At 44.9% G+C, this 288,358-nt stretch overlaps 1 protein-coding gene and 1 non-coding gene across 2 annotated transcripts; both read right to left on the bottom strand.

The window, feature by feature from the left end:
- Nucleotides 1-118,016: 118,016 nt before the first annotated feature.
- CHD7 (chromodomain helicase DNA binding protein 7) lies at nucleotides 118,017-286,649 on the bottom strand. Its single transcript, XM_063923776.1, has 38 exons — nucleotides 286,137-286,649; nucleotides 250,981-252,791; nucleotides 207,548-207,960; nucleotides 177,706-177,856; nucleotides 175,522-175,659; nucleotides 164,625-164,690; nucleotides 160,566-160,621; nucleotides 159,734-159,848; nucleotides 154,299-154,382; nucleotides 153,470-153,607; nucleotides 153,249-153,370; nucleotides 151,400-151,643; nucleotides 150,411-150,587; nucleotides 149,581-149,724; nucleotides 149,069-149,330; nucleotides 139,470-139,680; nucleotides 138,755-138,950; nucleotides 138,074-138,241; nucleotides 137,580-137,759; nucleotides 135,574-135,684; nucleotides 135,282-135,487; nucleotides 134,854-135,053; nucleotides 133,289-133,448; nucleotides 130,607-130,696; nucleotides 129,371-129,474; nucleotides 127,822-127,951; nucleotides 127,666-127,738; nucleotides 127,429-127,486; nucleotides 126,609-126,837; nucleotides 126,309-126,517; nucleotides 125,526-126,197; nucleotides 124,507-124,667; nucleotides 123,353-123,580; nucleotides 122,078-122,521; nucleotides 121,625-121,846; nucleotides 121,314-121,454; nucleotides 120,727-120,831; nucleotides 118,017-120,005 (listed from the first exon to the last, which is right to left on the bottom strand). Exons 2-38 carry the CDS (start codon nucleotides 252,619-252,621, stop codon nucleotides 119,130-119,132), a joined length of 8,925 nt encoding a protein of 2,974 aa, XP_063779846.1. The 5' UTR covers nucleotides 252,622-252,791; nucleotides 286,137-286,649; the 3' UTR covers nucleotides 118,017-119,129.
- On the bottom strand, nucleotides 127,285-127,378 carry LOC134931358 (small nucleolar RNA U6-53/MBII-28). The gene has a single exon (XR_010179111.1). It is a non-coding gene; the product is annotated as a small nucleolar RNA U6-53/MBII-28 (small nucleolar RNA).
- Nucleotides 286,650-288,358: the final 1,709 nt, after the last annotated feature.

Below are 288,358 nucleotides of genomic sequence, written 5' to 3'. Positions count from 1 at the left end.
AATCACTTTGAGAGCCCGAATTCGAGTCCGGCTCAGGACTTCCTACCAGACTCAGAAGCCATAACGAGGCAAAACATCATCATCTTGCTGTCGGATTCTCATGGGTTTTGGATTCCATATAAGGAGCCTCTAGTCGCTGCCATTTTCACTCCGGACGAGGAGAGCGAGGGAGACAGAGCTCTGTTTCTCTCTGTGGGTGGTGGCATCGGGTGGGGTTAGTGTGTGCTCTGTGGGGGTGCTGTTCCTGTCAATGTGGTATCCCTCTGCTGTTAGGGGTGCTGTCCTGGCTGTCACTGGTGTTTCATGTGCTGTTAGGGGTGTTGCAGCTGTATATGTGTGTTGCTGTCCTGGCTGTCACTGTGTTGTACAGTGGGCAGGGGCACTGTCCTCCTGTATGCTGTGAAAATACATGAGTGCTGGCTGTAAAAATTCAGGGGTGCAGTGAAAATAAATGTACACTGGCCCTGTCTTGTATGCTGTAAAATGTCTGGGGTGCTGCTGTGAAAATAAATGTATACTGGTCCTGTATGCTGTAAAAATACAGGGGTGCTGCTGTTAAAATAAAAGTGCACTGGTCCTGTATGCTGTAAAAATACAGGTGTGCTGCTGTTAAAATAAATGTGCACTGGTCCTGTATGCTGTAAAAATACAGGGGTGCTGCTGTTAAAATAAAAGTACACTGGCCCTGTATGCTGTAAAAATACAGGGGTGCTGCTGTTAAAATAAAAGTACACTGGCCCTGTATGATGTAAAATTTAGGGGTGCAGTGAAAATAAATATACACTGGCCTTGTCTTGTATGCTGTAAAATTATAGTGGTTTTCGTGAAAATACAGGGGTGCTGGCACTGTCCGCAGTTGCGATGTCTAGGCCTGACCATCACAACACTGTATGGAAAGAGGAGGCACCTACCACCATTTGCATGCCCTCTGCAAGTGCTGGGAGGAGCACCGCCAGTCCAGTTGCTGTTATTGAGATTGAGGATATCACTGTAGAAGTACACCAGGATATGGGTGTAGCTGGTGCTGAGGAGGAAGTTGACGATGAGGAATTTGATGGTGATGTGGTTTGTTTGTATAAGGCACCAGTGGAGACAGTTGTTGGCCATGGGATGAAAAAGCCCATTGTCATGCCTGGGCAAAATACCCAAAAAGCCACCTCTTCGGTGTGGAATTATTTCTCCACAAATCTGGACAACAGGTGTCAAGCCATGTATTGCCTTTGTCAATTCATAATAAGTAGGTATAAGGACATTAACCACCTAGGAACATCCTCCCTTATAAATCACCTGCAGCGCATTCATCATAAGTCATTGTCAAGTTCAGAAACTTTGGGTAATAGCGTAAGCAGTCCACTGACACCTAAATGATGTGGTTTGTTTGAATATTATTTCTCTGTGAGGATGAGGATGTAAACACTGAAGGGGTAGGGGGGGAATCTGAGGATGAGGAGTACATCTTGCCACTGTAGAGCCAGTTTGTGCAAGGAGAGATTAATTGCTTCTTTTTTGGTGGGGGCCCAAACAAACCAATCATGTCAGCCACAGTTGGGTGGCAGACCTTGTTGCTGAAATGATTGGTTTGTTAAAGTGTGCATGTCCTGTTTATACAACATAAGGGTGGTTGGGAGGGCCCAAGGAAAGGACAATTCCATCTTGCATGTCTTTTATTTGCCACATCATTCCAGGGTTGCTGCCCTATGTGGGGTGCTGCCCCTCTGCCCTATCAGTCCAGGGGTGCTGCCTCACTGCTGTTTAAGTCCAGGGGTGCTGTTGCCTGACTACTATGCTGTGTAATTCTCCATTGGTGCTGCCTATGCTGTATAAATCCAGGGGTGCTGCCGTATAATTCCAGGGGTGCTGCTGTACTTGATCTTAGGTTTAAATTAAAGCCTAGAGCAGATATGAAACAAGCTTCACCATCACAAACAGATCTGTGAAAACATAGCTGCAAGGTGGAAATGCAAAATGCAATTTTAGCAAAGTGTTTTCCAATGAGACCACATTTGTGACCAAAGTCAGTGTGACTCAGAAGACACTGAATCATAATCTAGTGCAACTGCCGGAGAGGCAGTATCAGACTGGCCCACAGGGATATAGGGGAGACCCCCAGTGGGCCTTTCTACCGGGGCCCACACCCCTACCTCTAGAGATCAGGTTCCAGATCTTGTACTTGAATTAGATATTATACATGTGTTACATTATACTGCACAGGACTATGGTGTATTTTGTACATTAATCGGGTACATTATCATGCTAGCACTAGCAGTATTTAATAAATATATTTGTCAAGGGGCCCAGACCATGCACTCACTAACGATTAGCCAAGTTTCTAAGCAAGGGTCCCTACCACTGTATTCCCCCAGTCCGACACTGCATAGAAGTAAAAGTGAGATTTTCTCCTATAGCATTAAGGAGAGGTTCTTCTCAATTATTTCATGTTAGGGACTCACCCAAATGAATGGCTCCAATTAGTCAACCTTAATTTTGATTCATTATTGATGTTCCACATTTTGGGATTATTTATTTACAAGATGCGCATTTGTTGTACAGGGTTCTTTTCCGAAGGGCTGCATATAGGGTTACCACCTCATCCCTTTAATTCTGGACACATATTAATTACACAGGTTCTGTGGCTGGCTGACTTCAAGATTCCATTGCATCTGGTTTTAATCAGCCACAGAACATGTGTAATTAATATCTGTCCAGAATTAAAAGGATTAGATGGTAACCCTAGGTGCGTAGAGTTATCGCAAAGACGTTGCAGTGTTAGAAGAACAGAGTTTCAGTGATCTTGCATTGCATCAGCTTTCCATTGCACTGCAGCACTAGATGGGCCAGGAGCTCCTGTGATGCACAAACAGTTACTGAATAAGGCCCAGTATGAGTCTCATGGTGACTTACAGCCAGAAAGATGTCTGGCTTGCTAGGCCGAGGCATGCTGTGGGCACAGAGGTTAGCATTGCTTCCTCCCACGGTCCTACTTATAGTATGAAATTATTTTCAACTGTAGAGTGGTAAGCTCCACTAGGGCAGAGGCTCAATAACAAAAAATTCACTGCACAGTCCTGCTTAGTACTGTACAATACCCACCCAAACTCAACTTGCCCCAACCGCTGCTGCTGTGGGGGCTCAGGAGGGGCTGCTAAAACATCTAAGGGGCTGCTTTATCTAAAAATTAAATATGAATAAAATAAACAAGACACACAGGTATGCTAACATGCGTGTAACTTGGACACACAGGTATGCTCACATGCGTGTAACTGGGAGCTGTGAAAAACTAAAATATGGAATCTGCCACAAAATATGTAAATAAAAATGCAATAAAAAAATGGAACAAAAGAAACCCACGAGATTTCCACAAAATAAGTCTCCAGACTCCGTGGAAGGAAAAATATCCAATCTTGATCCTGTGGTATACACCAGTTTATGTGCATCCCAGCATTAAATCAGAGATTATCTTAATCCCTGAAAAATGAGAAGGGGGTACAAATTTGGAGGCTTTGGCCTCTAGTTTTTCAGTTTGTCCAGTAATGTGGTAATTATACATTTGCTTGGTTGAAGTCCTTTCCGTTCCACACCAATATAGGAGTGGAGGTGGAAGCCTGTGTGTTGTTCCTGATTGCGTGTGCCTCTCTAATTTTTAATCACCTTCTTGACACTGTCCTCTTCCTCTTGCCTCTCTTCATAATGTGAAAAGTTATCAAAGAAGGAGGTGGTATGTTTGTAGATAGCTATGATTCAGAGAACTTGGCGAGCTTTTTCCAGAGGGACCACCTGTCGCTGAAAGGATGAGTTTATTAAACTGTGCATGTCCTGTTTAAACAACATAAGGCAGTGGTTCCCAAACCTTTTTGAATAACAACACCCTAGAGTATCAGAATTTTTTTCATGCCACCCCTAGGCCAAAAGTTTCTTATTAAGAAATATAGAAAGACATATTAAATTAAGTAAGTTGTGTTTATATGTCACCCTCAGGTTTAATTGTGTGGTGAGGGACAGGGTTTGCTTCTGTTTGTCCATATATTTTGTTACAGATAGCCACCAGCACTGGTTTTGTATATTACATTTACCATAAATAATTTTAATTGGTCCTGGTCCACCAACCCAGGGCACCCCTTCAAGTGTCCCGAGGCACCCCGAGGTACCACAGCACACAGTTTGAGAACCACTGACATAAGGGTTGGTGGGAGGGCCCAAGCCAATTACATCTTGCACCTCTTTTTTTCCTTTGCATTATGTGCTCTTTGGGGCCTAGGTTTTAAAACTGCCATCCTATCTGCCACTGCAGTGCCACTCCTAGATGGGCCAGGTGTTTGTGCCGTTCACTTGTGTCGCTTAGCTTAGTCATCCAGCGACCTCGGTGCAACCTTTTGGCCTAAAAACAATATTGTGAGGTGTGAGGTGTTCAGAATAGACTGGAAATGAGTGGAAATGAATGTTATTGAGGTTAATAATACCGTAGGATCAAAAGTACCACCAAATTCTGTGATTTTAGCTGTTTTTATGTTTCTTTTTTTAAAACATCTAGATCCAAGACTAAAATGAAATCCCGAAAGCGTGGTTTTGGCAAAAGCAATCCAGATCCAAAGCACGAGCGGAGATTCATATCCGAAACCAAAACACAAAACCCGAAAAATGTCCGCCGCACATCACTAAGCCTTAGCCAGGGCTTAAGGTGGTCCTGGAGAGGTGGGGGAACCCACCTCCCTCACCACATGTGTCCCGAAGGTGTGCGCCGCAAAAATGGGGTGTGGCTTCACTAGGAAGGGGCGTGACCACACAGTAGTACCCCCAATTCAAAATAATGCCTCACAGTAGCACAATCGCATTCACATTGCCCCACATATTAGTACCCTTTACACACACAATGCCCATAGTAACAGTGCCACTTACACACACAATGCCCACAGCAGCCACCCCTCCCCCCCACACACACACACATACAATTTGATATGTGGTGCGCAATGTAGCAGGATATGTTGAACAACCTTTGCTCACCTCTCTCATGTCTTCCATGTGTCCCTTCTGTTTCCTTTGTCTGTCACGCTCCTCATGTGTCCATATCTTCATCCTGGCTAACCCTCTCACTCCTTATATACTCTCCTTTGGGTCTGATCACCTGCATCTTTTTCTCCTTTACTTACCCCCTACACCTCTCCCTCCCTGCTATCCCTTCGGGACCTGCACCTCTCACTCCTGTGCCTCACTCCCCCCCCCCTTGTCCTCTCATTCCCCTATCTCACCCCCTGTGCTTCACTCCCCCATATCACCCCCTGCTCCTCTCATTCCCTGCTACCACTTCAGCCTATGCTTCTATCTTAACCCCTGCACCTCTCACTCCTGTGCCTCACTCCGCCACCTCAACCCCTGCTCCTCTCATTCCCCCATCTCACCACCCGTGCCTCACTCCACCATCTCACCCCCTGTGCTTCACTCTGCCATCTCACCCCCTGTGCCCCCCCCCCCCCCCCCATATCACCTGCTCCTGGCATTTCCATGAGACACACATCTGTCGCACTGGGACGGAGGAGGAGCAGGGAGCATCGACTGAGACCCAGCTGCAGTGCAGTTTGAAGTTGTCAGCGGCTGCCATCCATTCCAGTGGACCGGCTGCTGATCAAAAGCTCTTTGACTCTGGCGTCGATTGTGTGCCAATCACAGCTGGCGGAACCGTGAGCCGTGATTGGCTCACGCAGTTTTAAAAAAAAGCCTTGCCTCCTTTTAATTGGCAGCCGGTCCGTCCATGATGCAGGATTGGCTGGCGGCCGCTGCTTGCTTTAAAGTGCACACTGAAGCTGGGACCAGATGCTAGTGGCCGGACGGAGGCGGAACTGGTTCCGCCTTCAATCAGAGGTGACGGAACGCAGTTCTGCCCTGTTCCGGCCCACTTTAAGAACTGACCTTAGCAGTGTAACATGGTCTAATCAATTTCAAATTCTGCATCAAGGTGAGATTTTCAACTAACTCTAAATCAGCCCATAAATGGAGATTAGGTAAGTCCGTTCAACGGTGCGGCAGCAAACTCTGTCATTCTGGAGCTTGTAGGGCTCGTCCCTGTCTTCTGTTTAGGGGGGTGCCTGTGACAGCTGTCACCGGAGAGGAGGGGATGGAGAAAGTATAGCTCCTCCGTATGGTCCAGGGATGGGGTAATTACAGCAACGGTTTCGGACAATACGGGGAGGCTGTAATCCCCGCCTCCCACCTTGCCGTTGACAGCTGTCACAGGCACCCCTCCAGACATGACACCCCCCAGACGGGGACGAGCACTGCAAGCTCCAGAATGGCAGAGTTTGTTGCAGGGAGCCGGTCCGTTCTGGAGTCAGGACCATTTTGCTTTTACCTACTTTTACCTACTCCCCCATAAATGTTCATAATTACAAACAACTCCTGAGCATTGGCACAGAGCATATACATAAATCTGTGCAACCCTTGCATCAGGTGCAAACTTGCAACCAAGCTATAAATGGGGCCCTAAATGTCTGTTCCTGTCCAAAGATTGCAGCTATTTGATTTGAATCACTGGATTAGTAGCAGATTTCGCACGGTATCCCTTTCCTGCTAAAACTGCCTCTACATACAGCAGGAGAGGGGAACCTTTTTTCTAACGAGGGCCATTTGGATATTTATAAAATCCTTCGGGGGCCATACAAAAATGCTTAAAAAATTACCCTGCCCCCCAGTAGGTCTGCCCCGTAGAGGTACTGTGTGCGCGCGCCGGAGGTGCGCGCGTGCCAAAAAATGGGTGTGGCCAGTTAAAATGGGACGTGATACACACATGCCCCCAATAGTGCAGTGCCAGATCCACAATTGCCCCTCACAGTGCCAGGTATACAAATGCCCCTCACAGTGCCAGGTATACAAATGCCCCCCACAGTGCCAGGTATACAAATGCCCCTCACAGTGCCAGGTATACAAATGCCCCCCACAGTGCCAGGTATAGAAATGCCCCCCGTGATGCTTACCACTCCTTTCTGCGGGACACGGAGGAGAGCGCGGCTATGTTGGGCGGCGGCGTGTAGGACTAGAAACCAGCCGCCGGTTCGAGAGCCAATCAGAGTTCGCGGACCGGCAGCCGCGGCTCCTGATTGGCTCAGGAACCGGCAGCTGGTTTCAAGTCCTACACGCCGCCGCTCCCACCCGACAGCCGTGCTCTCCTCCCTGTTCTGACAGCTGAGACACGCTGCCGCCGGACTGAGTGGCGGCGTGTCTCACTGAGAGAAGCGGGTGGGCCGAAGCAAACGGCATCGCGAGCCTTATACGGCCCGCGAGCCGGAGGTTCCCCACCCCTGACATACAGGAACCTTTTCACAGTTTCATTAGAAATCAGAGAACAAAGGTGGAGCTGCCAATGCTGTGTGTTAAGTGGGGTACACACGGAGAGATGTGTCCTAGAGATGTGTGCTGAGCGTTCTAGCACAGATCGCGCAGTACACATCTCTGGACGCTCAGCACACAACGCGATGTGTGCTTAGCGAGGAGAAACATACCCAAAACACTCACTTCACCCTGCGGTGAAATGAGCGATCTGTCTAGATCAGGCATGCAGCAGGCCAATCTAGAGTCAGCGATAGCGACGCGCGGGACCTGGCAGCCAGTGGCGCAACCAAGAGGGTTTTCCGAGCACCCAGAAACACCCCTCTACAAAAAATATATATATATTTTTTTTTTTTTTTTTTTTTTAAGCTGCATGAGTATTATTAGTGGCTGTCTAGCGTCCTCTGCAGCCTGCTGTCTTCCTGGTGGCACTTGTAAGTGCAATAAAAGTTTACTTTATTTTAAGTATAGTACATATATATCCATGTGCATACATATTGATAAAGCTAATTATTTATCTTATTACATTCACTATAAAATGGGTAAGAGACTCAGTACGCAATTGGCGTATGGGGTACCGTAAGGGTACGCACTTAGCGTAGCAGACGCTTAGCCGTGGTCGAGACGCACATGCGACACGCTCGCTCACAACTTAACTCGTGGTGACGAGCACGCTATAGGCGGCCGACTACCGTAATACTACGCTCGTGACCACGAGGAGAACACGAGCGGCGCAGACGCTCATGGGATGACACTCAGTAAACCTTGTATGCAACACAGTGAAAGATTGAGTTTGTACTGTAAACCTTGGTTTTGTAATGTGAGCACAATGCAATGCTAATTAACCTCTATTGTATGAAAGCCTCTTGAGCGATTGAGACACTCTGAATACTCTCAGCAATGTAATAAACAAACAATACCTTGCTAAGGTTCCAACACCTTTACTAACAATATCTAGCTATGAAAAAGTTAAAACAGTTAACAGTTCATACACTACAGGCTAACATCAATATCTAAGCAGGCTAACTACACATAAATATACAATATCGTCACAATCTTATACAATAACAGAGAGAGAGAATATGGCAAATACAAACAGAGATTTAGAATGGTTACAGAGAATAACTTACACACACTGGGGAATGATCGCTGCGCAGCTCTGGTACCAGCTCCGAGTTAGTCAAGATGAAAACCGTTTGTGGAGAGAAGAGACTGAGCTGGCCAGGCTGGCTGTCCTTATATACACTGCGTACAGTATACTACAAAGGGACCTACAATCTCATTGTTCATTGGACACAGGAATGTCTCCTCGCATCATAACAAAAGGTCATAGGTTAGTTTGAACAGGTGGGCTGTGACTATATCAAACTGCTCAGGTGGGAGGGAATCTGAGAATTCCCGCCGCATGGATAATGAACCGCAAATATAGTAAATGTCCAGAAACTACTAATAGACATAACTATACGCAGGAGCGATTAATCTTTACCTAATCAGCACCGGATTGTTTCTAATAAAATGTTCTTTAGTTAGGTACCAAACACCACTGCTCAAACCCTGTCTGACCCGTTATATCATGCAATGAGGAATTCCTCTGTCCAGCGACCAGTTACATTAAACAAACTGACAGTCATTATTAAGGGGAACATTATCTATAAAACATACTATTTGGTTTTATTATTTAACGATTCAGTCGCCCGCTAGACGCACACAAACTCTACCGTAAATGCACATACCACGCGCTCGAGCGCATGGCCGAGGAGGCGCCATCACGCAGCTGCGAGTATCCGCACGCACGGGAGAGAATGTGCACGTGCAGCGGGCAAGCGCATGAGGTGAATATATGGCAACGTGTAGCATGATATTTTTCTGACTTTGACAGTCCACCCTTTGGCAGTCATCAATAACTGCCACTTCCTAAAACAGTTCAAAAAGAAAAATATATGTCATAATGTAAATACAATTTTATGATTGGGTAAAGGGAGGAGAGGAGCAGGTGGGAAAAAGGTATGACCTAGTGAGATAGTAGAAGCATGTGTGTATGAATCCATGTTTGAGGGGTCATGTATCATTGTGCCGTACGTGTTTTAAATCAAGCTTCGAGGTATTGCGAAGTATACATTTGAATTCCTTCTTATCCCGTATTACGGGTCTGTGGATGGGCTGTCAAACTTTACCGAGCTCTTTTCGGCTTTTGGTTGCAACAAATGGGGGAGCACATTTAGTTGATGATACATGAATGGGGGGATATGTGAGTGCTGATATCTGTATCTATATTCCCTATCGACTATGTGTGTCATTACCTGAAGGTTGTAGAGGTGAAGATAAGAAGCAATTATTATACATGCAGTCGTAAACTATGTGAGTTTAATATGCATTCGCCGATTGAGGTCTTGTCTGATGTCTTGTCTAGATGTACATGTTGTCTGATGTCTCTCTGTGCTTTTGCTATAAATAATGAGCAAAAGTTGTTCCATTGTCCATAAAGTTACAGTCTCTAGTGTTGGGCTATCGTAAAAGTTAAAGTCACTAGGGAAATTTGGGGCTTGTAGCATCGTTCATCAATGGTCTGTATAAAAGAGGTTGTCAAATTCTTCTTCCAAGCGGATGTCTTTGTACCTTGGAGGAAAACAAAGGAGAAACGGGTGAAAGAAACGGACCGTGGAATCACATTTTCATCACAACATTGTCTCTATCGTTGGGTCATAAATCAGATTAGTTGTTGTTAGTACAGTGTCCTCGCTCCTTAGACTCATCACCCTGGTATTACTTTTACGCTTCGCTAAAACCCGAACGCATCTAAATATCAGGCCAACCAACATGACGACTCCCAGAATACACAAAAGAAATTTCCCTACATCCATAATAATACCTTGGGCCCATTCTCCTAAGCCCGAGAACCAATTTCGTGGGTTCAACCATGACACCCAACTGGTCAGCTCATTACCCACAGCAGCGAGTGTGATATTGTGTTTCCTTCGAAACTCCCACTTTAATTGTAAAATGTCATCCATCTTTTGGTCTATGACCTCGGCTGGGTCCTCCGTGCTGTTTGTAATGTACGTGCAGCACTTTATTCCATATTGAGTTGCTAGGGTAACACAATACCCGCCTGTCACAGCTGTGAGGTAGTTGAGAATCATCCTATGCTGAACCAGTTCTGTTTTGTAGGCCTGTAACTCTTTCCCAGTGTACCTGAATGTGTCGTCATACATTTCGGTGATATTGTCTAATAAATTTGCAAGCGCAGATATATACTTATAATTTATCACTCCTCTGGCGGTACGAGTGATATCTAACGCGAGTAGGAATTGAATCCCGGTGGATTCATGGATCAGATCAGAGGCTGAATGCTCTGTCCTCTCTATCAGGTGCCGTTTAACGACGTGCTCGTAATGAGTGTGAGTATAAGGAGCTTGGGCACTGCGGTGAATATCTTTCATTTTGTTATGGGTTACAGTCATTACTTCAGGCAGTACTTTTCCAATATAGCACAATCCCTCTGAGTTTGGGGCAAGCCACTTATACGCCTTCCTCCCGCATATGAAATATGCATCATCGGGGAGAACATATGGGACGGAGTATGACATTATTATGTTACAAATTTTCCATGTGAAATCTCCTAACCCTAATTCTCCCATCTGTTTAGTACACGTATCAGGTTGTACGACATGTGCACAGTATCCTGGTGATACTTCTCCAACTCGCATGGTCCTACTTCCTAGAGCAGGGGTGGGCAATTATTTCAGCTGGAGGGCCGCTTAACACTTCCAGCGAATATTCGAGGGCCACATACAAAATATCTTGTAAATACAATATCTATCACAAAAATGCTGTTAGATTTTGATTAAAAAATATTTTATTATACGAAGCAAACAGAATAAGAAAATGAACACTGATACAATATAGAACACAGTAAATTTCTAGGTAGGAGTAAAAGGAACAGAAATGGAGGAAGAGGAGGAGAAGACAGAAAGAAGACAGAACACAAGAGAGAGAAAAAATAACAAACACTCAAGCCTTCGTACAATCAAGTGGAGTGTTCGTTTAAAAAAAAAAAAACTAACAATCAAAGGTGGAATTAACAATTACATAAAAGAGTCAGTGAGATGATTGAAACCTCTGATGCGCATTAACCAGAGAAGCGAAGTCAGGCATCATCTCTGTTGTCGCAATCCGAAGCACAGCTGCAAGGTGCTCATCATTCATGGAAGATCTGTGTTTTGACTTGTTAAATTTCATCACAGAAAATGCCTGCTCGCATATGTAGGTTGAACCAAATAGCACAAGCATCTTCCGCGCATGAGCCTTGATCTTTGGAAAGTTTTGACCATTGAGAGAGGCATAAAACCGTGGAAGAGGTTCTGATTTGAATTGCTCTTTACGCAAAGCATCACACTGCAGGTCAATAAGCTCAAGTTGAAGATCACAAGGAGCATTGTCGACATCAAATGTGAAAGGTGAGGAGACCAAAGATAAATCTTTTTCTATTGTTTTGAAATCATTGAATCTCCGTGAAAACTCCCCATGTAAATCGAGTACTGATGATGCGTATTTTTCCAGATTTTCATCTGAAACAGCAACTTGATGCAAAGTGCAGAAATGAGTGAACTGCTTGTTCCTTAAATGACGGGAGAAAAGCAGCAATTTGGTCATAAATGACTTCACGCTGAAATGCAGATCATGAGCAAAAAGCCCCTTCCCTTGCAATCTTAGATTTAATTCATTCATGTGGCCCATAACATCAACAGCAAATGCGAAATCAGATAGCCAATCCTTATTTTTCAGCTGGGGAAAATCGGGTTCTTTTCCTTTCATGTTTAGAAACACCCCAATCTGCTCTCTCAGCTCCCACACTCTTTTCAAAACATTCCCCAAGCTAAGCCATCTCACATTGGTATGATACAGGATATCTGTGTGCTCAGCTTCAGTCTCCTCTAGCAGAGCTACAAATTGTCTGTGATTTAATCCTCTTGCGCGAATGAAGTTAACCACTTTTGTAACTGTGTCCACAACGTTGCTTAATTTTAGAACACTTTTACAAAGGACCTCTTGATGTATGATGCAATGTAGAAAGACAATTTTGAGTTCTGGATTCTTTTCACTGACTTGGTCTTGAATTCTTTTTAGCAATCCAATATTTTTTCCTGTTAGATTGGGGCTTCCGTCAGTTGTCACACCAGCCAATTTTTCCCACTCCACTCCAAGTTTGGATACACACTGATTTACAGCCTCCAATAAATCCTTTCCAGTTGTTGTATCTTTCATGGACTGCATTGATGCCAGTTCTTCTGTAATATCAAAATTTTCATTGATACCTCGAATGAAAATCATCAACTGGGCTGTGTCTTTGACATCACAACTTTCATCCAGTGCTAACGCAAAATATGACATATTGTTGACTTTCTTTTTTAATTGCAGTTCCATATTCTCGGATATGTCCTCGATGCGCCTCACAACAGTTCGCCGTGACAAGCTAATATTTTCAAACATTTTTTTCTTGTCTGGGCACAATATTGCAGCAGAGTCAACCATACATTTCTTTATAAATTCTCCTTCGGTGAACGGCTTACTGTTCTTGGCGATTTTGTGTGCTATTAAATAGCTCACCTTTGTAATTCCATCCTGTGCAGATGATAATTTTGTAAAAAATGTTTGCTCTTTTTGGATTCGAGCAACCATCTCATTGGCTTTCTCCAATTTGTCTTCAGCAGATAAATTTTTATACTTCAAAGCATGCTTTGTCTCGAAATGGCGATTTAAATTATATTCTTTGAATACTGCCACGGATTCCTTACAAACTAAGCACACTGCTTTTTCACCAACAAGGAAAAAAAAATATTTAGGAGTCCATTCTTTGTTGAATTTTCTGCATTCACCGTCTATCTTTCTTTTCTTTGTGAAACTCATTTCTTAGTCTGTTGATTTTAAATCAAAATCAAAATTTAGGCAATAAATATAAACAAGACTCACACAGTGGTGCGCATTACTGACATCTGTATGATGTTTTTATGTTCTCCGATGTTTGTATGGCTTTCCTCCCACACCACAAAAATATACTGGGAGGTGTTGCGGAATTCATACTGTAAGCGTCAAAAGGGAGGGGACTGATATGAATGACAAATATTTGTAGGAGTAAGTCCTGGGCTGCGCAGAGACTGCACAAAGTAGATTTTTGCAGCTCTTCGTACACATACGATCGCACACTTGCATAGGCGAATTTACACTCCCCCCTGGGGGCGGCGACTACCCGAACGCAGGACAGCAAAATTAGCAGCACAGTGATCAAGTCTGCATCAGCCCTTTAATCAGCAGTTGCAGCAAAATGCATATGCAACCAACTCAAAATAAGACCCGTTATAGGGCCCAAGTCAGACGCGATCACTGCTGTGCATTTTTGCACAGCAGATGATCGGCTTTGAACTGTGCATACACTGCAATGTGCAGGCATGTCAGTCTGCAGCGCCGGGATGGTGCGAACAAAGCGATCGCACAGGCGATCGCAAGCCGATTGACAGGAAGAGGACGTTTGTGGATGGCAATTGACTGTTTTAGAGGAGTGTCCGGAAAAACGAAGGAGGCACCAGGCATTTCGAGGGAGGGTTTCTGACGTCAGCTCCGGCCCCGATCATCGCAGCGGCTGAGTAAGTCCTGGGCTGCGCAGAGACTGCACAAAGTAGATTTTTGCAGCTCTTTGTACACATACGATCGCACATTTGCATAGGCGAATTTACACTCCCCCTGGGGGCGGCGACTAACCGAACGCAGGACAGCAAAATTAGCAGCACAGTGATCAAGTCTGCATCAGCCCTTTAATCAGCAGTTGCAGCAAAATGCATATGCAACCAACTCAAAATAAGACCCGTTATAGGGCCCAAGTCAGACACGATCACTGCTGTGCATTTTTGCACAGCAGATGATCGGCTTTGAACTGTGCATACACTGCAATGTGCAGGCACGTCAGTCTGCAGCGCCGGGATGGTGCGAACAAAGCGATCGCACAGGCGATCGCAAGCCGATTGACAGGAAGAGGACGTTTGTGGATGGCAATTGACTGTTTTAGAGGAGTGTCCGGAAAAACGCAGGAGGCACCAGGCATTTCGAGGGAGGCTTTCTGACGTCAGCTCCGGCCCCGATAATCGCAGCGGCTGAGTAAGTCCTGTGCTGCGCAGAGACTGCACAAATTTCTGTTTGTGCAGCTCTCTTGCACATGCGATCGCAACCCCGGCACAGCGATTACCCCCTCCCCCTGTAGGCAGCGACTACCTGATCGCAGCAGTGCAAAAATCGCCTGCTAGCGATCAGGTCTGAATAAGGCCCATAGTTATGTATATAACTATAAAAACATAGTACATACAGTGGCGTATCTTGCCACGGGCAAGCAGGACTTTTGCCCGGGACGCCGCCTTCCGGAGGGCGCTGGCGCCATCCGGAGGGCGCCGCACCGTGGCAAGATCCGCCACTGCTGCCCGCTGTGTCCCCGTCCGCCTCCGCTGCCGTCCGCCTCCTGAAGGGAACTAGACGCTATGCGTCTAGTTTCCCTTCCTGGAGAGTAACTTTGCTGAGCGGTGCGCGATGACGTCATCGCGCACCGCACAGCAAAGGTCCTCTCTACGAAGGGAACTAGACGCATAGCGTCTAGTTTCCCTTCGTGGAGAGGACCTTTTGCTGTGCGGTGCGCGATGACGTCATCGCGCACCGCTCAGCATTCAAGCGGCGCTTTTAATGTACAGGAAGGCGTAATTGACCACGCCCCCTGTATTAGGCCAAGCCCCATTTCCTGCCCGGGGCGTAGAGCGCCCTTGAACCGGCCCTGAGTACATGTAACTATAAAAACACACACACCACAATACAATATACAATACATACACAGTACATACATGCATACATACATACATAGTAGAATATATCGTTTTTTTTACAGGCACAATAAATATGTCCAATAAACACAGTAATCCAGTAATAAAAATAAAAAAACACGGGGCTGAAAACAAACAGCAGCCTTAACACCCCCCCCCCCCCCCCCTGGACCCATATAGCAGTATATCTTATAGCAGTCATTACCCTCCCCCACCCCAGCTCCCCTAAACCCATACAACCATTTTTAACTCCCCTCCCCATTACTTATAGGGCAGCTTCAGCTTTATCCAGGGGGTTTACCTATTTGTCAGTGACGACCCCCACTGTCAGTGATGATCCGCGCTGCTGCTGCTTCTCCCCGCTGGCCGCCGCCGCCGCTTCTTCTCCCCACTGGCCGCTTCTTCGTTCGGCTCTGCAGTGCCTGCCCAGCGTCGCCCCTGTGACGCCCAGCGCATGAGATTGAGGAAATCCCGGTCAGCTGACCATGTGACGTGACCGGGATTTCCAGGAAATACGGTGCCGCGTCTGCGAGCAGTGCAATGACAAGCGGCCTGTCGGGCCGCTTGTCATTGCACTCTGGTGGGGCACAGCGGGCCAGGCAGGATCGGTCCGCGGGCCGCATCCGGCCCGCGGGCCGCATGTTGCCCACCCCTATCCTAGAGTGTACCTATACCGGAAATATTTTCCATGGTCGGCTATCTGGCGTATAAGTTCTGTGTCTATGGGCATTCTGTCGGGTCTGTATGAAAAGGTCATGGTTTGATTACTCCATGACACTTCCCAATTTCCCGGCTTTCGGGGATTGGAAATGTTAAAGCACACTAAGGACCTATCCACATGATATTGGTGGAGCTTCAAACTAGGAGGACTAGAGATATTAAACCTCTTGTCCACCGGCCTCCCACCACTTAGCTCAAGTACCTCTCCTACAGTTAAAGGGAATGGTACTAGTCCTGATTTGCTATGACCTTGAGGTACTTGAGAGCATACCCAACAGTCTGTCTGATTTAACACTTTACCCACTAAGGAGTGATAGTCACTCAATGGATGCCGGTCCATGTGGACATTAAAACTGGACTGACATTTCTTGATGCACCCATCCTCAACTATATTGTCACAATGCCTACAGATGCAGTTCTCTTCAGCTAACAATCCTTCACAATTCCTTCTATTGTCAATGCTACCAGATCGTTTTCTGATACTCGCCTTTACTCGGAGATTATGTTGCTCTTGGAAATTTATGCCTGCATCCTGGTCATCAGAACCCATTCCCGATCCTTTCTCGACCTCCATGGTACTCTCACCGAAACAGACTGCTCTGGTCAACATCATGGTCAACAGGAAAATCCGGATCACAGTCTCTTGGGGCAAGTCCATCTTAGAGGAGTAAAGGAGAAAAATAAGAAAGGGGAAAGGAAATAGGAGGGAGGTGGGAACTGGAGAAAATAACAAATGGGAAAAAGAAATCTGGCTCGACAAGCTTCCGGTCTTATTATTCTCAGCGCTCAGGTGTCGTCTCAATCCTCCCTGAACAGACACTCTAGTAATACAACCTCTACCGTCTGTTCTTTATCACGGGACCTCTCTGGGTCAGTGACCTTTTTACAATGCGACGAATGGACCCAAGTCTCTCTCTCGGCAACCTTCAATGCTGTTGTGCTGGTCAATAAGACTTGATATGGTCCTTCCCATCTGTCAATAAGGCAACCTGAGCGTAGAAAATTCTGTATCATTACATAATCCCCAGGTTCAATGTCATGACAATTACTGTCTCGCAGATCAGGAATCACCAACTTTAGATTATCATTCTGATTCTTCAATTGCTTACTCATCTTAACCAAGTACTTTACAGTTACTTCATTGTTACATTTCAAATCATCCTGGGGGTTAATCATAACATGGGGTTGTCGACCAAACAGAATTTCAAAAGGAGACAGATTAAGAGGGGACCTGGGAGTGGTTCTGATGCTGTATAATACAATTGGCAAAGCTTCGGGCCATAACAGTCCTGTTTCAGTCATTACCTTGCTCAATTTATTTTTAATAGTGCTGTTTACTCTTTCCACCTTCGCACTCGTCTGGGGGCGGTACGGAGTGTGCAGCTTACTATTCCCATCAACTTACACATTGTTTGAAAGACTTCACCTGTAAAATGGGTACCCCTATCACTTTCAATGATTCTAGGGATACCATACCTACACACAAATTCCTGCACAATTTTCTTTGCAGTAAATACAGCGGTATTTGTGTCCGCGGGAAATGCTTCAACCCAATTTGAGAACACATCAATACAGACCAATACATATTTTACATTTCTACAAGGTGGCAATTGTATGAAATCAATTTGTATTACCTGAAAAGGGCCATCTGTCGGAGGGATATGGGATGGCTCTGTCGGTATTGCCTTTCCGATATTCTTCCTCAAGCAGGTGAGACATGTCATCGCTCTTTTACCCGCATGGGAAGAAAATCCTGGGGCGCACCAATAAGCTCTTACCAATTTACACATTCCTTCTTTGCCTAGATGAGTCAGCCCATGTGCCGCTTCAGCTAGACTTGGAAGGTATGCTCTGGGTGCCACTGGCTTACCCTGTCCATCTGTCCAGAGTCCTGAGGACTCCTGGCCATATCCTTTTGACCTCCAAACTGCCTTTTCTTGTGGTGAACACAAATTTTGCATTTCACACAATTTCTGTGTGTTTACAGTATTAAATACCATCAGTCGTGTACTATCTGTTTGTATGGGGTTACTAGCTGCTGATTTAGCAGCTTCGTCTGCTCGGCTGTTACCAAGTGATACCGGGTCATGGCTATATGTGTGAGCTTTACACTTGATAACAGCCACTCTGTCGGGTTCCTGTATCGCTGTTAGAAGTCTTTTGATGTGGGCTGCATGCGCTACGGGTGTGCCAGCTGCCGTCATGAAATTTCTGAGGCGCCATAGGGCCCCGAAATCATGGACTACTCCGAAGGCGTACCTAGAATCTGTGTAAATATTGGCTGACTTGCCCTTAGCCAATTCACATGCTCTGGTTAGGGCAACCAGTTCAGCAACTTGTGCTGAGTGTGGTAGGCCTAGCGGTTCCGCTTCTATGGTACCTTGGTCATCTACGACTGCGTATCCAGTACACAAGTCTCCCGAGTCCGTCTGTCTGTGACAACTACCGTCAGTGTAGAAATTACAATCTACATCTTCCAGTGGGTTGTCACTGATGTCAGGACTTGCCGTGAAATTTAGGGTCTAATATTCCATACAATCATGCGTGTCATCCCCTGTATTAAATCCTCCTTCACCATCACTCTCATCCTCCACCCTTTGTGCCTGTCTAGGCACACCTGGGAGATACGTTGCAGGATTTAATGCGCTGCATCTCCTTATGGTGATGTTTACGGGGGCCATCAATGCCAATTCCCATCTTGTAAACCGCGCTGATGAGACGTGTCTGGTTTGGGCCGAATTCAGTAAGGCTGACACTGCATGTGGTGTATGAATTGTGAGGTTGTGTCCTAGCACTACATCTTCACTTTTTGTGACTAGCAATGCTATTGCTGCAACGCTTCGCAAGCATGTGGGAAGGGATCGCACTACCGTATCTAGCTGAGCGCTATAGTAGGCTACCGGCCTGCTGGCATCACCATGCTTCTGGGTTAAGACACCTGCTGCGCACCCAGCACTCTCTGTTCCATACAGCTCAAAGGGTTTCCCATAGTCAGGCATACCTAATGCTGGTGCCTGCGTTAGGCACTGTTTAAGTCTCTCAAATGCCATCTCAGACTCGTCTGTGAGCGAAATCCGATCAGGTTTGTTTGAGGAGACCATCTCCTGCAAAGGTAGGGCTAGTATGGAAAAACCTGGGATCCAGTTACGGCAATACCCACACATTCCTAAAAATGTTCTTATCTGTTGCTGGGTTTGTGGCAGGGTCATGTCACGAATTGCTTGAATTCTATCAGCGGTAAGGTGTCTCAGTCCTTGTGTTAGACAGTGTCCCAAATACTTCACACGGGTCTGGCATAATTGTAACTTGTCCTTGGAAACCTTGTGTCCTGTGTCTGAAAGATGAAACAGGAGTTGTTTCGTATCTCTCAGGGACGCTTCCAGTGAATCTGAACACAGCAGTAAATCGTCCACATACTGTATCAATATTGATCCACTCTCTGGTTGGAAAGACTGTAAACAATCATGCAGGGCCTGTGAGAAAATACTTGGACTGTCTATGAAACCTTGTGGTAATCGAGTCCAAGTGTACTGAACTCCTCTGTATGTGAATGCGAATAAGTATTGACTGTCAGGGTGCAGAGGTACCGAGAAGAAAGCGGAGCAGAGGTCAATCACAGTGAAAAATTTGGCAGTGGGAGGGATTTGCATAAGGATGTGATAATGCTGATTTAGATTACCTTATAACTTCACAATAATGGGTAAGAGACACAGTACGCAATTGGCGTATGGGGTACCGTAAGGGTACGTATTTAGCGTAGCATACGCTAGGCCGTGATCGAGACGCACATGCGGCACGCTCGCTCACAGCTTAATGCGTGGTGTCGAGCACGCTATAGGCGAGCGACTACCGTAATGCTACGCTATCAGCGTAGCGGACGCTCGAGACCACGAGGAGATCACGAGCGGCGCAGACGCTCACAAGATGACAATCAGTAAACCTTGAATGTAACACACAGAAAGGATATTCTTATACTGTAAACCTTGTATTTTAACACTGTAGCGATATAACGCTGCTTAACCTTGTTAACACTAAAGCTGTTTGAGCGATCAAGACTCTCCTATTACCCTCTGCAATGTAATGAACACACAATACCGTGTTAAGGATCCAACACCTTTACTAACAAGCTTTTAATTATATCGAAAAGGGGTAAAACAGTTACAAGTCATACACTACAGACTAACATATAATTCTAACAGAATATCTAGACAGAAATATATAATAACGTTACAATTTTAAACTAAACAGAGAGAGAGAGAATGTGGCCAATACAAACAAAGAGCGAGATGATTACAGAGAATTACTTACACACACTGGGAATGATCGCTGCGCAGCCTGGTACCAGCTCCGAGTTAGTCAATATGAAAACCGTTTGTGGAGTGAGAGCGAGCTCCCCAGGCTGGCTGATCTTATATACACTGAGTACAGTATACTACAAAGGGACCTATAATCTCATTGTTCATTGGACACAGGAATGTCTCCTTGCATCATAACAAAAGGTCATAGGTTAGTTTGAACAGGTGGGCTGTGACTATATCAAACTGCTCAAGTGGGAGGGAATCTGAAGATTCCCGCCGCATGGGTAATGAATCGCAAATATATGAAATGTCCAGAATCTACTAATGGCCATAACTATACGAATGAGCGATTAATCTTTACCTAACCAACACCGGATTGTTGCTATTAAAATGTTCTTTAGTTAGGTACCAGACACAGCTGTTCAAACCCTGTCTGACCCTTCGTACCATACAAAGAGGAATTCCTCTGTCCAGCGACCATTTATATTAACCAAACTTACAGTCATTATTAAGGGGAACATTATCTATAAAACATGCTATTTGGTTCTATTATTAAACGATTGAGTCGCCCGCTAGACGCACACAAAGTCTACCGTAAATGCACATACCACGCGCTCGAGCGCATGGCCGAGGCGCCATGCGCGGCTGCGAGTATCCGCACGCACGGGAGGGAATGTGCACGTGCAGCAGGCACGCGCATGAGGTGAATATATGGCAACGTGCAGCGTGATATTTTTCTGACTTTGACAGATGACAGCTGGATTTGGCACTACAGGGAATTGACTCTCAACTATTTTGTTGATCCCTCTTAGATCCTGCACTAATCTGTAACCCCTCCCCCCACTCTTTTTAACAGGGAAGATGGGACTATTGGCAGTGCTGGACGTTCTTACCAGAATGCCCTGTTGTAGCAAGCGCTCTATTACAGGGTAAACTCCTAACTCCACCTCTGGCTTCAGAGGGTATTGTGGGATTTTTGGAGCTATCCTACCATCTTTTACTTGCACAACTACTGGGGCTACGTTTGCCATCAATCCAGTGTCTTGTCCATCCTTGGTCCAAAGTGATTCCGGTATCTGGGAAATCATTTCCTCTACCTTGGACGGACACCTATTTACAACAACAGTGTGTGACATTAATCTTCCTGAGCGTGGTTTTCGGGTATGTCCAAGAACACACCTTCAGGAATACAGTATATGACGCATCCCATTTTGCACAGTAAATCTCTCCCTAGGAGATTAGTCGGAGCCAATGCAGCCAGCAGAAAAGAATGCTTGGTATGCAAAGGCCCTATCGTAATCTCTGCAGGTTTGCTTAAAGGGTAGTGCTGTACTACTCCTGTTACTCCCATGGCTGGAATTGTTTTACCAGTGGTTCTCATGCCCACGGTCGAATTTATCACTGACTTGGCCGCCCCCGTATCTACAAGGAAATTTAGAGATTTACCAGCTACATCAATTGTGACCTTGGGTTCACTTCCAAGGCTCGCAATTAATTTCACTGGCTGCAGATTACAGGTGTGGCCCCGCCCCTATGGTGCGTGGTGACCTCCCTGCATTGCCCTGGCAGCTATTACCTGTGAAGGGGGTAAATGGGAACTATCAGTGACTTGCCAGTCTCTTTTTGGGGGATACCTTTTTGTTTCCCCTGCGTGTGGCTCATAACTCCGTCTCTGCGGTCCTTGATCCCAATTTCGTGTGTCATATCGTTGTCTAGGGGGTTGATATGATTTTGGTGCATTTTTCGATCTACAGTCTCGTGCAATATGTCCCTCCTTATGACAGTAATAACAAGTTACCACATTTGACTTACCCACAGGGGTCGGAGATTTATACAGAGGTGGCCTTGTGGTCAGGGCCTGTATACTTACGGCCATTAACTTATCACTTTGTGACTCCCTGTGTCTGGTGATATTCCGATCATGATCAATAGCGGCCTCTCTCAAAGTAGCCACCGACAGACCTCGCCAACATGGTTGGGTGGTCTGTACCCTCGTCCTCAATACTTCCTTTAAACCATCCATTAACACAGATACTGCTACTTCTCTATGATTCACATTTGTCTTAATGTCTTCTATGCCTGTATACTTAGCCATATCCTGTAGTGCCCGATGAAAATAATCAGCAGCTGTTTCTCCCTCTTTTTGCTTGATGGAGAAAATTTTGTTCCATTTGACAACAGCTGGAAAATACTCTTTTAACTGTAAATTTATTCTCTTTACATTATCTTGGTTGTACACGTCCGTAAGGGGTACCTCTTCATCTAATTTACAGTCAGCTATAAATCTCGCTGAGTCGACATTGGAGGGTAAACATGCCCTCAGCAATATCTGCCAGTCTTTGTTATTGGGCTCCACAGTATTTCCTAGCTCTCTAATGTATTTCTGGCTTGCAACTAGATCTTTCCTAGGATCAGGGAATTCAGACACCATTGATCTTAATTCCATTCGGGAAAAGGGGCAGTGCATGGCGATGTGTCTGACAGGAGTGAGTCCTGAAGTGTCAGTTTTCCCATTTGGCACTGCAATTACCCTAACGGGATTAAGTTCAATAACATCATTCTGAGTAGATTCTACAACATGTGGTGAAATGGTTTCAGCATAGTGTATGGTGCCGTACTTACCAGTTGATACGACCTCACCTGTCCCTCCACTAGGGGCCTTTGATACTGCTCTTACTGGTTGGGACGTGCCCACTGTTGTTTCTGCTATGGTGGCTGCTAGAGAGAGTGCCGATATTGTTGTTGGTTCATCCTCTTGGTCACAATCCTGGGGAAAGTTTAAAACAGGGTACAGCTTGCACGGGTTAATATTGGCATCAACAATTTTGGTTACATTATTCTTAACATTTGTACAGTTACTAAGTGCATGTTTATCATTCACCAGTGTGCCATTCTCTGTAACCACCTTCTCTCCCGTTATGTATGGTGGTGGTGGCGCGGTGGCTATCAGTTTTCTGATAGGGTTACATCCAGCCGCTTGAGCCAATCCTCTTTGTATTTCACCTTCCTGTTGCCATAACTGTAAATAATCATAATGTTTGATCCGTCTCTTTGCAGATTTAATGAGACATATCCTTCTCCTTAGATTTTGTAACACCTCGGGACTAAAACTGCCTACCCGTGGGAACTTTTCCCCATCATGCACATGTCATTTTTTCCCATTCATCGCACAAAACCTCTGTGTGTGAACCATATTTCTCACACATGACATACCTTGCCGACCCGATTGGTCGGTTTACTAAGTCAACCCGAACCGAGGTTGATCGCCCCCTACCTGAACTGGCTCCCATCTTTGCAGGTGTTGCTTTCACTACCTCTGACCTTCAAATCAGGGTCTTCAGCGAACCCTTACAAAAACCAAGATGTCCGGGGTAGGCCGGCGGCGGAAGTTTACCACTCACTCGCCCACGTCGACCAATACGCCCACACACTGCCCTAGCGCTGGCGTACTCGACCTAGGGCCCCTGCGATCTGAACCTCTATTTACTGGAACATGTGGGTGTGATCCGAAGAGCACTTAACCCTTTCCAGTAACTATTGGTTGCTAGAGAATTCCCGAGTGACCAGCGAACCTCCCTTAAAATAAAAAAAATTACACAAATCACGTTAGAATGTACAAATAGCGTTTATGACCCCTCTAGCGTACGCAAATGGTACTGGGTCAAGTTACTAACTAATGCACACAATTACGTGCGGTACAATCGTTCTGCACATAAGCAACTAATCTTATGTGCGGAGCGACCAGTGGAATCGAAAATTGTGGCTGCGAATTCCTTCAGCCAGAGCTTAATGGCCTATATGGGTACCGCACCAACCCTTCCTGGTGTTGTGCTCCTTTACTCTTTATCTATAGCGGACTTCTTAGTCTACTGTACCTAGACCTCCTGGTCTGTCTGGACCTCCTGGTCTGTGCTACAGTAGACCTCCTGGTCTGCTATACTCTAATGCTCTTTTTTTAAATGTTTAACAAGGGATGCCTCCCAAGCCACCGTGCAGTCACTTACACGTATGTACCTCACGAGAACTCGATGATTTCCTGTGGTTCAACCCCAAAATTTTAGAAACTTATATATATGTATACACACTCTTTCACCTCATATACTCTTTACTTTAGTTTCTGCGCAGAAATCTCTTTCATTCAGTATCGCAGGCTAATCCCGAGGAGTTGCAACTAGAGAAGGATCTATTAGCTTAAAATTTTGGACACCGAGATTGGTTTGCGCTATTATCGCGTTGCCTCCTTATCGCCTAACTAAAACAATACTATCGTGTTATTTGTATTATGTGGGCGTACCCAGACGCTCCGTTGCGTAATATACGCTCCGTGCGTCGGCCCTTGCATCGCGTACGCTAGTCCCGCCCTTTGTTAGAGACACATGTACGCAAGCCAGGTATATCCACAGAAATACAATTAACACGTTTATATCAATGTAGATGATCTTTAACTGTAATCATCTACTGAACACCACACCGAACTTCCTTGTATCTTAGACAAGCCGTGCGCGTGTTTTACAAATTATTCCTTAACGTATTAATATTACTTTTAACTACCAATAGCAACAAATCTTTCTCAGCACGTTATCAATTGTGAAATGGCAAACAGAAAAGTGAAGTGTGAAAATACACAAATGAAAAGAAATACAGGTGTGTGCGTGCGTGCGTGTGTGTGCAAAACAGAAATAAACAGTTTTAAAAGACAATAGCGTACTGTTCTTACCTTCCGGTTCCGGATTTCACCAGCACTCCTACAGCGTAGCGAAACAGACGCTTATCTAGCCAGCACTACTGTATCCCGATACGAAGGGATACTGCCTTCCCGCCCTTGCTGACAGATAAAGTCTGTGTTCGCTGGTGCGGATATGTGGAGGACGGATGAGCTCCCAATTGATAAAGCTAATTATTTATCTTATTACATTCACTATAAAATGGGTAAGAGACTCAGTACGCAATTGGCGTATGGGGTACCGTAAGGGTACGCACTTAGCGTAGCAGACGCTTAGCCGTGGTCAAGATGCACATGCGACACGCTCGCTCACAACTTAACGCGTGGTGTCGAGCACGCTATAGGCGGCCGACTACCGTAATACTACGCTACTAGCGTAGCGTACGCTCGTGACCACGAGGAAAACACGAGCGGCACAGACGCTCACGGGATGACACTCAGTAAACCTTGTATGCAACACAGTGAAAGATTGAGTTTGTACTGTAAACCTTGGTTTTGTAATGTGAGCACAATGCAATACTAATTAACCTCTATTGTATGAAAGCCTCTTGAGCGATTGAGACACTCTGAATACTCTCAGCAATGTAATAAACACACAATACCTTGCTAAGGTTCCAACACCTTTACTAACAATATCTAGCTATGAAAAAGTTAAAACAGTTAACAGTTCATACACAACAGGCTAACATCAATATCTAAGCAGGCTAACTACACATAAATATACAATATCGTCACAATCTTATACAATAACAGAGAGAGAGAATATGGCAAATACAAACAGAGATTTAGAATGGTTACAGAGAATAACTTACACACACTGGGGAATGATCGCTGCGCAGCTCTGGTACCAGCTCCGAGTTAGTCAAGATGAAAACCGTTTGTGGAGAGAAGAGACTGAGCTGGCCAGGCTGGCTGTCCTTATATACACTGCGTACAGTATACTACAAAGGGACCTACAATCTCATTGTTCATTGGACACAGGAATGTCTCCTCGCATCATAACAAAAGGTCATAGGTTAGTTTGAACAGGTGGGCTGTGACTATATCAAACTGCTCAGGTGGGAGGGAATCTGAGAATTCCCGCCGCATGGATAATGAACCGCAAATATAGTAAATGTCCAGAAACTACTAATAGACATAACTATACGCAGGAGCGATTAATCTTTACCTAACCAGCACCGGATTGTTTCTAATAAAATGTTCTTTAGTTAGGTACCAAACACCACTGCTCAAACCCTGTCTGACCCTTCATATCATGCAAAGAGGAATTCCTCTGTCCAGCGACCAGTTACATTAAACAAACTTACAGTCATTATTAAGGGGAACATTATCTATAAAACATACTATTTGGTTTTATTATTTAACGATTGAGTCGCCCGCTAGACGCACACAAACTCTACCGTAAATGCACATACCACGCGCTCGAGCGCATGGCCGAGGAGGCGCCATCACGCAGCTGCGAGTATCCGCACGCACGGGAGAGAATGTGCACGTGCAGCGGGCAAGCGCATGAGGTGAATATATGGCAACGTGTAGCATGATATTTTTCCGACTTTGACAGTATATACACATGTATATACATACATACATACATACATACATATAAACACACACACACACACACATGATATATATATATATGTGTATATATATATATGTGTATTGTATGTGTGTGTACATATATATATATATATATATATGTGTATGCATGTTAAATATGCTATGTATATGTGTATATGTATGTATGTATGTATGTATATATATATATATATATATATATATGTGTGTGTAGATATATGCATATATTATATATATATATATATATATATACATACACACACACACACACACACACACACACACACAGACACACTAGTTTTATGGACCCAGCATATACTGGGTCACCTCAGTCCCCACCACCGTGATTGGCTCCGCCCAGTTCTGGAAACCCCCCCCCCCCCCATGCAAATCCTGCGTTTGCCACTGGCAGCGCTATCGCTATGGGCTATACACACGGAGCGATGTGTGCGTAATTTCTAAGCAATCTGGTCTGATTGCTTAGCATTTAAGCACACATCTCTACGTGTGTACCCCCCTTAACACTTACATGTGAGCCTATGCAGATACATTGTAATCATTTCAGTTAACACTAATGTAAAACTGTTAGCCTGTTATTGATATCATTAATGGCGCTTCAAAGTTAACATGATCCAACAAAAACAATTTAAGTGTAACAGGAAAAGCAAACATTATTGTAATGCGTGGCACTAACGTGGTCCGCACATCTGTCATTCTGCCAAAACAAGCCAACCTTTCCTCGCTATGCGGAATCCTTGTCCTCTCACTATGCAAATGATGTAACACGTTAGTGATCTGAACAGAATGGGACATGCTGTGCCTGATGTATATGTTGTGTGGTGTCGCTACCATATTGTATTTCTCCCTGTTTAATAGAAAGGTCAGTATTACAGTGTACGTAGTCCTATATACTTTGGGTTAAAATGTTTTGTGGGTTTAGTGTTTACTAAGGGCCTAATTCAGACCTGGTCGCACGCAGGCAGTTTTTTACACTGCTGCGACCAGGTAATCGCCACCTACAGGGGAGGGGGTAATCGCTGTGCAGGGGTGCGATTGGCTGTGCAGTGAACTGCACAAACAAAAGGTTGTGCAATTTCTGCACAGCCCAGGACTTACTCAGCCGCTGCAACGATCCGGTGTTGACGTCAGGAATCCTCCTCCAGAACGGCTGTGCACACCTGCGTTTTTCCGGGCACTCCCTGAAAATGGTGAGTTGCCGCCCACGAACGCCTTCTTCCTGTCAATCTTCTTGCAATCACTGGTGCGATCGCTTTCTTTGTAAGATCTGTCGCTGCCCGGTGATCCCTGTCGCCGGTGGCCGACACGCCTGCGCATTGAGGTGCATGCACATATGCTGTTCAGACCTGATCGCACGGCTGCGAAAAAAGGCAGCGTGCGAACGGGTCTGAATGACCCCTTATATCACATACAGTACTTATAGCTAAGGCTATTGATTTGGTTATATCAACCTTTATTAATGCCCTTATACACATAATGTCCCTTACACATACCTCGCACATTATTAATGCCCTTATACACATAATGACACTCATAATGTCCCTTTCACATATGCCACACATTATTAGTGCACTTATACACATAATGTCCCTTACACATACCTCGCACATTATTAATGCCCTTATACACATAATGACACTCATAATGTCCCTTTCACATATGCCACACATTATTAGTGCACTTATACACATAATGACACACATAGTGCCCCTTAGACATCTGCCACACATTTTTAATGTATTTATACAAATGACACACATAATGCCCCTCACACATTTGCTGAACACTACTGCATAACCAACCCACCCATACACCGCACTCACATGGCCGCTAACACTGTAACCTCTGCCTCTGCTTGGATACAGATGTGTCCTCATACATCTTGCTTCAATAGGCCATGCAGCAGGAGATACCTGGTGTGAGTCAGCTGGCAGCTCTGCTAACATTGGGTGCCTTTTTGTTTTTATGAAAATGCATCTTATTTGCATTACTATGTGGCTAGTATGCACAAGCAGCTTCTGCTGATTAAAATTTTATGCGGCATGACTATTTTCTGTGTGTGACTGTGACTGTATCTGCATATGAAATGCTACTTTACAGTAATTTCCAGTAATACACTGTAACGTAGCATTTCATATGCAGATACAGCCGCAGTCACACACATATAGGCATGTCGCATATCATTTTAATCAGCAGAACCTGCTTTGGCGCCTAGGCATACCAAATGCCGTTAAGTTTGCCTATGCCTAGGGCCAGCTCTGACCTGCAACGTCTGTACCCAGCTTTATTCCTAGAAATGAGTCATACCCATTCGTAGGTGGTCGGCCAAGATTCAGGCTCAATATTTTTTATGACTGTCCTGAGCACTAAAGTCATGTTCAGTGACTGCGTGCTTACAGGCAATACTCTTATGAAACACTTTCATATTAGTGTAATTTATTTGTCAGTATGAGTTTACACAACTGAGGGAAGAGTGGTGACAAAAGGCTTTCAGTATGTCATTAATGCACCTGGTATGTTAGATTACAGCTTTTAATGACATAGCTTTATAGTATGTATATCTCAAGCCAAGCACCCGAATATGTTCCAATATGCACAACTGAAAAAAAAGTTATTATTTTTCTGCCAACCCCTTTAGAGGGCTACCACAGTAGACCTCGCCAGGGAACAGCGAAGCTGGACATCTAAACAACGGATAACGCTGTTTTACTGATTGTTATTAGCAATGTAAATGTGAGTAATTTACTTTTCAAATTGCTGTTTTACATAGGCGTATTGCACAATTGTATTGTTCATTTTCTAGAATTAACAGTTCAGCTTTTACATTTGTTTCCGGTTGATCAAGAAAACATTAATCCTAATGCAATGTCACCAGCGTCGGACTGTGGCATTGCGGGCCCACAAGGGAATGCAGTAGTAGGGGCCCAAGCTGAAGGGGTATGGCTATCAATCTGAGAGGGTGTGGCCAGGCACCACAGAGGAACTAGCCCAACAATTGGAGAGGAAATGCAAAGAGACCAGGGCCTTTTATTTATTAAGGAAGGGACAGGAGTGTACCAGGACCACCCACTTTGATTGGCAGATGGGCTAATCTTTGTTTATTTTCCATGGAAACAAACCAAGCACCCATGTTCATCCATGGTACTGATCCCTAGAGGATGAGGTGGAGCCCTCAGGCAGTGGGACCTACCGGGGATTTCCCCTGCACATCTGTGGGCCAGTCCGACCCTGGATGGGACTAACCGGTACTTTCGGGTGAGTGTGAAATCACTATTTTCCACCAATTAATATACTCTGTACACCAGTTCACACTATAATTGTTCATATTATTTTATTTTCCGAGCACAGAAGATACACCAGGAGTTTGGAGGAGAAAAAAGATCTCCCACATCTTTATATATGAGGTTTCTCATTAGGTAAATGTGATACACTGGGCCTGAATCAGAGATGTATGCTAATGCATTCGCAGCTGTAATCTCGTAAGCACCTAACATGTCGCAGAGACTTCCATAATCTCCTCCCTGTGTAACCTTGTGGTCACGCAAAATGGCTGCAGGAACTGAGACTGCTTTCTGCGCATGGGATCGTAGTCACAGGGGTGTATTCAATAGCTGTCGGAAGCTGCTGTCTTGTCGTAAAAGATGGCAGCTTCCGACAGATTTCAGTCGGAAAAGGTTCCGACCTATTCAAAATGTGCAGTTTTTTTCCGACAAGTCGGGAATTCCCGACTTGTCAGAAAACACGTGGATCGGTGGAATAACCGCTGATCCGCGTGCTTCTGTCGGAAATGGGGCCAAATCCGACAGGTTTTAGCCCCCTTTCCGACAAACTCAATCCAACTTGAAAACAGGTTGGATTGAGCTGAGGAGATGGGGAGCGGTGCGGCGGGCTACGGGGAGCGGGGATGAGAGGTACCTTGATGGCCGTCTCCCTGCCAGGCATCTCTCTCCCTGCAGCACCTCCCCACGCCGCCGCAGACATGTCCCCCCGCCGCCAGCTCCCCCCGCTGGCCGCCAATCTCAGGTCCCCCCGCCAGCCGCAGCTCTCTGCTCCCCCCCTCCCCCCCCCGGCGCTGCTGTCAGCGCACCCAGCAGCCGCTGATAGCAGCGGCAGTACAGGACACCAGGAACGGTTAAATCCGACAGTCCCACTCCCTGTTACCTCCCCCAAAAGACCCCTGACTGTCAATCACTTTGTGTAGAAATCCTAACTGTGATGGCAGCACTAAGGTACCTAGGTGCATGCGCAGTGCAACTATGGCACAAGCATAGTTTACAGATAATCGCACAACTGCATAAAGAAAGGCCCATAATTACTTTCACTTAATCCAATACATTATTACTTATTCCACTTCATACTTGCCTACCCTCCCTCATTCTGCAGGAGACTCCCTGAAATAGCAGCAATCTCCCTGACTCCCTTAATAGTCCAGCAATCTCCCTGATTGCACCTTAACCCCATTATGCAGCTGTTACATTCTCGGAGGGGAAAAATAAATCAGAGATACATACATTCAAATAGGAACATCAGTGCCATTTCCCTGCATTGGTTATAGGCACAATGATCCCTATGGCTACATGCATTTTAAATAAAGTTTCTCGTGGCCACGTACAGTATATGGAACCTCTTGTAAAGCACAATACACAAAGAAATTATGCAAAATATAAGTGTCTTTTCTTCAACAAGTAGATCTTACTAACTTTGGGGCTCATTTACATTTGGATGTAAGTCATGTTTATGACACGCCCATCAGATGTAGCATTACACTGATGTTTTTGCGTTTCATGGATTGAAGAAACCAGTGTTCCCTGTGAATTATATTAAATAGAAGTGTTTTTTTAGGCACTTCAGTGAGAGTGCTTTTTGATCACTAATTTGATATTGCTATACTGGCATACTATCTATTTATTTTCCTTATTTCTGATTCCATTTGCACTGGATTCCTTCAAGTAATGTAATAAAATGCTTCACGCAAGCAAAACTGCCACCTGCAATAAAGAGAGTTCTTATGTCCCTTCAATCACAATAAATGAAAATGATAAATGAGGTATAGACAAGCATTATTTTATATTGTGTAAGGAGTTTCTAGAGTAGTAGGAGGTTGGTCATATGATGTGACTTTTGGACTTTCCACCTTGGATATTTCCAACTTCCTGTACATCTTAGTAAACTTCTAGTTTTTATTAGAGATGTGCGGCGGATACTTTTCGGGTTTTGCGTTTTGGTTTTAGATCTGGATCCCCACTCGTGTTTCGGATCTGGATTGGTTTTGCCAAAAGCACCCTTTCGGGTTTATGTTTTGGATCTGGATGATTTTTGAAAAAACCCACATAAAAACAGCTAAAATCACATAATTTCGGGGTTATTTTATCCTACGGTATTATTAACCTCAATAACATTAACATTAATTTCCACTCATTTCCAGTCTATTCTGAACACCTCACACCTCACAATATTGTTTTTAGGCCAAAAGGTTGCACCGAGATAGCTGTATGACTAAGCTAAGCGACACAAGTGGGCGGCACAAACACCTGGCCCATTTAGGAGTGGCACTGCAGTGGCAGATAGGATGGCAGTTTTAAAAAAATAGGCCCCAAAGAGCCCATAATGCAAAGGAAAAAAAAAAGGTGCACAATGTAATTGGCTTGGGCCCTCCCACCCACCCTTATGTTGTTTAAACAGGACATGCACAGTTTAATAAACCCATAATTTCAGCGATAGGTGGTCCCCCTGGAAAAAGATCACCAAGTTCTCCAAATCATAGCTAGCTACAAACATACCACCTCCATATTTGATGACTTTGCACATTATGAGAAGAGGCAAGAGGAAGAGGACAGTGTCAAGAAGGTGATTAAAAATTAGAGAGGCACACGCAATCAGTAACAACACACAGGCTTTCACCTCCACTTCTATATTGGTGAGAAACAGAAAAGACTTCAACCAAGCAAATATATAATTATGAATTACCACATTAGTGAACAAACTGAAAAACTAGGGGCCAAAGCCTCAAAATTGTACCCCTTCTCCTTTTTTCAGGGATTAAGATAATCTTGAATTTAATGCTGGGATGCAAATAAATTGGTGTATACCACAGGATCAAGATTGGATATTTTCCCCTCCACAGAGTCTGAAGACTTATTTTGTGAAAATCTCATGGGTTTCTTTTTTTGCCATTTTTTTATTGCATTTTTATTTACAGATTTTGTGGCAGACACCTTATTTTTGTTTTCACAGCTCCCAGTTACATGCATGTGAGCATACCTGTGTATCCCAGTTACACGCATGTGAGCATACCTGTGTGTCCCAGTTAAACGCATGTGAGCATACCTGTGTGTCTTGTTTATTTTATTCATATTTAATTTTTCTGAACTTGACAATGACTTATGATGAATGCGCTGCATGTGATGTATAAGGGAGGACGTTCCTAGGTGGTTAATGTCCTTACCCCTACTTATTATGGATTGACAAAGGCAATACATGGCTTGACACCTGTTGTCTGGATTTGTGGAGAAATAATTCAACACTGAAGAGGTGGCTCTTTTTGGTATTTTGCCCTGGCATGACAATGGGCTTTTCATCCCATGGGCAACAACTGTCTCCACTGGTGCCTTATTCAAACAAACCACATCACCATCAGAATCCTCATTGTCAACTTCCTCTGCAGCACCAGATACACCCATATCCTCCTCATCCTGGTGTACTTCTACAGTGACATCCTCAATCTCAATATCAGCAACTGTACGGGTGGTGCTCCTCCCAGCACTTGAAGGGGGCGTGCAAATGGTGGTAGGAGCCTCCTCTTCCCATACAGTGTTGTGAAGGTCAGGCCTAGACATCGCAACTGCGGACAGTGCCAGCACCCCTGTATTTTCACAACACCATGGTAATTTTACAGCATACAAGACAAGGCCAGTGTACATTTATTTTCACTGCACCCCTGTATTTTTACAGCATACAGGACCAGTGTACTTTTATTTTAACAACAGCACTCCTGAATTTTTACAGCATACAGGGCCAGTGTACATTTATTTTCCCTGCACCCATGAATTTTTACAGCACACAAGACAGGGCTAGTGTACATTTATTTTCACTGTCCCTCTGAATTTTTACAGAATACAGGGTCAGTGTAATATTATTTTAACAGCAGCACCCCTATATTTTTACAGCATACAGGACCAGTGTGCTTTTAATTTTTAACTGCACCCCTGAATTTTTACAGCATATAGGGCCAGCGTAATGTTATTTTAACAGCATACAGGAGGACAGTGCCCCTGTCCGCTGTACAACACAGTGACAGCCAGGACTGCAACACCCATATACAGCTGCAGCACCTGTAACAGCACATGAAACACCAGTGACAGCCAGGACAGCACCCCTAACACAGCACAGGTACACCACAGTGACTGCGGCAGCTCCTCTACAGAGCACACACTAAACCCACCCGAGTCCACCACCCAAAGAGAGACAGAGGTCTGTCTCCCTCACTCTCCAAGTCCAGAGGAAAAATGGTGGCAACGCATGGCTGTTTATATGGAATCCAAAACTCGCGAGAATCCGACAGCGGAATGATGATGTTTTGCCTCGTTCTGGTTTCCGAGTCTGGCAGGAAGTCCCGAGCCGGGCTCGCATACCGGCTCGGAGCGTGAAGTTCGGAGGGGGGGGGGGGTCGGTTCTCAGGGAACCGAGCCCACTCATCTCTAGTTTTTATTGGGCGGGATGTAATGAAGTCAGAGTTCAGTGGCTGTGCAGAATGCCGGCCGAACTGAGACTTTTTTTTTTAAATGTCAATTGTGTACAAGGCTAAACCCTGCCTTGTACATCATTGCGCCTTTAAAAAAAAAGTGTACGTGCATGACTGCCAAATTCGGACTTCATTACATCCCTGCCTAAGTCTGAAAAGGCAGAATAACCATGCACATTGAAGTGATCTGGGAGGATGGCCAAAGTGTGCTAATGCTAAACCATTGTGCTTCGATGTCAGAAACCACCATCAGCAATAATAGTGGTGCAATTTCATCAGGAGATCATTCAAAACTTTGGTCATTGTAAAGGGTCTCGTGTATCTGTGCAAGTCCTGCCATCAAGATCAATAATGTTGAATAATGGTATGAATGGTACATCTACTGTAATCATCATGGCAGTTGAAGATGACCACACTTCAGATTATGTCTATGTCCTACCTTCTATAGCAGAGTTTCCCAAACTCCACCATTACAGCCAAGGTTTTAAGGCTATCCATGCTTGAGCACAGGTGCCTTAATTAGTATCTGTCAATTTAATTTAACCATCTGGACTAAGCATGAAACTCCTTAAAACCTGGACTGTAATGGCAGAGTTTGGGAAACTGTCCTATATAATCATCTTCTTAAAAATATAAAACAGTTACAGATTTGTGAAGGCACAGGGAAATGTGCTGAGGCGTAGAGTTGTCCATTGAAGGGGCCTCCATGATAGCACCATTGCTGGAGATTTATCATGGTTCACAAGTGGTCATGTGCAAAGGAGCACTACCAGTAAATGCTGGCTGCTTGAAAGCTGCTGTGTAACACCATGAGATGCTGGGATTACTGTCTGTATGGATCGTTCTCTCTCTGTCTACATACTTGCCAACATTTCTTTCTTTCTCAAGTCAAGTACATTGCAATCTATAAAGGAATAAGCATGCCATCATCGTAAAGCCATTGATGGTGGTAAACTGTTACCCGCACAAGATTAATGCCAAAACATGGACCATCCAACTCTAAAGATCGACGGTTGGCAAACTTCAACCATCGATGGGCAACTCTACTGAGAAATCATTATACCAAGGACAGGGCTATCTTGAAAATCTATTACTGTAGATACTATCTCAGTTCTGCTGCTAAGAACTGAACCTCCTAACTGTTGCTGTCTCTATAAATCCATCAGTAATCTCTTTGGCCTTTTTGATGGCAGCAACGCATACACAACTTCTGCAAAGTGAGTGAGGGAGAACGTATACTGGATACCAAGCACACAGCTACTCTGAATTGGCAAATGAAAAAGCAGTGCAAGAGCAAAAGCCTGTTCAGAATCAGAAGTGGGTTTAGTTGAGATAAATGGTGAAGGACACTCATGGATGCCAGCAGCTGGCTATCTCGAAATTTCTACATTGACTAGTTCATTTTTCATTCCCCCTCTGCTCATTCCAAACACAGCATACTACCAGGAGAAATGGCGATTGCTGCTTTAGTTTTGGTGGCTGGTGGCCATTTTTGGCCTATAATAAACATCCTGGATGGTAAGGTATTTGTACAGAGCTGCAAAAATAAATTGATTACATGTTCCAGAAAGATGTGATCTACTTTATTATTATCAACATCAATGTATGAAACCCAACAGAATCATAATATATTCAAAGGGAATCCAGTAGATTTAACCAAGCGTCCGTGTTCCATTAATAAATCTCATCTGTCTGTAGCAGCGGAGCACTGAGTAACCACTCTAAGTCTACCGACAGATAAGTGTTACAGTACTTACATTCTAGGTCCATTTTGCAGAGGAATCCGCGTTTGCTGCACACAATCTCTCATTTTAGGCAAGGTCAATAGGGGATGCGGTCAGGTTGATGGCGGTCGTGATCGACGCCAGAATCCTGACACCACTTGGAATCCCAGCGTCAGAACACAGACTGCCAACATCCCGAAGATCAGTATCAGGGTGACGGTTAGGGCCCGGGGGTGTGGGATTAGCCGTAGCCCCCACCCCCAAGAGTCTTAACCCTAGTCGACACCCCCTGTGATGCCCTAACTGCCAGGGTAGGACAGGGTACAGGGTAGGGGTAAAATAATTACCCCGCCTACTGTCTGCATTTTTTTTATATATATTTATTAAGCAAGAAAGAGAAATACACATAGTAATACAATAATTACAAAACTTTACGACTCCCCTTCAAATCTCACAGATGGGGTTACATGTAAGATAATAAAACAGGAATGTATATAGTGAAGTACTGTTTAATACAAAACATATACACATAAATACAAATAAAACATAGGATCAGATAAGACAAAATCCTTTAGGAGGCGTATAGGATGGGTAATTACCAAGGTCAATGGGAACTGTGGTAAAACAGTCCCAACAGCGTTTGTGTCCCAAATATGGGTGCTCCGGATCAGCCCATACTTCACACAGACGATAGCTGCTGGATCTCGGCAACGACACACCACTTGCTTAACGTCTCCACAGGAAAAACCAACGCGTTTCCTCCCCTAGCTGGGGACTTTTTCAAGGTGCAGTCAAGATACTGATCCTCTCCCTCCAACCCTCTATTTAAATGTCCATGCTCCAATCAGCCATACATCGTCATACTAATTGCATCTCTTAATCCTTTTGTTCCTCCTGACTCTCCGTCTAATGTCAGGAGGAACTTCCGTGTATGGTGGTGTCCATGGTAACCAGGATTCCCCCAGTCTAAAATCCCTGTGTGGCCGTCTGACGATCGCGTCCGCACGCCCGAGATCATGTGGAAATTGTCGAGCATTGTCAACAGGGAGGGGAACGCCTTTACGGGATCATCAAAATATAGTAAGAGATCATCAGCAAAAGCCGACACTTTCACAGATTGTGAGCCAATTTTTATCCCTTCCCAAGTGACATCTTGCATGCAGGTGCGTATCAACGGGTCCAGGGCCAAATTAAAAAGTAGGGGAGAGAGGGTGTACCCCTATGTAAAGAGAAGGTTTCTATGTTCAGTCCATTAATAGTGAGGTATGCATGTGGATCAGTGTAAAGCATACGGAAGATTTTAATAAACTCCTCTCCAAATTGCTGTGTATGGAGGATTCTAAATAAGGGTGCCCATGATACCCGGTCAAACGCTTTATCAGTGTCACAGCTGACCACTAGCGCCTTGGATGTAGCGGTGTCTTCTACACTATGTATTGCTGCAATCAGGGTACGTACGTTATGAACTGATGTTCTAGTCCTTACAAACCCAGTTTGGGCAGGATGTAAAATACGTTGCAATATTAATTGGAGACAAGCGGCCAATAATTTGGTGAATAGTTTTAGGTCTTGGTTTAGAAAGGATATAGGTCGATAAGACTGGACATATGCAGGGTCTTTACCTGGTTTTGGAAAAACCACTATTCTGGCTTCGGTAAAACGAAGGGGGAGGTGATCCTTGCAATAATGGGTTAAACATTGTCAACAAATAAGGCAACACATGAGCAAGCATTTTATAGTATTCCACCCCAAACCCATCCGGGCCCGGCGTTTTCCCATTATGGAGTGATTTAATCAAATTTTGTAATTCTAATTCCGTTACTGGGTCCGTCAAAGATGTTCGTTCCTCCTCCAAGTCTGGGCAAGTCTGCCTTTTCCAAAAACACCATACCCTCAGTGGGGTTATACAAAGGTGCTGAGTACAAATTTTTATAATAGTGTAAGAAGGTGTCAGAAATGGTTTGTGTGTCTTTAATCAAAGGGGCTGAGTCTGCGTGCAAGTGAGTTATGCGAGAAGGGGTTGTAGACGATCTTACTAAGTTAGCTAATAATTTGCCCGACTTGTTACCACTATTGTCTGGAGAATCAGATAATACCATAGCGTCATATGCTGCCGTCAAAGCTTTGCTCAGATCGTGCAACTGGGCGTTCAAATGCTTGCGTTTTCTAGGAACATATTCCAGGATTTGTCCACGGACTACTGGTTTAGAAGCCGACCAGAACAAATTGATGTAATTGACATGAATTTCATTATCATTTACATAGTTAAGGAAGGCTTGGGTAAGAAATTGATTGAAGTATGAGGAATGTTCCAAATAAGCAGGAAAACGCCAGTTATAGGACCTAGGCAAAGGGGTATCTAGGGTAATCGAGATCCAAATTGGGGCGTCATCTGAGCGTGAGATGGGCTCTATCTTAGCGTCCACAATATGGTGTAAAAGAGAGTCGGCAACTAACCAAAAATCTAATCTAGAGGAGGAGTGATGAGGGTGAGAGTAGAAGGTGTATTCGCAGGCATCTGGGTTACGAAGTCTCCACGGGTCAGACAGTCGTAAAGAAGAGGTAAGTAATGTTAGTGAAGGTGGACTAGCTACAGTAGACATACCGGGCATTGTTATCCTGTCTAGATTATTTGACTGTACACAATTAAAGTCTCCACCCATAATTTCTCCCTCCGCCCATCCCTGAAGTTTTGTGTATATATCAGAGAAAAAGGATGCGTTAGGGCCATTAGGGGCATAAATATTGGCCACCGTATATATTGTATTTAAGATTTTTAGTTTAAAAAAAGATATCTATCCCCTAGATCAGTCAAGTTATCCAAAATAGTGGCAGGGAGTGATTTATTGAGGATGGTCAGGACGCCTCTGCGTTTAGATGTGAAAGAAGCTGTTCTATATTCTCCCACACGTATCCCTTAGTATATTGGGGTCCGAAATCTTCCAATGAGTTTCCTGTAATAACACTATTTCTGGTTTTAGCCATTTTAAATAGGTAAGGACCTTTTTCCGCTTAATAGGGGTATTGAGTCCCTCAACATTCCATGAAACTAATTTAAATCGTGATTGTATTATCGTGGAAGAATCACGTGTTAATGGCATTCAACCGATACCAACCCTAGGCCAATATCTGATTACAGTATGCCGTAATGGTTGATCCCAACCCGTCCCAGCGAGCGGGTCGTAACGGATCAAAGATGTAAAACAACAAAGAGAAAGAATTAAGTACATTCCTATCATAGTCCCTACAGATTGTGTGTGTATGACAATTAAGTTATAAACCAAGTTGCAAAACAATTTCAACATTTTAAGAACCCATGTGAGTGCCCTATGAAATATTGTTAGCATCCAAAAGGAAAGCATTAACACATATGAGGAGGACATCCTCAAACAGAGAATCCAAGGGCACCATAATCCAAAATAGCATAACAAAAGATGAGATAAGGGGGAGAGGGGGAGAGAAAGCAGCCAAAAGGAAAATAAAAGAGAAGGTAGCAGGTTAGAAAAGAAACATAGAGGAAAGGACATAAGATTACAACAAATACAGAGTCGTTGCATATCAGCTGATATTAAACTCCAGCTGCAACAATAAACTATCATCACAGTGCTGCAACAGAACCAAATCAATATACTAAACAGAAAGGTATTATTCATCTGTGTCCTGAACGGACAAGTCATAGGTGACAATAAACCAACTGGAAAAGGACATAAGAGTCAGTCAGCATCATCCACACCAGAAAGCAGCGTCGTGTCCAACGAGTTCACAAAGTTTCTGGCCTCTTGTGGAGTTTCAAAGAGGTAGGATTTACCAGCAAGGGTAATTTTTAACTTAGCTGGGTATAACAATGCAAATCGGTGACAAAGTTCAAACAGACGTTTACAAATAGGTAAAAACTCGCGTCATTTTGCAGCAACTAGGTAGGAAAAGTCCTGAAATAGTAAGATCTTGGAGTCCTGGTACCGAAGGTCATTACATTTCCGATAGGCTTCCATTATACGGACTTTATCGGCATAGTTAAGAATTCTCATGATGACCGGTCTGGGTCTATCTCTACTGGACTGACGATCAGGACCAATCCGATGGACACGCTCAACCAGAACGGAACCTTGGTCCAAAACACAACCCAGTTCTCTTGGCAACCATTGGGAGACCAGTTTCATAAGATCGGATGCTTTCACAGATTCTGGTAGACCCACAAGACGTATATTATTTCTTCTATTCCGATTTTCCAAATCTTCTAGTTTGTCTTGAAGGGACAATAGCAGCTTATCATGCTCCGTCCAGGTTGACTTAGCTGCAGATAGATCGTCTTCGAGATCAGAAATTCTTTGTTCAGTCTCGGATATACGCTGATCATGCACTGTGAGTTGCGTGAGTACCGAGTCCAAATAATCCTTCAAGGGTGCCAGCTTTTGATCCAGTAGAATATATTTGTGATCTCATTCGTGGAGAAGGATTTAGATGATTCCATAGTTGGTGTGGGCTGTGGTTGTCCCCTAGGGCTAGAGCCCTGACTATATGTTGGGGAGACAGGAGCACTGCTAGCGGAGCTTTCATGATTTTTGCCTTTACCCGTCTGAGCACCTCGTGGATTACGTAGTGTTTTAGACATGTATTTGTCCATAATAAGGGATACAGAAAGAACGGGATGGTGCACTACAGAGCTGAGATGAGAGGCACCTCAGGAGGAGGCTTCCGGACTGGGCCTGCCACAACCAGAACACTGACAGATGAAATGGGTATAGGTAGAGAGGTAGAAACTGCTTGGCGAATAGATCTTCGAGAATCTTGAGGATATAAACACAAACTTATATGGCTGAACACGGGGAGGGATGAGGCACAGACAATGCTTCACACATAGCTCAGTTCCAGAAGCTGACAGGAGGAGTAGCTGAAGCCGTGGTCGTACACCAATTAATGTAGAGCTGGCACTACGGCAGGATAGAATCAGGTACCTCAGCTCTGGTATAGTCGCCTTAAATATTGCGGAGCCAGCGGAGTACCCTAGTGAAGTGCAGGGTAATGGTGTGTTATGTCATATGTCGGCAACACGGGATCGCAGTAGTGCCAGGAGGTTAGATCGCGATCTATTGCGCGTCCCCATTTTCTCTCTGGTCTGCACGCCCGGCCTGTAGGGCACAGAGGATGTCAGGCGGGGTCGAGAGGCAGTGGATATAGGCAGAAGGGGTTAGGTGATGAGAGGGAAGCTCCAGCTGTAAGGTCTGTACAGGAGTCACATACTGTACCTATCTACAAAATCAGTCGGCCTCCTTCAAAACTTTGCATAAGCATTATTTTTGTTTTTTATTTTCTTTATTGTTTAAGTTGAAAACAATTTGCTTGTGTCCAACATTATCAGTGCCAAAAATTCCCCTCAATATGTAAGGATGTGCCCTGTGGGCACATCTGTGTTGTCCCTAGTTGGGGACAGCGCTGGGGCAGCTTGTCTGTCCCCAGCGCTGGGTGCGTGGCGGCGGCGGGTGTCCGGTGCAGGGATTACCCTTTTCCCTGCACCGGACCCCAGGCTGGAGGGTTTGAATGTTGGCGCCCTCCGGGAGCCAATCGCGGCTCCCGGAGCGGCAGCCAATAGGAGAGAGACGCGGCGAGCCAATCGGCGCTCGCCGCGTCATAGGCCCCGCCCCCGGCGTCTGACGTCAGACGCCGGGCGGGAGCCAGAGCGGAGGACGACGGCGCTGAGGAGCGGGAAGAGGAGAAGACGTCGCGGGCGGGAGCCGAAGAGGACAGCGCGCGCGCAGAAGAGCGCGAAGAAGGAAGAGGAGCCGGACAGGAAACAAGGACTGCGTGGAGAAAGACGACGACGGCCGCAGGGAGAGGAGCTCCGGTGGCCGCTGAAGAGGCCGGAAGACGTCGGGCCCCAGGAAGGAGATGTCCAGCGGCGGCTGGACGCGGAGCAGCGGAGGCGACGCCGCTGGCCAGGACGGGTCAGCGGCAGAAGACTGTGTCGGAGGCCCTCGGGTTAGGTAAGGCCTCAGTGAGGCTATCCTCCCCTCTTCCTCCCTCGACCACCAGGGACGGGCATTAGGCCCGCGGGCACAAGTCAGGCACTAGGCCTGTGGCGCAGTTAGGAGATTGGGGGTCATTATTCTGATTAGGTGGTTTGGGCATTAGGCCCAAGCCACCCAACCTCTGCGGCACCAGATAGGCAGGCACTAGGCCTGGGGGGCACATGTTGGGCACTAGGCCCATGAGGATAGTCAGGCCACCGGCCTGTGGGCACAGTTAGGCGGGCATTAGGCCCGAGGGGCACGTTCAGGCACTAGGCCTGTGGGGACATTAGAGGGCGCTAGGCCCTAGTGGATTTGTGGCCAATTAGGGATATGAAAGGTGACCCTGGGCACAAGGCCCAGGTCACCCAACGGGCGGCAAGTTAGGCGGGCGCTAGGCCCGTGGGCAAAGTCAGGCCTGTGGGCAGTTAGGGGGCGCTAGGCCCAGCGAAGCAGCGTTTCCCTGAGGTGAGTAAAGGTGGTACTGGGCGCTAGGCTCAGGCCACCCTGAGAGTACGGTAGGTGGGTGAGCTGTGCGGTCCCCACTACTGGGTGTTCTGGGTCGGGTAGATAAAGGGACAGCACCGTTTTATGTTGTAACTCCGATAGTGTGTTATATGTTGTTACCGTGCAGGGCAAAGTGTATGTGTTGTGTAAGTTGTGCATAGTTGTGTTGCACCACACCCACAGAGCTAGTTTGAGGGCTCCGCTGTTGTAGATAGTATAGGGTGTGACACTAGGTCAGAGTTAGGCCCTGCACGGCTGTTTCTCTTTGCCTCCTTACAGGGACCTGTAAGTGGAGAAGATCGGAGTGCAAGACTCGTGACGGTGAGTAGCATCCGTGTACGTCTGTCCCTTGTTTGTCCCCGAGCGCCGGAGTTAGGATTGCTCACGGACGTGAGAATCCCTTTCATCACACTACGTGCGAAAGCGCGAGTGTGTGAAAGCTGGGTAGCTGAGGCTTTGTGCCGGTGATGACCATTCACCCAGCCGGTGAAGGTCGCAGCCACCCCTGGGGTATCCCCTGTTCCACCGGAAGAAGGGTCGATACCCCTTTGATGTAAACCCTTCTCTCCTCAGCTAGGTCGTCGGTCAGCTCCGAGAGGGAATCGCCGTGTCCGGATCCGAGTGAAGATTTCCAGGTCCGTTGAGGGTTCCGGTACCTGAAGGTGAGAGCGAGCGGCGCCTGGTGAGTACCGAGTCTACACCTGCACGGCAGCAGGCACCACCACACGCACAGCAGCCGCACCTCTCACACTTGGCGTAGTCGGCAGGATAAAAGAGACCGGATCACGGACACGATGTGGAACGCCACCAAGAAGACCTCCCTGCAGACGGCTCCGGAGAAGACTCACCCCCGGATGTGTGTGGACCAGAGCGACTGGGTGACGGTGTCTGGGGCAGACATCCTGAAGATGGTGCAGCGGTCGGTCCAGCGTGGAAAAGAAGAGCGCCGGGAGAAGGGGCGCAAGAAAGCCGCTGTGACGCCCTGCAAGAAATGTCGGCAAATGGGTCACTTTGCCGACGAGTGTACTTGGCGAAAGACGTCCCCAAAGAAGGTGGTCCAGGAAGCGGACCGAAGACGTCAGAAGGGCCAAGCGAAGAAGGAGTCCTGGTGTTTGCTCTGCGGAAACTACGGGCATGAGCACAACAGTTGTCCTTGGAACGAAGAGTTGAGCGAAGACGAGGTTGATTTCCGGTGTGAAAACTGTGGAGATCCCCGACATCGGCTCCTGGAATGTCCATGGACTGAAGACCGGACGGACTACGAGGCCACGGTGAAGCAGCTGACTGAGTCTCGTCAGCAGCTTTGGGACCGGGTGGCTGCAGAGCCTGTGTGTGCGCTCTGCGAGGCGAGAGGACATGCGCTTCCCGATTGTCCGTGGAACGAAGACCGGATGATTGCGGATGGTCGCGCCCAGAGATGGGAGGAGGAAACCAGGGAAATGGAGCGGAAGGCCTTGCTGGAAGTTAATTCGCAGGTGCCCATTTCTTCGGAGCCGGAACCAACGGGTGAAGATTCCCCAGTGAAGGAGGTGGACCAGGAACCCGTCTTGGAGAAGGTGGCAGTGGCCCTCCCTTGTTGGAAGTGTCGGCGACCAGGACATGCGGCCAGTGAGTGCCCTTGGGAAGATGCCGAGGACCTACTCTGTCCCAAGAAAGTGACCCCAGTAAGGCAGAATCCTTTCCCGCATGAGGCGGAGGTGGACGACTGGGAGGTGAAGAGGCCACGCTGTCAAGAAAAGCGTGAAGACCCAGTGACTGAGACGTCCGGAATCTCCCCGCGATGGAACCGTCCACGACCAGGACGTGCGGAACAGGAGTGTCCTGGGTACCAAGAGATGCCAGCGGAAGCGCAGGAGTACGCTGAGGAAGAAAAGGATCCAGCGGAAGCGAAGGAGTACGCTGAGGAAACAGAGGTGCCAGCGGAAAAGAATAAGTACGCTGAGGAGACCCCAGTCCAGATATCGGAAGAGGACTCTGACTACGGTGAGCTGTCCGCCGACGAATCCCTCCCAGAACAGATGGAGGACGACTCTGGCATCGGAAGCGCCGACGAGAGTGACTGGCAGGATCGGGTGGAGTCATGCTCCCAGTTGAATGCCCTCCGTGAAGAGGAGGAGATAGTCCTGGAGCAAGAATACCTGCCAGGAGTGCCGAAATGGACCGACGTACGGGGACAGGACTGTGATGCCGTGGGAGGACCCGTTCCAGAGGAAGACACAGGACCTTTGGAGATGCCCCACGAGGAAATGCGACATGTTGTGGCTGTTGCCCGGGAGGAAACGGATGCCCCGGAGGATTCCGCTGTTGGGTGGTGGTCGATACCACACCCGGAAGACAGGGACGAAGCCACAGACGATATCGGAGGCCAAGAGTGGGTGACTGTTGTCCCCGTGGAAGAAGATTCCCCTTGGTGGCCAACGTCAAGCGACCGTGAGGAGATGCCACTCCCCCAGAGGATCCGCCGATGGAGGTCAGGACGCAAGAGGAACCCGGAGCTGGAGGAGGAAGGATGTGGGGTCACAGCTGGTCCAGGCTGGGCCCCCGAATGCACCCTCGCCGGAGGGACCTCGGAATTCCCTGACCCGCGGACAATGGGCGTCGTGAGGAACTTTGTAGGGACTACAAAGGAAAAAGGGGGGGGAAATGTAAGGATGTGCCCTGTGGGCACATCTGTGTTGTCCCTAGTTGGGGACAGCGCTGGGGCAGCTTGTCTGTCCCCAGCGCTGGGTGCGTGGCGGCGGCGGGTGTCCGGTGCAGGGATTACCCTTTTCCCTGCACCGGACCCCAGGCTGGAGGGTTTGAATGTTGGCGCCCTCCGGGAGCCAATCGCGGCTCCCGGAGCGGCAGCCAATAGGAGAGAGACGCGGCGAGCCAATCGGCGCTCGCCGCGTCATAGGCCCCGCCCCCGGCGTCTGACGTCAGACGCCGGGCGGGAGCCAGAGCGGAGGACGACGGCGCTGAGGAGCGGGAAGAGGAGAAGACGTCGCGGGCGGGAGCCGAAGAGGACAGCGCGCGCGCAGAAGAGCGCGAAGAAGGAAGAGGAGCCGGACAGGAAACAAGGACTGCGTGGAGAAAGACGACGACGGCCGCAGGGAGAGGAGCTCCGGTGGCCGCTGAAGAGGCCGGAAGACGTCGGGCCCCAGGAAGGAGATGTCCAGCGGCGGCTGGACGCGGAGCAGCGGAGGCGACGCCGCTGGCCAGGACGGGTCAGCGGCAGAAGACTGTGTCGGAGGCCCTCGGGTTAGGTAAGGCCTCAGTGAGGCTATCCTCCCCTCTTCCTCCCTCGACCACCAGGGACGGGCATTAGGCCCGCGGGCACAAGTCAGGCACTAGGCCTGTGGCGCAGTTAGGAGATTGGGGGTCATTATTCTGATTAGGTGGTTTGGGCATTAGGCCCAAGCCACCCAACCTCTGCGGCACCAGATAGGCAGGCACTAGGCCTGGGGGGCACATGTTGGGCACTAGGCCCATGAGGATAGTCAGGCCACCGGCCTGTGGGCACAGTTAGGCGGGCATTAGGCCCGAGGGGCACGTTCAGGCACTAGGCCTGTGGGGACATTAGAGGGCGCTAGGCCCTAGTGGATTTGTGGCCAATTAGGGATATGAAAGGTGACCCTGGGCACAAGGCCCAGGTCACCCAACGGGCGGCAAGTTAGGCGGGCGCTAGGCCCGTGGGCAAAGTCAGGCCTGTGGGCAGTTAGGGGGCGCTAGGCCCAGCGAAGCAGCGTTTCCCTGAGGTGAGTAAAGGTGGTACTGGGCGCTAGGCTCAGGCCACCCTGAGAGTACGGTAGGTGGGTGAGCTGTGCGGTCCCCACTACTGGGTGTTCTGGGTCGGGTAGATAAAGGGACAGCACCGTTTTATGTTGTAACTCCGATAGTGTGTTATATGTTGTTACCGTGCAGGGCAAAGTGTATGTGTTGTGTAAGTTGTGCATAGTTGTGTTGCACCACACCCACAGAGCTAGTTTGAGGGCTCCGCTGTTGTAGATAGTATAGGGTGTGACACTAGGTCAGAGTTAGGCCCTGCACGGCTGTTTCTCTTTGCCTCCTTACAGGGACCTGTAAGTGGAGAAGATCGGAGTGCAAGACTCGTGACGGTGAGTAGCATCCGTGTACGTCTGTCCCTTGTTTGTCCCCGAGCGCCGGAGTTAGGATTGCTCACGGACGTGAGAATCCCTTTCATCACACTACGTGCGAAAGCGCGAGTGTGTGAAAGCTGGGTAGCTGAGGCTTTGTGCCGGTGATGACCATTCACCCAGCCGGTGAAGGTCGCAGCCACCCCTGGGGTATCCCCTGTTCCACCGGAAGAAGGGTCGATACCCCTTTGATGTAAACCCTTCTCTCCTCAGCTAGGTCGTCGGTCAGCTCCGAGAGGGAATCGCCGTGTCCGGATCCGAGTGAAGATTTCCAGGTCCGTTGAGGGTTCCGGTACCTGAAGGTGAGAGCGAGCGGCGCCTGGTGAGTACCGAGTCTACACCTGCACGGCAGCAGGCACCACCACACGCACAGCAGCCGCACCTCTCACAAATATATACATTAAATAAAGTATGACACTGGGATACATAAGGAAGGCAGAGCAGATCCCAGAGACCGGTATTTATCGTTGCCTTCGTCCGTAGTGTTTAGCAAAGCAATCTAAATTAGAACAGTGCCATTTATGTGTTTCCAAAGGTCAGCAATAATTACTGCAAATAAATAGGTCTCCTCATCCTAGACAGCTTAAGCCAGACAATCTTTGCAGTTTATATTAATACAAGTGGAGTGGTTGTAAATGCCATTCCATACATTCCAATAGAATTCACAAGGTGAATTCAAAACAGTCCCCTGAATGTTAAGAGATTATTATTATTATTAGTAGTAGTAGTAGTAGTAGTAGTAGTAGTAGTAGTCGTAGTATTATGCAGTTGACGTAGTTACTTGTCATGTTGGTTGATTAATAGATGACCTGGGCAGCTTGTAGGCAAAGGCCACAAAGTATTCAGCTACCATCCATTATCTCACCTAGATCTAGTCAACCAGGGGACTAATTCAGACCTGATCGCTACTGTGCATTTTCGCACAGCGGGCGATCAGGCACAAACTGCGCATGAGTATGCACTGTAATGCGCAGGCTCATCGCATGGGTACAGAGCGTATCGCCGCTCAGCGAAGGGTTTGTGCGACGGATCCGTTCGTACAGGCGATCGTAAGGAGATTGACAGGAAGAGGGCGTTTGTGGGTGTCAACTGACCGTTTTCAGGGAGTGTCTGGAAAAACGCAGGCGTGTCCATGCGTTAGCAGGGAGGGTTCCTTACGTCAATTCCAGTCCTGGACAGGCTGAAGTGATTGCATCGGCTGAGTAAGTCCTGGGCTGCGCAGAGACAGCACAAAATGTGTTTGTACAGCTCTGCTACACATACGTTCGCACAATTGCACAGCTAAAATACACTCCCCCTGTAGGCGGTGACTATCTGATCGCGGCAGTGCAAATATCGCTGCCCAAGTCTCATAAAAGGAATCATTTATTAATGAGACACGCACAACTAATAAGATCAAAATGCCATTTTCTCCTGTGACATTTTTTGTGCCCATTGTGCTGACACCACTGCTTCTAGGTATCGCATTGTGTGACAAAATGGCTGTTCTCACTATTATAGGCTATGATAGGACAAAACAGGGCGTATTCCAAGAATATTCAGAACATAAACGTTGGCTATTTATGACTGAGTACTAAACTGCATATTTTTGCTAGGATTTATACAGACTTGATGAGGAGTTGAAAGCAACTCAGCTGCAAATGCTCCCACTTTGTGTGCACAGAAAAAATAGGATTTTAATACCTACCGGTAAATCCTTTTCTCTTAGTCCGTAGAGGATGCTGGGGACACTTCAAGAACCATGGGGTATAGACGGGATCCGCAGGAGACATGGGCACTTTAAGGCTTTTAAAGGGGTGTGAACTGTCTCCTCCCTCTATGCCCCTCCTCTAGGCTCCAGTTATAGGAACTGTGCCCAGGGAGACGGACATTTCGAGGAAAAGGATTTATTGTTAAACTAAGGTGAGATACATACCAGCTCACACCTCAAGCACGCCGTACAACATGGCAGTCAACAACGCGTCAACAGCATGAACAACATCAGCAACAGGCTGACCATAAACGTAACACAACATGTGTGTAACCATAACTAATAACTGCAGAAACAGTACGCACTGGGATGGGCGCCCAGCATCCTCTGCAGACTAAGAGAAAAGGATTTACCGGTAGGTATTAAAATCCTATTTTCTCATACGTCCTAGAGGATGCTGGGGATGCTTCAAGAACCATGGGGTTTATACCGAAGCTCTAGAACGGGCGGGAGAGTGCGGATGACTCTGCAGCACCGATTGACCAAACATGAGGTCCTCATCAGCCAGGGTATCAAACTTGTAGAACTTTGCAAAGGCGTTTGAACCCGACCAGTAGCCGCTCGGCAAAGTTGTAAAGCCGAGACTCCTCGGGCAGCCACCCAGGATGAGCCCACCTTTCTGGTAGAATGGGCCTTCACCGATTTCGGTAACGGCAATCCAGCCGTAGAATGAGCTTGCTGAATCGTATTACAAATCCAGCGTGCAATAGTCTGCTTGGAAGCAGGAGCCCCAATCTTGTTGGGATCATACAGGACAAACAGAGCCTCCGTTTTCCTAATCTGAGCCGTTCTGGCTACATAAATGTTCAAAGCTCTGACCACATCTAGAGACTTCGATTCCGCTAAGGCGTGAGTAGTCACTGGCACCACAATAGGTTGGTTCATGTAAAACGATGACACCACTTTTGGCAGAAATTGCTGACGAGTTCTCAACTCCGCTCTGTCTTCATGGACAATCAAATAGGGGCTCTTGTGAGACAAAGCCGCCAATTCAGACAAACACCTCGCAGAGGCCAAGGCCAACAGCATGATCACTTTCCAAGTGACGAATTTCAACTCTACCTTACGTAAAGTTTCTAACCAATGAGATTGCAGGAACTGCAACACCACGTTAAGACCCCATGGTGCCACCGGGGCACAAAGGGAGGTTGGATGTGCAGCACGCCTTTCACGAAAGCCTGAATTTCCGGAAGGGAGGCCAATTCTTTTTTAAAAGAAAATTGACAAACCCGAAATTTGTACTTTAATTGAGCCTAACTTTAGGCCCACATCCACACCTGCTTGCAGAAAATGGAGAAAACGGCCCAGCTGAAATTCTTCCGTAGGAGCCTTCTTATATTCACACCAAGACACATATTTTCTCCAAATACGGTGATAATGTTTCTCCGTTACTTCTTTTCTAGCCTGAAGAAGTGTGGGAATGACTTCACTGGGAATACCCTTTCGGGCTAGGATCCAGCGTTCAACCTCCAAGCCGTCAAACGAAGCAGCGGTAAGTCTTGGTACACGCACGGCCCTTGCTGTAACAGATCCTCTCGTAGAGGAAGAGTCCAAGGATCTCCTATGAGCAATTCCTGAGGATCTGGATACCAGCCCCTCCTTGGCCAGTCTGGAACAATGAGGATTGCAAGAACCCTTGTTCTTCTTATGATCTTTATCACTTTTGGAATGAGTGGAATCGGAGGGAACACATATACCGACTGAAAACACCCACGGTGTCACAAGGGCGTCCACCATTATTGCTTGAGGGTCCCTCGACCTGGAACAACATCTCGGAAGTTTCTTGTTGAGACGAGACGCCATCATGTCTATTTGAAGAATTCCCCAACGACTTGCCACTTCTGCAAAGACCTCTTGATGCAGACCCCACTCTCCTGGATGGAGATCGTGTCTGCTGAGGAAGTCTGCTTCTCAGTTGTCCACACCTGGAATGAAGACCGCTGACAGAGCGCTTACATGCCTTTCCGCCCAGTGGAAAACTTTTGTGGCTTCTGCCATCGCCGCTCTGCTCTTCGTTCCACCCTGGCGGTTTATGTACGCCACTGCTGTTATGTTGTCCGACTAAATCAAGACGGGCAGATTGCAAAGAAGATGTTCCGCTTGTAGAAGGCCGTTGTAAATGGCCCTTAATTCCAGAATGTTTATGTGTAGACAAGCTTCCTGGCTTGACCATTTTTCCTGGAAATTTTCCCCCCTGTGTGACTGCACCCCAGCCTCGGAGGCTCGCATCCATGGTCCCCAGGATCCAGTCCTGGATCCTGAACCTGTGTCCCTCTAGGAGGTGAGAGCTGTGCAGCCACCACAGAAGTGAGATTCTGGTCTCGGACGATAGGATTATCTGTCGGTGCATGTGCAGATGGGACCCGGACCACTTGTCCAACAGATCCCACTGAAAGCTCCGGCATGGAATCTGCCAAATGGAATGGCCTTGTAGGCCGCCACCATCTTCCCCAGCAATCGATGCATTGATGGATCGAGACTCCCGCTGGCTTCAGAATTTGTTTGACCAGACTCTGAATTTCCAGAGCCTTCTCTTCAGGAAGAAAAACTCTCTGTAATTCTGTGTCCAGAATCATTCCCAAAAACAATAGTCATTTCGTCGGACTCAACTGTGACTTTGGCAAGTTCAGGAGCCAACCATATTGTTGCAGAACTGTCAGGGAAATCGCAATGCTCTGCAGTAATCGGTCCCTGGATCTCGCCTTTATCAGGACATCGTCCAAGTACGGGATAATTGTGACTCCTTGCATGCGCAGGAGAACCATCATTTCCATCATAACTTTGGTGAAAACCCTCGTAGCCGTGGATAGACCAAACGGCAACGTTTGGTAATGACAATCCTGAATCGCAAACCTCAGGTAAGCCTGATGCGGAGGATATATGGGGACGTGTAAGCAGGCATCCTCTTTGTCGACCGACACCATAAAATCCCCTTCCTCCAGACTGGAGATCACTGCTCGGGGAGATTCCATCTTGAAGTTGAATTTTCTCAGATAGAAATTGAGGGATTTTAGGCTCAGAACTGGTCTGACCGAGCCGTCCGGCTTCGGACCAAGAAGAGGCTCGAATAAAAACATTCTCCCTGGTGTGTTGATTTTGACACAGCTTTTGAATCGCATCGCATACTACCTCCCTGTCCGGAAGAGATGCTGGTAAGGCTGATTTGAAAAATCGCCGAGGTCGCCAACATCTTGAAACTCCAGTTTGTACCCTTGGGACACTATTTCTGACACCCATGGGTCTAGGGCCGAACGAACTCAGAACTGACTGAAGAGTCGGAGACGTGCCCCCACTGGTGCAGACTCCCGCAGAGGAGTCCCAGCGACATGCGGTAGATTTGGCAGAAGCCGGAGAGGACTTCTGTTCGTGGGAACCTGCCACAGCCGGTGACCTTTTTTCCTTTCCTCTTCCTCTAGAAGCAAGGAAGGAAGAACTTCGTCCTTTTTTTGTATTTATTGGGCCGAAAGGACTGTATCTGATAGTGGTGCGTCTTCTTTTGTTGTGCAGGAACATAAGGTAAAAAAATGATGACTTACCCGCGGTAGCCGTAGGCAGGCTTGGACTGGCCCACAGGGGTACAGGGGAAACCACCGGTGGGCCCCACTGCCTGGGGCCCCACCTCCTGCTCTAAGGATCAGGTTCCAGACTGTGCACTTGAAATATACATTATACATATGTTACCTTATACTGGACAATAGTGTATTTTCTACAGTGCATTACTGTTATTAATCTGTTACATTATCATGCATGCAGCAGCTGAATTTACTGTATATATTTTTGAAGAGGCCCAGACATTGCACTCTCTAATGGTTATTCAAACCAATGAGGTGGCAGGCCACACCCCCTCTGAAAACTGGGCACACCCCTAACATGAGCCCTTACCACTGCATTCCCCCCGGTGGGCCCTGCATGCGCCAGTCCGACACTGGCCGTAGATACCAGGTCAGCGAGGCCCTCACCAAGCAAGACACCACCTTTATACGGCAGAGATCTTAGAGTCAGCATCAGCATTCCATTGATGAATCCACAATGCTCTTCTAGCCGACACTGCCATGGCATTGGCCTTGTCAATGTCTCTCGCAACTTCCTTTAGGTAGGCTGCAGCGTCCTTGATATAACCCAGTGTCAAAAGAATGCTATCCCTATACAGGGTATCTATCTCAGATGACAAGTTATCTGCCCACTTTTCAATAGCGCTACTCACCCACGCCGAAGCAACGGCAGGTCTGAGCGGCGTACCTGTAGTGACATACATGTATTTCAATGTATTTTCCTGCTTACGATCCGCAGGTTCCTTTAGGGCTGCCATGTCAGGGGACGGAAGGGCCACCTTTTTGGATAGTCGTGACAGAGCCTTGTCTACAGTGGGGGGTGACTCCCACTTTTCCCTATCCCCAGAGGGGAACGGATACGCCACCGGAATTCCCTTGGGAATCTTAAACTTCTTGTCAGCATTTTTTCAAAAAAGCGTGTTCAGTTCATGAGAGGGAGGAAACGTTACCTCAGGTTTCTTTCCTTTATACATACAGACCCTTGAATCAGGAATAGCAGGATCCTCCGTGATATGTAACACGTCTTTTATCGCCACAATCATGTACTGAATGCTCTTAGCCAGTTTAGGATTTAATCTGGCATTAATGAACGCTTTTATTTAATAAAGCCACATTTGCATTTAAAGCACTCAAAACATTCACCCAATCAGGAGTCGGCTGTGCCGACATGGTCACTCCCACAGTCGTTTCTGTCCCTAATCCAGCCTCCTCCTGAGAAGAGCACTCAGCCTCAGACTTGCCGACACACGTGTACCGACACCCACAGACACACTGGGCATATAGGGGACTGACCCAGAGTAAAGCCTGTCAGAGAAACACAGAGGAAGTTTGCCAGCACACAACCCAGCGCTTATCCCGTTTCTGAAAACCTTTATACAAAGCCTCAGACCTGTTAGCGCTTTTATAAATACATATATAGCACCAAAATAACTGTGCCCCCCCCCCCCCCTGCTTTGCACCCTGTTACTTGATACAGCAGTGTAGAGGAAGGACCAGCGTCTCTGCAGCTCTATGAAGAGAAAATGGCGCTAATGAGAGCTGTGAGGGCTAAGCCCCGCCCCCTTAATGGCACGCTTCAGCCCCGCTATTTTTTAGAATATTTATACTGGCGGGGGTTCGGATTTAGTGCCTTGGCACTTAAAAACCACTTTGCCAGTCTTATATGAGCTTTTTAATGCGCCCCTTCCCCCCCCCCCCCCGCACCCTGCACCCTGTAGTGCCGCTGTGTGTGGGAGCATGGCGCGCAGCGCGGCCGCTGTGCGGTACCTCAAAGCCGTCACTGAAGTCTTCTGATCTTCTTCTACTCACCTGTCTTCTGACTTCTGGCTCTGCAAGGGGGGTGACGGCGGGCTCTGGGAATGAGCATCTAGGCGTACCTAGCGTTCAGACCCTCAGGAGCTAATGGTGTCCTGTAGCCAAAGAAGCAGAGCCTTGAAACTCACAGAAGTAGGTCTGCTTCTCTCCCCTCAGTCCCACGAAGCAGGGAGCCTGTTGCCAGCAGGTCTCCCTGAAAATAATAAACCTGACAAAGTCTTTTTCAGAGAAACTCAGGAGAGCTCCTCAGTGTGCATCCAGTCTCACTGGGCACAGGTTCTAAACTGGAGTCTGGAGGAGGGGCATAGAGGGAGGAGCCAGTTCACACCTCTTTGAAAGTCTTAAAGTGCCCATGTCTCTTGCGAATCCCGTCTATACCCCATGGTTCTTGAAGTGTCCCCAGCATCCTCTAGGACGTATGAGAAAATGCATACAGTATATTCATCCATTTTTAAGAATTGGAGACATCTTACAGTTTGCACGTCCCCCATTTGTGTGCTTGGGTTGATATATCTCTCATGCTAACCCTCTGTTCCATACTCACTGTCTACCACATTGGATTCACCCCTGTCTGTCTGCCCCTCCCCTTTAGGATGTAAGATCTGACAAGCAGGGCACTCTTTCCTCATGTTTAGGATTACCATGCACAGTATCCCTTTAAACTGGGACATTCATCAATTACACAGGTTCTGTGGCTTAATTCAAGACTGCATTTCACCTGGTTTTAAACAGCCATAGAACCTATATAATTCATGAGTGTCCTGGTTTAAAGAGATAGTATGGTAAGCATACTCATGTGCTTTGCCTTCCCTTACTTATACTATCATCTACTCCATGGGTCTTCAACCTGCGACTCTCCAGCTGCTATGGAACTACACATCCCAGCACGCCCTGCCATAGTTTTGCTATTAAGGCATGCTAAAACAGGACATGCTGGGATGTGTAGTTCCACAGCAGCTGGAGGGCTACAGGTTGAAGACCCACGATCTACTCCATACTCCCTATAATGGCACCTAACCCTCATTTTCTGCCGCCCTGCTGCTTATTGCAGTGTTATGACCACTGATGCTGCAATATTTATATACCATGTACATGTCCTTGTACTGTAAGGGGGGGGTACTCACAGAGCGATCGCTGCTTAAAATCTAAGCAATCTGACTAGATTGCTTAGATTTTAAGCAGTGATCTCTCCATGTGTACCCCCTCACAGCGATAGCGATGCGCAACCCCGCGCATTGCTATCGCTGCTGCTAGATTGGCCTGCATGCAGGCCAATCTAGCAGGTCGCTCACTTCACCCGCTGGGTGAAATGAGCGCCCCCCCCCGTCTCCCCCCTGCACGTTCAGCACACATTGCGCTGTGCTGAGCGGTGGGAGAGATGTGTGCTGAGCGTTTCGCTCAGCACACATTTCTCCCACATCGGCCAGTGAGTACTGGCCTTAAGTCACTATTTTCTTGTTTTGCTCATTTGTTTATGTACTGTGGGCCTAAATCAGACCAGAGTGCAGCAGCAAAATTGTTCTCTAATGGGTAAAACCATGTGCACTGAAGGGGGGGCAGATATAACATTTGCAGAGAGAGTTAGATTTGGGTGGGTTATATTGTTTCTGTGCAGGGTAAATACTGGCTGCTTTATTTTTACACTGCAATTCAGATTTCAGTTTGAACACACCACACCCAAATCTTAAGCATTGTACACACAGCCCGACATTAACTATTCGACTAGTCAATGTTGGGCTGCCTGCACAGTCTATTTTTTCTTGCAATGCCAATCCTGCGTGACAGCGCATCGGCATCGCAAGCTGTATATATACAGTACACACGTGCAATATTCACTAACTTTCCTTACAATTTTGACTATTTAGTCAAAATCATAAGGAAAGTTAAGTCATAGTTGCCTACCCTCCCGCATTCTGCAGGAGACTCCCTGAAATATCAGCAATCTCCCTGACTCCCTGAATAGACAAGCAATCTCCCTGATTGCACCTTATCCCCATTATGCAGCTGTTACATTCTTGGGGAAAATGATATATCAGAGATACATACATTCAAATGGGAACATCAGTGCCATTTCCCTGCATTTGTTATAACTTAAGGCACAATGATCCCTATAGCTACATGCATTATAAATAAAGTGTCTCATGGCCACTTACAGTATATGACACCCCTTGTAAACCACAATACACAAACAAATCCTGAAAAATATCAGTGTCTTTTCTTCAATAAGTAGACTTACTAACTTTGGGGCTTATTTACATTTGGATGTAAGTAATTTTTATGACACGCCTCTCACATGTATCAGTAGTCAGTACACGTCCACACTGATAGGTGTTACTTTCACATCTCCCCGAAATGTTTCTTCTAAAGTAGGCAAGTATAAGTTAAGTGCATAACTCACCGTGTGGATGCACCTTAACTCTCTCTGCACATGTTATATCTTCCCCAATTGCAGTGCACATGGGTGGTCATTCCGAGTTGTTCGCTCGTTGCCGATTTTCGCTATATTGCGATTAGTCGCTTACTGCGCATGCGCAAGGTTCGCAGAGCGCATGCGCTTAGTTATTTTACACAAAAGTTAGGTATTTTACTCACGGCATAACGAGGATTTTTCATCGTTCTGGTGATCGGAGTGTGATTGACAGGAAGTGGGTGTTTCTGGGTGGAAACTGGCCGTTTTCTGGGCGTGTGCGAAAAAACGCTGCCGTTTCTGGGAAAAACGCGGGAGTGTCTGGAGAAACGGGGGAGTGTCTGGGCGAACGCTGGGTGTGTTTGTGACGTCAAACCAGGAACGAAACTGACTGAACTGATCGCAGTGGCAGAGTAAGTCCCGAGCTACTCAGAAACTGCAAAGAAATTTCTATTCGCAATTAGGCAAATCTTTCGTTCGCAATTCACTCCCAGTAGGCGGCGGCTTAGCGTGTGCAAAGCTGCTAAAAGCAGCTAGCGAGCGAACAACTCGGAATGAGGGCCCTGGTTCTTCTGCCCATTAGAGAAAAATGTTGCTGCATGCGATCAGATCTGAATTAGGCCCTTTGTTATTCACTGCGTAACCCTTGTGGGGCCATATAAAGGATAATAAAATACAGTAACTGTCGTCATCATCATCATCAGTGCGCACTTGCAAAAGCTTATTTGGGCATAGTTAGGCTTCCATCCAATTCTGCATAGCTTGCAGCTACAACTCAATTACATCTACCCAATTGCAAGTGGAGATGAGACTGAAATGTGTAGGACTCTGCATTATTTGTATTATGTACAAGCAATGGTACATAGCAATGGTGCAAAAGTGCAAATAGAAACAAGAGGCGCTCCGCAAACAGGCGTACATTCAACTGCATCAGTCGCTCTGTATCTAGCATAAACAGACAATGTCAGGAACCTTTCCCAGCTCTGATTGTTTGCAAACAAAACTTGCATATATATTTATATATACCACAACCAGCACACCCCCATAAAATACAGAGCAGTCAATAGTTCACTTTGATCTCTAGTCTTTCACCTTAAAACTGCGGCTGTTATCTCTAAGCCTGTCCCTCTGTGATATCTGAATCAACTCCAAAGAGGAAAGGAGCACATCACTCTTGGTGAAATTACTGATAAAGGATAACACAACACAAAAGAGAGATGAGCTCAGCATTCTCACATGTGCCTGAAATGGTTGATATCACAGCTGGCAAATGAAGTGGAGTGGAAAGCTCCTTCTGAAATCACAGACATGTAGCCTAGCTGAACATATTCAGGTGTTTAGGCTGAGGGATGTACAGTATATATTAAATCAGGCATTGTCTGGCTTCTGTCCTCTCCACTCCACTGAAACTGCCCTCACAAAAGTCTGCAATGACCTCCATGCTGCCAAATCTAAGGGCCACCCTCTCCTTCTGCAAATCCTTGACTCCATTGGTCTGCATGATACTGCCCTCTCTTGGCTGTCCTCCTAAATCTCTGACTGTTCCTTCTCTGTCTTCTCTAATTATGACACCTCCCCCCACTTCAACTAACTGTAGATGTCCTTCAAGGTTCTGTTCTTGGTCCTCTCCCTTTCTCTCTCTATACTTTATCTTTAGGTGAACTCATTAGTTATTTTGACTTCCAATATAATTTCTATGCTAATGATACTCAAATCTACTTTTCCACCCCGGACCTCTCCCCCACTCTCCTCACTCATACCAGACTCTCCACCTCCCACCAAAACTTCAAACAGGCTCTCAAGACCCCCTTCTTCACCAAACCCAGCCAAATCTCATCCTAACCCTCTGTCCTACGCTCTCTGTCTACCCCATCTGTGTCGCCCCTGTCTGTCTGCCCGTCCTCTTTAGAATGTAAGCTCTCACGAGTAGGGCCCTCTTCCCTCATGTGCTTATCCTTTTCTTACTTTAATAATCTTCAACTGCACCAAATCCTGTGGTTTTCTGCCACCTGATACTTATTCCAGTGTCATCTGCTGATGTAGCTAGAGATGAGCGCCTGAAATTTTTCGGGTTTTGTGTTTTGGTTTTGGGTTCGGTTCCGCGGCCGTGTTTTGGGTTCGAACGCGTTTTGGCAAAACCTCACCGAATTATTTTTGTCGGATTCGGGTGTGTTTTGGATTCGGGTGTTTTTTCCCAAAAACACTAAAAAACAGCTTAAATCATAGAATTTGGGGGTCATTTTGATCCCAAAGTATTATTAACCTCAAAAACCATAATTTACACTCATTTTCAGTCTATTCTGAATACCTCACACCTCACAATATTATTTTTAGTCCTAAAATTTGCACCGAGGTCGCTGTGTGAGTAAGATCAGCGACCCTAGTGGCCGACACAAACACCGGGCCCATCTAGGAGTGGCACTGCAGTGTCACGCAGGATGTCCCTTCCAAAAAACCCTCCCCAAACAGCACATGACGCAAAGAAAAAAAGAGGCGCAATGAGGTAGCTGTGTGAGTAAGATTAGCGACCCTAGTGGCCGACACAAACACCGGGCCCATCTAGGAGTGGCACTGCAGTGTCACGCAGGATGGCCCTTCCAAAAAACCCTCCCCAAACAGCACATGACGCAAAGAAAAAAAGAGGCGCAATGAGGTAGCTGACTGTGTGAGTAAGATTAGCGACCCTAGTGGCCGACACAAACACCGGGCACATCTAGGAGTGGCACTGCAGTGTCACGCAGGATGTCCCTTCCAAAAAACCCTCCCCAAACAGCACATGACGCAAAGAAAAAAAGAGGCGCAATGAGGTAGCTGTGTGAGTAAGATTAGCGACCCTAGTGGCCGACACAAACACCGGGCACATCTAGGAGTGGCACTGCAGTGTCACGCAGGATGTCCCTTCCAAAAAACCCTCCCCAAACAGCACATGACGCAAAGAAAAAAAGAGGCGCAATGAGGTAGCTGTGTGAGTAAGATTAGCGACCCTAGTGGCCGACACAAACACCGGGCCCATCTAGGAGTGGCACTGCAGTGTCACGCAGGATGTCCCTTCCAAAAAACCCTCCCCAATCAGCACATGATGCAAAGAAAAAGAAAAGAAAAAAGAGGTGCAAGATGGAATTATCCTTGGGCCCTCCCACCCACCCTTATGTTGTATAAACAAAACAGGACATGCACACTTTAACCAACCCATCATTTCAGTGACAGGGTCTGCCACACGACTGTGACTGATATGACGGGTTGGTTTGGACCCCCCCCAAAAAAGAAGCAATTAATCTCTCCTTGCACAAACTGGCTCTACAGAGGCAAGATGTCCACCTCATCTTCACCCTCCGATATATCACCGTGTACATCCCCCTCCTCACAGATTATCAATTCGTCCCCACTGGAATCCACCATCTCAGCTCCCTGTGTACTTTGTGGAGGCAATTGCTGCTGGTCAATGTCTCCGCGGAGGAATTGATTATAATTCATTTTAATGAACATCATCTTCTCCACATTTTCTGGATGTAACCTCGTACGCCGATTGCTGACAAGGTGAGCGGCGGCACTAAACACTCTTTCGGAGTACACACTTGTGGGAGGGCAACTTAGGTAGAATAAAGCCAGTTTGTGCAAGGGCCTCCAAATTGCCTCTTTTTCCTGCCAGTATAAGTACGGTACACTGTACACTGGTTGATAAAGAGATAGTAGTATACTCGTAACAACTAGTATGACGACGGTATAAAGAATGAAAAAAAAACCACGGTTAGGTGGTATATAATACAATTATGGTTGGACGGACTGCCTGCCGAGTGCCGACACAGAGGTAGCCACAGCCGTGAACTACCGCACTGTACACTGGTTGATAAAGAGATAGTAGTATACTCGTAACAACTAGTATGACGACGGTATAAAGAATGAAAAAAAAACCACGGTTAGGTGGTATATATTATAATACAATTATGGTTGGACGGACTGCCTGCCGAGTGCCGACACAGAGGTAGCCACAGCCGTGAACTACCGCACTGTACACTGGTTGATAAAGAGATAGTAGTATACTCGTAACAACTAGTATGACGACGGTATAAAGAATGAAAAAAAAACCACGGTTAGGTGGTATATATTATAATACAATTATGGATGGACGGACTGCCTGCCGAGTGCCGACACAGAGGTAGCCACAGCCGTGAACTACCGCACTGTACACTGGTTGATAAAGAGATAGTAGTATACTCGTAACAACTAGTATGACGACGGTATAAAGAATGAAAAAAAAACCACGGTTAGGTGGTATATATTATAATACAATTATGGTTGGACGGACTGCCTGCCGAGTGCCGACACAGAGGTAGCCACAGCCGTGAACTACCGCACTGTACACTGGTTGATAAAGAGATAGTAGTATACTCGTAACAACTAGTATGACGACGGTATAAAGAATGAAAAAAAAACCACGGTTAGGTGGTATATATTATAATACAATTATGGATGGACGGACTGCCTGCCGAGTGCCGACACAGAGGTAGCCACAGCCGTGAACTACCGCACTGTACACTGGTTGATAAAGAGATAGTAGTATACTCGTAACAACTAGTATGACGACGGTATAAAGAATGAAAAAAAAACCACGGTTAGGTGGTATATAATACAATTATGGTTGGACGGACTGCCTGCCGAGTGCCGACACAGAGGTAGCCACAGCCGTGAACTACCGCACTGTACACTGGTTGATAAAGAGATAGTAGTATACTCGTAACAACTAGTATGACGACGGTATAAAGAATGAAAAAAAAACCACGGTTAGGTGGTATATATTATAATACAATTATGGATGGACGGACTGCCTGCCGAGTGCCGACACAGAGGTAGCCACAGCCGTGAACTACCGCACTGTACACTGGTTGATAAAGAGATAGTAGTATACTCGTAACAACTAGTATGACGACGGTATAAAGAATGAAAAAAAAACCACGGTTAGGTGGTATATATTATAATACAATTATGGTTGGACGGACTGCCTGCCGAGTGCCGACACAGAGGTAGCCACAGCCGTGAACTACCGCACTGTACACTGGTTGATAAAGAGATAGTAGTATACTCGTAACAACTAGTATGACGACGGTATAAAGAATGAAAAAAAAACCACGGTTAGGTGGTATATATTATAATACAATTATGGATGGACGGACTGCCTGCCGAGTGCCGACACAGAGGTAGCCACAGCCGTGAACTACCGCACTGTACACTGGTTGATAAAGAGATAGTAGTATACTCGTAACAACTAGTATGACGACGGTATAAAGAATGAAAAAAAAACCACGGTTAGGTGGTATATAATACAATTATGGTTGGACGGACTGCCTGCCGAGTGCCGACACAGAGGTAGCCACAGCCGTGAACTACCGCACTGTACACTGGTTGATAAAGAGATAGTAGTATACTCGTAACAACTAGTATGACGACGGTATAAAGAATGAAAAAAAAACCACGGTTAGGTGGTATATATTATAATACAATTATGGATGGACGGACTGCCTGCCGAGTGCCGACACAGAGGTAGCCACAGCCGTGAACTACCGCACTGTACTGTGTCTGCTGCTAATATAGACTGGTTGATAAAGAGATAGTATACAATACTACTAATATACTGGTGGTCAGGCACTGGTCACCACTAGTCACACTGGCAGTGGCACTCCTGCAGCAAAAGTGTGCACTGTTTAATTTTAATATAATATTATTTATCATGTACTCCTGGCTCCTGCTATAACAACCTGCAGTGCTCCCCAGTCTCACCCACAATTATAAGCTTTATATACAATACATTGATGTGCAGCACACTGGGCTGAGCAGTGCACACAGACTGAGTCACTGTGTGACTGTGTATCGTTTTTTTCAGGCAGAGAACGGATATATTAAATAAAACAAACAACTGCACTGTCTCTGGTGGTCACTGGTCACTGTGGTCGTCAGTCACTAAACTCTGTCTGCACTCTCTTCTAATCTACAGTATCACAGCAATCTCTCTCTCTCTCTCTCTTCTAAATCTAATCTAAATGGAGAGGACGCCAGCCACGTCCTCTCCCTATCAATCTCAATGCACGTGTGAAAATGGCGGCGACGTGCGGCTCCTTATATAGAATCCGAGTCTCGCGAGAATCCGACAGCGTCATGATGACGTTCGGGCGCGCTCGGGTTAACCGAGCAAGGCGGGAAGATCCGAGTCGCTCGGACCCGTGAAAAAAATAGTGAAGTTCGTGCGGGTTCGGATTCAAAGAAACCGAACCCGCTCATCTCTAGATGTAGCTATGTTTATTTTCCCTGTACTTGTCCTATATTGTCTTCAACTATAAGTCACTGTTTCCTGTTTTGATTATTCATGTAATCTGTAATTGGGCACTGCCGATCCCTTGTGGCACCATATAAATAAAGGATAATAATAATAAATGTCCCATGTCAGACATGCGCAGTGGGAGCCGAGGGGACCCCTCCGCGCAGTGAAAGCCAAGGGGACCCCTCCTGCTAATGGCTCTTGCTATAGAGGACAGACATGAGGGGCCGCAGTCAGAGTAAGTGCAGGGGTTTGGTTGTGTGTGTGTGTGTGTGTGTGTGTGTGTGTGTGTGTGTGTGTATGTGTGTGTGTGGCGCTGGAGAGGAGACATGTCTGCAGAGAACCTGGACCGCAGACATGCTTTAATAGTTACACTAACAACAAGCAGTGCTACCATCTCCCACACAGTACCCGGTAATGCAACTTGCAATAAACTCAGCTTGGTAAAATTAATAAAGAATATTGAGGAGGCTAAACCACACATGAATAGATAGTATTTGCGCTGTGTGCTGGTAGATTGCTCCATTGAATTGCACCCTGAGGCAAAAAACAAACAGTGATATACCCACTGAAAAGAGTTCCTAAGCTCTTGGGGGTATTCAATTGTTTTTTGCAGAGCTGTAATGGGCGCCTGATGCAGCTATTTAATTGTTTTGCTGATGGGCGCCCATTACTTACAGCGCTACCAAATGTTCCAGATTTAGATGCGCAAAGCATGGCTTTCTATGGGCGGCCTTGGCACTCGCACTTGATCTGAATATCTCCGACGGGCTCCCATTACTTATCGATGCCATAGAGAGAGAATTCACATGGAATTGCACAAAGTGTTAAGTGTAATAGGGACAGGCTTACACACACTGGAGTGGGACTGGAAGACAAATCAAATAATCTGCTTGAGAACTGCGTAGACCCAGGTTACAATGAGATAGTATTATACGCTGCAGACATTGGATGACAACTCATACAAATTCGCACGAGCAAATGATGTTGAGCGCATCCCATTAAAAAAACAATCTGGATTCCGGGCGTCGGTATTTTGACGGCGATCTTATGCTGTTGCTCAAGACTCCAGCGTCTGTGTATCGCCCGCCGGCAAACCCTGCAATTGCCTATAAATTGGTGCCATGTCACCAACACATATTAACTAGGTACAAAGTGAGAAACTATTGGTATCTGCAGAAGTTGTCAGAAGCAAATGGGTTCCTATCTGTGGGTGACAGGACTGTGATTCCTGAACGTCTACGCAATGAAATGTTGACCCAAAACAGCCCATCATGGTCACCTGGAAACAGTGTTTTGATCAATAGATTTTTTTTCTGGGTGCACATAATTGAAGACATGGCGAAGTTTATAGCAAATTGTCAAACATGTCAAGCAAATCAAAGGGGAAAACATCAGAGAACAATTGATGCCTTGAGAAATGCCAGAACAGATCTGGTAAGTTTTAGGATCAGACCTGTTCACATGGAATGAGGAAATGTTCCTAAATGTAGTGGATTACTACAACAAATGTTTAAGCATTACCAAGATACAAAAGGTCACATCAGGCACAGTAATATCACATATCTAAGCATTACTGGGAAGATATGGAATCACTGTAACTATTACAGATAACAATATTTATTTATATAGCACCAGCATATTCCATTGCATTGTACAATATGCATCACAATAGTTATTTGACTAGGGTAGGTTAATATAAAATCGGATGTCATACATCCTGTCAGGGGGGAAGACATAACTGGGCACCTGCTTGGGGCATTCACCATGCAGCCTATAGAGCTGCCACTCCTCTTCTTCCTGGTCCTGGCGATCCCCTTTACATGATGTCACATGTTTTGGGGCGTGGCCATTACAGGGTAAATTCTAGTACTGGTACGGCCCTGCTTCCTGTAACCCAACGGTCTAGTAGAAAAATATGTACGTTTGGCAAAAAGTACAGTAAAATGGGGCATGACCCAGAGTAGGATTTTTTTTTTTTTTTTTTTGGAACAACACAAAAACTTAACTGAAGGGAGGTTTTTACCTGCCAAATTAACTTATAGAAAATGACAATCTCTTGATTATAAATTCTCTGGGATTATGTAAGTCAGAGAGAGTCCTTTTGCAATATATGAGTAAAGTTAAAAAGGCAGCTGCAGTCACAGATAAATCACTTCCATAACATGGCCAGGCCATTGTTGCCACTTGACCTAGAACCTTGAGGTTATATTGTATGCAGAAAACATGCAGGAGAAATAATTGACAACAAGCAACAGCAAAAAAGAAAATAGGACAACCAAGATCTTACTATTGGACACCTATTGGTAATAGATAATTAACTGGTTTAATTGGAGACAGACGTGCCCACCAATGCTGCTATATGATGAAGCCGGTGACACCAGTCTGTGTTCCAAATACTTTCCATGTATTCCTGGAAAATCTAATGTATTCCTGTGCTACAAAATGTATAAAAACAAATGACTTTATCACACTCATCAACAACAAGACCTTTACTCAGTGGAGAACAAGAAGTTTTTTTGGTGGGAGGGCGCACTGTTCAGGGTTGGACTGACCTACAGGGGAATTGTGCATTGAATTATACATTATACATACTGTATATTACCTTATACTACAAAGGACTATGGTGTATTCTCTACAGTGCATTGTTGTTATTAATCTGGTACATTATCCTGCATGCATTAGCAGTATGTAGTCAGGCTTGGACTGGCCCACAGGGGTACAGGGGAAACCACCGGTGGGCCCCACTGCCTGAGGGCCCACCTCTTGCTCTGAGGATTAGGTTCCAGACTGTTACCTTATACTGGACTATGATGTATTTTCTACAGTGCATTGCTGTTATTAATCTGGTACATTATCCTGCATGCATTAGCAGTATGTAGTCAGGCTTGGACTGGCCCACAGGGGTACAGGGGAAACCACCGGTGGGCCCCACTGCCTGAGGGCCCACCTCTTGCTCTGAGGATTAGGTTCCAGACTGTTACCTTATACTGGACTATGATGTATTTTCTACAGTGCATTGCTGTTATTAATCTGGTACATTATCCTGCATGCATTAGCAGTATGTAGTCAGGCTTGGACTGGCCCACAGGGGTACAGGGGAAACCACCGGTGGGCCCCACTGCCTGAGGGCCCACCTCTTGCTCTGAGGATTAGGTTCCAGACTGTTACCTTATACTGGACTATGGTGTATTTTCTACAGTGCATTGCTGTTATTAATCTGGTACATTATCATGCATGCAGCAGCTGAATTTACTGTATATATTTATGAAACGGCCCAGACATTGCACTCTCTAATCATTGGTCAAACCAATGAGGTGGCAGGCCACACTCCCTATGGACTGGCTACACCTCTAAACATGGGCCCCTACCACTGCATTCCCCCGGTGGGCCCTACATGCCCCAGTCCGACACTGTATGTAGTATATATATTTATCAAAGTGCCTGACCATGTACTCTCTAATGGTTAGTCAAGCTTTTGTGGAAGCTGTCCACACCCCCTCTGGAGACTGGCCACACCCCTAAACATGGGCCCTTATCTGTACATTTCCCCGGTGGGCCCTTCGTGCCGCAGTCCGACACTGGCACTTTTAACACCTAGCAGTGAAGTGGGTCTATATATTTTACAGTACCAGCATATTGTGAATAAGTCTAATAGATAATACGGAAGATAATCTGCAATTAAATAAAGAAGAGAAACAATTGTATTCGCCGGGGGTGATCCCAAGAGTAATACAAAATGCAGAACTGAAACCAGTCAATGGAGGAAGACGTAATATATATATCTAATATATTGTTGCCACCTTACTCATCTCTTCACAGCTTTTGTAACCTGTTAACTATTTTTGTATGTAAACCTCTATATCTCCCTTAGTTAGGTATAGTACATATATATATTATCATCCTTTATTTCTATGGCGCCACAAGGGTTCTGCAGTGCCCAACAAGAAACAGCGACTTACAGGACCTAATTCAGACCTGATATCTAGCATGCGATTTTTGCACTGCAGCAATCAGATAGTCGCCATCTACAGGGGGAAGTTATTGTAGCTGTGCAAGTGTGCGAACACATGTGTAGCAGAGCTGTACAAACAGATTTTGTGCTGTGTCTGCGCAACCCAGGACTTACTCAGCCGCTGCAATCACATCAGCCTGTTCAGGACTGGAAATGACGTCAGACACCCGCCTTGCAAATGCCTGGACACGCCTGCGTTTTTCCAAACACTCCCAGAAAATGGTCAGTTGACACCCACAAACGCCTTCTCTCTGTCAATCTCCTTGCGAACGCCCATGCGAATGGATCCTTCGCACAAACCCATCGCTGAGCGGCCATCCGCTTTGTACTCATGCGACGCGCCTGCGCATTGCGATGCATACGCATGCGCAGTTTACACCTGATCGTCCGCTGTACGAAAACGCAGTCTAGCGATCAGGTCTGAATTACCCCCACAGTGCAAGGGGCCTAATTCAGATCTGATTGCAGCAGCAAATTTGTTAGCAGTTGGGCAAAACCATGTGCACTGCAGGGGGCATGTATAACATGTGCAGAGAGAGTTAGATTTGGGTGGGTTATTTTTGTTTCTGTGCAGGGTAAATACTGGCTGCTTTATTTTTACACTGCAACTTAGATTTCAGATTGGAGGCAGATTTAACATGTGCAGAGAGAGTTAGATTTGGGTATGGTGTGTTCAATCTGCAATCTAATTTGCAGTGTAAAAATAAAGCAGCCAGTATTTACCCTGCACAGAAACAAAATAACCCACCCAAATCTAACTCTCTCTACACATGTTATATCTGCCTCCCCTGCAGTGCACATGGTTTTGCCCAACTGCTAACAAAATCCCTGCTGCGATCAACTTGGAATTGCCCCCATTATCCCTTTAACCTGGGACACTCATGAATTACACAGGTTCTGTGGCTGGCTGACAACAAGCCTGCATTTCACCTGGTTTTAAGCAGCCACAGAACCTGTGTAATTCATGAGTGTCCCAGGTTAAAGGGATAATATGGTCAGCCTACATTAGTTATTACATTTGCTGCTGTGATCCGATCTGAATTACCCCCAAGATACTGAAGTGCAGGACAGGTACATAGGGGGTCATTCCGAGTTGATCGCTCGCTGTCGTTTTTCGCAGCATAGCGATCAGGCTAAAAACTGGCTGTTCTGCGCATGCGTATGGGGCGCAGGGTGCACGCGCCAAGTAATTTCACACAAAACTAAGCAATATTACACAGGGGCGAGCGACGCTTTTCAGTCGCTCTGCTGATCGGTGAGTGATTGACAGGAAGTGGGTGTTTCTGGGCGGAAACTGACCGTTTTCCGGGAGTGTGCTAAAAAACGCAGGTGTGTCAGGCTAAAACGCAGGAGTGGCTGGAGAAATGGGGGAGTGGCTGGCCGAACGCAGGGCGTGTTTGTGACATCAAAGCAGGAACTAAACGGACTGAGGTGATCGCAATCTAGGAGTAGGTCTGGAGCTACTCAGAAACTGCAGGAAAAGATTTACGAGCAGTTCTGCTAACCTTTCGTTCGCACTTCTGCTAAGCTAAGATACACTCCCAGAGGGTGGCGGCCTAGCGTTTGCACTGCTACTAAAAGCAGCTAGCGAGCGATCAACTCGGAATGAGGGCCATAGTTCAGTATATTAACATTGCTGCATCAGTGGTTATAACACTGAAATAAGCATCACGGAGGCAGAAACCGAGGGTTAGGTGCCATTGTAGGGACACAATAAACAATATGATGGGCCTCAGCAGATGGCGCTCACAATGCTCACTCACACAAAATGAGATACACATGTTAGACAACTATAATAAGTATGTCAGTATGATTGTACACACCAGAGCCGGCCCTAGCCAATATGATGCCCTAGGCAAGATTTTGGCTGGTGCCCCCTAGCACTACCGCTGGTTCTGCCTCTGACCTTGCACCTCTTTCCCAGCACCATCACCCCTCATCCATAGCAGTCCTTATTTTGGGGTTTGTACCCCCTATATTTTAAATAGGAACAGTTCGCACATTTGGCGCACAGTCCAAAAAGGGGTGTGTTTTTGCTGGGAAGGGGCATGGCCACACAATAGTAACCCCATTTCCAATTATGCCACACAGTACTGCAACTTTATTCACATTTGATCATGCAATAGTTTCCATAATTCATATTACATCCCACAGTAGTATCACTTTACCTTATAAATGTTACTCCTCACAGTAGAGCCCCTTATTCCCATTACATCACACTGAATTGCTCCTTATTCACATTACACCACACCCTATTGCTCTTTATTCATATTAGATGACACAGTAGTGCCCTTTCTATATGCAATGCCATAGTAGAGCACCTTATACACATAATGCCACACAGTAATGCCCCTTACACATATGAGGAACATTATTAAAGTCCTTATAAACATAATGCGCCTTACACATTATGACAACTTTTATTAATGCCCTTTTACACGTAATGTCCCTTACACATATGCCGCACATTATTAATGCCTTATACACATAATGACACACATAATGCCCCCTACACATTTGCTGCACATTATTAGTGCCCCTATACACTTAATGACACACATACAGTAGTACCCTGTTACACATATGCCGCACATTATTAATGCCCTTATACACATAATGACACACATAGTGCCCCTTACACATATGTTGCACATTATTAATGCATTTTTACATGACACACATAATGCTCCTTACACATATTCCGAACACTACTGCACAACCAACCTACTCACATGCACACAACACTCACACTGCCACTAACACTGTGACCTCTGCCTCTGCTTGAATACAGATGTGTCTTCATAAATCTTGCCTCAATGCTAACGTCGGGCACATTTTTTTAATGAAAATGTATCTTATTTGCATTTCTATGTGGCTAGGATGCACAAGCAGCTTCTGCTGATTAAAATGATATGCAGCATGTCTATATACTGTGTGAGACTGTGGCTGTATCTGCATATGAAATGCTACACATAGAATATAGGCATGCCGCATATCATTTTAATCAGCAGAAGCTGCTGATGCCCCTAGGCATATCAAATGCCCTAGGCAATTGCCTAGTTTGCCTATGCCTATGGCCGGCTCTGGTACACACCACCCCAATGGTGAGCCTCCACCAAGTGAAAAATATAGGAGGACAACTTACTTTCAAAGTGGTTACAATGAAGGGTACATGGAAAAGAAAAAATATATAACGTGATACTGTATAGACATACTGTACGGTATAATAATGCATATGTATCCTATTGCACTCACCCTATTCAGGGCTACACTGTAGATAAATTATGGTATCAGTGTTGCCTCATTCCCCTTCTCCGATTTTCCAAAGCAAGGAGGTGGTGAAGTTTCTTCATAAGGCATTGGGTAGTGCAACCAGATACATATGTATCACTATATGTCTATTCAGTGTCACACTATATATGTTTCTTTTTCATGTACCCTTCATTATAACCACCTTGAAAGTGAGTTGTCCTATATTTTTTCACTTGGTGGAGGCTCACTACACTCATTGGGGTGGTGTGTACATCCATATTAATATGCTTATTATTGTTGTCTAACATACAGTGGGGCAGATGTATTAACCTGGAGAAGGCATAAGGAAGTGATAAACCAGTGACATGTGCAAGGTGATAAAGGCACAAGCCAATCAGCTCCAATATGTAAATTAACAGTTAGGATCTGATTGGCTGGTGCCTTTATCACCTTGCACATATCACTGGTTTATCACTTCCTTATGCCTTCTCCAGGTTAATACATCTGCCCCATTATGTGTTTCCCCTGCATTATGAGCGTCATCTGCTGAGGGCCATCATATTGTCTTTTGTGTGCTTTCCTTGTGGTATAAGGTAGAGATGTGCGGGTTCGGTTCTCAGAGAACCGAACCCTACTGGACTTTGCCTTCCGAGTTCGGTTCCGAGCCCGGCTCGGGTTTTCCCGCCTGACTCGGAAACCTGAACGCGGCAAAACGTCATCATCCCGCTGTCGGATTCTCGCGGGATTTGGATTCCATATAAGGAGCCTTGCATCGCGGCCATTTTCACTCCAGTCTCGGAGAGTGTATTGAGAGGACGTGTCCACAGTGTTCAGTGTCTGTGTGGGGGCAGGAAAGTGGGGTGGCGAGTCTTGTGCTGTGTTGTGCTGCTCAGTCCAGTCCAGTGTAGTCACAGTGTTGGTGTCCTCTGCTGCCATATATCCAGTGTAGCTACATAAAGTGGTGCTGTGTTGTGCTGTCTAGTCCAGTGTAGTCAGTGTATTGTGCTGCATCAGTCCAGCCAGTCAGTGTTGGTGTCATCTGCTGCCATATATCCAGTGTAGCTGTATAAAGTGGTGCTGTGTTGTGATGTCCAGTCCAGTGTAGTCAGTGTATTGTGCTGCATCAGTCCAGCCAGTCACAGTGTTGGTATACTCTGTTGCCATATATCCAGTGTAGCTGTATAAAGTGGTGTTGTGTTGTCCTGCATCAGACCAGTGGTAGTGTCCTGTCTCATCAGTCATTCCAGTGACGAGGCAGTCACAGTGGTATATGCTGCTGCTATATGTCCACTGCTGCTGTATAATAATAATTATAACAACAACCACAAGTCCCTTACAGTGTTGTTGTGTTGTGCTGCATCAGACCAGTGGTAGTGTCCTGTCTCATCAGCCATTCCAGTGATGATATACGCTGCTGCTATATGTCCACTGCTGCCATATAATAATAACAACCACAAGTCCCTTACAGCGTTGTTGTGTTGTGCTGCATCAGACCAGGGGTATTGTCCTGTATCATCATTCATTCCAGTGACGATATACACTGCTGCTGCTGCTATATGTCCACTGCTATGTATAATAATTATAACAACAACCACAAGTCCCTTACAGTGTTGTTGTGTTGTGCTGCATCAGACCAGTGGCTGTGTCCTGTATCATCAGTCATTCCAGTGACGATATACGCTGCTGCTGCTGCTGCTGCTATATGTCCACTGCTACGTATAATAATTATAACAACAACCACAAGTCCCTTACAGTGTTGCTGTGTTGTGCTGCATCAGACCAGTGGTAGTGTCCTGTCTCATCAGTCATTCCAGTGACGAGGCAGTCACAGTGGTATATGCTGCTGCTATATGTCCACTGCTGCCGTATAATAATTATAACAACAACCACAAGTCCCTTACAGTGTTGTTGTGTTGTGCTGCATCAGACCAGTGGCTGTGTCCTGTATCATCAGTCATTCCAGTGACGATATACGCTGCTGCTGCTGCTGCTATATGTCCACTGCTACGTATAATAATTATAACAACAACCACAAGTCCCTTACAGTGTTGCTGTGTTGTGCTGCATCAGACCAGTGGTAGTGTCCTGGCCATCAGTCATTCCAGTGACCAGGCAGTCACAGTGGTATACGCTGCTGCTATATGTCCACTGCTGCCGTATAATAATTATAACAACAACCACAAGTCCCTTACAGTGTTGCTGTGTTTGTGCTGCATAAGACCAGTGGTAGTGTCCTGTCTCATCAGTCATTCCAGTGACGATATACGCTGCTGCTATATGTCCACTGCTGCCGTATAATAATTATAACAACAACCACAAGTCCCTTACAGTGTTGCTGTGTTTGTGCTGCATAAGACCAGTGGTAGTGTCCTGTCTCATCAGTCAATCTAGTGACGATATACGCTGCTGCTATATGTCCACTGCTGCCGTATAATAATTATAACAACAACCACAAGTCCCTTACAGTGTTGTTGTGTTGTGCTGCATCAGACCAGTGGTAGTGCCCTGTCCATCAGTCATTCCAGTCATTCCTGTGCCGTATATTGTCTCATATAACTCCCAAAAAATAATGGAGGACAAATGTTTTGAGGATAAAATAGGGAAAGATCAAGAAGAACCACTTCCTCCTAGTGCTGAAGCTGCTGCCACTAGCCATGACATAGACGATGAAATGCCATCAACGTCGTCTGCCAAGGCCAATGCCCAATGTGATAGTAGAAGGCATGTAAAATACAAAAAGCCAAAGTTCAGTAAAAAGAACCAAAAAAAGAAATTTAAATCGTCTGAGGAGAAACGTAAACTTGCCAATATGCCATTTACGACACGGAGTGGCAAGGAACGGCTGAGATCCTGGCCTATGTTCATGGCTAGTGGTTCAGCTTCACATGACGATGGAAGCCCTCATCCTCCAGCTAGAAAAATTAAGAGTTAAGCTGGAAAGAGCACAGAAAAGAGCTGTGCGTTCTGAGATGGTATCACAAATCCCCAAGGAGAGAGTGTGTCAGCAGTTGTGATGCCTGACCTTCCCAACACTGGACGGGAAGATGTGGCTCCTTCCACCATTTGCACGCCCCCTGCAAGTGCTGGATGGAGCACCCACAGTCCAGTCCCTGATATTCAAATTGAAGATGTCACTGTTGAAGTACACCAGGATGAGGATATGGGTGTTGCTGGCGCTGAGGAGGAAGTTGACGATGAGGATTCTGATGGTGATGTGGTTTGTTTAAGTCAGGCACCGGGGGAGACACCTGCTGTCCTTGGGACGAAGAAGCCCATTGTGATCCCTGGTCAAACTACCAAAAAAGCCACCTCTTCGGTGTGGAATTATTTCTCCACAAATCCGGACAACAGGTGTCAAGCCATCTGTTGCCTCTGTCAATCTGTAATAAGTAGGGGTAAGGATGTTAACCACCTAGGAACATCCTCCTATATACGTCACCTGCTGCGCATTCATCAGAAGTCAGTGTCAAGTTGTGAAACTTTGGGTAAGAGCGTAAGCAGTCCACTGACACCTAAATCCCTTCATCCTCCTGTACCCAAGCTTCTGCAAGCCACACCACCAACTCCCTCAACGTCAACTTCCTCCTCAGTCAGGAACGTCCGTAGTCCTGCAGGCCATGTCACTGTCAAGACTGAGGAGTCCTCTCCTAACCGGTATTCCTCCGTAGGATCTTTGAGTGGTACACCTGTTGTTGCTGCCGCTGCTGTTGTTGCTGCTGGGAGTCGATCGTCATCCCAGAGGGGAAGTCGGAAGACCACTTGTACTACTTCCAGTAAGCAATTGACTGTACAACAGTCCTTTGTAAGGAAGTTGAAATATGACAGCAGTCATCCTTTTGCAAAGCGGATAACTGAGGCCTTGACAGCTATGTTGGTGTTAGACGTGCGTACAGTATCCACCATTAGTTCAGTGGGACTTAGAGAAATGTTTGAGTTACTGTGTCCCCAGTATCAAATCACATCTAGGTTCCACTTATCTAGGCAGGTGATACCGAGAATGTACAAAGACGTCAGAAAAAGAGTCACCAGTGTCCTACAAAATGTGGTTGTATCAAGTGTCCACTTAACAAAGGACATGTGGACAAGTGGAGCAGGGCAGACTAAGGACTATATGACTGTGACAGCCCACTGGGTAGATGTATTGCCTCCCGCAGCAACAACAGCAGCGGCACCAGTAGCAGCATCTCGCAGATGCCAACTCATTCCTAGGCAGGCTACGCTGTGTATCACCGCTTTCCTTAAGAGGCATACAGCTGACAACCTCTTAAGGAAACTGAGGAACATCATCGTAGAATGGCTTACCCCAATTGGACTCTCCAGGGGATTTGTGATATCGGACAACACCACCAATATTGTGCGTGCATTCAGGGGCGTATCTATCCTTTGGCCAGGATGGCACTTGCCAGGGGCGCCGGCAGAGGAGGGGCGCCGCCTGGCGGTGTCTCCTGCGGCCAGAGGGTACAATGAAATAAAACATGCAGTCAGGGGCACATAGGGCCACCGGGACAGCGGGAGAGATTGCCGCTGGGCTGGCCCACCATTCCATGTGCTCGGCAAGCGTATGTCACCTGCCACCCGGCCCGGCCGCCGTGCTTCCGGTATTTGCGTTCCACTGCAGAATGCAAAACGGAAGTTAAGCCTGTCACCCTGCCTTCCTGCGGCTTCGCAGGCAGATACATTGGCCGTCCAACAGCCTCCTTGCACTATCTGATGAGTCAGCGGCAGTTCCTGGAGCAGCAGACTCTAGCTCAGCCAGGGAGAGGGAGCAGCAAACAGCAGCCACCACCTGCAGCAGCGTTCCGCCCACATTACTTCTTTCAGACTTCGGAGGCCAGACCGCTCCTCTCTTCAGCAGCCTGTGGTTTGTGTAAGCACAGTTTACTTGCTTTATGTGCATGTACAGTATGCTCTGTGTGTGTCTGTTTGTGTGTGCGGATATGTACTGTATGCTGCGTGTGTGTTTGTAAGTAAGTATGCCCTGTGGGTATGTATGATATGTGTGTGTACATGTATGCTGTGTGTGTGTGTGTGTGTGTAAGTTTGCCATGTGTTGGTCTGCCATGTGTATGTATGCTGTGTGTGTGTACTACTGTATGTGTGTGTATATATATATATATATATATATATATATATGTACGCGTTTGCACCTGTCCCAAATAGAGAAACCACGATGGACGTAGAAGTAAAACATAATCCACATGCTATGTTCAGTGTGACTGTTGGAAGTGTGGAAAATATATTAATAAAGCTTAATAAATATGTACAAATTAATAGTGTGCTAACAAACTTAAGTACAGCAATCTGCCATGTGTTTGACATGTTCTTATTTCACTTTGAAATAAGAACATGTCAAACACATGGCAGATTGCTGTACTTAAGTTTGTTAGCAACTATTAATTTGTAAATATTTATTAAGCTTTATTAATATATTTTCCACACATCATTTTTTTTTAATATGTATTACGTGTAAATGACACTTACAGTATGTTCTCCACCCTTGCAATGTACATCCCACGCTATATACACGTTTTAAATGCTGTATCATGGGATGGCATCGGTGTCCTGTCACTAGAGTTGCCGGCAGTCAAAATACCAACAGCGGCACCAATCTCTAACCCCCCTAGCCCTCCTTACCTGTAGCCTGACCTTAACCCCCCCCCACCCCCGCAGTCTAACCCTAACCCTCCGAAGTGGTCCCTAACCCTCCCTCCCCCCAACCTAACCCTCCCCAGGGTTGCCTAGCCCTACGTTCCCCTTAACGCTGCCTAACCCTACCACCCCACAGCCTAACCCTAACCCTCCTCCCGCAGCCTAAACCTATCCACCCGCCCCCGTCAACTTACCTCTTGGGCGGCTTGACAAAACCTTGTTCGGGATCCCGGCGCCGGAATAGTGATCAGTGTCGGGATCCCAGTGCCGGCATTCTGAGTAGTGTCGAAATTCCGGCATCGATATTTCGACTGCCAGGATCCTGACCGGATCCATATAACTACATTATTGTCTATAAACCACTTATTGCCTATGACTTTTACATGCTGTATGTATAGTAAAATATTTATGGTCTGTATTATAGTCATAGTATCATCCATATACAACCTTCTCATGCTTTTGTATTGCCTTGGTTTCCAAATTTTTTTGTAAATGGTGTTAAATCTGTGCGCATGCTATTGCTGAGTGCTTGTCTTCACATATGCGGAGGCTTGTGCCAGGTATTATGTGGGGTTGGGTTCAGGATACCAGCAGTTAGGATGCCGGCAATAAGAATACCGACACCGGCATATCCCAACTGCCTGAAATCCCAATAGGGTTTAGGCTTAGTTTACATTAGCACCCCTAACTTTCCCTGTTGCAACCTAATCCCCTCCCTGCAGCCTAATCCTAATTCTCCCGTCCTGCCAGGATCTCAATTTCAGAGTGGCTCCTCAGATATCCCAGCATCACTTACTATGCAGCAGTGCCATGTGTAAGGGGCTCTACTATTTGGCGTAACGTGTATAATGCGTACTACTGTGCGGGGTAATGTGACTTACGGCCGCTACTGTGTGGTGTAATGTAAACTGGTACTATTCTGTGGCCATGCTCTAACATTCCCCAACATGCCACTGAGAGCACTGAACAGGCAACTCGGAGCATTGGACACGTTTTTACATGAAAAAATAAAGTATAAAAAAGAAACAAATGTAACATTCCTTGCAAAGTGGCCCTCAGCTCTAATGGTAGCAAGGGGCCTGATTTATGGTAGAGCTGGTTAACTGTAGTGTGGTGCAGGACATCGGCCGGTCAGCACCAGCTCTGTGCTACTTTTTCCCGATTTGACCCACCCAGAGCCAGATTAATAGGGGGCACAGGGGTTAAGTACTTCAGGACCCTCCTCTCTTAATTCAGCCCCCGACCCCACTCTGGCTGCTGCTGCTGCTGTCCCCTCTCCCGTGACCTCCCCGTGCCTGCTCTGTAGAGGCCGGGATCACTCTGCAGTCAGCATAATAAAGTCATGACGTCCGCTCGCTGAAGTATGAGTGTAGACTGAGGGGACTGGTGCTGCCGCCACTGATACAAGAGGATAATCCAGGGCTGCTGCAGAGGAACAGGGAATGGGGAGGGGATGGCAGTGGGTGGATGGCTGCTGCAGAAGCAATGGGGGAGGGGACTGAGGCCAGGCTGCTGCAGAGTCACAGGGGGAATGGACGACTGAGGCTGCTGCAGGGGCACACAGGGAAGGGAGGGCTAAAGGGTACTACTATGTGGTGTAACGTGAATAATGGACACAACTGTGTGGTGTAATTTGAATTGGGGGTACTATTGTGTGGCCACGCACTTTTTTCGGTCTTCCCCATTTCAAACATATGGGGGGGCGCCAGTCCCTTACTTTGCCAGGGGCGCTTGGACCCCTAGATACACCTCTGCGTGCATTACATCTGGGCAAATTCCAGCATGTCCCATGTTTTGCACATACAATTAATTTGGTAGTGCAGAATTTTTTTAAAAATGACAGGGGTGTGCAGGAGATGCTGTCGGTGGCCCGAAAAATTGCAGGCCACTTTCGGCATTCTGCCACTGCGTGCCGAAGACTGGAGCGCCAGCAAACACTCCTGAACCTGCCCCACCATCAACTGAAGCAAGAGGTGGTAACGAGGTGGAATTCAACACTCTATATGCTTCAGAAGATGGAGGAGCAGCAAAAGGCCATTAAAGCCTATACATCCACCTACGATATAAGCAAAGGAGGGGGAATGCACCTGACTCAAGCGCAGTGGAGAATGATTTCCGTCTTGTGCAAGGTTCTCCAACCCTTCGAACTTGCCACACGTGAAGTCAGTTCAGACACTGCCAGCTTGAGTCAGGTCATTCCCCTCATCAGGCTATTGCAGAAGCAGCTGGATAAATTGAAGGAGAAGCTAAGATGGAGCAATTCCGCAAAGTATGTGGGGCTTGTGGATGGAGCCCTTCATTCGCTTTGCCAGGATTCAAGGGTGGTCAATCTGTTGAAATCAGAGCACTACATTTTGGCCACCGTGCTCGATGCTAGGTTTAAAACCTACGTTGTATCTCTCTTTTTCCAGCAGACACAAGTGTGCAGAGGTGCAAAGACCTGCAGGTTAGTAAATTGTCAACTCAAGCGGAACGTGACCCGTCAACAGCTCCTCCTTCAAATTCTCCCGCCACTGGGGCTGCAAGGAAAGGGATAAGATTTCCTAGCCCACCCGCTGGCGGTGATGCAGGGCAGTCAGGAGTGAAAGCTGACATCTGGTCCGGACTGAAGGACCTGCCAACAATTACTGACATGTCTACTGTCACTGCATTTGATTCCGTCACCATTGAAAGAATGGTGGAGGATTATATGAGTGACAGCATCCAAATAGGCATGTCAGACAGTCAGTATGTATACTGGCAGGAAAAAAAGGCAATTTGGATGCCCTTGCACAAACTGGCTTTATTTTACCTAAGTTGCCGCCCCTCCAGTGTGTACTCCGAAAGAGTGTTTACTAGTGCAGCCGGTAACCGTGTCAGCAATCAGCGTAGGAGGTTACTTCCACTAAATGTGGAGAAGATGATGTTCATCAAAATGAATTATAAATTCCTTCGGGAAGACCTTTACTAGCAATTGCCTCCAGAAAGTACACAGGAACCTGTGATGGTGGATTCCAGTGAGGACGAATTAATACTCTGTGATGAGGAGGATGTACACCATGAAAGGGGTGAGGAATTGGAGGATGAGGTCGACATCTTGCCTCTGTAGAGCCAGTTTGTGCAAGGAGAGATTGATTGCTTCTTTTTTGGTGGGGGCCCAAACAAACCAGTCATTTCAGCCACAGTCGTGTGGCAGACCCTGTCACTGAAATGATTAATTTGTTAAAGTGTGCATGTCCTGTTTATACAACATAAGGGTGGGTGGGAGGGCCCAAGGACAATTCCATCTTGCACCTCTTTTTCTACTTTGCATCATGTACTGTTTGGGGACTAGTTTTTTTAAGTGCCATCCTGTCTGTAACTGCAGTGCCACTCCAAGATGGGCCAGGTGTTTGTGCCGCACACTTGTGTCGCTTACCTTAGTCATACAGCTACCTCATTGCACCTCTTTTTCTTCTTTGCATCATGTTCTGTTTGGGGCCTATTTTTTAAATCTGCCATCCTGTCTGCCACTGCAGTGCCACTCCTAGATCGGCCAGGTGTTTGTGCCGCACACTTGTGTCGCTTAGCTTAGTCATACAGCCACCTCGATGCAACTTTTAGGTCTTAAAACAATATTGTGAGGTGTTCAGAATAGACTGGAAATGAGTGGAAATGAATGTTATTGAGGTTAATAATACCGTAGGAGTAAAATTACCCCCAAATTCTGTGATTTTAGTTGTTTTTATGTTTTTTAAAAAATCATCCAGATCCAAAACCAAAACACGAAAGGGTGGTTTTGGCAAAACCAAGCCAAAACCAGAACACAAAAGTGGAATTAGAACCAAAACCAAAACACAAAACACGAAAAGTGGCAGCCGCACATCTCTAATTATAAGGTGATACCCTTTTGGTTCTTGTTGTTAGCTGCTCCAGGATTGTGCAGTAGTGTGTGTTTATCTATTCTGCCATTGTGGGGTTTATGGAGTAGATGACAGACTAAGTAAAAGAAGGTAAAGCACATGAGGATGGAGGGCCCTGCTCTGGGGAACTTGCATTCTAAAGGGGACAGACAGGGGTGACACAGATGAGGTAGACAGTGAGCGTGGAACAGAGGGTAAGGATGAGATTTGGATGGGTTTGATGATGAAGTGGGTCTTGACTCTTGAGAGCCGGTTGAAGTTTTGTAGAGAGGTGGAGAGTCCTGTAGGGAGATGTAGAGAATTCCAGAGGTAGGGAGCACCACGGGCAAAATCTTGCGGGTGAAAGTGGGAGGAGGTAATCAGTAGGCAGGAGAGGCAGCATGCATTTGTGGAGTGAAGAGGACGGACAAAAGTGTAAAGGAAGATAAGGGCAGAGATGTAAATGGATGAAAAATGGGTGAAGGCTTTGTGACTGAGTGTGAGAAGTTTGATTTGGATTCTGAAGGGGAAGGGAAGCCTGTGTAGGGCTTGTAAGAGAGGGATGGTAGATGTAGTCAATTTGGAGAGGGAAGCAGCATTGAGGACAGATTGGAATGGAGAGAGGTGGTAGTCAGGGAGGCCGGATAGCAGATTATTGTAGTCCAATCTGGAGATGACGAGTGAGTGAAAGAGGGTCTTAGTAGCAGCCATGGTGAGAACGTGTCTGATCCTAGAAATATTTTTCAAGATAGAAATGCCAGGACTGTGATCGGTGCTGAATGTGTGGTTTGAAAGAGAGGGAGGAGTCAAGGATAAAATAGAGCAATCTTGTGTTATGGATGTCTAACAAAGAAGCAATGTTGTAAAGCAGATACCATCAAATTTAGGACCTCATCCTGTAAGAATTACTAAATTTGCGAATTGCAATTTGGCCGATCATCAAGCGACTGCGCATGTTCAGTGTTTGCATTGCGCATGCGTTGAGTAATAATAGCTAAAGAAAATGCGTACACATCATGATCACAATGCAGACGCTGTTTGACTGACGGAAGCAGGCGTTTTTTGGTGGATACCTGCTGTTTACTGGGTGTATCTGAAAAAACATAGACAGGCCCAGGCATTTTTAAGGAGGGCCTCTGACATCAGCGATGTCCACTTCCAGCCTCTTCTGTCGCAAGAATTGTGGACGACCTTGCCTAGCACAGATAGAAAAATTCTTTGATGTTCTGGTATGTTTCTGCCAAAAGCTGCATATTGCGATGCATCAGCGTTTTTTCTCTAAATCTGGGCGGCAACTATTTGATTGCAGCAACGGCTTTTAGCAGAAAATGCAATCCTTACTGAATAAGGGGGGTCATTCAGACCTGATCACTCGCTAGCGTTTTTTGCAGCGCTGCGATCAGGTCAGAACTGCACATGCATATGCACCGCAGTGCACAGGCGTGTCGCACAGGTACAAAGCGGATCGTTGCTGTGCGATGGGTTTTACGAAGAATCCATTCGCACAGCCGATCGCAAGGAGATTGATAGGAAGAAGGCGTTTATGGGTGTCAACTGACCGTTTTTAGGGAGTGGTTGGATTGACATCAATTCCGGGACCGGACAGGCTGAAGTGATCGCAGCGGCTGAGTAAGTTCTGGGCAACTCAGAAACTGCACAAAGTATTTTTGTACTGCTAGGCTGCACATGCGATCGCACACTTGCTAAGCGAAAATACACTCCCCTATGGGCGGCGACTTTCTGTTCACAGCAGTGGGAAAAAAAAACCTAGCTAGCGATCAGGTCTGAATGACCCCCAAGGTCCTTATTCTGCACAGAGATAACCTGCAGACTGAGTATACACAACAGTGTGTGGCATGCATCCTTGCAGGATTCTGCACTATGGCGCACCTGCCACCTTCATTTCTGTACATTCATGCACACCAGCACCATGGAATATTTCTAACCTTTACTATTAAACAACTCCGCTTTCAAGCTGCTCACAGGTGAATTTGTGTTCACAAAGTTAAACGTTAGATAAACTTACCTGACAACTTTTCAGTGGTCCCGTTCTAGAGATCCTGATGGGCGTTGGTGCTGTGGATGGGCTCCATTGCAAAGTTGGTTATATAGGGCCTAATTCAGACCTGATCGCAGCAGCAAAATCTTTCTCTAAAAACCATGTGCACTGCAGGGGGGCAGATATAACATGTGCAGAGAGAGTTAGATTTGGGTGGGTATGTTCAAACTAAAATCTAAATTGCAGTGTAAAACTAAAGCAGCCAGTATTTACCCTCACAGAAACAAATAACCCATTGAAATCTAGCTCTCTCTGCAGATGTTATATCTGCCCCACCTGCACTGCACATGGGGCCCAATTAAGACCTGATCAGCCACCCTGACATGCGGGGGTACGCCCAGCACAGGGCTAGTCTGGCCCTCCCCCTGCCGCACAGGTACAAAAGCATCGCACGGCAGGGAGCTACCCATCGTTCTCCGAGTCGCAGCGGTTACGCGTGACGTCATGCAGCAACCACGGCCCACCACCCGCATGGTCTGGGCATGCCTGCATTGCCCGGACCACGCCCCCAAAACGGCGGCCCAACACCACCGGCCCGCCCCCTCCCGCCTCTGCCTGTCAATCAGGCAGAGTCGATCGCATCTCTGGCATGCGCCGGCGCACTGCAGTGCCGGCGCATGCACAGTTCAGACCTGATCGCCCACTGTGCGTAAACGCACAGCAGCAATCAGGTCTGAATTAGGCCCACGGTTTTGCCCATTAGAGAACAATTTTGCTGCTGCGATCAGGTCTGAATTAGGGTCATAGTCTGATCACTGTTAGAAATGATTTATGCCTTGGTTTTGAAGTAACACATTGAAACAATTCAGTATTTCTTTTAGTACAGTATGGCAAATACTGCATTACAAGTGGTGCAAAAAAATGAAACACAGTATTTATATCATGTTTTTGTTGCAAAGGTAAGAGGAGATATTTCATTGTAATTACAAGTGTTTGTGGAAGGTCAGAGTAAGTACAACCTGGTCTATAAATAACTGCATAGGTCACTCATATTGCCTTGTAGCACCTGACAACAAAAGAACATCACAAATACCAAGGCTTTGCACTGCTTAATTACTGGAATACCAGACGCAATGTAGGACAACTGTAAATTTCCATCACTAAAAATAATACCTTTGCAGTCAAACTAGTTTGACATTTTAAAAGACAAACAGGAGAAGAATAAGGTTAAGGGTCAGAAACCCCCCCACCCCTTCCAGATATCATTCATATTTGGCACATATCCTACATGCAGGAGTGGTCATATACAAAGTGCATGGGTTTCCACCAATGATGTACGCCACCCCTCCTGCAACCTTAAGGAGAACATCTAGAAATTAAAACTTTTATTTTTGTTCTAAAATATTGCTCAGCTTACACAAGTCATAACAATGAGTGGATGTCAAGACTGCTTAAATTACAGCACCTGGTTAACTATTAGGCTAAGTAGGCTACAGCCTAGGGTGCTGGGATTTAGTGTGTGGTATACAAGTTAGACAGTTAAAAGACAGACAGTCATTAGGTCGACCACTATATGGACGACAGTCAAAAGTCCGACAGGGTCCAAATCCTACACAAAAAAAATTGTGAAATTTTGTTTTAAATTTTTTTTTTTTTAAATTTGTTCAAATTTGCCTCCTCACTTGCTCACTTCGCTTGGCATGCTCCGAGCTCAGTGGCTCGCTCCGCTTCACTTGCCACAAGGTTACTAAATGTAATACTCTGTGACATTTAGAGTAAATGAACAAAAAAAAGTTGTAAAAGCATGAAAAAAACCCTAAAAAACATGTCGACCTTTTGACTTTCGACCATATGGTGTCGACCTAATGACTGTCTCTCTTTTAACTGTCTATTAACTGCCTCCCTGGGATTTGGGGGCATATTCATTAGCCTTTCATTATCACAATTTCTATACTCCTTAGGGTATATAGAAATTGTGACAGCCATCAAAATGATTTATTTTCGGAATTTGAAAGTGAGACTGTATGCTATCCTGAGACGGCTAACTGCCCCACGGGGTGGTGTGTGTTTAGGGTGCTGCGGCTGCAGTGTCTTTCTGTAGCCAATAAGATGCTGCCAATAATTTTCTGATGGGGGCACAATGAATAATGAAAAAAATGCGAGAGAATACAATGAGGGTTGAAAACTAAAAATTCTCATTGCACAATTTTTTCATGATGAATACGCTCAGCTTCAGCAGCTGGGTAGTGAAATGAAGACTTTAAAACAGGGATGGGGAACCTTCGGCCCTCCAGCTGTTTAACTACACATACCAGCATGCCTTGCTACAGTTTTGCTATTTGGCCATGCTAAAGCTGTTGCAGGGCATTCTGGGATGTGTAGTTCAACAACAGCTGGAAGGCCAAAGGTTCCCCATCCCTGCTTTAAAACATGCTGCCAGAGTACCGTCCTGACTCGTTCATCTAGGAGTAGGAGAGGATGCGGTGCCGCAGCTTTCCCATCCACAATACATGCAGCAAAATGTCAATCAAAATAAGAGCTCTCGGGTAAGCTCACAAGTGCTGGCAGGAAACGTCAATGCTGCTAGTGTGAAGCTGCTGAGCCTGAGCTGTCCGGAGACAGTGGGAAGACAAAAGTGTGGGTAAAGGAAATGGGGATCCGTTCAGTTTGCCTGCTGTCAGGATTAAGGCGATCAGGATACCAATGCTGGAATCCCACCAGCCAGCAATGCCGCCTGCCAGAATCCCGGCAAAACAGGACTATTCCCACTCGTGGGTGTCCACGATAGATCATGTGGTGAGTGCAGCAAGCCACCGAGCCCGCAAAGTGACTCTTTGCGCTTGCCCCGCTGCTGACATTCTGGCTGGCGGGATGACGCTGTCAGGATATGGACAGTCGGCATCCCGCCCACCGGTAAATTGTATGTATTCCAGGAAATGCTTGAGCTGTGGGGACACAGCAATAGAGTGCAGCACTCACCGGAAGTCGGGAGAAGCCAACTTGCACAAGCTTCCCACAGGTTGGTGTAATGTCTGGCACAGTGCCGGCGCTAACCGCTCAGCAGATCCTAGAAAGCAGGGAGGTGCCATGCTAGAGAGGCGCACTCCATACTCTGCTGCCGCTGCATGTCACACTTTATGACAGGCAGCAGCGCCGGCAGCGTAATGCACAGCTTCATTCACTGGCGGATCCTGGATGCGCGGGTGCTCCCAATCCGCTACTCTCCCTCCTGTGTTCAGGCATATGAGATAAGGCTGTAATGTCTCCTCGCTCACAGCAGCATACGGACCCAGGAGCAGCAGCCGCAGCTTCGTTGAGGAGCCGGCTCTAAACTCTCACTCCCCATCTCCCCACTGACAGCCTGTCAGACACATCCCCGAACATACAGAGCTCCTCAGAGGCAGGGGTCGCTGCAGGGAGCAGGTCTTGTCCGGCGTTCCGGAACCTGGACTGGTCCAGCTTTTACCGGACCAGAGGACAGCAGCGGCACCTTGCCCGGTGCAGTAACAAGTATAGCAGCTCTTGGGACTGGGGTTCGTGTCTGGCAACCTTTAAGTCTGTCCAAATGTATTACACTTTCTTATTGTGTCCCATTCTCACACATATTCTGTACATGTATATGTTTTACCATTTGTTACATTTATACAATTGAATTCAGTAACCTTTCTGTCAAAGCACCTTAGAATCCAATTGTGGATACTCATATGTCATACACAATTGCAAAATGACCCAAAACGTCTTTGAGTGGTATCCAATTAGCCTCGATCCACTTTTGGCCAATAAAAACAGCCAGATATCGTGATTAATGATCGATGGTCATTATCACGGTATCCAATTAAAGGACGTTTTCATCAGCCGAAAATGGACCTGCGATGGTGCGATAACACATGGGATAAGTCAACGATCCTATGTTTTATCGTGGGTCCAATAGCACACTTATCATGGATTATGCCTGAGGCACCCAAAGCATAATCAGCAATAAGTGCTGGCATCGGGTAGAAGAGCACGCCACATCGGGGCTAATAGGATAGCCCCTGGCGAAACAATTACCCGCGGTCAATGGATAATCCCCAATGTATCACAAGCAAACTGCCCCTGCAGTATGCTAAAATTGTCCTCGCTATAAACTCTGTACTCCCCATGGCTTCTTGCATTCACACTCACTTTGTATGACCTCTGTATAGTCACATTAAGCTCTGTACTACACAAACTCACAGTTATCTCTCTGCTTACACCCTTTGCCTCTTTACAGTCACCTAGCAACCCCTATGTTCTCAGACCCACCCAGTGACCTCTCACTGCACTGCACCCGCCTGGCAACCCCTCTGCTCTGCATCCACCTGGGGACACCTGCCTTCTCAGTAACTGGCTGCAGACCCCTCTCTACCCCTAATCCCTGTCATGAGTATGGTACACCTCCGAGGCCTGCATAGAGGGCTATATATAACTATATACATGCTGCATAAGAATTATGATGTCCCTACCATAATGGGAAATACATATCTCAATTGTATGTATGTAAATGCTAGATGAATTACAGGTAAAAAAGGGGAACTAGAAATCCTTGCAGCAAGCAGGGAATATGATATTAAAGGCATTACTGAAACGTGGTGGGATGAATCTCACGATTGGACAGTCAATCTAGAGGGTTACACGCTGTACAGGAGAGACAGACTAAATAAACGGGGTGGAGGGGTATGTCTTTACGTAAAGCCATTTCTAAAACCTGTTATAAGGGAGGATATTCAAGAAGGGAATGTAAATACTATTGAGACGTTATGGGTAGAAATTGCATGCGGGGGTAAAGGAATAAAGAAGTTATTATTGGGGATATGCTACAGGCCACCTGGTATTAATGTGTCTGACGAGAAATTGTTACTGAATCAAATTGAAAGATCAGCAGGAGTATGAGACATAGTAGTGATGGGAGACTTTAACTATCCCGAGATAAACTGGAAAATCAATTCATGTGATACTGCTAGGGGCAATATGTTTTTAAACACGCTAAATGATAATTACTTAGTTCAATTAATCGAGGAACCAACTAGGTACAATGCAATCTTAGACCTGGTATTAACTAATAATGGGGAATTGGTACTAAATATTGAAGTAGGAGAGCCCATAGGTAACAGCGACCACAATATGGTCACATTCAATATCAGTTTTTATAAGCAGTCCGATACTGGCTCAACTAGGACTCTAAACTTTAGCAAAGCCAACATTGACATGATGAAGGAAGCGTCAAGGGACATTGAATTCGAAATTCTGTTTCAAGGAAAAAATACTACAGAAATATGGGATGTATTAAAATCACTGCTAATTAATAATACTCGTAAATTTATTCCCACCAGCAGCAAAAAAGGAATAAAAATCCCAAACCAATGTGGTTTAACAAAAATATAAAAGAATTAATGGACAAAAAAAAAAATGAGCATTTAAAAAATACAAATCTGAGGGGGATGCGGAGTCATTCCAGCACTATAAGGACTGTAACAAAATATGCAAAAAAGGAATAAGAGCGGCTAAAGTAGAAACTGAAAAACTAGTAGCAAAGGAAAGCAAAGCGAATCCCCCCCAAAAAAATTTAAGTACATCAACAGCAAGAGACTAAAGAAGGAGAGTATAGGCCCTTTAAAGGACAAGAGGGGAGTCTTAATCAAAAATAATGATATAGCAAACAAACTAAACAAGTTTTTTTCAACGGTATTTACCAGAGAGGACCAAATGCTGGGTCTAACACAAAATCTCAAAAAAGATAATGTCCCACTGCTAAATGCTTATTTATATTGAGGAGGTAGTCTGTAACCGATTAAAAAAGTTAAAGATTAATAAGTCACCTGGTCCAGATGGAATTCACCCAAGAGTTCTTATGGAGTTGCACGCTGAACTAGCAAGACCTCTATTTTTGATCTTCATGGATTGGGTTAAATCGGGTATGGTTTCCAAAGACTGGCGTATAGCGGAGGTAGTGCAGATATTCAAAAAGGGGAGCAAAGCTGAACCAGGTAATTATAGACCAGTTAGTCTTACATCTATAGTGGGGAAAGTTTTGGAAGGTATTGTAAGGGACAGTATTCAAAAGTTCCTTGAAGCAAATAAGGTCATTAAAAGGAACCAACATGGATTTGTGATGGACAGATCATGTCAAACCAACTTACTTGGCTTTTATGAAACAGTGAGTGCGAACCTTGATTAGGGTAAGGAGGTGGATGTAATCTTTTTAGACTTTTCCAAAGCTTTCGACACTGTACCACACATGCATCTTATCTATAAGCTACAATAAATAGAGCTAGGGAGCACAATATGCACTTGGGTCAGTAATTGGTTAGATAATAGGGAGCAGCACGTTGTGGTCAATGGATCATTTTCAAATTGGACTAAAGCACTAAGTGGTGTGCCACAAGGGTCTGTACTTGGACCACTTTTGTTCAACATTTTCATCAATGACCTAACAGTAAGTCTAGAGAGCATGGTGTCAATTTTCGCAGATGATACCAAATTGTGTAAGGTTATAAATACGGAGGAGTATGCAGAGTCTCTTCAGAATGACTTAATTAAACTGGAAGCATGGGCAGCAAAATGGAGAATGAGATTTAACACAGACAAGTGTAAGGTAATGCACTGTGGGGGCAAGACCAAAAATTACACCTACATACTAAATTGGGTAATACTAGGGAATTCTGTACTGGAAAAAAGACTTAGGGGTTCACATAGATAACAAATTAAGCAGCAGTACCCAAAGTGAAACCCGTGGACATAGGAGAAATACCGTTATCAACGGTAAGTTCTTACCATAACGTATATTTCTCCGGCAGGGTCCACAGATTATCGACAGGATAACAATGGGACTTCCCAAAGCAATTTTTAGTGGTGGGGACGCTCCTGATTAGACAGGAGAACCCTACGCCCGAATTCAGCGTCATGAGAGGCAAAAGTATCCCAGGCATAATGTCTAATGAATGTGTTAATGGAAGACCATGTGGCTGCCTTACATATATGTTCTGCTGAAGCACCATGTTGTGCTACCCATGAAGGACCTACCTTACGTGTAGAGTGAGCAGAGACATTAGCCGGAACAGGGAGATCAGCTTGAGAATAAGCTTCTGAAATCGTCATTTGAAGCCATCTTGCTAGCGTCTGTTTAGTAGCAGGCCATCCCCTCTTGTGAAATCCGTAGAGAATGAAGAGAGAATCTGTCTTTCTGATGGCACTGGTATGATCCACGTAGATTCTTAATGCTCATACTACGTCCAGCGACGCTTCTCCCGCAGAAAGTCCAGATACCTGAAAAGCCGGGATTACAATTTCTTCATTAAGATGGAATTTAGATACCACCTGAGGAAGATAACCAGACCTAGTTCTGAGAACTGCTTTATCTGGATAAAAAAATAAGAAAAGTAGATTTACATGACAGCGCTCCTAAATCGGATACTCTTCTAGGTGATGTCATAGTCAGTAGAGAGAGCACTTTAGCTGTCAACCATTTAAGATCCACTTTATTAAGTGGTTCAAACGGAACACCCTGAAGGGCTTTGAGGACCAGACTTAAATCCCAAGGTACTGCAGGAGGAACAAAAGGTGGTTGAATGCGCAGCATTCCCTGGAAAAAAGTATGCACATCCTGTAAAGTGGCAATTTTCTTTTGGAACCATACAGTCAATGCTGATACTTGAACTCTCAAGGAAGCCACCTTCAAACCCTTATCCATTCCTGCCTGAAGGAAAGCTAAGATTCTGGATACTCTGAAAGATTTTGGATCCATACTTCTTTCACTACAACAATGAATATAGGCTTGCCATATTCGGTGATAAATGCGAGCTGAGGAGGGTTTCCTTGCTCTGAGCATAGTTTGAAATACCTGTTGTGAAAAACCTCTTGACTTCAGGATAGAGGTTTCAACAGCCACCCGTCAAAGACAGCCGCCTAGGGTTATAACTGGCAGGAAACCTGACCTTCTTGGATTCTGCTTCTGACTCCAGAATATCTGTCAATTCCTTACCAAAGAGAATATTCCCAACAAAAGGCAAATATTCCAGAACCTTCTTGGATTCTGAATCAGCTTTCCATGTACGTAGCCAAATTGCTCTGCAAACAGCTACCGTTAAAGCTGACGCTTTGGATGCAATAATACCCATATCCATTGCTGCTTCTTCTAAGAATACCGCAGCCTGCTTCATGTGAGCTATATGGGATTCCTGCTCCCTAGTAGGTGCTGAAAGCCCATTTTACAGTTTGTCAGCCCATTCAGCTACCACCTTTGCCATCCAGGCTGAGGCCATAGCTGGCCTTATGACTGCCCCTGACAGAGAAAATATGTTTTTCAAAAACCCATCCACTCTTCTGTCTGTGACATTTAATGATGTTGATGGTAAAGGCAAAATAGATTTTCGCACTAAACGAATGACTTATGTATCTACCTTAGGGGGCACTTCTCTTTTTAAACAGTGCCCAGTTGGAAAAGGGTAATAGGAATCCCATTTTTTTGGAATTCTATATTTCCTATTGAGTGTAGCTGGAAACAATACCCTGTTTTGGGATGTTTAAACACTGGTGCTTTAGTTTTTACTATCGGCTCTGCTAGATCCTCTAGGGACAGAATAGCCTTCATTGCTCCAATTAACTCAGCCATATCCTCTGAGCTGATACCTTCTACCTGTTCTTCATATGCTGAAGCAGAGTATATAGAGCTATCATCATGTGATGTATCATCCTGTGTAGCCTGTGAATTTGATGATATATTTACCCATGGTTTATCAGCTTGTTGATTTGTAGAAGCTGTGCCTATACCATAAGAAGGGAGCTGCATGTATGGGTTAATAGTGTACCCTATTCCTGAGGTTGAAGCTGTAGGAACTAATCTGTCAGCTATACTGGATAAGGTCTGTGCAAACATAGCCCAAGGCAGATCTACCTGCCGTTGAACAGGGATCTGCCTTGCAATCTGCTGAAATGAAAAACAATTTACACATAACCCATCATGTGCCAGATGCTGAGAGGATAATCCCACCTTGCAGGATAAACATGTTATTCGTGTTGGTGTTACTGTTAATGTAACCTTGTCACCTTTGCCGCTCTTAGAAATGATAAATAATCAGCTTTTCACAGTATACTACACAATCTGTGACTGATATCATTTTAAATATAGTAAAGTGATTACAATCTGACCCCAACCCAATCACCAGCATTGAGGCTCAGAAGAAACCACTGACAAACATATATAAAGTCAGCAATCACACTAGCAGTCAGTCACATGTTATAAATTAGTCACATGAGCACATTATCAACTACGAACACATTTCAAAGAATGTAGGAGTACATTTACTGAATTCTGTTCTATACAGTTATTTAACGTATTCAGACGCATTGCGAAGAAAACCACAGTAATGTACACAGGCTCATATGCAATAGGCACTAAAGTTAACTATTCATACTGACAAAAAGTAGATAAAATTTTAATGCTGTATAACCCGTACTCCAGAAGAGTGGGATACAGGGAAACTCACCCCACTTGCAGGATCGATCAATACATTCGCGAACGCTGAGTGGATCCAGACGTTAATAGTGTACACTACCACTCCAGGAACTTTTAGTGGACATAGACATTCAGTGAACGCTAGTGCATGCAGACGCACCTGTGTGTGACCTGGTCCTCACGGTAATACCTAGTGTACACAGACACAGCGGCCTATTGTTGCGTTCTTTGTGCTCCGAACGAATGATATGGAGTGGTAAGTCCCGAGCACAAGAACGTGACGCTGAAATGATGACTTGTTATAAACAATAACCCCTAGCAACCTAACTCCGTTGTTTCACCCGCGTGGTCCGTCTACGCCTGCGAGACTATGTGTTCTTGGGCCCACGGCAGCCGTGTTTGAAGGGCGGATTAGGTCTGCCCAACTCCGATGCCCCCCGGTCTTAGTATGGGACAAGGCGTAAATGGAGACGGGATGATAACAACGGGACCTCTAACTAAACACAAAAACTGAGCTAGGGGTTACTTCAGAACAACAAACTAATAGTATGTGCGGCACGGCCGCCAAAGGGAAAGAAAACCAAGGTACGCTATCCAAACCCTACACGGCACCGCCGTATACCAGGAAGGACAGCTATGGCGGAACACCTCCGCAAAAACACCAAAAGGAACGAGAATAAATGAAATTCCACGGCCCAGGCCGCAAGGCGTGGCTGGAGGCCGCTACTCACAACACCGGGAACAACCGTAAGCGAACCAGAATCTTCGGATCTCTAATGCAGGAGACGACCGGCAGGAAGGCAGGGAGAAGTACAACGATCGACTTTCGACACCAGGAGTCAGGACCACCGGAACAAGATGACTGGACTACAGAACACAGGACAGGGAATCTTCTCCAGAGCAGGAACAGCTCACAGGAAGCTATCACCGGCGTCTGAGTAATGCACTGAGACAGAATATAACAGGGAGCCCTCCAATAGCTGCAGAGAACCTAATTGGTGATGTCATGCAGCTGCCTTGCTGCACGACTCAGAGCTAAACAGGTGTACTTGATTCACATGACAACGAGGAATGCGATGGACCCGGCGGCTCGGCGCGCATAGCATCCTAGCATTGCCAGGGACCCGGTGGCTCAGCGCGCCCGGCGTCCTGGCATTGCTAGGCGCCGTGCGGGAGAACAGGGAGGCGCGGCGGCTGTGACTGTTACTCGGAGAGCCGCCGCGCCTAACACCTATGCTGCGACCGAGACCCCTCGTGGTAGCGTCTGAGACGGAAGTGAGGTAACAGTTCATGACTGGAGACGCGCGGAAACTGGTCATGAACTGGGGAAGGGGCGACCAGGAGGGCGTCTGACTCCGCACCGCTGACATCAACCCTAGGGATCGCAGCCTCATACTAATCCTGGTGCCTTATGATCCCTAAGGCCTAGCGCTGGAGCACCCATGGTGGCGGCGCGTCAGCTACTGTTTGGTAGTCTCCATCCAATACAGTGCGGCTGTGTCCGTATTCCCCTTATAAGCGGAACCGATGCCTAACCGTCTCCCCGTGCTCTGGCCACAGCCTGGTAACGTCTGCTGGACCTGCTAGTTTATCCGACACAGACGCCCGTCGAGACAGCACTTGTACCGAGGGTAAGCGTTGTTGCGACCCAGCGGAGAGTTGTTGGAGTGACTCTTTCCGATATGCGTGTAAGACGCTGTTAGGTAAGATCACTCAAAACAATGTAGTAAGACTATAAAAATAAAAGAAAGCTTAGGGCCTCAAAAAATAGCAGCCTTGTGACCGGGTGTAGTACGGCTGACCGGCGGTCAGGAGACCGCCGGCCAGCTTACCGACGCCGGGATCCCGGCGGGGAGGGGCGAGTGCAGCAAGCCCCTTGCGGGCTCGGTGGCGACTTGCGGTCGCCACGGGTTCTATTCCCACTCTATGGGTGTCGTGGACACCCACGAGTGGAAATAGTCCCTGTTGGTCGGCATGCCGACCATCGGGATAGTGAGCCGTCGGGATTGGTGGAGCAGGTCATGTGACTGTCGGTCAGCTGACCGCCGGTCACATGAATACCACCCTTGTGACCATGGTCCGACTCCTGCCGCACCAAACAAAAAACTGATTTGCCTGAGCCAGTGGGCGGGGATATATATGTACGAGCCCATTGCATCCTGGGAGGAATGAAAGCTTGTGATCACTTAGTGCCAATCCGCTGTCGCTCCATCATATCCCATTGTTATCCTGTGGATAACCTGTGGACCCTGCCGGAGAAAGTATGATAAATGATCTTTACTATACAAGACCTGTTTCTATGCTAAAATTCTAGTTTATCTGGCCATGCCTCCAGGGGAGGACTATTGGTCCACCGTAAGGGACATCAAAATTGATCTACACTCAAACAAAAGAAAAAATGTCATGCAGGTATATTTCATGTAGTGCGCAAAAGCTTTGGAATGCCCCTCTGATTTCCATCCGCTCTGTGCACTGTAACTTCCACACCTGGAACAGTCTAGGAAGGAAACCTGTTAAGTGCAGATCTGGAATTTTACAGGGTTGGTAGTTAACTAACAACAAGCCAACAGAAAACATCCTTTTAGGATTACAAGGCAATAAGCTTGCTTACAAACTTCATCCGGAAAGAAAAAATATAATAGAAAATAAAATATCGTCAGCTCTTCTCATATCCTGAAACAGCTATAAATACTGCGGCTGTGATCGACTCCACCTGCTCTGGATGCTTGCAGTACGGCACAAAACAAAACTACAGAGGTACAGTGAGAATAGCTATAGAATTATGGTGCCCACACACGGTGCAATTATCGCGTGTGATTTGATCTTTTTAGTTCAAATTGCATCACATTTAGTCTAAATTGAACAGTGTTTATTTTCCCTTGCGATTCATGCTCCCGTGTAGTCAATATCACAAGGCAACATAGTATGTGCAATCAGGTATTTCTGTACTACAATCGCATACATTACATACTGTAGTGTAGTCAAAATCCGGTGTAGTTCAAGTCGCATACTACTTAGTCCAAATCGCATAGCACACATTGTATTGTCTCAAATCTCACCTAGCAAAGATCTCACCGTGTGTGGGCACCATAACACACATAACTAAGATAAGGGCCGGTATTTACACACACAATAATATTTTTTGACGTGTGCAATACATTTTCAGCAACAGAAAAATACCCAATTCTAATATTGATATTTAAATCAGAAGTTCTCATTTTGATTACCAGGGTTCTTACATATGATCTCACTGTAGTCCTCATGGTCTTTCAATATAGCATTTCGATGATCATTTTTACCTCTAAACCCAACCTCTTTTGACTCTCCCAACAACATTCTGTTTCCCTCTGCTACACCATGCCATCCTCCGTGTCCCTCCAGCACCCTCCTTTTCACTCTTCCTATTATAATCCGTTACATTTTTCTTACTCCAGCACCCTAGGTTGGCCAGTGCAGGGAGATAAGACGGATGCTGCGTTATCAGGTGGCAGGCAGCTGCACCTTCTCTTTGGGAGAATTTGGCACCTGACTTTGTTTGAATTCAGATTCTTTCGGCAGGCACGGTGACAAGGCAGACTGATGGAGCTAAACCCATAGAAGAAGCTGTTTCCAGCTGTCTGCAGGGCTCAATCTTACTCCTCCAGCCCCAGCCTGACATATCGCAACACACAAACGTGTATATATGCTTTGCACAGAGACAGAAACTGGATAACGGAACTGCTGATTATCCACTATCCAGGCTTCTCCAGATAATCAGCAAATCATTGTCATTTTGAAAGCAATATTGTCCTGGTAAATGGTAACAAAGAGCAATGGTTACAGACTTATTTACTTTATATACCACTAAAATGTATATATGTATCATGGGCTAACATTTATCTTTAATATAAATGATCATTATATTTACTGTTATTTTCCAAGCATACACGGATAAACTAAGATGACCCAGATAAAGTTACAGTTATGTACACCTGTAAGCAATCCTTGTGTACAGTGTAAATATTGCCCGTTATTGCTCGCACTATAGCCCTGATTCATAGTTGTATGGTGTTGCACATCGCAGGAAAGCAGCTGTGCAATCACGTACAACTAATATGCTTCTGCTGCAGCAGGCGACTGTAGGGAAAAAAGACGCCTCCTGACAGCTTCTGTGATCAGAGTGCTGCGTCTGAAGATGGCCGCAGCCCTTAGCCATCTGAGTAAGCCAAAGCCGGACGTGCACAGCAGGGGTCAGGAAATCTGTGTTCGAAGATGCAGACCCTGGTCTCACCAATCCCAGAAAATGTGGACGACACCCCCCTCCCCTACACACACAAACACACACCCCAGGAACGATGTCTGGCTTTACCGGCCCCCAAAGGGTGGCAGCCTGTTAATCAGTCTGCGACGTGGGGGCACTGTATGCGCAGGTGCCTTGCTATTAGAGATGTACGTAAACCATCAAGCTACGTACGTCTCTTAATCAGGCCTTATGTCAGATTTCAGTGCGTGTTCCAGGACAAGGGTCATAAGACAGTTGATAGTTATGGTGTAAAATATTGGTTTGAATCCTTGGTATGTCAGCATCTTGAAATGTAATCAAGGACAGAACTGAATAACAAAGAAATCTCAAGTTGAGTTCATGAATGTTGTATAGGTATTAGCAACAGAAGGGGTTGACAGGGGAGGTCAGGGGATGCTGGGCTTCAAAAAGGGGGGGAAGCTGCAAGTGAAAGTAATTAAAAAAAACAGATAATTGACAAGTGCCGCCTACAGCGCCCTCTACCCTGCAGCGCTATGTGCAGTGCACCCTCCGCACACACCTAGCTATGGCCCGGTTAGTGAGCACTGTAATCAGTGACAGCTGGAAGAGAGAAGAGCTTATGAACCAGCCTGTCTAGCAGTGCACACACATGTTCAGCAGAGTCATTAATGAAGCCTGTTGTTGAGGTTTTGGGGCCACATTTTTTTTTATAATATACTATATAAGACCCATCTATGTCTTTGCATCTGTAGAAACTCAATTAATGTTCACCTGAACTAAAACTGTGCCAAACTATCATTAAGAGATATATTATACTGTATCAGGGTGATTTAAAACATCCGTGAAAATGATTAAGCGGCATGAATTTACACATTAATGCCATAAATCCTCCCAGCTGACTTTCCCATCCTATGAGACTCTTTCCACTGGTAGATAATCACATACAGGAATCCTGATTGAAATGCTAGAAATTAGAATGATTTTAATAAAGTAGAAAAAAGGCATTTGCCTGAGCAAGTAATGGTCATACATACAGCTCCGATTTCAGGACAGGGAGGGATCCGGTTGATAAATCTACAGTAAAAAGATAGACAGTCAATAGGTCAACCCCAAATGGTCGACATGTTTTTTTTTTTCAACTTTTTCATCTTTTACCATCCACGTGGACTATGACTGGAAATAGTAACCTGCCCAAAGCGTGGTGCGCGAAGCAAGCCCGAGAGGGTACACGTTTCCACTAATTTGGCTCAGATAGGGTGAAACACATACTGTAAAATGACAAAAAAAAAACTCGACCATTTTCTACTGTCTACCTTTTGCAAGTCGACCATTAGGGACTATTGAGTATTACTGTAGAGATATTGATCCACCTTGGACAGTTAATGCTTATTTAACCCTTCCATGCACACTGCTCTGTGGTGTCACTGTGCCTTGGGCAGTACAGGAAGGCTGTACTCAAGTCCCAGCAGCCAGCTACTGCAAGCAATGCCTGCACAGGAACCAGGCTGGCCAGGAACTATGAATGGTTCCCCAAGAGATGATTTCTACAGTGTGGTAAATATAGATCACTGGGCATGGGACGCTATGACCCTCACTCTAGAACCTCGGTGACATTACTGCAGAGCCACTATGTCTAGTATGAGAATCTCTCTACAGATGCAGCTTGTGCACTGTAAGAGCATGTGTCACTCAATGGCTGAGCTCTAACACATGCTTATGCATATGCTGATTCTGCTAAAAATAGAAAAAAATAAATGTTAAAATCTTCCCATAAGCAGAGAGATGTATTAAGGCACACATCATGCTGCTAAAGCAATAACGCTGAGATGTACCCTCCAGGGACCTCAGCAAGGCCTGTAGCACATCAGCCTCCTAGCTGACCCCAAATGCATGTGCAAGATCTCACAAATAAGCAAGATCTCATGCGCAGACTGAAGCCACTGCAGCTCCCATGCCGGCACCACTGTAAACAGTTCACATACCGGCAGGTAATCCTGCAAATGTGAGGGGAAAAAGCAACAAAAGGTTTTGATAATTCATTATGTGAATGCATGGCAACGGCGATATTGGTACATGTATGCAGGGACCGAAGAGAAGTGACTTTCTCTACAATGACTGCTTTAATACAGGTGGGATTTTCGATAGGAGTGTCAAACTCAGTAATGTCATTTAGAAGTAACAAACTGTGGGCAAATACATATTGTTCATTTTTCTTTTTTGCCGTACAACTTAAAATTACATTGTAGAAATATATGCTCGTGTTCGGTTTTACCCATATTGTACATGGTAGTATACAGTATGTACCATTATTGCCATATACATGGTTACTGACCGTTGTTATTTAGCGCTATAGCAAACACTGACAATCTGCATTACTTGCTATATATACAGATTTGCAAAGTTTGTGACAGCGCCGACAATGGATGGATATATAAATTATTTCCTAATTTACATAGAAGGAAGTATGTTTGATTGGCGATAATTCTCCACTCCACAAAAAGTTCAAACATTATTCATGGTGCATGTGACTTGGAGAGAATGTAAAGTCTGTCAGGGCTGCGACTGGGGTGCCGGGGTGGTCTGAAAAGAAGCGGGAAACCCGCGATGAGTCGAAAGCATGCCATGGTGGGGGTAGGCTTGTGATCGGTCTCTGTACCTGCGCCACTGGGCTAATCAGCAGAACGCAGCATAGAGGGACTGGGATGGATCACAATAACGTCTTTTTTTCCCTATCTGCACTACGCCCATGATGTCATGTGAAGAACAATGTGCGAGGAGCCTGTCACCACTGCCTTAAGGAGGAGCAAGGAAAAGATCCAGGTAAGTGGATGGTGGGGTGAGGTTGCTGCATGCAAGAGATATAGGGCCTAATTCAGAGTTGATCGCAGCAGCAAATTTGTTAGCAGTTGGGCAAAACTATGTGCACTGCATGGGGGGGGGGGGGGCAGATATAACATGTGCAGAGAGAGTTAGATTTGGGTGGGGTGTGTTCAAACTGAAAACTAAATTGCAGTGTAAAAATAAAGCAGCCAGTATTTACTCTGCACAGAAACAAAATAACCCACCCAAATCTAACTCTCTCTGCACATAGATCAGCCCCCTTTCCTGCGGTGCACATAGTTTTGCCCAGCTCCTAACAAATTTGCTACTGCGGTCAACTCTGAATTACCCCTATAGGGGGAGAAACACAGGCTGCTGCAGTGATAAAGTAAAGGGGCGGGTCACAAACTGCCGTAAAGACACAACAAGGGGGTGGGGCACCCAAATTACTGCCTAGTCCCAGGTGATGTAAATCCTATTTTCGGCCCCGAGTCGGTCTGGTGAAATAGGCAGAAACCCACGGTCCTGAAGGGGTTAGGACGCATGATCTCCTAAAACAGCCATGATCAGATTAAAACAAAAATGCAAAGCAATGCTTTAGCCATAATCCAAATCTAAATTTACAACAAGCTTCATAATAGATCTTTGGATCTTCCTTCCAAAACTTGTACCTACCATATTTTCCTACAGGTAAGTGTAGGTCCGCTAAACGTGGTCACTGCCCAGGGCTCACTCCTTAAAGCGGCTCTTCTAGAACTAGATTACAACGCAATCTCTTGAAGGACTACTATAAACACAGCTCTAGCCATGTAGATAACAAAAAATGATTCATATTCCCATTTTCCAGCATTTTTTTCCTCCGTAAAAGAAAACCATTTTATAGTTCTTACTGTCTCACATTTCCCTCTAGGAAGCGTCGGCAGGGCTGCAGCTCCAGCTAATCTATCAATGGAATCCATTAAATGGTAATCATGATCTCAGATCAAATAGTATATGTGCACAAGGCATTTTATGACATATTATTAAATGGGTACTTACTGAACCTGTTGCTTTTAAAAGGGGCAACAAACACTAGCTGCTTTACGGACAAGAGCTATGGGTACCAGTCACAAACAAACATGCTAGAGGTTGAAAGACTTCTTAGAGTTTAGGCCGTGTTTGAGATAATGTTGCTATTCATGACAGACGCACACCAGACTTCCTGTATGTGAACCCATTAAAGATTACAGCAACGCGAAGCCTAAAATGGAAAGTTTACTTGTAATGTTACAAGATGCCTTTTCATAACAGCTCAACGTGCATTTTAAGGTTAATTACCCAAGCCTAAAGGAGAAAAAAAAAAACACACAGTGTTGGGAGAATTATTGGAAAAGGCCCCGAAGGTTCCGCATTTGGAGAAGCTCCAACCATGCAGCACCAGCCACAAAGTAACTGAACACCTGAAAAGCGACAGGTTAGCTTAGAACTCACAATTACATACATAACATAACACAGAGCTCCAAGTATAAATGTATTCACTCGTATGGTTCCAGTGCTGATCAGAGCTGGGGCGATTTGTCATTACAACTTCTCACATCAACCAATGATCAATGCAAGGATAAAAACTCAAAGTGCATCACTTCAAATACAGCCGTATAGTGTGTGTTGCAGTTGCACCGCAAATACAGCCAGATAGGGGTGTAGTATGTTATGTCGGCGGTCAGGATCCCGACGCTGCCATGCCAGCAGCAGGACGAAAACAAATGAGCCCCTTACGCGCGCCATGCTATTTATTTTCCCTCCAGGGAGAGTCGTGGACCCCCAAGAGGGACAATAGCAGGCAGCCAATACGGAAGGAGAGGGGACAGCTGCAGCGGCGCCACTACCAATTACATAGCGCTGCTGTGGCTCCAGTCCCCCTCCCTCTCCTCCCCAGCGCGGCGCACACTGCAGAGGCGGCATGTAATGAGTCAATTTGACTCATTACATGCTGCTGGCCATTGCACCCTCAGGGCAACTGCGCTGTGTGCCAGGCACACCTGGCACACACATAGTTACGTCCCTGGTACAAGGGACACTACTGTGGGCATTATGTGTATAAGGGGCACTACTGGGTGGCATAACATGAATAAGAGGCATTACTATGTGATCTAATATAAATCAGGAGCACTTTGTGCGATGTAATGTGAATAAGATTGTGTGGTGTAATTTGAATTGGGTGTACGATTGTGTGACCACCTTACAAGTGCCCCATGGTTCTGTGGGGTGCCACGACAGCCAGTTTGTGAACCACTGGCCCAAATGTTTGTTCCAAGTCTATATTCAAGGGTTGGGTATGTGTGACCGGCGTCACAATACAGACAGCGGCATCCCCGCTGTGAGATGGCTGGCGAGGGAGGGAAAGCAAATAAGCCCCACACGTGGGAATAGTCCCTATTAGTCAGCATGCTGACCAGCGGTATTTTGAGTGGGCGGTATTCACATATTCAATACTGGAGTATGCGTCAATGTTTTAGTGAATAACAAATATTTAACGCATTGGGGGGAAATCTATTTTTTGTGATTTACATGACAATTGGCAAAACAATCTACTAAAGGGAAGTTGACATGTAAATATCCACTTTTTAAACATTTCCTGCCAAAAAAGAAGTAAAGATGACAAACATCTCGCAATCATAGATTTCTGCAAAGTAAACAAGAATCTCGGGGTGACTTGCAGAATTATCATGGAAATCTGCTTTCAAACCAGTGAGTGAGATTTCCTATTCATTGCAAGGGACAAAGCATTTCTATGCAAGTAATGCACCATGAAGGAATTTTATTTTTAAGCAAAAAAGATAACACAAAATAAATTAAATAAAATGACCATGGTACTACAAGTCCCAGCAGCCACTGACTGCGTGGACATGCTGGCACTTGCCGATCTACAGGCGCCAGCATGACTGGCCAGCCAGAGAACTCTGCAACCGTTTCACAGTAGCATTTCCAGCATCATTGTTTTCATAGTTGCTGGTGGTCAGTACCTGCTCAGCCAATCACAAAGGGCCAGCATGTAAGCACTGCATGTCATTTCATTGCCAACATTTAAATTAGCATTCAACTCCTATTGATAGACATTGTGTATTCAAATTAATTGGGGGAAAAACAGCTTCGCTGAGCAGAGTAAAAATAACACAAAACTACATGAGACTTGAAAATAAAACCGAGCTTTATGGAATTTTTAACTTTGAAGGTAAATAAAACAGGATTTTAATACCTACCGGTAAATCCTTTTCTCCTAGTCTGTAGAGGATGCTGGGGTCCACTTCAGTACCATGGGGTATAGACGGTTCCACAGGAACCATGGGCACTTTAAGACTTTTCAAGGGTGTGAACTAGCTCCTCCCTCTATGCCCCTCCTCCAGACCTCAGTATAGGTACAGGGAGACGGACATTTCGAGGAAAGGATTTACTTTTAATTTAACGGTGAGATTCATACCAGCTCACACCTCAACCATGCCGCACAACATGGCATTCAACATAACACATGCCAACGGGCATGAACAATTTGCAGCAACATGCTGAACAATAACCGTAACACAACACTTGTGTACTACAAACTAACAGCAGGAGGTAAAAGTACGCACTGGTTCGAGCGCCCAGCATCCTCTGCAGACTATGAGAAAAGGATTTACCGGCAGGTATTAAAATCCTGTTTTCTCATACGTCCTAGAGGATGCTGGGGTCCACTTCAGTACCATGGGGTTATACCAAAGCTCCAGTACGGGCGGGAGTGTGCGGATGACTCTGCAGCACCGATTGACAAAACTTGAGGTCCTCATCGGCCATGGTATCAAACTTGTAAAACTTTGCAAACGTGTTTGCCCCTGACCAAGTAGCTGCTCGGCAAAGTTGTAATGGCGAGGCCGCTCAGGATGAGCCCACCTTTCTAGTATAATTGGCATTTACCGACTTCGGTACCGGCAATCCTGCCATGGAATGAGCATGCTGAATCGTCCCTCCGATCCAGCGCGCAGTGGTATGCTTAGAAGCAGGACACCCAATCTTGTTGGGAGCATACAGGACAAACAGAGCCCCTGTTTTCCGTATCCGAGTTGTTCTTGCGACATAAATTTTCAAACCTCTAACCACATCAAGAAACTTTGACGCAGGGAAGGTGGCAGTAGCCACTGGCATCACAATAGGTTGGTTTATATGGAAAAACGAAAACAACCTTTGGAAGAAAGTGTTGTTGAGTTCTCAACTCTGCCCTATCTTCATGGAAGATCAGGTAAGGGCTCTTGTGAGACAAGGCCCCCAATTCAGACACCCGCCTTGCGGATGCCAAGGCCAAGAGCATCACCACTTTCCAAGTGAGAGACTTCAATTCTATCTCCTGCAGAAGTTCAAACCAATCTGACTGAAGGAACTGCAACACCACATTAAGGTCCCAAGGTGTCACTGGAGGCACAAATGGAGGTTGGATGTGCAGCACCCCTTTCACGAAACGTCTGAACCTCTGGAAGGGAGGCCAATTGTTTTTGAAAGAAAACTGACAAGGCCAAAATCTGGACCTTGATTGAACCCAATCTTAGGCCCGCATCCACACCTGCCTACAGAAAATGGAGAAAACGTCCTAACAAACTCTTCCGTAGGAGCCTTCTTGGATTCACACCAAGACACATATTTTCTCCAAATACGGTGGTAATGTTTAGACGTTACTCCTTACCTGGCCTGAATAAGAGTGGGAATGACTTCCTTGGGAATACCCTTTTGGGTTAGGATCCGGCGCTCAACAGCCATGCCATCAAACGTAGCCACGGTAAGTCTTTATACACGAACGGCCCCTGCTGCAGCAGGTCCTCGCGAGGAGGAAGAGGCTGAGGATCTTCTTTGAGCAACTCCTGAAGATCTGGATACCAAGCCCTCCTTGGCCAGTATGGTGCAATGAGGATTGTTCGAACCCTTGTTCTTCTTATTATTTTGAGAACTTTTGGTATTAGTGGAAGTAGAGGGAAGACATATACTGACCGAAACACCCACTGGATCACCAGTGCATCTACTGCTATTGCTTGAGGGTCTCTCGACCTGGAACAATATCTCTGAAGCTTCTTGATGAGACGAGATGCCATCATGTCTACTTGAGGAACTCCCCCAAAGACTTGTCACCTCTGCGAAGACTTCTTGGTGGAGGCCCCACTATCCTGGATGGAGATCGTGTCTGCTGAGGAAGTCTGCTTCCCAGTTGTCCACTCCCGGAATGAAAATTGCTGACAGAGCTCTTACATGTCTTTCTGCCCAGAGGAGGATCTTTGTCACCTCTGCCATTGCCGCTCTGCTTTTCGTTCCGCCTTGATGGTTTATGTACGCGACTGCTGTTACATTGTCCGACTGGATCTGCACGGGTTGATCTTGAAGAAGATGCACCGCTTGTAGAAGGCCGTTGTAAATGGCTCTCAATTCCAGAACGTTTATGTGAAGACAGGTTTCCTAACTTGACCATTTTCCTTGGAAGCTTTTTCCCTGTGTGACTGCTCCCCAGCCTTGGAGACTTGCATCCATGGTTACTAGGACCAAGTCCTGAATCTCAAACCTGCGTCCCTCTAACAGGTGAGAACTGTGCAGCCACTACAGGAGTGAAATCCTGGTTTTGGAGGACAGGATTATCTTCTGTTGCATGTGTAGGTGGGATCCGGACCACTTGTCCAACAGGTCCCACTGGAAAACTCTGGCATGGAATCGGCCAAACTGAATGGCCTCGTAGGCCACTACCATCTTTCCCAACAACCGAATGCATTAATGGATCGACACGCTTGTTGGTTTCAAAATTTGCTTGACCATTCTCTGGATTTCCAGAGCCTTTTCCACTGGAAGAAATACCCTCTGCACTTCCCTGTCCAGTATCATCCCCAGAAAGGACAATCTTGTTGTCGGTTCCAACTGTGACTTTGGATAATTCATGATCCAACCTTGTTGTTGGAGTACTGACAGGGAGAGTGCAATGTTCTGCACCAACCGTTCCCTGGATCTCGCTTTTATCAGGAGATCGTCCAGGTAAGGAATTATATTGACTCCTTGTTGTCGAAGGAGGACCATCATCTCTGCCATCACCTTGGTGAATACCCTCGGTGCCGTGGAGACCCCGAACAGCAACATCTGGAGCTGGTAATGGCAATCCTGTACTGCGAATCTCATACGCTTGATGAGGATAAATGGGAACATGTAAGTAAGCATCTTTTATGTCTACTGATACCATGAAGCCCCCTTCCTCCAGACTGGAAATCACTGCACTCAGAGATTCCATCTTGAACTTGAACCTTTTTAGGTAAAGATTCAGAGATTTCAGGTTTAAAATCGGTCTGACCGAGCCATCCGGCTTCGGCACCACGAATAGGCTTGAATAAATCCCTTCTCCCTGTTGTGACAAGGGTACAAGTACAATGACTTGATCCTGACATAATTTTTGAATTGCAGCTGATACTTCTCTGTCCGGAAGGGAAGCTGGCAAGGTCAATTTGAAAAATCGGCATGGGGGGGACATCTTGAAACTCCAGTTTGTATCCATGGGACACTATTTGCAAGACCCATGGGTCCAGGCCCGATTGAACCCAGAGCTGACTGAAAAGTTTCAGACGTGCTCCCACCCGAGTAGACTCCCGCAAGGGAGCCCCAGCGTCATGCTGCAGATTTGGCAGAAGCAGGGGTTGATTTCTGCTCCTGCGATCCTGGAGACGCTGCGGACTTCTTTCCCCTTACCCTCCCTCTACCTGCAAAGAAAGGGGAACCTTTACCCTTTTTGTATCTGTTGGGCCGAAAGGACTGCATCTGAGAGTGATGTGACTTTTTTGCCGGCGCAGGAGCATAAGGCAAGAATGTCGACTTATCTGCGGTAGCCGCAGAGACTAAAGCATCCAGACCATCTCCAAACAAGGCCTCACCTTTATACGGGAGAGCCTCCTTATTTCTTTTGGAATCTGCGTCAGCATTCCATTGGCAAATCCACAACGCCCTTCGAGCTGAGACTGCCATGGTAGCGGCTTTTGAACCCAAGAGCCCAATATCTTTCATGGCCTCTAGCATGTATGCAGCAGCGTCTTTGATATTACCTAACGTTAGGAGTATCTCGTCTCTATTGTGTCAATTTCAGATGACAAATTGTCCGACCATTTCTCGATAGCACTACTCACCCACGCACAAGCAATGGTGGGCCTGAGAAGTGTACCATTGGCCACATAGATTTTAACGTAGTCTCTAACTTGCGGTCTGCCGGCTCCTTTAGTGAAGCCGTCCCAGGTGCAGGAAGAATCACCTTTTTAGTTAATCATGACAGAGCACTGTCTAAAACAGGGGGCGACTCCCATCTTTTCCTGTCCTCTGCCGGGAAAGGATAAGCAACCTGAATTCTTTTGGGAATCTGAAACTTCTTTTCAGGGTTTGCCCAAACTCCATCAAAGAGTATTTAGTTTGTGAGAAGGAGGGAAAGTTAGATTCAATTTCTTTTCAGGATTTTAATACCTACCGGTAAATCCTTTTCTCCTAGTCCGTATAGGATGCTGGGGACTCCAAAAGGACCATGGGGTATAGACAGGATCCGCAGGAGACATGGGCACACTATAAGACTTTGAATGGGTGTGAACTGGCTTCTCCCTCTATACCCCTCCTCCAGACCTCAGTTATAGGAACTGTGCCCAGGGAGACGGACATTTCGAGGAAAAGGATTTTTGTTAACCAAGGGTGAGAAACACACCACAACACACCGTACAACATGGTTTACAAGCAATACCAGTTAACAGTATGAATTAAAACAGCAACGAGCTGAATATAACCGATACACAACCTTCGTGTAACAGAAAACAACGACCATCAATACAACAACAAGTAACAGTCCGCACTGGGACAGGCGCCCAGCATCCTCTACGGACTAGGAGAAAAGGATTTACCGGTAGGTATTAAAATCCTATTTTCTCTTACATCCTAGAGGATGCAGGGGACTCCAAAGGACCAAGGGGTCTATACCAAAGCTCCAGACCGGGCGGGAGAGTGCGGACGACTCTGCAGCACCGATTGAGCAAACATGAGGTCCTCATCAGCCAGGGTATCAAACTTGTAGAACTTAGCAAAAGTGTTTGAACTCGACCATGTAGCTGCTCGGCAAAGTTGAAGTGCCGAGACTCCTCGGGCAGCCGCCCAAGATGAGCCCACCTTACTGGTAGAATGGGCTTTCACTGACTTCGGCAACGGCAATCCAGCCGTACAATGGGCATGCTGAATCGTATTACAGATCCAGCGTGCAATGGTCTGCTTGGAAGCAGGAGCCCCAATTTTGTTGGGAGCATATAGGACAAACAGAGCCTCTGATTTCCTAATTTGAGCCGTTCTGGCGACAAATTTACAAAGCTCTTACGACATCGAGAGATTTTGGCATCGCCACGGTATTTGTAGCCACAGGCACCTCAATAGGTTGATTTATGTGAAACGAAGAAACCACCTTCGGCAGAAATTGTTGACGAGTTCTCAATTCCGCTCTATCCACATGGAAAATCAAATAGGGGCTCTTGTAAGACAAGGCCGCCAATTCCGACACCCGTCTTGCGGATGCCTAGGCCAAAAGCATGACCACTTTCCAAGTGAGAAATTTCAACTCAACCTTTCACAAAGGTTCAAACCAGTGAGACATAAGAAATTGTAACACCACGTCAAGATTCCACGGTGCCACAAACGGAGGATGTATGTGCAGCACTCCCTTCACGAAAGTCTGAACCTCTGGAAGGGCGGGCAATTCTTTTTGAAAGAAAATAGATAAAGCCGAAATCTGCACTTTAATGGAACCTAATTTCAGGTCTGCATCCACGCCTGCCTGCAAAAAAAATGGAGGAAACGACCCAGCTGAAACTCCTCCGTAGGAGCTTTATTGGCTTCACACCAAGACACATACTTTCTTCAAATACGGTAATAATGCTTCGCCGTGACCTCCTTTGTAGACTTGAGGAGAGTGGGGATGACTTCCCCGGGAATACCCTTTTGAGCTAGGATTTGGCGTTCAACCTCCACGCCGTTAAACGCAGCCGCGGTAAGTCCTGGAAGACGCATGGCCCCTGCAGTAACAGATCCTCTCTGAGAGGAAGAGGCCAGGGATCTTCTATGAGCAATTCCTGAGGATCCGGATACCAGGCCCTCCGTGGCCAATCTGGAACGAGTACCGCCCGAACCCTTGTTCTTCTTATTATCCTCAACGCTTTTGGAATGACTGGAAGTGGAGGGAACACATATACCGACTGAAACACCCACGGAGTTACCAGGGCGTCCACTGCACTAGTTTGAGGGTCCCTTGACCTGGAACAATATCTCGGAAGCTTCTTGTTGAGGCGAGATGCCATCATGTCTATTTGAGGAATTCCCCAACGACTTGTCACTTCTGCAAAAACCTCTTGATGAAGACCCCACTCTCCTGGATGGAGATCGTGTCTGCTTCCCAGTTGTCCACGCCTGGAAGGAAGACCGCTGACAGAGTCCTCACGTGCTTTTCCACCCAGCGGAGAACTTTTGTGGCCTCCGCCATCGCCGCTCTGCTCTTTGTTCCGCCCTGGCGGTTTATGTACGCCACTGCTGTTACGTTGTCCGACTGAATCAGGACAGGTAGACCTCGAAGCAAGTGTTCCGCTTGCAGAAGGCCGTTGTAAATGGCTCTTAATTCCAGAACATTTATGTGCAGACAAACTTCCTGGCTTGACCATTTTCCCTGGAAATTTCTTCCTTGTGTGACTGTTCCCCAGCCTCGGAGACTTGCATCCGTGGTCAGCAGGACCCAATCCTGGATCCCGAACCTGCGTCCCTCTAGGAGGTGAGAACTTTGAAGCCACCACAGGAGAGATATATTCTGGTCCTGGAAGATAGACTTATTTTCCGGTGCATGTGCAGGTGAGACCCGGACCACTTGTTCAACAGGTCCCACTGAAACACCCGGGCATGAAACCTGCCAAAAGGAATGGCTTCGTAAGCTGCAACCATCTTGCCCAGCACCTGAGTGCATTGATGAATCGATACCCTTGCCAGTTTCAGAATCTCCTTGACCATGGTCTGGATTTCCAGGGCTTTTTCCACTGGGAGAAATACTTTCTGCAGTTCCGTGTCCAGAATCATGCCCAGGAAAGACAGCCGAGTTGTCGGAATCAACTGTGATTTTGTCAAATTTATAATCCAACCATGTTGTTGCAGAATCGTCAGGGAGAGTGCCACATTTTTTAGCAACTGCTCCTTTGATCTCGCCTATATCAGGAGATCGTCCAAGTACGGGATAATTGTGACACCCTGCTTGCGTAGGAGTACCATCATTTCCGCCATTACTTTGGTGAAGACCCTCGGGGCCGTGGAAAGACCAAACGGCAATGTCTGAAATTGGTAATGACAATCCTGCACCGCAAACCTCAGGAAAGCTTGATGTGGAGGATATATTGGGACATGTAAGTAAGCATCTTTTATGTCGACTGACGCCATAAAATCCCCCCCTTCCATACTGGAGATCACTGCTCGAAGAGATTCCATCTTGAACTTGAAAGTTTTCAAATACAGATTCAGGGATTTTAGGTTCAGGATTGGTCTGACTGAGCCGTCCGGCTTTGGTACAACAAAGAGGCTCGAATAAAACCCTTCTCCCCGTTGAGACTGGGGGTACCGTGACAATAACACGCTGTTGACACAGCTTTTGTATTGCCGCACTCACTACTTCCCTTTCTGGGATAGAAACTGGCAAGGCCGATTTGAAAATCGGTGGGGGGGGGCGCACCTCCTGAAACTCCAGTTTGTACCCTTGAGACATTATGTCTAACACCCAAGGATCCAGGCCCGAGTGAAACCAGACCTGACTGAAGAGTCGGAGATGCGCCTCCACCAGTACGGACTCCCGTAGGGGAGCCCCAGCGTCATGCGGTGGACTTGACAGAAGCCGGGGAGGACTTCTGGTCTTGGGAGCCTGGCACAGCAGGCGACCTTTTTCCCCTTCCTCTACCATTAGAGGCAAGGAAGGACGACCCTCATCCTTTTTTGTATTTATTAGGCCGAAAGGACTGCATCTGATAATGGGGTGCCTTTTTCTGTTGTGCAGGAACATAAGGAAGAAAGGATGACTTACCCGCTGTAGCCGTAGACACCAAGTCAGCGAGGCCGTCACCAAACAAGACACTACCTTTATATGGGAGAGCTTCCATAGCTTTCTTAGAGTCGGCATCAGCATTCTATTGATGAATCCACAGCGCTCTCCTGGCCGAGACTGCCATGTCATTGGCCCTTGATCCCAAGAGGCCAATATCCCTCGCCGCATCCTTTAGGTAAGCCGCAGCGTCCCTGATATAACAGAGAGTCAAAAGAATGTTATCGCTATCCAGGGTATCCATGTCAGATGCCAAATTATCAGCCCACTTAGCAATAGCACTACTCACCCATGCTGACGCCACGGCAGGTCTGAGCAGTGCACCTGTAGTGACATAAATGGCCTTTAATGTTGATTCCTGCTTACGATCCGCAGGGTCCTTCAGGACAGCAGTGTCAGGAGATGGAAGCACCACCTTCTTGGACAGCCGTGATAGAGCCTTGTCCACATTGGGAGATGACTCCCACTTTTTCCTGTCATCAGAGGGGAAAGGATATGCCATAAGAATCCTCTTGGGAATCTGCCACCTTTTATCAGGAGATTCCCAAGCTTTTTCACAAAGAGCATTAATTTCATGAGGGGGGGGGGGGGAAACGTTACCTCAGGCTTCTTTCCCTTATACAAACAAACAAACCCTTGTATCTGGAACAGCAGGTACTTCAGAAATATGTAAAACATCTTTAATAGCCACAATCATATACTGAATACTCAACCAATTTTGGATGCAAACTGGCCTCACTATAGTCGACACTGGAATCAGAGTCCGTGTCGGTATCCGTATCCGCTATTTGGGTAAATGAACGCTTTTGTGACCCTGAGGGGGCCTGTACCCGAGATAAGGCGTCCTCCATGGATTTTCTCCACGTTTGTGTCTGAGAATCGGATTTATCCAGCCTTTTAGTCAATAACGCCACATTTGCATTAAATGTACTCAACATATTCACCCAATCAGCAGTCGGCGGTGCCAACAGAGCCACTCCCAAATCCTTCTGTGCCCCCAGCAACTTCCTCCGGGGAGGTGCACTCAGTCTCAGACATGTCGACACACCGTACCGACACGCACACACTGGCTATAGGGAACAGACCCACAGGGAAGCCATTTAGAGAAACACAGAGGGAGTTTACCAGCTCACACCCCAGCGCCTATTTCAATGCTGAGAAAGAATATCAGATGTTCTGCGCTGTTATAATAGCACCAAATTACTGTGCCCCCCCCGTTTTGCTCCCTGATACTTGATCAGGAGAGTGGAGGTCCGGGCCAGCATCTCTGCAGTCTGTGAAGAGAGAAAAGGGCGCTGGTAAGCTGTGAGGGCTAAGCCACGCCCCCACTCGGCGCGCTGTAGTCCCGCTAAAATTTGAATCTTTATACTGGCGGGGGCTTATATTTAGTGCCTAGGCACTTATAATATATCTCTTTTAGCCAGTCTTTACCTCAGTAACATGCTGCCCAGGGCGACCCCCTGCGCCCTGTAATTTCCATTGGAAGTATGTGTGGGAGCATGGCGCGCAGCGCGATCGCCTGCGCTGTACCTCATTACTGAAGTCTTCTGTTCTTCTATATACTCACCCGGCTTCCTTTCTTCTGGCTTCTGTGAGGGGGTTGACGGCGCGGGCTCCGGTAACAAGCAGCTAGGCGCTCCAAATGATCGAACCCTCTGGAGCTAATGGTGTCCAGAAGCCTAAGAAGCAGAGCCTTTAACTCAGAATAAGTAGGTCTGACTTCTCTCCCCCTCAGTCCCACGAAGCAGGGAGCCTGTAGCCAGGTCTCCCTGAAAATAAAAAAAACCTAACAGAGTCTTTTCAGAGAAACTCAGGAGAGCTCCTAGTGTGTGTCCAGTCTCTCTGGGCACATAATCTAACTGAGGTCTGGATGAGGGGCATAGAGGGAGGAGCCAGTTTACACCCATTCAAAGTCTTATAGTGTGCCCATGTCTCCTGCAGATCCCGTCTATACCCCATGGTCTTTTTGGAGTCCCCAGCATCCTCTAGGATGTAAGAGAAATAAGCCTTCTCCTGAGGTAAAGGAAGGGCTTCCGTAACTTCCAAGACCTCCTTTATGGCAACAATCATGTATTGAAGGCTTTTTGCCAATTAAGGATTATTCCCCTGAAATCACTAGTGTCGACACAGGAATCAGAGTCCGTGTCGGTATCAGTTTGCACTATTTGTGCAAATGGTCTATTATGTGACCCAGAGGGGTCCCCTGTGGCTGAAAAGGCAGAACTATGAAAAATCACATCTTCCACTGATTTTTTCCAGGTTTCTGCATGAGACTCAGACTTATCCAATCTCTTACTGATATGATTCACACCATCACGTAATTCTTTCACCCATTCAGGCTCGTGGTGTGCCAGTAGCGCCACCACATTACAACTCTGTCGCTAAAATGGCTCCCTCAGGGGAAGAGCTCCCTGCCTCAGACATGTCACACACATGCACAACCACACCACAGACACTCCGGGACTTATAGGGGACAGACCCACAGTAAAATATGTCAGGACACAGATAGGATTTGCCAGTTCACAACCCAGCGCCAGTTATAAAACTCCTGTGAAACACAGAATGCCCACAGACCTATAGCGCTTTTAAATTGATACATTCACAATATAGCACCAAATTACACTGTGCCCCCCCCCCCTCCCCGTTTTGCACCCTGATACTTGGTTCAGAAGTGGAGCAGTGTACTTCCCTGCAGCTTGCTAGGAGAAAAAATGGCGCTGAGCAGTGTGCTGGCTGCCTGAGGAGGAAGCCCCGAACCCGTAATGGCGCATTTCCTCTCAGATTTTTTAATACTAAATTTTATACTGGCGGGGGTAGGACTGTGCCTCAGCATCTTATGTCCCCTTATCTGCCAGTTTTGAGTAGGTTACATGCTGCCCAGTTTAAGATTTTTGCTAATTTATTACAAATAAAAAAACTAAGAAATCACATGTACATAAGTATTAACAGCCTTTGCTCAATACTTTGTTGATGCACCTTTGGCAGCAATAACAGCCTCAATTATTTTTGAATATGCCGCCACAAACGTGGCACACCTATCTTTAGGCAGTTTCATCCATTCCTCTTTGCAGCACCTCTCAAGCTTTATCAGGTTGGATGGGAAGCGTTGGTAACCAGCCATATTCAGATCTCTCCAGAGATGTTCAATCGGATACAAGTCTGGGCTCTGGCTGGGCCACTCAAGGACATTCACAGAGTTGTCCTGAAGCCACTCCTTTGATACCTTGGCTGTGTGCTTAGGGTCATTGTCCTGCTGAAAGATTAACCGTCGCCCCAGTCTGAGGTCAAGAGCCTGTCTCTGTACATTGCTGCATTCATCTTTCCCTCTATCATGACTAGTCTCAGTTCCTGCCGCTATAAAAAAAATCCCAACAGCATGATGCTGCCACCACCATGCTTCACTGTAGGGATGGTATTGGCCTGGTGATGAGCGATGCCTGGTTTCCGCCTGGCATTCATGCCAAAAGAGTTCAATCTTTGTCTCATCAGACCACAGAATTTTGTTTCTCATGGTCTGAGAGCCCTTCAGATGCTTTTTACTAAGGAGTGGCTTCTCTCTGGCCACTCTATCATACAGGCCGAAGGTTCTCCTCTGTAGCTGTAGCTCTGACAGAGTGACCATCGGGTTCTTGGTCACCTCCGACTAGGACCCTTCTCTCGGTTTAGACGGTCGGCCAGCTCTAGGAAGAGTCCTGGTGGTTCCAAACTTCTATCATTTATGGATGATGGAGATCACTGTGCTCATTGGGACCTTCAAAGCAACAGATATTTTTCTGTACCCTTTCCCTAGATTTGTGCCTTGATACAATCCTGTCTCAGAGGTCTACAGACAATTCCTTTGACTTCATGCTTGGTTTGTGCTCAGACATGCACTGTCAAGTGTGGGACCTTATATAGACAGGTGTGTGCCTTTCCAAATCATGATCAATCAACTGAATTTACCACAGGTGGACTCCAATTAATCGGTAGGAACATCTCAAAGATGATCAGTGGAAAACGGATGCACCTGAGCTCAATTTTGAGCTTCATTTCAAAGGCTGTGAATACTTATGTACATGTTATTTCTTAGTTTTTTATTTAATAAATATGCAAAAATCTCAAAAAACATTTTTTTCACGTCATTATGGGGTATTGTGTGTAGAATTTTGAGGGGAAAAATTAATTTATTCCATTGTGAAATAAGACTGTAACATAACAAAATCTTGAAAAAGTGAAGTGCTGTGAATACTTTCCGGATGCACTGTAGATTTGGGTGGGGTGTGTTCAAACTGAAATCTAAATAATTGCAGTGTAAAAATTAAGGAGCCAGTATTTACCATGCACAGAAACAATATAAACCACCCAATCTAAAGCTCTCTGCACGTTACAGCCACCTGCAGTGCAACATGGTTTTGCCTAGCTGCTTGCTTTTTTTTTGGTTTGAAAACAAACCTGAATATCCCCCATTATCCACAAGTATGGTTAAAGGGCAGTAGTACCTGACATTTCTGAACAACTACTGCCTAATTGTCTGGCATCACATGTACATGTAGAGATCTGCCACTTTAGTAGTTCCCAATTAGCAAAGCGCAGTTTTAGCTGGGAACATCAGACCTGGAAAATTCTACAGAATTAAATTAATCTGATTGTAGCAGATGTGCCCAGCAGAAATGGCACCACCCTTCACTTAATTTACTTCTGAGACCTCCGAGTCAGAGTTCCTTATAGAAACGTTAATTGTTAAAAATACATACAGGTAACATCAAAACTGGATTTGCTTTAACCAGTATCACACTATTAATTCCATCTAGGATTAACCTCTTTGAGTATACTTACACATGTGTAAGTTTACTTTTATTTAAAAATAATGGTTATTTTTTTAATTGCAAAACTTTTTGAAGTTCAAATATATAAATCAGTCAACATATTAAAATATAATCAATATTAAAATATATTTACAGACAAATTAAAAATGTCGGCGCATGACTAGGAACATCACAAATATTCAATAACAATTTGCAACAGTAAAATGGTATATTTTTTTCAACATAATCTAAGGTTTTTTGTGTTATAAAAAACAGGGTATGCACTTTAGATATGTTTAGCAATTGTGATTGTATTAATCTGTATTATGAATAGTGTCTATTCAATTTAACATAAAATAGTAAATGTACACATTTGCGGCTATTTAGTGCTCGTGGTTATTTTTGTGCAAGTTTTATGTGTATTGCTACTGGCCAGCTGGCAATGCAAGATGTTCCGAGCGGAAGCCACGATGGTGCGTCTGGCTGCTGGCATCTATTGATGATGTCATTCCTGCTCTGTGCAGAGTCTCCACGTCTCCCGGACTCTTGTTGCTGTGTGCTCCCACTACTTTTTTTTTATAATTATATACGTGACAGGCTCCATATGTCAACACTCAGTGATGTAGAAATTATTGAAGCTTTTGAGAATCCACTAGATTCTGATATTGAAGACCTTGAATCTGATTTTGATGAAGTCGGCCATACCAGCGAAACCATAGCTGAAGTGGTGTCCTCCAATTCAGATGACAGAATTGGTTATCATCGTCCACAGAAACCGGCCCACATTTTAGAAAGCAACTCCTACAGAAGCGATAGCAACCCCTTCAATCCAGCCAATAAAATTTTTAACTCTGTAGTATTCTGGCAAGGACAACAATGTTGCTGACATTGTGCCAGTATTCTTAGGTGCACAAGGGATAAAGACTACAGGTACAATGTCATATCCCTACCTCATTCAGATATTTACCGATATTTAACATATTGTTGAGGAAACTATTCTCCATGCTATAGATTCTGGCAAGAGATACATTCAACATCAGCATTTCAGCATCAATACGGTGGTGACATGTTATTTGAATTACAGACTATCGGTCATTAAATTCATCACAGAGACTTGGAACGATTGCAGACACAATGGCACTTAAACGCTTCAAGGAAATCAAAATGTTCCTACAACAGAGAGAAATCAGAGGACTGTAGCAATATATTTATCAAAGCTCGTCCACTGTTAGGTATGTTCTCCGAAACATTTGCAGACTTCACCAATGCAACGGAATTCCAGGCCATTGACAAAATGATCATCCCTTTCAAAGGAAGACACAGAGGCAAACAGTACTTCAAATCCAAGTCCACAAAGTGAGGCTGCAAGGTATGCATGAGGGCATCTCAAGATGGATACTTCACAAAATTTGAAATGTCCATTTGAGAATCCATTAATTACAGATTATGTAGTGATTGGTGATATTGTGATAAGACTACTGTATGTGACAGATTAGAGGTTACAAACAGTCTGTTTCTAGATTTTTTTTTAAACTCTCTACCTATCATCGTAAATCTGATGGCAAAAGGAACTTTTTTTTAATGGTACCGTTAAACGAAAAATAATTAAAAATAACACCAAAGATCGAGGCGGCATTTTAACTCTAATGTGGAAAGACCACCAAAAAATTGCAAAAAGTTGGCAGAAGGTTGTACCTGAAAGAAGATTGGATAAAGTTAAACATTATCTGAAAAAATAGAACTTAAAAATCCTCCACAATGCAACAACAAAAACTGTACCAGACAAACACACTACTAGAAAATTGCAAAGATTCTGGGTGGAATATAGTTCCAGGCGAATCTGTTCGCCTGGCCAAATCAGCACAAAAATAGTAGTGCTGTATAGTGGGGGGGGGGGGGGGCGAAGAGTGCGAGATCAGGTGCCGTTGCAAGTGTTTAAACAGCGGGGTAACAGTAAATTGCACTCTTTGTCAGGAATTGAATTCCCCCCAGTGTGTCCAGAATGTACGGAAACATTTCATGCTTAACCACCACCAAAGATCAAAGTACACATATGTGGCCGGTTCATTTTTCCATTTTTTGTCAGCTTTTGTAAAACTATTTTTCTAACCTTAATTTATTAACTTTTTAATAATAATAATAATAACAACAAATATAAAAATTTAAAAATAGTCCCTGAAGAGGTTAATTTCAGGTGTATAGAGAATAAAGGTTGACAAATGTAAAAGTAACCAGCTCCTTATTAGAATTTGAGAACACACCCTAAAAACAATTCAATCTTAATACTGTGCTATTGCTTCAGATCTCTCTTTTTCTACCTGCTAGATAAACATTGAATATATACGTGGATTTTGGAACAAACATTTATACAAGACAAATGTGGGCCGTGCAAGCAAACAAAAACTCACCAGTTAACAGAGCACTTGACATTAGCACAATATTTCCTAAAATAAACTTTTGATTATATATAAAACATAAGCGATGTGAGAAACCGAAAATTAAAGTGTCACTTTTTGGACAAAATTCCCCCTTAAATCTAGTATATCTAGAAGGTAAACCAGAATCACCCATTAATCTGAGAAATGGCTAGCACTGAATGACACTCCTTTCACAGAGTGGATAAACCCTACACACCAAGTAATATTTTTCAAATAATGACATGGCAACATAAGTCACATGCCTGTGAACTAGCTCTAGCCAAATCCTCTTATTTACAGATGAACCCCATTCTTGCAAACTAGCCGAGGCACAGGGAGACCATCTATTTACTAAGCTTTGGATGGAGATAAAGTGGACGGAGATAAAGTACCATCCACTTTATCTCCATCCAAGGCTTCGTAAAGAGACCTCCATACCGGTTACCCAAGCAGTTATGGAGAAACTCACAACGCTCACAGTATTGTGCATTTTGCCATGTAGTATGCTGGGTAAAAGGATTGGATGGATGATGTACATTATTTAGGCATGTCTATCCAAACTGTACTGAACGGTGCATTAGTTCTAACGTAACTTTCTCCGGGTAAAAGACAACTTTTTCTAGAAGCGCAGTGGGACACTGGCACAAGAACAGAATGATAAAAAGACCATTAGTATGAAAGTCCAGGGTAAACTAGCAATTTACTTTGTTAATTGTATGTGTTTTTCATAATAGGAGGTTTCATCTGTAAAACACAAATATAGATTGGCCTTTTATTCAGTCCCCTGCCTGAAAACACATTCAGAATGTAGTTCACATAACACCCAAATAAACTTGGCAAATCAATAGTTAGCACTTTCTGACGAGATCAACTATCATGCTGAACTGCTATACCAAAATTCTTATAAAATGAATGTTATTTGGTAGAGGTGACCGACCGCTATTCCATCCATGGAACAAGTTTTTGATAAAGAGATGTTTTTCACATAAAAATAGCAATACTGATGTCCCCTCCCACTTGCACAAATCCCTAGTTGTATAAACAGAGGAGGGGCACAAACAGCAGCAATTAATAAACTGGGCGGGATTGTTGGAGCCTACAGACAAATGGCGAATCACAGGTACGAAACTATATATCATTTTAATCATAGAAAACGTTGCATAATTCTAGAATTTTAGTTTTAGGTGGAACTTTGTCTTTAAAATGTTTTTTTCAAGAAAAGATGTAGACCATATTAACAGCTTCTGCAGTGCATGACCAGTAAAGCACCCGTCCACTTAGCAGGACACATAGACATGTCGATTATGATGAAAACCACACATCCATGTTCCGTCACATATGTGAAAATACTTGCATCTCAGCACAGGTTGTGCTCATACAGTGATGCTGTAACTTCAGTGTTGTGCAAGGCCACTGGGAACGGAGCGGTTCTGTAACCACGTTATACAAGGAGTGTCAGAGGTCAGTGGATGCTGAAAAATCAATAGCCTCTGTCGAAGAGCTTCTGGATTTTAGAAAACTGGGTCAGTTTTCATTTCATGTTTATTTGGCACAGCCCTTGCTGGCAATGCGAGCTGTAGTCTACAGAATACCACTGAGTCAGTCTCGTGCTGACACCAGTGGCTTGTTTTCTATCCATTAACCGCAGATAAATGACCTACATATTGTGCCTATTAAAGCCTTATTTTTCCTTTGCCCTTTTGTTGTTAAGACTTCCTCATCTCCATGTGCAGATCTTTGTTCTCTACAGAGCTCTCAGGTTAGAGAGGTTTGAAGGAGAGAGAGAGCACGCGAGAGTGCGGTCATTGTGTACGCAGATTGCTGTACCGATATACAGCAGAAACAGGTTTCTCCCCTTCCCCTCCCCCTTCTCATATTAAAAGCACTAGATACATAGCATACATCAACCCACTAGAAAGATATCAAGAAAAATATACAAAAGCCATAATACTGTATTTGCTTCTATTGTGAATACAAAATATAAAGTGGTGTACACCAGTTCTGATTTTGGTTTCCCTAGACACTTTCTTTTTCTACGTTTTCTAATTACATCACTGCATCTCATGGATCACTTTTATTAAAAGCATCATTACTACTGTTGGCAGCAATTTACAGTATATCTTACATGATAGCAGTTTTCAAAATGAAAAACAAAAAACCCCAAAAATAAAACAAAGGAAAAAAATAACACAAACATTTACAAAGTCATGTCTGTAAACTTCAAGGCTAGTTTAGAGTTGAGGTAATGCTGTTTAGCTTTGTGGCTAAAAGTAACAAAGTCCTTTAAATTAAAAATAAAAAGGAAAATAAAACAAAAAAAAGGTACCTGATTTTAAATTTTATGCTTAAACCAGTGCATTAGATAATCACGAGACGATTTAACTGTAGTTTTGTCCTGTAATGACTTGCAATGGGTGTTGTGAAAGAGAAAAAAAAAATAAAACAAAGGAAAAAAAAAAAAAAAAAAAAAGGATTACATTTTCACATTCAACAGCTGCCTTGTATTGCTGTGTCTCTCAGGACAGAGACGTCATTTATTTCATGGAGATTGTCTGAAACGGTCGTGTGTGAGAAACGCTAGTATGCAGTCAAAAAATAAAATAAAAAATAATGATATGTAAGAAATTCATCTTGACCTTCACAGCAAAAAAGAAAAACAAAAAGATAAATAACTTTATAAATCCATAAAGCAGCCTGTCCTTCCATTTGCACCACGATTCCCAAAAACTGCTCCTCTCGTAATACCAACGGTAGAAAGAAACAAAACAAAAACCAATAAAAATAGAGCTGCAGCGCATTATGTTAATTTCCTTTAGAAAAAAAAAAAAATATCTCTGAAAACCTCTCCTAGAAATTATAAATAATGCACTGCACAATACTTAATGATCAAAATACCTTTTTGACACATCCATGTGACATGACTTGGACTTTTTTTTTTTTTCTTTTTTTTGCTACACTATTTTACAGAACAGCTTATAAAAACTAGTTATGGACATTTACTGTGAGTGTAAACAGTAGGACTACCACTTGCAAAAAGTTTAGAACACTGTAACTGAGACTGTTATTCGTCGTCTTTGAAATTATCATCCTCGGCATTGGGAGAGTCCAATTCTTCTCCATGTGCCATGTCATCTTCCAAAACGGATGAATCTGCAGTTTTGTCCAGACTCTCCTCTACGTCGCTGTCTTCCGGGTTCTCTGCTTCTTCTTTGTCAGCGGCCTTTTCTTCACTAGCGCTTAAAGCACTCTGAAGTCCAGCTAGTGATGGAAACCCAGGCAGTGTCAATCCTCCAAGCCCTGGAGGTAGAAACATGGATGGGTAGAACAGGCCTGGAGCCATGGTGGACAGTAGGAAAGGACTGAAGGCCAGATGATTTGCAGTCAACCCAGCTGTGGTGGTAGTAGCAGCACCAGAGTCAGTAGAAACAGTGTGTGTATTTTTCTCAGAGTCTTTGCCATCCACGTCAGAATCAGTCTTGTCATCTGACTTTGAAGTGCCATCTTCAGTTTCTCTTTGACTGGAAGCTGTAGTTGAGTTACCACCACCAGAGGCTAAGGGGTTGTTTAAAAGTCCACTAAGCCCAAACATGTTGGGCAACCCTGCCATGCCTGGCAGCATCAGAGGCAGCATGGCAGCAGGATTTTTAGAATCCCCTCCAGAGGCAGCAGCAGTTGTGAGGCCTGAGGGGAAGCCCATAAGACCAGCAAGCTGAAGGGACTGCAGATTCTGGAGATTCTGAAGACTGGCAAGATCCATTCCAGCAAACAAGCTATTCATCAGCAGTGGGTTTATTCCAGACGTGGAGGCTACAGCAGCAGCTGCTGCAGCTGCTTTGGCAATTTCACTTTTTGGCCTTCTCCCTCTTCGACTGGATCCCTCTTCCCTCACAACAGGTCCAGTGAGTAGACGATCAAACATGGACTCCGGAACAAAACCCTGGAGAGAAATGAAAAAAAAAAATATACATGTGGAGCTTACACAATGACTATCAGAACATAAATGATCAACATCCTGGCTGACCATTCTCAGATGTAAGAGAGAGAGCGAGAAGGAGGGAACAGATTCCCGCATTCCGCTTCCTAGACTAAGCTCAGCTCGCGGTTCAACAGTTTTTCTCACATCCGCCTAACACGCTTATAAAATGTATCAGAAATGTTTTTCTATATGCCACATAATGGATACCCCTTTCACAATGCCAATGCCGGATCCCACCCGGGAATTGGAAGCGGGTCCTTCCCGGGTGGGATCCGGCATTAGCAGCTACTGCAGGCTTTCCCGACCCGGCAATAAGCCGGGCAGATTGCCATAGCAGCAGCGAGGGGGAGGGGGGGCGCTGGGAGATGAGCTCATCTCCGCGCCACGTCTCCCTATCTAGTAAACGGGTCCCGGGTCAATGCGAGCCCGTTTACGCAGCCACTGACCCGTTATTCAACCCGGGTATAACACTGCTTTATCCCGGGTTGAATTGCCGAGTCATGCAACCCGCGATTTCGGCAATGGCCCTTTCACACCGCACGCCGACCCGGGTTATTTGGTGGTGTGAAAGTGGTATAAGCCATTAAAAACCTCAGACAGCACACAGATACCACAATATAAAGTACTCCCATACACATGCTTGCTTTGCAATAGAAAATAGTGTAAGCTTAGTGGTACTTACAGACTGCTTAACAATGTCTGTCCAGTCTGGAGCAACGGCAAACTCTGGGTTCTCTTCTAACCAGCGAGGAAGCTCTCTCATAGGAGGGGCCATAGCGCCACCCATCTGTGGGGGGGTAGAAAAATAAATGTAAAAAATTAAAGCAGCACACACAGTGGACAGAATTAAAGCAGCTACCAAGCAGTTCAGCAAACAATCCAGATTCCCCTTGTGATCCATTTATTAGTTCAGGTCCTTTACGCTTTGCTTACAATGTATAACGCCAAGAGACATTCCTTTCTGTGCAAGAAACATGAAGTGGTACACACTTAAAATAAAGTACACATTTAAGCAACACATTCTGTAGGTCTTAACAATAATTAGAAGGACAGACAGGAGGACTCATCAATGGAGGCCAACTCTGGGCTTGTGAGACCCAGTCATACTCTGCCACGGCTCCATTGTGGTAACTGCTGGCAGAAGTCCCATAACTTCATTTTGCAGTGATATTTGTGTGAACACTTTCTCATACATGATTCGAAAAATCTCTGTGAAATAATTAAAGACACAAATAACACTAGCCGATAGCAAGGGCCAAGAAAGGTTACCTTCTTTCCATTGCGCTTATTCACGACAGGCACTCGTTCATCTCCCGTTAACGTATTGATATCCAGCTTGTTAGGATTACGACATCTATGACGTTTTTGCTTCGGCTTTTGAAATGGGGAGAACAACATATCTGTGCTCTTCTGTTGGAGACAGATAAACATTTTTGGGGTTCAAAAACAACACAAAAAAAAATAACACAGTCCTGTAAAAGCCTATATAACTGCAAAAAACCCCTACAACACTGCATTGTTATACATTAGTTCTTGACATCTAAAACTAAATAAGTACAGCCAATAGTTATTGTACTTACTGGTACATAACTTGGCATGTCAACAGTGTATGTAGGATGCAGTTTCAACCATTCAACCAAATCCTTGTTTTTTGGTGCATCCTCCCCCACTAATCTGGTCCCATCCTCCAAGTTAATGACGGGAATCCGGGTCTCTGGCTCCAGCTGCCCGGGAGATGGAATGTTTCTGGCTGGTGGCGTATCAAGATCTTCGTCATATGCTTTGGTCACGTCACTATCATCCTATACAGGGAAAAAAAAACCCAGCACCTTTAATATGGATTGGCTTTTCTTATTTCAGAAGGTTGGATGCAAGTAATGAATTCATATAATGAAATAAACTAATGACTGCACTCGCTGCAGTAACAAAATACATTGCAAAATAACAGACTACAATCTTTATACAGAGCAGTTATACCAGAAAAAGCAGAAAAAGTTCCGTTTAGTTTAATGTACAATATTCTTCATCCTTACCACAGATAACGAACTACGTTTGTTGCTCATGAACAACAGATCGAGACCTTCCACATTTTTCCTTCTTCCTCTTCTTCGCTTCATGGGAGGCTCACCATCTATTAAAGAACCGTTGAGTAGGTGCCTGGTCGGTGTGCATGAAAGACCTGCCTGCAGTCGCTCCATTTGTGTTTTGAAGGCATCGGAGACAGGGGTGGAGGAATTAGGCAAGATAAACTTGGAAGTAAGTGATGCAAAATTTGAGGTAGAGCTTGTTGCCTCCCTGGAGGCGTTCGATAAATCCACAACTTTCTCTTGTCCATTTTCCGCCCCTATTTGAGATCCGCGCAGTTGAGCCACCATCTCCATGAGATTCCTCCTCTTTGCCGCTCGTTCTGCTTCAACCTCTATTTTCCGCCTCCTCCTCCTGCGCTGACGTGGTACAGACAAGCTCAACGAAGATTCCTGAAAATAAAACCATAATGGACTGTCAGCATTCAGTGCAAGTAACGTTACATAGAGAATTCGCCTATCACCAAGTGAAACGATACTGAAGGATCATGAAGAATGCAAAAACATTGTGCTGTACAGACAAACTTGGTTTTGGAGAGTAACGTTTAATAGCCTAAAAAGAAAAACCCGATTCAGTTTTTATTACTGAATATCACAGATACAGATGTGTTCTCTCTCATCGTTGCTGCAGTCACGTTACTCAGCCCTTCTAGTCGCAAGCTCGTTTATTAACGCTAGGGATCTGTTTGTGCATTCCCCCTCCCAAAATGCATCTTACACATTGCAATCCTATTAATTAGCAGCGTTTGCTTGTGCGTCTTATTCACAGTGATGCAAATAAGATGCGTGTTCGGACAAAAAAGAAACCAGACGCTTGAGAGTTACACGGGAACTGCCGGCTCACTCACGCCAGTCATACTGAGGCTTGCTGTATCTGTGTATCTACAAATTTCACTCAGTAAACAAGTTTGAAAATTATATAAGGTTAGTGTGTGTATATATATATATATATATATATATATATATATATATATATATATATACATACACACACATATACATACACACATATATATATATATATATATATACATACATACATACATACACAAATATATATATATATATATATATATATATATACATATATACATACATATACACGCCCATATACAGTACGTATGTCCAGTTTTTAGTTCGGACCGTAATAGACATAACAGGATCATGTTCCTAGTACAGAATACATGCTGCACTATAATCATATGTAAGTACATTTCTACTTGCCTGAGACAGTTGTGGAGAGGCTGAGATATCTTCACTTCCACTAAAATTGCCCTGGGCCACCATGGAGAGCTCAGCAAAGCTCCTCTTCTGCAATGGGCTATCCACAGCAGTTGGTGTGTACCCAGGGATGAGCCCCGGGAATTCAAACATCTGGCGCCTGTTTACTGGCCACTTTCCTTTCAGCACAGTCTCACAGATGTGGTCTAATCGGTTGATCATCACACGATCCTGCATTGTACGGGGAAAAACACAAGTGACATCATTAAGAAAAGAAGTTGCTCTCCATACAGTTGATGCCTTCACGTTGAGCGTTGATAAATGAAATACTGCCTAGCTTTAGGAGGTTTTTTTTTTCATTTTGCTTTTCATTTAACCTGTTTGAGCCTAAGAAGCCCCCCTTCAGCCCTGTGCACTAAGGAGACAAAAGAAGAGTTACTGCAGGGGGTAACAGAGTCGGCAGTGTCTGTATATACGCTGAGCCCCTACTGTTAGAGGCTGTACTGCATTGTTTCTTATAATCATCAGCTGGTGGGCAAAGAAAGAAACATCTGCTTCCAGTATCTAGTAATCGCTGCAGTTCTTCAGAGCAGGCCAGCCTAGCCTTCTAAGTGCTTCCTCATTAGCGTCACTATTAATAATGTTCAGCATTACAAAAACTTCCCCAGATCTACAGAATGTCAATATTCATTCCACATCCTCAATCACTTAACCAGCTCTGAAGCTTGGACCTCGACTTCAAAATTACACACACAAAAAAAACAAACCTCCATAAATCTAATTGTTTTCAAACTTTATATAGACTTTTGCACACTTGTGAAGCGTCCAGTAGGCTGGACACAAAAGTACACATTTTTCAACAGGGTTACTGTGCAGCATCCATTGTTGTCATACCTCCATAGGCTCTATTGTTTTTCTTCAAGCAAAAGCTACCAAAACAGAGTCGCTGCTCAAAGACCACAACCAGAGCACAACAGCTGCTGCAAACCGCCTCCTTTCCACAGGAATAAGCCTATTAGTGTTTTGTTTTTACAACCAGATGGCCATGTCATGGTGATTAGGAAGCTTTTTTTCTTTATTATAATCTAAAACATACAAAGAGCACATCACAGCCACTGCTAGAGAATATATGGATATTATTAGAAAGAGCGACATACCTTGGGCCAGAAAGAGAAGGAGAATGTCCTCTCTCGCAGCATGTGAAGCCCGGATGTCTCACAATCTTCCAAATAGAAGCCGTCGCGAGTTTCATCCCGTGCAGTGCTCAAGGAGGCGTTGCTTTCTTCATCAAAATTTTTGTCCCGAGAAGGTAGCCCGACTGAAATGAAAACAAAATGTTCATGACAAACAGATGAATACAGAAATCCAACCTATATACTAAAAAGCTAACGCTGGTCCTCACCTCTGTGGGGGGGAATTCAAGTGTTTTGCGTGCCGCCGGCCACTAGATGGCGCCCCATGGAGCAATTAAAGTGTTGCTCCGTTCAGGCGCGCACAGCCACCGGCGCTGACATTACTGTAATGTTGTTCTGTCATTTTGATGGGCTGGTAACTAGTTTATATAAACCTTTCAGCCATTCACCACCATCTTTAGAGGCTGCTCCTTCAGTAAAAATGGTGCTCAATAATATCTACCTTCTGTATTATTTTTGGATTCTAGATCATTCAGTTTTAATGTACTGAAATTAGCTTACCTACTACACTCTTCATTGGATTTGCAAGGATGACCAAGTAAGAGAACCAGAATGAAGTACATCCCCAACATTTCAAGCCATAATGAGTACATTGTCAGTTTTTCAATATAGCCATTTTTACCCACATGATATGAAATGGCAATAATATGAAAATCAAAACACCCCTGGTTTTATTGCGGTCTGAAATCCTACAGGCAAAAGCACAGAAAATCTGCAAATATACCACCTTACTGTACTGGAATTTCTCCTGGAAGTTTGTCCTTGAAATATTTAACAAATAATGATTTATTTAATTGCATCACAGTCGCAATGATATTTTCAACTTTTATTTATTTTTTGTGGTGGAAGACTTTAAGGCAGAGTGTACAAGCTGTGTTTTTGGCTTCCATCAGCGGTAATGTGATGCTGAAGAACGTTTTTATGGGCTGTTGGACTACCACATACCAAAAACAGAAGAAAACAGAACCACAGATCAAGACTACCTTCTGCTTGGGAAGACTCTTCAGATTTGTCATCATCATCATCCAACTTTTCTTCATCTTCTTCAGAACCCTTCTCTGAAATGGACTTTGGATCAACATCAGCTATCTCCGTATTCTTAATTTCATTTTTAACACTAAGCGTTTCATGGTCGCTCTCCTGTTTTACAGATTTCTCATCAGAGTCCACCTGCTCCTCCTCTTTAATCTCTGCTTCTTCCTTGATGTCAACATCTTCAGTCTTCTCTGACTTTATTTCCTCCTGCTCAATTGCTTTTTCATCCCGAACCGGCGTAGAGGGCATTATCGGTGGTGTGTCACTGTAACTGGATCCAGGGGGTATAAGGATGGGCATGTTTGGATGTGCACTTCCTCTGTTTTGAGCAAAATTCCTATGAGCCTCTAGAAAAGATAATTCTGGATCATTGAGGATGTGATAATCTGTCCTACTAACGCCATGTTTTGCAGCACCAATCAGCAAGTCTTTGTCATGTTTTCCACACTCCCACCATTCTGGTAGGTCGAGGCTTGGCTGGCACAGCTTAAGACGCTCATTCAACTGTGGCTGATGAAGAACTTGCTCCCGAATTTTCCTCAAAAGTTCAATACGGTAAAGAGTCCTAGAAGCTCGTTCCTCCGTTATAGGCTCAATCATCATAGACATATCGCACAGGTCTATTACGGAGAGATAAGCATTGGGTGTGAATATCCAAGAGAGAAAAAAGAAGAAGAAAACTTCAGAAAAAGTAGTCTATTGTAAATTAAATTTGCCCCTAGCTCACTCACCATCTTCAGACTTGGTTGACATATGACAGACTCTTCTGCACATGGCCACAAAGCAGTTGAAATACTTCTCCAAACTATCATCAGACTTTTTATCTAGACGGGCGAAAGCTCGGAATTGATTCCATTCAAACTTTTGTTTAGCAGTGTCAACAATCACTCCAAACGTCGACACTACTCTATAGAAGTCTGCCTCTTCCCTTCGGGTCCACCTTAACATAAAAAATAAAAAAAATAGTTAACACGTTCATACTGTTTGACTCAAGACTGGAAAGAGGGATCACAAAATGACAACTGACTCACTTTTGCCGTCTCTCTGTTATAATAGCTTCTCTTTCTGCTTCCAGTGCTCTTACTTCTTCCCGAGGCCGCCTCCTTCTACGATCTGTCTTCATCTGCGCTTCTTGCCTCATTTGTTGCCGCTTGTAACTGCGCTGGTAGGCAGTGATGAGGCGTCGCAGGCGGGTAGTTAGAGCTGAGGTATTGGGCCAGTAGAGTTTGCCCAACTCTGTGCTGTCCTCACCAAGCTTCTCTGTGATAACAAGTTAGACAATTAAATTAGCAAGTCACTCTGGCCACTAGGTTACACTTGTTTGAAGATCGGAACTATTTAACGTTTATATACCTCTGCTTCCTTCCTTTCATAGGTTAATATTTTAACTCACCCAACAGAATCTATTACATTGACCTCAAACCTGGTAGGATGAAATACCTAGAGACTGCGGGTATATCTATCACCGACGTGCTACATAACTGGGACACACACGTAACAGCCAGCGTAAATCAGCGCGAGAATCTCTTACAATGAGAAGGTGGTTATCGTAAAGGAAGTAAAAGAACATTTCATTTATAGCCATTCCTTTGCGGCCCATTCTACTAAAACAGTGTAATTATATTAAAACTAGTATTGTATGAAAACATTAGAAAGCAATACAGTATTCCCATGGAAAGAGCACGGTCATTGTTAAAGTGGCATGTCTGTTTTCAGAGTAAATAAAGTACTTAACATTGACATCCAGAGGGAAACAAATCCCCTGATGTTTCAAAATTAGCATGGATGCTCATCATTAAACAGACGGGCACTGCCAACAACACCTTGCTGGCATGATGCTGCAGTTTTTACCTTGCGTGTCTATGTCCATGCATTCCTCTTTGTCATCAAGGGGGGAGTTTGCAAATTCCTGGGAAAGAGAAGACATGGTTTTCAGCAAACTCTGGTTTGGAACCAAAACACTGTTGTGATTGCCTTTTACCGCTACTCAGCTGGTGATCAGTTTCCTTTCCAATTTGCAAAAAAATAAATTTAGAAGCACTTGGATCCAAATACTACATATGTTAGGAAGCAACTGTGTGTCCTTACATCAATGTCATCTTTAAATTGAAGCCTTGTGGGTTTGTATTCAGGATCTTCATCCTCTCGGTCAAAGTCTCCTCTGTCAAAGCAAAAATGAAACAAGCTTTTGTAACAGAACCCTACTTTAAGTTTACAATAAATATTGCTTAAACTGTAACATACCCGTCTCCACCATCTGCTAACATATCTGTTCCTCTCTGCTCAGCGGCAATTGCTTTAGCATCAGGCATACCGACTCTCTCCAGGAAGCACAGAGCTGGGTCGGCCCGCATGGAATTGTACTTCTCATAACCTATTGAAAGAGACGAGAGACTGTCACGTTCACGTCGTAGCTTTAGATATCCCACCCTATTAGTTCCTCCTATGTACGTGCATATTGGTATTTCTTAGTAATTACCAACCTTTCCATATACCATAATTTGTATAAAATGCAGGGTGCATTATATGGGCTGCCTTGTGTTTATTGTAGAACTCTATTTTACAAGATAAATCTAGGTATTATTTTGTGACCTATTTCCCATGGATCCATCCTCTCCCTCCGCTCCATTGGTTGCCCTCTCTGGGCCCAGCTAAAGCCTACATTTTTTAACGGCTGCTCTTCCCTTTCCAGCTCACTCGCTGAACATGGGTTATATGAAAGGCCACCGAACCTGTCTTATTAGGTTTCATGAGATGTATGTCAGAAAGATGACACTCTTCCCTCTACGGTTTTAACACACTTGTTTTGCTGTTTTAACTGGCTGCACTGACTAGATAGAAAATGGCAGATCCCGACAGTGCACTGCAGGAGGAGGATTTCAGATCAGGCCGTCCTCAGCTGAGGCCCCCATTTAAGAGAAAAAGCCAAAGACTGCTGTACATAGGCAGAACAGCACAATTCAATTAGGATTTTTACTACAACACACTTCTCCTAACTGCTGTAGAGCCTGAAGCCAAACTGTAATCATGAAAGGTTTTATAAGCCATCATTCTCCCCTTTAGTCAGGCCATGCTGCTGAGAATACGCCTGCGACCTCCAGAGAATTTGGATTATAATCAGGAATCGCTCACTGTATATATCATGCCAGCTCTGCATCCCCGAGCCTTTCAAAGTTAACAAGGCTGCATCCCACTCAAGGGAGCTGGGAGTTCTCGGCGCTGACATTTGTGAAATATTGCTTGGAACAAAGCCCAGGAGGCACTTGTACAGATTAATAGCAGAGGTTAAGCCCACCATCCACTTTGACACTGGTTGGCAGAATGTTAGCAAGGGAAGCAGTGCTAGAAGCTAAGTTTATGGAGATCTATAACACTGCTCGGCCATTACTACTACAAATATGGTTTTACTTTATTTATAGATCGCTGTTAAATATTTTCCCACCCACATCCACGAGTTTGCTTCACAAAAAACGTGGAGTATATCTTACCCATCTCTTTTGATAAGAGATGACCAGCACCTAAAGCCGGATGCCAGTCTGTAACACTTGGTGCCTTCAAACAAACTAGTGTAGAGCTTTATTCTCTCTCCCTGTCTAAAAGTTTTAGGAGAGGGTAAAAATCACTCTAACACGTCCGAAAAATCATTCTAACACATCAGAGTTCATTTAGTTTTATTTTAAAAGAATATAAAGATTCCCCCAGATAAAGTTACGATGATCAGGCACCTCTGCTTATCACTTACAAATCCCTGCAGAGACTATGGAACCCTGAATTACTGCAGTGCAGAACGTACCATGTTTGAAGACGCCAATTAAAAGGGATTTATCAGCTTCATTATCCCACCAATCGGTAGGAACTTCAGCGTGGAATGTCTCTGGTATCCAAATATCTGCCTCACTGAAAGCAAAATGGTGTGAAAAATAAAAGCATCATCAGTATAAGGCGTTGATTCAAACCTGCTGCAGACATTAAAGAAAGCTAATTTACATTGCACGCCTCCGCCCAATGTTTGCCAATTAGTAATGGGTGTAACTCATCTTAAACATATGAGTAGCATCACTTCAAACGACAACATTAGAATTTATTTACAGTAGCCTTTAGCCTTGAATATCCGTGGAATAATAACATAAGCACCAATAGGAAATAACGTGCTAATATGGTAGGTTAAAAACACAGTTGAAAATAACATTTAGCTGAAAAGCAACCAATAAATAACATTAAGCATACGCTTTAAAAAATAAGAGCAATCCGTGGACATGAAACTGGACAACTGTGGACTACCCAGATGTAACAAATGGATTCTGTAATCAGAAACATCATTCCTGCCAATTTGTATAAGGCCCAATTTATCCAATAGTATTGCTGAAGGAGAGATATACAATCTAGGCAGCAGACGGCACAAAATTAGATTATATTGTCACAATGCTGTCTTTTATGTAATGCAGCCAGTGACAACCCCAAGTTACTCATAGATCATTAATTGTTGCTGTCAAACTAAATTAGATTGTAAGATCCTACTATCACTAAACGGCTTCTGTGTGTTTACAGTCGGATGTTTAATATTGGATATTTATATATCCCAACATATAGCTATATCTAGCTATGTATGTGTGTATGTATGTGTTCCACTGAAATCCTGTGTGTCACTGGCCAGATCCTGTTTCGCGGGATCCCGCAGAACAGGATCTATGTGCACACAAATCCCCACTCCTGGCCAAGCGGATCCCGTTCAGCAGGACCCGCTTGGCCGCTATGTGTAGCCCCAGCCTATCTATCTTTATCTTTTACTCATTAAACAGCACTGCAGAATGTGAAGCCCTTCATTCAAGGTGAATTAACACAGGAGTTTCCAAAAATCATTAAAGCACACAATTGCTGCGTTGTTTACGCTATCACCAGCAAGTCATGGGTTAAACCAGAGAGTAAAACTGGAAAAAAAAAAAAAAAAATCTGTAATGCATAATAATTAGTAACAGCAGGTATAGACCTTGATCTTCTGCGACAAGGACAAGCCGCACAACTCACTAACCTTGAGTCAGCACCCTCCAAGATGTTGTCAGCTTGGTCCCCTATCACTTCTTGCCTGAGATAGTACAGCATGCGGACACGCAGCAGGACCCTGGAGAGGAAGAGAAAAGTGGGGGTGAGGGGAGAAGTTCTTAACTTCAGAATTGTTTGCCAACAGTGGCTTTTGGCAGCTGCTGCTGTTCATCCATCATCCTGCCAAGGCTGATTAGCCATGCTGTATGGTAGGCTTGAAGCGTGACAGATGGTGGCATATAATCACCTCTGTGTGGTGCTTTCTGCTGGCTTCCAACGGGCCTGCCTGGCAACCGCTCACGCTGCACAGGGAGGGAGCAGGCTGGGCCCAGCCCAGGCGCATTGCATTTAGTCCTACCTAGTGCAGCTTGTGAAGTTCAGACACGTAGTGCACCACTGCCTCTGAAGTACTGGAGCAAGTTTGTAAACAACTGAGCAGATGGCTTCCAGTAACTGTTCTGCTTCATTATCTCATAAAATTTCCTCAGCTGCTGCCTTAATACCATTTTTGGAAGCACATCAGAAGTTGCAAGGATAAACTAGATCTATAATCTGTTTTTTTTCCCCCTGTCTTTTTTTAAACCACTGAACAATAAACCCTCACAATGGGATGGTGGGTTTTTCGGATTATGTAACTATTTGTTTTCTGTAAGAAAGCCAGTTTATAGAGCTATAACCACTTGCAGCCCATCCTTGCAGGAAGCCCACAGAAGCTGCCAGGTTTAACTATATGTGGCACAAGGGAAATCTGCGTCAATGTCAGTTTATAGGTGAACTTGAGCCAGTCCTCCAAGCAAAACCATGGAAGACCATTATGAACTGTCCTTAATTTCACCCTTGTCAGACCTCAGATCATGAGATTAATGTTGCATATTATGTGTAGGGGGTTTAAGGGGGGTGGGGGGAGGCACACACACAATTAGCCAGTTTCTCTGTACACATCTGGAATAGGACGCTTGTTACTGTAGCACTGGCTCCTTTTGAGATATCAATATGAAGCTCAACCGATAATTACAATCCAATACAGATGGGATTTGTCTTAATTTGAGATAACCTAGAAATATTGAGGTTTTGCCTCCATGCCTTAGAATCCTGACATTCTAGATATTTATTTTGTAAGTGCAAGAAGAAATAGTAGCACAAGAGGCATCTTTTAATTTACTTATACCTATACACATGACTTTTACTCAAATAAAATTCAGTATCACTTTGTTTGCTTGTTTTTATGACTTCACACATTCATCCACTAACACAGACCCTATAAAGTGGGGTTGGTGTAGGAATACCGGTGGGCGGGATCCCGGAGGTCAGAATACCTATACCGGGATCCCGGCCGCCAGAATGCCGGCAGCGGGGCGAGCGCTAGAAAGCCCTCTGCTGGCTCGCTGCACTCACCACAGGTTCTATTCCCACTCTATGGGTTGGCACCAGCGAGTGGGAACAGCCCTGGCGCCTCTGCAGGCATCCTCTGTGGTCGGGATCCGGGATTTGGTATTCTGACCGGCGGGATAATGACTACATCCCATAAAGTGTATATCACAGCTTATTCTGTAACATTAAATGTAGATGTATGAGAAACCATTTTTAGACACTGCTAGACCAATACTATCATGTAATCGCAGCTATGGAGATTCTAAAGCTAAAGCTGTAGATTTTGCCTGACTAAATGACTATCAGCTGTACGCATGACTTCTTAGGCTAGCGGCCGGCCAGATGTTAAGGATATTCAGCTATAATGCAGGTGCGTAGGTTATGATCGAGTCATTTATCTATGCTGACACATGCTCAATAGGAGGTATTTGTGGCTCTTGAGCTGAAACGTCATCTGTCTGCAGGTGGCAGCCTTTGTGCTCATTACAGCCAGGGAGGCGGTAGATGCCCTTGGCTGGTTTGGAGGAGGGCAGTACTGAATGCATTTTCTAAGCACGCTGAAGGAGACCTCACATGTGCAACCAGGATCTGGCTTTCAGGTGGCAAAAGTGGAGGGTGTTCCAGCTGCACTCTAACCATCAGCAAGAGGATGGAAGTGTGACCGTCACTCCAGCATAAAACGACAATGGGGTCCGTTACGCATAACAAATAAGTATTTAGTTAATTCAGTGTGTGGGCAAATGACAACAGTTTCCGTGTTTATTTTCTATTCTCACCCAAAGTACAGTGGCAGGTACGACTAGAATGTCGGAACAAATACATTCACTAACATGATTGACACCAAACACAAAAACTAGACCAAAACAAAAAGCAATGGTTTCCAACACACAAAAAAACATGCGTTGCAATCAGATTTCTAAATACAACTGGTTCCAAAACTGCTAAATCATCATCTCAGATGCAACTTAAAATCATTTTCATGTGAGCTCAGATCCCCTACAATTAAAATGATACCAACCAATATGGAAAATAAGCAACAAAGAAAAACGAGTCCTTACCTAAAAGCAGAAACACACCTCTCAATTTTACAGCACTTTTTTTATTCTCTGAACACACAGCAGATCTACATAAGCACAAAAGTAATACTGCAAATAACACGTAGTGAGAAGCAGGAGCCAGGCACCACCTTACAGAAGCACTTTCCTTCACACTGAGCGCTCTGTGGTCAGGGTGTGAATCAGTGCTATTTGTCTCTGGCCTGTGGTCACACATAAGACAGACAGACACTTTCACTGCTTACTTGTTACAATGATGTTTAAGGTGCTTTTTGTAGCTATCCTCCTGAAACAAGGTGTCTGGGTTACAGCTGGGGAGCCAGTCCGCGTGTTTCAGCACAGGCTGAGCATTCTGGCTCTTTACCTTCTTTCCCTTCCTTCCCCTGGGTACTGGGGCAGAGAGGCCTGAAAGAGAACACTGGAGTTAATCAGAATGCTCAGAGACAAAGGATATCCGAGGGACTGCTTCCGGCTCACTGTATGCAATACACAGAGACTACAGTCCACCTGCCAGGAACTGGAAGGCCTGTTATACAAGAGATCATTGAAAAATGTAGTGATTACACTAATAAATTCAGGAAGAAACATGTGGCATAAAAAAAAGCATTTGGAGATCATTAAGTACATGTTATAACTATTATGCAGTATATCACAAACAACTGTGCCAGTAAGTCCACAATAATTACTTTCCCCTGACACATCCACGTCTCAGTTTGTAACATGGCCTATACTAGCATTATGCAACGGGTGGTGTTACAAAACAGATTGTCTATAATGGGGGAGTGGGGATGGAGGGGGGGAGGGGTTACCAAGTACCACTGCTGTATCAGAGGTTCAAGTGGATGGTTTCTTATTTCTATTCTTTTTCCCGTAAATCATTACAACGTGTACTGTGATCACCTAATCACAGATTACAGGCCTCCAAATAAAACATGTTTATTCCTTTCAAAAACAGTTGATATCACTAATAGAGCAGACAGTAATCTAAAGTTTAGGGCGGGATGTAATGAAGTCAGAATTCAGCGACCGTGAGGTTTGCCGGCCAAGCTCAGACTTTTTTAAAAAGGGGCAATAAGCGGCATGGTTTAGCCTTGTAAATGATTGCCACTTTAAAAAAAACGGTTGAGTTCGCCCGGCATCACGCACAGCCGCCGAACTCTGATTACACTACATCCTGGTCCAGGGGTCAATCTAATTGTTCGCAAAGGGTGCGAGTTGCCATAGCCGCAGCACTAAAACACCAGCAATGGCACCGCATCTCACACCCCTTGTGACCCACTCTCAGTCCAAATTTGCACAATTTTGATCGCAGCCCTATGGGGCGGCAAGCAGTTTTGTGAGCGTACAGGCTGCCATAAAGTGCAGCCGTTACGGTGCAAACTTGCACCCACGATGTTGGATTGACCCCTAAGTGTCTGCTCAAATGTATAACCTAACCACAATTATAAATATTGGATTACCAAAGCTAACTTCTCCGCTTCAAGTAAAAATCCAAATTGAAATGCAATAAAATGTAGTGAAATTAAAATTACTCTAACGTTTAAACCTTTCAACTTGACAGTTACATTCAGAGAACCCTGGTTTAGTACAAAGGAGTCACCATGACAATCTAACCTATGAGGGTAATGTAAAATGTTTTCTGTAACAGAAACAAACTTCTTCAAAACATTACTGAACACTAAGTTTACAATAATGCAAACAAAGCGCAGCAGAATATTGTAATAATGTATCTTCTTCTAATCATAGCCTAACAGAAGCAATTAAACTTCTGTGGTTTTACTATCCATAACTAGCATGACTGGCTACCTACCAGAGTGGTTCACCAGAGCACGAGTCTGCCCATCTTCTGTTGGTGTAATGAGGTCCCAGATGAAACTCTTGATGTTCTCATCCCCTCTGTAATGATTTAGGCAGTAGACCAGAATGGTACGACAGATGGTTTCCACGTCTTGTTCAGAAAGCTGACGCTTGAAACGCGCATGGGAAAGAATATCTGTCCAGCGTCCCCACCTACCACCAAAGTGAAAAGGTTGACACTGTGTTCCAAAGACAGCTATGTAAGCGCATAAAAGAACCATTCCAGATGCCTAATAAGTGATGACATGCAAGTTAGAACCTACATCTCTCATTAACAGGGTGCTGAAAACCAAACGCTCAACTGTTATCTGTACGCCATGTCATGTTCTATATTATGTGCACAGTCACTCAGCAGGAACAGATCAAAAGCTATGTACATACCCATACACAAGAAGGTTCTTCTCCACTCTGAAACATTCACTCCTTGCATAGCCCTGAGATTTGTCCTGAGGCCGACGTGGTTTGATGTTGGGTTTGTCCTCAGAATCACTTTCTAAGTCAGAGAATTCCATCAGTTCATCCTCCTTTACTGCACTGTACAGTCTGGTCTGTTTTCTTACTCGTGGGGTATCAATTACCAAGGTGTTCTACAAAGTGAAATGAATGCTCACATGAAAGTATTTAAAAGAACCGCTCACCCATTATACTGTGAAAAGTTAAGGCAGACACTTACTCTTCCATTTAATACATCGAGATCAAGTTCCGCTTTCTTTGCCCACTTTTGCCAGAAATTGGGGTCATCCAAAGATATGTCCGTCCGATTTCCAGCAGAAACAAAACTGGCCTGGTATAAATCATAAAAAATTATTATAGCACAAAAGCGCAACCCGCTAAAATGTTAATGTCAATTAAACCAAATAAACACTTTTATGCCAAATGTAAGCTAGATAATGAAAGCAAATGTTTGATTGGTTGCAGGAAGCTTGACCTATATTATACATTGTATAAATGCAAGGGAACAAATATTTCAGAAATGTAACCATCAGGGAAGCATGTTAGATCTGTTCGAAGTACAGTAACATTCTACTCCATTTACACCCCCACTATTATGTAAGATCACAGCAGCCGGTATGCTCCTAATGCCGTTGACATGACACTGAGACTAAAGAATTGCAGCAAGGAATCTGGAAATTCACTACATTACTTTGGAAGCACCATGTGGTTTCCTAGTGTAAACCTTTAAATATAAGTCCGGATACTGCAGCACTCCACTATGTATGGCCTGTTTTCCACACCATGTGGCATAATAATAATAATCATCACACATCAATGGGGGTAATTCAGAGTTGATCGCAACAGCAAATTTGTTAGTAGTTGGGCAAAACCATGTGCACTGCAGGGGGGGCAGATAACATTTGCAGAGAGTTAGATTTGGGTGGGTTATTCTGTTTCTGTGCAGGGTAAATACTGGCTGCTTTATTTTTACACTGCAATTTAGATTTCAGTTTGAACACACCCCACCCAAATCTAACTCTCTCTGCACATGTTATATCTGCTCCCCCCCTGCAGTGCACATGGTTTTGCCCAACTGCTAACAAATTTTCTGCTGCGATCAACTCTGAATTAGGCCCAATGATTGGTCACCAACTCACGTGAAGATAAACCACAAGGAAACCATGGGGCAGGTGTATTAATCCTGGAGAAGTGATAAAGCAGTGATAAGTGCAAGGTGATAACGCACCAACCAATCATCATCACTGCTTTATCCCTTCTCCAGGCTAATACATCTGCCCCCATGCTACAAGCCACACCAGCCAATCATTATCACTGCTTTATCCCTTTTCCAGGCTAATACATCTGCCTCCATGCTACAAGCTACACCAGCCAATCATTATCACTGCTAAATCCCTTCTCCAGGCTAATACATCTGCCCCCACGCTACAAGCCACACCAGCCAATCATTATCACTGCTTTATCCCTTCTCCAGGCTAATACATCTGCCCCCATGCTACAAGCCACACCAGCCAATCATTATCACTGCTTTATCCCTTCTCCAGGCTAATACATCTGCCCCCATGCTACAAGCCACACCAGCCAATCATTATCACTGCTTTATCCCTTCTCCAGGCTAATACATCTGCCTCCATGCTACAAGCTACACCAGCCAATCATTATCACTGCTAAATCCCTTCTCCAGGCTAATACATCTGCCCCCACGCTACAAGCCACACCAGCCAATCATTATCACTGCTTTATCCCTTCTCCAGGCTAATACATCTGCCCCCATGCTACAAGCCACACCAGCCAATCATTATCACTGCTTTATCCCTTCTCCAGGCTAATACATCTGCCCCCATGCTACAAGCTACACCAGCCAATCATTATCACTGCTTTATCCCTTCTCCGGGCTAATACATCTGCCCCCATGCTACAATCCACACCAGCCAATCATTATCACTGCTTTATCCCTTCTCCAGGCTAATACATCTGCCCCCATGCTACAATCCACACCAGCCAATCATTATCACTGCTTTATCCCTTCTCCAGGCTAATACATCTGCCCCCACGCTACAAGCCACACCAGCCAATCATTATTACTGCTTTATCCCTTCTCCAGGCTAATACATCTGCCCCCATGCTACAGGCCACACCAGCCAATCATTATCACTGCTTTATCCCTTCTCCAGGCTAATACATCTGCCCCCATGCTACAATCCAAATATTGAAAAGACAACATACTTTAGCAAAGGTTGAGCCCTTTCCCTCAGACTCAATAGTGATGGTGTGAGTTCTTCTGGAGAGAATTTGATCAATATCTTCTTCACAGAACTTGGAGCCTTCATCTTCTTCGTCCATCAGAGCACCATATGCCCCTTTCCGCAACAAGTCTTCTATTTCCTTTTTGGAAAGCTGTTGTACCTGCAGGCAGAAACAGGATAACCATTATCTCTACTCAATATGACTCTTGGGAAATCCCTTTCATGTAGTAAACTGGGGCAACACAGGCGGTGAGGGAACACTGCGGCTCACACTCATTTTGCGGCAGTCTTCTACATATGAATATTGTTAGTGCATACATTATATGCACACAAACACACTAAACAGGTGCCATATAATCTGTGATGACATTTCTAATATACACATAAAATAGGCCTAAGAAAACTCTTATATAAGCCAATGTCACAGAACACATGAACAAGTAATATTACAGAAGACATTTCTACAGGACTTGCCCCATTTGTAGCATTCTCTCTTCCACTCATAGACTGCAATACTGCCTTGTCCAGGCCGAGTTTCAAGCTGGCCTTATCAAACATCTCCCGCTCATAGGAATTCCTGGTGATCAGCCGATAAATTTTCACAGATTTACTCTGACCAATGCGATGACATCGAGCCTGAGCCTAAAGGACGCCGCCAAAAGAAATCTCTCAACCTTAAATGTCAATTTATTTTGGAAGCACCATGTCAATTTAAGACTACCAATATTCAACAATTTACTGAACAGCGTGCATTACAGGATGAATAGCTGAATCTTTTTAACGGTTCTGTATTAAAGGGGGACATTTACTAAGCAGTGATAAGAGCGGAGATGTGAGCCAGTGGAGAAGTTGCCCCATCAACCAATCAGCAGCTATGCAAATTTATGCTATGCAAATTATAGATGTTACTTCAGTGTTGATTGGTTGCCATGGGTAACTTCTCCACTGGCTCACTTCGCCGCTCTTATCACTGCTTAGTAAATGCCCCCCAGTCCTGTTTTTCCATTCCATCACAAATCTAAGTATGAAACCAAACAACTGGTAACGCCACCAAATCACAATTGCTAGAATTTGAGACGCATCCTGTAAAAGCCAAAACCACATTTAAGATTCATACTTCAAAAAGGAGATTAACAGTACAGCAAAAGCGCTTACCTGAAGGTCATTCTGGGGGTTCCAGTCAGAATCAAAGATAATGCAAGTATCAGCAGCAGTTAAATTAATGCCCAGACCTCCTGCCCTTGTACACAGCAGGAACACAAACCTATCAGAATCAGGCTTGGAAAATCTGTCAATAGCAGCCTGGCGAAGGTTGCCTCTCACTCTGCCATCAATTCTCTCATATGGGTATCTGAAAAGGAAGGGTTATCATCAAGACCAGTACTTCAATTTATTCTATTTACTTAAAACAAACGCCTACAACAGCCTCCTCGGAAAAGGTTGATGTATTTCAACTGCAAGCTTGTGAACGGAATTCCAATGAGGGCTGCCGCTAGCCTGCCACATGGCTGCCTGCTCAGCGGCACTGCAGTGGGCATAGCCCTGCTGTTACAAGTCACATTCTTATTCTAGAAGGATCAGAACTTTCTCTGGGGACTGAGTCTCAATCAATAAATGTCAGACGACAACAGAATTAACAGCATACGGTTATTTTTTAAAGACTTATTATTATGATTATTATTAAAGAGCAATACTTCACACTTTTACCTCCCAATGTCAGGTATTAAAGAGTAATAAAACATGGGAGTTATGCGGGCAACAGCAGGGGACTAATAAAAAACTCTTCCCACAACAGTAAACCTAACTTGGGCGTAGATCTGCGCTGTGACCGGAACTACAGGTTACTATTCAAGCTGGCAAACGTATTCACCTGCGTTGGATGAGGTAGTCTTCCAGAATGTCCAAACAACGCACCATCTGGGAGAAGATGAGCACCCTGTGGCCACCAGCTTTCAGTTTTGGCAGCAGCTTGTCAATCAGAACTAGTTTGCCGGCGGCCTGGATCATAGCCTGGAGCGGAAAATCTGGAAAGTCACCATTGTGCGCTTCTTTAAATTCTTCCAAAATTTTCTCTTCAGCACCTAGAGAGATTTAGAGGCCGCTGGTAAACGGGAGGCTGGAATGTGAAGCAGAAGCTGCAGCGCTTTTCGCTCTGAACGCAACACACTTTAACACCAATAAATTGTTAAAAACAGCAGAAAACCTAGAGAGAAATAGGTCTTGTTGAATGTGAAATTCAGTGCTTACACGATGTTATGAGTATACCAAGGAACAATGTACAGTGCTATATTGGTAAAACCTGGCTCTCCGGCAATAGCCGAACTGAAGAGATAAGCTTCGGCTACCAAACGGCGCTGTTGTGGTAACATCTGACAATTAGCGCAATCATGACAGAATCACCATACAAACACATTAAATGGTTCTATTATTTTTCTGCCAAATGTAGCACTGAGGAGCACACTTTAAATAGACACCAATTACGTCCCATGGAGGGTACTTGAAGAAGATCAGTAGTATGTGATCTGAATTCTACATTTTATATGTTAATGCAGCTTTAAGCAAATAGATTTTTGCCTATTAACACTTCCATTGCACAGACAGCAAATGATGCCACTGTACTCAAACCAGCTGACATACCAATCCGCATTGTGCGCTCACTAACGGAGGTCCTGAAACATGAGGAGAATAAGGAGGCTATAGGTTTGACAAAAGAGTGGCCTTTACTAGTGTAAAGGCAACTCCTAGCCAACGCTTCAGGGGATGCTCAGAGTCCAAGTGTAGAAATTGCAAGCAGGGCTCAGAGGAAAGCACAAGCCAGCGACGACAACCAAACAGACGGTACATGCGGTTCCTGACTGAGTCAGCAGCACGGGGCCTGGGGCAAACTGCCCAGGATGAAATCCGCCCCCACGAGTGACAGCCTTGTCTAAAAATGTTATTGTGAGTGAGCGAGTCACAGCCTAAGGGAAAAGGAAATAGGGGGCTGTAGGACGCTGCACATCAATCACTGCAGGTTACCAGGTTGTAATTAAATATAATTTGCAAACAGTTTTATGAGGGAGCAAGGCGGAAATGCAGATGCGCCTTTAAAGTGACAGCCACTGCAATTTCCTACAGTACCTCGCTGCTAATAGCTGTTTGGATATTACACAGCGAGCTACTGAGTACACTGTACAAAGCATTTGTGATGGAACAATGCAGACTCTGTATATAGCATAAAGGCAAGAAGACAAGTCTGCAAAAACCTAGGCAATGTCCATACCATTAAATGGTTTTTGATGTACCCATTTCTTATTTCTTCCACTACAGTTGGTAATACAGGGCAGCTCACAGAGAATCACACTGGCTTCCAAATATATGTAATCACACAAATCAACACAGAATAAGGAGACGAACAAGTTACTAACAGCTCAGCTCATCAGCAGCCACTCAAATCTCCGTTAAATATGAGAATTTACGAGTTTCACAAATAACTTCAAGACAGGGACGAGAGCGATAAAAAGGATTATTACCGAGGGATCAGACAGAAACACATAATTCTTTCTTTCAGCATATGACCTCAAACAACAGATGTATGCAATCCAATATATTTCATACACTGATATATACACATATTTATTACACATTATGATTTGTACAGATACATGTATTTTAGTTGTTTGCATTTGCTGACAATATTAAACTCTCCATGCTCATCTATTCCGCTCTAATGAAGTAGCATTAAAGTGACGCTTCTTCAGCTACACTATGAATTGCTGAGCCTGCCTGTACACATTCTGGTTTTATTAGTCACAAATATTAGAAACATAGAATGTGACGGCAGATAGGAACCACTTGGCCCATCTAGTCTGCTCTTTGTTTTAATTCTTTAGACAATCTCAAACCCTTTTGAACCGTAGTTCTTTGTAAGGATATTTATATGCCTATCCCAAGCATGTTTAAATTGCTCTACTAACTTAGCCTCTACCACCTATGACGGGATGCTATTCCACTTGACCACTACCCTTTCTGTGAATATTACCTCAGCAGTAAGGAGACTGGAGCAGGAGTCAGCTGCAAAGTATTATTTGGGGCAAGTAAAATCTTTGTTGCTATAATTCCAAGTAAAGAACGCCTGACCATTTGCTCCTTCTGTTGTCAATGGATAGAAAGTGCTTGATCTATCACCCTCTTAGAAAAAACAAAACCGTAAACAAGGCTATAATAAAAAAAAAATCATTCACTACTTCATTTCTATATTTGCCATCTCCCAGACACACAGACGCAGTGGTTCTCAACAAAACACAAAAATGGTACAACTAAGAATGTTTACACCACAATAGCCAACAGGGACGCGGTTAAGATGCCGGGCGGAAGTTGGAATGCAGACACCAGTCAGAATGTTGACGCCGGAATCCCGACAGTAAGCATAGCGGGTGAGTTAGGGTTAGGGCCAGGTTAGGCACTAAGGAGGGAGTTGTGGTTTAGGCTACGAGAAGGGAGGGTTAGGGGGCAACATATTTACTGAACCCGTGTCGGGGGAAAGATCAGGATGCCAGCGTCGGTAATGTGACCGCTGGCATCCCCCCCAGCGGTCAAACATACTGAACCCAGCCAACAGGCCATATAGCTATTCAAGTCAGACAATGTCAGTATTTTATCTTTATTTTACTAAACACCACAAAACTAAAACCAACAGTACGTAATTCAGAAAGGCCATTCATCAAATGACAAATAATCCACTAGAGGCGGGATAAAACTAGTTTAGACCTTAGAGCAGTGGTTCCCAAACTCTGTCATCACGGACCCCCAACAGGGCGTGTTTTGCAGGTCTACTCACAGAACCACAAGTGAAAAAATAAGAATTTACTTACCGATAATTCTATTTCTCGGAGTCCGTAGTGGATGCTGGGGTTCCTGAAAGGACCATGGGGAATAGCGGCTCCGCAGGAGACAGGGCACAAAAAAGTAAAGCTTTACTAGGTCAGGTGGTGTGCACTGGCTCCTCCCCCTATGACCCTCCTCCAGACTCCAGTTAGGTACTGTGCCCGGACGAGCATACACAATAAGGGAGGCATTTTGAATCCCGGGTAAGACTCATACCAGCCACACCAATCACACCGTACAACTTGTGATCTAAACCCAGTTAACAGTATGACAACAGAAAGGGCCTCTTAAAGATGGCTCCTTAACAATAACCCGAATTAGTTAACAATAACTATGTACAAGTATTGCAGATAATCCGCACTTGGGATGGGCGCCCAGCATCCACTACGGACTCCGAGAAATAGAATTATCGGTAAGTAAATTCTTATTTTCTCTATCGTCCTAAGTGGATGCTGGGGTTCCTGAAAGGACCATGGGGATTATACCAAAGCTCCCAAACGGGCGGGAGAGTGCGGATGACTCTGCAGCACCGAATGAGAGAACTCCAGGTCCTCCTTTGCCAGGGTATCAAATTTGTAAAATTTTACAAACGTGTTCTCCCCCGACCACGTAGCTGCTCGGCAGAGTTGTAATGCCGAGACCCCTCGGGCAGCCGCCCAAGATGAGCCCACCTTCCTTGTGGAGTGGGCTTTTACAGTTTTAGGCTGTGGCAGGCCTGCCACAGAATGTGCAAGTTGAATTGTGTTACAAATCCAACGAGCAATCGACTGCTTAGAAGCAGGTGCGCCCAACTTGTTGGGTGCATACAATATAAACAGCGAGTCAGATTTTCTGACTCCAGCCGTCCTTGCAATGTATATTTTTAAGGCTCTGACAACGTCCAACAACTTGGAGTCCTCCAAGTCGCTAGTGGCCGCAGGCACCACAATAGGTTGGTTCAGATGAAATGCTGATACCACTTTAGGGAGAAAATGCGGACGAGTCCGCAGTTCTGCCCTATCCGAATGGAAGATTAGATAAGGACTTTTATAAGATAAAGCCGCCAATTCAGATACTCTCCTGGCAGAGGCCAGGGCTAGTAACATAGTCACTTTCAATGTGAGATATTTCAAATCCACCTTTTTCAATGGTTCAAACCAATGGGATTTGAGGAAATCTAAAACTACATTTAGATCCCACGGTGCCACCGGAGGCACCACAGGAGGCTGTATATGCAGTACTCCCTTGACAAAAGTCTGGACCTCAGGGACAGAGGCCAATTCTTTTTGGAAGAATATTGACAGGGCCGAAATTTGAACCTTAATGGATCCCAATTTGAGACCCATAGATAATCCTGATTGCAGGAAATGTAGGAAACGACCCAGTTGGAATTCCTCCGTCGGAACCCTCCGATCCTCGCACCACGCTACATATTTTCGCCAAATGCGGTGATAATGTTTCACGGTGACTTCCTTCCGTGCCTTAATCAAGGTAGGAATGACTTCTTCTGGAATGCCTTTCCCTTTTAGGATCTGGCGTTCAACCGCCATGCCGTCAAACGCAGCCGCGGTAAGTCTTGAAAAAGACAGGGACCCTGCTGTAGCAGGTCCCTTCTCAGAGGTAGAGGCCACGGTTCGTCCGTGAGCATCTCTTGAAGTTCCGGATACCAAGTCCTTCTCGGCCAATCCGGAACCACTAGTATTGTTCTTACTCTTCTTTGCCGTATGATCTTCAATACCTTTGGTATGAGCGGCAGAGGAGGAAACACATACACTGACTGGTACACCCAAGGAGTTACCAGTGCGTCCACAGCTATTGCCTGTGGATCTCTTGACCTGGCGCAATATTTGTCCAGTTTCTTGTTGAGGCGAGACGCCATCATGTCTACAATTGGTCTTTCCCAACGGTCTATTAACATGTTGAAGACTTCTGGATGTAGACCCCACTCTCCCGGATGAAGATCGTGTCTGCTGAGGAAGTCTGCTTCCCAGTTGTCCACGCCCGGGATGAACACTGCTGACAGTGCTATCACGTGATTCTCCGCCCAGCGAAGAATCTTGGCAGCTTCTGCCATTGCACTCCTGCTTCTTGTGCCGCCCTGCCTGTTTACATGGGCGACCGCCGTGATGTTGTCCGACTGAATCAACACCGGCTTTCCTTGCAGGAGAAGTTCCGCCTGGCTTAGAGCATTGTAGATTGCTCTTAGTTCCAGAATGTTTATGTGAAGAGACTTTTCCAGACTCGTCCATACTCCCTGGAAGTTTCTTCCTTGTGTGACTGCTCCCCAGCCTCTCAGGCTGGCGTCCGTGGTCACCAGGATCCAATCCTGAATGCCGAATCTGCGGCCTTCTAATAGGTGAGCCTTCTGCAACCACCACAGAAGTGACACCCTTGTCTTTGGTGACAGGGTTATTCGCAGGTGCATCTGCAGATGCGACCCTGACCATTTGTCCAACAGATCCCTTTGGAATATTCTTGCATGGAATCTGCCGAATGGAATTGCTTCGTAAGAAGCCACCATTTTTCCCAGGACTCTTGTGCATTGATGTACTGACACTTTTCCTGGTTTTAGGAGGTTCCTGACCAGATCGGATAACTCCTTGGCTTTTTCCTCTGGAAGGAAAACCTTTTTCTGAACCGTGTCCAGAATCATTCCTAGGAACAGCAGACGAGTTGTCGGGATTAAATGGGATTTTGGAATATTCAGAATCCACCCGTGTTGTCTTAGCACCTCTTGAGATAGTGCTAAAGCTGTCTCCAGCTGTTCTCTGGACCTTGCCCTTATTAGGAGATCGTCCAAGTATGGGATAACTAATACGCCTTTTCTTCGAAGAAGAATCATCATCTCGGCCATTACCTTGGTAAAGACCCGAGGCGCCGTGGACAATCCGAACGGCAGCGTCTGAAACTGATAGTGACAGTTTTGAACAATGAACCTGAGGTACCCCTGGTGTGCGGGGTAAATCGGAACGTGTAGATACGCATCCTTGATGTCCAAGGATACCATAAAGTCCCCTTCTTCCAGGTTCGCTATCACTGCTCTGAGTGACTCCATCTTGAACTTGAACTTTTTTATGTAGAGGTTCAAGGACTTCAGATTTAGAATAGGCCTTACCGAGCCATCCGGCTTCGGTACCACAAATAGAGTGGAATAATACCCCTTTCCTTGTTGTAATAGGGGTACTTTGACTATCACCTGCTGAGCGTACAGCTTGTGAATGGCTTCCAACACCCTCTCCCTTTCGGAAGAGACGGTTGGTAAGGCAGACTTCAGGAAACGATGAGGAGGATCCGTCTCTAATTCCAACCTGTACCCCTGAGATATTATCTGCAGGATCCAGGGGTCTACCTGCGAGTGAGCCCACTGCGCGCTGTAATTTGAGACGGCCCCCCACTGTCCCCGAGTCCGCTTGAGAGGCCCCAGCGTCATGCTGAGGTTTTTGCAGGAGCCGGGGAGGGCTTCTGTTCCTGGGAAGGAGCTGCCTGTTGGTGTCTCTTCCCTCTTCCTCTGCCTCGTGGCAGGTACGACAAGCCCTTTGCTCTCTTATTTTTGTAGGAGCGAAAAGGCTGCGGTTGAAAGGTCGGTGCCTTTCTCTGTTGGGGAGTGACTTGAGGTAAAAAAGTGGATTTCCCGGCAGTAGCCGTGGCCACCAAGTCTGATAGACCAACTCCAAATAACTCCTCCCCTTTATACGGCAAAACCTCCATGTGACGTTTTGAATCCGCATCGCCTGTCCACTGTCGTGTCCATAAGGCTCTTCTGGCTGAAATGGACATAGCACTCACCCGAGATGCCAGTGTGCAAATATCCCTCTGTGCATCACGCATATAGATAAATGCATCCTTTATTTGTTCTAACGACAGTAAAACATTGTCCCTATCTAGGGTATCAATATTTTCAATCAGGGATTCTGACCAAACTACTCCAGCACTGCACATCCAGGCAGTTGCTATAGCTGGTCGTAGTATAACACCTGCATGTGTGTATATATTCTTTTGAATAACTTCCATCTTTCTATCTGATGGATCCTTAAGTGCGGCCGTCTCAGGAGAGGGTAACGCCACTTGTTTGGATAAGCGTGTGAGCGCCTTGTCCACCTTAGGGGGCGTTTCCCAGCGCGCCCTAACCTCTGGCGGGAAAGGGTATAATGCCAATAACTTTTTTGAAATTATCAACTTTTTATCAGGAGCAACCCACGCTTCATCACACACGTCATTTAATTCTTCTGATTCAGGAAAAACTGTTTGTAGTTTTTTCACACCATACATAATACCCTGTTTTACGGTATCTGTAGTATCAGCTAAATGTAACGTCTCCTTCATTGCCAAAATCATATAACGTGTGGCCCTACTGGAAAATACGTTTGAATTTCTACCGTCGTCACTGGAATCAGTGCCCGTGTCTGGGTCTGTGTCGACCGACTGAGGCAAAGGGCGTTTTACAGCCCCTGACGGTGTTTGAGGCGCCTGGACAGGCATTAATTGATTGTCCGGCCGCCTCATGTCCTCAACTGACTGTTTAAGGGAAGATAAACCATCACGTAATTCCACAAATAAAGGCATCCATTCTGGTGTCGACCCCCTGGGGGGTGACATCTGCATATTTGGCAATTGCTCCGCCTCCACACCAATATCGTCCTCATACATGTCGACACCACGTACCGACACACACCGCAAACTCACAGGGAATGCTCTAATGAAGACAGGACCCACTAGCCCTTTTGGGGAGACAGAGGGAGAGTCTGCCAGCACACACCACAAAGCGCTATATATACAAGGGATATCCTTATATTAAGTGCTCCCTTATAGCTGCTTTAATATATATATATATATATAGCCATTAATGTGCCCCCCCTCTCTGTTTTACCCTGTTTCTGTAGTGCAGTGCAGGGGAGAGACCTGGGAGCCGTTCTGACCAGCGGAGCTGTGACAGAAAATGGCGCCGTGTGCTGAGGAGATAGGCCCCGCCCCTTTTTCGGCGGGTTCTTCTCCCGCTATTTTTCCAGTCAGGCAGGGGTTAAATATCTCCATATAGCCCCTATGGGCTATATGTGAGGTATTTTTAGCCTTGTATAAGGTTTATATTTGCCTCTCAGAGCGCCCCCCCCCAGCGCTCTGCACCCTCAGTGACTGCCCAGTGAAGTGTGCTGAGAGGAAAATGGCGCACAGCTGCAGTGCTGTGCGCTACCTTATGAAGACTGAGGAGTCTTCAGCCGCCGGTTTCCGGACCTCTTCACGCTTCAGCATCTGCAAGGGGGTCGGCGGCGCGGCTCCGGGACCGGACTCCACGGCTGGGCCTGTGTTCGATCCCTCTGGAGCTAATGGTGTCCAGTAGCCAAGCAGCAAATCCACTCTGCATGCAGGTGAGTTTACTACTTTCCCCCTAAGTCCCACGTTGCAGTGATCCTGTTGCCAGCAGGACTCACTGTAAAGAAAAAAACCTAAACTAAACTTTCTCTAAGCAGCTCTTTAGGAGAGCCACCTAGATTGCACCCTTCTCGTTCGGGCACAAAATCTAACTGGAGTCTGGAGGAGGGTCATAGGGGGAGGAGCCAGTGCACACCACCTGACCTAGTAAAGCTTTACTTTTTTGTGCCCTGTCTCCTGCGGAGCCGCTATTCCCCATGGTCCTTTCAGGAACCCCAGCATCCACTTAGGACGATAGAGAAAATCAGCTCCACCTGTGGGTGTCACCTGTGGGTGTAAAGTGTGTCAGTGAGTAATGAGTGCACCTGCTGGGTCACATGTTGGGGGGTCCTTGAGGACTGAGTTTGGGAACCACTGCCTAAGAGTAACCCTACATGTATTGCTAAAGAAAGAGCTTTTTATGAAGAGCTCTGTGCAAAACGTTGGTGCACAGGCCTGTGTTTCAGATTAGGATGCAGACCCAATGGTTTGTGTACTACTCCGATGGCGGATGTACTACACATGTGCAGAAAGGGTCCTGCATTGTCGCTTGCAGTAATTGATATGCTGCGGGTGTTTGGAGGATGCAGCAGTGGCAGCAATCGTGTCACCATCACCCCCGTCCCCTTTTGTAGATGTGCCTTGGCCAGAATCTGCATCGTCCGATGCAGATTTCCTGGACCAGGCAGAGTGATAGCACTGCCCATCCTGTGTAACATGAAGATTTCTCAGATGGCCGACGTTTTTGCAGAGTGATCCGATGCTGCGTCCCTGAATGCTCGCAGGAGACATATTGATGCAAGACGCCTCCTGCAGTGGGTTGGGTACGGAATCACAATGGTCAAAATACAGATGCCGGAATCCCGACCGTCAGAATGCCAAGCAGGGGGGCGAGCGAAACGAAGCCACTTGCGGGCTCGCTACGATGTGGGCTCGGGTGGCTTGCTATGTGGGTATAACTGTGGCAGCGCAGCGGGTATTTTGGCGGTCGGGATTCCAGCATCTGTATTTTGACCGTCGGGATTCCAACTACATCCCCCTGTAGCAATGGCATATTTACACACAGCTGCTGCGTGTACTGTACGTCCATCTCTGAATCAGGCCCATACTCCCCTGAAGAAGAACTGGAAACAAAAGTGTAGAATGTAATAAAGCCTTGAAGGCTTGGAAGAACTTGCTTATGCCATCAACCATACATTTAATCAGCGGGACACTCACCATTAATAAGGTAGGGATGATTACAGCATTTCCTCAGCTCCATCATAGTGTTTAGCAGATTAGGGACATTCGCGTGGCCGCCTCCGCCTCCTTTGGAGAGGAAAGTAAAGTTCTTCTCCAGAATAGCTCTGTAATACTTCTTCTGGATGTTGGTCAACTCTACTTCAATAATGGTTTCTTCTTTTGGGGCCAAGTTCTTCTCTACATCTTCCTTAAGACGTCTTAACATCATTGGTTTCAGGATCCCTTGTAGTTTTTGTACCTACGGCCAGGATTTGTAATGAAAAAAACAACAACAACATTTTGTTTTAGAACACAATTGCATTTTGGCAAGGAAAATGTCTCTTCTTATTTATGGTGTCTAAATATTGTCCCCAGATAAAAGCTAATACAAGAGACCAGCTTCTCTGTACCCTGCAATTTCTTGCACCTTTGATCCAAGTGTTGCATTTCATAAGAACAGCTTCTGACACCTAAGCTGTTTGAACAAGATTAATTGCTGTTTATTGTACCTGTTCTTCAGTTTTCAGATCGCCAAACTCTTGCATGAAGTTGCTTTCTGAAGGGAAGCGGTCAGGCTCCAGGAAATTCAGGAGGCTGAAGAGCTCTTCCACAGTGTTTTGCAAAGGGGTCCCTGTTAGCAGCACTTTGTGTTCCTGAAAACAAGGCAAAGGAAGAATAAGACGAAGCGGCAGCCATCCCACAACAAAAAGGCAGGAACTCTTCACTATCCCCGAAAGCGAGCCAACTTTCTGATCGCACAAAGCTTATTCAACAGCATCAGGCTTAAGAAACAGGTGCTAAATGCTCAAAGATATATCACTTTTAACAAATCAGGACAGGATAGGCCTGAAAGGATACTACTGTAACACAGCAAAAGGCACCAAACACACCCAACCCAGTATTAATTCTGTTAGCAGAACAAGCTGCGAGGTGCAGTTCAGGAATAGCTGGACAACCACAGGTTACATAGCCTCGCTGTAACCCACAGGACAGCACTAAATCCAAACCCACAAATATAGGTTATGAAAGTTTCTAATTTTTCCATTCTAATTCTTGAAGAGCAGATGTCAATTCCAACTTTAGCCCAGAGCCAGACAGTGCTGATTCAGCAGTACGTGGCATATCCTGTCACTTACTCACAAGATGCTCTCATCTAAAATGACTGATGCAGCAGAAACATGTGCGCACGGATGATAGAGGTACCCACAGGAATGCTAAGAAGGTACAAAGCTCTGTGGTTTATCAGGCATGTTCCGGACAAAAATGTATTTTCTTATCCTGCACACTAAAAGGCCACCTCACATACAAAGACCACGTTACACATGTGCCACACACTCACCAGATCCATCATCTTTAGACCTTCCAATAGTTTGCAGTTCCTGTTTTTCAGTCGGTGAGCCTCATCAATAACCACACATCGCCAGTGTACGTTTCGGAGCTCGGGGCAGTCTGTCAGAATCATTTCAAAAGTTGTGATGATGGCATGGAACTTATAGGCACCCTTTATTGCTCGGCCCTTATAAAGAGAGAAAAACATATATATCATCAAGATTAACTCATCAGTGAATCTCTACTGGTGCAGAAACATGCTACTCTCAACCTGCTTTTAATCAGCACCTTGGAGTTGCAGACACAACTGGCCCATCTAATCATAGGGCTTCTGACCAGTGAATGGCTGCACAGCAGAAGTTACAGTGGATGGGCAAACCAAGTAACACAGAGAAAAATCACCCACTCTAATAATACATCAGGCCAAGGCACTAGATGTACTGCAGTGAGCTATGCTACAGCCTGGTTCTTCATCATTTCCAAAGCCTGGCTCGTGGTTCATCCACACACACAGAAAATGCACTATGTTCAGTATTCTATTCAACAGATCAAAGCATTAAATATTCCTGACACTGGCATTGTATGACTTTGCTGTTAACATTACCAAAACATGACTGCACAGATATTGTCATTTAAACTACATAGAACCATACAAAGAACTACCCATTTTCCTTAACCCTACTTTAACATGGAATTGTACATGGGTTTCATTTCATAAACATACACCTCCCAGCAGTCCCAAATTTATCAGGACGTCCTGATTTGCAGATCTCAAAAGGGATGAAGTTCCGCCTAAAGTGTGAGTGTTTCTTGGTACATTGGGGCAGGGTTTTGGTCAGATTGGGAGTGGGGATTATTTTGCCCCGATATCCTAAAGATTAGGAGGTATCTAGAGATAAGCCACCACAGTGGAGGAATGATGATGTAAATGTTCCCACTGAGACACAAAATCTCACTGTTTTCCCTTCACCAAAACAGTTTTCATTTTCTTAAACCTACCTGTGGATCTTTAAAGTACATTTCATAGAGTTGTATTGTTTTTCTGCTTGCTTGGCTTCCATGATAAACTATCACATTCAGCTCGGTCCACGTGCGGAACTCTCTCTCCCAGTTTGGGATTGTTGACAGTGGAGCAATGACCAAGTACGGACCATGAATGCCCTTTAAAAAGATCTCGTACAGGAAAGTGATCGACTGGATGGTTTTGCCCAAACCCATCTCATCCGCTAAAATGCAATTTCGTCTACAAAGTAACAGCAGATAGAAAATTAGATACCAACTGCAGGATAGTACATCACTAACACAATATGCCAACATTATGCCCTCACTTTACAGCCACACTATATATGGTACAATAGAGTTCATACATAGGTTTTATTTCCACCTTCGCGCCAGTGTAGAATGCTTTATGGCTCATATTGTAGGTAGATATCCTAAAGGGATACAGTTATGTGACCTGTGGCCAGGAGACCGCCGGTCACATTACCGACCCCTGGATCCCTCCTGCTCACAATCCCACCGGTCAGCATGCCGACCAACAGAGACTATTCCCACTCGTGGGTGTCCACGACACCCATAGACTGGGAATAAAACCTGTGGCGCAGGTCTCCACCAAGCCCGCAAGGGTCTTGTTGCGCTCGACCCCCCCCCCCCCCTGTCATTCCACGGCCGTGATCCCGCCGTCGTCCCAACCCATTCTAAATATACCATACATTTACACAAGCATTTCAAGTAGATAATTAAACATGTAGAATTCAAAATCAGCCTATCCTGGTGTAAAAAAAAGTAATAAAATATGAATGTTCTGTGTTCCATGGAAAGCAAAAATCCTTATTACAATATCCGTTCAGATGATTAACACTATGTTGCAGACAGACACTTAGGGGGAGATTCAATTAGCTGAGCGGTTCAGTCGGAACCTCACACACGGTACAATAATACGGTTTGAGGGAAGAATGCAACATTCACTTTGCTTGCACCTCAGAGGCGAAAAACAAGAATTTCTTTCCCTCCCGTAATTACCTGCGTCAGGTAACGGAACCTCATTCTCAATTTAATCTCCCCATCATTATTACCAATAATTAGCCAATAGTGTTTCTCTTCATAGCCTGAGCTGTACCACACTAACCTCTATTGTCACATCTATATTGGACTGTGCCACATAGCTAATGGATAACATTTAGACTTTTATAATACTATCCCCTCAACCACCAGTTCACCAAGCTTCAGAAAGTCACCAACTCCCACAATGCTCTGCGCTAACCAATGTAATATTTTAAAGTAAATAGGCTACACACTTCCAGAAGCAAGTGACACAGTACATCTCATGGTCTATTTCATCACAATTTGCTGGGGGAAGAGACGCTTTCCCTCTAATCCTAGCCTGGAAAGTATGCATCATCTCTTAACAGCTGTAATGGAGTACAACTAACACGTGAGAGTCAGTCCAGCAATGATGTAGTGCTGCTATGATTCACTGTTTCTCTACACAGAACGTTCCCATCATATGCATGTTTACAGGCTGGGGGGGTTCCTAAATAGTACAGAGGTGCAGCTGTCTTATGTTCCACTGGTTAACATAGCCACAAACAACAAAAGCAGATTACGTAGATTTTGACACTAAGGGTTAAATATTTTTTTCTCTGGTCCTACTAGAAGTTTTGCAGAGAACACAAGCTTATAAATGCAGCAAGCGCAGTAAAATATGGTTTTCCACATATTATTTTTTATAGAGTATAAACCTCAGTCCTAAGATGCCAATAAAATCTGTAAGGTTAAACTATACCATGAAACAAAAGTCATTACGGTTTACTAAAGCTACTGCAAGGAGAATGGGAAAAATACTTACGTGTTGTACCAATTGAACAGCAGCCAGTTCACTCCCTCCAACTGGTATTCCCTGAGACTGTTATTGTTTTTATACTCCCTGGAACTCTCCGATTTCTTCCACTCGTCGGCAGGAGGTCGCTCCTGTTTCAAATGCAGTAAATCCCATTAGTGGTTTTCCGAAAGACCACATAACTGAGCTATTCTCAAATAAAAACACTGGTTGGCTGTGCCAATTCTTACCACGCGATCTGTTTCTGGCTCCCTGCTCTGGAGTTTCTCATATTCTTCAATCTTTGCTGGATCCAAGTCCTGTTTCAGCTCCCATGTACTATCCTCATATGCGAGGGAACACCACTTCACCAAGTAATGTGTCACAGGCTTCGCAAAAAGGGCATCAAGATTAGTACATAATCACTTTAGCAACATATATTAATAAGTGAAATATATTTTCTATCACATAGGTTAAAGATAAAATGTGCACTTTTATATTGCAGTCATTAAGAACAGGCTTAAAAGCCCCCCCCCCATTCTAAACAAAAGGCCACCATGCAAGCCCTTGAGGAAGACATTGCACAGCACTTGCTTCCTCCAAGATGCCATAGCACAAAACCTGTTTCTTAGGGGAATATTGCATAAATCTCACCTTGTCCAGCACAACTCCTGGCTGCCCCGCCCCCAAGGAGGCTACCGTGCAATGCCCCAACCCCAAAGAGCCCAACAGAATAAAAACAACAGTTATTCTTATAACCGTTATTCTTTATTTAAGAAAAGTTAAGGAGACAGCAGATCGACTGGAAAAGGAAGATGCTTTGGAATTAGTAGGACATGAGGAGTAAACCCTCATTAAAAAAAAAAAAAGAAAACCCACAAGAACCAACACCGATGCCAGTCAGGACATTTCTATCTCAGGCTGAATTACATACCTTTGGAATTTTTTTTTTTTTTTAGAACAGTTAGGAAAATGTTAAATGCTATTTAGGTTTCTTTGACATTTATATTTGACAGGACACAGTGGTTTGTCAAATAGTTCCAAAATGAAAGCATATTAAATAAAATTAAAAAAAATTACCTCTCCCTTCTCATCTGTGCTGTTGGAAATATCCAATAACCGATCGACTTCCACATAGTCAGGATTAAACAGATCATCTTCAATCTGTTGACAAATAGGACAATCAGTCTTATTTACTGCATTCCTAAGGGAAAACCTCTCTCGACCAAGGATGTATTTGTGCTGTTAGGGTCACAGAAACATGGAAATCCGACTCAACAACCTCAAACATGCTAATTGAAATGCTACAATTCAGCAAGAGACTCCTTCGACTTTGTTAACTGGGCCTCTTAATTACTGTGTGAAACCTTTTACAGCAGGAGAAAGTTGAAGAATATTTTAAATGAAGTGTGAAATTACAATTCACTAATGAGCAATCGAAAGGGCTTATAGCTCACACGGTTTCTCGAAAAACTACAGCTTGCAAGAGCGAGGTTTAAATATAAGTGCTGGTGTCAGTTAACCACTGTCCTCCCAGTTACAAAAGACCTTACTTACATATTACAGACCCTAATTCTTCCTAGATGTGAACATCTGGGCCATCAAAACTCCTTAACTTAAAATTCTAGCTTCATAGAAACGTTTTACAGGAGGAAAACAGGTTCCCCAATTATGGGGGATATCCTATTAGCAGTGATACTTTTCCACTGCTAATAGGATTAGCCGGGGGCTATCCTATTTAGCCCTGATGCCAGCATCCTTTCCCCCCCCCGATACCAGCACTTACCGGGTATTACACATAGATATAGAGGTAGATAGGTAGCTATAGATAGGTAGATATCAACATTTATTTCAATTGAAAAGTTGCGACTATGATCTCTAATTGCTGTTAAGTCGGGTGTGGTATGGTATGCCGGCGGCCGGTCTCCCGCCGACCAGCATACCGGCGCACTGAGCCCCTTGCGGGCTCGCTACGCTTGCCACGCTGCGGGCACGGTTGCACGCTACGCGCGCCACGCTACTTATTCTCCCTCCAGGGGGGTCGTGGACCCCCACGAGGGAAAATTACTGTCGGTATGTCGGCTGTCGGGATTCCGGCACCGGTAGACTGTGCGCCGGGATCCCGACAGTCGGCAACCTGAAGACCACCCGTTAAGTCAATATATCAGCAATATATCAGCAGGGTATGCCAAATGCAAAAAAGACTGCTCCCCATACATTGTTCACTATATTAACATACAGTATGTTATTAGCCTATATTAAGTAATTTACCTACAATGTTATATTTCTAAGTCACTGACATCTGTATCCCTCAAAAATCAGTAAACACAACTCAATACAGTGTATTCACCAGGATATATATAGCATATATTAATAGCACCTGCTTAAATATTGTGTATTGTGTTATTGGCCTTGCACAATCATTTATAATCCCAATGTCCGTCAATGCCCGTCAGAAATCAGGAGTATAAATAAATATTCAAGTCAAACTACACATTTAGAAAGGGTGAATATGACCTTGCTTTTTAGCCAACAGTTACCATGTTTTTTCTTTAACCCTGAGTATCCTGAGGAACACCTGCCACAAGGTATGAAAGCCACCAACGTAATCTCCAATCACTGGCAGTTAATCATGCAATATTACCCAAAGCTTGATTAGATTCGAGAATTTGTGTGAGCATATATCAAATAGAGTATGTTTTATTGGACCCACAGTGTACACTACATTTGTTTTCCTTTTAGTTTGGCAAATAGGCCACACATCTTGAGACTAAAGGTGCATACACACAGTGAGATTCGGGCTAAACCCGATTCTCACTGTGCGATAGGGACTAGGTCAGTATCGCAGGCATATAATGACTGTGCTTGCGATACTGACTATGTGCGATTTTTTACGAGATAGTCAAAATTGACTTGCCTATAGAGTCTATCTAGGCTTGCGATGCTGACCGCGCATCGGCATCGCAAGGTGACTTTCACCTTGCGATCTGCACTAACTTTTCTTACGATTTTGACTTTGTAGACAAAATCGTAAGAAAATATCTCACTGTGTGTACACACCTTAAATATTGAAGTAGTGCCGGAAAATACCGCCTTTTGACCCCACTATCTTCTACAAACTTTGGTAAAGTTCCTAAAGTTCGAGCTCCATACTCCTAACCTCCATTGGACAAGTTATTTTGACTTCACTTTTCTATCATAGCCAGCATGAACTTTTTCAGAAATGTGTGCTATTGTAGCTCTTCTGTGGCATAGGATGAGGTAACCTTTGCTACTCATGCGCATCATTAGCCTTGGGCACCCATAACACGGTTACCAGTGGTCCTTTCTTGTGGTATCCGGTCTATAGATATACACAAAAAAGTTCTACAGTCAATAGGTTGACCACTAATGGTAGACATGCATTAGACCGACAGGGTCAAAAAAAGTCGACCCGTAGAAGGCAGACACAATATATTTAATTTAAAAAAAAATATTAAAATTTTATACTTTAACATCCACGTGGACTAAGACTGGAAAACAAGGGCATAGCTATCATAGGTGCAGGCAGTGCAGCTGCTATGGGGCCCAGAGCTGAGTGGGGCCCACCTTCCCTGTCAAAGTTACATGTGTTATATACATTTTCACCATTGGGTGGTATGTAGGGGTCCTTTCAAACTTTTCCTTGGGGCCTGCAATATATCTAGGTATGCCCCTGGACCTGCTCATTGTAGTGTGGTATAAAATTAACTGGAGGGCATTTTAATGTTATATAATATGAACAGGAGCACTGTAATGAGGCACAACACGAACAAGGAAAACTATATATCATAATGTGAATTGGGGGCACTGTGCGGCATAATGTGTACTGGCAGCTCTGAAATGTGACAAAGGGTGAACTTAAGCACTACTGCGATTCATAAAAAACTAGGGCACTACTATGGGGCATAACATTAAATAAGACTATACTATGGTTCAGAAAATTAACTAGGACACTATTATAGGGCATAAAATGAACAACTGCTGCAGAGAAGTGTCTCTCTAGAAGCATTGGGATGGGGGCCCCTTCAAAATGTTGCTATGGGGCCCACAAAGTTCTGGCTACGCCCCTGTTGGGAAAGGTAACCCGCGCCAGGCGCAGCATAGCAAGGCACCTTGCCCAAAGCATGGCGAGCCATGCGAGGGGACGTGGCACACTAATGGGCCTGTTGGTGGCAGAAAAGTGACAAAACATCCAGAAAAACAAAACAAAATTGTGTCTACCTATTCCATGTTGACCTAATGCATGTCTACCATTAGTAGTAGACCTATTGACTGTAGACCTTTTTAGTGTAGAGCTAAGAATCCCCCCCCCCCCCCCCCCTATTTTTTTTTTTTGGTACTAACCAGTGCATACTGGTAAGACCCAGCAACACCTGCTGTTTTGGAGATGCTATGACCCAGTAATAAGAATTTGGTCCTTGCTAAACACTCCGCTCCTTATGTTTGGCTATTTTTCCTGCATCCAACATATACACTTCAATAACAGACCTGCTGCCTAATATATAGCACACCTTGACACGCAACATCGTAATGACATTATCAGTTATTCATTTCACCTGTCAGTGGTCTGAATGTTATGGTGATTGTGTATACTCTGTTTTCAAAAAAAGCAAGCTATTTATGTTTACTTATTCTAAATAATTGCTGAAGCATTCAGATTATTGATGAGACACTGACTATGTGGCCTGCAGTAAAGATGGAAATCCCAGAATAGTTTTAGGATTTCCCGCCACTACATTTGAATTATCTTTTTTTTTTTAAATTCAACTTCGTAGTGAGCGTATTCGGGAGACCGAGAGAAACCTTCAGCACTTTTATCCGCGTGACCCTTGTTCTAGCTCTGCATACAGATCTAAGTGAAATTAAATTGGTGATCAGAAGCTTAGTCCCATGTGGGTAATTGTCTAAATCTGAGAAGGACAGCCACAATCCACTGCATAATTAGCTCTTGGAGAGATATGGAACAGAATATGCATGACTAGCCATAGAATAGAGAGGAACACTATTAACCCCTTGGCTAATCAAGGATTGCAGCCAGTGATGGCGGCATATAATAAATATATATAAGTTTTACCTAACATCCAATTACATTCAATACCCAACACCCAAACTAGCACAACCAATGGGTTCCTATAATCAAGAATCCTCATAGTCCCAATGAACACAACTGGTGGTTTGTTTTAATAGGGAACAATTATGTGTGTTGTACTTGAAAACTATATGCCAAGATAGCACTGATCAGCCACTACAGTAGAAAATGATGTAACTTTCCTTTACCTTGCTGTAATACTTTGCTCAAATGAAGGAGTAAAACCTAAATCACTAGGATTATTTGTATAAGGCATAGTTAGAAATCATAGTTGACAGAATAAACAGCTTGAACAATACACAATATAATTGGGTACTTCGCACCACACAGCCAATAGCGTCCTACCTGCATTTTCCACTGTGTGTGCGCTTACTAGCATTTCAAGAATCAGTGCCTCTCCTATTCATTCCAATACATAAAAAAGAAAGGCGTTCCAAAAATGGTCATGGGTCGTTGGGTCGACCGCTACTTGTTGACTTGGTCATTAGGTCGATATGTACTAGGTCGACAGGTCAAAAGGTCGACATGAGGTGGGTTTCTTTTTGGTGTCGTTTTCTTCGTAAAGTGACGGAGAACCCCAATTAGTGCACCGTACCGCTGCGCTCGGCACAGGTTACCGTTCCCAATTGTAGTCCACGTGGATTGTAAAGTAAAAGTCCAAAAATTGAAACAAAATGTGAAAAACTCATGTCGACCTTTTGAACTGTCGACCTAATGACACTGTCGACCTAATGACCCTGTCGACCAATAGTGGTCAACCTAATGACTGTCAAACTAAGTGGTGTCAACCTAATGACTGTATCCCCCCAAAACACTAACAGAATGCAAAGAAAGTATAGCCACTAAGGCACACTAACACCAGAAACAATGTAGTTACAATAAGTTTGAAGTGCATGCAGAAAGAATTTGAGAAAAAAATTACTATCTATCTATCTCTCTACACACACACATACATATAATAGTTGAAAAGGTCTGGGTACTGCAATGAGAATCTTGAGTGTCTTGCAATGCTATGGATGACAGATAAATACACTACGGTGTCTCATATATTCCTCATGCTTGAAGTTCCAGTGTAAACCATTTAGAGTTATGTAGCAACACCAACAATCTTGCTTGAGATGCAACCTGTCAATCAATGCATGAGAACATTCCACAATTCTTTATTGTCCAGGCAGAGGGGATACAGTGCAATGTACATCCTGACAACAGGAAGCCAACCTACTTCCTGTTTGCACAAACCGATAATGTAACTATTGCACAAAAATCAGGAAATCAACACTACAAGATGCTACCAAGCAAAGGAACTTTAGATCTTTCCAGTACACATGCACTTTGTTCCAAAGAGATAAAAATATTTGCTATAATGTAGAAACATAAGGTAACAGGCCACCTAATTAGGGCTTACCTCTGAAAGGAACTTGTTTTGACCTTGCTTTGCTCGAAAACGCTTGATTTTTTGTTGAATCCTCTTGTCTTTCTCCAGTCCCTCCACGGTGGCCCACTGGCAGTGCAAATATGAACTAAGAAAAAAGAAAAAAACACTGGCAGTGAAGAATGTGTGCACACCCAATATATCTATATTTTATGACGTAATCAGACTTTATAACCTGCTTCTTACTCAGATAATAAATATGACTCCTGCCAACTACAATGCCACAGGACCTAGTTTCATCATGATAAGTAAATATCTGTATGCTAGAGTTAGTTACTTTGTGCCACTTCCAAGAAATAAGAAGCAAACAAAAAATATACAAGGGGATATTCAATTACCCGCAGCGACTGCGGGTGTACAAGTATCACTGGGAGGGGGGGGGGCTAATTAGCCCCGATAAGCCAGTGTGTGCCGCGGCTTTACGGGGATTTGTTTCTCCTGCCTCTGGCAGGGGAAGCAAAATCCTCGAAAAAGGGGCTGTTTCTACCGAAAACACACAGGTTTCGCTGAACCTGCGTGTTTTCGGGTGAAAAAACATCTATGAAGCATCGGGAAATATCACCCGAAACTTCATCGGGTGGAATTGAATATCCCCCTAAGAATAATTACTTTGCATCATAACAACACATTTTAAAGCTTTGACTACTACCCTTCATTTGGGATATACCCAGCCCGGCAAAGTGAAAGAGGAGGTCGCACAAAGGCTGGCAAGCAATGCACTAAAAGAAATGCTTAATGAGAAATATAAAAATATACTGAGTAATTTGTGCATCTGAAGGTGGTAACTATTTGATCCTTTACTTACAAGTTCTTATACTTCACATAAAATTCTTCAACTTCCACCTCTTCCCCAGACTCCAGCTATAAAAGATGAGAAAAAGTATATTTCTGAGCAAAGGCCTTAAAAGGAAGGTTTTACAGAATGAAAGGTGAATCATGGTTAAGTGCTACCAATTGGGAAAGGAGGCACAGGAGCGTTACATGGCTTGGATCTCTGAAATGTGTGTAGCTCAGCCAGCTCTCTCTCTCTCTCTAGCAGGATTCCACGTACTATGAGTAATAAAAGTATTTGTAATAGTCTGAATAGCAGACTCCATCCTCTGACTATTCTCTGCTCAGACAGACTAATATATCTCACATGCTGCACACTGCACGATCAGATATTAACCATTAAATCCTGGTAAATAAAAAGCAAATGTTCTCTTCAAACACAGCTGTCCGATTCTGCATTGTCATATCCGAGACATGAATCATGTTTAACTCCTCCCTCACCACACGCCGTTTTCATTCACAACAGCCTGACCCTGCACCTGGCTGGCTGCCAAACCCACAGCGTTAAGTAGACGCCAAGTGTACCATTTTCTCAGGCAGCAGCCAATTAGCAACTGCACTCCCTAATGCCAAATGTATTATTTTTGGCTGGCTCAAGACAGTCTTACTGCATTTTTACAATTGACTTCTAACAGGGTGTGTGCCTGTGCGTTGAGAGGAAGCTAAACCACTGACTACAAAATGCTTGTGGTCTGCACTTTATATTGCTTTCGTGTTCGCACTTAAGACATCAACGAGTGCATGATCGAGTCGGATTTGATACAATGCTCTCACCACGGCGGTTAAGTTACCCAGTTAAGACGTTCATTGGAGAGACGTTGAAGCACTGAGTCTGCACTTTCTCCTGAGCTGTTTTTAACTAGAGATGAATGAATGTGAATGAAAGCCGTGTGTACGCGCGTAAGAAAATTCCTGGAAAGACGATGTCAGCATGCTTATATTAGAAAGAGTAATGGTTCAATAGAAAAAGAAACTGAACGACACACTGGATTCGCTCTAGCGCTTAGAATACAGTCTGAGAATGACTGCAGAACGGAACAGTACTTGTGCCCCTTTCGGCATTATATTTTTAATAATTCCTCTTCAAGACACAAGGCGAAACAAAAACAGTGTGTAGACACAGCAGAATATAAAAATAAACCAGGCAAAAGTATACAGTCAGGGGTATGTTTCATAGCGCAACTATACATGCAAAAATAGTCCTTTTTCTATTACAATTTAGTAAATGAAAGCAGGCATTTCATTGTTTTTTTTGTCAATGTTTCAATATGTTCCGCGACCTGTAATTGTTAGTCTGGGTACATGCCTGAGCGACCCACCAGCCGACCAATTTGGCAAGCTATACACCAATCGGCTGCACGATATGTCTGGCCGGACATCAGAACTGGGTGGGCATTTCAATTTGCCCACCTAGCTGTGAGGTCAGCGCAGGCAGTTCCTGCGGCTGCAGGGCAGGTTTGTCGGCATCAGCTGTGCTGGCAGACATGTGGCTCTCCATACAAGTCCCAGTATGCTCTGCCACAGTTTTGCCATTAGGGAACATAATACATTTAGGAAAGAATTCAATCTGCCCCAATCATTTTTTGGAGCACAGAAAAAGGAACATTTTCACAATTTTTTGGGGACTTTTTCATGATTTTTTTAAATTTTTAACCAGGCAATTCAATGTTGCGCTGAAAAATAAATAAATCTGTTTTCTAGTGAAAACACATAGAATCCATGATAAGTTGATGGACCCAATAATCCCCATTAACCGCTGCTGGTGGCCGCACTTCTGGCCTAATTGGATAGCCCCGAGGGGTCAATAAGCCGCAGTAAATTACCACGTCCAACTGAATTCTCCCCTAATGCTGATATTTCTAGGTGCGGATCATTGGGTCAACCCTGTCTAGGTCATCAGTCACTAGGTCAACCACTTTTGGTAGACATGCACTAGGTAGACACCTGAAAAAGGTCAACATGAGTTTTTTTTTTTTTTTTTTTACTGTTTTCGGTGTCATTTACTCCATAAAATGAGCTGGAAACTTAATTAGTGTACCGCTTTGCTTGTCATGCCTCGGGCAATTTGCCTTGCTCCGCTGCCGCTGTGCACAGCACAGGTCACTATTTATTACCAGTCGTAGTACATGTGGATTGTAAAGTATGAAAAAATTAAAAAAATAAAAATGTTTAAAAACACACCAACCTTTGTCATGTAGCCCTTGGAACCATGATGACCTAATGCATGTTGACCAAAAGTGGCCGACCCATTGACTGTCGACCTAACAACCGCATACAGATATTTCCATGTACGAAAAATCAATTTAAAAATATAATAAAAAATCCATGAAGCCACAGCTAGTATATCAATACAAAAGAGGTATGATTATGTTTTTTTCCATCTGAGCCATCCAAACAGTACAATACACAAAATATATCAAATTGCACAAGCCAAAAACATGCCACAATATAATTTTAGTGTAAAGTAAACTTGTCACCTACGCACAGAGCAGGCAGCCATTATGTGGGCTAAACATTCATTTATGGAAACGCAATCAACCGCCTGGAGACCCGTGACATCAGAGGGGCATGAGGCACTGGGCTAGATGAACTAAGCCTTGAAAAGCGATTCATTGCCTGGTGATAAAAGTACCAATCGGGTCCTGTCATTTTTCAAACCCCAGTCTGTAACATGGCAGTTAGGAGCTGATTGGCTGGTACTTTATCACAGTGAAATTTATCACTTTCCAAGGCTTAGTACATCTCCCCCTACTGTGTGTCTCAGTGATGTCGCAAAATGAATACTGGTTCAGCCTGTCTAGTCTGCTTCGAAAGCATAAACACATGCCATGATCTGTGTGCATCTTTCATAGTAAAACTGCTTCAATAGGAAAATCAGCAGGACTGGAGAGCATAAACTTTGTACAGCAAGGGTATTCAACATCTGGCCCTCCAGTTGCTGTGGAACTATACATCCCAGCATGACCTACTAGCAAAACTCTGACAGGGCATGCTGGGATGTGTAGTTCCACAGCAGATGGAGGGCTGAACGTGGAATACCCCTGCTCTGGCGCAAATCAATAGAGAGGATACTTGCTGTAACATTCAAGCCTTTAAATAAATCACATCTGCCAAGGATAACCTCCACCCTTTCCACGTCTAGGAAAATATTCATCATTTCCTGTTGAGAATGCATGTGCTATAAATCTGGCACAGAGTTGTACTGCCCAATATGAAAAGTTGTGAAAAATTACATAAACCAGTTAGAGGTTAACACAAAATAAATGAAAAACAACAAATAAAAAACTGTTGTTAATAGAGGAGGCTGGTTCATGGAGGAAACATACCATGCCACTGCTAGTAAGTTAACCTATAAGAGTGTGCTATATTATGTACACACTACCACTGAAACACTATGTAAAAAAAAAAAAAAAAAATTATATATATATATATATATATATATATATATGTGTGTGTATGTGTGTATATATGTGTGTATGTGTGTATATATGTGTGTGTGTGTGTGTGTGTGTGTGTGTGTGTGTGTGTATGTATGTATGTATGTATGTGTGTGTGTGTGTATATATATATATATATATATATATATATATATATATATATGTATGTATATATATATGTATATAAATATATATATATATATATAAATATATATATATATATATAAATATATATATATATATATATATATATATATATATATATGTATATATATATATATATATATATATATATATATATATATATATTTTACACACACATATATACAGCTAAACTGGTATTTTGTGGTAGCTTCTCATTAAAGGCGAGATTTATCAAACCTTTAAAGAGAAGTGGCAGCCTTGATAATAGCAACCAATCAAATTCTAGCCATCAGTTTATAGAGTGTACTGGATAACCGATAACTAGATTAGGAATGGTTGCAATTGGCAAACACTGAAGTAATCTCCTTTAGAATATTTGATAAATAACCCCCTAAATCTTATAGACACAAAAACTTACAAGCTTAAAACAATCTAAAAAACCATAAGGTTACCTGTTTTTTTGTCATACGACTGCTCATTATCTTCTCAACAACAGGTCCTTCAGCATCTAGAGACTCCTAAAAATAAAAACAGATTCAATGTATGAGTGTTACGGACCAAGTTGAATCGCTTTGGTTTGAGGGGACCTTCAAAAACCAGCTGTCCTGTAAATAATGTAAAGACCCAGTTCTGGCTGCTCTTGTCAGTCCCTCACAATGATCCAGTACGAACATAAAAACATTCAGCCCCAAAGACCGCTAGAACAAGAATATAAGCTCACTTGAATTTAAAAGATAAAATGTCTGATGCTTCATTTCTCTTGAAAAGTGATGAAGTTAAAAGCTACGGTCTCATGTATGCCTGTGTGCCTTTGGTATGTCATAGAATAAAACAAAGAATGGTGAGGAAAAAAAAGTTACATTATTGCTTTTTCTCCATAGATATTCTAAAATGACATGGAAAGATGTGTTGGTACCCCTTAGAAAAGACAATATAGTGATTATAGTGAAATTTCACTGGAGAAAAGTATTTACTCTGCTGTTTGGTATTATCGTGTGCACCGCTCTGAACGTGGACCAGGGAGAGCAAAGGAGAGAGTTCTCCAAGGAGATCAGAAGTATAATTATAGAAAAGCAAATTAAAAGGAAAAGGCTATAAGACTATGTCCAAGCAGCTTGTACATGTGACTACAGTTGCAAATATTAAGTTTAAAGTCCACGGGACTGTAGCCAACATCCCTGGACGTGGCCAAAAGAGAAGAAAAAAAAATAAGATTTTAAACCTACCGGTAAATCTCTTTCTCCTAGTCCGTAGAGGATGCTGGGGACTCCGTAAGGACCATGGGGTATAGACGGGCTCCGCAGGAGACATGGGCACTATAAAGAACTTTAGAATGGGTGTGCACTGGCTCCTCCCTCTATGTCCCTCCTCCAGACCTCAGTTAGAGAAACTGTGCCCAGAGGAGATGGACAACACAAGGAAAGGATTTTGTTAATCTAAGGGCAAGATTCATACCAGCCCACACCGTATAACCTGGAATATACGCAACCAGTTAACAGTATGAACAAAACAGTATCAGCTAAAGACTAATCTCAACTGTAACATAACCCGTATGTAAGCAACAACTATATACAAGCCTTGCAGATTTTGTCCGCACTGGGACGGGCGCCCAGCATCCTCTACGGACTAGGAGAAAAAGATTTACCGGTAGGTTTAAAATCTCATTTTCTCTTACGTCCTAGAGGATGCTGGGGACTCCGTAAGGACCATGGGGTTTATACCAAAGCTCCAGACCGGGCGGGAGAGTGCGGACGACTCTGCAGCACCGACTGAGCAAACACAAGGTCCTCATCAGCCAGGGTATCAAACTTATAGAATTTTGCAAAAGTGTTTGCACCTGACCAGGTAGCTGCTCAGCAAAGCTGTAAAGCCGAGACGCCTCGGGCAGCCGCCCAAGAAGAGGCCACCTTCCTAGTGGAATGTGCCTTTACTGAATTTGTTAACGGCAATCCCGCTGTAGAATGAGCCTGCTGAATCGTGTTACAGATCCAGCGAGCAATAGTCTGCTTCGAAGCAGGAGCGCCAACTTTGTTGGCTGCATACAAGACAAACAGTGCTTCTGTTTTCCTAACCCGAGCCGTCCTGGCTACATAGATTTTTAAGGCCCCGACTACATCCAGGGACTTGGAATCCTCCAAGTCACCCGTAGCCACAGGCACCACAATAGGTTGGTTCATATGAAATGAAGAAACCACCTTAGGCAAAAATTGAGGACGAGTCCTCAACTCTGCTCTATCCACATGGAAGGTCAAATAGGGGCTCTAGTGAGACAAGGCCGCCAATTCGGACACCCGCCTTGCAGATGCCAAGGCCAACAACATGACCACCTTCCAAGTGAGAAATTTCAATTCAACCGTTTGAAGAGGTTCACACCAGTGAGACTTCAGGAACCGTAACACCACGCTAAGGTCCCAAGGTACCACTGGGGGCACAAAAGGAGGCTGGATGTGCAGCACTCCCTTTACAAAAGTCTGGACTTCTGGGAGAAGCTAATTCCTTCTGAAAGAAAATAGACAGGGCCGAAATCTGTACCTTAATGGAGCCTAATTTTAGGCCCATATCCACTCCTGTCTGTAGAAAGTGGAGAAAACGGCCCAGATGGAAATCTTCCGTAGGAGCATTCTTGGCTTCACACCAAGAAACATATTTCCTCCAGATACGGTGATAATGTTTTGCCGTCACCTCCTTCCTAGCCTTTATCAGAGTAGGGATGACTTCCTCCGGAATACCTTTCTCAGCTAGGATTCTGTGTTCAACCGCCATGCCGTCAAACGTAACCGCGCTAAGTCTTGGAACACGCAGGGCCCCCGTTGTAACACAAATACATATGATGAACGATCTCCAAGCGCTGCTACATAAACCCGAAATCCTTATATCTTGGGAATCCTCAAAGAAACAGAATATAACACCATATATGAGAAGGTCTCCAATCTGTTTGCTATTGTCCTGCTTTGTCACGGAAACTGACCTTGCTTACAAACCCTACGTTCCCATAAAGGTTTCTTTCAAGATTTGATCACTCCTTCCATTCACCGCATAGTGACACCAATGGCATCCATCCATTAAAACATGGCTTACCTTTATAAAAAGCCCTATATGTGCATCCAAAAGGTATCTTTAGTGCTCCTTCCTTCACCGAGATTTTCCGTATTTCAAATATAGCCTTTCATACGATATTAAAATCCAACTGCGTATTCTCTTTAAAAGCAGTTTTATTTTCACCCAAAGTTAAAAAAATATAACAATAAAAACAAGGCACCCTCCTATAGACAGGCAAGGCCACTTCCACTTATACCCCTTAGATGGAATAGGGGATGGGTATACACCACTAAGATATTTAGCTGTTATATATAATCCGAGTGGATATCCACATAGGTGGTAGGGTTCAAGCCTGGGGTCCTTCTGTCATAATACCAACGCGTTTCGGATGTAAATCCTTCCTCAGGGTGTTATTTTGGAAGTGACCTTCTCTGTCTTATATACCCACTAACCCTTATCACATGACAGTATTCACCAATGAGATTCCAGCAATATCAAATCATATATTTCTACATAACAGACATCCCTCAAATCATTAACATATGTAAAATCTGCATATATTCATAGCCAATTAGTACGAATTTAGAGTTTTTTCTATGGTTTTAAATAAATTAATGGAATTATTGGAATGTTTGCTATGAATATATGGCGATTTTACATATGTTAATGATTTGAGGGATGTCTTATGTAGAAATATATGATTTGATATTGCTGGAATCTCATTGGTGAATACTGTCATGTGATAAGGGTTAGTGGGTATATAAGACCGAGAAGGTCACTTCCAAAATTACACCCTGAGGAAGGATTTACATCCGAAACGCATTGGTATGACAGAAGGACCCCAGGCTTGAACCCTACCACCTGTGTGGATATCCACTCGGATTATATATAACAGCTAAATATCTTAGTGGTGTATACCCCATCCCCTATTCCATCTAAGGGGTATAAGTGGAAGTGGCCTTGCCTGTCTAGGAGGGTGCCTTGCTTTTATTGTTATATTTTTTCACTTTGGGTGAAAATAAAACTGTGCTTTTAAAGAGAATACGCTGTTGGATTTTAATATCGTATGAAAGGCTATATTTGAAATACAGAAAATCTCGGTGAAGGAAGGAGCACTAAAGATACCTTTGGATGCACATAGGGCTTTTTATAAAGGTAAGCCATGTTTTAATGGATGGATGCCATTGGTGTCACTATGCGGTGAATGGAAGGAGTGAAAAAATCTTGAAAGAAACCTTTATGGGAACGTAGGGTTTGTAAGCAAGGTCAGTTTCCGTGACAAAGCAGGACAATAGCAAACAGATTGGAGACCTTCTCAAATATGGTGTTATATTCTGTTTCTTTGAGGATTCCCGAGATATAAGGATTTCGAGTTTATGTAGCAGCGCTTGGAGATCGTTCATCATATGTATTTGTGTATCTAAGAAAGAAGTGGTGTTCTATTGGACGAGTGCCAAGCTGCAGCTAGGGCGCAAGTCACTGTTTCATTTCCAATATTACCCTGTTGTAACAGGTCCTCCCTGAGAGGAAGAGGCCATGGATCTTCTGTGAGCATCTCCTGAAGATCTGAATACCAGGCCCTTCGAGGCCAATCTGGAACAATGAGTAGTGTTTTCACTCTTTTTTGTCTTATGATTCTCAATATTTTTGAGATGAGAGGAAGAGGGGGGGGGGGGAAACACATAAACCGACTGAAACACCCAAGGTGTCATCAGGGCGTCCACCGCTACTGCCTGAGGGTCCCTTGACCTGGCACAATACCTCCGAAGCTTCTTGTTGAGGCGTGACGCCATCATGTCTATGTGGGGAATTCCCCAAAGACTTGTTATCTCTGTAAAAACGTCTTGATGAAGTCCCCACTCTCCTGGATGGAGATCGTGTCTGCTGAGGAAGTCTGCTTTCCCAGTTGTCCACTCCCGGAATGAAGACCGCTGACAGAGCGCTTACGTGATTTTCCGCCCAGCGAAGAATCCTGGTGGCTTCTGCCATTGCCACTCTGCTCCTTGTCCCGCCTTGGCAGTTTACATGAGCCACGGCTGTGACGTTGTCTGATTGAATCAGAACCGGTAGGTCGCGAAGAAGATTCTCCGCTTGTCGTAGGCCGTTGTATATGGCCCTCAATTCCAGTACGTTGATGTGTAGACAAGCCTCCTGGCTTGACCACAGCCCCTGAAAATTTCTTCCTCATGTGACTGCTCCCCATCCTCGGAGGCTCGCGTCCGTGGTCACCAGAACCCAGTCTTGAATGCCGAACCTGCGACCCTCCAGAAGGTGAGCACTTTGCAACCACCACAGGAGAGACACCCTGGCCTGGGGGGACAGGCTTATCTTCTGATGTATTAGTAGATGGGACCCTGACCACTTGTCCAGGAGGTCCCACTGAAATGTCCTTGCATGAAACCTGCCGAAGGGAATGGCCTCGTAGGCTGCCACCATTTTCCCCAGAACTCGAGTGCATTGATGAACAGACACTCTTTTTGGTTTTAGCAAGTCTCTGACCATGTTCTGGAGGTCCTGGGCTTTTTCCATCGGGAGAAAAACCCTCTTCTGTTCCGTGTCCAGAATCATGCCTAGGAATGATAGTTTTGTCGTTGGAATCAATTGTGACTTTGGCAGATTGAGAATCCAACCGTGTTGTTGTAGCACTCTCAGGGAGAGCGACACGCTCTTCTGCAATTGATCTCTCGATCTTGCTTTTATCAGGAGATCGTCCAAGTATGGGATAATTGTGACTCCCTGCCTGCGCAGGAGCACCATTATCTCCGCTATCACCTTGGTGAAAATCCTCGGGGCCGTGGAAAGCCCAAACGGCAACGTCTGAAACTGGTAATGACAGTCCCGTACAGCGAATCTCAGGTACACCTGATGAGGAGGATATATGGGGACATGAAGGTATGCATCCTTTATTTTGAGTGACACCATAAAATCCCCCCCTTCCAGACTGGAGATCACAGCCCGGAGCGATTCCATCTTGAATTTGAACTTTTTCAAGTACAGGTTTAGGGATTTCAGATTTAAAATGGGTCTGACCGAACCATCCGGCTTCGGGACCACGAACAGGGTCGAATAGAACCCTTTTTCCCTGTTGGACTAGGGGAACATTGACAATCACTTGCTGTTGACACAACTTTTGAATTGCAGCTAACACTACTTCCGTCTCTGGGGAAGAAGCTGGCAAGGCAGACTTGAAAAATCGGCGAGGGGGCACCTCTTCGAATTCCAGTTTGTAGCCTTGGGATACAATATCCATCGCCCAAGGATCCACGTCTGACAGAACCCAGACCTGGCTGAAGAGTCGAAGACGTGCCCCCACCGGTGCGGACTCCCTCAGTGGAGCCCCAGCGTCATGCGGTGGATTTAGTAGAAGCTGGGGAGGACTTCTGCTCCTGGGAACTAGCCGGAGCAGGTGCTCTCTTTCCTCTACCCTTACCTCTGGCGAGGAAAGATGAGCCCCAACCTCTTCTGGACTTATGCGACCGAAAGGACTGCATCTGATATTGTGGAGTTTTCTTTTGCTGTGGGGAAACAAAAGGCAAAAAGGTAGATTTACCCGCGGCAGCTGTGGCAACCAGGTCCGCGAGACCTTCCCCAAATAAAACTTCACCTTTGTATGGCAAAACCTCCATATGCTTCTTTGAGTCGGCATCACCCGTCCATTGGCGGGTCCACAGGGCTCGCCTAGCAGAAATCGCCATGGCGTTGGCTCTCGAACCCAGCAGCCCAACATCTCTTTGAGCGTCCCTCATATATAAGACTGCGTCTTTAATGTGGCCTAAGGTCAATAAAATGGTATCCCTGTCTAGGGTATCAAGTTCAGCTGACAAGGTATCTGTCCAAGCTGCAACTGCACTACACACCCATGCCGATGCTATTGCCGGTCTGAGCAAAGCACCCGTATGCGCATAAACAGACTTTAAAGTAGTTTCCTGTCTGCGATCAGCAGGATCCTTGAGGGCTGCCGTGTCCGGAGACGGTAGCGCCACCTTCTTGGACAGGCGTGTTAAAGCCTTGTCCACCCTGGGAGAGGATTCCCAACGTACCCTGTCCTGTGCAGGGAAAGGATACGCCCTAAGAATCCTTTTGGGAAACTGCAGTTTTTTATCTCGAGTTTCCCAAGCTTTTTCAAATAACTCGTTAAGCTCATGGGATGGGGGAAAGGTTACCTCAGGTTTCTTTTCCTTATACATGCGCACCCTCGTGTCAGGGACCGAGGGGTCATCTGTGATATGCAAAACATCTTTTATTGCCATAATCATATAATAAATACTTTTGGCCACCCTAGGGTGTAACCTCGCATCATCGTAGTCGACACTGGAGTCAGAATCCGTGTCGGTATCAGTGTCTGCTATTTGGGATAGGGGACATTTTTGAGACCCAGAAGGGCCCGGTGACCCAGTCGAAGCCATGGATTGACTCCCTGCTTTTTCCCTGGACTCTGCTTTGTCCAATCTCTTATGTGATAAGGTCACATTTGCATTTAAAACATTCCACATGTCCATCCAATCATGAGTCGGCGTTGCCGACGGAGACACCACAATCATCTGCTCCACCTCCTCCTTAGCTGAGCCTTCCGCATCAGACATGCCGACACACTCGTACCGACACCCCCACACACACAGGGATATAGTTATAAGAAGACAGTTCCCCAATAAGGCCCTTTGGAGAGACAGAGAGAGAGTATGCCAGCACACACCCAGCGCCAACTGACACTGGAAAATCAACTCCCAGATAATAGTGCTTTTATATTAATCACTGTGTTAATACACTCACTGCGCCTTACAAGTGCCCCCCCTCCTCTTTTCAGTCCTGTGTCACCGTGTTCAGCAGGGGAGAGACCGGGGAGCCAGCTTCTCTGCAGATCTCTGTGGAGAAAATGGCACTGGTTAGTGCTGAGGGACCAAGCTCTGCCCCCTCCAGCGGCGGGCTTCGGTCCCGCTCAAAATATCACAAAACTGGCGGGGGATTTATAGAATTACTGCCGCCGCAGTGTCTAACCTTATAATGCCAGAATCAGAGGTTTTTATTGCTGCCCAGGGCGCCCCCCCCCCCCTGGGCCCTGCACCCATCAGTGCCCGCTAGTGTGTGTAGTGTGTGGGAGCAATGGCAGTGAAGATCTGAAGTCTTCTGCCCCCTTGAAGTCTTCTTTTCTTCTTATACTCACCCGGTTTCTATCTTCCGGCTCTGTGAGGAGGATGGCGGCGCGGCTCTGGGACGAACAGCGAGGGTGAGACCTGCGTTCCGACTCCCTCTGGAGCTAATGGTGTCCAGTAGCCTAAGAAGCAGAGCCTAGCATTTAAGTAGGTCTGCTTCTCTCTCCTCAGTCCCACGATGCAGGGAGTCTGTTGCCAGCAGAGCTCCCTGAAAATAAAAAAACAAAAAATTTTTTTGATCAGAGAAACTCTGGAAAGCTCCCCTGTAATGCACCCAATCTCCTCTGGGCACAGGATCTAACTGAGGTCTGGAGGAGGGGCATAGAGGGAGGAGCCAGTGCACACCCATTCTAAAGTTCTTTATAGTGACCATGTCTCCTGCGGAGCCCGTCTATACCCCATGGTCCTTACGGAGTCCCCAGCATCCTCTAGGACATAAGAGAAGAAAAGAAAAAAATCGACCACAGAACAGACGAATAGTGAGAATTGAAGTAATAGAGCCGAGGAAAACCTACAAGAGAGAGACAAGCTGAACTCCAAGGTAAGGTACATCTGATTGCACCATCCAACCCTATTTGAGCATCAGTTCCACGGAGGATGACCCATGGGGACTCCACTTTTGAAAAAGCCTGACTGGAATTTTCTAAAAAGCACAACATACAAGCCACAATGCTTCTAGGAGAATGTCCTTAACTGGTGCTTTGTGACAAGTCACATCAGCTCTATGTTCACAAAAGAAAAAGAAGCTTTGAAAGAAAAGAACACCATATCGAATGTGAGGAATGGAGGAGGCCGTCATGTTTAGGTGCAACTTTGCTGCGTCTGGTACGGGGTGCCTTCAATCTCTGCAAGACATAATAAAATCTCAAGACTATCAAGACATTCTAGAGAGAAAGCTTGGTATCAGTCGCAAGTCATGGGTCTTTCAACAGGGTAATGACCCACAACAGATAACTGAAAGTACCACAAAATAGATAAGAACAAGCACCAGACTCTTCTGAAGTGGCCTATGAGCCCTGATCGGATTCCTATCAAACATTTATGGAAAGAGCTGAAACATGCAGTCTGGAGAAGGCACCCATCAAACCTGAGACAGCTGGAGCATTTTGCTCAGGAAGAGTGGCCCAAACTACCTGCTGACAGCTGCCGAGGTCCCATGGAATAAACAATGATGGATACAAAATCACTTTTGCCACTTTATTTCAGAGAAAAATTATGGGTTCTTTTTTCGTGGAAGGGTACCAACAAATTGGTCCACGTCTGTATATTTACATATGGTCAGGTCCTTGTTGACAAACGGTCACCTACTTCTGTAACAACTCACAACCAGATACATTGTATCCCATGATGAGCTGCATGAGAGCGTGTGATTTTTTGCTTGAGAATGAAAGCAAAAACGCAATTCACAAATTCACAGTGCAATTTATTCACCAACTACCTCACAATTTTACAGGGTAAAACATTTAACATAATGGCGGTTCTACAAGCACATAGTGGATACAGGATCTTTTTTCTCAAGTATTCAATTAACTGCTAAGCACACTGCAAATGAAAATAGACAGCATATATGAGGGATAAGCATTACCCAAATATACAGCTTATATCGGTTTCACGCTGATTCTTACAAGATCAAGTAAAAATATCTTCTCAAATTGTAGAACTCTCAGGTCATCCATTTGTACAGGTAAATGTTTATTTAGTCCAGGTGTTCTAAAGCATTCCCAACAGGTTATGTTTTCAGGATATTTTTTTTTCTTCTTTTTAATATGCACGTGATTTAATTTATTTTGCAGTGTCCATAAACATCCCACCTATTTCCACTGAATCCTGGAAACATGACCTGTTGGGTGATATTGGAGGACAGGCGTTTAAAACCCCCAGTTTAGCAAACCTTGATAGTAACACCCTTACACCACCATTTCAACAGAAAATGTTCTCAAAACAGCGACAACTATCTGACTTTTCTGGAGACTAGCGAGGAAAATAGAAGCAATCGTTTAAAAAAAAAAAAAAAAAGGATAAATGCATCTCTGTGGATAAATAATAGAAAATATAACTCTAAAGAGCTTAACAGTAATGAATTGCACATTAAGGCAGCACTTTCCTGGTTAGTATGCTCGAGATGAGAACTGCAGCAGCACATGTTGTAAAATACACTAGTGCTTTCTATTAAGGCAATTTTCTGCTGACTCAATCTCCGAGAGCACTGTTGCAGCAGGAATGGATGGACAGTAATACGTTGTGATGGTTAAGTAAAAAATGCTTTCTTTTCAGAGATTTCTCTAAGTCTTTGCTAAGGTACATAACCTCACCAATACCACTACAAAACTAGCATAATAGAGGTTCTATTGATGATGCATACAACCACATCATACATGTGTGGCTATTCTGTGCATGACAGGACATTATATACCACCCTGCAGGAGTGGCTAATGCCCAACTGATCTGCATTGTTCAGACTCCTCAGGCTGGGAAGCAAACACTCTCCTCTCCTCTCCCCCCCCCTCTTCTTTGCAGGATTAAAATGTAACTATACATTAAAGAATCCCTATACTGTATAGATCGATGTCTATACTGGAACCATGCCTTGCTTGGGAGCAGTCATTGTGGATATAGAAAATACCAGCAGTCACACACACACATAGAAATACACTATTTTCCCCTATTAAGATATAAAATTAAAGAATCCCAATATTTTAAAAATCAAAGTCACACAAAAAAAAAAATATTTCTTTTATTCAGTCTATCATTCCGAAATGCAGCAATTTGTGCTGCCAACTGGTCCACTTTAGCCCCCTTTAGCTACAAATCATGCAAACATGGCAACCCGAAGACATGCAATCCTGCCCTACTTCTGACTAAAGGACATTAGAAGAGCAGATGTAGTCAGAAAATGATGCAATCTGGCAAAGAATCCAGTCACTGATCAACCGCTATAAAAGTACACCTATCAGAACCACTTCGGGGCACACATCCAAAATTTTACAACACGTGACTATTCAGGTACATAGACTACAGACAGCGATCTGGCCGCCTGAGTCACTGCACTGGAAATGTGCGCAGCCATATTAACAAATGGATTAGGCACACTGCTACAGCCCTTGCTTACAACACACATAGTAGGATTTTATTTCCACAAAGCCCAACAAAAACCACTAACCTGCTGTTCAGACTGTGAAGTGTTTGAGGGAGAATCTCTTCCTGTCGGATCAGCATCATCAATCTCCTCGTCAGAAATCTTAAACTCCAGGTCTTCCGTGTAGCGCTTCCTCTTCACCTGTCTACTGGAGCGCCTTTTCTGTGAATACCAATAGGCAAGATGTTTGTGGTGTCTCTTTACATTTCACCATCTAAAAAGTCTGAACAAGTGCCGCAGCCCAACAGCAACTGTGCATATACATACACAACTGGTACAGACGTTTCAGAACACCTTTCTATAGCACTCTTTGCCACCTCAAAGACTACCACAGGTAGCTTCAAATTAGAGATGTGCTACTAATATTAACAAACATAGATGGAGAGAAAGATAGACAGACGGTCCGCAAGACATTATGGTCCAATATTGACTAATAACAGATAAAAAGCATACACCTTGATTAGATAAAGGCTCCAGAATTCTGTCTTAAACTGGCCATACATCAGAACAATATAATTCCAACCAGCCAACTAGTATAATCTGGCAGTGTGGGAGCAAATGTTAATCAGAAGTTTGCTCCCAAAAAACGGCTGGAAACATTTGGAAAATCAATCCTGTTTGATTTGCCCCATCTAACCGTTCTAGTGTAGGGGGAACTTTCCCCAGACCGAACACCTGGATCACAAGCAGCAGAAGATCAGGAGTACTGATGCTGGATCATCTCTGCTGCTGCACATCAGTTTCCAGGGATATCACTCCTCATCCATTCGTGCACTCCATCCCTTCCCCCACGGTGGTCGCGGGTGTAACACCCCCAGCAGTGGAGCAGGGTAGGAAGAGAATTGGTGCTGATCTGCATTCTCTCCTCCATCTGTCATTCTAGCGTTTTGTGCATCACCTGTCTCTTTTTCTCAGTACAGACGGTAGTGCACAGAAGCCAGCACTGTGCACCACTGGTCCCGGTACCCACCAGTGGTTGGGGAGGATCCTCCTGCTATCCCGGCTCCCTCAGGTGCAATTGCTGCATTAGTTGCAGAGGTTGCGGGCTGGGCAGTATGGTCAGAGGGTCTCTTTCCACCTCGATTGTCAGCCAGCAGATGAGGTCGAGCAGAAGGACAAGGTTGACAATATATGTGGTGATAGACTATATCGAGTTATAGCGTACTGAAGAAGCCATCCAGTGTTTAGGTCGACCACTATTGGGCGATATGCATTCGACATGAAAATGGTCGACATTTATGAGTTTATCACATTTATTTTTCATTTCTATAACTTTCATACTTTGCCATCCATGTGGACTACAACAGGGAACGGTAACCTGAAGCATGGCAAGAGGACGCCATACACTAATTGGGGCTCCATGTGCTTGAAGGTAAATTTTTACCCCAAATAAACAAGAAAAACGTTGGTCGACCAATTCACGTGTCAACCTTTTCACATGTTGACCATTTCACGCGTAACCTTTTCACATGTCGATCTTGTTCAGGTCGATCTAGACACTCGATATAGTCCATCACCACAAAGGTGATAATGGACTATACTAGGTCTAAAAGTTACTAGGCCTAAAGTTATTTCACTATATAGTACTAAAGTGCCCGCAATCCCCCTGATCTATGCACCTCAGGAAGCTGTGGGGAGAAATGTCATCCCTGCGGCTACTGGGCGTCTAAATAGAGCAACCAATTACTTTGTTTTGCGCCTCTTAATGGTAGCCACAGGGTAAAAGTGAATCGTTCCCATAGGATCCATAAGTTCATGGACCTGTGTATTTTCGCTGCCACAATCGCGAAAGCAGGGTAATTATTAGGGATTTTTTTGGTGAGGGGACGGAGGAGGCAGGGGTCAGGGGAACTGTGTCAGGGGCAGGGCGACTTCAGGGCTAATTGAATAGCCCCAGAGGATCAATTGGCTTGCGGTAAATAAGTAGGATGTCTATTGATGAAGCAGTGAAAAGTGTAGAGAAGTGAGCCAGTGGAGAGAACCAACCAATCAGCATTGAAGTAACATTTATAATTTGCATACTATACAATTGTATGGAGCAGCCGATTGGTTGCCATAGGTTCACTTCTCCACTCTCTTCACTGCTTCATGAATAGACCCCTAAGTCTAGCAATAGATGTACACACACCAACTACTGAACCTGTGTGATTCCAATTGTTATGCATTTTCCTCCCCAACTAATAACAAAGGATAACAGTAATGGGTTACCTGTATGCCTGAGTCATCCTCTTCTTCTGGTGAAGGGGGAGGGGTTTTGTCTAATGCAACATTTTCAGCACCTTCAACTCCTTCGGCTCCTTCAGGCTTTACTTTGACAACTTTTTTCTTCTGTGCACTGCCCTCAGCATCAGACTTATTACTGCAAATATAAATATATTCTTTTAAATAACAAATCAGTATATTTGTATACATTTTATGCAAAGTTCACAATGATCAGGGGAGGTGATTACTTCATTAAGTAATTTAGATGTTCAAACTTAAGCTAAGTACACACTATACAATAACTGGCCCAAATTAGCAATAATCGGGAGAATGACCAAAGTCTCTGTATAGTGTGTGAAAACGATCGCTTCGGCAATGATTGGGATCTGTCGTCCCAAACCAAAAATCTCGACCACAAATCTCCAGATATCGACCAGCGTGTGTACATTCTCAATCTGCCCAAATTTTCCTGTCACAATGTCATCCTCCTTGTAGGTGGAGGGTCATAAAATTGGTAACATTAAAAAAATAAAATAAGAATTTACTTACCGATAATTCTATTTCTCATAGTCCGTAGTGGATGCTGGGAACTCCGTAAGGACCATGGGGAATAGCGGCTCCGCAGGAGACTGGGCACAAAAAGTAAAAGCTTTAGACTAGCTGGTGTGCACTGGCTCCTCCCCCTATGACCCTCCTCCAAGCCTCAGTTAAGATACTGTGCCCGGACGAGCGTACATAATAAGGAAGGATCTTGAATCCCGGGTAAGACTCATACCAGCCACACCAATCACACCGTACAACTCGTGATCTGAACCCAGTTAACAGTATGATAACCGTAGGAGCCTCTGAAAAGATGGCTTCCAACAATAAACAACCCGATTTGTTTGTAACAATAACTATATACAAGTATTGCAGACAATCCGCACTTGGGATGGGCGCCCAGCATCCACTACGGACTATGAGAAATAGAATTATCGGTAAGTAAATTCTTATTTTCTCTGACGTCCTAGTGGATGCTGGGAACTCCGTAAGGACCATGGGGATTATACCAAAGCTCCCAAACGGGCGGGAGAGTGCGGATGACTCTGCAGCACCGAATGAGAGAACTCCAGGTCCTCCTCAGCCAGGGTATCAAATTTGTAGAATTTAGCAAACGTGTTTGCCCCTGACCAAGTAGCTGCTCGGCAAAGTTGTAAAGCCGAGACCCCTCGGGCAGCCGCCCAAGATGAGCCCACCTTCCTTGTGGAATGGGCTTTTACAGATTTTGGCTGTGGCAGGCCTGCCACAGAATGTGCAAGTTGAATTATACTACAAATCCAACGAGCAATCGTCTGCTTAGAAGCAGGAGCACCCAGCTTGTTGGGTGCATACAGGATAAACAGCGAGTCAGATTTTCTGACTCCAGCCGTCCTGGAAACATATATTTTCAGGGCCCTGACTACGTCCAGCAACTTGGAGTCCTCCAAGTCCCTAGTAGCCACAGGTACCACAATAGGTTGATTCATGTGAAACGCTGAAACCACCTTAGGGAGAAATTGAGGACGAGTCCTCAATTCCGCCTTATCTGAATGAAATATCAGGTAAGGGCTTTTATAGGATAAAGCCGCCAATTCTGATACGCGCCTGGCTGAAGCCAGGGCCAACAGCATTACCACTTTCCATGTGAGATATTTCAAATCCACTGTGGCAAGTGGTTCAAACCAATGTGATTTTAGGAACCCTAAAACTACATTGAGATCCCAAGGTGCCACTGGAGGCACAAAAGGAGGCTGTATATGCAGTACCCCTTTGACACACGTCTGAACTTCAGGAACTGAAGCCAGTTCTTTCTGGAAGAAGATAGACAGGGCCGAAATTTGAACCTTAATGGATCCTAATTTTAGGCCCATAGACAATCCTGCTTGCAGGAAATGTAGGAAAGGACCCAGTTGAAATTCCTCCGTAGGGGCCTTCTTGGCCTCACACCACGCAACATATTTTCGCCAAATGCGATGATAATGTTTTGCAGTTACATCCTTCCTGGCCTTGATCAGGGTAGGGATGACTTCATCTGGAATGCCTTTTTCCTTCAGGATCCGGCGTTCAACCGCCATGACGTCAAACGCAGCCGCGGTAAGTCTTGGAACAGACAAGGTCCCTGCTGGAGCAGGTCCTTCCTTAGAGGTAGAGGCCACGGGTCCTCCGTGAGCATCTCTTGCAGCTCCGGGTACCAAGTTCTTCTTGGCCAATCCGGAGCCACGAGTATCGTTCTTACTCCTCTCCTTCTTATGATTCTCAGTACTTTTGGTATGAGAGGAAGAGGAGGGAACACATATACCGACTGGAACACCCACGGAGTTACCAGAGCGTCCACCGCTATTGCCTGAGGGTCCCTTGACCTGGCGCAATATCTGTCCAGTTTCTTGTTGAGACGGGACGCCATCATGTCCACCTTTGGTTTTTCCCAACGGTTTACAATCACTTGGAAGACTTCTGGATGAAGTCCCCACTCCCCCGGGTGGAGGTCGTGTCTGCTGAGGAAGTCTGCTTCCCAGTTGTCCACTCCCGGAATGAACACTGCTGACAGTGCTATCACATGATTTTCCGCCCAGCGGAGAATCCTTGCAGCTTCTGCCATTGCCCTCCTGCTTCTTGCGCCGCCCTGTCTGTTTACGTGGGCGACAGCCGTGATGTTGTCCGACTGGATCAATACCGGTTGACCCTGAAGCAGAGGCCTTGCTTGACTTAGGGCATTGTAAATGGCCCTTAGCTCTAGGATATTTATGTGAAGAGACGTTTCCATGCTTGACCACAAGCCCTGGAAATTTCTTCCCTGTGTGACTGCTCCCCAGCCTCTCAGGCTGGCATCCGTGGTTACCAGCATCCAATCCTGAATGCCGAATCTGCGGCCCTCTAGAAGATGAGCCTTCTGTAACCACCACAGGAGAGATACCCTTGTCCTTGGAGATAGGGTTATCCGCTGATGCATCTGAAGATGCGATCCGGACCATTTGTCCAGCAGATCCCACTGAAAAGTTCTTGCATGGAATCTTCCGAATGGAATCGCTTCGTAAGAAGCCACCATTTTTCCCAGGACTCTCGTGCACTGATGCACTGACACTTGTCCTGGTTTTAGGAGGTTCCTGACTAGCTCGGATAACTCCCTGGCCTTCTCCTCCGGGAGAAAGACCTTTTTCTGGACTGTGTCCAGAATCATCCCTAGGAACAGTAGACGTGTTGTTGGAATCAGCTGTGATTTTGGGATATTTAGAATCCACCCGTGCTGACGTAGCACTACCTGAGATAGTGCTACTCCGACCTCTAACTGTTCCCTGGACCTTGCCCTTATCAGGAGATCGTCCAAGTAAGGGATAATTAATACGCCTTTTCTTCGAAGAAGAATCATCATTTCGGCCATTACCTTGGTAAAGACCCGTGGTGCCGTGGACAATCCAAACGGCAGCGTCTGAAACTGATAATGACAGTTTTGTATCACAAACCTGAGGTACCCTTGGTGAGAAGGGTAGATTGGGACATGGAGATAAGCATCCTTGATGTCTAGAGATACCATATAGTCCCCTTCTTCCAGGTTCGCTATCACTGCTCTGAGTGACTCCATCTTGAATTTGAACCTTTTTATGTAAGTGTTCAAAGATTTTAGATTTAAAATTGGTCTCACCGAGCCGTCCGGCTTCGGTACCACAAACAGCGTGGAATAATACCCCTTTCCCTGTTGTAGGAGGGGTACCTTGATTATCACCTGCTGGGAATACAGCTTGTGAATAGCTTCCAATACTGCCTCCCTGTCGGAGGGAGACGTTGGTAGAGCAGACTTCAGGAACCGGCGAGGGGGAGACGTCTCAAATTCCAATTTGTACCCCTGTGATACTACCTGCAGGATCCAGGGGTCCACTTGCAAGTGAGCCCACTGCGCGCTGAAATTCTTGAGACGGCCCCCCACCGTGCCCGAGTCTGCTTGCAGAGCCCCAGCGTCATGCTGAGGACTTGGCAGAAGCGGGGGAGGGCTTCTGCTCCTGGGAAGAGGCTGCATGGTGCAGTCTTTTTCCCCTTCCTCTGCCCCGGGGCAGGAACGAGCGGCCTTTTTCCCTCTTGCCCTTCTAGGGACGAAAGGACTGGGTTTGAAAAGACGGTGTCTTTTTCTGCTGAGAGGTGACCTGGGGTAAAAAGGTGGATTTTCCAGCCGTTGCTGTGGCCACCAGGTCCGATAGACCGACCCCAAATAACTCCTCCCCTTTATACGGCAATACTTCCATATGTCGTTTGGAATCCGCATCACCTGACCACTGTCGCGTCCATAACGTTCTTCTGGCAGAAATGGACATCGCACTTACTCTAGATGCCAGGGTGCAAATATCCCTCTGTGCATCTCGCATATATAGTAATGCATCCTTCAAATGCTCTATAGTTAATAATATACTGTCCCTATCCAGGGTATCAATATTTTCAGTCAGGGAATCCGACCAAGCCACTCCAGCGCTGCACATCCAGGCTGAGGCGATCGCTGGTCGCAGTATAACACCGGTATGTGTGTATATACCTTTTAGGATATTTTTCAGCCTTCTATCAGCTGGTTCCTTGAGAGCGGCCGTATCAGGAGACGGTAACGCCACTTGTTTTGATAAGCGTGTGAGCGCCTCATCTACCCTAGGGGGTGTTTCCCAACGTGCCCTAACCTCTGGCGGGAAAGGGTATAGTGCCAATAATTTATTAGAAATCAGCAGTTTTTTATCGGGGGAAACCCACGCTTTATCACACACCTCATTTAATTCATCTGACTCAGGAAAAACCACTGGTAGTTTTTTCACACCCCACATAATACCCTTTTTTGTGGTACTTGTAGTGTCAGAAATGTTCAATGCCTCCTTCATTGCCGTGATCATGTAACGTGTGGCCCTACTGGACATTACGTTTGTCTCGTCACCGTCGACACTGGATTCAGTATCCGTGTCAGGGTCTGTGTCGACCATCTGAGGTAACGGGCGTTTTAGCGCCCCTGACTGTGTCTGAGACGCCTGAGCAGGCACTAATTGATTTGTCGGCTGTCTCATGTCGTCAACAGTTTTTTGCAAAGTGCTGACATTGTCACGTAATTCTTTAATTACCACCATCCAGTCAGGTATCGACTCCCTAGGGGGTGACATCACTAACACAGGCAATTGCTCTGCTTCCACATCATTTTCCTCCTCATACATGTCGACACAATCGTACCGACACCCAGCACACACACACAGGGAATGCTCTGATAGAGGACAGGACCCCACTAGCCCTTTGGGGAGACAGAGGGAGAGTTTGCCAGCACACACCAGAGCGCTATATATATATACAGGGATAACCTTATATAAGTGTTACTCCCTGTTATAGCTGCTGTATTTATATATTAGCTGCCAATAGTGCCCCCCTCTCTGTTTTACCCTGTTTCTGTAGTGCAGGACTGCAGGGGAGAGTCAGGGAGCCGTCCTTCCAGCGGAGCTGTGAAAGAAAATGGCGCTTGTGTGCTGAGGAGAAAGGCTCCGCCCCCTTCACGGCGGCCTTTTCTCCCGCTTTTTTCAGGAAACTGGCAGGGGATAAATGCATCCATATAGCCCAGGAGCTATATGTGATGCATTTTTTTTAGCCATATAAGGTTTACATATCGTTTTTATTGCGTCTCAGGGCGCTCCCCCCCAGCGCCCTGCACCCTCAGTGACCGGAGTGTGAAGTGTGCTGAGAGCAATGGCGCACAGCTGCAGTGCTGTGCGCTACCTTATTTGAAGACAGAAACGTCTTCTGCCGCCGCTTTCTCCGGACCTCTTCGCTCTTCTGGCTCTGTAAGGGGGCCGGCGGCGCGGCTCCGGGACCCATCCAGGCTGAACCTGTGATCGTCCCTCTGGAGCTAATGTCCAGTAGCCAAGAAGCCCAATCCACTCTGCAGTCAGGTGAGTTCGCCTCTTCTCCCCTTAGTCCCACGATGCAGTGAGCCTGTTGCCAGCAGGACTCACTGAAAATAAAAAACCTATTTAAAACTTTTACTTCTAAGCAGCTCAGGAGAGCCACCTAGCTTGCACCCTTCTCGTTCGGGCACAAAAATCTAACTGAGGCTTGGAGGAGGGTCATAGGGGGAGGAGCCAGTGCACACCAGCTAGTCTAAAGCTTTTACTTTTTGTGCCCAGTCTCCTGCGGAGCCGCTATTCCCCATGGTCCTTACGGAGTTCCCAGCATCCACTAGGACGTCAGAGAAAAATCTTTAAGTGTATAGCTCAGATATTGCTGCCTACAAATTCCCGAAAAAAAGTCCAATTGTCGTGCCGACCAAGAAAAACATAAAAATCTGGCAGTATGTACCTGGCTTAAGAGTCCGAACACAGCAAGGCAAAAGTCACAATCCCTAGAGGCATGTCCCCTAAAATGGCATGGATGGGGACAGACCAAAGACAAAATAGTACTGTAAGTCCATCTGTTGTAATGACCATAATCATATCCCGTTTTAAGTACTAAGTCACAACTCTAATAAATACAAACTAATTGTTTGTAAATATATATATATATATATATATATATATATATATATATATACACATACATACATACATACATACATACATACACACACACACACACATTTTACACACATCTGTGTGTGTCTCTCTCTCTCTCTATATATATATATATATATATATATATATATATATATCTATCTATTACACACACGGCTATATCTTATTTACGGTGGGATCATGCATGCGCAACAACCTTATACACTGATCTTTCCTCTATAAAATACAAAAAGGAGAGATGAGCATGTAATGAATTGGAATTACAAATAACCTTTGTTTTGTCTACAAATAAATAAAAGACAACCCCTCTTATGTGTAAAAAGCAACCTTCACAGCATAATGTCTAGCAACTGATCTCAAGGCTGGAAGTTAAGAATGATAAGTGCTATCCATTTTACTGCCACAATCAGGTCATTACAAAGCACATTATTTTTTTGCCCCCCCAAAAAAATGATAATAATCTTTCAAATAAAAAAAACAGATGTAAGTAATGCTTATTGAACACTACTGAAGTATAACCCATTGCAGTTATATGGCGACAAGCATTATATAACCACTCATAAAAGCACGCTATCACAATCATAACAGGCAAGAGATAACTAACTGCAGATTGTTAACAGCAGAAGGAAAACCTGCTTCACAGTCTTGTGATTAATTTCCCCCTTCTAGAGCAGAGATAGGCAGCCTGATGCACTTCGGGGGCTGCCCTATAACCTTCAAATAGGGCGCACATTACTTTAATACCACATTCAGATCGAAACCTCAACTTTAACCCGGTTCGGACCCTGCACACAGAACACGGTTTCAATAATTCCCTCCTTTCACACCAGGGTGATGGACCTGGGTTATTCCTGGGGGGTGGTTTTCAGGTTGCCGAATGTCGGGATCTCGGCGGGAATGACGACCCCCCTGGAGGAAGAATAAATAGCGTGACTGTGCCCGCAAGGGGCTCATTTGCGCTCGCCACGCTGTCTGTATTGCGGCGGTCGGGCTCCCGGCGCCGGTATTCTGGTCGCCGGGAGCCCGGCCACGGCATACCATACCATACTACACCCATTCCTGGGTCATCACCCTTCACACTGGACTCGGGTCTTTCAGTGACCTGGGTCTTGAGTTTAGCAGCAGACACATGGAAATGTCTTGTCCCTCCGCTACTGTCCCCACCAAATAACTCCATTTAGGCGTGAGCCGTATCTTACCTTTCACACACACACACACGCCGGGGCACTGACCTAGGTTGTAAACCCGGGTCAGACCCATTCAGACATAAGCAGGACCCTGGCTGACATGCCGTGCCCTAGCAATATCCCGGGTTTTTGCTTACGTCTGAAAGGAGTATAAGTCTCAGAAGTTAAATTAACATATTGAATCTTCAATTTTCTGTAATAACATAGAACAAAGAACAAGACGGGGGTCGGAAATAGGGCCCTGGAGGGCGGCATCCCCATCACTGCTCTAGAGCACATTTTAAAAGACCAGTATGACAAGAGAGCTCTGAAGACAAAATCATACCTTCCTCCCCCTTAAGGTGTCCATCCACTAGTAATGTGAGGTATCGCATGAGAACCTTGCATGCGATACCCCACCAACTCAGCTGGCAGCTCCAGATCTCCAGATCCAAATTGGAGGTAAAACACATGATGACATTTTTCACACAATTTATCGGCCAGATGGGTGGAAATAGTGTAAAAAAGTGCCATATCGCATAAGTGTTTGGGCACCTTTACTTTACCAAAAAAGTGTGCTAGTGCCACCAAAGCGCAGCAAGCTTGTTCCTATTGAACTGGATAATTCATCATAATATTAATTTGTAAGATGCAATAAAACACAGCAGCGCCGGAAATTAATTTACAAATCATACAATGCATATTTAAAAAAAAAAAAAACAATCTAGAGGGTGAGGACAATGCCGAGGCAATAGGAGCTTGTGGGGCAGGACTGGGATGGTAGAGGGAATAGTGTCAGGAGTAGGACAGGCTAGAGTGAAGACACTTGGAAAGAGTGAAGGTTTGGGTAGAGCCTGGGCAGGCAGTAAAGGGAGTTCCATAAGTGGGGAGCAGATTGGGAGATGTCTTAGGGGTGAGATGTATTACTTGAGAGGACAAAAGGCATACAGTACATGCAGATCAGAACACTTGGTTTAGGCCAGACATCTCAACCTTGCGACCCACAACACAATGCAAACTCTTGCGGCCCAAGTTTACTTTTTTTTTAAAAAAACAATAGAATGCGGCCCACCACCACCAGATGAGTTGCTGTTGGCACATCTGCCATAATCGGAGCATAGCGTAGCCCAATCGGCGTTAAGCTTAGCTCCGATGAGGCAGCAATCACCGTTCTGCGTATGCACAAGATAGTGATAGAGATGGGGAAATGTCCATGGGGGAAGCTGCTGCGCATGCCCGGCTGTCTTTGCAAAGCTCTGTTCCCCCACGGCATCCCGTCTGCTCAGCACCACTTAGCACTGAAGCCGTAATGCCTTGTATGTGTGTGTGCCCGACTGCCCTGTGTACACAGCTGCCCTAATTGCCGGAGGATTCTTCTGGAATCTTGTAGAAAAAGGTCTCTCTAAGAAGGTAAATTGGAGGGAGCTGGCACAGGAGGCACAGAGGGCTTGTGGCTGGAGGGGACACAAGGAGCAAGAGGGGTTACCAGGAGGTATGTGGCTGGACTGGAGAGGGGAGCGCAGAGTGATACATAAGGGAGAATAACACAGCTCCCAGCTTACAATATTAAAAGTTGTTTATTTCCAGATACTGGACATCACTTTATTGTTAGTTTTACTAATAAACCTTTGAAAATAGCATGCAAGACTTTCTTTCGGCTCACACAAGACCTAGACCTTGATTATTCAGACCCGGTCGGGATTTTGAGTTTAACATGCCTGGTTTAGGCCAAAAAAAGGTCTGCTGTTACACCGTGTAGCTGAATAGTTCACTTCTGCCTAATGCCAAAATGAGTAATAAGTTCAGCAGGGAGCATTTATGAAACAGGTTCCACGGGTAACTGTAGAAGAGGTGGTGCTCCGCATAACAACCAGATTCTAACTCTTTATAGTTCCCAATGGAAGATTTCATAAATATCCCCCAATGTATCCTGTTTAAATGTACAAAAAGAACCTGCCTTCAGAACATTAGTCTCTTCCTGCCAAGTGTTCTACTGCAGGCAGCAGAGGCAAAGGCAAGCCAGATATGCATACAACTTCTTGCTTGTATTTTGAATAAAGCCCCCTTTCATCCTTATCTGATTACACTCTCTGTGCTCCACTACAGACAAAATGAAAAGACTGTTCTGTTAGAACCCAGTGCGAAAAAAAAAAAGAAAAAAAAATTCTTACGTCATACAATGCATCCAGCTCAGCGCATATTTTCTACAACACACCTCAGCCATCTTAAAATTGCTAAAACAAAAGATTATTCTCTTCTAGTTCTATGAAGATGAGGTGTGGCTCATAGGGTAGACAGTATCTAGGGGGACAGTCGTCAGGTTGACCACTATTGGTCGACAGTGACTAGGTCGACACGGCCATTAGATCGACTTGGACAAGGTCGATAAGGGAAAAGGTTGACGTGAGTTTTTTTTTATATATTTTGGGTGTTTTCTTTGTAAAATGACCGGGAACCCCAATTAATGTTCTGTATCCCCTCACCATGCTTCGGGCAAGGTTACTATTCCCAATCGTAGTCCACATGGATCGTAAAAGTATGAAAAAGTTTAAAAAATGAAAGAAAGAAAAAGTGGGAGGAAAACACTCATGTCGACATATTGACCATGTCGACCAATAGTTGTCGACCTAATGTGTCGACCTTAGTGCTGTCACCCTAAAGACCGGATACCATAAAGATGTGCTTTGTTTTACAACAATGTAGTCTATGTATCACAGCCTGGTATTGCAAAATAAAGACTATTGATGTAAAAAATAAATTGCAGTATTTTCAGATGATTGTGATTTGACAGTAATAACACAATATAGGTTGTAAGGAAATATTTCACAGTATACATGCATAGAATGGAAATGGAAGGTAAATGACACAGTGCCCCTAGTGGCCGTGGAATAACAAATCTCAGATAACAGTCAACCTGCAGAAACTTCTACAAGACTAGGAGGGAATCATTTTTCAGTATATTTATCCAAGTATTCTTCTAATATACCATATTTATTTTATCAAAACAGAAGAAAAGTAACTGAAACACGAGTAGACGCAAATGCGCCTTAAGGTGCGTATGCACCAGAACGATATCAGCATGATGTGCCCGATATGGGCACATAATTCACAATATCATCCAGTATGATACTAACAATGTCGCTGACGTCGCACTCCCGCGCGTCATCGTTCGTCGGACTTGCATCGATGGGCGGCATCACTTGTGAGGACCGTGCTGCAGAATGCCACCATCGCTCCCAACATCAGCAAGTGTGCATGCACCTGCCAATGCCGGGTCTCGTTGCAGACGATCTCTTAGCGATCTAGTTCTGGTGTGTATGCACCTTTAGATGAAAAACTGCAGCGGATTCTTATAGATGGAAACGAAATGCATTACAAATATAGCATGCAAAAATGTAAAATGCTGAAACAATGAGTGTGTGAAATACTTGGCATGTAGCCATGGGGCCTTATTCAGAGTCAACCCTTAGGGTGTATACACACTTGCCGATAAAGTGAACGACGTCACTCATTTTCACCCTTCCTGAGCAACGTTGTTCACTTTCCTCGGCAAGTGTGCATGCCGGCAACGACAACTGATGCGGAGCATCATGAGCCGTTATCGACCCTCGGTGTCGGCGGTGCATACATGCTCAATCTGGAGCTGCCTGCATGGACCGGCCGCTGCGTGACATCACTGAGTGATATGAATGGTCATATCGCTCAGTGTGTATGGGCGGCTGCCAACTGCCTGGCCCGGGAGGGGAACCACTAGACGACGTCGTTCAGAGAGCGACGTCGTCTAGTGTGTATGCACCTTACGTGCGAGACTTTTTTCTGCCTCAACTTCTGATTTTTTAAACGTACATATGTATAATTTTGCAATTTCTGCAACTGGGGGCTTCACTGAATATGTAATCACATGCAGTCACCCCAAAGGTGAAGTAAGGGGCGTGTAGTCTCAAGTCCAGACAAACACGACCACCAAAAAGTCTCAAATGCAGTATCCTGAAGGGGATACGGTCGTTAGGTCAACACAGCTTAGGTCGACAGGTCAAAAGGTCGACATGAGTTTTTCACATTTTTTTTTTCATACTCAATGATCCACATGGACTATGATTGGAACGGTAACCTTGCCCGAAGCATGGCGAGTGAAGCGAGCCAGGTGAGGGGACACGGTGCACTAATTGGGGCTCCCCGTCACTTTACGAAGAAAACGACTCCAAAATCAACCAAAAAGTCCATGTTGACTTTTTGACCTGTCGACTTAGTACATGTCGACCTGATGACCATGTTGACCTAATGCATGTCGACCTTCCATGGTCGACCTAAGTTGTGTCTATCCAACGACCCATACCCTCCTGAAGGGATCTGAATTGTGTAAGTGTAAAGTTGATGACGACTGTGACGCTGCCAATGGTGACGACATCTGTTTGGTCGCAAAAGTGAAACACGCCCACTTATTCGAATACATGAAAGAAAGTCCTTAACACAGCAAGGAACCCTCCTTTTTCACAACTAAAGAATGCACAACTGGGGATGGGGAAGCCTGCACATAAATTTTTAAGTGATAACATTCTATTCTGATGCTCCAAGCCGCTTTGATACTTATTAGCTGTACTATCCCCCCATTAGCTTGAAATAGATTTACAAAGTGTACTGCGATTTGACATTTTCTGTACCGATAGTGATGTCACTACTCCAGTTGCTATACATGATCATCTTAGCAAAGTATCACAAAGGCAGGGAGTAGCAGCCCCAGACTGACTAAATAGATCGCAGAGATAAGATATTTATTTAAATTGAAAATACGTTTCAGTTGGACTCTGAAGTAGTCCCATAGGGGCTGATTCAAACGCGGTTGCCACTAGATGGCACAATTTGTTTGTTGCTCTGATCAGGCACAAGTGAAGCCTTCTGAGGTAGCAAGAAATGCAAAATGTCTGTGTTTGGGGCGCTTGAATGCGTGACAAGCACAATAAATAAAGGGCGCCCAGATCAATTGAATTTTTCCGTCGGGTTCCCATTAATTATAGCGCGCCCAAAACAAACTGAATTTACCCTCTAGTTTGGTTACAAATGGACATTTGGGAACATTTACGAACTGTAATGCGCAAGCAACTCTATAAAGGTTCTGAAGCCAAATTAACCACAGGATATAATTTGTCTCGTGGCTATCTGAAGATAAAGGACAGGTGTTGGATTGATACAAGTGACAGGTACTTTTTTATTTTTTGCAACGCTATTTGCTTTCATACACATTCCTAAACCACAATTACCAGAAAGTGGACAGGTACTACAATGTTGATATTTGTTCCACGTTCAACTGTCTGAATCCAACAAGTGGCCTTCACAAGGTCATAGGAGGAGACTACAGCCAAAGTTCTCTGCAGAAAGACTGCAGCCTGCCAGGTCCTAAGTGCATGACCCTATCTGACATGTCTGCATATGTATTAAGTTCCACTCAGATGATGACATCAGCAACTCTTTCATCATCTGTTAATTTATAACAAGCTGGTGGTTTGTCTGTTTTTATTACAGTGACGTACTGGGTTTGACCCATATACACACTTATTCCTTTGGGAAATACCTCTCGTTGCCTCACACGTATGTAATCACTGTTCTTACTAGCACCTATTTCGCAACCCTTTGCTTACTTTTTCAATAAACTTAAAACTTATTTACCTCTTTAAATGGTTTGAAAAATACATGAAGGTTAAACAAGAAAACAGGACAAGAGCAGTGACTTATTTAAAAAAAAACGAATAAATTAGCTTTGGTAATAGTTCTGATTATTTATATTAGTGCTGATATTAGGGTACAATCCAACAGAAGACAATCACTGTCACATAGTAATAGAAAATCAGGACATCCAGGTGTCTAGAGGGGTCAGTCCTGCAAGAATAACACACACCTTAAAATGTTATAGAATACTTATCTCACTGATCCTACTAATCTAATTTGTACTTGTGCTGTGTATTTGTCCTATGATTAGCTTTTGTAGGTCATACTTATGCTGTTATTGTGTAATATTTTTATGTATTAACAGTTCTTTATATAGCGCACACATATTCCGCAGCGCTTTACAGAGAATATTTGCCCATTCACATAATTCCTTGTCCCAGTGGAGCTTAAAATCTATATTCCCTACCACATGTACACGCACACACATTCACGCTAAGGTTGATTTGTAGGGAGCCGACTAACCGACCAGCATATTTTTGGATTGTGGAGGGAAATAGGAGTACCCAGAGGAAACCCACGCAAGTATGTGGAGAATATACAAACTCCACACAGTTAGGGCCATGGTGGGAATCGAACCCATGACCTCAGTGTTGTGAGGCAGTAATGCTAACCATTACACAGTCTGTGCTTCCCATGCAGAAACGTTGGTGGCGATTCACATGTTTTGCATGCCACCCGCTATATATGAACAGCGCCCAATAAAGCAATTCAAAGGTTTCTCTGTTCGGGGGCCCATTAGCATTGATGCGCCTAGAAGCACCGGGTTTAGCAACTCAAAGCATAAACCGCCGTTAGGGCGCCCAAACAGACTTTGTACACATTTCTTCTTGCACCTCAGGATGCTGATAATGTCTCCCCCCGCAGCTATAGGTGTCTCAACAGAGCAACAATTAAATTGCTCTGTCGGGTGCCCATTCTTATAGATGACCAGCACGGTGCGCCCAGAACCGCTACAATTCCCACGTCTTGAGGTTTGCAATAGAATTGTGTAATCTGTTCCAATATGGTTAACAAAATGGTAACAAATATGTGCAGCTTATAAATGTGAGACTTCACAGTATGGAACTTACTGCTAATCAAATCTGACCCTAATCTAATATATTCTAATAAAATATTCAGAGTTACATATTTCCAGTGGTAAAAAACTGGACATCTGAGAGTCCTAACCAGGGGCCTGATTCAGATGTGGTTGGAGGAGCGATCGCTGCATGCTTACATGGCAGCAGTAGCGATAGCACCAATATGGTAATGCAGCAGCAGCAGGCGTCACACTTACTTCATGCATTACTGGTATCGGATTACCTGCGACACCACTAGCAGGCTGCATAACCCATGGTGTCACACAAGCCAGTCGCCACAGGTCCTACCAGGAAATATCCATCCTCTGACGGAGATCCTGCCCCGTCCCTCTTCACCAACAGCAGCAACACGCCTCCATTTTGGAATATGGAGGCCATTGCCGACCCCAAATGGCATCAGACTGTCGATCGCCGACAGTCTGATGCCGTAGTGCGACCAATGTCACAGACCCGTACTGCACATGCACTGTACAGATCTGACGCACGGGCAAAGTACCAATCTTCTGTACTTTGCGGCATGTGCCGCAGAAGCGTTGTGACTTGAAATCAGGCCCAATGCCACTATCAGCACCATTTTACATTGTAGACCATCCTAAACTCTTCACCATGACTTTACTCTTCCATTTGGTACAAATGCTCGAATCCTGATCTTCTGACTTGCTGTCGCCTTTCCTTTTGCTAGAATGAGGTTATAAAAACAACTTTCCCAAATGGCCAATAATAATTAGTGAAATAATTAGTGCCATGATGCACAGGTAAATTTTACAGCACATAAATCAGGAGATTACGCTCATAAAATACCACGTATACCCCTTTCAGACATAAGCCACAATCTGTTTTTTTTGCGCATCGACCCAGGTCAGGCGCAAAGAGTCTGACCCGGGTCTGTGACCCTTCAATCGACCTGGTTTATAACTAGGACTTGCAACACAGGTCAGTTCCCAGGCTTATATGAGAAAGGTATGACCCAGGACAAGCATAAAATAAATTAATTGGTGGGGGACAGTAGCGCTTGGAGAAGACATCATCTCCAAGCGCCCACTGTAAACCAGAATACAGAGTACAGTGTGATGGGCAGTACGGATGGTGTAATGGTTAGCATTACTGCCTCACAGCACTTCGGTCATGGGTTCCATTCCCACAATGGACCTAAGTGTGTGGAGTTTGTATATTCTCCCCGTACTTGCGTGAATTCCTCTGGGTACTCCAGTTTACTCCCACAATCCAAAAACATTGGTAGATTAATTGGCTCCCGATAAAATTAACCCTAGTGTGTAATTATGCACATGGGCAGACTAGATGGGCAAAGTGGTTCCTATCTGCCAACAAATTCTATGTTTCTAATGGGGATAACCTGGGTTGTCACCCATGTGTAAACGGGGGAAAGTACAGAAAATCCTAGCTTCAACCCATGCTAAGTGTCCTGGGTCTGAGCTGGGTTAAAGCTGGGGTTTAAGCCTGGAATGGGTATTAGTTTGTTGCTCAATGTTTCCTGGGGGTTTCCTTTCATTAGAAAATAAACAAACTGCTTTGTAGTGTAATGGTCACCTTCAATCCTGAATTACTGCAACTGAATCAGCTGGCCGGAGATGGGATTTAAGCACGAAAAAGTGTCATCATAATTCTCTTTTTCCAAATTTATAGAGACATTAAAAGCAGCTCAACATTGACCTCCCAACTCATTAAACTTACAGCGTGGATATCAGTAACAATTTGTGTGTTGAACAGCTAGTGTGGTATGCTGGGAGCTGTAGTTCAGCAGCAGCTAGGGAGCTACAGGTCACCTATGTTTCGGTTTGTTTGTACAGAATGGGATGGATGCACAGTTTGCTACAAAATTAGCATAACATAAAATAAAAAAAAAGAAGTATTCACAATCATGCATTTACAGCCATTTCCTCAGAGGTGCATATCTTAAGATGTACACAGCACCACATCAGCCACAAATGCATGCATTTTATGACCGACATACACAACATACACTTAAAATTATGTTAAAACCTTTATATTGCTTACGTAAACACATGGAGGAAATAGGCATCAGAACAGCATGTATAAAATGTATAATATTTGAAAGAGCACCTATCAGCATCAGCCAGTCACAAGCCGTTCGCTAGTGCTTGGTGACAGTCCTCTTCCAGTATTAGCGCCTCCTCCTGGTCAAAAACAAGTAGTACAGCTGTGCTGGGCACATGTGCGCCTGACTGCTGTGTTTGCAGGTGCCTGAACGCAAATTTTCATAGGTGTGTATGCGTGCGGCCACTGTCTGTGCGTGCGCACAAATTCATTCAATATGCATTATGCTGCGCCACTATCATTTGCCCATTCAGAGTGAAATTGTAACTGTTCAATTTTCTATTCCAGACACCATGCAGGGAGGATATTCTTGCCGTTTACAAACAAATAATTCAAAAAGCACATCAATTAGGTCTTTAATGTGATCACATATACTGAGATACCCTTCTAAACTTTCTTATAAAAAGTTAAACTTAAAATAAAAAAAGATTGAAGTGGGGGGAAAAAAAACAAAAAACAAGCAAGGCTAGAAAGCAAAGACAGGACTATTCCTGAGCGTCCTGGTGTTTATAGTGCACATGGACAGAAGTCTACCGTAGCATGAGGCTCCATTTCCAGCCTTTATTTCCGCTCTAACTGCCACAAATTATACAACACTACAGCTGAACGCTGGGCCCCTTTCCTTTCATCTGCACGCCAAGAGCAATCACATTACCCTGGTAACCAGCGCCCACGTGACCAGCACCTGCTCTTCTGGCTGGATGCCATTGACTCAAGCCATCTGCTTCCCTCAATCAGCTTTCAAACATTGGCAACACCTGCACTGCCGCGTTTTGTGGTCCCCTAGTATTTATATACATATATATATATATATATATTTTTTTTTTTATTAGTATCCTAGTGAATCAGTGCAAAGGGGAAAAAACAAGCAAACAAAATAAGAAAAACAAATAGCTTTAACACATTCCCCTCCATTTATTTTTTTGCAACCACATTACATATGAACAGCACAAAGCTAAAGGAAAGTATGCTTCACACTGCACTTCAAGCTAGGCATTTTAATGGTTAAACATGCCCTACCCCACACACCCTACCAAGACTACCCTCCACACCACCCACTTCCTTTGAGCGAGTTGTGTAAAGGACCATAGGCAACTTTAAGTCTTCTAGTTCCTTGCCAACAATATGTACAAAGCTGTAAAGGGGAAAATAAATCAAAGCGCTCTCTATGAATATTCATGAACCACGTTCTTAAATTTTATTAAAGCAGTTCATCTGTAAACAGGAGAATCCATGCTTATCTGAAGGGGGACAACCTTCGTTACTGCAGGCCGCAGATTGAAGAGCTCATACCTGCCAGTGACGCCCGTCAAGTTGTAAATAAAAAAATATATAATTAAGACAAAAATTAAAATGTAAACAAAAACTACAAAATGCAATCAGGAGTTGCACCCTGGACAAAATGTATACAGCTACCTGTTCAACTTTAACACGAATACAAGAGACACTGCAGACACGAGATAATATACAATATACAGCACATGCAGCAGCTCAGGGGTTACATGGGGGGAAGCTTCCTATCTTCCAAAGAAAAACCGCACATTCAAACATACAAGTGAGCTTGAATGGAGCCTCAGTACGAAAACACTACAATTTTTATTCTTGAGAGATTGTTTATCTGATCACTTTGTTGAAAGTTATTTCCATAGAATCCACAAAAACATACTCCCGCACTCTTCTACACAGCAGACAAGAGAAAACAACACTTCTAATTACAGCATGGCCCAGCAATCAGCAATGTTTAGATAGTGTACCTCGTCTCATTAAATACATGTATGCAGAAGTCATCAGAATGTTTGGATTATTTTTCAAATTGATTAACAACATATTATTCAATTGTTGCTCCAATTGAGCACGAGTGCGTGTGTGCCTATTATTTCTGCTTGCACCTTTCTGAGGTAGTGACCAGAAATCGTCCAAAAGTTCCTCTATCGGGTGCCCAAAGTGCCGTTTTTGGCAGTGCGCTGAATAGTTTGATGTGTTTAGCCGTTTTCCCACGGCAAAACCTGGAGCTTTTTGGAGCAGCAAGTGTGGCAGTCGCCCCTGATTGGAACAGCAATTGAATAGCTTCGCCAAACACCCATTACTTACAGCACTCCAAAAAAAAAAAAAACAAGTGACTTGCAAAGCTGATATTATTAGAATATACAAACTCTGCAGTTAGGGCCATGGTGGGAATCGAACCCGTGACCCTGTGCTGTGAGGCAGTAATGCTAACCATTACACCATCCGTACTGCCCTGGTATATTCAATTGTTGCTCCGTTCGGGGGCCGTTAGCCGCGAAAGAGAGATTTCTTCTCGCTGCCTCCTGAGGCGAGAAGAAATGTGCGAAAAGCCCCCGTTTAGGTGCCCTAACTAGGACTTTAGATGGGATTAGCCGATATTCATGGTTAAACCCCGTCTGTTTGGGTGCTTGAAAAGTAGTGGGCGCCCAAGTCAGAGCAACAATCGAATTGCTCTGATGGGCGCCCAAAAAAACATTTCCATCACCCCGTCAGAGCTGATATGGTGTTACTACTTGCAAGAGAGGCATGGGTTTACGAACACAAGCTTCAGATGTGTCCTCATACACCTAGCCTCAATACGCCACGCTGCGCGAGATGCCTGGCGCAAGACAGACCGGTCCCTTGCAACTCTGCTAGCATCATGAGTCTTTTTTGCAGAAGTTGCGCCTTAGTCGCTTCGCCATGCATCTAGGATGCACCAGGAGACGGTGCGGATTAATTTGATTTAGGGCATTTGTATATTGTGTGTAACTGTATGCGGAACACAATGGAACTTGTATTGGAAAAAAGCAGCAGCTACTGCAGTGTAGCATTTTGTATACATATTCAGAGACTCAGTCGCACACAGATACATATGAAATTTATGGGTTCACTACGATATGCCGGCGGTCGGGCTCCCGGCGACCAGCATACCGGAGCCGGGAGCCCGACCGCCGGCTTACCGACAGTGTGGCGAGCGCAAATGAGCCCCTTGCGGGCACGCTACGCGCGCCACACTATTTTATTCTCCCTCCAGGGGGGTCGTGGACCCCCACGAGGGAGAATAAAGTGTCGGTATGCGGGCTGTCGGGCTCCCGGCGCCGGTATGCTGGTCGCCGGGAGCCCGACCGCCGGCATACTGAAGACCACCCGAAATTTATCAGCACAGTCTGCTGGTGCGTCCGCATCACGTTGTAACTAAGGCACATTGCGCTGGCGTGCAAAGAGGGGCTGTTTGGCACGACTGCAGCAATAATGTATGTGGACACACCTGTAAAACAATGCATTACTGTAGAATTCGATCTGTGAGTATACATATACAGGTCAAATTCTACTGCATCTTAATCTATTAACAGCAAAATCTTGTAGCTATAGTAATAATGGCAAAAAAGAAAAAGAAAAAAAAAAAAAGGACTCTCAGAAGCTAGGAAACCCATCTGTTACCATCATAGGCTAAAAGTCAGCCAGTACTTTGTAATGGGGTATCTGTTGTGTGAAAGGGAGGGTTACCTTTGGTGTAATATCAACACCGACCATCAGTCCCTGTCAATTAGTGAAATGCAGCGAGCGGACATCAAAGGTGAGGTATATAAGAGGAGTCAAAGGAGTTTTATCCCCTCTTATTGCACAAATGCCATGTAATGAAAGGCAACTGCCCATGGATAAAGGTTTCATTTCAATTAATTGTAGTTCTAAAGACATCAAGACACCACATAAAACATATACTACATAGCATCTCTCATCTACACAATCCTTTCTAATGCGGTCACCATGAAATGTATAGAATTCAGGATTCTTCTGTGCCAGGACGTTAGACATTGGTTGCCATCATAAGCGTTTGAGACAGGTGCATACAGGCCCCTGGGTCCAGGGGGGCACCACACTGCACTCATATTTAATTACTTACGTCTCCGGAGAAGTCACTCTGGAGGCCATTTTCCCGGTAATTCGTGCATGCACAGTAAAGATTTGTCTACAGAAACATGGAGGGCGCCATGTTTTCAGAGACCCGCTCATGCGCACTAGAGACAAGTTTCTGGGAACACGGCAGGCAACATGTTTCCGGAGATATGAGCAATCTATGGCATTGCAGAGAGGAGCTGGCACATGGGTTTCACACTCTCTTAAGTCGTCCCTGGTTGCCATGCCATTTAGATTAGGACCTTATAATACTCTAGTAGCAAACCTATTTCAAAACATCATAAATATTTGTAATAATATATCAATATAGCATCAGCTCACCAATGGAGTATCAGTCACAACACTCGGCCGGTCTGAGCCGAAGCTTACTCAGACTGGCTGTCAGAGCCCCTTCTGCCAGGTCCAGGAAATCTCCTGAGCTTGACACGCACCCATTTTTTGGAGAACGATCCCCCAAATACTGCGGCTAAGGGGGGACTGAGAGCGATCAGATTTGTGCTTATACTATTGGATTTGCATACAAATCCGAATCAGGCCTAGTGTCTGCTCGCACCAAAGCTGGGCACTGAGCGCTGCAGAATTTTTAAATAGATTATCAGTAGCCTGTTTGATACTTGTCATCGTCTAGGTGCACTTGCATCAGCCCAGCCTATACTTGGTGCAAGTGATACGTCTGGAAACGTCTCCATCTGCAGTTCTGGCCAATCCTGCAGAGTCAGCAATTTGGTGACTACACACCTTTCTGATGTTTGCCTACATGAGAATTAAATGCTATAGCCTGTCAGTTGTAAATGGAAAGGAGACCGAAATATAGGTTATAGTAAGAACTTACCGTCGATAACGGTATTTCTCCTAAGTCCAAATGATAACAATGGGATATGATGAAGCGACAGCGGATTTGCACCAATCGGTCAAAGTTTTTCCGGCCTTCCAGCAAGCAACGGGCCCGTCCATATATCCCCGCCTCTTTGCTCAGCCAAATCAGTTGTATTCCAAAGCTCAAGGCAGGAGCATCATAGATAGCTCTAATCAGACGATAAGAACACACATGCACACCCTTCCGTACAAGAAGGAAGAGGATAGGGAGTAAAAGGATCCTCAAATCACGTGCGTCAGGGTGGGATCCCTGTGGACATAGGAGAAATACCGTTATCAACGGTAAGTTCTTACCATAACGTATATATTTCTCCGGCAGGGTCCACAGATTATCCACAGGATAACAATGGGATTTCCCAAAGCAATTTAGTGGTGGGGACGCTCCTGATTGGACAGGAGAATCCTTCGCCCGAATTCAGCGTCATAGGAGGCAAAGGTATCCAAGGCATAATGTCTAATGAATGCGTTAATGGAAGACCATGTGGCTGCCTTACATATCTGTTCTGCTGAAGCACCACGTTGTGCTGCCCATGATGGACCTACCTTACGAGTAGCGTGAGCAGAGACATTAGTCGGAACAGGAGCATCAACTTGAGAATATGCTTCTGAAAGAGTTATCCGAAGCCATCTTGTCAGCTTCTGCTTATTAGCAGGACCTCCTCTCTTGTGAAATCCGTAGAGAATGAAGAGAGAATCTGTCTTTCTGATGGCACTGGTACGATCCACGTAGATCCTTAATACACGGACCACGTCCGGCGATGCATCTCCCGCAGAAAGGCCCGATACCTGGAAAGCTGGGACTACAATTTCTTCATTAAGGTGGAATTTAGACACTACCTTTGGAAGATACCCAGATCTAGTTCAAAGAACTGCTTTATCTGGATAAAGAAAAAAAAAATCAGAAATGGGGAATGACATGATAATGCCTCTAAATCTGATACTCTTCTAGCTGACACCATAGCCAGTAGAAAGAACTTCAGCTATCAACTATTTAAGATCCACTTTATTAAGTGGTTCAAACGGGGCAACTTGAAGAGCATTCAGGACTAGACTTAAGTCCCAAGGCACTATAGGATGAACAAAAGGAGGTTGAATGCGCAGCATTCCCTGGAAAAAAGTACGCACATCCTGTAAATTGGAAATTTTCTTTTGGAACCATAGTCAATGCTGATACTTGGACTCTCAAGGAAGCCACCTTCAAACCTTTATCCATTCCTGCCTGAAGGAATGCTAAGACCCTGGAAACTCTGAAAGATTTAGGGTCCATTTTCCGTTCAGTGCACCAATGAATGGTATCCGGACTCCAGGTCGACAACAAAAAAGTCGACACACCTTAGGTCGACGCCAATTGGTCGACACACCTTAGGTCGACATGGACAAAATGTCGACATGGACAAAATGTCGACAGGAACAAGGTTGACATGGAAAAAGGGTCGACATGAGTTTATGTTTTTTTCTTTTTTCGAACCTTTTCATACTTAACGATCCACGTGGACTACGATTGGAACGGTAATCTGTGCCGAGCGAAGCAGAGCGGCGCGAAGGCACCATGCCCGAAGCATGGCGAGCGAAGCGGTGCACTAATTGGGGTTCCCGGTCACTCTGCGAAGAAAACGACACCAAAAAAAAACATAAAAAACTCACGTCGACCTTTTTCCATGTCGACCTTGTTCCTGTCGACCTTGTTCCTGTCGACCTTTTGTCCATGTCGACCTAAGGTGTGTTGACCAATTGGCGTCGATCTAAGGTGTGTCGACCTTTTTGTTGTCGACCCTGAGTCCCAGACCCCAATGAATATAGGTTTGCCATATTCGGTGATAAATGCGAGCTGAGGAAGGTTTTCTTGCTCTGAGCATAGTTTGAATTACCTGTTGTGAGAATACTTTTGACTTCAGGATAGAGGTCTCAAGAGCCAAGCCGTCAAAGACAGTTGATCCAGATGTCTGTGATAACAAGGACCCTGCATCATTAGATCTGGACGTTGAGGGAGCAGAAGTGGAACATCCAGCGACATCCTCTGCAGATCTGTTTACCAATGTCTTCTGGGCCAAGCTAGAGCTATTAGTATCACGGCACCTTTTCCTTGCTTTATCTTTCTCACCACCCTGGGTAATAGGGTGATTGGGGGAAACACATAAGCCAGATGAAAATCCCATCTCACCGACAGGGCATCCACAAAGATCGCTCTTGTTGTTCAGACGGGACGCCATGAGATCTATCTCCGGCAACCCCCACTTGTCTTCTAGAGTCTGGAAGACCCCCGGGTGTAGAGCCCATTCGCTTGCCTGAATGGCGTGTCGACTGAGAAAGTCCGCTTCCCAGTTTAGGACTCCCGGAACGAACACTGCGGACAAGGCTGGATGATGAAGTTCTGCCCACTTTAGTATGCGACTTACCTCCTTCATCGCTTTTCGGCTGCGAGTTCCTCCTTGATGGTTGAGTTACGCTACTGCCGTCACATTGTCCGAGGGGATCTGGACTGGTTTTCCCCCGAAGAATGTCCTTTGCCTGAATCAGTGCCTTGTATATGGCCCGAAGTTCCAATATATTTATTGGCAGGCAACTTTCTTCCTTGGTCCATTGCCCATGCAAACACAACTTTCCTGACACTGCTACCCAGCCCTGGAGACTGGCGTCTGTCACCAGAATTTCCCAATCTGATCTCCAAAAGGGTCTCCCCTTGTCCAGATGGGATGTCTGTAGCCACCAGGCTAATGACCTTCTTACTTTTATCATAAGAAACATAGTCTGTTTTTATAGTCTAATGCAACCCATTCCATTTGGCAAGAATCAGATGCTGCAGAGGCCTCGAGTGGAAATGTGCATACTCCACCATGTCGAATGTTGACACCATCAAACCCAATCACGCGCATTGCTGCATGAATGGATACCATTTGATTGTGTAACAAGTCCTGAATCCTTGACTGGACCTTGGATATCTTGTTCAGAGGTAAAATTACTCTCTGAAGACTTGAATCCAGTACAGCCCCCACGTGAGTCATCCGTTGTGACGGAATCAGAGACGATTTTGCCCAAATTTTGAGCCACCCATGGTTCTGCAGACACGTTATTGTCTGTTGCAGATTACATAAAAAGCAATTCCTGCTTCTGTGCCAGGATTAAAAGATCGTTGAGGTATGGAAATATTCTTATCCCCTGCTGGCGGAGATAAGCTGCCATTACCACCATAATCTTGGTAAATACTCTGGGAGCTGTGGCTAACCCAAAAGGTAGGGCCTGGAACTGAAAATGCTGTTGGAGGATAGCGAACCTGAGATAGAACTGATGGGACAGTGCTATAGGAACATGTAGGTAAGAATCCTGTATATCCAGGGATACCATATAATCCCCTGGCTCCATGGCCAAAATGATGGAACGTAACGTCTCCATGTGAAACAGAGGTACCCAAATGTATTTGTTCAGTACTTTGAGATTGAGAATGGGCTGAAATTACCCATTTGGCTTCTGAACTAAAAAGAGAGGATAAAAACCCTGTCCTCGTTGTGCAGGAGGAACTGGAATGACTACTCCAGACTGAAGCAATTTCTGAACTGCCTCTAACAAAACCCTGGCCTTCGTCTCTACCAGAGACGGGCTGGTACAAAAAAAAAAAACCTTCGAGGAGGATGCTTCTTAAAGGCAAAAGCATAACCTAAAGATATACCAGTTCTTCCACTCAGGCATCTGTTGTAGACTGCTGCCTGATCTGTGCAAACTGAAGAAGTCAGCCCCCCACCCTGGGGTCCGCCAGGTGGAGGCCTGCACCATCAGGCTGATGGCTTATTATCTGTTTTCCCAACCGGTCCTCTGGTAGCCCAATGCTATTCAGTCTTACCAGACTTCTTGTATTGGGGCTGCTTGCCATCACTTTTTCCTTTAGCTTTTCCTTGAGAACGAAAGGGCCAAAAAGCCGGAACTTTAGGTTTGAAATTGTATGTGGAAGGAAACTTGACCTTCTTGGAGTCTGCTTCTGACTCCAGAATATGTCAATTCTTTACCAAAAAGAATATCTCCAGAAAAGGGGAAAGATTCCAAAACCTTCTTAGATTCTGAATCAGCTTTCCACATACGTAGCCAAACTGCTCTGTGAGCAGCTATTGTTGAAGCTGATGCCCTGGAGGCAATAGTACACATATCCAATGCCGCTTCTTCCAAAAACATTGCAGCCTGTTTTATATGAGCTATATGGGATTTTTGCTCTCTAGAACCTATAGAAAAATCCCCCTCCAATGCATCAGCCCAGGCAGCCACTGCCTTTTCCATCTAAACTGAAGCCATGGCTGGCCTTATGGCTGCCCCAGACAGGGAAAAAAAGGTTTTTTTAGAAAACCATCCACTCTCCTATCCGTGACATCATTTAATGATGTTGAAGGCAAGGGTAATGTAGATTTTCGCACTAATCGAATTACAATCGTATCTACTTTAGGAGCCACCTCCCTTTTTAAACAATCCGCAGCTGGAAGAGGATAATTGGAATTCCATTTCTTAGGAATTCTAAACTTCTTATTGGGCGTAGCCCAAGCCTCTTCCATAATTTACTTCAGCTGATCTGACCCTGGAAACGCAGTCTTAACTGTTTTGGGACGTTTAAACACGGGTGCTTTGGTTTTTAACACAGGCTCTGCTGAATCCTCTAAGGATAGAATGGCTTTCATTGCTTTAATTAACTCAGATATATCCACTGAGCAGAGACCTTCCTCCTCCTCTTCGTATGCCGAAGTAGAATTAATTGAGCTTTCATCTTCCAATGAATCCTCATCTGAATCATGTGTAGTCTGTGAGGGTGCAGATTTACTTACCACCAGCTTATCAGCTTGTTTCTTTTGAGAAGCTGCTGCTGGAAGTGATGCACCATAGGTGGAGAGCTGCATGTAAGGGTTAATAGTGTAATATATCCCTGGTAAAGGAGTTGGAGGAATTATCCGTTCAGCTATACTGGATAAAGTCTGTGCAAACCTAGCCCAAGGTAGATCCATCTGCACCTTAATCTGCCTTATATTTTTCATTAACCCCTGGGGAAAGCTAAACCAATTTTCACACAAACCATCCTGAACCAGATCCTGAGAGGATAACACAAGCTTTGCAAGACAAACATGATGAGTGTTGATGTTGCTGTGAGTGTACCTTCCTCACCTTTGCCGCTCTTAGACATGATAAATAAATCAACACTTCTACAGTGTACTACACAATTTGTGACTGTAATCACTTTAAATTTCTTAAAGTGACATGCAATCCGACCCTACCCATGCACCAGCATTGAGGATCGGAATAAAACAAACTGACAGAAATATAGTTAAGTCAGCAATCACACTAGCAGTCAGTCACGTTATACATCAGTATAATAAGCAATATGAGCACATCATCAACTACATTTTAAGTATGTAGGAGAACATGTTACTGCATCATGTTTAAACAGATTTAATGTATCCAGACGCAATGCGAAAGAAACCGTAAATGTATACAGACTCATATGCAATAGGCACTTATCTAACTATTTGTACTCAAAGGGTAGATAGAGACTTAGTGCTGTATAACCCGTACTCAGTAGAGTGGGATACAGAGAGACTCACCTTGCTTCCAGGACCGATCAATACGTTAGCGAACGCTGAGTGGATCCAGACGCTACTAGTGTACACTGCCGCTCCATGAACCTATAGTGAACACAGACGCTCAGTGAACACGGATGCACCAGTCACACTGCCGCCTTCCCCTTCGTGTACAGTGTCTGAGACGGAAGCAGGAAACAGTTCATGGCGGGAGACTCGGAGGAAACTGGTCATGAACTGGGGAGAGGGGTGACCAGGAGAGAGTCTGACTCCCCACTGCTGACATCAACCCTAGGGATCGCGGCCTCATACTATTCCTGGAGCCTCTGATCCCTAAGGCCAAGCGCTGGTGCACCCAAAACAGTGCGGCTGTGTCCGTATTCCCCTTCTAAGCAGAACCGATGCCTTACCTTCTCCCCGTGCTCCGGCTACAGCCTGGTAAACTCTGCTGGACCTGCTAGTATATCAGACACAGATGCCTGCCAAAACAGCACTGTACTCGTGGGTAAGCGTTGTCGCGACCCGGCGGAGAGTTGTTGGAGCAACTCTTTCTAAGGTACGTATAAGACGCTGTTTAGAAAGATCACTCAGAAAAATAGTAAGACTATAAATAAAATAAGAAAGCTTAGGGCTGCTAAAAACCAGCAGCCCTCTGACCATGGTCCGGCTCCTGCCGCACCAAACAAAAAACTGATTTGACTGAGCAAGGAGGCAGGGATATATGGACGGGCCCGTTGCATGCTGGGAGGCCGGAAAAGCTTTGACCAATTGGTGCAAATCCACTGTCGCTTCATCATATCCCATTGTTATCCTGTGTATAACCTGTGGACCCTGCCGGAGAAAGCCGTATGACTCTGCCTAGCCCGTAATTGCGTTTGGTTAGTTCAGAGCATTCACAGTGCAAAGAAACACCAGATAGGCTCAACAAACCAGCAAACGACCAACTCTACATTGGGCCTACTATATAGCTAATGCGTGCGAATAACAGCACAATAACTATTACCATGCCATTGCTACATATCTAGTTATGCTGCTGCCACAGGAGTCAGACGTTCCAGAAAAATAAAAGTTCAATGGTTACAGAGTCCCAGAGTGAAAACCTGGGTCCCTCCAGAAGAGAACAGGACACATGAGAACCCTAGGTTCACATTGTGACTATGGTACAGCATCTCGTGCTGAAGGAACACCATAAGGTAGTGTAGGATGGACCAGTGTGCACACACCTTTGCAAAGCTCACAAGCATCAATGTTCTGTAACATATAATGGAGATATATGGGAACACTCATTAATGCATAATACACTATGTTGCACAGAGGATCTAAAAAAACATTATGAACATGCTATAAAAAGTGAGCACAAAGGATAAGGCTTTACCTATACTAATACAGACATTGTTTGAAAATGTACAGTGTACGTGCCCTTAAGATAATAACTCTGAAAATGTACTTATTCTGATTACTAAACAAATATTCGAGACTAGAGCCAATCAATTCACCAGGACCCAAGTTACACTACTACACTACTGAGGAAACAAGTTTCTGTTGATCCTAGTGAAAAAAAATCAGCAACAAGCTCATGACAACTGGTTCAGTTCACAAAAAGGTTCAATCCACATGGTGTGGGTGAGTGGTACACTAATATAACCAAAGTAAAAATTTGACCTCTAGTTAAGAGTAGGTGCATTCGATTCATCTAGCACATGTAAGACCAAACGTGGATGGAGGATGGGGGACAAATACTACAGATTTGCTACATACAGTGCAACACCTGCGAAATAAAGCTCTGGAACCAGAGTTACAAGAACTATGAAAGACATAGGGGTAATTTACGAATGTTTCTAAGACAGAGAATTGGTGATGCTGCCTATTGCAACCAATCAGAAGCAGTCTATCATTTCTCAATTACCTTTTAGAACATGTTAGACATCATCTGATTGGTTGCTAAGGGCAACATCACCAATTCTCTGTTTTAGAAGCTTTAGTAAATTTACCCCATAGGGGGAAGATGATACAGCATTTTGATGTAGGCAATTCTTAGTAAAAGGCTTTCCCACAAAACCTGAAAACTGTAAAATTCTCAGAAAGCAGTGTAAATTCTAACACTAATCGGACGTATATTTTAATCCTAATGAAAACAGTGTTTCTGAGCCGATTTGGATTAGGTACTTCTGACTGTGCCTCCATCTGGAAATTATATACTTCCCAACACTGGTCACAGCTTGAAAAACAGGTTCAGATGTTTGGAAACTATTCAGAACAGTTGTAAAACATTTTCTGAATCCGAACGCAGAAATTAGACTTTTACAGTACTTCCTAATGCTGCACTGACAATTACTGTTTATACTTGAACATATGTTTGCATACCGTGTCATACTGCTATTACAAAGTGCTGTATACAGTAAATACCTTTATATAACATATGTTAATAGCATACAAAATATCTCACTGCAGAGTTGGGCAGATGCTAGCTGTTCATTGATAATACTCTGGCTTCCAACAAAATCAGACTGGTTCTTCCATACAACCTTATTTAATCACCCAACAAACATTTAAGAGCAGAGTATACCTAATATATATAGTATATCTAATATACTAGATCAGCCATCTGACTTGTTGGTCTTCATAATCACGGAATGGTCATAACCTGCCCATAAATTTGTTGCACCACCGCTGCTCACCCACTTCCAGTTTATAATTGCAGCTCAATCTAGAAAAAAAGTTGAGTAGAGCCTCGCAAAATGCTGGCCAGACACAAGGTAGGAACACAGCGGCCATATTGTCCACAGCTAACTTGCCAGCCCCTTTTCTATATACATCTCTTGGGATGTACAGTGTATAAAGTGCAACTTATACAGATTTCATAAACTACAGTAAATTACTGATGCACTAACCCTAGCAAGTGTCCATTTCAAATGGAATAAGGAAACTGGATTTGTGCCTACCTTGCCTTCTTGCTGGACTTTGCTTTTGGTGTCGTTGTCTTCACCTTTTTCTCTTTTGGTTCTTTGGGAGCTTTGGGCTGTTTAGGAGCCTTAGGTTCCTTCGGCTCTTTCTTCGCTTTGGGCTCTTTTGGCTCCTTGGGCTCCTTTTTAACCTTGGGCTTTTTCTTTTTCTTCCCATCTGGTGCTCCCTCGATTGAGAACTCCGGGTTCTCTCCAGGGAAACCTTCCTGACCAAAACCTTTACTTGCATTATCCGCGGTAATATGGTTATTTTTTTTCTTCCTTTTCTTTTGTGGTGGCTGAGCCTGCATTGACGGCAAGAAGTCTTCTGTATGCAGTAAAGAAGTATTGGGGCCACCAATCCGAGTCATATCCGGCATAGATTTATCAAGATAAGGTTCAGATGGGGAATGCTGAAACAGAAAGAACACATTATTTGGTAAAACTTTAAATAAGACAAACTTAAATAATTTTTTTGGGTATTCAATCCACAATAGTAGAGGTTTAAAAAAAAATTCTGTGGAGCAAATTTATGCGCTTCTTTGTAGTAACAAAATGCAACTGTTTGCAAACAAATAAAAAACAGAAAAAAACAGTCCAGGTGGCACTGTAGTGAATATATCTATCTAGGGATTCAATAAAACCAGTCTGTTTACATACAGTAGGGGTCTATTCATGAAGCAGTGAAAAGAGTGGAGAAGTGAGCCAGTGGGTGAGTTGCCCATGGAAACCAATCAGCACTGAAATAATATTTATCAAGTCCCACTCTTTTCATCTAATACATCCTCATATAAACTAGAGACTGCTTTAATATATGATTATTTTCTCACTATAGGGCTGTAGGAAGTTTTCTTTTACAAAAATTCTAATTTTATTTTTGTAGTTGCATTTTTGAACAACAAGCAAACACATAAAAACACAACTGAAAACCAATAGCGCACATTTGTGATGAGACTTGATCAGACTTATCATGAACCTTGTCCAGTCACATACAGCTGCATTAGTGTAAGCAGGTTATCTGCATTTACAACTGAATAAAAGGCGATCTTCCACTTTACAACGATTTTTGCTTTTCAGCCTGGGACTAGAACCTAACCCACCATATGAGCGGTATCCTACAGTGCATCATTGTGAGACAGGCATCACAAATGCAACCTGGAGGTCTCGTCAGTGGGACCAAAGCATACCCATGTTTTAAAGTGTGTTTTGTCTTGCCCCCAGTGGGTGTTTTCTTTTTACCCCCTCAGGATGCTCTTTTTTTAGATGCTTTTTTTTATGCTATTAGCGTATTGGGACATTCATTAGGATTGCGGGACAGAAAAACAAATGGGACTGACCTGCCAAAAAAGTGTGACATTTGGGAACTATGCAAGGTTAGCAGAAAATAAGGGGCCACCAAATGTGCCTTCATAGATATGGGGATCAATGATAAATCTTACATTTCAATATGGAGATCTAGAATGGAGAGTATGAGAGGCCCATTCAATAGTTTGGCTGGTGTCACCCTTAAGAGAAATAGCTTGACCACTCAAGATGTAGCCAAGTACACATAGAAACATAGAATTTGACGGCAGATAAGAACCACTTGGCCCATCTAGTCTGCCCATTTTTTTATCCTTTAGGTAATCGCAACCCTTTTTGAACCTTATTTCTTTGTAAGGATATTCATATGCCTATCCCAAGCATGTTTAAATTGCTCTACAGTCTTAGCCTCTACCACCTCTGATGGGAGGCTATTCCACTTATCCACTACCCTTTCTGTGAAGTAATTTTTCCTTAAACTTCCCCTGAACCTGCCTCCCTCCAGTTTCAGTGTATGTCCTCGAGTTCTAATACTTCTCTTCCTTTGAAGAATGTTTCCCTCCTGAACTTTGTTAAAACCTTTGGTATATTTGAAAGTTTCTATCATGTCTACCCTTTCCCTTCTCTCCTCCACACTATACATGTTAAGATCTTTTAGCCTTTCTGGGTAGGTTTTGTGATGTAGGCCATGCACCATTTTAGTTGCCCTTCTTTGTACACTCTCTAATGTATTTATATCCTTCTGGAGATATGGTCTCCAGAACTGGACACAGTATTCCAGATGAGGCCGCACCAATGACCTATACAGTGGCATTATTACTTCTCTTTTCCTGCTACGGATTCCTCTCCCTATGCAACCAAGCATCTGACTTGCCTTTCTCATTGCTTTGTTGCATTGCTTTCCTGCCTTTAAGTCACTTGAAATAGTGACTCCTAAATCCCTTTCCTCCTAAGTAGTTTCCATTATAGTACCCTTGATACTATATTTAGCCTTTGGGTTTTTGAGACCCAAGTGCATGATTTTGCATTTTTTAGCATTAAACTGTAGATATACCAAGGACACGTAAAAGGTATACAACGAAGACAATGTATAGGGATTCGCAACACCACATAAAAATAATATATTACTGTTATAACAAGCAGCTCAAATTAAAGTTTGCAATTTGAAAGACCAGGAAGTTATTGGAAACTAAAATAAGCATCTACAGTTCTAGAGGCACTTGGGGGAGAAGAGGAGGGAAGTCTGAAGTGTTGCACTGTTTAGTGAACAAGTAACACCTTACATATTCTAGGGGAAGCCGCTTCTGTAAACACTGAAATAACAGCTGGCTTGTGCTAAATAGGCAAAAGAGAAAACAAAACACAACCCCCCCTGCCCCCCCCCCCCCCTCCCCAAACCCACACCTATAGAGCTCATATAATGCCCAACAGATTTCAGTGAAATTCCATTTACAATATATTACTGTTGTTCAATTGTTCAAGTTGAGTTTTGTCATCAAGACAGAACTACACAATTAACTGGAACGGCAACAGTTATTAAAAAAACAAAAACATTAATAGTTGTATAGTATGGACGTTTATAGTAAAGGAGTCAAATAACAAACAACTTAAAAAAAAAAAAAAAATCAGTCTATCACGCTACCATTACAACAGGCGGATCAGATGCAAGAGGAGCAAGCTGCAGTTTGTTAGGCCCATAATTTAACTGGGAGCCTGGACTAGCATATAGTATGTAATCTATAGACTAAAAATACAGACAGACCACTACTATCATAGTATAATGGATATCTTATTACTTTTACTTCTTTATTGAGATTATCAAGGTGGCACAGTGGTTAGCAATGCGGTCTCGCATGTGAATGATGAAATATTCCCAGTGAACCCATGCATAATATGTAGTCCTTACATAAATTACTGACTACTTAGAGAAGATGATAAACAAAATTCCTACCACACATCTTTAAAAGAATATCTTAATCATGAAATGACACCAAAAATAGAAGGGCAGTATTTGCTGTTGGAAAGTCTGAGTGTGTGGCTGGGCCATACATTTTACCTCTATGTTATCAGTGAACTACTGAAGTGTTTTTTCACATGAGCTGATTAAATTGAGATATGCGTTCTAAAACAGAATCATAATTGCCACCTGATCAGTACAACGCAAATTATCTCCGGCCCATGGGATTTTACAAACTCCAGCTTCGTCCTTTTTATAATTAAAACGTAAAAACATATTAAAATAATAATTATAGGTAAGACAAAGTAGGCAAACAGGTTAAACCACTGTTTTACGTTTTTACATAGAAAGAAGGCGCAAAAGTAAAACCACTCTCACCATGTTTGATACAACAGCTGTTTAAATCAGTAAATCATTTTAATGGTTTTCCTCCCTGTACTTTGCTTGCTGACTTTGCTCTGAGAAAATCCGTCCTATTTCAGATGTCAGGAGCCATGGACAGTTTAGATACCACCCTCGTGTTTTCATCGCTGGGCGCGTAATATTGTTTGACACAAATGTTCTAAAATCCACTTGATTAGAAATAACCAGAGCAAAGATCTGCTCACTTCAAAAACAATTTTAAGAGACGAACTTAGCGGGTAATTCAGAGTTTATTACAGCAGCAAATTTGTTAGCAGTTGGGCAAAACCATGTGCACTGCAGAGGGGTTGGGTGCAGATGTAACATGTGCAGAGAGAGTTTGATTTGGGTGGGGTGTGTTCAAACTGAAATATAAATTGAAGTATAAAAATAAAGCAGCCAGTATTTACCACAATATTAAAAAGCAAATCAATTTGAAATTCAATCAATGGGGTCGATTCAATTCAGCAAAAGTTGAATAGCGCCGGGAAGTAGCTCCCAACGCTATTCAATACAGCGACTAGTTACCCTCAATTGTCGGGAATTCTTCTCTCACCCCCGGGGGGTGAGAGAAGAAATCCGACAAAAAGGCTGCCGCGCTGCCGGCGCGAGGCGGATTCTGTCGGGAATCAGCATCGCCACGGGTAGTTAAGTCGGAGAATGCCTGTTCTCCCGACAAAACAACCTGTTAAGTCGGCGAGAACGGGCATTCGCCAACTTAACTTTAGCTGAATTGAATAGCGTCGGGAGCTAATTCCCGGCGCTATTCAACTGTTGCTGAATTGAATCGACCCCAATGTTTTAAAAGTGTATAGTAGTACATTTGGTGTGTTCAGAGGACTCCTGCATATAAAATAAGTGCTTTAAGATAATTTAAACGGAAACTTTTTATGTTTTAAGTCAAGACTGAGAACAATGCGTAACATTTGCCTTTTTACAGAAAATCTTTGCTACAAACGTAACAGAAGGCTGCAACATAATCTATGAAACAAAAACACGTGCTCTTTGCTCTGCTGCAAAGTGGGTCCATTATGTAAAGATAACTGGATGAGCATATAATCCAATGAAAAAAGGTAAAACCAGGGGAAGACCAGAGTGCTCGCAATCCAGATTATGCCCAAACAACCCTAATTAACACTTTCCTACAATAATCATTTACCGATAGAACGCTTGGACAGGAAAGAGGCATGACTGATAAAGAAACACCTTTTCTAATGCTGAGGAACTGAATGACATTTATGCATAGTGAAGGTTTCCCTACACCGTAACTTTGTTAGCTGCTGGCTAAAGATTTCCAGGGAAAGCACATCTTAGGTTCTATGAAACACAACCATTTATGGTGAAGCACTCCTGAAAGTGTATATTTAATATTTTAGTCCACAAGCAGCTCATGGAGAGAAGAGATGGCAACTGGAGTACACTCTAAATATCCACTATCTGAAAATAAGCTCAGACAGAGTATCCATGCCATCTGCTCAGAATACTGCATTTTGCAGGCTAATACAACATGCAAATGTTATAAAACTAAAATAATAATAATAATAATAATAATAATAATAATAATAATAATAACTACACAATATTCCCTGTCCAGCAATCTCTTTCTGCTTAAAACCTTAGTGACAGACTATCAACAAGTCCATACATATTGAGCATTTTTTAGGTAATGTTCTTGCCTTGGACATTATGAAGTAGAGAAGCTTATATTCCTAAGCCAGAAGCTATATAAATGGACAGTGTTGTCAGATCAAGTAGAATGTCTCCAAATCTAAAAATACACGATCTGATTTCATATGAAAAGGCATCTGGAAACATTCAGGTTACTGGGTCAATGTGGGAATAGAGGGTAGTGTGGGAAAGTAGGTTTCCAATAATTTGATAAAACAGGACGGTCTAATAAGAATGGGCAGAGTGCTGCCACCTTTCCACCATGCAGACAGGACAGATTACACGATTGACGTGATCTTGTTCCGCCACAAAAGCACTGAACTCGCCCAACATACGGCAAATTTACAACGATCACCTCTCTGCACTCGGAACAAGTGGACTGTTGTGGCCAGCAGAGACGGACATATAAGGAGCCCTGACATTGTAACGTCTGTCACTTCTGTTCTCTCATATCACCATTTTAGACTCTGAATCACTGCATTGTCCTTGTACAGAACATCTGACGCGCAGGACTAAATGCTCTGGCATTATAAAAATGGTTAAATAAAAATCTTTAATTCAAAGAATTGAAAGCTGCAAAATGATATTTTCAAATCCATCACTACTGGAAAATTGTCAAGATGGATTCCTAGCACTTCTTAAACACCAGTACAAGTATATAAACATGTATCAGCATGGAAAACATTGGTCTCGATGACCCTACAACCAACAGCATTTGGGATAAGCAGCATTGTTGCAATACAACAGTGGGTAGGAGTCTCTACGCTGGGCAATTTTTTACGGATTATGAACAAATGTGTTTCTGTGCGATCACTATAGAAATGAAACACACTTTAATTAGTTGTCCAGTCCTTTTAAAGTTATCCCCATAAACCAAATACAAGTAGATTCTCAATTAATTTGCCCATTAACATCTGATCTAGTATCGCACTTTCAGTGTCTCTGAAATGGATTTCCATACACATCAGTCTTCTAGAGTTCAGCAGATGGAGCGCAAAACCAAAAATAAGAGAGTAATAGTTCTGTGGGCAAAAGGCCTTGTTAATAAGAGGTGAGCAGACTGGTTTAAGCTGCCAGGAAGGAGACAGTAATAAGCAAGCGTTACACAGCGTTGTGCAGAAGAGCAACTCAGAATGCACCACTTGTATCTGGATGTCCTGCAGCAGCAGCAGACCACACAGGATTGCATGGCCTTTAGCTACTGTAAAGCAGCCAGATTGGACAATAAATCTTTAGGTGTATGGCCAGCTTAAGAACAGGAAACTGATACTACAGCATACACAAGGTAATCAAAACCGGACAACTGAAGACTGGAATAATGTCTCCCCGCCTGACGAATCTCTGGATCCATCTTGCCATGTGTCAAGTGCTCAGGTTGGTGGTGTTTTAAAAAGGTGCTGGGAATGTATTCTTAGCACATAGTAGGCCCCTTTATTTGATATAGCGCTAACTATGTGCTTTCCCTTAGACCACAGTCTGCCCATCTCCAAATGGCTACTGCCAGCAGGATAACGTGGCATATAACAATGCACAAGTAATCTGAAGCTGGTTCCATGAACAGTAGTTTAGTGTTCTTCATTGGCCTACATTCAACAGATCTCAAAACAATACAGAGCTCCTTTGGGATGGATATGGCGATTTGCAGCGTGAATGTGCAGCAACAGTGTGATGCTATCAGGTCACCATGGACATAAATATACACATACATGTATGTTGTGTGTGTATATATATACACACACATACAATATATTTATTATAGTGAGTGTGTGTGTGTGTGTGTGTGTGTGTGTGTGTGTGTGTGTGTGTGTGTGTGTGTGTGTGTGTGTGTGTGTGTTCTAGCACCCTGCACCTGTCGTAACCCGTGCAGTTCCTCTCTCCTGCCTGTGGTATCACTCTCTGTTCTGCTGCTTCTAGCACACTCTGGCCTGTATCTTATTGCTGAGATACAGACTGCTAGAAGCACCAGAACAGAGAGTGACACCTCAGGCAGGAGAGAGGAACTGCACGGGTTGTGACAGGTGCAAGGTGCTAGAATAAACACTATATGTGTGTATAGAAATTCGGGGCAGTACGGATGGTGTAATGGTTAGCATTACTGTCTCACAGCACTGAGGTCATGGGTTAAATTCCCACCATGGCCGCAACTGTGTGGAGTTTGTATATTCGCCCCGTACTTGTGTGGGTTTCCTCCGGGTACTCCGGTTTCCTCCCACAATCCAAAAATATACTGGTAGGTTAATTGGCTCCCAACAAAAATTAACCCTAGTGTGCGTGCGTGTACATGTGGCAGGTAAAATATAGATTGTAAGCTCCACTGGGGCAGGGACTGATGTGAATGGCCAAATATTCTCTGTAATGCGCTATGGAATGTGTGCACTCTATAAATAACTGGTAATAAATAAATAAAAATATAAATTACACACAGCCCATGATTGTAGATTTCATTAAATCAGCGACATAGGTCTGATAAAAGTTTGCTAACAATTTCTGCATGCAATATAACAAGCAGGATTTAACAATGTATTATTTGGCAAATCCACAAGCATGAATTCCCCTAGAAACCACGGAATCTTAAAACTACTTCATCATAGTTTATTAGTCAATAAATAATTCAAAAAACATTTAGAATTTAGCTTAAAATCCATACACAAACATTACATGTGAAGGAATTCTACGTATAACAAGCTCACGGGAAAAGCGAAAAACATAAATGTCTTCGTTTTTAACAACAAATGGAAACATTTACATCTGCCCTGATGTACTTATTACACAACCAGTTTATTATTTCAGCAGTTTTAATAAATAAGGGGTTAAAGAGGAATTATTTTGCCACTGCCTGTATAAACATATAAAGCTCATATTGCCTAAGTACGTTCAGGGAAGCACAAGCATGTGCCCACAGACCTTTTCCTGTAGGTATGTGCAGACAAATTCATGCAGTGCATTCATGTTGAGAAACCGCCAAACACGGATTTATCAGAGGTTCAGTGCTTATTCACAATGGGTGTTTGAGCAGAAGCAGTTAACACACGATGCCACCGCAATATCATGCCGTACAAGAGCACAGCACTATTACCAAATTGCCAGCCCAAAAATGTCACTCTTTAAAAAGAAAAGGTCACCTTGAGCAAGCCCCCATGCATCTCTCTGCAGTTAGTTGCTTGACAGAAGGTGAGTGCAGAGCACAACGGTTTATAATCAGACCTGTCGGAAACACTTACTGAGAATAGCTCTGCATGTAAGACTGGAGCTTTAATAGATTAACATGCTATAAAGTGAAGCTAAACTATCACTCCCGCAGGAGTCTGCAATGCATTAAAGCCAAACAGGACGCAGGCAGCATCAATAGCAGAGTCTACACTTGGAACTTCACCATAATGCTTTAAAGGCAAAACATTGTTACGTCCACCACAGTAACTGTTTTATATGGTTGGATGGAAATATATTTTTTTCTTTTGTTATACGAAAATAACAGGTTATATTACAGCAATTTGTTTTACGCTATTTCACTCCAAAACTTTAATCAGCAACTTATTCAGAATATAAAGTACGTATTGTAGAATTGCTTTAAAACACCTGAAAGAAGTTGTTGTTTTTTTATTATTTTTGCTATTAAGCCAGGAACATGTTCTGTTTAAATCTCCCTTATTGCCAGCTTTAATAAAGCCTGTGTAATAACCTCATACAGACAAGCCGTGATATATCCAGTGTAATACAGTTGATCAGAGATCGTAATCTCCCTCTTTTCCCCGCCACTAAGTGAGGTCACCAAGATCATAATTCCCTGCCTATACACTATATATATCCACATTGCAGATTTGAAGTGTATGTTGGACAGATCTTGTATGTTTTAGTACTTTGCATGCTCCGTGGTCAAACATACAGTACTACAGGTGACGCACAATCATCTGCAACTCAGTCGCACTTCCACATGCGTAACGGAGTATTGACAAGGTGTTCACACATTGAGAAGGCATGATGAAAGAACTGAGGGTAAAGCAGAGTTATTATGCCAGCTTTCAGATGTGCTTTTTGCGCATACGATATGGCTAGCAGAAGTAAAGACCGCTATGAAACCAAGCAAATGGATAGGGACGGTCCAGACACAGATGTGTTCAACTCAAGTCATGGGCACAGCACGCAATGCAGGAGCAATTACTGCTGACCTGCATTCAACTCACATGAACACTGCCCTAAGTAATCAGGGGTACAAGGACCAAACGCTCCACAGCCGGGCCCACAAGTAGGGATACAGTGATTTATGACCATGCCAATGAGATGGGGTAACAGGGAAAATGAATACACAAAATATACTAAACTGAAATGTTACGACATTCTGCATAACAAAATATTTGTTTACATGGTTTTAATACTCTGTGGGATGTCCCATTGCACCTTCTCATGGCCTGCAGGTGTCACTGTCCCTAAACCTGAAGATTCCGCCTTGAACACAAGGTCGCAGAATCACACATTGCATGTTCTTTTAAAAAAATTCTAATCAGATTTTATTTCACACATGGTATATTCAATTGTTGTGGAAACTGCCGTCATGTCGGAAAGACGGCAGTTTCCAACTGATTTAGGTTGGAAGGGGTTCTGACCTATTCAATAGGGGCTGTTTTTTCCCCCGACAAGTCGGGAATTCCCTGACATGTCGTATAAACACGTGGATCGGCATAACAGCCATAAATCCACGTGCTTTTGTCGGAAACTCGGCCAAATCAGACAGTTTTGGCCTCATTTCCAACAATATCAATCCAACTTTTCAAAAAGTCGGATTGAGGAGATGAGATGGGGGGAGCGGGACGGCGGGCTATAGGGGCGGCAGGTACCTCTATAGATAGACTGGCGTCCCCCCGGCCAGGCTCCTCTCTCTCTCTGCAGCAATGGGCGTCCCCCCAGCCAGGCTCTTCTCTCTCGGCAGCAATGGGTTTTCCATCATGCCTTTATGGGTCAGACAGTAAACGTGCGATGTCGGCGGTGCACTGTGCCAAAGTGGTACATAGGGGTCAATCCAATTAGCTGCAAAGGGTGTAATGTGCCGCTGCCGCAGTGTTTAAGCGCTGGCAACGGCACCAAATCTTTCACAGCCTGAATTAGCTCAAAATTGCTCACTACCTTATGGGGCAGCGAGCAGTTTTGACAGAGTTCGGGCCGACGTAAAGTGTGGCCGTTGCCGCGATTATTCACTCCCACTATATCATCGCAGCTAATTGGATTGACCTCAGTGTTCAATAAGTTGATAAATCACTATATGGGGGTTGATCCTATTCTATTAGCTGCAATGATATTGCAGGTGCGAATCATCACAGCGGCCCAAATGCGCACAAAAGTGCTGCTGCCCCATAGGGCTCCGAGCACTTTAGTGCAACTTTAGCCCGGAAAGGGTGCAAGATCAGGTGCCGTTGCCGGCGCTTAAACACTGTGGCAACGGCACATCGCGCAATTCCCGGGTAATAAGATCGACCCCTAAATGTATTATGATTAGCTACCTTAAAACCATTTATGACAGGAAGGACTTTGCATCATATTACAAATGTATTCTTTATAGTCTACATGTGGCTCCCAAACTGCAGTGGAACAACACATCCCAGCATGCCTTGCCACAGTTTTTAGCAAAGCCTAATAGGGAATGCTGGGATGTATAGTTCCACAGCAGCTGGGGGGCTGCATGTCGTATACCCCTAGTTTAGAGTTTCAAGATTTGTAATAAAAATAAGAATTTACTTACCGATAATTCTATTTCTCGGAGTCCGTAGTGGATGCTGGGGTTCCTGAAAGGACCATGGGGAATAGCGGCTCCGCAGGAGACAGGGCACAAAAGTAAAGCTTTCCGATCAGGTGGTGTGCACTGGCTCCTCCCCCTATGACCCTCCTCCAAGCCAGTTAGGTACTGTGCCCGGACGAGCGTACACAATAAGGGAGGAATTTTTGAATCCCGGGTAAGACTCATACCAGCCACACCAATCACACCGTACAACTTGTGATCTAAACCCAGTTAACAGTATGATAACAGCGGAGCCTCTGAAAAGATGGCTCACAACAATAATAACCCGATTTTTGTAACTATGTACAGGTATTGCAGATAATCCGCACTTGGGATGGGCGCCCAGCATCCACTACGGACTCCGAGAAATAGAATTATCGGTAAGTAAATTCTTATTTTCTCTATCGTCCTAGTGGATGCTGGGGTTCCTGAAAGGACCATGGGGATTATACCAAAGCTCCCAAACGGGCGGGAGAGTGCGGATGACTCTGCAGCACCGAATGAGAGAACTCCAGGTCCTCCTTAGCCAGGGTATCAAATTTGTAGAATTTAGCAAACGTGTTTGCCCCTGACCAAGTAGCTGCTCGGCAAAGTTGTAAAGCCGAGACCCCTCGGGCAGCCGCCCAAGATGAGCCCACCTTCCTTGTGGAATGGGCATTTACATATTTTGGCTGTGGCAGGCCTGCCACAGAATGTGCAAACTGAATTGTATTACACATCCAACTAGCAATAGTCTGCTTAGAAGCAAGAGCACCCAGTTTGTTGGGTGCATACAGGATAACAGCAAGTCAGTTTTCCTGACTCCAGCCGTCCTGGAACATATTTTCAGGGCCCTGACAGCATCTAGCAACTTGGAGTCCTCCAAGTCCCTAGTAGGTGCAAGGCACCACAATAAGCTGGTTCAGGTGAAACACTGACACCACCTTAGGGAGAGAACTGGGGACGAGTCCGCAGCTCTGCCCTGTCCGAATGGACAAACAGATATGGGCTTTTTTGAGAAAAAACCACCAATTTTGACACTCGCCTGGTCCAGGCCAGGGCCAAGAGCACGGTCACTTTTCATGTGAGATGCTTCAAATCCACAGATTTGACTGGTTTTAAACCAATGTGATTTGAGGAATCCCAGAACTACGTTGAGATCCCACAGTGCCACTGGAGGCACAAAAAGGGGGTTGTATATGCAATACTCCCTTGACAAACTTCTGGACTTCAGGAACTGAAGCCAATTCTTTCTGGAAGAAAATCGACAGGGCCGAAATTTGAACCTTAAGGGACCCCAATTTGAGGTCCATAGACACTCCTGTTTGCAGGAAATGCAGGAAACGACCGAGTTGAAATTTCTTTGTGGGGCCTTCCTGGCCTCACACCACGCAACATATTTTCGCCACATGTGGTGATAATGTTGTGCGGTCACCTCCTTTCTGGCTTTGACCAGGGTAGGAATGACCTCTTCCGGAATGCCTTTTTCCCTTAGGATCCGGCCTTCCACCGCCATGCCGACAAACGCAGCTGCGGTAAGTCTTGGAACAGACATGGTACTTGCTGAAGCAAGTCCCTTCTTAGCGGCAGAGGCCATAAGACCTCTGTAAGCATCTCTTGAAGTTCCGGGTACCAAGTCCTTCTTGGCCAATCCGGAGCCATGAGTATAGTTCTTACTCCTCTACGTCTTATAATTCTCAGCACCTTAGGTATGAGAAACAGAGGAGGGAACACATACACCGACTGGTACACCCACGGTGTTACCAGAACGTCCACAGCTATTGCCTGAGGGTCTCTTGACCTGGCGCAATACCTGTCCCGTTTTTTGTTCAGACGGGACGCCATCATGTCCACCTTTGGTATTTCCCAACGGTTTACAATCATGTGGAAAAAACTTCCCGATGAAGTTTCCACTCTCCCGGGTGGAGGTCGTGCCTGCTGAGGAAGTCTGCTTTCCAGTTTCCATTCCCGGGATAAAAAACTGCTGACAGTGCTATCACATGATTTTCCGCCCAGCGAAAAGTCCTTGCAGTTTTTGCCATTGCCCTCCTGCTTCTTGTGTCGCCCTGTCTGTTTACGTGGGCGACTGCCGTGATGTTTTTCCCACTGGATCAATACCGGCTGACCTTGAAGCAGAGGTCTTGCTAAGCTTAGAGCATTATAAATTTACCCTTAGCTCCAGTATATTTATGTGGAGAAAAGTCTCCAGACTTGATCACACTCCCTGGAAATTTTTTCCTTGTGTGACTGCTCCCCAGCCTCTCGGGCTGGGCTCCGTGGTTACCAGCATCCAATCCTGAATGCCGAATCTGCGGCCCTCTAGAAGATGAGCACTCTATAACCACCACAGGAGAGACACCCTTGTCCTTGGATATAGGGTTATCCGCTGATGCATCTGAAGATGCGATCCGGACCATTTGTCCAGCAGATCCCACTGAAAAGTTCTTGCGTGAAATCTGCCGAATGGAATTTGCTTCGTAGGAAGCCACCATTTTTACCAGGACTCTTGTGCAATGCTGCACTGTTTTTAGGAGGTTCCTGACTAGCTCGGATAACTCCCTGGCTTTCTCTTCCGGGAGAAACACCTTTTTCTGGACTGTGTCCAGAATCATCCCTAGGCACAGCAGACGTGTCGTCGGGATCAGCTGCGATTTTGGAATATTTAGAATCCACCCGTGCTGTTGTAGCAGTATCCGAGATAGTGCTACTCCGAGCTCCAACTGTTCCCTGGACTATGCCCTTATCAGGAGATCGTCCAAGTAAGGGATAATTAAGACGCCTTTTCTTCGAAGAAGAATCATCATTTCGGCCATTACCTTGGTAAAGACCCGGGGTGCCGTGGACAATCCAAACGGCAGCGTCTGAAACTGATAGTGACAGTTCTGCACCACGAACCTGAGGTACCCTTAGTGAGAAGGACCAATTTGGGACATAGAGGTAAGCATCCCTGATGTCCCGGGACACTATATAGTCCCCTTCTTCCTGGTTCGTTATCACTGCTCTGAGTGACTCCATCTTGATTTGAACCTTTGTAAGTGTTCAAAAAAATTTTTAGAATAAATCTCACCTAGCCTTCTGGCTTCAGTACCACAATATAGTGTGGAATAATACCCCTTTTCTTGTAGTAGGAGGGGTAATTTAATTATCACCTGCTGGGAATACAGCTTGTGAATTTTTTCCCATACTGCCTCCTTGTCGGAGGGAGACCTTGGTAAAGCAGACTTCAGGAGCCTGCGAAGGGGAAACGTCTCGACATTCCAATCTGTACCCCTGGGATACTACTTGTAGGATCCAGGGATCCTGTACGGTCTCAGCGCCATGCTGAGAACTTGTCAGAAGCGGTGGAACGCTTCTGTTCCTGAGAATGGGCTGCCTGCTGCAGTCTTCTTCCCTTTCCTCTATCCCTGGGCAGATATGATCTTATAGGGACGAAAGGACTGAGGCTGAAAAGACGGTGTCTTTTTCTGCAGAGATGTGACTTAGGGTAAAAAACGGTGAATTTTCCAGCAGTTGCCGTGGCCACCAGGTCCGATGGACCGACCCCAAATAACTCCTCTTCCTTTATACGGCAATACACCTTTGTGCCGTTTGGAATCTGCATCACCTGACCACTGTCGTGTCCATAACATCTTCTGGCAGATATGGACATCGCACTTACTCTTGATGCCAGAGTGCAAATATCCCTCTGTGCATCTCGCATATATAGAAATGCATCCTTTAAATGCTCTATAGTCAATAAAATACTGTCCCTGTCAAGGGTATCAATATTTTTAGTCAGGGAATCCGACCAAGCCACCCCAGCTCTGCACATCCAGGCTGAGGCGATCGCTGGTCGCAGTATAACACCAGTATGTGTGTATATACTTTTTATGATATTTTCCAGCCTCCTGTCAGCTGGTCCTTGAGGACGGCCCTATCTATAGACGGTACCGCCACTTGTTTTGATAAGCGTGTGAGCGCCTTATCCACCCTAAGGGGTGTTTCCCAACGCGCCCTAACTTCTGGCGGGAAAGGGTATACCGCCCATAATTTTCTATCGGGGGGAACCCACGCATCATCACACACTTTATTTAATTTATCTGATTCAGGAAAAACTATGGTAGTTTTTTCACATCCCACATAATACCCTCTCTTGTGGTACTTGTAGTATCAGAAATATGTAACACCTCCTTCATTGCCTTTAACGTGTGGCCCTAATAAGGAATACGTTTGTTTATTCACCGTCGACACTGGATTCAGTGTCCCTGTCTGTGTCTGTGTCGACCGACTAAAGTAAACGGGCGTTTTAAAACCCCTGACGGTGTTTTTGAGACGTCTGGACCGGTACTAATTGTTTGTCGGCCGTCTCATGTCGTCAACCGACCTTGCAGCGTGTTGACATTATCACGTAATTCCCTAAATAAGCCATCCATTCCGGTGTCGACTCCCTAGAGAGTGACATCACCATTACAGGCAATTGCTCCGCCTCCTCACCAACATCGTCCTCCTACATGTCGACACACAGCACACACACAGGGAATGCTCTGATAGAGGACAGGACCCACTAGCCCTTTGGAGAGACAGAGGGAGAGTTTGCCAGCACACACCAAAAACGCTATAATTATATAGGGACAACCTTATATAAGTGTTTTCCCTTATAGCATCTTTTTTATATATTTCTAACGCCAAATTAGTGCCCCCCCTCTCTGTTTTAACCCTGTTTCTGTAGTGCAGTGCAGGGGAGAGCCTGGGAGCCTTCCCTCCAGCCTTTCTGTGAGGGAAAATGGCGCTGTGTGCTGAGGAGATAGGCCCCGCCCCTTTATCGGCGGCCTCGTCTCCCGCTCTTAACGGATTCTGGCAGGGGTTAAATATCTCCATATAGCCTCCGGAGGCTATATGTGAGGTATTTTTAGCCAAAATAGGTATTCATTTGCCTCCCAGGGCGCCCCCCTCCCAGCGCCCTGCACCCTCAGTGACTGCCGTGTGAAGTGTGCTGAGAGGAAAATGGCGCACAGCTGCAGTGCTGTGCGCTACCTTTAGAAGACTGAGGAGTCTTCTGCCGCCGATTCTGGACCTCTTCTTACTTCAGCATCTGCAAGGGGGCCGGCGGCAAGGCTCCGGTGACCATCCAGGCTGTACCTGTGATCGTCCCTCTGGAGCTGGTGTCCAGTAGCCAAGAAGCCAATCCATCCTGCACGCAGGTGAGTTCACTTCTTCTCCCCTAAGTCCCTCGTTGCAGTGATCCTGTTGCCAGCAGGACTCACTGTAAAATAAAAAACCTAAGCTAAACTTTTCTAAGCAGCTCTTTAGGAGAGCCACCTAGATTGCACCCTTCTCGGCCGGGCACAAAAATCTAACTGGCTTGGAGGAGGGTCATAGGGGGAGGAGCCAGTGCACACCACCTGATCGGAAAGCTTTACTTTTGTGCCCTGTCTCCTGCGGAGCCGCTATTCCCCATGGTCCTTTCAGGAACCCCAGCATCCACTAGGACGATAGAGAAATAACAGTTTAGGAATAGAAGGAAAAAAAAAACAATTGTTTGTCCCCAGCAATAGCCGCATTTTTATCACAAACTGCAAATACAATAGACTCTGGGCCATGAAGGGTTAAGAGACGATCAATTCTAGAGCAAAAGAATAACAGTCACCAGATACCATCCTCATACATGCACAATGCAATAGTGATAGCTACGGTACTATCAAAAGCCTCTCTAAATGCATCTCTCTCTAATATAAATATATTCAATGCAATCTTAATAATATGTACACAAATCTAGCACTGTGTAAAGGTGGGTACACACTAGTAGATATATCTGCAGATCAATTGATCTGCAGATATATCTATGGACGGATCGGGCAGTGTGCTGTGCATACAAACTGCCCGATCCGTCGGGGACTGACGTCATGAACTGGGCGGGCGTATACACACGCCCGCCCAGTTCAGCTGTCAATCACCGCCGGCCGCCGCAGCATGTGTACGGGCGTTCGGCCGACCGCCGTACACACACAGCGACACGCCAATATATCGGTAGATATATTGGCCGTCGGCTGTGCTGCAGGGCTGACGCGATACGTCTGAACGACGGAGTTCATAGACGTATTGGCCGTACACACTGGCCGACGGACCAGTGATATATCGCCCGTTCTAGAGAACGGCCGATATATCGGCCAGTCTGTACGGGCCTTTAGACTGTCCTGTTGCCCTAGAACAGGCAGGATTTCTTACGGTAAGGATTTAACAAGGTGCTAGAAACACTCCTTAGATATTGTGGTCCATGCTGCCAATATCACATCACGCAGTTGATCCCGTCCCACCACATCAGTAAGGGGGTTCTACTGTACCCGACATTTGTGACTGTGGAGTACACTAAAATCTTTATCACGTTCATCGAACCAGCTCGAAATTATGCGCTTTGTGACATGGCATGTTATGCTAGAAGTAGCCATTACAGGAGGGATAAAACTGCAACAATACTCAGGTAACCTGTGCAATTTAAATAACGCTCAACCTGTATTAAAAAAGGGCCTAATGTGCCCTAAGAAAAACATTCCCCAAAACGTTACTCCATCACCACCAGCATGACATGCTGGCACAAAGTAAGAGGGATCCATTCTGGCAAGTCACAGCAGAAATCCAGATCCTTCAGACCACACAAAGCTTCTCCTATCACCAGTTTTGGTGACCTTGAGCCCAAAGTGGCCCATTTCTGATCTGACCGAAGCAGATGTGCTCTTCTGCTGTTGCAGCTCATCCACTTGAAGTTGCTATCTGCTTTGTGACAACTTGGTCAAGTCTGGCCATTCTCCAGTGATCACTGTCATTAACAAGGCATTTTTACCCACGGAACTGCCACTCACTGGATGAATTTATTTTGCCCACCATTCTCAGTAAGTGCCATAGATTGTTGTGTGCGAAAATCCCAGAAGATCAGCATTTTCTGAGGTATCCAAACCACCCGATCAGGTACACATAATCATTCAACTTTCAAGTCACTCTAGATCAGTGGTTCTCAACCTCGGTCCTCAAGTACCACAACAGTTCAGTTTTCTCGGTGTCCTCACAGGATTGCAAGTGAAAGAATTTGCTCCACCTGTGGGTCTTTTATAATGTGTCAGTGAGTAATGAATACACCTGTTCAACTGCTCGGTGACCTGGAAAACCATGAACTGTTTGGGGTACTTGAGGACCGAGGTTGAGAACGACTGCTCTAGATCACATTTCTCCCCCATTTTGTTTGGTCTTAACATCTGAACCTCTTGACCATGCCTGCATGCTTTTTGTGCCACGTGATTGGCAGATTAGATATTTTAACCAGTTGTACATAATATGCCCACTGTGTGTTTTAGCTGTATATATAGATAACATTTTAAAACCAGTGACCATGTACAGCTCCCTCATCAGGATAAATTTGTTTTTGTTTTGATTTTTAAAATATTGAATGAAATTTTCAAATGGACAAGTAATAGAAGGAGCAGGGGGAAAAAAATTTTTTTATATATAGATATATAGACAAAGTTATTTATTTTACATACACACACACTCCGCAGATGGTGATCTGTTCCTGGAATGTTTGTACAGCTCTGTTTACATAGGAAATTTATAGGATGTTCATTCAATGTTGTTATTTTCCATAACAGTCCAACATATAACGCAAACCATGACTTGGATGAGAGAAATTGATTTTTTTCAGTGGTTGCGTACCACAATTTGCTCTAACCAGCACAAAAAGTTGGGGGGGGGTTTACAGCCATGGGGGGGTCATGTGTTCACATTGCTGGAACTAATGAAAAGGCACTAGGCACAGCAGGGTTTTGGGGGCTGTAAGAGAGGGGGCAGACTAGCGAACACAAGGATTTCAAAAGGTATGGGGGGGGGGGTGTATATCAAAGCTGGAAAAGATAAAATTGTGAGAGGTCAAGTACTAAGTAATCAGCTTCTACTTTACATTTTACAGGCTGTGTTTGAGAAATGACAGAAGCTGATTGGCTGGCATTTTATCTCTCACAATTTTACCTCTCTCAATGCTTTGATAAATACCCCTTAATGTTAAAATGTAAGTTTTTCTATTAGCAAAATATACATTGAATATATATGAAGCCCCTCATCGCAGCATGCTGCACGCAATCTTATAACTGTAAATAGCCAGGACCACTGACGACAATTTTAATCTAGGGCTAAAGGTCTTCCAGTCTACACAGAATCATTACTATAAAATAAACATGGTGAGAAACTTTGCCATTCTCCCATATAAAATAAATTGCGAGGCTCATGGTTTTTAGGGATGCTCAATGTTAAAAAAAATAAATAAAAAAAAAGTAACCTGGTAGAGCACAAATATTTTGAGTTTGTCGAATCAAAACGGTCAGATATCGCGATTAATAAGTCCCCGATCACGTGTTATCGCCACTCTGGTGGCCTCTTATCGGCTGCCTTAGCATAATCCCCGATAAGTGCCAGCATTGGGGCTAAAGTACCGCTGCTAATAGGATACCACCCTTAGCCTCATCGTTAATAGACTCGTATTCATATTTATTTTAATGGCAGCAACAATGATATAATACTTTGACTATTCAGGAAGCAAAAACACAAAAACAAAACTACTTCACCTTTGTTTTTTTACTTCAGTTACTATGTATAAAAGTACATAAGCTCTATTATTTATTTTCTAACAGCTTCTTATATAGCGCAGCAATTCCGTTGCGCTTTACAATTGGAAAGAGTGATAAAACCAAACTAGGTAATAACAGTCAGAGGTAGGAAGGCCCTGCTGACAAGCTTACAATCTAAGTCAAATGCCATCAGCCCAAAACCTGGACAGATATACTATCTGGTTCCACGTAAATAACAGCGGCAGTCAGTACTGCCAGTATCCTACATCCTTGTGACAGTTACTCTGCTGACAGAATGGTCATTAGACCCTGCACTGACTGTATTCATTGGGAGTGCCACACACAGATTCCGACCTTGTACCTGGGCGGGAGACGGTGCAGCAGTAATGTTGGCAAGCACTCTATTCCATCTTTGCCACATTGTCTGGAACCAAGGAAGAGGGAGGTGAGTGGGGGGCATGGCTACATCATCATGCACACCCCTTACAAAGAACCAGCACACGCCTAGGAGTATCCCATGTCACTGTCATAGATACATCCTTATAGAAGCAGCGGCTCAGCCATTACTGACAGTATTCCTATGATAGATTCTTCTGGCCCGGATAAAAGAACAGGGGAGTGAATGATGCCTGTATACTGACCACCTGTAACCGATACTCCCCTGACCCAAGCACAGTTGTAGCCAGTGCTATAAGTACCACACAGATAAATACTCGCTGGACATCAGCACAGTGACATCCAGTGCTGCCGGTATACTGCTCCCCTGTGACAGATACTCCCCCCAACACAAGCACAGTGACAACCAGTGCTACTGGTATACTGCTCCCGTGACAGATACTTCCCTGACACAAGCACAGTGACAGCCAGAGCTGCCGGAACACTGCTCCCTTGTAACAGCCAGTGCTGCCAGTACACTGCCCCCCTGTGACAGCCAGTGCTGCTGTTATACTGCTCCCCCGTGACAGATACTTCCCTGACACAAGCACAGTGACAACCAGTGCTACTGGTATACTGCTCCTGTGACAGATACTTCCCTGACACAAGCACAGTGACAGCCAGTGCTGCCGGTACACTGCTCCCCTGTGATAGCCAGTGCTGCAAGAACACTGCCCCCTGTGACAGCCAGTGCTGTCAGTACACTGCCCCCCGGTGACAGCCAGTGCTTCCGGTACACTGCCCCCCCGTGAGAGCCAGTGCTGCCGATACACTGCCCCCCGTGACAGCCAGTGCTGCCGATACACTGCCCCCCGTGACAGCCAGTGCTGCCGATACACTGCCCCCCCCCCCCCGTGACAGCCAGTGCTGCCGATACACTGCCCCCCCCCCCCCGTGACAGCCAGTGCTGCTGATACACTGCCCCCCCCGTGACAGCCAGTGCTGCCGATACACTGCCCCCCCCCGTGACAGCCAGTGCTGCCGATACACTGCCCCCCCCCCCCGTGACAGCCAGTGCTGCCGATACACTGCCCCCCCTGTGACAGCCAGTGCTGCCAATACACTGCCCCCCCTGTGACAGCCAGTGCTGCCAATACACTGCCCCCCCTGTGACAGCCAGTGCTGCTGTTATACTGCTCCCCTGTGACAGATACTCCCCTGACACTAGCACACACCTTTCTGGATAGCTTGTGCAGCTGCTTAAATGACTTTGCAGCACAACAGCTCACTTTGTATTAAATTATTTCTACTCCCACCAACTGCTTGTCAGCACGGATGTAATTACTGGGAAGCCTGCTAAGCAACTCTTCTTCTTAACCCCTATACCAGAATGAGGAGCATCTTCTTTGACAACAATGTGCTTGTCGCTTCCTTTTGTCCCAAAGGGGTTAATCTTACTTCGAGCAGACAGCGGTTATTGAATTTACATTTTAAATAAGATTATGTGATTAAAGAAGAAACTTGACAAATGAGTATCTATTTTCCATGACCGTGTCATTTTAATAACTTGCCTGAAAAGCTACATTTACTATAAGCATGAAAACAAAAACATAGATGACATTACAGTTCCAAAGGGAAAAAACCTCAATATACTAAATTAAAATAAAAGTTGACTTCCAAGCTACATGCGACAGAACTCCACTCAGGGGTTAAGAGAAAAAAAGCTCATGAATATTAATTAAGGTCATAAAATACCTACTTAAACTACCAATTTCAATAATGCTATGGATCGCTCTCTCCTTTACACAGCCCCCACCCCCAGACACACACACACGCAGACACACCTTTTACCACCCCAAGCCCAGTGATGTTCTGTGAGAAGGGACAAACTCATCAGTCATATAGCCTTATGTAATAGCCTGCGAGATGCAGACATGGACAAGATTCCGGCTTGTACTATTCCTTTATAGCTGTTAAATGAATACTACAAACTAATTTTGTAAAATGTTTGGATGCATTCCATTAAGGTGGCAGTGCCTAGGATAATTGTTCTCTGGTCAGTGATGTCTGTCTCCGCACTTTTAAACACCCATGGCAAAAGCACACTCAATTGACAAGGGTTCTGTTGGATGCATGAAAGGCACACTCCCTTTTTATCAAGTCATTGTGATGCCACAAAACGCACTAAATGGAGTCCAGCAAGTACCATCCTACACTTCTCTCACTTGTATTACCACATCTCTTAGGGAAAATTGCGGAGCGAAGAGATGTGCCCCTTTATCAGTGTCACAGACTCTGCCATTACATTAAGACCGGCCATGCTTGAGCCCAGATGGTTAAATCAAACGGACTGAATTAAGTCACCTGTGCCCCTGGATATCCTAAAACCTGGACATTGATGGTGGAACTTGGAAACCTCTACCTTGGGTCAGTGGTTCTCAACTCCAGTCCTTAAGTACCACCAACAGTTCATGTTTTGTGGATGTTGTAAACCCTACACAGATGAGTTAATCTATTTTGCTGGGTCCGTAATTATCCCACTTGCTTCCACAGACCGAAATCCTCAATACATGACCTGTTGGGGATAATTGAGGGTTGCGGTTGCCCTAGGTTTTAGCAAATGTCTATTCCAGCGTTATGTGGGGCTGATTTTCAGGACCAGTGATCGGATCACCACTTTATAATCACCTTACAAAATATGGATAACAGGCATCACAACTACTGGATACAGAACACTGAACAATAATTTAGAATAAGGAAAGTCTGGCAGTTGCACTTGTGTCACACAACACAGTATTCGTGTTCTGAACATGTAAATCCTTTGAGAAGCAAGCTCGAACAAACAATACATACCTGTGTGTTTTATTCCTCATATTCTATGATAAAATGGTGATTCATGTACTTTATGCTTTAGTAAACAAGGGTGGAAGAAAAGGCTAAACGTTTAGTTCAAAAGGATGTTTGTATTAATTTGCCTATTGTGCCCTGTGATTGCTCATTATTATCAGGGAGTTGCTCACTGCAACCTAGTCCATTGTGCACAAATGTCAGTGAGCCGAAGACCCAGCAGAAGCAACAGTAGCAGGAAAGGAAAGCTGCTAGGTGGAATATTACCAGGGCTCTTTATGGAGTTTAAGTGTCATTAGTTTACTGGTCGAAAAGAACATGAAGTTATGAAGTTGCAGAGACACTGGACACACCATAGCTGAGGGGAGTTAAAGGAACTTTAGCCCAAATGCCTCCCCATTCTGCAGAAAACACTATTTAACATATTATAAAACACAAAACTTCATAATATTTTGGAACTTTAACCAAAAGGTATAATGTTTAAAGTAACCCTATGTAACAAGTTACATATACAGAATATTTAATAAAATGCATCCTGATCACGTATTTATTGGCATAGGGCACTGTGTGGGGTGAAAAATATGCTTTCAATGCTAAAAATTTGAGTACAAAGGGAGGGGGGGGGGGGGGGGGGGGAATTCAATTAGCTGCAGCAGTTTACTGTAGGCTAATTGAAAGAGCACGGCTATTCAATTAGCCCTGAAGGGAGCCTGCAGACTGCAGTAAACAAGAACAATGGCTCGAAAATAAATCTACCTGTATTCAGGTGCCGTGACCATGTCAACACACAAGTCCGGGAACTTGTCCCGGATTCTATGGGTTTACGCCCGTTAAAAGCGTAAGTTACTGGGCAAGAAATAGGGTCTCTAAATGAATAGCCCCAGGCATTAAAGCCTGATGCTACTTCCCTTTTTCACACCCAGTAAATTATTGGGGCTAACTGAACTCCCCCTTTGCGTTAGGTGAAACCACATGTTGGATCTTTGCAAAAGCCTGCTAAAAAGGTTACCACACAAGCAGTTCTCAAGCTATATTATGCAGACAAAAGTGATTGGACAGCCTCGCGCAAGCGAAATGGTGTGCTCCTGCAGCAGACGTGCTTGTCAAGGTATAAAACGGGCAGAGGGGCACTGATTAGATCATTTGCTAATGAAATGGCTTGCTGGAAGGAGCTAATAGAGTTTGAAAAGGGAATCATAGGCTGCTGGATAGGAGGAATGAGTGAGAAGCATTGTAGATGTTAGGAAGGTTTCTAAATCCACTGTCTTTTGTCATTAATGCATGGAAGAAGAACGGGCATTGCAGGAATGCACCTCGCGCTGGAAGACCCCCGAAACTGCAACCCGGGGACCGGAGAGTGTTAACCAGGGATCATCCCATGCATACCATTGCACACGAGTTCCAAATAGCCACTAATTTGCCAGTTTCAACAAGAACACTTTGTAGGGATGCTCATGCACTATACGGCTTTAATATCCATCTATATATGTAACTTCTTACGTAGGAATTACTAATCACAAAACAGAATGCAGACCAGCACTTACAGTGGTGTAAAGTGTTTTGGAGAGACAAATCACAGGTTACACTTTTCAGATCAAATGGCAGTGTTTGGGTTTGGCGATTGCCAGAACATCTGATGCCAGAGTGTCCAGTACCTATAGTAAAAGCATGGAGTTGGTGGCATTATGCTGTGGGGATCTTTCAGCTGGTTTGGCATGGGTCCACTAGTTGTAACGCATTGTCATATTAACTCTGTGCTCCCTATATTCGGAAATAGGAAATGTTTTCATCAGGACGACAATGCCACCTGTCATGTTTACAGGGTGACGCTGGACTAGTATACAGACAGTTTGGTTACCTAGTTTTCACGCTAGGCTGTTTTAGCAGGGCCCCGCGCCCTACCCTATTTATTATATGCAAAACTTGCCCTTTCCTTTCTGCGGCGCCCTGCTAAAACAGCCGCCCGCTTCCTGCCCTCCCAGCGTGTAAAGATGCCGTGCGCATGAGCGCAGCATCCATTCATGCACACCCCCAACAGTGACGCCGGTGGCCGCCCACGCCCCCTTTTTTTACGTCTGTGGGTTGAACCGCCCACTTTCACCACGCGCAATGACCCCACCCCCTATTCTGTGTGGCGACGCCCCCTTTTCACCACGCGCGCACACGCTTGCGCCCCTCTAGGTCCGGCGCCCTGCCCGGATTCTAGAGTAAACACTATTACCTGAATGGACTGGGCAGCTCAGAGTACAGATCTTAACTCCACTGAGAAGCTCTGGGATGTATTGGAGTGACAGGTGCATTTTAGGCCGACTCGACCTTCTTCAGTGTCGCAGTTGATCACCGTACTTAAGGCGAAATGGCAAAACATACCGCCTGCTGTTGTCCAGGAACTTGTGGACAGTTTGCCAAGAACGGTGTCTTCAGTAATCAATGCAGGTGATGAACAAAGTACGGACGTCAAAATCTTCTTGAACCATTTGCTGTCAGTGTCCAATCACTTGTCTAGTGTATATTACAACACTTAAGGTGGTGCTATCCACTGGAACGCCCTCCCTTAGCGAATCAGACACTATACCAAGCTCCTAGCAGGGCCCACCTCCCTCTGGCTTTCCCTAGCACACTCCATGTCAATAGTGCCCTACTTCAGCAGCTTCGATTGTCTGCTCTCCCATATTTTGGGTACAGGATCAATCAAATGACTCCAACAAGCAACTGTAGTTTTCTGTAATTATCTGCCCTACCCAATCTGTGGTGTAGTGTATTTAGCTTTGGTACTTCTTCTATGCTGATGTGTTTTGTACTTTTGCTCAGATACACTATTACTGTGAAAGGTTTTCTATATTTAGCATGTAAAGTGCTATATACGCTGATGTGGTGACCAATAAATAAAAATGATCAATGATAACATTAGAAAGCCAGAAGAAACACGGAGGCACAAAGATTGATTTGTATACCATACTGCCTCTGCCGTCCACGTTACTCAGAGATAACAAACAAATTGGTGCCAACATCAATGGAACTATACCATGCTACCTCTCATGGGACTCGCAGTTTAAAAGGCAGCCCCAGAAATTACACACATGAATGCAGAGGTCCCCGCCACTTGTGTACAGCCACTGGCAAATATCTACCAGGTCAACCTGTAATACTATGCCAATAACAACTCTGTGGTAGATCACAATACAGGTTGAGTATCCCTTATCCAAAATGCTTGGGACCAGAGGTATTTTGGATATCGGATTTTTCCGTATTTTGGAATAATTGCATACCATAATGAGATATCATGGTGATGGGACCTAAATCTAAGCACAGAATACATTTATGTCACATATACACCTTATACACACAGCCTGAAAGTAATTTTAGCCAATATTTTTTATAACTTTGTGTATTAAACAAAGTGTGTCTACATTCACACAATTCATTTATGTTTCATATACACCTTATATACACAGCCTGAAGGTCATTTAATACAATATTATTAATAACTTTGTGTATTAAACAAAGTTTGTGTACATTGAGCCATCAAAAAACAAAGGTTTCACTATCTCACTCTCACTCAAAAAAGTCCATATTTCGGAATATTCCGTATTTCGGAATATTTGGATATGGGATACTCAAACTGTACCAACAAAGTGAATGCATGAACTCTTTATATTTCACCCACATCAGTTCATCAGAAGCCCCTATGTTGTGCTGTTGGAGGATCCTGTCTTCCACTAGCTCTCAGTTGGAGACTTGCAGCTTGTCTTCAGTTCCCTCCACACATCACTTAGCTGCATCCTGTCATGGAGAACAGGTGGTCACTGCATCACACTTTGCTCCAGAATTATTAGGAAAAATAAGCAGATTCAGGCAGTTTACGGTGCCTCCACCATGATTCAAAACTAGAGACTGAAAAGCTGAATACTAGAATTAAAGGGAGATAGATGAAGCAACTATGAGGGCTATGTATTATCAGTTGATAAAAACGACTAAGAGGGGGACGTATTAAGCAGTGACAAAAGTGGAAAATTGAGACAGTGGAGAAGTTGCCCTTGGCAATCTGCATTGATGTAACATTTATAATTTGCATACTATAAAAGTATACAGAGCAGCTGATTGGTTGCCATGGGCAACTTCTCCACTTGCTCATTTCTCCACTTTTATAACTGCTTAGTACATTTCCCCCTTAGGGGTCAATTTACTAAGCCTTGGATGGAGATAAAGTGGATGGAGATAAAGTACCAGCGCCTAACTGCCATGTTACAGGATGTGTTTGAAAAATGACAGTTAGGAGCCGATTGGAGATAAAGTACCAGCGCCTAACTGCCATGTTACAGGATGTGTTTGAAAAATGACAGTTAGGAGCCGATTGGCTGGTACTTTATCTCCATTCACTTTATCTCCATCTAAGGCTTAGTAAATAGACCCCTAATACACTAGATCCAGCATAATTTCACACTTCTATTGATCAACATGTATTAAAGCAGTTACCGTAAATAAAAAAATAAATCACTTTTCTTTAAGGTCTCTGTATATACATGTACTAATATTACCAATGCCATTGGATACAAATTATGATCTCACTCACATACAGGCAGGATGTGCAGGGAGCTCAGCGATGCCTGACTTTGGGCATCTCATATTTTCCTCGATATCCTGTGCATGTGCAATGGGGCCAGCGTGAAACAAAGGAAGCGGCGCATCAACACTCTGCTACTGCGCTACAAGACCTGCAGAAAAAGCCAGGGGGGTGGGTTCATAACTAGGCTGATGCACTATGGGGAATTGCAGAGAGAGTTGGGGGGCTCCATAACTAGGATGATGGGGTATGAGGACAAGAGGAAGGGATGGAGATAGAGGAGGCGGCTGAGATATTAATACATTACGGCGTTATTGCTTCCTGCTTTGCCTCAACAAGTAGCGACACATGAGGGACTTTAGGGGCATGAATAATACAGCCCCCCCCCCCCCTTATTTGTGATGCTGCCCCAAGGTGCCTAGTCCTCATGCAAATGTGTGTAGATTTCATGTATTGCATATACTATGCTGCCGCAAAGCTTTGAGAAACATTAATGTTTCCAATGCGCTGTTAAAAGAGGATAAAATCGTAAGGTTTAGTCTACAACTTAAATAACGTTATTATTCAAGTGCCTCTGTGTACGAGCCCTATAAAGCGTCAAGCACACAGAAAATAAAAGCAACCTGTTGCTAAGACCTTGGGAAACTTTAGCATTTTTGTTGGTTACACACATTAAACGCACACAAACACTGACTGTTTTCTCTAACAAACTTGTTTTCTGTGTTTTATTTCATGAGGTGTCTGCCTTCTACCTGATGTATAGGGGTATGGAAAGAGAGCAGCTCTGTGTTCTAGGTTCATTGCAGGAGAGGGCAGAGAAAGTTTAATTTTCACAGCAGCCATTTATAAACCAGCAGCTCCTGCGTCTGCATTTATCTGCCTCTTTATAAGACATTATAAAGCGGAGACAATCTGTCTGGATGGCCACAGTAAATGACTGCATGAAATTAGATTTCTTACACGAGGCCCCAGCAGTGAAACGGTTGCCTCCACCCCCCAGCACTACCTTCATTCAGCACTTTAACCTCTAGTAACTACAGGTCAGGTGACTTCAGCACCCACCGAATCAGAATGCCGTTGTTGACTCACATTGTTATGCTAATACGGGGAACTGGCTATAACCGGCCTGGTGAGCAGATAATGAATGGCACCAATTACTCTCACTCAGTCAACTGAGAGTACCTGAGATGGAGGAATCATCCAGGGAAGGTCTTCTAGCTCAAGGGCAAACAGTCCCTTCTATAACTAGAACGTTATGTAAAAAGGGAAATAAGGGATGCAGCCAGGAGAAATGCTCTTACACAGGATGCTGGGAGCTTATTATGCTAACCACAAGCATAGGACCAAACACACAACATCCACACTCAGCGGGGCTTAAAATATAGATCAGAGAGAATAAAACAATTATATTATATAGGCTCATTAATGATCCGAGTAAGGAAGAATACAAATCACTACACAAGTAGATGGGCTTTCATATTAAAGACCTATGCACTTTAGTATAGAACATGATCAAGGAACACTGTGACACAACTAGGAGGGGCCCAGGTCATTAATCAAATATAGGAGACAAATTGACAATCACTGAAACGGTGGCTCAAGCGCCTCACACCTACAGATAGGATAAAGCAAAGCTTTGGCTAAAGGACCACAGAGGTTAATATTCCATGTCTAATATATAACGTTGGACCAGCCAGAAAGACTGCACAATCTCAGAGAGGAAATCTTACGTCTGCTTCATATGCACAGTCTGTCTCCATGGGCATTTCCCACAACATACATGGGACCGGCAATAGTCTGTTACACGTAAGCATATACAGGGCTCATGGATTTACTTGTATACTGATGAACCAAATGCATTACTGTTGTGCTTTCTATCAACTGACAGGAACTGCACAACAAAGGCTCTGGCTGGGTGTGTATGGTAAGAGTAACTGCACAGAGCCCTTTTTTCTAATGAAGCAATTTGTTTTTTGCATTATAATACAGAACGATTTTATATTTGATCCAAAGAGGTTACCAGTGTCATTAAGTGAGCATTACCCTAGGTCAATGATGGGGAACCTTTGGCACTCCAGTTGTTGTTGAACTACACATCCTGGCATGCTGGTTCCCCATCATTGCCCTAGCTGATGTTACCAACACAGGGGTTATATGCTAATTGTGTAGTACAGACCAATTAGACATTTTCTTTCAAATTTCTAACTTGCATTTGGACAAAGCAGAATGCCTATTGGTTGGTGAGGAATATTACACTTTGCTAGTGAATAAGCCCCACTGTGGAGTACGTCAGCAGTAGCAGGTACACAGCGCAATCAAAATATTAGACTTGTCTCCTAAAAACATCTCTGGCCCCTAGCGATTCAGTGGGTGACTGTCCGACAAATGGCCTAAGCTAAAGTTTACCACCTCGTACCCAGTGGGTTACAGAGCGGCTGTAATTTGTTGTAGTGCGCGAGATTCCATTACATTGACATTTTACTGCAGAAATAATGGTGATCAAGTGCTAGACATAAAACAGATGTCAGTGCGTCTGTTTGAAAGATATAAAAAGAAAGAATAGCCCCCTCTTTCCTCTCTCCGTATTCTGGGCAAGTCTCCCAGCTCTGCTCCGTCAGCCCCACCTCTCTGTAATAGAAGGGAAAGAGGAAAGAAAATAGTTCCTAAGACACCACAGAAACACCTGAAGAGAATTCATACCACCTATTTGCAGCAGACGGGATGAAGAGTGCACATTTCACTTATGCTGGGTACACACTACTAGAGACTAGACGATAAAGTGAACGATGCGGCCGATACAGACACAACATTCACGATATTGCCTAGTGTGCATGCACTATGACGCTGATGAAGCGTGCTCCCGCAGTCATCAGCGCCATCATCCATCGGCCGTGGGTGTAGTATGTTATGCCGGCGGCCGGGATCCCGGCACCGGGATCTCGACTGCTGGCATACCGGCAGCTGTGCGAGCGCAAATCAACCTGATGGGCTCGCTGCGATCGCCACACTACTTATTCTCCCTCCAGGGGGGTCGTGGACCTCCAAGAGGGAGAATAGTTGTCAGTATGCAGTGTGTCGGGATTCCGGCGCTGGTATACTGATCGCCGGGATCCCAACAGCCGGCATACTGAATACCACCCATCGGCCGTGTATGCATGCCTGACGCTCCCCACCACCACCACCCCTGGCGGCATTGGCAATGCCTGCCCCGCTGCTGATGACATCGCTGGGTACACATTTCGTCTAGTGTGTACCCAGCTGTACTCTCAGCCTTATTCCACACATCATTATTCGTGGTTTACAAGTTCTGAACAAGGAAAGAAAGAAAAGTTTTCATAAAAAAATGGCAATCTGTGTTCTAGGAGAACAAGTATTCACTTTCACCAACGACTCCTCGGGAGAGTTAAGTGTTGCTTTTTATATATATTTGAATTAAGCCATAACTAGTCACAATGCCCAGTCCTGCACTTGTAGCATATGACATTTAAAAAATATATACTAAATATTTCTAACATGATTTTATTTACTACATTGGTCAGAGTAGCAACATAGGACAAAAGGAGGTGTTTTACGGCACAGATGGGGGTGAAAGTAACATAGTATGTAGTAACACCTTACTGAACAGTAAAATAAAGGTGGAATTTAAAGGGGGGGGGGAAGGAGTTTGAGTTAAGTTTTCATTCAGTCACAAAAATTTCTGGAATTTCCTGGGGCCTTATCCCCTGATAACTCAAAAGGGAAGCTGGTCTAAAAATAAAGTGAACAACTGGTTGCAAAATAAAAAATATGGGTTATTTACTAACAAATTACAAAAACTCTTGTCAGACATATGCATTATAGGACCACTCCATGAAAAGGAGTAAAAAATGTCCCGTACGTGACACTGTAAAAAACAAATCTGTAGCGGTGTATCAACAAAGATTTCAACGTAGGTTGACAAGTTAAATTATCTCGCTCATATAAAAATAACACAGGCTATTAATTTGTATTGAAGGGGAATTATCAAGTATTCCTTTACAAAACAGTGGTGGAGTTGGCTTGTCCCAAACATGACAACTGTATTTTGTGGTATTGTGTTGGGTATAATGGAGGCATTTTTTTTTTATATCTAAAAAAAAATAAGAATTTACTTACCGATAATTCTATTTCTCGGAGTCCGTAGTGGATGCTGGGGTTCCTGAAAGGACCATGGGGAATAGCGGCTCCGCAGGAGACAGGGCACAAAAAAGTAAAGCTTTACTAGGTCAGGTGGTGTGCACTGGCTCCTCCCCCTATGACCCTCCTCCAGACTCCAGTTAGGTACTGTGCCCGGACGAGCATACACAATAAGGGAGGCATTTTGAATCCCGGGTAAGACTCATACCAGCCACACCAATCACACCGTACAACTTGTGATCTAAACCCAGTTAACAGTATGACAACAGAAAGGGCCTCTTAAAGATGGCTCCTTAACAATAACCCGAATTAGTTAACAATAACTATGTACAAGTATTGCAGATAATCCGCACTTGGGATGGGCGCCCAGCATCCACTACGGACTCCGAGAAATAGAATTATCGGTAAGTAAATTCTTATTTTCTCTATCGTCCTAAGTGGATGCTGGGGTTCCTGAAAGGACCATGGGGATTATACCAAAGCTCCCAAACGGGCGGGAGAGTGCGGATGACTCTGCAGCACCGAATGAGAGAACTCCAGGTCCTCCTTTGCCAGGGTATCAAATTTGTAAAATTTTACAAACGTGTTCTCCCCCGACCACGTAGCTGCTCGGCAGAGTTGTAATGCCGAGACCCCTCGGGCAGCCGCCCAAGATGAGCCCACCTTCCTTGTGGAGTGGGCTTTTACAGTTTTAGGCTGTGGCAGGCCTGCCACAGAATGTGCAAGTTGAATTGTGTTACAAATCCAACGAGCAATCGACTGCTTAGAAGCAGGTGCGCCCAACTTGTTGGGTGCATACAATATAAACAGCGAGTCAGATTTTCTGACTCCAGCCGTCCTTGCAATGTATATTTTTAAGGCTCTGACAACGTCCAACAACTTGGAGTCCTCCAAGTCGCTAGTGGCCGCAGGCACCACAATAGGTTGGTTCAGATGAAATGCTGATACCACTTTAGGGAGAAAATGCGGACGAGTCCGCAGTTCTGCCCTATCCGAATGGAAGATTAGATAAGGACTTTTATAAGATAAAGCCGCCAATTCAGATACTCTCCTGGCAGAGGCCAGGGCTAGTAACATAGTCACTTTCAATGTGAGATATTTCAAATCCACCTTTTTCAATGGTTCAAACCAATGGGATTTGAGGAAATCTAAAACTACATTTAGATCCCACGGTGCCACCGGAGGCACCACAGGAGGCTGTATATGCAGTACTCCCTTGACAAAAGTCTGGACCTCAGGGACAGAGGCCAATTCTTTTTGGAAGAATATTGACAGGGCCGAAATTTGAACCTTAATGGATCCCAATTTGAGACCCATAGATAATCCTGATTGCAGGAAATGTAGGAAACGACCCAGTTGGAATTCCTCCGTCGGAACCCTCCGATCCTCGCACCACGCTACATATTTTCGCCAAATGCGGTGATAATGTTTCACGGTGACTTCCTTCCGTGCCTTAATCAAGGTAGGAATGACTTCTTCTGGAATGCCTTTCCCTTTTAGGATCTGGCGTTCAACCGCCATGCCGTCAAACGCAGCCGCGGTAAGTCTTGAAAAAGACAGGGACCCTGCTGTAGCAGGTCCCTTCTCAGAGGTAGAGGCCACGGTTCGTCCGTGAGCATCTCTTGAAGTTCCGGATACCAAGTCCTTCTCGGCCAATCCGGAACCACTAGTATTGTTCTTACTCTTCTTTGCCGTATGATCTTCAATACCTTTGGTATGAGCGGCAGAGGAGGAAACACATACACTGACTGGTACACCCAAGGAGTTACCAGTGCGTCCACAGCTATTGCCTGTGGATCTCTTGACCTGGCGCAATATTTGTCCAGTTTCTTGTTGAGGCGAGACGCCATCATGTCTACAATTGGTCTTTCCCAACGGTCTATTAACATGTTGAAGACTTCTGGATGTAGACCACACTCTCCCGGATGAAGATCGTGTCTGCTGAGGAAGTCTGCTTCCCAGTTGTCCACGCCCGGGATGAACACTGCTGACAGTGCTATCACGTGATTCTCCGCCCAGCGAAGAATCTTGGCAGCTTCTGCCATTGCACTCCTGCTTCTTGTGCCGCCCTGCTTGTTTACATGGGCGACCGCCGTGATGTTGTCCGACTGAATCAACACCGGCTTTCCTTGCAGGAGAAGTTCCGCCTGGCTTAGAGCATTGTAGATTGCTCTTAGTTCCAGAATGTTTATGTGAAGAGACTTTTCCAGACTCGTCCATACTCCCTGGAAGTTTCTTCCTTGTGTGTGCATGTGTGTATATATTCTTTTGAATAACTTCCATCTTTCTATCTGATGGATCCTTAAGTGCGGCCGTCTCAGGAGAGGGTAACGCCACTTGTTTGGATAAGCGTGTGAGCGCCTTGTCCACCTTAGGGGGTGTTTCCCAGCGCGCCCTAACCTCTGGCGGGAAAGGGTATAATGCCAATAACTTTTTTGAAATTATCAACTTTTTATCAGGAGCAACCCACGCTTCATCACACACGTCATTTAATTCTTCTGATTCAGGAAAAACTGTTTGTAGTTTTTTCACACCATACATAATACCCTGTTTTACGGTATCTGTAGTATCAGCTAAATGTAACGTCTCCTTCATTGCCAAAATCATATAACGTGTGGCCCTACTGGAAAATACGTTTGAATTTCTACCGTCGTCACTGGAATCAGTGCCCGTGTCTGGGTCTGTGTCGACCGACTGAGGCAAAGGGCGTTTTACAGCCCCTGACGGTGTTTGAGGCGCCTGGACAGGCATTAATTGATTGTCCGGCCGCCTCATGTCCTCAACTGACTGTTTAAGGGAAGATAAACCATCACGTAATTCCACAAATAAAGGCATCCATTCTGGTGTCGACCCCCTGGGGGGTGACATCTGCATATTTGGCAATTGCTCCGCCTCCACACCAATATCGTCCTCATACATGTCGACACCACGTACCGACACACACCGCAAACTCACAGGGAATGCTCTAATGAAGACAGGACCCACTAGCCCTTTTGGGGAGACAGAGGGAGAGTCTGCCAGCACACACCACAAAGCGCTATATATACAAGGGATATCCTTATATTAAGTGCTCCCTTATAGCTGCTTTAATATATATATATATATAGCCATTAATGTGCCCCCCCTCTCTGTTTTACCCTGTTTCTGTAGTGCAGTGCAGGGGAGAGACCTGGGAGCCGTTCTGACCAGCGGAGCTGTGACAGAAAATGGCGCCGTGTGCTGAGGAGATAGGCCCCGCCCCTTTTTCGGCGGGTTCTTCTCCCGCTATTTTTCCAGTCAGGCAGGGGTTAAATATCTCCATATAGCCCCTATGGGCTATATGTGAGGTATTTTTAGCCTTGTATAAGGTTTATATTTGCCTCTCAGAGCGCCCCCCCCCAGCGCTCTGCACCCTCAGTGACTGCCCAGTGAAGTGTGCTGAGAGGAAAATGGCGCACAGCTGCAGTGCTGTGCGCTACCTTATGAAGACTGAGGAGTCTTCAGCCGCCGGTTTCCGGACCTCTTCACGCTTCAGCATCTGCAAGGGGGTCGGCGGCGCGGCTCCGGGACCGGACTCCACGGCTGGGCCTGTGTTCGATCCCTCTGGAGCTAATGGTGTCCAGTAGCCAAGCAGCAAATCCACTCTGCATGCAGGTGAGTTTACTACTTTCCCCCTAAGTCCCACGTTGCAGTGATCCTGTTGCCAGCAGGACTCACTGTAAAGAAAAAAACCTAAACTAAACTTTCTCTAAGCAGCTCTTTAGGAGAGCCACCTAGATTGCACCCTTCTCGTTCGGGCACAAAATCTAACTGGAGTCTGGAGGAGGGTCATAGGGGGAGGAGCCAGTGCACACCACCTGACCTAGTAAAGCTTTACTTTTTTGTGCCCTGTCTCCTGCGGAGCCGCTATTCCCCATGGTCCTTTCAGGAACCCCAGCATCCACTTAGGACGATAGAGAAATAAGAATTTACTTACCGATAATTCTATTTCTCATAGTCCGTAGTGGATGCTGGGAACTCCGTAAGGACCATGGGGAATAGCGGCTCCGCAGGAGACTGGGCACAAAAAGTAAAAGCTTTAGACTAGCTGGTGTGCACTGGCTCCTCCCCCTATGACCCTCCTCCAAGCCTCAGTTAGGATACTGTGCCCGGACGAGCGTACATAATAAGGAAGGATTTTGAATCCCGGGTAAGACTCATACCAGCCACACCAATCACACTGTACAACCTGTGATCTGAACCCAGTTAACAGTATGATAAACGTAGGAGCCTCTGAAAAGATGGCTCACAACAATAAACAACCCGATTTTTTTGTAACAATAACTATATACAAGTATTGCAGACAATCCGCACTTGGGATGGGCGCCTAGCATCCACTACGGACTATGAGAAATAGAATTATCGGTAAGTAAATTCTTATTTTCTCTGACGTCCTAGTGGATGCTGGGACTTCCGTAAGGACCATGGGGATTATACCAAAGCTCCCAAACGGGCGGGAGAGTGCGGATGACTCTGCAGCACCGAATGAGAGAACTCCAGGTCCTCCTCAGCCAGGGTATCGAATTTGTAAAATTTTGCAAACGTGTTTGCCCCTGACCAAGTAGCTGCTCGGCAAAGTTGTAAAGCCGAGACCCCTCGGGCAGCCGCCCAAGATGAGCCCACTTTTCTTGTGGAATGGGCTTTAACAGATTATGGCTGTGGCAGTCCTGCCACAGAATGTGCAAGCTGAATTGTACTACAAATCCAACGAGCAATCGTCTGCTTAGAAGCAGGAGCACCCAGCTTGTTGGGTGCATACAGGATAAACAGCGAGTCAGATTTTCTGACTCCAGCTGTCCTGGAAACATATATTTTCAGGGCCCTGACCACGTCCAACAACTTGGAGTCCTCCAAGTCCCTAGTAGCCGCAGGCACCACAATAGGTTGGTTCATGTGAAACGCTGAAACCACCTTAGGGAGAAATGGAGGACGAGTCCTCAATTCTGCCCTGTCTGAATGAAAAATTAGGTAAGGGCTTTTATATGACAAAGCCGCCATTTCTGAGACACGCCTGGCTGACGCCAGAGCTAACAGCATGACCACCTTCCATGTGAGATATTTTAATTCCACAGTGGTGAGTGGTTCAAACCAATGTGATTTTAGGAACCCTAAAACTACATTGAGATCCCAAGGTGCCACTGGTGGCACAAAAGGAGGTTGTATATGCAGTACCCCCTTGACAAACGTCTGAACTTCAGGCAATGAAGCCAGTTCTTTCTGGAAGAAGATCGATAGGGCCGAAATTTGAACCTTAATGGATCCTAATTTTAGGCCCATAGACAGTCCTGCTTGCAGGAAATGCAGGAAACGACCCAGTTGAAATTCCTCTGTAGGGGCCTTCTTAGCCTCACACCAGGAAACATTTTCGCCAAATGCGGTGATAATGTTTCGCAGTTACATCCTTCCTAGCTTTGATCAGGGTAGGGATGACTTCATCTGGAATGCCTTTTTCCATCAGGATCCGGCGTTCAACCGCCATGCCGTCAAACGCAGCCGCGGTAAGTCTTGGAACAGACAAGGTCCCTGCTGGAGCAGGTCCTTTCTTAGAGGTAGAGGCCACGGGTCCTCCGTGAGCATCTCTTGCAGTTCCGGGTACCAAGTTCTTCTTGGCCAATCCGGAGCCACGAGTATAGTCTTCACTCCTCTCCTTCTTATGATTCTCAGTACTTTTGGAATGAGAGGCAGAGGAGGGAACACATACACCGACTGGTACACCCACGGTGTTACCAGAGCGTCCACCGCTATTGCCTGAGGGTCCCTTGACCTGGCGCAATATCTGTCCAGTTTTTTGTTGAGACGGGACGCCATCATGTCCACCTTTGGTTTTTCCCAACGGTTTACAATCACTTGAAAGACTTCTGGGTGAAGTCCCCACTCCCCCGGGTGGAGGTCGTGTCTGCTGAGGAAGTCTGCTTCCCAGTTGTCCACTCCCGGAATGAACACTGCCGACAGTGCCACCACATGATTTTCCGCCAAGCGAAGAATCCTTGCAGCTTCTGCCATTGCCCTCCTGCTTCTTGTGCCGCCCTGTCTGTTGACGTGGGCGACTGCCGTGATGTTGTCCGATTGAATCAATACCGACTGACCCTGAAGCAGAGGCCTTGCTTGACTTAGGGCATTGTAAATGGCCCTTAGTTCCAGGATATTTATGTGAAGAGACATTTTCATGCTTGACCACAAGCCCTGGAAATTTCTTCCCTGTGTGACTGCTCCCCAGCCTCTCAGGCTGGCATCGGTGGTCACCAGCATCCAATCCTGAATGCCGAATCTGCGGCCCTCTAGAAGATGAGCACTCTGTAACCACCACAGGAGAGACACCCTTGTCCTTGGAGATAGGGTTATCCGCTGATGCATCTGAAGATGCGATCCGGACCATTTGTCCAGCAGATCCCACTGAAAAGTTCTTGCATGGAATCTTCCGAATGGAATCGCTTCGTAAGAAGCCACCATTTTTCCCAGGACTCTCGTGCATTGATGCACTGACACTTGGCCTGGTTTTAGGAGTTTCCTGACTAGCTCGGATAACTCCCTGGCCTTCTCCTCCGGGAGAAACACCTTTTTCTGGACTGTGTCCAGAATCATCCCCAGGAACAGTAGACGTGTTGTTGGAATCAGCTGTGATTTTGGGATATTTAGGATCCACCCGTGCTGACGTAGCACTACCTGAGATAGTGCTACTCCGACCTCTCACTGTTCCCTGGACCTTGCCCTTATCAGGAGATCGTCCAAGTAAGGGATAATTAAAACGCCTTTTCTTCGAAGAAGAATCATAATTTCGGCCATTACCGTGGTAAGGACCCGTGGTGCCGTGGACAATCCAAACGGCAGCGTCTGAAACTGATAATGACAGTTTTGTACCACAAACCTGAGGTACCCTTGGTGAGAAGGGTAGATTGGGACATGGAGATAAGCATCTTTGATGTCCAGAGACACCATATAGTCCCCTTCTTCCAGGTTCGCTATCACTGCTCTGAGTGACTCCATCTTGAATTTGAACCTTTTTATGTAAGTGTTCAAGGATTTTAGATTTAAAATTGGTCTCACCGAGCCGTCCGGCTTCGGTACCACAAACAGCGTGGATTAATACCCCTTTCCCTGTTGTAGGAGGGGTACCTTGATTATCACCTGCTAGGAATACAGCTTGTGAATAGCTTCCACTACCGCCTCCCTGTCGGAGGGAGACGTTGGTAGAGCAGACTTCAGGAACCGGCGAGGGGGAGACGTCTCGAATTCCAATTTGTACCCCTGTGATACTACCTGCAGGATCCAGGGGTCCACTTGCGAGTGAGCCCACTGCGCGCTGAAATTCTTGAGACGGCCCCCCACCGTGCCTGAGTCCGCTTGTAAGGCCCCAGCGTCATGCTGAAGACTTGGCAGAAGCGGGGGAGGGCTTCTGCTCCTGGGAAGAGGCTGCCTGGTGCAGTCTTTTTCCCCTTCCTCTGCCCCGGGGCAGAAATGAGTGGCCTTTTGCCCGCTTGCCCTTATGGGAACGAAAGGACTGAGTTTGAAAAGACGGTGTCTTTTTCTGCTGAGAGGTGACCTGGGGTAAAAAGGTGGATTTTCCAGCCGTTGCTGTGGCCACCAGGTCCGATAGACCGACCCCAAATAACTCCTCCCCTTTATACGGCAATACTTCCATATGTCGTTTGGAATCCGCATCACCTGACCACTGTCGCGTCCATAACGCTCTTCTGGCAGAAATGGACATCGCACTCACTCTAGATGCCAGGGTGCAAATATCCCTCTGTGCATCTCGCATATATAGTAATGCATCCTTTAAATGCTCTATAGTTAATAATATACTGTCCCTATCCAGGGTATCAATATTTTCAGTCAGGGAATCCGACCAAGCCACTCCAGCACTGCACATCCAGGCTGAGGCGATTGCTGGTCGCAGTATAACACCAGTATGTGTGTATATACCTTTTAGGATATTTTCCAGCCTTCTATCAGCTGGTTCCTTAAGGGCGGCCGTATCGGGAGACGGTAACGCCACTTGTTTTGATAAGCGTGTGAGCGCCTTATCTACCCTAGGGGGTGTTTCCCATCGTGCCCTAACCTCTGGCGGGAAAGGGTATAGTGCCAATAATTTATTAGAAATCAGCAGTTTTTTATCGAGGGAAAACCACGCTTTATCACACACCTCATTTAATTCATCTGATTCAGGAAAAACTACTGGTAGTTTTTTCACACCCCACATAATACCCTTTTTTGTGGTACTTGTAGTGTCAGAAATATTCAATGCCTCCTTCATTGCCGTGATCATGTAACGTGTGGCCCTACTGGACATTACGTTTGTCTCCTCACCGTCGACACTGGATTCAGTATCCGTGTCTGGGTCTGTGTCGACCATCTGAGGTAACGGGCGTTTTAGCGCCCCCGACGGTGTCTGAGACGCCTGAACAGGCACTAATTGATTTGCCGGCTGTCTCATGTCGTCGACAGTTTTTTGCAAAGTGCTGACACTGTCACGTAATTCTTTAAACACGACCATCCAGTCAGGTGTCGACTCCCTAGGGGGTGACATCACTAACAGGCAATTGCTCTGCTTCCACATCATTTTCCTCCTCATACATGTCGACACAATCGTACCGACACCCAGCACACACACAGGGAATGCTCTGAAAGAGGACAGGACCCCACGAGCCCTTTGGGGAGACAGAGGGAGAGTTTGCCAGCACACACCAGAGCGCTATATATATACAGGGATAACCTTATCTAAGTGTTACTCCCTTTATAGCTGCTGTTTTATATTAGCTGCCAATAGTGCCCCCCCTCTCTTGTTTTACCCTGATTCTGTAGCAGGACTGCAGGGGAGAGTCTGGGAGCCTTCCTTCCAGCGGAACTGTGAGGGAAAATGGCGCTTGTGTGCTGAGGAGATAGGCTCCGCCCCCTTCACGGCGGCCTTTTCTCACGCTTTTTTTAGGAAAACTGGCAGGGGTGAAATGCATCCATATAGCCCAGGAGCTATATGTGATGTATTTCTTTAGCCATATAAGGTTTAAACATGTTTTATTGCGTCTCAGGGCGCTCCCCCCCAGCGCCCTGCACCCTCAGTGACCGGAGTGTGAAGTGTGCTGAGAGCAATGGCGCACAGCTGCAGTGCTGTGCGCTACCTTATCTGAAGACAGGAACGTCTTCTGCCGCCGATTTCTCCGGACCTCTTCGCTCTTCTGGCTCTGTAAGGGGGCCGGCGGCGCGGCTCCGGGACCCATCCAGGCTGAACCTGTGATCGTCCCTCTGGAGCTAATGTCCAGTAGCCAAGAAGCCCAATCCACTCTGCACGCAGGTGAGTTCGCTTCTTCTCCCCTTAGTCCCACGATGCAGTGAGCCTGTTGCCAGCAGGACTCACTGAAAATAAAAAACCTATTTAAACTTTTACTTCTAAGCAGCTCAGGAGAGCCACCTAGCATGCACCCTTCTCGTTCGGGCACAAAAATCTAACTGAGGCTTGGAGGAGGGTCATAGGGGGAGGAGCCAGTGCACACCAGCTAGTCTAAAGCTTTTACTTTTTGTGCCCAGTCTCCTGCGGAGCCGCTATTCCCCATGGTCCTTACGGAAGTCCCAGCATCCACTAGGACGTCAGAGAAAATAAGCCTAGTTAGGCACTTTGATATTACATCCATCTTTTATTTATCATAAAACAATAAAAAAAAAACCTGTGTGTTAAGTTTTAACAAAAATTGTAGTGTTGATTCTAGAAACATGCACCTGTCACAACCCATGCAGTTCCTCTGCCCTGCCGAAGGTGTCGCTCTCTGTTCTGGTGCTTCTAGCACACTCTGGTCTGGACCTTAAGGTCCATACACACTTAACGATATAATGAGCGACGTCGCTCATTTTCCCCCTCCTTGAGCGATGTCGCTCATTTTATCGTTGTGTGTATGCCGCCAGCGACGACCGATGCGCGGCCCCGCGGGTCGGCAACGATCGTCGCTGTCGGTAGGGCATGCATGAAGGATGTGGACTGTCGTCCACGACCTTCATGCAGGGCTGGCGGGGGCGTGACGTCACTGAGCGATATGAGCGGTCATATCGCTCAGTGCGTACAGGCGGCCGCCGACCGGCCAGCCCGGGAGGGGGAGACGTTAGACGATGTCGCTCACAGAGCGACATCGTCTAATGTGTATGGGCCTTTAGTGTTTCTCAAAGTCAGTCCTTAGGTCCCCTAACAATTCATGTTTTCCAGAAAACCTGTGGCATCATTGCATTTAAGCGCAAAGTCTAGGTTGGGAGGGAAGGGCAACTTTGCAAAATGAAAATGTATAAATTCTAAACAGATGTTCACAATCCAAATTGTAATGCGAGCTGGTTCCATGTGTTATGACAATATTTGCAGACAGAGAGGGCATTCAATCAGTCACAGCTTTTTCCTCACAGCTAAGTGATAGAGCTACCCGATTCAATTAGCTGCAGGGAACCCAGCCTCAGTAGCTGCAAGGAAAAGTCTGCATCAAAGGCACCCCTCTGCATTTAACTTGTGAGGAAATCCACTAGAGTCTGTATTTTAAACAGAATCGGTGGGTTTCCTCGCATTTGCAGATCTTTTACTGTAAGGGGGAAGAAGCTAATGAATTGAATAGATATTCTGCAAGATAATCCATGCAGCTAATTGAATTCCCACCTAAAAAGCATAAAATCCCATATTCTCTTCATTGCAACATGTGCGGTGTTCATTGACAACTAACTGACTTGCTGAACGCCATCCGGCCACTAGATATGGATGTCCTGCTATAAACCGCTATTCTCTGCAACTATGGCAGAATGTTAGGGGGCTCTGCAGGCGGATTACATACGTAAACTCGGCGGGTGGGTTGCAGACTGTCAGTATCCCAACAGCAACATCCCGCCCGGCAAAATGCCGGCAGCGGGGCAAGTGGTGCGAGTCCCACTCTATGGGTGTCGAAATAGCCCCTGTGCGCCGGTATTTCGGCTGGAGGGATTCCGGCATAGGCATCCTGACCGTCGGGATCCCAACAGCCGGCAAATTGAATGGATCCCCTGCAGTGAATTACTCTGATTAAAGGAAGTGATCTTATGCTCTTAAAAAAGCAAACACCACTCCCACCCACCCCACTTTAATTTGTGGCTCAACAGAAATTCACTAACATTGTGCAAGCACTTAATTCTACCTACAATTTTTTTTATTATTATTATAATTAATTATTATTATAATTTATTATTTATTTATCACTACTACTTAGTGCGGCTACTTTGAAAAATAAATATTAACCAATACATACGGAAATATGAACCAGAAAAATGTTGGGAACAGAAATCTGTATTTGAGGTTTCAAAAAAAAAAAAAAAAAAAAAAAAAAGTATCAGCCTAGATTGAAGCGATGACGACAGACGGGTCTACTTCCCACTAGTGAGCTTTCTCTGCCATCAATCTAGACATGGGGGCAAGTGTTGTGTTTCACTTTTAGATTTAAAAATAATTTGACAGGAAAAGCCAGAGATTAACTGTCAAACACATGCTTAATGCATACTGTAACAAGAAAGGTTTTACAGTCCCAACATAATTAAATCAGCCACAACTTTGGCAAGTTCTTGTGCATCAAAAAGTTATTACAGAAAAACCTGCAGCTGTTTCATAAGCAAAACAATACAGGGACAACTTCCTGTTGTTGCATACTGTTCTGTTTACGCTCAGAAATCAGAGTAACGTGCACAGAGCAGGAAGTTCACAAGCTGTTTCTGTGAAAGCCACATATACAGCGGGTTAAAAAAAATATATTTTTTTAGATTTTATAATCATACACATTGCAAATACAGTATGCTCTCCGTGCATGGCACTAGGACACTTACCTGATGGACAGGCACTTTCTGGGGGGTACTCTGAGGTGACTGGTGAAGCGAAGTCCATGGTTGGTGATGAGAATGTGACGGAGGTGAAGACTGATGGTGCATAGCTGGATGAGGCTGACAGTTTGCCATTTGCTGCTGAAAAGATTGATGACTGGGATGCTGCTGGCCAGACATCATCCGTTCTTGTATTGCCTGTGGATCTGCATGGCTAACTCCAGGACAGCCATTTGGTCTCATATGCCCACCCATCTCCCTTGGTGTTGAGGACATACCTATAAAGGCCTGGCCCTGTGGTATGTTTCTGGGACCCATGTTCCTTTGTCCCATACCCATGCCGGCAGGGGGCTGGTGAGTGGGTGGATGGGGCATATTTGGGTAACTTCCAACATCCAAAGGTATCCCCGCGCTGCCAGGCCTAACTTGTGGAGGAGGGGTGACTGCTGGATTGCTCATTGCTTTCAAGGGGGACATGGGAGGTGGTGAAGCATAGGTTCCCTGAGGCTGTGAAGGATGCATAGTTTGTGTGTTCATTTGGTTAAGTGAGCCGCTAGGATGAATGGGTTGCTGGTGCATTAGTCCTTGACTGCTATTTGATGGAAACCCCACAGCATTTGGGTATCTAGGTACAGACGGAGACATTGGAGTGTTGTTTGTAAGGCCTAAATTCTGATTCATCCCTGTATTATTAACTAATCCCTGATTAAGGTTACTATAAGGATAGCGGGAATACTGCCCTGAGTTTAACGTAGGTGAAGGTACAGTCTGGTTTCGTGAATTAAAATTAAGGGACTGTGGCCTAACTGCACCCTGCTGAGGAGGGTTAGGAGAAAACCTAGGACTGTGAGCAACAGATTCTCCATGAAGAGCAGTGGGGGGATGGTGATGAAATTGCTGGACCGAATGACGCAGTGAAGGCCCCATGTTGGGATTTTGTTGGGCTACGTGAGACATGTGACCAGGTCCTGCAGCTCCAAGGAAGGGATTTCCTTGGTTAAGACCATCTTGTCCTTGTGAAAACTGATTCACCCTTTGAGACTGTAGTGGACCATGTTGCTGCATTGCGAAATCTCCCCGAACCATGTAATTACCCATCTGCTGAACATGTTGAGGGTGAGACGGACCTTGAGGTCCTGAAGGTGTTGATGGTTGCTGCTGTGACTGTGGCTGCTGGTAAGGAGGCCGTATCTGATCAGGCACCTGTACTGCCCTAGGTGCCCACATAGAACCACTTTCTACAAACGGTGGCCCATGCCTGTCATTCTGCATACCAGGATACACTCCCATTTGTCCACCACTGTGGGGGACCTGCGGAACAGGTGTGTTATGATACTGTGAATGTGGAGAGGCAATACCATTCCCGGGAGTGTTAGCCATCATTCTAGTAGGCTGGTCCATCATGTGCATTTTCTGTGGCTCATACTGGTTATAGTGATCAAAGTGGGTAAGCTTTGCTTGGTTTTGACTGCTTGGGTTATGGTGGAGTGGAGACTGCAAAGAGCCAAAACCCTGATCCATTGGCATCTGCTGCGCCATGGAGTTTACAGAGTTTTCTGTATATCCACATTCACCAAGGCCCTCCAATCCTTCGCTAAATATGTTCCCGTCTTCCCCGAACAGACTCATCATGCCAGGATCCGCCATCTTGCTTCTGCACACTGCTCTTTGGAGCCACGAGTGTGAAATTGTGCTTCACCTCACAACCAAGGTGTTTGTCCTCAGAGCTGTTAATCCTTAGCTAATCTCTTTCTCGTCATTCCATCTTGTCTCTGTTCTTTCGGACCATGCGGTGTCAGGCAGTCTGGTAACGGTTTCTAAGGAAGAGGAAAAAAAAATTATAATTTAAAAATTACATCACTACTGGTTACCAATAAAAAGTTGCATAAAATAAAAATTAACTTTGCTTAATGGGAAATTTAAAAACACGTACAAACAAACAAACAAACTGGGGTTTAAACTTAAGACAGGGATTTCATACAGCATTCATTCGTGGGGTGGAACAGAACAAAAGCACACAAAATGCAGCAGTAGCATCAGCTGCCACAGCAGGCAGACAGATGTAAGGATATAGCCAAGCATCCCATCTGCTAAACGAAAGCCCTGAAAATGCTCTAGTTACCAACAGCGTGTCCTTAACCTTATTCCCCCGAGGAGTGTAATCAGATGAGCAAGCAGCAGCATCAAGGGCTGTGATAAGCTAAAGTTAGCAAAATCCGCTAGTCCATTTAACAAACACCAGAAGGTGGAAAGTGACCCTTTAAAAGCAGCTAAAATATATTTCAAACAAGATATGTTGCTCTCCTCCCCTTAGCCTGTGCCTTATACAGAAGGCATCTTGTCCAGTATTTTCTAAAAACTAGGTGGTATGTGTGGATTGCTCTAACAGCAACCACAAATCCACGACATCCAGCACCTCTACTCAAGGTCAAATTAGCTGAATGATTGGATTCATACTGTGGTTACACCGATGTGATCCTACCAGATGGAATTAGGGGCTGGTTTATTAGGATACCAAGGAAGACTGTGCTGCAAAACGTATCTGACAACTAAGCATATCTACGTAGACAATTCTGTGCAAATTGCTATTTTTGGGAACAATTCTTAACGCTTCATAGTTAAGTCGGGAAACAAAATAGTTTCAGAGCTGTCATTTGCATTGTCTGGTGGAGTCTCAGCTGTTGCAGCACAGGAGACAGGAAGTTCCCACACCAGGTCACTGCATTGCTTAATGTGCCATAGACACAAACGGTTATGACAGCATCTGCTTTGGACTACACCTAGCAATGTACTGTACTCTGAAACCTGGCCAGTCTAGCTTGCCACAGGACTGTCAAGTGAGCGTTTTAACTCTTCTGTTGCTGCATAATGTCAACGCGTTGCAAACATTTGCTGAAGGGAATTAAAATGGTTAAAGAATTGACGGCAACTGTAAAGCAGATAGCCTTATGGGAATTGTAGCACCATCTGGAAGGTCACCCGTTTCTGCTGTCAGGTATCAACTCCCTAAAATAGCAGAATATAAGGTTTCAATGCTGAACTATCAAAAGTTTTAAGCTATACGGAGGTGAATGATTAATTCAGCTACCAATGCGAACAAAAGTGTATTGAAGAATCCCAGCCATGCTCGGAATTTGTCACTATGATTCTAACACATAATCTTATTTTTGTTTCCAAGCATTAATGGTCGTGGGCTGGTGCTTCTGTGGTACGCAACGGGAACAAGTAGCTGGATTCATAACTCCTTGAAAACTTTCCCCAGGAATAGGCAACTTCAGTGAGGGCTACATGTGTTGTGGATGATTAACCCCTTCACTGCCCGGTTTACCCTCAATGAAAATCTTGACAGTGCTACAGGATAAAACAAAGCTTGGGTCCCCTTTATTAGAAACTATATATGTAATAAAAACCTGTGCAGCAGGGCCCACAAATCTTGCATCAGAGAAGGGGCGTACTACACTGAACTAAGCAGTACAGTAAATATACATTATTGTACAAAGGACAAATATGGTACAGGAGGAATTGTATATGACCCCAACTCAACACATTACAAATAAACCCTACAACATCTTTTACTTCTAAAATGCAGGCTGGGTACAGACAGCACCATGCTATCTGCCTCTCCCCATCTATGGGCCTAATTCAGACTTGACTGTATATGTGCGAGAAAATGCACATCTATGATCAATTTTTTTATTTGCCATGCGGGGGGATGCCCGGCACAGGGCAAGTCCGACCCGCATGCCTGATCAAGCCCACCCCCAACCCATGCGAGAGCATTGCACGGCGGCAATGCTTTCACGTTTCGAGTTGCTCGCAGCCTAGCTGCAAAGACAGACGGCTACCCATAATGTTAAAGGTCGCAAATGGCTGCGTGCGATGTCACGGAACCGCCGCCCGCCCCACAAACGGTCTGGACATCGACACCCCTATCCTGGCCCCTTCCAGGTCTTAAACTGCGTTCTGAAGAGAACGCAGTTTAGGACCTTGCACATGCGTGTTCCGGCATGCGCAGAAATCGCTTCACAACGATTTTTGCACATCAAAGTCAGGGTCTGAATCAGCCCAGATGTCTGAACAAGTCCCAGCAATGCCTCTGAAATGTCCCAAATTTCTGCAGAGGGCCAATTGTTGTTTTCTAACATTGCTTTTGCAAGCCTCTGGGCTAATGATATTTAAACCATGGCGTTTATGCAATAGCCTGTGGGAAGTAGATGGGGGAAAGATGGAGAGTCTGGTCATATTTTTACAGCAGCAATCATTGCAAAGGTCAAAATAACCTGGTTTTGCCTTGACAATGATTGCGGCTTTAACAATATGGCCAGATTCACCGGAATCTCGCCCGTCTGCATGTCGCAGGCTCTTACATAAACCCCCATATATTTTCTGTGTATATCCAAGTACTGTAGAATTTGTTGGTAGTTTACTCAACATTTAAAAACAGTATGAGCTGTACATGTCCTGCTCATAAAGTGGCCACTTATGAGGACACATCTATAGATAATTTTAAGATTGTTCCTTTTACACCCATTAAAGCGAAGCTTAGCCACACACATCTCCAACACTTGTTTCATCTCCTGACTTTAATCCCCATAAACAATACAAATCTATCCTGTTGAAAAATCTGGTGATTCGCTTATCACACTAATATGACTTCCAACAAGACTGCACATGCACAACACCCTCAATGGCTGAACTGGTACTGGTGAGGGGGGGGGGGGGATTTAGAAGAACTGCCAGGAGTTATGGGTAATTAGAATGTATTAGAGGGGTTCATTAACAGTAATAGGAAAACATCATAAAATAAACACTTATCACCCTTCACAAGTGGCAACATTCTGCTTTGCTCTACATGTAATATAGAGAAGTCCAAAATGCCAAAGGAAGGGCCCCAGAACCAATATTCATGGGCCAGTACCAATTAAAATGATGAATTTATCTAGATTACTGTGTAAAAGAGTCTCTCAGGGAAACAGAGATGTGTTCAGCGCGCACACACACACACACACACACACACACACACACACACTGGTTTTACACTTTTAAAAGATTCCACTTTGAAACCACAATAACAAAACACCACACATACAGTAATGTCCTTGCTGATCCTTGGGCTCATTGGAAACTAGTGATGTGTATGTTCATTTTATCTGTGTCAGCATAGAATGGATACCTGCTCGCCAGATTATGATGAGAGGAAGAGAGGGGAGAGAGGCCGTCATAATACTGCTATTACCAGTCAAGTGATCTCTTGGCAATTATTCATTTGCTTACAAAGCTGGTACTGGGAGACTCAAGAAGGTGGGAGTACAATATAGATGGGCAAATACTGGGCAGAAAGGAAAAAAAATGCATGTATGAGGGGTTTTTCCTGTACAAACGTCACTGTAAGTGTAGTTAATAAGATTACTATTTTGGACAAAAAAAAAGAAACATTAAAGAACAAGCAGCAAAACATCCCCCATAACCTGCCCGTCCTCCGGAGATGGCGCGGCCGACCCTTCCCCCTTCCCCACACCTCTAAAGATCTTTTCTTTGGCCTGAGCTGCAGCTGAAAATAATTTATCTCCTCTCTCTGGCATATGTGGTGGGGGATACAGAACCATCATGAATACACTGCAACACAAAGACTGGCTGAGTGTCACAGGATACAAAGGGGCAAGGGTCACCTCAGTGAGCTGGAGGGTATTACGCTCATTCAACTTTTTTCCCCTACACAAACACACACAATTACAGAAAGTATTTTGTTTTTTACTGAACCACACAATCTGCCATTGAAAACCGTGACCATCATATAAACCCATTTCATCACACTTGGTGCTCAGGTTTCAGCATGAAATATATGGCTAAAAAATGGAGTTGTCAATATATAGTTGTAGGAGGAGGTTTATATAAATAGATTACAATATACAGCATAAAATACGCTCTATTTACCAAATAACAAAATCCTGCTTTTTGCTGATGATTGCCAGACTCAATCATTCACTAATTTCGACCCAAAAATGGTAGGAATCGAGTAGTGCGGGATTTATTAAATTTTTAATTTTGCTGACCATCAGGGAAACGGAGATTGGGAATTGGCCAATCAAATCAGGTAGATCGGCCAAGTCACATCACAAAAATACACAAGTGGACTCTTATTCATGATTCCGGCATGTCTAAAGGTAACAAAAAAGGAATGTGCAGATTCTGATATCACTATTGTCCTAACAGCACCCGGTGAAAATCAGGCTGCATGATTCCGTAAAGCGGGAGGTATGAGCGGAAAGTCCAATCAGGTGCCACAATCAAAAGATGCAGTTTCCAACTAGCCATCCTGCTCACGCCCCCTCCTGACACCATTTTAAAATAGTGACTAAAATCCTATAAAATAAAACGCTAACCCTGCTCCTCACCTACATGGGTGGTGAATTCAAGTGTTTTGCGCACTGGCGGCCACTAGATGGCGCAATTCAAATGCTGAAGTTTAGAACTTTAATTAGTATAATTCAGCCAATAAATAAAGCAAAAAATGCCATTTCTAGGGTGATATTCTGTAAAAATGCAGAATAATGGGTTAAAAGATGTGGGACAGGTATATATGGTCACTGCTGTATTGATGGGACAGGTGTTTGCAAGTAGGAATTACCTGAAGTGGCTCAAAAATACACAAAAAAAAAAAACCCTACTTCCAGGCATATTCATGCACCCCAAATGCATCCAGAGCATTTAATTTGATAAAAAAAACACTTGCTTTCTATTACTTTTTCACTGTTATTAATTTAAAAAAAAGTAAAAAAACAAACAAACACCCATTTGATGGGCCGTAATACTTTGCTTAATGAGATTAATATGCTTCTATACGGTTATCCAAGGTTAGTTTGCACTTTTTAGGGGTATAGGCTGATTTCCCCATTTTTCCCACGCTTAAAGTGGCTAACATCATAGAAAATGACAGCGCCACTGCCTTTCGCAACAGAAATGCACGGCTGTCAGGAGCGCGGTATGTATGTCAAGACAGGCTGCGGTAAACAATAAGAATTTACTTACCGATAATTCTATTTCTCGGAGTCCGTAGTGGATGCTGGGGTTCCTGAAAGGACCATGGGGAATAGCGGCTCCGCAGGAGACAGGGCACAAAAGTAAAGCTTTCCGATCAGGTGGTGTGCACTGGCTCCTCCCCCTATGACCCTCCTCCAAGCCAGTTAGGTACTGTGCCCGGACGAGCGTACACAATAAGGGAGGAATTTTGAATCCCGGGTAAGACTCATACCAGCCACACCAATCACACCGTACAACTTGTGATCAAACCCAGTTAACAGTATGATAACAGAGGAGCCTCTGAAAGATGGCATCCTAAACAATAACCCGAATTAGTTAACAATAACTATGTACAATTATTGCAGATAATCCGCACTTGGGATGGGCGCCCAGCATCCACTACGGACTCCGAGAAATAGAATTATCGGTAAGTAAATTCTTATTTTCTCTATCGTCCTAGTGGATGCTGGGGTTCCTGAAAGGACCATGGGGATTATACCAAAGCTCCCAAACGGGCGGGAGAGTGCGGATGACTCTGCAGCACCGAATGAGAGAACTCCAGGTCCTCCTTAGCCAGAGTATCAAATTTGTAAAATTTTACAAACGTGTTCTCCCCTGACCACGTAGCTGCTCGGCAAAGTTGTAATGCCGAGACCCCTCGGGCAGCCGCCCAAGATGAGCCCACCTTCCTTGTGGAGTGGGCCTTTACAGATTTAGGCTGTGGCAGGCCTGCCACAGAATGTGCAAGTTGGATTGTGCTACAGATCCAACGAGCAATCGTCTGCTTAGACGCAGGAGCACCCATCTTGTTGGGTGCATACAATATAAACAACGAGTCAGATTTTCTGACTCCAGCTGTCCTTGCAATATATATTTTTAATGCTCTGACAACGTCCAGTAACTTGGAGTCCTCCAAGTCACTTGTAGCCGCAGGCACTACAATAGGCTGGTTCAGATGAAATGCTGACACCACCTTAGGGAGAAAATGCGGACGAGTCCGCAGTTCTGCCCTGTCCGAATGGAAAATCAGATATGGGCTTTTGTAAGATAAAGCTGCCAGTTCTGACACTCTCCTGGCCGAAGCCAGGGCTAGTAACATGGTCACTTTCCATGTGAGATATTTTAAATCCACCTTATTTAGTGGTTCAAACCAATGAGATTTTAGAAATTCCAAAACCACATTGAGATCCCACGGTGCCACTGGAGGCACCACAGGAGGCTGTATATGCAGCACTCCCTTAACAAAAGTCTGGACTTCAGGAACTGAAGCCAATTCTTTTTGAAAGAAAATCGACAGGGCCGAAATTTGAACCTTAATAGATCCCAATTTGAGACCCATAGACAATCCTGATTGCAGGAAATGTAGGAATCGACCCAGTTGAAATTCCTCCGTCGGAGCACTCCGATCCTCGCACCACGCAACATATCTTCGCCAAATGCGGTGATAGTGTTGCACGGTTACTTCCTTCCTTGCTTTAATCAAAGTAGGAATGACTTCTTCCGGCATGCCTTTTTCCTTTAGGATCCGGCGTTCAACCGCCATGCCGTCAAACGCAGCCGCGGTAAGTCTTGAAACAGACAGGGACCCTGCTGAAGCAAGTCCCTCCTTAGAGGTAGAGGCCACGGATCTTCCGTGATCATCTCTTGAAGTTCCGGGTACCAAGTCCTTCTTGGCCAATCCGGAACCACTAGTATCGTTCTTACGCCTCTTTGCCGTATAATTCTCAATACTTTTGGTATGAGAGGCAGAGGAGGAAACACATACCAGCGCGTCCACAGCTATTGCCTGCGGATCTCTTGACCTGGCGCAATACCTGTCCAGTTTTTTGTTGAGGCGAGACGCCATCATGTCCACCATTGGTCTTTCCCAACAGGTTACCAGCATGTGGAAGACTTCCGGATGAAGTCCCCACTCTCCCGGGTGAAGGTCGTGTCTGCTGAGGAAGTCTGCTTCCCAGTTGTCCACTCCCGGGATGAACAGTGCTGACAGTGCTATCACATGATTCTCTGCCCAGCGAAGAATCCTTGCAGCTTCTGCCATTGCACTCCTGCTTCTTGTGCCGCCCTGTCTGTTTACATGGGCGACTGCCGTGATGTTGTCCGACTGGATCAACACCGGTTTTCCTTGAAGCAGAGGTTCTGCCTGGCTTAGAGCATTGTAGATTGCTCTTAGTTCCAGAATGTTTATGTGAAGAGACGTTTCCAGGCTCGTCCACACTCCCTGGAAGTTTCTTCCTTGTGTGACTGCTCCCCAGCCTCTCAGGCTGGCGTCCGTGGTCACCAGGATCCAATCCTGTATGCCGAATCTGCGGCCCTCCAATAGATGAGCACTCTGCAACCACCACAGAAGAGATACCCTTGTCCTTGGAGACAGGGTTATCCGCTGGTGCATCTGAAGATGCGACCCCGACCATTTGTCCAACAGATCCCTCTGGAAAATTCGTGCATGGAATCTGCCGAATGGAATTGCTTCGTAAGAAGCCACCATTTTTCCCAGGACTCTTGTGCATTGATGTACAGACACCTTTCCTGGTTTTAGGAGGTTCCTGACAAGCTCGGATAACTCCTTGGCTTTTTCCTCCGGGAGAAAAACCTTTTTCTGAACCGTGTCCAGAATCATCCCTAGGAACAGCAGACGAGTTGTCGGCATTAACTGGGATTTTGGAATATTCAGAATCCAGCCGTGCTGTTTTAGCACTTCTTGAGACAGTGCTAATCCCCTCTCTAGCTGTTCTCTGGACCTTGCCCTTATTAGGAGATCGTCCAAGTATGGGATAATTAATACGCCTTTTCTTCGAAGAAGAATCATCATCTCGGCCATTACCTTTGTAAAGACCCGAGGTGCCGTGGACAATCCGAACGGCAGCGTCTGAAACGGATAGTGACAGTTTTGTACAACGAACCTGAGGTACCCCTGGTGTGAGGGGTAAATTGGAACGTGGAGGTACGCATCCTTGATGTCCAAGGACACCATAAAGTCCCCTTCTTCCAGGTTCGCTATCACTGCTCTGAGTGACTCCATTTTGAACTTGAACTTCTTTATGTACAGGTTCAAGGACTTCAGATTTAGAATAGGTCTTACCGAGCCGTCCGGCTTCGGTACCACAAATAGAGTGGAATAATACCCCTTTCCCTGTTGTAGAAGAGGTACCTTGACTATCACCTGCTGAGAGTACAGCTTGTGAATGGCTTCCAAAACCGTCTCCCTTTCGGAGGGGGACGTTGGTAAAGCAGACTTCAGGAAACGGCGAGGCGGATCTGTCTCTAGTTCCAACCTGTACCCCTGAGATATTATCTGCAGGGTCCAGGGATCTACCTGCGAGTGAGCCCACTGCGCGCTGAAATTCTTGAGACGACCGCCCACCGCCCCCGAGTCCGCTTGAGAAGCCCCAGCGTCATGCTGAGGCTTTTGTAGAAGCGGGGGATGGCTTCTGTTCCTGGGAAGGAGCTGCCTGTTGGTGTCTCTTCCCCCTTCCTCTGCCTCGTGGCAGATATGAATATCCCTTTGCTCTCTTGTTTTTAAAGGAACGAAAGGGCTGCGGTTGAAAAGTCGGTGTCTTTTTCTGTTGGGGAGTAGCTTGAGGTAAAAAGGTGGATTTCCCGGCTGTAGCCGTGGCCACCAAATCTGATAGACCGACTCCAAATAACTCCTCCCCTTTATACGGCAAAACTTCCATATGCCGTTTTGAGTCCGCATCGCCTGACCACTGTCGCGTCCATAAACTTCTTCTGGCCGAAATGGACATAGCACTTACCCGTGATGCCAGTGTGCAGATATCCCTCTGTGCATCACGCATATAAAGAAATGCATCCTTTATTTGCTCTAAAGACAGTAAAAATAAGAATTTACTTACCGATAATTCTATTTCTCGGAGTCCGTAGTGGATGCTGGGGTTCCTGAAAGGACCATGGGGAATAGCGGCTCCGCAGGAGACAGGGCACAAAAAAGTAAAGCTTTACTAGGTCAGGTGGTGTGCACTGGCTCCTCCCCCTATGACCCTCCTCCAGACTCCAGTTAGGTACTGTGCCCGGACGAGCATACACAATAAGGGAGGCATTTTGAATCCCGGGTAAGACTCATACCAGCCACACCAATCACACCGTACAACTTGTGATCTAAACCCAGTTAACAGTATGATAACAGAAAGGACCTCTTAAAGATGGCTCCTTAACAATAACCCGAATTAGTTAACAATAACTATGTACAAGTATTGCAGATAATCCGCACTTGGGATGGGCGCCCAGCATCCACTACGGACTCCGAGAAATAGAATTATCGGTAAGTAAATTCTTATTTTCTCTATCGTCCTAAGTGGATGCTGGGGTTCCTGAAAGGACCATGGGGATTATACCAAAGCTCCCAAACGGGCGGGAGAGTGCGGATGACTCTGCAGCACCGAATGAGAGAACTCCAGGTCCTCCTTTGCCAGGGTATCAAATTTGTAAAATTTTACAAACGTGTTCTCCCCCGACCACGTAGCTGCTCGGCAGAGTTGTAATGCCGAGACCCCTCGGGCAGCCGCCCAAGATGAGCCCACCTTCCTTGTGGAGTGGGCTTTTACAGTTTTAGGCTGTGGCAGGCCTGCCACAGAATGTGCAAGTTGAATTGTGTTACAAATCCAACGAGCAATCGACTGCTTAGAAGCAGGTGCGCCCAACTTGTTGGGTGCATACAGTATAAACAGCGAGTCAGATTTTCTGACTCCAGCCGTCCTTGAAATGTATATTTTTAAAGCTCTGACAACGTCCAACAACTTGGAGTCCTCCAAGTCGCTAGTGGCCGCAGGCACCACAATAGGTTGGTTCAGATGAAATGCTGATACCACTTTAGGGAGAAAATGCGGACGAGTCCGCAGTTCTGCCCTATCCGAATGGAAGATTAGATAAGGGCTTTTATAAGATAAAGCCGCCAATTCAGATACTCTCCTGGCAGAAGCCAGGGCCAGTAACATAGTCACTTTCCATGTGAGATATTTCAAATCCACCTTTTTCAATGGTTCAAACCAATGGGATTTGAGGAAATCTAAAACTACATTTAGATCCCACGGTGCCACCGGAGGCACCACAGGAGGCTGTATATGCAGTACTCCTTTGACAAAAGTCTGGACCTCAGGGACAGAGGCCAATTCTTTTTGGAAGAATATTGACAGGGCCGAAATTTGAACCTTAATGGATCCCAATTTGAGACCCATAGACAATCCTGATTGTAGGAAATGTAGGAAACGACCCAGTTGAAATTCCTCCGTCGGAACACTCCGATCCTCGCACCACGCAACATATTTTCGCCAAATGCGGTGATAATGTTTCACGGTGACTTCCTTCCGTGCCTTAATCAAGGTAGGAATGACTTCTTCTGGAATGCCTTTCCCTTTTAGGATCTGGCGTTCAACCGCCATGCCGTCAAACGCAGCCGCGGTAAGTCTTGAAAGAGACAGGGACCCTGCTGTAGCAGGTCCCTTCTCAGAGGTAGAGGCCACGGTTCGTCCGTGAGCATCTCTTGAAGTTCCGGGTACCAAGTTCTTCTCGGCCAATCCGGAACCACTAGTATTGTTCTTACTCTTCTTTGCCGTATGATCTTCAATACCTTTGGTATGAGCGGCAGAGGAGGAAACACATACACTGACTGGTACACCCAAGGAGTTACCAGTGCGTCCACAGCTATTGCCTGTGGATCTCTTGACCTGGCGCAATATTTGTCCAGTTTCTTGTTGAGGCGAGACGCCATCATGTCTACAATTGGTCTTTCCCAACGGTCTATTAACATGTTGAAGACCTCTGGATGTAGACCCCACTCTCCCGGATGAAGATCGTGTCTGCTGAGGAAGTCTGCTTCCCAGTTGTCCACGCCCGGGATGAACACTGCTGACAGTGCTATCACGTGATTCTCCGCCCAGCGAAGAATCTTGGCAGCTTCTGCCATTGCACTCCTGCTTCTTGTGCCGCCCTGCCTGTTTACATGGGCGACCGCCGTGATGTTGTCCGACTGAATCAACACCGGCTTCCCTTGCAGGAGAAGTTCCGCCTGGCTTAGAGCATTGTAGATTGCTCTTAGTTCCAGAATGTTTATGTGAAGAGACTTTTCCAGGCTCGTCCATACTCCCTGGAAGTTTCTTCCTTGTGTGACTGCTCCCCAGCCTCTCAGGCTGGCGTCCGTGGTCACCAGGATCCAATCCTGAATGCCGAATCTGCGGCCTTCTAATAGGTGAGCCTTCTGCAACCACCACAGAAGTGACACCCTTGTCTTTGGTGACAGGGTTATTCGCAGGTGCATCTGCAGATGCGACCCTGACCATTTGTCCAACAGATCCCTTTGGAATATTCTTGCATGGAATCTGCCGAATGGAATTGCTTCGTAAGAAGCCACCATTTTTCCCAGGACTCTTGTGCATTGATGTACTGACACCTTTCCTGGTTTTAGGAGGTTCCTGACCAGGTCGGATAACTCCTTGGCTTTTTCCTCGGGAAGGAAAACCTTTTTCTGGACCGTGTCCAGAATCATTCCTAGGAACAGCAGACGAGTTGTCGGGATTAATTGGGATTTTGGAATATTCAGAATCCACCCGTGTTGTCTTAGCACCTCTTGAGATAGTGCTAATCCTGTCTCCAGCTGTTCTCTGGACCTTGCCCTTATCAGGAGATCGTCCAAGTATGGGATAACTAATACGCCTTTTCTTCGAAGAAGAATCATCATCTCGGCCATTACCTTGGTAAAGACCCGAGGCGCCGTGGACAATCCGAACGGCAGCGTCTGAAACTGATAGTGACAGTTTTGAACAACGAACCTGAGGTACCCCTGGTGTGCGGGGTAAATCGGAACGTGGAGATACGCATCCTTGATGTCCAAGGATACCATAAAGTCCCCTTCTTCCAGGTTCGCTATCACTGCTCTGAGTGACTCCATCTTGAACTTGAACTTTTTTATGTAGATGTTCAAGGACTTTAGATTTAGAATAGGCCTTACCGAGCCATCCGGCTTCGGTACCACAAATAGAGTGGAATAATACCCCTTTCCTTGTTGTAAGAGGGGTACTTTGACTATCACCTGCTGAGAGTACAGCTTGTGAATGGCGTCCAAAACCATCTCCCTTTCGGACGAGACGGTTGGTAACGCAGACTTCAGGAAACGATGAGGAGGATCCGTCTCTAATTCCAACCTGTACCCCTGAGATATTATCTGCAGGATCCAGGGGTCTACCTGCGAGTGAGCCCACTGCGCGCTGTAATTTTTGAGACGGCCGCCCACTGTCCCCGAGTCCGCTTGAGAGGCCCCAGCGTCATGCTGAGGTTTTTGCAGGAGCCGGGGAGGGCTTCTGTTCCTTGGAAGGAGCTGCCTGTTGGTGTCTCTTCCCTCTGCCTCTGCCTCGTGGCAGGTACGACAAGCCCTTTGCTCTCTTATTTTTGTAGGAGCGAAAGGGCTGCGGTTGAAAGGTCGGTGCCTTTTTCTGTTGGGGAGTGACTTGAGGTAAAAAGGTGGATTTCCCGGCAGTAGCCGTGGCCACCAAGTCTGATAGACCGACTCCAAATAACTCCTCCCCTTTATACGGCAAAACTTCCATATGACGTTTTGAATCCGCATCACCTGTCCACTGTCGTGTCCATAAGGCTCTTCTGGCTGAAATGGACATAGCACTCACCCGAGATGCCAGTGTGCAGATATCTCTCTGTGCATCACGCATATAGATAAATGCATCCTTTATTTGTTCTAACGACAGCAAAACCTTGTCCCTATCTAGGGTATCAATATTTTCAATCAGGGATTCTGACCAAACTACTCCAGCACTGCACATCCAGGCAGTTGCTATAGCTGGTCGTAGTATAACACCTGCATGTGTGTATATACTCTTTTGAATAACTTCCATCCTCCTATCTGATGGATCCTTAAGTGCGGCCGTCTCAGGAGAGGGTAACGCCACTTGTTTAGATAAGCGTGTGAGCGCCTTGTCCACCTTAGGGGGTGTTTCCCAGCGCGCCCTAACCTCTGGCGGGAAAGGGTATAATGCCAATAATTTTTTTTTTTTTTTAAATTATCAACTTTCTATCAGGAGCAACCCACGCTTCATCACACACGTCATTTAACTCTTCTGATTCAGGAAAAACTGTTGGTAGTTTTTTCACACCATACATAATACCCTGTTTTACGGTATCTGTAGTATCAGCTAAATGTAACGTCTCCTTCATTGCCAAAATCATATAACGTGTGGCCCTACTGGAAAATACGTTTGAATTTCCACCGTCGTCACTAGAATCAGTGCCTGTGTCTGGGTCTGTGTCGACCGACTGAGGCAAAGGGCGTTTTACAGCCCCTGACGGTGTTTGAGGCGCCTGGACAGGCATTAATTGATTGTCCGGCCGCCTCATGTCCTCAACCGACTGTTTAAGTGAAGATAAACTATCACGTAATTCCACAAATAAAGGCATCCATTCTGGTGTCGACCCCCTGGGGGGTGACATCTGCATATTTGGCAATTGCTCCGCCTCCACACCAATATCGTCCTCATACATGTCGACACCACGTACCGACACACACAGCAAACACACAGGGAATGCTCTAATGAAGACAGGACCCACTAGCCCTTTTGGGGAGACAGAGGGAGAGTCTGCCAGCACACACCAAAAAGCGCTATATATAACAGGGATAGCCTTATAATTAAGTGCTCCCTTATAGCTGCTTTAATATATACAATATATAGCCATTAATGTGCCCCCCCTCTCTGTTTTACCCTGTTTCTGTAGTGCAGTGCAGGGGAGAGACCTGGGAGCCGTCCTGACCAGCGGAGCGGTGACAGAAAATGGCGCCGTGTGCTGAGGAGATAGGCCCCGCCCCTTTCTCGGCGGTTTCTTCTCCCGCTATTATTTTAGTCAGGCAGGGGTTAAATATCTCCATATAGCCCCTGTGGGCTATATGTGAGGTATTTTTAGCCTTTTATAAGGTTTTTATTTGCCTCTCAGAGCGCCCCCCCCCAGCGCTCTGCACCCTCAGTGACTGCCGTGTGAAGTGTGCTGAGAGGAAAATGGCGCACAGCTGCAGTGCTGTGCGCTACCTTATGAAGACTGAGGAGTCTTCAGCCGCCGGTTTCTGGACCTCTTCACGCTTCAGCATCTGCAAGGGGGTCGGCGGCGCGGCTCCGGGACCGGACTCCATGGCTGGGCCTGTGTTCGATCCCTCTGGAGCTAATGGTGTCCAGTAGCCAAGCAGCAAATCCACTCTGCACGCAGGTGAGTTTACTACTTCTCCCCTAAGTCCCTCGTTGCAGTGATCCTGTTGCCAGCAGGACTCACTGTAAAGTAAAAAAACCTAAACTAAACTTTCTCTAAGCAGCTCTTTAGGAGAGCCACCTAGATTGCACCCTTCTCGTTCGGGCACAAAATCTAACTGGAGTCTGGAGGAGGGTCATAGGGGGAGGAGCCAGTGCACACCACCTGACCTAGTAAAGCTTTACTTTTTTGTGCCCTGTCTCCTGCGGAGCCGCTATTCCCCATGGTCCTTTCAGGAACCCCAGCATCCACTTAGGACGATAGAGAAACATTGTCCCTATCCAGGGTATCAATATTTTCAATCAGGGACTCTGACCAAGCTACTCCAGCACTGCACATCCAGGCTGTCGCTATAGCTGGTCGTAGTATAACACCTGTATGTGTGTATATACTTTTTTGGATATTTTCCATCCTCCTATCTGCTGGATCTTTAAGTGCGGCCGTCTCAGGAGAGGGTAACGCCACTTGTTTAGATAAGCGTGTGAGCGCCTTATCCACCCTAGGAGGTGTTTCCCAGCGCGCCCTAACCTCTGACGGGAAAGGGTATAAAGCTAATAACTTCTTTGAAATTAGCATCTTTTTATCGGGGGCAACCCACGCTTCATCACATACATCATTTAGTTCTTCTGATTCAAATAAAACTATAGGTAGTTTTTTCACACCCCACATAATACCCTGTTTAGTGGTACCTGTAGTATCAGCTAAATGTAACGCCTCCTTCATTGCCAAAATCATATAACGTGTGGCCCTACTGGAAAATACGGTTGATTCGTCACCGTCGCCACTGGAATCAGTGCCTGTGTCTGGGTCTGTGTCGACCGACTGAGGCAAAGGGCGTTTTACAGCCCCTGACGGTGTTTGAGGCGCCTGGACAGGCACTAACTGATTGTCCGGCCGTCTCATGTCGTCAAACGACTGCTTTAGCGTGTTGACACTATCCCGTAATTCCATAAATAAAGGCATCCATTCTGGTGTCGACCCCCTAGGAGGTGACATCCCCATATTTGGCAATTGCTCCGCCTCCACACCAATATCGTCCTCATACATGTCGACACACACGTACCGACACACAGCAGACACACAGGGAATGCTCTTAACGAAGACAGGACCCCACTAGCCCTTTGGGGAGACAGAGGGAGAGTTTGCCAGCACACACCAAAAGCGCTATATATGACAGGGATAGCCTTATAATAAGTGCTCCCTGTATAGCTGCTTTTATAATATAATTTTTGCCACTATTTTGCCCCCCCTCTCTTGTTTTACCCTGTTTCTGTAGTGCAGTGCAGGGGAGAGACCTGGGAGCCGTCCTGACCAGCGGAGCTGTGTAAGGAAAATGGCGCTGTGTGCTGAGGAGATAGGCCCCGCCCCTTTTCCGGCGGGCTCGTCTCCCGCTCTTTAGTGTATTCTGGCAGGAGTTAAATATCTCCATATAGCCCCCGGAGGCTATATGTGAGGTATTTTTTAGCCAAATAGGTTTTCATTTGCCTCCCAGGGCGCTCCCCTCCCAGCGCCCTGCACCCTCAGTGACTGCCGTGTGAAGTGTGCTGAGAGGAAAATGGCGCACAGCTGCAGTGCTGTGCGCTACCTTTAGAAGACTGAGGAGTCTTCTGCCGCCGATTCTGGACCTCTTCATGTTTCAGCATCTGCAAGGGGGCCGGCGGCGAGGCTCCGGTGACCATCCAGGCTGTACCTGTGATCGTCCCTCTGGAGCTGATGTCCAGTAGCCAAGAAGCCAATCCATCCTGCACGCAGGTGAGTTCACTTCTTCTCCCCTAAGTCCCTCGTTGCAGTGATCCTGTTGCCAGCAGGACTCACTGTAAAATAAAAAACCTAAGCTAAACTTTCTCTAAGCAGCTCTTTAGGAGAGCCACCTAGATTGCACCCTTCTCGGCCGGGCACAAAAATCTAACTGGCTTGGAGGAGGGTCATAGGGGGAGGAGCCAGTGCACACCACCTGATCGGAAAGCTTTACTTTTGTGCCCTGTCTCCTGCGGAGCCGCTATTCCCCATGGTCCTTTCAGGAACCCCAGCATCCACTAGGACGATAGAGAAATTTAATTTCATCCCCTGGGGGTAGTGTAAGTTTAATAAAGTACACCTATCCCAAACCCGCACAAAGGAGGAAGACATTTTGTGGGCGTCACCAATGTTACTGAGAACACAGCTAATGACGTCACAGGTACCTTAGTGGCAGGTACACAGTAAACACCATACACCACCTTGTGTGATACAGAAAGTATGGGCACATAAGTGCTTAAAAAACAAACACATAAAAGCCGTATTTGGAGGTAAAAAGGTATACAGCAATCCATCAATGAAATCTACAAATAGTCACACAAATAAAAATGTATTTCCCAAAAAAATACAGTATTGTAGTATAATATATGATGTATTTCAAGTCAAAGATACATGGTTTGAGCTTTGTATTCTATGCCAGAACACTAAAAATAGATCTAGCGCATAGTGTACAATACACAGATTCCGCCAAAACGGTCCTGGAAGTAGTTTAAGTTTCTACACTGTGTCCAGTAGCCTGAGATTAGTCCAAAGTTTTGAAAGACGGCTGTATTCACTTAAGAAAACTATTTTACTATTTACCGCAAATTACTACCAGACAACATGATTTGCTAGGCATGAATTGGACACAAACGTGCATGCGAAGGCCAGATTTCACTGACTCTACTGTACCGTAAGTAAACACAACTCTAGACACATTAGGGATAAGGAGTCAGCAATAACATATCTGCCTGAAGAATAAATGTGACATGTATAAGTGGAAATACATGACTGCTTATACATAGCATGGTACATGAATAGAAAAAAAAATAAAATGGAAAAATCCTAATTACATGCTTGTTTAAATATAAACCAGTAAACTACTGTACAGTATACATCAGTGATGGCTAACCTTGACACGCCAGCTTTTGTTGAACTACACATCCCAGCATGCCCTGCATCAGTTTTAGCATGGCCAAATAGCAAAACTGTAGCAGGGTATGCTGGGATGTGTAGTTCAACAACAGCTGGAGTGTCAAGGTTAGCCATCACTGGTATACATCATGACAATTCTAGACACATAGTTGTTCATTATGGGATCCAGTCAGCATAACGGCATCCGGGATTCTGGCGTCTGTATTCCGACACTGGTCAGGAGACCGACACCGGGATCCCGACATGGAAGACAATGCCGACGTTGGAATGCAGACTTCCGGCATACCGATTGTAAGTATGCCAGGGAGGGTTAGGCACTAAGGTGGGATGGTTAGGGTTAAGCTACGCAGGGGAAGGGGGGGGGGGGGGGGGCGAGGTGGTTTAGGCTACTTGCCTACCTGGTGTTGGGATGGCGCTGTCGGTATTCTGACCGCTGGGTTCCCTATACCATCCTGTTCATTACAATAACTCTATTATCATCCCTATTAGAAAATAATATCAGCACTAAATGCTCAAAATCTGACAGAGTATGAAACAAGATTGTTTAAATAACTGTGGCATTTCTTTGTCAAAGTCCAATGTTAGGGGACGGGGGCGTTTTCTACAGGAAGCCGCCTAACACCAAACACATTGTAACAGAGAGGGAACAGGGATAACAGTGCTAAACACAGGCTGAAGTGTAACACACTTCAATCTTATAGTATTGGCACCATACCCTCCAACATTTTAGTGGTGTGGCCACGCCCCTTTTCCTATACTTTCAATGGAAGTTTGGAGAGTCAAAAATCGGTAGAGACCATAAAAAAAAAAAAAAAGTACTGTCCCTGCCAAAAAAAGTACAGTTGGAGGGTATGCGGCACCGTTTTCTTCCAGTCAATCAAAAGCCCATTGTAAGCACTACTGACATAGGCACAAAGTCCACTTATCACAGCAAACATGGAAAGAGGATAGACTATGGAACAGACCATTTCTTGGACTGAGTAGACCAAAGTGGTTCTAAGGTAATAGCACATTTTTGTGTCCCAGTCACACTACAAAATGGGGTCCACTTTACATTGCTTCCCTAGTTGTGCTCATCACCACGTGTCTATGCGTACCAATAAAAAAAGGTTTAGGTACATTTCAATGGGTGATCAATATCCAGAAAGTGCATAGGGAACTAGACAGACCTATCTTGGCAAGTGGTGGCTCTAGCTGTGGAGTCACAGGCTGATTAATGCATTCAAAGGAGTTCACATTAGACATCCAATTTACTTACAACCAATAAAAGAAAATATGTTGAGAGCAGTGAACAGAAAGAATCAGAATTTGAGAAACACTGACAAGATATGTAGCCCTGCAATGCATAGCCTGAACGATACATATGAAACGGGTTATCAAGGTGTAGTGGCAGGATATCAGGATTAGCTTCAGCAGTGCTGGAAATAGCAGCAGCCCTGGGGACCTTTTCCAAGTGCTTTGCTAGTCGAATTGCCAGCATTTCCAGGCATGGTGACTTCACAGTACATACTGATCATGCGGTCTAGCTGCTCCCACTTGCTGATTAGCAGACGACATAATTGCAGATGAAATCGTTGAAAAATGAATTGGGCATCGTGGCATATGCATGCAGAATGGTTAACCTTCTGCCCAGTGTTTGCTGTCCTACACTCACCTGTCAGCACTCAATATAGTAAACTGTGCTTCTGTACTTATGGCACTTTACTGTTGGATGTTCCAGGTTCTACTTATAGCCAGGCACTGTATTCATTTCTTTCAAGATATAACAATAATTTAATAAGACAGGGGGCTTTGTTCCATTCTGACAATAGGTTGTGTGTGTAGTTTATATGTTCTCCACACATCTATAAAAAAATTTTTTACTGGGTACATCTGTTTTCTCCCACAGTCCAAAGACAAACTTAGTAGTGTAATTCGCTACTGCAGGAATAGACCAGTGTGTGCCCATGAATGATTTTAGACTAAGTTCCACTGGGGCAAGAACTAATTTCAACATTTAAAACATTTTCTGGAAAGCGCCGTCTGATAGGTCGGAGCTGTCACTTGCTCTTTATTAGCCTTTAAATTGTACAAACATATTACATAGCGCTATATGCAGTATGATTTAATCATTCACACCAACCCCTGGATTGCATTACTAGGAGCATTTAAACAAAACAACAACAAAAAACACTTTGTGCACTTGAAAAGGTACTTGTCACTTGCGCTTATTATTCTCAATGCTCCCAGTAATGCAGCCCAGGAAATAGATATATACATCTAGCTGCCAACCAGTTCCCTTCCGTCTACAAAACATTTTCACAGGTCGTTGACACAAATATTGATATTTTTAACTCCTTAGGCAAGCTCTTTAAAAAGCAGTCATGAATTCAATCACGGCTTCCTTAACAAGGCACAACTGCCAGAGGCTTACAGAAGAATCTCTTAACGGCATTCGACTAATATAGTTAAAGGTGGTCAGATCTACAAACATAATTCTTAGAAGCAAGTGTATAACTGGGAAAGAAGCTGAAATCTAGAACACTCGTTTATGTTCAGAACAGTGGTTGGATGTCTTCACCACATTCTGATTTGCAGAACACAACTAACCGATAATGGAGAGGCACAAAACAGAGCTGTAAACTGTCATGTGAATGAACAACCACTGTCAGTACGAACATATCTATAGCTTTTTGCATGGGTACATGGCATGCTAGATAGATGCAATGAGGGACCAAGCATTGTACAAAGACCTCGACCCCAAGCTCGGAGTAATGCACAAAGAAAGAAAATACATAAAATAGCAGAATGTAGTGATGACACTAAAGGGTCCCATACACTAGAGCGATAATGCCCGATTTCGGGCATTCGGACCGATATATCGGATGAAATTGGGCATTTTGGAGGTGTTTCCGTGAGCATCGGATCGGATCCTTCAGATTGAATGTGCTGCACATTCAATCAGGTCCGACCTGGTGACATGGCTGGGATCGCCCAAGATACACCATCTGCAAAAGGACAACATACAATGTATCTTGGGCGATCCTGCCCCCCGAGAGGCTGCTGGGACGATCGCCTGCGATCGACCCGCGGCATGTGGTCGCATAAGTGTATGGGGCCCAAAGTTAGTAAAAGCAGTTTTATGAACAGACTACTTTTTGGACAGTTTAGTTTGCATTTCCATAAAAGCAATTAAGAACTTAGTTCAACAGGGCACAAACCATTATATTATAATATATATCATTTATTTTATTTTATTTTTTTGGTTTCTTAATCGTCTAGCACAAACTCTCCATACTCTGGCTATAAGCAAGATTAGGGAATTGGGAACACCACCTGTGACTGCTGTGCCGCATACTATGAGGCTCTGGTCATCTCCCCAGTGTCATCCTATATCTCTTGCCGTCAGGCCATGCCAAGATATTGTATTAAGAAAGGATTATCACACCACAATTAGAGCGACAGAGCTCTGGGGGGTGATAAAGGGATTTGGGGGAAAAAGGAAGCAAATAATGGAACTGAAGGCACAAAATGGAACTGCAAGTGATGACCTTTCCAGGCAGCCTTGAATGCAGCACCTTATAAGGTCCTGGAATATTATGTTCCCTATGGACAACTGACTTCCTGTCTTTACCCTTACCGATGTTATGTTTTACTAAATCTGTAAATAAGGCATAGTAAGTCTGTAAAGGAAATATGATCTTGTTTCAGATAGAACGGAGTATTCAAGGAGTCTGAGCACCTTACAAATACAACATTTCTGTGATTGTATGTGAAATCCTGCAAGACATTACCACAGTTGCTAACATTATGTAATAGTTTACTTGGGAATTTAGTTGCTGCTCAAAGCAAGTTACCTGCAGTAATGTCTCACATGACCTTGGAGTACCCATCAGGTAATCTATGATGAAATTAGTAATAGTATTTGAGGTAAATATTACCTCAAATAAAAAGGTGCATTAACAATCGCATACAATATGTTGAGAGAAGAATTCTGATGAGCAGTTAGCAATAATGAAGAACGGGGCATTTCTGGATATAAATCTTTAGAACTGCACCTGTATACCAAGGGCAGCAAGCAACTATGTACTAGCGTGAGCACCTTCAAAACCATGGGCCTAATTCAGACCTGATCGCTAGGCTGCGTTTTCATACAGCCTGCGTTCAGGTCTGAACTGCGCATGCACCGCAATGCGCAGGCGCGTCGGTCTGCAGCGACGGGGGATCGGCGGGCACCGACGGGATGTGCGAGAAAAACGATCGCAAGGTGACTGACAGGAAGAGGCCGTTTGTGGATGGCAAATGACCATTTTTAAGGAGTGTACAGAGAAATGCAGGAGGGACCAAGCATGTAAAGGGAGGGTTTCTGACATCTGCTCCGGCCCTGATCATCGCACTGGAAGAGTAAGTCCTGGGCTGTGCAGAGACTGCACAAACTTCTGTTTGTGCAGCTCTTCTGCACATGCGATCGCACCCCTGCACAGAGTTTTCCCCCTCCCCTTGTAGGCGGTGACTACCTGATCGCAGGGATGCAAAAAATACACCCTATAGATCAGGTCTGAATTAGGCCCCATATACAGACATCAGTCATCAACTTTCTGTGGACATCCACATGCATAGTTAAAGGCACAAAGCAAGCAAAATTCAATACACTAGAGCAGTCCCAAACTCAATCCTCAAGGAACCCATCAGTCTAGGATGGGATATCCATGCTTAAGCACAGGTGACTTAATTAGTACTTCAGTCAGCATGGATATCCTTTTAACCTTAACCTGGAGTATTAGAGTGCCTTGAGAACAGAGTTTGGGAAACCCTGTTGTAATATGCATTACCCCCAGAATGTGAATACAAGTAGGGATATGGTCCATTAGGTCACATCTTGGCACAGAATATGCATATACTGTAAACTTTCCATAGATATAACACACACTGAGACAGCTTAGGCAGGGTTAGCATCCTTGGCTCTCAGTAAAACAAAGTATCTGTCCTGCCTTTTCACAATCCACATTTAACAGTTTGCCCAACATGGAAAAATGTGGTCATGTAATTCCTACACTGTTGCACTAGAGGATTGTTGCATTGTCATATGAAGTTGGAGGGGACATTTGTCCTGCATGCAAAATAAAATGAAAACAAAGGAGCCAATTGTTATGGGAGTCTAACCATCCCGTCTAAACTGGACTTTTTAGACGCCCAAACAACTGTCACAATTTAATTGTGCGATGTGCATGTGCGCCCAAACACATGTTGCACCCAAACAGACCGGGTTTAGCCGTCTAACAGGAGTTTGGGACGGCCAAAGTGCCCACTTATACACATTTTTTTTTCTTGCATCTCAGGAGGCTGCGAGAAAAAAATGTCAGCCCCATGGCTACTGGGCGTCTAAATGGAGCAATAATTGAATTGCTCCATTTTGGCCCCCTTGTGGTAGCCGCAGGGAAAAACAATTGAATCAGCACTTTGACTCCTCATTTTCCTTGTACATGGTTCATTACAAAATAAAACAATTTGGCATGTAATTGAGGTGAAGCAGGTTGCCCTATAATAAACTACCATGTATTTTCCATGACACTTGGCCTAGTTTCACAGGGTCGGCCATCAACGGATATATTTAAAGGACAACAACAACGCACCAGAAGGGGACGGCAGCATCTTACCTAAACAGAAAAAGCATGAACAAAAGACAAAATTAAAAGACTTGCAGTATAAAACACTGCACACATGGTATACAAGGTTTATAAACATCGCTGCATCAGCAATCATAAAACCAAACTAAAACGCACCAGCAAAATTCAAACTTTTGGTCCCATTGTTGGCAGTGTGGAGGAGATGATATAAGTGAGGGAAGAAAAAGCACCCTGTTTGTGAGAGCTTACAATCTAGTGGCAGACAGACGGGAGCACAGAGGGGAGAGACAGTGAGTGAGGAGCATGGAGCAGTGGGTTAGGATGAAAGCTGGAAGGCTTGGATAAAGAAGTGGGTTTTGAGAGCCTATTTAGTAGTTTTGTTGAGGGGTGGAGAGTCTGATAGGGAGCGGGAGAGTTCCAGTCGTAGGGATCAGAACGTGCAAAATCTTGGAGGCGGGAGTTGGAGGAAGTAATCAGTTGGAAGGAGAGACAGCATTCATTTGTGAAGTCAAACTCAATCACTCCAAGACATTGAAGGGAAATAATGTCAGAGAGGAATATAGGAAAGGATTGGGTTAGGATTTTGTAAGTGAGGAGTTTGAATTGGGTTCTGAAGGTGAAGGGGGGGGCCACTGTAAAGCCTGTCCGAGAGAAGAGGAAGACGAGCCAGCAGCACTGTAGACAGATTGAAAATGAAGAAGCAGGAGACCAGACAGAAAGAGGTTACAGTGGTCCAATCGGGAGATGACCAGAGAGTAGATTAGGGCCTTATATACCTCCAGGATGAGAAAGGGTCTGATACTGGAGAAATCTCAGAGATGGAAACAGCAGGACTGAAAAAGGTACTGAATGTGTGGTTTAAAGTAGAGCTGTGCGGGTTCGGTTTTACTCGGATTTATTCCGGTATTTCGGGTTTTGTTTATTGGCTATCCAAAACGCGTGACATCCGTGATCTAATAAGATGCCGTTTCGAGCCCCGAGTAAATCCGAGTAAAACCGAACCCGCACATCTCTAGTTTAAAGAAGAGTCAAGGATTCAAGCCAAGTCAGCACTAGAAAAGCCAAGTCAGCAGGCTAGAATAGATGGTAGTGCCATCAATAGGAATATAAAATTGAGGGAGGTGAAGCTATTCGAGATGGTGGGAAGACTATCTGCCCAGTCTTAGAAATGCTAAGTTTAAGAAAGCGCTGGGACATCCAGGAGAAAATAGCAGAGACCGAGCTGGAGGTACACATAAGAGAGGGGGAGAGGTCAGGGTAGATCTGAGTGTCATCAGCATATAGATAATATTGGAGGCCAATAGAGCTTATGAGCTCACCTAAAGAGGACATATAAAGGGAGACTAGAAGAAGTCCAAAACAGAACCTTGGGGGTGCACATAACTGTAGTGAAAGGGGGAGAAGAAGTGGAATTATGAGATGAGAGAGAGGTCAGAGAGGTAGGAGGACAGCCAAGAGTCATTCTTTAGTGGAGTAACAGTAACACCTACAAGAACAGTGGTAACCTGAATATGCATGTATCTGACCATAGTCATATTTTCATACACAAATACATTTTGTGTTGTTGATACACGAAGCAATCAATTCTTTATGTAGTCATATTACACAGAACTTTTACAGACAATATTTAGCCAGTCAATAACACATACGCATAGTCAATTTTTGTCAGCAGTTTTTGGATGGACCACACAATTTGACATTCCCAATCGACCCGAGGTGCAGAATGCTGCGTCGCACTACAATAAGTGGTCAATAATGACAGTAATGATCTCAGAACCCACATCCTGCTGAAACAGCTTGACAAGAAAGAAGCCTCACCCCCCTGCTTGGCTGGGCCAAAAACTCTGCATACATCACTCATGTCTTGAGGCCAAACGTCACTTCAGCAGCTCCAACTGCTTGGTCAGTCCCCCTGAACACCTTTGCTTTAGAGAAGATTATACTTCCACCCCAAAATGAACTGTTGATCCAACAACTCAAAGGAAGTAGGCCTATTATGGTTCATTAAAACAGCAGTAGGAGCCTATGGACAGGTAAAGGCCTTATCCAGTGAATTGGCAATTAGGAGTGTGGTGGTGTTTGCTGTTCCCTTGTATTAGGCATTTTGCCTTACCCTCGTTACAGATGGATGGTTCAAAAGATGATGTAATTGACTAAAATAACCAATTATTCTATATACAGAACCCTGACCCAGGATCAGGTTTGTCTGTATTATGTAACAATGACTTCCTACCATACATACAGTGCACTCCAAAAGAGGTGACTTGCATACATCTGTACTCAAGATTTGAGATTTAAGATGTGCGAGAATGCTTAAGCTATTTCATCAAGTGAAAATATAGTCCCATTGTATGGCATTAACTAAACTTGACACTTTTTTAAAATAAAATTGTAGCTGAGGAACTCTAATGGTGTGCACACATGGGGGTCGATTCAATTCGGCAACAGATGAACAGCGCCGGGAATTAGCTCCCGACGCTATTCAATTCAGCTCCTGTTAAGTCGGCGATGGCCCGTTAACGCTGACTAAACAGGTTGAATTGTCGGGAGAACAGGCATTCTCCGACTTAACTCCACCGGCGCGAGGCTGATTCCCGACAGAATCAGCCTCGCGGCAGCACTTTTGTCGGGTTTCTTCTCTCATCCCCCGGGGATGAGAGAAGAATTCCCGACAACTGAGGGTCACTCGTCGCTGTATTGAATAGCGCCGGGAGCAAACTCCCGTCGCTATTCAACTGTCAGTGAATTGAATCGACCTCATGGTGAGATATTTTCTTACGATTTTGACTATATAGTCAAAATTGTAAGAAAAGTTACTGCAGATCGCAAGGTGAAAATCACCTTGCGATCCCGATTCGATGCGCGGTCGGCATCGCAAGCCTAGATAGACTGTGCAGGCAAGTCAATTTTAACTCTCTCTATAGAAGAGGGAGTCAAAATTGACACTTAGCCAAAATCGCAGTGTGTCAGTATCGCAAGCACACTCTATGTGCTTGTGATGCCGACCTAGCCCCTGTCGCATAGTGAGAATCGGGCATAGCCCAAATCTCACCGTGTGTATGGGCCTTTAGAGAGGAGAATTTAATTATTTCTGGGTGCATCTAAGTAATAGGCATCTGTTTGGTGATATTCAATTGTTTTCAGAGCATAAATGTTCCAGCAAATCCTGTGCTAAGTATAGCGCACAGTGCCAGAACTGCAGTTTGGACACCAAATGCTGGAATTTTTGTGAATCGCTACATTAGGAGGTAGCGAGCAGAAATAATGGGCACCTGCGCCCAATGTCAAAAAAGAATTGAATAGCTCCCATCGAATATCCAAAAACAATTTAACCCCCCTCTTTCCTGTAATTCAGATGACAGAGCTCAAATCATTAAGGAACATGCAGTTCAGAGTTAATAAACATTCTCAAAGCATTTTATTCATGTTTATTTTGCATCATGGCTGAAGTGCTACATATACATTCATTAGTTTCTCTGTAGAAATATGGGGTCGACTATTCTGTAAAGGGGATGTAGTTAATTTGCCAGCAGTCAGGATACAGACCCCGGAACCCCGACCGCCGGAATGCCGGCTAGCAGGGGATATTCCCACTCGTGGGTGTCCACGACACCCATAGAGTGGGAATAGAACATGTGGCGAGCGTAGCGAGCCTACAAGGGGCTACATTGCGCTCGCTACACCCCTCCCACCCACCGGCATTCTGCCAGCCAGGGTCGGTATGCTGACCTCCGAGATCCAGACCAGCTAGCTTTACTGAAGATGTCAGATGAAGAATTTGCACTTTTGAAATCAGGTAAAATTGCTCATTGGCTTGCCCGTAAGTCACCATGGTAGGATAAGCACTCCAATGACTTGATAACGAATTTTAAATCCAAATACCATGTGACAAAGTAGAGGGTGTATGGCCGGGTACACATTAGATTAGACGATACTGTATGTCATTCAAAATATCATTCCAACGCGGATCGGAACAATATATTGTCTTATGTGGACGGATGATTGAGCGCTCCCGTAGGTCATTCCACTGGTCGTCCCATCAGGCGTGCTGCATGCCTATTGGGACTATCCGGGGGGAACAGTGGAATACAGTTAATTGCGGCCAATGACCGATATAGCGTGCAGTCACACGCTATATTGTTCAGTATGTACAGTCAATCTGTATATCGGTCCATCGGCTGGGGTACACATCAGATCACCCAGAATTGCCCTAAAGCCAAATCTACCACTATCTTTGGATGGAGTAGAACAGATCTCTACAAGCCTAAAAGTGATTCTGCAGCAGCTGCTGACACCAAAACACAGGTATTTGTTATATTTGGGTTTTGCAACTAAGATAATAAAATTGTAACGATCAGGTTATTTCTGGAGAGAAGTGCGATGATGGTTTATAAACAATGTGCACGGTTAGCATTTCAGATGTTAAATCGTACCTAGGAGCAGCTTAAAAAGAACTCTGTGCTGCAGCTCTCATCTAATCAGCTTTTAAATACTTATGGAGAACATCCTTACAGAGCCCTGTTGTCATATGTAGCCTACTTATTTTATAGGACATGTGACATCGGTTTAACCCTACCTGTAGCGGATCAAAGTTACTGCTGGAAAACTGAATAACTTTTTTTTTTTTTTTTTTTTTACCATGCTGTGGAACTACCTGTTTGAAAAGCTGCCGCCATGAGGATTCTATGTTTATAAATTGATGGGGGAGGCGAGGGGGCGTTACCATATAGCCATACAAGAGTGCATGGAGTAGTTAAGGACTGCATGTGAAATCCAGTGAACTCCAATGTTACCGGTGATCACTGACCAAATTAGTGCAGGTAGTAACCACTTGCAAAATAAGAATTTTAGGTTACTCCAGGCTTATATAGTTCAAGTAGTGTTATACTAAAGTAGTCATTGCCTTTAGAAGAGAACTAGAACACTAATACTAAATGACTGAAAATGATACGTAAAATTACTATGCGTCATGATAAAGGATCACAGTGAATACACATTAGCTGCAGTAAGCACCACAGATTCTCACTAGTTGGCAAGTTTTTGGTAAAGGCTAACTCCTCTAATTACTACTACTATATTTAATACATTAAAAAAAGTTAAATAATCATGGGGTTCTAATTATTAAAAGGATAGTAAGCAACATTGTTAAACTGGATTTGGAAACATGATTTATCCACTTCAAGGTTGCATGAGTAACTGTTCTCAAGCAGAATATTCAATATTAGTTTAGAGTTCTTAAGAACAGGGCTCCTACGCTTGCCTCTGCATGCTTGCACTGGTTGGTTTGTTTGAGTCCCTTTTGAAGAAATACAAACACATCCAGTGAGCCACTTGTGCCAACAGTAGGTGTAACTAGTGCAGGCACCATGCTACGTAGCATTACTGCTTTGCAGACAACCACTAGATGGGACAGAACATGAAAGCTAGACAATCCTCATCTCACTTCAGTAGTTATTCAAACCAACAGAGCACGTATCACACTGAAGTTCCAGATAGTAAATTATACATGGCATCCACAGGACAAGCAAGGGTCTATACAGTTACACCAGCACTCCACATACAGCTCTGGTTCCAGTAGTGCCTTTTCTACAGCTTCTCTCCTTTCATTTAATTGTCACAAGACAAAGAAGCTTAACCGTTTGCTGGGCAAAACAATATTTCATTCTGCTCCTGTGTGCAGTCTCCCCTTTACCTAGATAGAGAGTACAACTAACACTAACCAGATTCCTAATTAGGGCTCTGTCCACATTCCAGTATTTGCAACGATAGATGACGAGTTACACTTAAAAAGGCATCAATGATAAACAGATGTTAATGAATATTTGTTCCATCCTCCCACAAAAAAAAAAAAAAATATATATATATATATATATATATATATATATATATATATATACACACACACACACACACATATATATATATACACACACACATTATTTATTAAAATCCCTTGGGACAGGGACTGCAGTGAATACTCTCTGTAAAGCACTGGTATGTGTGCACTATATAAATAACTGTTACATAAAAGGTTTTTGTATATATATATATATATATATATATATATATATATATATATATATATATATATATATATATATATAACACACATAATGTACATAAATATATACATTATATATATTTTATTATAGTAAAACGTTCAACAGCTGTAGATTAGCAAAACCCTGTAACATATAATGAAAATATAAATTAAAATCAATGTTTTATAATATACATATATTCAATAAATTGTAAAATGTCTCTACTTTGAAATGCTTATTGGAGTGACATGTAAAGCAACCTCCTCCACCTGCCATATAGCAAAATAATAAACATCCATGGCAACATGTGATGTCATTGTTGCTATCACCTCTCTGCTGAGGAGTACAGGCGTGTAATATAATGCCCTTAATGTAGCTAACAGAAAGAGACGTGATGTCACACTCCTACGCTCATCATCCATCCATGACAGTCAACCCAGCCCAAAGCATGCCCTGTTTATGACACACGAATGTGCAACCAATTTGTTACCAAGACCTATGAGAATTTTGTAAACTAATAATGTATTCTGATTTATAATTAGGTCTGTATAAAAATACAAGACCATACGAAAAAAAAAGTGTTACAAGTGTTTACACCAGTTTTCCCCCAAACTTAGCCCTTGAAGCTCCCCTAACAGTTGTGGGTTTCTTTAGAACAGTTGGCTTAATTTGTAAGTCATTTTGTTGTAAAACAATTATGCACAAGCGTGGATAGCCTTAAAACCTGGACTGTTAAGGGTCCCATACACTACAGCGACATGTCGGAGGCTAAAGTCGAATGCGATTTCCCTTGAACCGCCCGGGCAGCAGGATCACATACGATACATCGTATGCGGTCCTATTGCATACGATGTATCATATGCGATCACAGCCATGCCTGCGGGATCAGACATATCACGAGTACAGCACTAACGACCTAGGGGCTCCGATCCGATGCTCACGGGAACGTGCATCGGATCGGATGTAAAATACATCAGATTTCCCAATTTTCATCCAATTTATCGGCACGAAAGGTCGAAATTAGATGAAATCGGGCATTATCGTTTTAGTGCATGGGGCCCTTAAGAGGGCTTTGAGGAGAACATTCAGTACACCATGCACTGAGTAATATATATTTTTTTTTAAAAACACTAATCTGTAGAACTAGACAGGTTGAGCTACTATGAAAAAGCATGTACAATTTGTACTTATTCAGAAAATAACTTAATTGTATCTGATCCTTTAAAAAGAAAAAAAATGACAACACACACTTAGGGGGGCATTTACCAAAGCTCGAAGTGAGATAACATTGGGGTCGATTCTATTCGGCAACTAATGAATAGCGCCGGGAATTAGCTCCCGACGCTATTCAATTCAGCAACTAGTTACCTGCAATTGTCGGGAATTCTTCTCTCATCCCCGGGGGATGAGAAGAGAAACCCGACAAAAGTGCTGCCTCGCGGCCGGCGCGAGGCTGATTCTGTCGGGAATCAGCCTCTCGCCGGGGAGTTAAGTCGGAGAATGCCCGTTCTCCCGACAAAACTACCTGTTTTGTCGGCGAGAACGGGCCATCGCCGACGTAACTAGTTGCTGAATTGAATAGCGTCGGGAGCTAATTCCCGGCGCTATTCATTAGTTGCCGAATAGAATCGACCCCATTGTGAGAGGTAAAGTACAAGCCAATCAGCTTCTGCCTTATACTTTACAGACTGTTTGAAGAATGAGTTAGGAGCCGATTGGTTGCTACTTTATCTCTCACAATTTTATCTCTATCCATGCTTTGATAAATATCCCACTAGGGTCCACAATTTTTCAGATATAGTGTTAAAAAGTACTTCTGTCCAATCTGTTCCTATAGTTAACAATTTTCTGTATCTTTTAGCTATTTTATTTTTAAAAAAGGGGTATTTTTTATTTTGATAGTAGTTTTACACAAAAACAGAGGATTTCTCCCATTCTAACTACTATTGAAACTCTGACACAACATTAGCAACTTTTTAAGGAAAACAGCATGGGCAGCAAATGAATGAGTATTAAAACACTGTATATGCTATACACAATTACTTATTTTGCAAAAAAAAAGGCACTTTTAGTGCAAATTAAAGAGTGCGGCAATTTAATCTACCATGCCGAAGCAAAACCTGTTACAGCACATGTCCTGCTGCACAGAAACACTATTACAACATATGCTCTTACATTTTAAAGCAATATTGCACCCAACCTGACCATAACACTAGCCTGGTAGACCATGTAAACTCTAATCGGAAACAAAAGTGTTGCTCTACAAAGTATATAAATGCGTGTCAAAATTCAATTCCCTAGCTTCAGTTGTTAATATGAGCAGTGTGTGACGCTTGCAAGAGATTGCTCTGTCCTTGTGGTGATATCAGTATCAATGAATAGGTCCTAGTAGTAAGACCAAGCTGCCATTTTAGGTTAGACTGGAGAGCTTCTGTTGTGCAACAATCAGACAAAACATACAAAGCCCCCTGTGCCCTGCAGCCTGCATGAGGCACTGGAACTTTCCTGGCAACAAATTATCACTGGGTTCTTATAGCAGAAATCGGAAAAAGCAAGTAAGCAATAGGGGCTCTGGAAAGAGGACAGATTGTACTGGGATGTACTCCGGGACAATGGCTTCCCTGTCACTAGCATGTATGGCTGCTGAGGACTTGGAGGGGACATCTTCCTGTTTAGCAGACTAGATGCACTAGGAAACATCACACAGGATCATACAGGAAGAACGAGAGAGAGGGGGGGGAAAAAACAAAACTTTTATTGTTCAGGGAATATCAGCACCTGCCCCACATGGAGATGGGGTTAGAGATCTGCCTGTAGTTAGGGGAATGGGAAGTTGGATCCTGGGAGGGACAGGGAGAGAGCATGGTGTGGGTCTGTGATCTCTCCCATTCAGGAGGAAACTCCTCCTCAACTGCTACTTTGTGTCCTTTGTCTATTGTTTGTTGCCTGAAAGAAAATACTTTAAACAAAAAGGAAGAGAGAGAAAGCAGCAGGGTGAGGGCTGAGAGGTGCCTGTAGCCCACTTTCCTCAGGGATGCAGCGAGGTTTCTCTGTGGTTTTTGTGGGGAGTGCCTCTCCCATCCTCAGCCTTGCTGCCTCCTCCCCTCATACCCCAGGGTACCCTCCTGTGAAAGGCCATCAGGAGGAGATGAATGCATTGCAATGATGGCTGCTGGTAGCCTGCAGCGCCTTCTCCATGAGCCTCACCAACCTCCTCCTCCCCATCCACCCCCTGCTCCACCAGCAGGACCTAGCACTAGTGCCATAAGCAAGAGGCCATGTCCTCCATCACATCCCCACCAGGACAACAATGACCCACACACCTCCTATCAGCCTCCTATTATCGCTTCATTAGAACATCCCAGCTGAGGAGGTGATGGGGGGCGTGTGCACAGGGAGCAGCCATCTCCAGGCAAACAAACATGGACATCCTCTCTCTCCCGTGTGACCACCCAACCTCAGGCAGTTACAGCCTAGAGACTGGATGGGGGTAACAATGGGGGCAATATCCCGGAGCAAGGGCAAACACAGCCCGGATCCGTGCCCTAGAGTCGCCCATCTCACCCCGTATGTGTGCACTGCCTAGGACGGAAGAGATTGCATGGGGTCAGGGTCCATGCCCACCCCTCAGTATAGCACCATGCCCGCCCACCCACCGCAGGTATAGGTCCCAGGGGTGGGGGGCATACAGCACACTATACCACTTTGCTGGTTGTGCGGGGCAGGCACCTCGTGTTCCTCCTGTGTGCCCCCTCCCCCTGAGGGTTTCCCACTCACACAGCACTGTGCCCCCACTCACTGCCCAGGCACAGGGTGCACGCTCCCACGGGGACACACATTGGGAGGGGGGTAGGTGCGTGCCCCCTGCCTGCTCACACTTTGCACAAGTTGCTCGCCTCCCCGCTGCACTGCCCGGGTCCCCGCACACCGCCGCTGCCCTCATGATGTCGCCATACGTATGATATAGGACCAGTCGGTGAGGGACAGGGGCTCCTCATGCGGTCAGGATCCCGCCCCCTCCTCCCTTCGGCCACAGATCCTCCATCTCTCCATCCCCCCCTGCCCCCAGTGCATGCACCGATGCCGCGACTCGTGTCGTGCAGGGGCAGCACCGGGCACCCGGAAAGTTGCTGCTTCGCGGAGTTGCGCCGGGGATCCTGTCCGGAGAGGGCATTGTCTGCTGGCCATGCTGTGTGACCTGCTCCCGGGCTCAGGGTGATGCATTAGCACGGTGCCCCCCTCCCTCCTCCCCACAACTCCACATCCAAGGGGAAAAGTCACCCACCCCCAACTTCCCCCGGTCACTTACCCTGGCAGAGTGCGGCCACAGCAGCCCTATTGTCTCATCAGTGGCTCCTCCGTACGCCGGTCTCCCCCCCTGTCCTCCTGTCCAGGCTGCGGGGAGGGAGGAGGGGGAAGAGCTGTGCCTGGAGTTTACGCTTCTCCCCCGACCTCCTCCAGCACCTTGTGTAGTATCAGTAATCCCCGAGCGGCTCTCTCCCCGGCTCCCCCTCTCGCTCTCCTTCTTCTTCTCCCTTTGTGGCTCTTTAATTTCGGCTCAAGTTTAATCCGACAGTGGTGCACGAGCGCGCCCGCAGGGAGGAGGCGAACCCGCGGCTCCGCCGGACACTCGCAGCTTGCGGGATCCCCTCACTCACTCTCTTCTCTACTCACTCACTGCTGCTCTCCGCCGGAGCCGGGCACCAGCTTCCCAGCCGCGTTCACGAGCCCTCCCCGAGGACCGAGCGCGCTCCCGCGTAGCTCACTCACTCACCCTCACACACAGAGGGGAGATGGCCACGCCCACTCGCTGGCCTTCCCCCCTGCCACACAGCCGCGTGACGTCACACGGCCACCAGGCATAATTTATGCAAGAATTCACTAGTGCTTTCATTCAGGTCTCTCTCTCTCCCCCCTTCTCTTAAAGGAACAAATATATATATATGTATATCCCTCACAGCTTACTGCTGTGCCAGGTCAGCTATGCCTGGGTGTTTACTGATGGGAGGGTCTCATTTATTTTTAATTTCTATTTATTTCTTGGCATTTCCTTACAAAAGAAGCAGTGTGACAGGACTAGCAGCCTGAGAACGTCACTGAGAAAATATTGCTTTAAAATTAATTTAATACATAGGCTCATATCCCATAAATATGTGATTCTCCCACTAGATTTATATTCAACACATGCAGCCTGCATGAAACCAGTTTTGCATATCAGATCCATGCTGTAAGAGAAAGCTATGGCAGAACATGCTATTATTTTATATTTTCTGTAGATGCTTCTGGGTAACTGTCCTGTCACAGATTTAGCAAGTGTCTTCACAGCTGCTAGAGAACTTATGGCTGGCGGGTTATTGTGAGACTTGTAGTTCCACAGTAACTGGTACACACAAAATCAAAATATTTATTTTTGAACTTTGAATTGCTCTTAAATGGAAACACACACATTTTATATAGATAGATAGATAGATAGATAGATAGATAGATAGATAAAATAGATCATTTATAGCATACCAGCAGGGAAAAAGTAACCAGATAAAGCCTGAGTGGATCGGTCAGTGGTGTAAAAAAACACTATACTGTAAGCACCAGCGCTGGGAAATGAAGCAAATGCTTAAATATAGTGAATGGATGTGTCTGCACACTTTCAGCACTCCTCCATCTGTGCCTTTCACTAACTAGAAATGACACCGTTTCCTGTTTCCTTTTAGCTTTTCTGATATGTGCAAATGAAATCATCCGATTGATCAATGGGATAAATGTCAGGCTGAGAAGTTGCCTGGATCTCATTATAAAAATCAATTTCAGCAGACAAACAGGGTAATTTAGCAATAAATGTAGTAATAAATAATGCTAAGCTACGGCTACATGTGTATGCTAAATAGAGTCACGTATCCACACTGAACTTTACAAGTAGTAAGATACAGAGTAGTTGTGATAAAGAGTCCTGGTCTAGAAATTGGAAGCCAAAGAGTGATTGTGAAAACAGCAAGAGCATTTACTATCCAGGTGGAAATTTGCACCTACTTAAAGAAGCATCCAATCTATTGTGAGTTGATCAGTCCTGTACAGGTCACTGGCAATAATGTTTGGTTGTTATGGGTTACTGCACATCTGCATTTTGATGGCCGATGACATATACTGTATGTTGCTGATAGATGAATTGGGTGTCCACACTTTAATACTGTCGCTACAAAATATCATTGATCGCCTCTACGCACAATATGTTGTCAATTGTGTACCCACTATCCAGTGTGTACCCAGCTTTAGTGTACATGAGGGCAGATCTACACTGTGTGACTCTTGGTAACAGTATTACAAAATGGGAAAAACAGAGAGATTACAGCATCCAATCCATAGGAATGCAGGACTAATACAGTCGCCTGCCTGATCCTAAAGACTCTGTGTTGGGGCACTCTTTAAAATAAAACTTAACTTTTAATTAGTATGCGTTAAAATTAGAAATACACAAACAGACACACATATAATACACTGAGGGAGGTTATGGGTTAAGCCTTCCTCATATGATAT

This window comes from Pseudophryne corroboree, chromosome 5 (assembly GCF_028390025.1).
Source record: "Pseudophryne corroboree isolate aPseCor3 chromosome 5, aPseCor3.hap2, whole genome shotgun sequence".
In the NCBI taxonomy this organism is placed as follows: Eukaryota; Metazoa; Chordata; class Amphibia; order Anura; family Myobatrachidae; genus Pseudophryne; species Pseudophryne corroboree.
Note: the sequence above shows the minus strand (reverse complement) of the source record. Positions and strands in the feature narration are given on the sequence as shown.

What these genes read in the sequence shown, in the direction of transcription:
- CHD7 (XM_063923776.1), bottom strand. Translation starts at nt 252,621, where the DNA reads ATGGCGGATCCTGGCATGATGAGTCTGTTCGGGGAAGACGGGAACATA. An exon ending in AGCCAGAAACAGATCGCGTG is followed by an intron (nt 153,371 to 153,469) that starts GTAAGAATTGGC and finishes CATTTGAAACAG; the next exon opens with GAGCGACCTCCTGCCGACGA. An exon ending in CATGGACATAGACACGCAAG is followed by an intron (nt 126,838 to 127,428) that starts GTAAAAACTGCA and finishes TTGTTATCACAG; the next exon opens with AGAAGCTTGGTGAGGACAGC.